Raw genomic sequence first — 288,358 nt, 5'->3', positions numbered from 1 at the left:
CATATTTCAGGTTTGGGGTCCTATAGTATGTCACAAGTACTCTACTCTGCCGTTGTGGTTGAAAGCAGTCACAGCCAATGCATAAGCAAAACTAGGCCCTGTTGAATTCCAGTAAAGCTTTATTTACGGACACCGACATTTGAATTACATACAGTTTTCATGTATCACAGAATATTATTTTTTTAACTAATTTTAGAAATTATTCTTATCGCACAGGTTATCTAAAAGTAAGTGCCAGGCTGGATTTGGCTTCTGGAATGTAGTGTGACTATCCTGTGTGTGTTAGTTGCTCATTCATGTCTGACACTTTGTGACCCCATGGACTCCAGGGTTACTCTGTCCATGCGATTCACCAGGCAAGAATACTAGAGTGGGTTACCATTTTCTTCTCCAGGGGATCTTCCTGACCCAGGGATCAAACTTGGGTTTGATCAATCTTCTGCATTGCAGGTGGACTCTTTACCATCTCAGTCACCAGGGAAGCCCTTGGCTATCATAAGTTGTCAGTTAATCTTAAATATAAATAATAATAATTTAAAATATTATTTTAAGTTATTTTAGAATTCGTTTTGAGAATTTGCTAAGTATCAGGTGCTATGTTAAATATGTTTCACTATAATAGTATTACATATATATTGGGTTGGCCTAAAAGTTCATTTGGGTTTTTTTTTTTCCCCCTGTAAGCTGTTACAGGAAGACCAGAACAAACTTTTTGGCCAACCCAGTAATTAAACTTTCCAGTGGACTTTCTGAGTGGTAAAGGAGAGAGTGGCACTGCAGCTACTTTTCCAAGAATTGATCATGGCTATGGGTGATGTCAGCCTATGAACATCATCCATTTTATCTATCTCTTTTTAGAGAAAGTGCTGAAACAGCTGACCTAATCACCTCCTCTCAAAACTCACCAAATGCCAAATAAGAAGGGATCACAAAGTTCAATCCTTCCACTTTATTAAAGAATATCTTACTCTTAGAGGGACTTACAGAAAAGGCACCTAAACACAGCAGTTATCCTCCGTGTCTCCTGGCCCCATTTACCACTGCCTTCCCCTCAATGGTCATCCAGGTTCTGGTCAGAAGTTGACAAGTGGGAATCACAGAAAACCAGGTGGCCTTGGGTCAGCAGAGCATCTTGCCCCAACCAGGGAACATCTGGCTAAGAATGACTCTTTCTGGGTGGGGAGATACAAGTTTAATAGGTATCTAGGCAGGAAACACTGCCCTGTTTATTGATGGAAAACTGTTTGCCAGATTAAGAGCTCTTTGGGGACCTTTGAAGATGTTTGGCAAAACCCAGTCCCGAAATCTGAGGTGTGCTGAGAAAAAAATCTGTAGGCCTCTAAAAACTGAGCAGCCAAAAGGCTACCTCCCCAGAAGCCTGTTAATGAAGCAGCATGACAAGTTCCACTTCCAAAGAGAATGCATGGGAGGGAGCTACCATGTCTTTAAGAGATGTTCCTTCTCCAGGAATTAGGCACTCCAGCCTAGCCCTTCAACTTCTTTGGAGCAATTTGCACAACTGTAGTTAGTCACTTGTATGTGTTTTACACGCCCAAGCCCCAAACCTGTTCCCTGTGCTATCCTAGCAAGGTACCAGGTGGTGGTTTAGTTGCTAAGTTGTGTCCAACTCTTGCGACCCTATGGACAGAGGAGCCTGACAGCCTCCAGTCCATGGGATTCTCCAGGCAAGAATACTGGAGTGGGTTGCCATTTCCTTCTCCAGGCAAAGTGCCAGACACATGATAAAAACATTGACCACACAATGAGTTACCACCTCACACCCATTAGGATGACAGCTGTCAAAAGAAATAGCACCTGTTTTGGGATGTTTTTGGTCACATGAGCCAAGAAATCCTCTCAGGCTCATCTTGCACTCCAGGGAGTGTGGGAGTAAGTGGAAAGAATGGGGAAGAATGTGACTACAAATGGATAGCACAAGGGACTTTTTCAGAGTGATGAGACTCGCGGTCATGGTGATCACACAGGTCTATGCATATTCTAAACTTCCTAGAGCTGAACAGTCCCCAAAGCCAATTTTTCTGTGTGTTAATTTTTTAAAAAATAAAATTTATTAACAAAATGTAAGGGGGGGAAAAGAGTGGACAAGAAATACTAACCTGCTTAGATAATCAGAAAATTCTGAAAAGTAAGGAAATGGAACTATTAGACATTTTTTATTGTAATCTGGTAATTTAAAACCCAGAGGATGGGCTAAAAGGCAATTTAAACATAGCTAAGTAGAAAATGGATCTAACTAAAAAATTCTAAAGAAATTACCCAGAAAGTCACATGGAGACAGATAAAATATATGAAATATTAAGTGACATAGAAGATAGATAAGAGGGCCGAACAGATATCAATGTTTATGTAAAGAATAGAATAGAAAACATGACATTTGAAGATAGGATGGTTGTGGTTTTTCAAAATTAATAAAAAATGTGGATCTGGAGATTAAGAAGCCCAGAAAATCCCAACCAGAGCAGATAAAGGTCTTACTTAGTATATGTTATACATTATGGTACAATTACAAATAGCAAAACAAAAACCTTAAAAGCAGCCAGAAGGAAAGAAGGTCATTTGTGAAGGAAAGGTAAGTAAACAGACAGCACGCATCTTAACAGTAACAATGAAAGCCAGCTGTGAGTGAAATAACAGCTTTAAAATACAAAACAGAAATAACTGTCAAACTGGTATTGTGCTCTCTGCAAAAGCTGTCTTCCAAGAATGTGGACTACATACAGACATTTCCAAAAATAAAAAACTGGAATAGTTTATTCCCAATGCTCCCTCAGTCATGTCCAGCCCTTTGTGACCCCACGGAATACAGCCCACCAAGCTCTTTCCATGGAGTTCTCCAGGCAAGAGTACTGGAGTAGGTTGCCATTTCCTACGCCATTATTCCCAATAGATCCCACTAATAAAGATCCTGAAAGATATATTTCATAAAGAAGAAAAGTAATCCCATAAGGAAAATCTGAAATATAAGAAGGCATAATACCAAAGACATTGGTAAATAGGTAAATATAAACAAATATTCTCTGTAAAAGTGAACATAATAGTAATACTTGATTTGTGGGGTATAAAAATAGACTTAAAATATTGTCATGGGAATGTGAGCACTTTCCAAGGCTTTACAAATGAGTATATATATACACACATATATATATTCTATTGACCCTTTAACAACATGGTTTTGAACTGTGTGGGTTCATTTACAGATTTTTTTCAATACACACTACAGTACAGCACAATCTGCTGCTTGTTGAATCCACAGATGAACTGCAGATACGGAAGACCCACTCTAATATTATATGCAAACTTTGACTGCCCCTAGCCCCCACATTTTTCATATATATATGTGTGTGTGTGTGTGTATAGATAAGTGTGTGTATGAATATAATTCAGCCATAAAAATGGCAGTCCTGCCACTTGTACTTTTTGACAATATGAGTGAAGCTAGAGCACATTATGCTGTGTGAAATAAGCAAGACAAATTGTAGTCTCACCGGTATTTGGAATCTCAAAGAACCGAGCTCACAGAAGTAGAGAGTACATTGATAATCGCAGGGTCTGTGGGTGGGGAATGAGATATTGGTCAGAAAATACAGACTTCCAGGTGTAAGTTCTGGGGATCCAATGTACAGCATGGTGACAGTAGTTAGCAGTGTTGAACACCTGAAAGTTGCTGAGAAAATAGATCTTAAATGTTCTCACCATAACAACAAAAAAATGATATTAATAATTCTATGAGGTGAAGGATGTGTTAATAACCTTATCGTGGCAACCACTTCTCAGTATATATTTATATTAAATCATCACATTGTACACCTTAAACTGATACAACGTAGCATGTCAACAATATCTCAACAGAGCTGGGAAAAAAGCAATAATACAAATTAAAAGTAGTCATCACATTATAAATAACAAAAAGAGGAAATATTCTTCCAATATTTGAAACTGTTCTCCAATTGAAAATGTTGCTCATATCATTGACAAAAAGTGAAATTTGCACAAGTCTTGATCCTTTAATTTTTGTCTTTCTCATTAACCTAAACAAAAATGTCAGCTAACATTATTGTCAAAGCTACACTCATTCATCAGTGCAATCATAGACTAAGAGTACAAAAGTTTGATGAAAATCAGCAAAAGGATTCTTTGAGAATTAACTGGGTATTTGGAGTTTACAATAAAGAATACTGTGTTTTTAATTATTTTTAAACTGAATGTTACACAACTTTTTTATACTAAAATTTATAATAAACACATACAACTTAGATGTGTGTAGATAAATGGAGTTTTCCAGAGCAGTCACTACAAAAGCTGCATGAAGAGATACAGTTAAAAGCACTAGAAATCAAGATGGAATCTTTAAAAGTATTCAGACAACATACAGGAAAGCAAGAAATGAGAAACAGGCAAGCAAACAGAAACCACATAGTAAATGAAAGACTTATTGTCTTCAATGTTAAATGGTCTGAATATACCAATTAAAAGGCAGAAATTGGCAGCTTGGCAAAGCAACCAACAAAGCAAGATCAACTATATCCTGCCTTCAAGAAATTCATTTCAAGCGCAGTGTCATAGGTTAAATTAAAAGGATGAAGAAATATATACTATACAAACATGAATTTTTTAAAGGTAGAAATGACTGTAGCATCAGAAAAAGTAGACCTCAGAGCAAAATAAATTACTAGAAACAAAGACATTACATAATGAGGAAAGAATTCATCAGGAAGACCTACAAGTTTTAGTTATGTCAAACAGTAGAACCTCACGATACATGAGGGGAGAAATAGAAAAAACCACCGTTGAAGTTAGGACTTCAACATCCTCCTCTCAGCAACAGAATTACTAAAAGAAAATCAGCACAGATACAGAAAATCTGGACCACGTGGTCATGCAAAAGGATTTAATTGACATATATAAAAACTCCAACAACAGTAAAATAAACACTTTTTTTTTTCCTAGTGCTCATGGAATATTGACCAAGGTAGATTTTATTCTGGTCCATAAGACAAACTCAGCAAAAAATTCTAAATCATAAAATGGTCAAGGATATAAGAGACAACTGAAGAACTACTCCAAATTGAAGGAGACATGATAACAAAATTCAGTGCCTGTTCTAGATGCAGTCAGGACCCACCTAGTGGGACAGGGAGCAGCCTTTGAACAGGATCTGTAGGTGAGATGGCAGTGTTGCATCAAGGTTGATATCCTTACTTGAAGGGTTGTATGGTGATATGTAGGAGAGTGTTCTTGTTTGCAGAAAATACAGGAGAATTTAGAGGGGATAAAGGAACACATCTGTAGTTTATATTCAGTTCAGTTCAGTCGCTCAGTCGTGTCCGACTCTCTGCGACCCCATGAATCACAGCACGCCAGGCCTCCCTGTCTATCACCAGCTCCCGGAGTACACTCAAACTCATGTCCACAGAGTCGGTGATGCCATCCAGCCATCTCATTCTCTGTCGTCCCCTTCTCCTCCCGCCCCCAACCTTTCCCAGCATCAGAGTCTTTTCCAGTGAGTCAACTCGTCGCATGAGGTGGCCAAAGTATTGCAGTTTCAGCTTTAACATCAGTCCTTCCAATGAACACCCAGGATTGATCTCCTTTAGAATGGACTGGTTGGATCTCCTTGCAGTCCAAGGGACTCTCAAGAGTCTTCTCCAACACCACAGTTCAAAAGCATCAATTCTTCGGCGCTATATTCAGGTGGTTCATAAAAACTAATGATAGTTTGCACATGCTTACAGACATTATAGAAAGAGAATAGTTAAAAGGTTGACAATCTGAGTAAAGGAGATACGGACATTGTTTTTGCTGTTCTTCCAACTTTTCCATAACTTTGAGATTATTTCAACATAATGGCAACCCACTCCAGTATTCTTGCCTGGAGAATCCCAGGGATGGGGGAGCCTGGTGGGCTGCCGTCTATGGGGTCGCACAGAGTCGGACACAACTGAAGCGACTTAGCAGCAGCAGCAACATAAATTATTTTGAAACAGTGAAAGTAAATATATACATATTAGCAAAAGCTGGAGGAATCCTTCACTAAAAGACTCATGTAATTAGAGAAATTTCAACAATCCAGCACTGCAAGGAGAAATTAGTAGGCCAATCAGTGGAACAGACCCACATGTATTTAGATATTTGACTCATGACAAATTATTAACGGTGCTATGTTCATCAGATATTTACATGGAGAAAGAATATTGTCCCATTCTCACCCCATTCACTGCATATCCCATTTTCACAAAGGATGCTATGAGATTTAGATTCACAGTCAGGAGATAGAAGGCACCCTCCCCACTTCTTTACTGATCAGAGGTTACCACTGTAGCACTTCAAGCTGTGGACGGGATTAAGAAATTGTACCTTTGGCATGGAAATCAGGGTTTCAGGGTAGGACCAGCAGCAATGGGGTACCCCCAGATGGCTGCACAGCTGAGTACCAGAGCTAATGGGTTCAAACACAGGAGACTCACCATAATGACTGAAGCTGGCAGACCTGCCTGCAAGCTTATGTGACACACCACCAGAGTCTCCCACACAGGAATGGGGATCCCTTGCCATAATCTGGAAGTTCTGGGCACGTGGGTGGAGGCAAGGGCCAGTTGGCTTTTCCTGTTTCAGTCACACCAGTTGAACTCACAGGAATACAAACCGATGAGCTCCCCATTGGATTAGGTCTTCTCTGTTACTACCTCCATATCCCCAATGCCTGGCATAGGGTAAACGTATTGACTCAGGCTGCTGCAACAAAGTACCATAGACTGAGAGGTTTAAACACAGGAATCTATCTTCTCATAATTCCAGAGGCTGGAATTCCTTTGCTGGTGGGGTTGGTTTCTTCTGAGGCTTCTCTCCTTGACCATTTTCTCCTTGTGTTTCTACCTGGTCTTCCCCAGATTTCCTCCTTTCATTAGGACGCCAGTCATACTGGGTTAGGGCCCACCCTAATGACCTTAATCATGTCTTTGAAGATCCTGTCTCTAAATACCATCCCATTCTGTAGTCCTGGGGGTTAGGACTTGGACACATGAATTTGTTGGGGGCAGGGCACAAAGCAGCCCATAACAGTAGCCATTTGAGACTCTATGCTAAGTAAATAGATGAGTGAGTGAACGATAGATGCCTCTGTCTCTTCCGTGAGAGAAGGTTTCAAGCCCAGATGCCTGAACTGAGAGCATGTGGGCATTTATGACTGTCCTGGACCCCTCCTGTTCAACCAGTGAGACGAAGTAGAGGATGCAGCCGTCCCCAGAGGGACACCAGGGAACCAAGCTAACTGCTGATACAATCTACTTATTAGGGCTATTGCCTTGATATCCTCAACTTTGCAGCACTAAACATGGAGGCTAATTTTCTAAGTGCCAAGGAGGCTTCCAGGGGTCAAGTTAAGTCACCTTTTGGAAATTAACCCTCACTAACTCAAAAGCCTCTTGATGAAAGTAAAAGAAGAGAGTGAAAAGGTTGGCTTGAAGCTCAACATTCAGAAAACAAAGATCATGGCATCTGGTCCCATCACTTCATGGGAAATAGATGGAAAAACATTGGAAACAGTGTCAGACTTTATTTTTTTGGGCTCCAAAATCACTGCAGATGCTGATTGCAGCCGTGATATTAAAAGACGCTTACTCCTTGGAAGGAAAGTTATGATCAACCTTGATAATATATTAAAAAGCAGAGACATTACTTTGCCAACAAAGGTCCGTCTAGTCAAGGCTATGGTTTTTCCAGTGGTCATGTATGGATGTGAGAGTTGGACTGTGAAGAAAGCTGATCGCCGAAGAATTGATGCTTTTGAACTGTGGTGTTGGAGAAGACTCTTGAGAGTCCCTTGTACCACAAGGAGATCCAACCAGTCCATTCTAAGGGAGATCGATTCTGGGTGTTCATTGGAAGGACTGATGCTAAAGCTGAAACTTATGAATGGATAAGAAAGCTTTGGTACATATACACAATGGAGTATTTCTCAGCCATCAAAAAGAATGCATTTGAATCAGTTTTAATGAGGTGGATGAAATTGGAGCCAATTATACAGAGTGAAGTAAGCCAGAAAGAAGAACATCAATACTGTATATTAACGCATATATATGGAATTTAGAAAAATGGTAACCTGAACCCTGTATAAGAGACTGCAAAAGAGACATAGGCATTTAGAACAGTCTTTGGGACTCTGTGGGAGAGGGTGAAGGTGGAATGATGGGGAGAATGGAATTGTAGCATGTATATTATCATAAGTGACCAGTCCAGGTTCGACGCATAAATTTTCCTCTGTTCATTTCTTTGCATTTGTGCTTTTTTAATAAAATTCTTTTTTAGAAATAAAAAAAATGAAACTCCAATACTTTGGCCACCTCATGCGATGAGTTGACTCACTGGAAAAGACTCTGATGCTGGGAAGGGTTGGGGGCGGGAGGAGAAGGGGACGACCGAGAATGAGATGGCTGGATGGCATCACCGACTCTGTGGACATGAGTTTGAGTGTACTCCGGGAGTTGGTGATGGACAGGGAGGCCTGGCGTGCTGTGATTCATGGGGTCGCGGAGAGTCAGACACGACTGAGCGACTGAACTGAACTGAACTGATTCCCCAAATTCTGTAGAAAATATTTAGACGCACACAAACACTACACTAATAAAGACTTTCATTGTCAAGATATGTGGTAGAATAAGCTGACCTATAGCCATTTATTATTTTTTTAATTAATTTATTTTTTATTGAAGGATAATTTCCATGTCAATACAACCATTATGGCCAGTATCCTAATTTCAAATACACAATTGAGTTGTCTTCACATATATCCTTGCAGTCTTAGGAGAACATGCCCAAATTTTGGTAACTGAGAAAACTATGGAAAAGAACTTGGATAGTAAAATACTAAACCTGGTCCTACTCACCACCTGTAAATATGCATGCTTTGAAGTTAATCATCTCACTGGTCCCTTCAATTCTTAAGCTTGCTTGTCTCTAGATACCCTTGTTCCTTTATATATTAAAAAAATCGTGGCTTTTATACCTATTTATCACTTCATATTTTATTAATTTATTATTTTGACCGAGATTTATTCATTCAGTATTCTTTGATCAGTATGTACTGACTCTTTACAATGTGCTAGGCACTGTTCTAGACCTCATGTATGGCAGTGAAAGGTTTCTGCTACCATGAAGCTTATGTGTTAGTGGGGAAGATAGATGCTAAGTAAATAATAGCAGTCATAATTGAAAAAATGTATTTGAAAACCATGTGAAGCTTAGAGATGTAATCCAGCTGAAGGGAACAGGATATGCAAAAGCCCTGAGGTAAGACCAAGAGTGAAAGGATATTTGTTCTTGTAAACAAGCAACTTCTCCATTATCCCTTTCATGAGTTTAGACTTAGATCATGGCTGCTCTTAAGCTTCATCCTCTAACTTGAAGCATCCCAATGGTTTTAGGTTATCTTGTGCCACCTCAAGTCCTCTTGATAAAAATAACTTTGTCTTTTTTTGATTTCCCAGTATTTAACACTTATCATGTGTCAGGTACCCTGCTGGGCACTTTACATGCATTTCCTCCTTTAATCCCTACAGCAACCTTGTTAGGGATGGTACCATTTTACAGGCAAGAAAACAGGTTCAGAAAGACTAGATGACTCATCCGAGATCACTCAAGAAGGAAGTGGGAGACAGGGATTTGACTCATCCAGGCACGTGCCATGCCACTTTTGGGTACACTCTATGCGCTACAACCATTATCCACCATCTGATGTACATGACCCTTGACCTAAATCAGTGCCTAAATTCAAGGAGGCTCTCAGGGAGTCCTCAGGCTCTTCTAAGGAACCTTTCAGTTCTGTCAATTTATTGGTTCCAAATGTATTTTGGGACCGGAGCCAGGTTGACTTCATCAGCATCTCAAGGGAGGATTTTTTTTTTTTAAATAGAGGTGCTAAGATTTGAACCCCAAGGCTGAAAAAGCATTTGCCTCTTTAGGAAATCTCCCTCAGGTAATTCTGGTGAGTAGCCAGGAAGAGGTCAGGTTTATCCAGCCTGACCTTCCTGATGTAAGCAATCTATGCCAGGTAACTTTCAGAAAGTGGAGAATTCATCACATATCATTTTGCTAGTCCTCAGTACTCTTGCCTGGAAAATCCCATGGACGGAGGAGCCTGGTAGGCTGCAGTACATGGGGTCGCGATGAGTTGGACACGACTGAGTGACTTCACTTTCACATTTCACTTTCATGCATTGGAGAAGGAAATGGCAACCCACTCCAGTGTTCTTGCCTGGAGAATCCCAGGGACGGGGGAGCCTGGTGGGCTGCCATCTATGGGGTCGCACAGAGTCGGACACGACTGAAGCGACTTAGCAGCAGCAGCAGCATTTTTGGGGAACCTTCTTTCTTCTTTGCCTGAACTCTGCTCTTCCCAAACTTTGGTCACCTGAAGAAAGTCATCCAGTGTCAACCAATACTGTATGGTTGAAAATTCTTATAGCTGATAATTTCACATCCATTTCCTGGACCGTGCTGCTTTGTCTGGTTTTTGTAAGGGGAAAAAAAAAAACACAAGCAGAGCACCTTAGAGTACAAATCATAAAACAAAACTGTTTTGTGTGTGTGTGTGCACCTCATTATATTCACTTTGCAAAAAGATCAAAGGCACAGAAAGAGAAAAATGGAAAGAGGAACAGGGGAGGAAGCATTGATGGAGACAGAAAGAGAAAGAAGAAAGATTAGGTCAAATATGGGCCCTTGACTGTGGTTCTGAATTTTTAAAACCCACTTTCACTCTTACTGAAAAGAACCATAGAGGAAATCTTTTCCTTACCAAGAGCAGTTTGTACCTTCATTGGCCCAAAAGATCCAGGGAAGTTTTAAACCTTAATGCACAAAAATTCCCCAAGAGCCCAAGAAAAGCTTTTTTGCTGAATTGTGATAGAAAACCCACTCCTTTATGTATAATTGAAGACATTTAGGGCCGCATTACAACCCTTCCTGCTTATACACAGCCTCCAAACCCTTGCTAAAGTGCAGCTTTCCCAGGAAGCTCTCTTAAGCAATTAAAAATGGTTATTCTACTGCCTAGAAAGAGTCTGAGCTCATCCCAGCCTTTGCAATTGCAACAACACATTAAGGAGTTATTCACTTCGCTTGTACTCATTCTACAAACTTTTCTCAGACTGTGCTTGCTGAACATGTAGGTGAGGCACGTCACACTTTTTTTCCAAAATAAATAGTGAAATGATTATTTTTGATAATAATTTCCTCTTAGTTTCTCCAGTTGATTTCTAATTTGCCAAGTGTAGGAGGTAACATTATGTGTGGTCTCTACCCACCTCAGGAAAAATTTTCTTCTGAAATTTTAATGCTGGAATCTGCATCTTCCACATAGGAGACTTAATTTCATTCATAGCAAATGTTGTCCTGAATGGAGTGTTAATTTGCATTTCATCTCCGATAAGCACAATTCTCCAAAAATGGAAGGAAACAATGGTTAGACTGTGTAATTGCAGAGCAGTGTTAATCAATGTGTGATCTACAAATCAGAAGGACCAGAAGGACCTAATATTAAAAAAGCACTGCTTCAGAGCAGTGATAACCCGGTTGGAGGAATTTTTGCCTCCCAGGAAGCACTGAAGATATTTCTGGTTGTCACCATTGGAAGTAAGGATGTTATTGGATTCTAGTGGGTAGAAGCCAGGAATGCTGCTCAACATTCTCTGTGGCACAGGACTGTCCCCACAACTAAAGAATTATCTGACTCAAAATGTCAATAGTGCTGCCCTTGAGAAACTCTTAATTAGGAAAGTAAATTGGAAATAGTGGGGTGGAAGTGAGGAGAGTAAGAAGGAAGTGTTTCAAGATGATAAACAATAGAAATAAACGAGAAAGAAAAATATTGACAAGAGAGTCATGGAACCTGGGCTGTGATCATGGGGACTGCATGCCCTTCAGTTCAGTTCAGTTCAGTCGTTCAGTCGTGTCCAACTCTTTGAGACCCCATGAATCACAGCACACCAGGCCTCCCTGTCCATCACCAACTCCCGGAGTTCACTCAAACTCACGTCCATCGAGTCATTGATGCCATCCAGCCATCTCATTCTCTGTCATCCCCGTCTCCTCCCACCCCCAATCCCTCCTAGCATCAGACTGCATGCCCTTCAGTTCAGTTCAGTTCAGTTCAGTTCAGTCGCTCAGTCGTGTCCGACTCTCCGCGACCCCATGAATCACAGCACGCCAGGCCTCCCTGTCCATCACCAATTCCCTGAGTTCACTCAAACTCATGTCCACAGAGTCGGTGATGCCATCCAGCCATCTCATTCTACGTCATCCCCTTCTCCTCCCGCCCCCAACCTTTCCCAGCATCAGAGTCTTTTCCAGTGAGTCAACTCGTCGCATGAGGTGGCCAAAGTATTGCAGTTTCAGCTTTAGCATCAGTCCCTCCAATGAACATCCAGGATTGATCTCCTTCAGAATGGACTGGTTGGATCTCCTTGCAGCCCTTAGGGAAGTCATTTACCCTCTCTCAGTTTCATTTTACACATTTTATAAATGAAGGGAAAGATTGAACCAAAAGAATGGGATTCTTATCCCTAAGATTCTTTTCAGAATAGATGCATTATAATTTAGGCAGTATTTCCCAGCTTAAGTTATCCAAAGATCACCACACTGTGTTTGCTGTCTCTGTCATCTTTGCTTTTTAAATTTCTTTAAATTTTTACTTTAGCGTATTTTTCTATTTTAAAGATATATTTTTAAAGGCAGTGTTATGTCACTGTCATTAATTTATAGCCACTCCTGCTTGTCTTAACTGGAAGTAGGCACCATTAAAAGAAAGCAATTCTGGCAAACTAGAACATCTTTTCATGTTAAGCAATTGTATTTCTTTTGTGGGTTGTCATGTCCTCTGCTCTTATCTATTGGGGTCTGATGGATTTGTATGAGCTTGTTATATGTGAAAGATATTAACCTGTTAAAAAAAGTTAAAGCAATGTTATTAAAGTCTAGCTAGACTTAGAGGCTTGAAGCCAGCCCTGGCAGAAGAATAAATGATGTTTAAGAAAAAGAGAGGAAAAGTCTACAACCAATGTGACTAACTATAGAGAAAATATAAGATAGATAAATTATTAGAGCCAGTAAGAAGGCTCAGCAAGATTATTGTGTAAAATAACAACATACAAATAGCAGTAAAATTTCTACATCCCAAGAGCTACCGGTGAGAAAATGCAGTAGGAAAAAATATATCCTATTCAGATAGCAACAAAAAATGTACTGTGCCTAGAAATAGAAGACCTTTATAGAAAAATTATAAAATATTACAAAGATTCCCAAAAAGATCCTGCTGCTGCTAAGTCACTTAAGTCGTGTCCGACTCTGTGTGACCCCACAGACGGAAGCCCACCAGGCTCCCCCGTCCCTGAAATTAGGGAAGACTTGGAAATGTTATCATTTTTTGTTCCTGTCCATATAATATATATGTATGTGTTTCAGGAGACTTATTAAAAGTGATTATGAATTTTCTAAGCCAATTTTGCAAATAAAAATTATGAGGGTTTACCATATTTTATCACATCATACAAACTCATAGCATTAAAAACCTGAAGGCTAGTGTAGAAACTGGCTATCAAACAAACCCTCAATCATAAATGATTTGGGGAAACTAGTTCATAATTTCGACCAAAATGAAAGAGGATCCCTACTCACACTTTTACAAAGGTGAGCTCCAAATTCTTTGAGGACCCAAATGTCAGATGTGGAGCCAGAAATCTAGTATAATAAATTGTCAGAGAATATATTTGTAACTTCCAAATGGAGATGAAATTATGAAGTAAAATCCATAATTTCATGCCAAAAATGGGAAACTCTTAGTTCTGAGAATATCAAAATTAAGGGCTTCTGTTTAAAAAAATCACATAGTTAACAGGTAGATAGATGGTAATACGGGATTAAGTCCTTCTCTACAAATCCAGTCACACAACTTGATTCTGCAGTGAATGGCATTTACATAACACTTTGGAAACTATCAGTTGATGATTTCAACTTAACTTTCAGACAATGCCTCAAATAATTAATTTCTCTTTATCATAAAGAACAAAATGTGGATGTTATACGCATTAATAATGTACACGTATTGGCAGAAAGCAATTAGGAGGTATTTGGGCCCTTATTTCTTTTACAATACATTTTTTAAATTTAACTTTTATATTGGAACAAAGTATTAATTTGCAACATTGTTAGTTTCAGGTGTACAACTAAGTAATTCAGTTATACATATATCTGTTCTTTCTCAGCTTCTTTTCCATAGGTTATTACAGAATATTGAGTTCCCTGTGCTTCACAGTAGGTCCTTGCTGATTATCTGTTTTATATATGATAGTGTGTATATGTTAATCCCATATTCCTAATTTATCCCCCTCCTACATTTCTCCTCTGGTAACCTTAAGTTTGTTTTCAAGGTCTGTGAGTCTGTTTCTATTCTGTAAATAAGTTCATTTGTATAATTTTTTTAGATTCCACATACAAGTGATGTATAATATTTGTCTTTCTCTGTCTGACTTACTCCACTTAGTATGATAATCTCTAGATCCATCCGTGTTGCTGCAAATGGCATTATTTCATTCTTTTTATGGCTGAGTAGTATTCCATTGTATATAAGTACCACAGCTCTGTCTGTTTCAGGCAGACATCTAGGTTTCTTCCACGTCTTGGCTATTGTAAATAGTGCTGCGATGAGCATTGGGGTGCATGTATCTTTTGGAATTACAGTTTTCTCTGGATATGTACCCGGGAGTGGGACTGCTGAACCATACAGTAGTTCTGTTTTTCATTTTTTAAGGAACCTCCATACTGTTCTCCATAGTGGTTGTACCAGTTTACATTTTCACCAACAGTGCAGGAGGGTTTCCTCTTCTCCGTACCGCTCCGGCATTTATTGTTTGCAGACTCTTTTATAACGGCTATTCTGGTTGGTGTGAGGTAGTACCTCATTGTAGTGTGTTGTTGTTCACGGATTGAACCTGGGCCAGAGCAGTGAAATCACTGGACCACCAAGGAACTCCTTTCATTGCAGTTTTGATTTGCATTTCTCTGTTAATTAGTGATGTTGACTAATGTGCTTTTTGGCTCTCTGGATGTCTTCTTTGGAGAAATGTCTATTTAGATCTTCTTTCCATTTTTTGATGGGCTGTTTTGGACCTTGTTCTTTAGAATGGCAGAGGACAGATATACACCCTTCTGATGGGGAAGTTGGTGCTTTAGGGTAAGTGTCCGGCTTCATTACAACCAGCGTCTGGCATCGTGGCACAGAAGCTCAGGGGCAAAAAGACAAGAGGGCAAGTAAGAGGCGCTTCAGAGAACCAAAGAAGAAAAACATCTAGAAAAGATGAAAAAGCATGCTCTCCACTGTAGCTGCAGGGTAGCAGGGATCCAGCCCACAAGAGTTGCTGGAACTCATGTGACCCCAAGTTTGGGCGCTTTTGCTTCGAAGTATTTCAGAAACCACCAGAATGAGTCTGGGAAGAAAAAAGTTGCTTCCATCTTCAAATGTGAAGCTCTTAAAATAAATTGTGAATAGCTCATTGATGGAGGAGCCTGGTAGGCTGCAGTCCGTGGGGTCGCTATGGGTCGGACACGACTGAGCGACTTCACTTTCACTTTTCACACATTGGAGAAGGAAATGGCAACCCACTCCAGTGTTCTTGCCTGGAGAATCCCAGGGATGGGGGAGCCTGGTGGGCTTCCGTCTATGGGATCACACAGAGTCGGACACGACTGAAGTGACTTAGCAGCAGCAGCAGCAGCAGGGTTACTGAGATTTGGTCATTCACAAGGCAAGTGAAATACTTTACAGTCAGTCCACTGGAAGCCCTGAAGTAGAGGTCGTCACAGTCATTTCCCAAGGCACTTGTTGAATTACATCCTTTGGGGATACAGTGTCCAGTTCAATTCCCCCTTTGTCTAAGGTGTATATGTCCGTGTCCCCAAGAACTTTCTCATTTCAGACCTATGCTCATGCTATTTCTCCTGTATAGTGGCATCATACTCTGCTCCTCACATGGCTTCTGCTTCTCACACTACAGATCTCCATTTAAATGTTAACTTCTGAGTGAAACCTTCCTTGACATTCTGCTAAGTAAGTCCTTTGCTATTTTCTGTCAGTCCACTCATATATAAAACACCTCTTTTGTGTCAGGCTCTGTTTATTTTCTGGACATATAACTGTGACCAAATAAAGGCCCTGCCATCAAGGAGCATTTTGAAATAGCTTGTTCACTTTTTTTAGAGAGGGGACTCTCTGCCCATTAGAATAAAATTTCCATGAGGGCATGGACAGTTTTGTTTAGCTCATCATTTTATGCATACTCAGCACAGTTGACAGGACAAGACATCCATTTGGCACAATATTTGTGAATGAATCAAGAAATAGGTAACTTCTTCACTTCACTATATTGGTCACCAATCGGGAACCCTAGACCTGAGGTAAACCAGATCCTCTCTCCCAAGAGTTTGGAATTTGATACATAGACACAGACTAGTTGTTGGGAGCCAGATAAGAAGAAACTAACTCCAATGGTGAGGTCCCCAGATGTGCCCTAGTTACTGCCTGTCTCACGGCCTGGTTGTCTAACTCAGCTCATGAACTGCATCTTCCTTTTCCCAAAGTCAATTTTATATTTATATTTCCCAAAGTCAATTTTAATCACTCTCTTCATCTAGCAACTCAATGAGAGCACACACACACAAAAATTAATCAGCTCGCATCAAAATCTGGCTCCAGTAGCTTCCTGTTGTTCTTAGAATAAAACATATACTCCTTACCAGTGCTGGAAAGGTCCTGCGTGGTCTGGCTCTGCTTACCTCTCCTACCCTCACTGGTTTCTTAAGTGCCCAGAGTTCTTTTCCACCTCAGGGCCTTTGCATATGCTATTCCTGTTGACTGGATTGTTGTTCCCTCAGCTCTTCAAGTGTCTGGCTTCTCCTTAGCTTTCAGCTCTCCCCTCAAATGTCACCTCCCCAAGGAGACCTTCTAAGTCAGTTGTGGCCCTAGCACTCCTCAACTGACACATTCACATTAGAACATTAGAGGAAGGACTATTTACAAAGATGTGGGGAACCATAGTACAGTGTCCCAGGAGCAAAAGAGGGCTTGGTACCTCTCAAGTCTGAAGGGAAGAAGTCAGGGACTACCCAAAGGAGAGTTCCATGGAGAGGGCTGCCCCCAGAGGACTTGAGACTTTAAATCCAATGATTCGTCAGCTCAAAGCAACCAAAGCTCAAGCAGGTAGGGAGCCCTGGAGGAGAGCATCCTAAAGTCACTCTCCTCCCTCCTTCTTTTCTCCTGCCAGGATTCCCTGTTGTCCAAACCCATCAGAAACCAGAGGGCAAGGAAGCCTATTGAAAGGAAATAGAAATTGGCAAACTTTCCCTGTAAGGAGTTGGGTGGTAATACTTTCAGCTTTAGGGGCCATACAGTCTGTCACAACTACTCAATTCTGACATGGTAGCCTGAGAAAAGTCATGACTTGTAAATAAATGAATTGGTGTGGTTGTGTTTCAATAAAACTTTATTAACAAAATAAGCATATGTCCTCAGGCTGGATGCAAAATGCTCCAGATAATCTACCAAGTCAGAAAATAAGGTGGGAAAATGTGAGGAGGGTCTCTAGGGTTCAACAGAATGTATCCAGCATCTCTTCTCCAGCCACCCCATCGAAAGGATAAAGTACCCCACTCCCCTCAGAGATATAGAGAAGCAGCTAGTGGTTACCAATGGGAAGAGCAAAATGGAAGTAGGGAATGAAGAGGTACAAGGCACTATCCATAAAATAAATATGCTACAAGGATATATTGTACCAAACAGGAATATAGCCAATATTTATAATAACTCTAAATGGAATATTATCTGTAAATATTCTGTATCTCTATGTTGCACACCTGAAACTAAAATAACATTGATTGTAAATCAAGTGTACTTCAATATAATATAGAGGGTAAGAGACAGAGGGAAGGCTCTAGTAAACAAAGAGTCCATGACTTCTCACTGGCTGAGTCCTTGCCAGGAAAGAAGAGGGATCTTTCTTCTTCCTGTTGGGCTCTATTATCTTTACAGGGCATGAAAGCTACCGCTTCTGGTCTCCCACCTCTGTTTAGTTGAAAAGTAAAGTGAAAGTTTTTGTCGCTCAGTCATGTCTGACTCTTTGTGACCCCATAGACTATAGCCGACTAGGCTCTTCTGTCCATGGGATTCTCCAGGCAAGAATACTGGAGTGGGTAGAGCCAATCCCTTCTCCAGGGGATCTTCCCAACCCAGGGATCAAACCCAGGTCTCCTGCATTGCAGGCAGATGCTTTACCAACTGAGCCACCAGGGAAACCCTTATTTTCAGAAAGTATTTAATTGAAGTTTCTGATTTTTTTTTTCATTTTTTATTTTTTTAAATTTATTTACTTTAATTGGAGGCTAATTACTTTCCATTATTGTATTAGTTTTGCCATACATTGACATGAATCTGCCCCAGGTGTACATATGTTTCCCATCTTGAACCCCCCTCCCACCTCCCTCCCCATCTGATTATTTTTTATAGCAGGCTCATCCATGAGTTGCAGAATATAGTCCAAAACAGAGCATTCTTATATATTATCAGTATATATATGTCATCCAATCAGCAAGGAAAATGATGGGATAGATACAGTTCTTCTCTGGTACGATGGAGGATGAATGGGAAAAGGATTGCATTTTAAGTCAGACAGTTTGTGTTTTATCCCCCTCCATCCTCATGTGGCTTTACAAATTAATAATCCATAATCTCTCTTCCCCTCATACTCCCTCTCCCATGTTTTGCTCTTTTTTGCCCCCTTGTAAGAGGATCAAAACTGTTGGAAATTTGAAAGGTAAATGATTTTCTAATCATATTAGCCAAAAAGACACAGTTCTTATGTAGCAAACTCCTGAGACCACAGCAGTTACTTTATGATTAAAGCCGGGTAGTTGAGACTAATGCAAAATTTGGCAGCAAGCACACTGGACTTCTTACCATCCCTAAGATCTGGAACCTCTCCCTTGCATTTTCACAGATCAGCAGATCCTCAGTCAACCTCTCTCTCTGCCTTTCTCTCTCCGCCTCCCCCCCTTACTCTCTCCCTCTCTCCTCCTCTCTCCCTCTCCTGTTTCTCCCCCTCTCACCTCCCTCCCTTCCTCTCTCTCTTCCTTTCACCTTCCTTCCCTCCTTCCATAATATTATGGAATCCTAGACATAACTAAGATCTGAAAGCATACGTTCAGCGTCACCCCCATTGAGTACGTAGTTCTAGGGATCTATCTAGCATTGAGAAGCTGTTCTTTGAATACATCTCATTTCATCTCATTTGAATCATCTCATTTCTGTAGTCCATTTAGTCTGTGATTGTTTCCTTGGGCTAAACTTTAATTTTACCTTTGATACATATCTTATACTATAATTTCTGAACCAGCAAGTCTGAGTTTTCTCTGCCTTTCAAAGACAGGCATCTACCCTATAAGGTCATGAGTCATAAGGAAATGATCACAAATGCTGGTCACTGGATACAGAAGATATCCATGACAGCATTTTCCATGTCTTGTTTAGTAACAGAAACCCACTAAAAGTAACCTAAATACCTGATTATCAGGGAATGGTTACCTAAGTAGTAATCCGTCTAATAGAAAATGATGCAGACTATGAAAATACCTGCAAAGAAGTTAAGAGTGGTATAGCATATATGCATGTAGAAGGAGAATTAGGAGGAAATAATCCCTTATTTTCATGGTGGATGGTAGGACACAGGTGATGTTTCTCTTATTAATGCTTCCATTCATTTCCCAACTTTTCTAGAAAGAATATATATTACTTTTACATTTGGAAAATAAAACTTTTTTTCTAAAGTCAAAAAGGGTGAGTTGCTACATTGGGGTCCAGAAGGCTAGAGTGAGTTCTTTCCCTCTTCTAGACTAGCCATTAGGAAGTCACTTTCTTCTCTCCTTTTAAAAGAGGGAAGGTATTGCTACATTATTAAACAATCAGTCAGTAAGGTTCAAGAGCAATAAACTGACCTCTCAGGAGAAAATTAGTGAAGCTCAGGAAACATGAGCTAGAAACCCCTACCGAGTGATCTAATGCATCCCTCAAGAATCAAAGCCATATACATTACACTTTCTGGTATGGGCACTTTCTTTTCAATCTAATTGTAAATATTTCAAGTGATTGCAGTTTCACTGCTACATTTTAGACCAGTCAACAAGCTATTAATCCATCTTCCCTGAACAGCATATTATAACTCTAGCAAACTTCAGAGATGTCCAACTACCTCTCTGACCTGGACAAGCTTGCTGAACAAGTATCCTCAACATGGTTCAAATCCTGGCACCTCCACTCAGCTGTAACGCCTTCCACAAGACTCTTTACCCGTCTGATCTTAGGTTTCCTCAGCTTTAAGGAAAAGAAACCTCTCCACCTACTTTATAAATGGAACTGTAGGGATTAAGTGAGATGACACATCTGGGGAACGCATTGAATGCACACAGTAGGAAATGTTTGGTGATTCCAGAGTGTTGGACCAGTGTTGAGCAGTTGTTTTCCTGACAGAGGAGATGGGCTATTCTGAGTCAAAAACCAACAGTCTTTTTTTGTGTATTTTCCGGGATGACACAAGTGGGTTGGAGTGGATGGTGCAGTTTATGACCCTGAAGCAGCAAAATTCCATGTGGTGCCCAATCCTTACAGCAGGGGCTTAGTCACACCCACTAAATTCACCAGCCTCACATCACCAATACAGCTCATACAGCCCCCACTGGAGCTTTTTCATTGTTGATAAAAGCTGGAGCTGGAACACTGGCCATGGGGATGGGAAAAGACGATGGAGTGAAGAGTTGTGTTTGAGATGGAGTCAGTAGGGTATGATGAATTGTTCGTGTAGAGGCTGAAGGAAAGAAAAGAATTATGCCTTCAAGTTCCTAACATGGATGACTGCATGCACAGTTTGTTGAGTAAATATCTGTTGAGCACCTACTTAGGGCCAGGAACAAGGCCTAGGAGACACCACGGTGACCAAATGAAAAAAAAACAATCTCTGCTCTGATGAGTTTGCCTTCTACTATGGGAAACAGACAATAAATAGCAGACAAATAAGACAATCTCTGGTTGTGATAACTGTGATGAAGGAAATAAACAGGGTAATAGGATGGTGAATAAGACTATAGAAGTCTGCTTTATTTTTTTGTTATTGTTGCTGTTTTATTAATGAAGTATAATTGCTTTACGATGTTGTGTTAGTTTCTGCTGTTCAACAAAGTGAATCAGCTATATGTATACATATATCCCCGCCTTCTTGAGCCTCCCTCCCACCCACCCCCATTCCACCCCTCTAGGTCATCACAGAGCACACACTAGCTATCCGTTCTGCACATGGTAGTGTATATATGTCAGTGCTACTCTCCCAATCTGCCCTACCCTCCTGCCCACCCTCCCCATATTCACATATCCATTCTGTTGCCTGCGTCTCTGTTCCTGCCTTGTAAATAGGTTCATCTGTACCATTTTCTATATTCCACTATGTGCATTAATATATGATATTTGTTTTTCTGACTTATTTCACTCTGTATGACAGACTCTAGGTCCATCCACATCACTATAAATGATCCAATCTCATTCATTTTCATGGCTGAGTAATATTCCATTGTACATATGTACTGCATCTTTTTTATCTATTCATCTGTTGATGGACATTTTAGTTGTGGAAACATGATTTAGATATGATGGTCAGGGAAGGACTCTCTCAGAAGATAATACATGAAGTGATGGGTCCTGAAAATGAAAAGGAGCCAACAGATGAAAGGGAGGAAGGGACACATTCCTGGAAGAAGGAACAGGTTCAAGACCTTGGGTTAGAAAAAGGCTAGATGTATTCCTTGAGAAGAGCGGGGGGAAAAAGTCCTATGTAACTGGGCATAGAGGAGAAGCTTGACTGGAGAGGAGGTTAGAGAAATGGGCGGGACCCATTAGCCACAGACCAAGCCTTGAGAAGTAGGTTCTTAGGGAGGACACTTTAATCTTTGATATGCTGAATTTGAGGCACCAGAGTTCAGTTCAGTTCAGTTCAGTCCTCAGTCATGTCCGACTCTCCGCGACCCCATGAATCACAGCACGCCAGGCCTCCCTGTCCATCACCAACTCCCGGAGTTCACTCAAACTCATGTCCACAGAGTCAGTGATGCCATCCAGCCATCTCATTCTCGGTCGTCCCCTTCTCCTCTCGTCCCCAACCTTTCCCAGCATCAAAGTCTTTTCCAGTGAGTCAACTCGTCGCATGAGGTGGCCAAAGTATTGCAGTTTCAGCTTTAGCATCAGTCCTTCCAATGAACACCCAGGATCGATCTCCCTTAGAATGGACTGGTTGGATCTCCTTGTGGTACAAGGGACTCTCAAGAGTCTTCTCCAACACCACAGTTCAAAAGCATCAATTCTTCGGCGATCAGCCTTCTTCACAGTCCAACTCTCACATCCATACATGACCACGGGAAAAACCATAGCCTTGACTAGACAGACCTTTGTTGGCAAAGTAATGTCTCTGCTTTTTAATATATTATCAAGGTTGGTCATAACTTTCCTTCCAAGGAGTAAGCGTCTTTTAATTTCATGGCTGCGATCAGCATCTGCAGTGATTTTGGAGCCCCCAAAAATAAAGTCTGACACTGTTTCCACTGTTTTTCCATCGATTTCCCATGAAGTGATGGGACCAGATGCCATGATCTTTGTTTTCTGAATGTTGAGCTTCAAGCCAGCCTTTTCACTCTCCTCTTTCACTTTCATCAAGAGGCTTTTGAGTTCCTCTTCACTTTCTGCCATAAGGGTAGTGTCATCTGAATATCTGAGATTATTGATATTTCTCCCAGCAATCTTGATTCCAGCTTGTGCTTCTTCCAGCCCAGCGTTCCTCATGATGTACTCTGCATAGAAGTTAAATAAGCAAGGTGACAATATACAGCCTTGACGTACTCCTTTTCCTATTTGGAACCAGTCTGTTGTTCCATGTCCAGTCCTGACTGTTGATTCCTGATCTGCATACAGGTTTCTCAAGAGGCAGGTCAGGTGGTCTGGTATTCCCATCTCTTCCAGAAATTTCCACAGTGTATTGTGATCCACACAGTCAAAGGCTTTGGCATAGTCAATGAAGCAGAAATAGATGTTTTTCTGGAACTCTCTTGCTTTTTCCATGATCCAGCGGATGTTGGCAATTTGATCTCTGGTGCCTCTGCCTTTTCTAAAACCTGCTTGAACATCTGGGAGTTCACGGTTCACGTATTGCTGAAGCCTGGCTTGGAGAATTTTGAGCATGACTTTACTAGCGTGTGAGATGAGTGCAATTGTGAGGCACCAGAGGGGACCTAAAAAAGAAATATCCAGGCCTACATCCTGAGAGCTAGAGATGGTATTGGGATTTGAGAAAATGTTCAGTTCCATCAAAATTACTTGGGATTGTTCTAAAAATACAGACTTCCCAGGCATTCTAAATACAGATTTCTGGGGTACCATTCTGGGAAATTCTAATTCAAGTAGATCTTGATCAAGATCGGGAAATCATTTTTCAACACTCGTAGGTAATTCTGATCCATTCATTCAAGAACTATTTCTTCCATCCCAAGTATGTGCCAGGACAATTCTAAGTTCTGGAGATACAGCCCTGAACAGGTTACAGAGCTCATAGTCTCAAGAAAGAATAGATAGCAAACAAGTACACAAATAAATTACAGTAGTGATAAATGTCACTAAAAAAAAACTAATAAAATATATAATAATTATGGGGACCTACACTAGATGAATGTAAAGAGAAACTCTCTGTCTCTCTGAGGAAGTGACATTTCAGTTGACAGATAAGAAATAAGGAGGAGCAGCCATGTGACATTCTCAGGGAAAAGCATTCCAGGCAGTTTGGTTGAGAACTCAGTAGATGAATCTAATTCTCTGGCTTATTCCTACTTGATTAACCATCCAAAATAGGGGAGAAGGCATGGTGGGAAAGATACTGTGGTATTTTCCCTTTTTTTTTTAATCATTTTTTAAAATTGCAGTATAGTTAATTTACAGTGTTGTTTCGGGTGTACAGCAAAGTGAATCAGATAGATATAGATTCTCCTTTTCAGTATCCATTATAGGTTAACATGATATTGAATATAGTTCCCTGTGCTTATACAGTAGGCTTTTGTTACATTTATCTGTTTTATATATAGTAGTTCGTTTTCTATGTCTGTGAACCTGTTTCTGTTTTGTAAATAAGTTCATCTGTATCATTTTCTTTAAGATTCCCCATATAAGTGATGTGTCATCTTCATATGTTCACCCAGAAAGCTATGCTAAGCACGTTTATTACAAAATATAGATATGTGCCCAAGTGTTGACACAAAGATGAGCAGGGCAGTTCCCTCTCTCAGGGAGTTTGCCATCCAGTGAGGGAGGCAGATATTCAAATCAGAGAGGGTTATGCAATGAGTGAGAGCATCCCAGACCATCTGTCAGTTCGTGTTCTGAGACGGTGGATGCGTGCTGCTTCCTCATCTCATCTCATTTCTCCATGTAATAGTGTGAGCAACTGCTTTTGAGACTGTGCACACTAAAATTATTTGCATTTCTTTGTGGTCCTGCCAACTCAGACTAGCTGAATTTTTCATGAATTGTTTACAGCAAGAGATACTGGGTTTGAGATACTATACGTGTCTGTGCTAAGTCGCTTCAGTCATGTCCGGCTCTTTGAGACCCCATGAAGTATACCCCACCAGGCTCCTCTGTCCGTGGGATTCTCCAGGCAAGAATACTGGCGTGGGTTGCCATTTCCTCCTCCAGGGGGTCTTCCTAACCCAGGGATTGAACCCGGGTCTCCTGCATTGGCAGGCAGGTTCTTTACCACTAGCACCACCTGAGAAGCCCTATAATAACTATATTTGGGGAAAATATCATCCTAATAATAGGCAAAATTTATTGAACACTTAAGACTCTCCTGACTTGACATGCAGTCTCATAGTCTTTAACAATATCTGTGATGAGGCAGGGACTCTCATTATTCCACTATTATTATTACTTCTTTTGGATGAAAACATTGGCGATCAGCAAGGTGAGGGAATTTCTCTGAGGTCATTCAACTCAGATGTGATGATTTCCCCACTACATCCGGTTTGGAGCCCCAGTTCTGGTCCATACCATCTTTCATTAATTGTTCAGACTGCTGATCTGTCTCAGCTACCCTCACTCCAGTTCCCAAAGTGGATCCCTCTCTCTTCTTTCCATCCCAGGTAACCACCTGGGTTGTCTGCACAAGTTAGATCTACCTGCTTCTCTCTCCTCCAAGGCGGAAAAGTGGAGAGGAGAAGGACTCCTTGACGGCACACTTGGGAGAAAGTGGAGGGTACTGGGACAGGCCCTGCCTGGGTGGTGCCCGCTGCCTTTCGACACACCAGTCTCCAGGGGCCCCCTCGGTGGTGTGTTAGGTGCCCCAAACTGAGCACCTTGCTCCCTGCCCACCTGTTGGGGAAGAGAAATCAGTGAGGCTCAGGGTTCAAACTCTTAGAAGAAGGATCATAGAGCAGGGAAAGCAAATCATTAAAGTCGAGAGGAAGTAGTAAATCTGCTACCTCCTGGGTAGGGCTGGGTGCCCAACTGGATAGAGTTGGGTCACCTCCTGTGATGCTGAATGAACTCAAAATCAGCTGCTTTAAAAGAGGAGCTGGTCGTCTTCAGCCTGTAGGTCAGTCAGTCTGCCATGTAAAGGGTCTTCCCTTTCCCTTCCCTGTAAGACTCTTAACCTGTAAGCCTTTGTGTCTGCTTGATGGCCCCTGGGTGTGTCCTCAAGGGGTGCCTTTCCGCTGTTTCTCAGGCTGGCTGGCTCCCTCTCTCCTCCCCGGCTGCCTCCCCCACGCCCTGGCTCTCTCCCTCCCTCCGGTGCCGGAGTCTCTTGGCCCGGGTCCCTGAGCCCAGGCAGGTGCAAGTGGAGGGCGCAGAAGGGGTGAGATTACGTATCCCAGGAGTCCCGCGCCACTGGCTTTTCAGCGACTCGCCAGGAGCCTGCGGCCAAAGCCCCAGACCGCGCCGGCCGTGCGCCCTTGCGCCTCCCCGCACCGCCGACCTCGCCCATGTCTCAGTACGCCCCCAGCTCGGACTTCAAGAGGGCTTTGGACAGCAGTCCCGAGGCCAACACCGACGATGACAAGACCGAGGAGGACGTGCCCAAGCCTCAAAACTACCTGTGGCTTGCCATCGTCGCGTGTTTTTGCCCCGCGTACCCCATCAACATCGTGGCTTTAGTCTTCTCCATCATGGTGAGTAAATTAGGACCTGCAGCAGCCAGGCACAGAAGACCCGAGCGGCGGGACCCCCTGGTGGGGACTCTCCGCTCTTCACCGCTCCCTTCCTCACTGCCCGGGGCACCGGGGCTTTTCTGTCCTGGCTCACCTTTCTCAGACTCTCCGCACTCTCCCTCCAGCCATCAGCGCCTCCTTTGTGCTCCCGGTGGCGCTCAGAACCCTGACCAAGCCTCCCCTGGGCGGCTTTCCACTCCCAGCAGTGCTGTGCACTCTCTCCAACCCGAGCAAGTTCTTCCTTGGACTTTCCGGCTTCCCTCCCGCCGCCTCCGACATTCCTGGGCGCCCTTCCACTTCTCAGCCTTTCGTTCTGGAGCCTCACAGCGCACCACTCTCACAGCAAGAGCGCGCCCTCCCTGCCTCTCCCTTGCTCCGGGTCTCGAGGCAGCAGCGCCTCTATTTTTTAGCTCATAGTCTTGTCTTTACTGCGCCCTGGGCGCCGCCTGGGCCACTCTCTGAGGGTCCCTAAGCGATCCCCAATGTCTTCTAGACCCCCGGTCCCACACTTGCGCTCGCCCTCTCTGGGACACCAGTGCCTTGGCGCGCTTCCTCCGCAGCTGACCCCTCCGCGCTCTCTTCGGCGCCGCCTGGTCCCTCTGTTCAGGTGAGCTTGCTCGCTCTCCAGGCGTCTTCGGGGCACCCTGTGCGGCTCCCGACGGCAATGCGCGCCCTCCCCTCTCTTACTTTTTCTACACCAGCACGTAGTCGTTCCCCTCTCACTCGCTGCACAGGGACCCTGTCTGCGCCTCTCTTTAGTCGCGAGTCGTGTCAGACTCTTTGCGACTCCCTGCACCTCTCCTGCCATCCCCCAAATGCTCCCGGGCGCCCCTCCAGGCCCGGGAATGCGCTGGGGACTCCTGCACTCCGTGCAGCTCGCCCTCCGCGAACTCTGTCCCTCTCTGCAGTAGAAGCAGCTGGTGCTACTTCCCGAGCTCACTTCCACTCCCTTCTTCAGCTGCCCAGGTAGGAGCTCTGTGAGAAGCCAGGAGGGCGAGGAGCTCTGGCGAGGTCCTAACCTTACTGACTGGGGCAGCTGGCCCAGAACAGCCCTGCAGCGAGCTCCCTCCCCCACCCACCCACCTCGCCAGACCCAGTTCCCCAGCCGCAGACCAGGAGAGTCCCAGTAAACTCGGTAAAGATCAAGAGCCTCTACCCGCTTCCCCCCTGCAAGTCCACCAACAGTTGCCCATGGGTGGCACTGTACTGGCTTCCTGGGTGCACACAGAGGCCTCATTGGCACTCATAGCTTGCCCTCTCTCATACCCCGTTTGTAGGCTGTCTGCACCAACATTCAAGCGTTCAGCTGCTGAACTTCAGACTGCCTGCGTTCAAATCCTAGTTCCATCATGTACTGTATGATCTCCGGAAATCACTGCATCTCTCTTCACCTCAGCCTCTTTGTCTGTGAAGTGGGGACAATCATAGCCATATTTCTCAGGGTCGTTGTATGAATGAGATAAAGTGGGAACCTCTTGGAACAGGGCCCAGCATGGTGGTGCTTTTAGATCTTTACTTACGTGTCACTTGCTGAGAGCTTCTCTGATCACTGTTTTAAAATCAACCTCCCTACCCCACACACACACTCTCAAGCTCTATTCTCCCCTCCCTGTAATTTTTTGCTCAAGGTACTTGTTTCTGTGTAATATATTATTCCATGTATTTATATGCTTATTGTCTGTGTCCCCTCATTAGAATATAAGCTCTGTGAGGGCAGGGGTATTTGTTTGTTTTTTGGTTTTTTGTCGGTGTAGCTTCACCTAGAAGAAAATCTGGCTCGTGGTAGACGCCCAGTAAATACTGTGAGGTGAATGAATGAGCGTATGAATGATGTTAATGGGTCACAATATCTGTTCTCCTCCTGCTACTTCACCCCATGCTGGAGCCCAGGAACCACCTCATCAGCTTCCTTAGGACCAACCGGTCAGTTTCCTCTCTTCCTTCCTCTCCTGAGACATCTGGTCTTGGATGGTTTTTTGCAGCAAAGCAGGAAGAGGCGGTTGTAGCTGCCAAATTCTCTAGGCGGCAGCAAAGAATTGACTGGTATTGGTGCCCACACTCTATCCTGGTTTATTAATGAATCAACAGCCAATTTACTCCTTTCCCAGTGCCAAGTAGAAAAGTGCCTGCAGAGCCTCCCCCGCTCCCCCCGCATCCCACATTTATCTGAGATGAGCTGGAACTCCAGCTGGTGGTGACAGGTTGGACGCTAATGATGCCACTTGGTGTGTCCTGGGGGATAAGACTTCTATGTGCTTTGAATAGAAACCTTTTTCTGGCCCTCCTATCTCCATTTCCTCCCACAAGACTTTTATTCAATAGATTTACAGCAGGAGACCATCCTATTGTCAGAAAATAGATATTGGAATCAGAAAGTTGACTGGCCAAATTTCATACTTTTTTTTTTTTTGCTGAAGTATAATTGCTTTATATTGTTATGTTAGTTTCTACTGTACAATGAAGTGGATCAGCTTTATGTATACCCTTTTAAAGTGTTGGCTTCTTCATCTAGAAAATGGTAATGTAAAAAGCATTTTAAGAGGCAGCAAAAATGTTGCAAGGATAAAAGAGAATAAAAGTGTGTTAAGCCACCAGCGTTGCACTCGGTACAGGCAATAACTGTCAGACAGATGGATAGATTTGGAGTCTGGAAACATCATATGTCTTGTATGAAAACAAACAGAACGTCAAACTAACGTCACACTAAGCTTCCTACACCCTCCAAATTGTGCTCCCTCTAAAGTACTGGAAGCATTTTCCCTTTGAAACAGTGCAGACCTCAGTTTGACAGGTTTCATAATAAAGACTCTAAAGGATAAAGAGGAAGCAGAATGGTGCACAGGAGGAGGATGGTTGACCAACTGCCAGGTGTATGCTTTCCCTGGGGAGTCTGGTGATGTTCAGTCCTGGCTATTTTCAAATCTCAGTCATCTGTAATTTGTGATCAGTTGAGGCACTAAATAGTGGTGCCATTCCCCATGGACGTGCTTGGAACTATGTGGGAAATATCTGTGTATATCAGTGATTTGGGGCACTACAGGCATTTGGTGGGAAGGGCTAAGAATATTAATATCCTACAATGCTGGAGACTGTCCCCCCAGTGAAGAACTGACCCGCCCCAAACATCAATAGCACTCCAATCAAGAAACACAGGGAGATAATGCAAACTGACATAAATACTGACAAGGCTCAATATAATTCATTCCCAGAACTGTAAAAAGAGCCAGGAATCTCAAAACAATCAATATCTTTATTTATTAAATCAAGTCTGAGAAGCCTTCTATCAAATTACGAAGTTGAAGTAGGTGCTAGGGAATCATAAAGCCTCTTTGAAAAATACACATTTGAGAAGAGTGTTCTTCAAGCTGTTGGCACCTGTGCTCTTTCCACCATCCTTGGCAAAACTAAGGGAGTCCTGGGGTTGTGAGGAGTTCACCACTGAAGAGAATTGGTATAGTATGGCTTGTCGCGTCAGAATGTTGGTGGGTCAGGCATTGCCAGAGTCAGGGACATGGAAGTCTTTGCTTCCCCAAGTACTAAAAGTCTGTTTGTTGAAAGTGCGTTTAGGGACTTCCCTGGTGGTCCCAGTGGTTTCACCTTCCACTGTAGGGGGTGCAGGATCCATCCCTGGTCAGGGAGCCTCAGAGCCAAAAAAATCAAAATATGAAAGAGAAGCAATGTTGTAGCAAATTCAATAAAGACTTTAAAAATGGTCCACATTAAAAAAATGCAAAAAAAAATACACTTAACCTATCCTCAGTTTCAGGGACACACATCTCATCAATTTCCTGCAGACTGGATCACTGCTAGCCCATATTACACATGTGAATTTGAAAATAGCACCCCTCCTCCATACAGATGGGATACACGACTTGGGAAGTAGAGCCCAGAGTGGTTTTCAGGTCTCATTCATTGTACTCCCGTCCATTCCAGGCTATCTGTTTATTCCATATGAAAGATGGAATGTGGAGACTGTCCATATAACTTTTACCTTGGAGAAAGATTGGTTGTTCATTCAACAAATATTTATTGAGCACTATTACTAAATGTCAGGCTCTTCCACACTTCCCTGGGCTTTCCTGGTTTCTCAGAAGGTAAAGAATCTGCCTGCAATGTAGGCAATGTGGGTTCAATCCCTGGGTCAGGAAGAGCCCCTGGAAAAGGAATGGCTACCCACTCCAGTATTCTTAACTGGAGATGTCCATGGACAGAGGACCCTGGCGGCTACAGTCCATGGGGTTTCAAAGAGTTGGACACAACTGAGCGACTAACACTCCAGGCATTGGTATACTCCTTTACCTTTATCAAGGGATAAAAAAGATCAGCAAGGTCTCTCCCCTCTTGGATCTGCAAGAAAAAACTTGCAAGAGTGTTGGCAAATTTCGGTTGAGATCGCCATCTATTAATACTAGTTTTGTAGCTGGAATTTCCTTCCTGGCTCAAGAGACCGAAAGCAAGTCCATGCCAAGTCTCCATTTTTATGTTATGATACAGTCTTTTGTATAGGTGAACCAATTTGGTCACTCTAAGTATGAATACATAATAGCCAATGAATTTTAATTAGATGAATTATAAGCCTTCTTTGAATAGAATTTCTTCCTCACACCCACAGAATCTGTCCAGGTACCAAACAGTGAGGTTCAAAGCCTTTTATACTTTTTGCTACATCTGTAACCTCATGCAACTGTCTCAGTCTTTCTGAGGCTTGATTTCTTAAAACTGTAAAACAAGGGTTGCGAGGGTACCAAGTCAGGTACTGTTGTGGAAATTAAATAGTAAAATTTCAATGATTTCATGGCATTACCTAAAACACAGCTAGAATTTAGTATTAAAGATGATGACGCATATATTTTAGGGATACAAGCCATTACCTTTTCCAGTAGCTTTTTGTATTTTTATTGCTGCTGCTGCTAAGTCGCTTCAGTCGTGTCCGACTCTGTGCGACCCCAAAGACGGCAGCCCACAGGCTCCCTCGTCCCTGGGATTCTCCAGGCAAGAACACTGGAGTGGGTTGCCATTTCCTTCTCCAAATTGAGACTAGCGAATTTGATTAAAAAATAAAAGCAATGACAAGTAAATGTGTAACTGCTGTGATATAATGGTAAACATTAATTACAGCCATTCAAGATCTCAAAAAGAAATCTGACATACACCTTTTCTTAGAAAGCTATGGGAGGGTGTGCTCCCCTAATACAAGGAATTAAATCAGGGAACATAAAGACAACTGATCAAAGAAACAGCTCCAACACACCAAAAAGAGGCAAAGAGAAATCCTCAAAACAAGGCAGCAGGTTTCATAAACCAGCAGACGATGCAGTCGATAATGGATGATCGATCTGAAGCCATTGTCAAAATCCATTATCTGGTCATGGGCTGACACAGTAAGCCACAGCCCTGCCCAGAACCTAACCACACCTGCTCTAGAAGACAAAGTCTGTGGTCAAAAAGAAAGTAAATATCCACAGAATGAAAGACCAAACTGGATATTCTTTCTATCTGACCCAGGCTCCACCAGGGTTTGTCCGTCAAAACTGGGTTTCAACTGGATTTTCATAGGTTCAGAGAAGAGTTATTACTTGTGTGGGGTTTGAGGGTTTTGTTTGTTTGTTTTCAGTGATCAAGGCAGAGCTTAGAAATAACAGATCCTGATTCAGGTAGCTGACCCAGGATGCTTGCCATCACTTATAAGTTGAAACTCTTAAGTATTATAGTTCATTGGGTCCTCAGTTGATTTCTGTCTTCTTTCTGTTGGTCTTTCTACATTATTGTCAGCTAAAAAATAGAATAGCAATATTATGGATACCTGTGACTTATTCCTTATGAATTCCTGCACTTGAAGCTCTGAAGAGTGTCAAGATGGTTTCAGATGACAAAGACCTTGCCTGAAGCATGTTGGCTTTGTTGGACAGCTTTGTTATAGATACCCATAAATTTTAGATATGCACATGGCCCAGGCAACCCCTGCCTTGATGGCTACTTTCGTAAGTTTCCCCAGTATGTGGCAAAGGATGGCCGCTGACATTTGGAATTTGGGAATATAGATTTTAAACTGCTATTGGGGTCCTTTCAATAGGTCCTTTCAATCTAATAAGTCCTAGATTATTAGAGGTACAAGATGATAATCTTTGTATTCCTAGAAAACACATTTTAAATGTCATTTTAATTTACTGATAAAATTTTATAATGACGTTCTCATACCATAATATGGGAGATATAGATAAAAACAAGATTGGCCACTAATGGATGGTTGTTGAAGCTGGATTATGGGAATACGGAGATTTGTTGTATTGTTCTATTTATTTTTAATATGCTTGAAAATTTACATAGTAAAGGTGTTTTTGTTGTTGTTGTTGTTAAAAAGAAAAGTCCCTCCTAGAGTTGTTAAACATTGCCCAGGTAACAAAACAGCAGCTGTTAAATAAGTTAGCGAAACATGCCATGGCTGAGGTGCAGTTTGTCATGAATTTATAAGCAAACTGCATCTGACTTATTATGAATTTTAATGGTGACTTTGGAAGACACCTTTAAATAGTCCTCAAGAGAAGGCCAGGTAGGAGGACTCACATCCTAGAACAGTGCTTTTCAAAATGTAACCACTTGAGGTGCTTGTTAAAATGCAGATTTCACTCCTCTTTCAAAGTTTAGCTGGAAAACCGCCTCCTTTGTGAAGTCCTTCTTGATTACCCTCGTGCCCTCACCCTAAGTTGTGTCCCCTCAACCTACACTTTGAATAGATTTCTCTCAGGGTACTTTTCCTTCTTTGTACCAGTTTGTGTCCGTGAGCCTCTTGAAGCTGCACTGTTGGCCACAGCAGTTAGCACAATGCTGAGCACATGGTTAGTAAGTACCGTATGTTTGATGAATGGATGGATGGATGGATGAATGAATGGCCCCAGAGGCCTAAATGTGTACCTACGTTTATCACTGAGGATTGCTCTCCCTTCCCCTCTGTGTTCTGCAGTTCTGCCAAAACTTTTTTGAAAAACATCCAGGAAAGTCAGGCTAATGCCAAGGGTTGCTGAGAAGTTAGCCAACGCTTGCTTCCCAAGGATAGTTTTCCTGGCTCATCTGTCACCCACCAATATCCCCACATCACAGGCCAATAGATCCACCTTTGGAAATAGGTTTCTGCTCTTTTCTTCCATTCAAAGCTGCTTTTCCAGAAGTATGATGCTTTCAGTGCAGGCACCTGAATACACCTGAAGTTTCCATTTTCGCAAGTTCAAGAATTAAACCAGATTTTCTAAAACCACGCTTCTCAAACAGCTGGTTCTGCCCAATATTAACAAGTTTATTTTTTAGAAAGGAGTAAGGAATATGGGAGGGGTGGATTGAGAACACAAATACTAAGTTAAGCAAAAGCGTACTGTTTCCTTTCCTTGGGAGTCTCCTGAAACATTTGACCAACCACTGTTTCTTATGGCTCTTGGTCAGAAAAATGTAGCATGGCGCGTTTACTAAGCATGTTGCCAAGCATCTTTTGATTCTAAGGCTAATATTCCACAGAACAAAAAAATAATGTTCTTAGTGATGCATTTGTTCTCCTTTTAATGAGCTGACCCACTGTCGATAGAACAAGAATAGTGTTCCTTCACTAACGTTCTTGTCTAGAGACCCACCTCTCCACCTTTTTCCCAGCAAAATTGGGCTTTTTTTCCTGATCATATCTTGTCCTTTTATTTTTTTATTGAGGTATAGTTGATTTATAAAGTTTCAGGTATACAGCAAAGTGATTTAGTTTTATGTTTGTATATATATATATATATATGTGTGTGTGTCTGTTTGTGTATTATATGTATATATTCTTTCTCAGACATTTTTCCATTATAGGTCATTACAAGATGTTGAATATAGTTCCTTGTACAATCTAATAGGTCTTTGTTTATCTTGTTTATTTATAGTTCAGTTCAGTCACTCAGTCATGTCCGACTCTTTATAACCCCATGGACTGCAGCACACCAGGTCTCTCTGTCCATCACCAACTCCCAGAGCTTACTCAAACTCCTGTCCATCGAGTCGATGATGCCATCCATCATCTCATCCTCTGTTGTCCCCTTCTCCTCCTGCCTTCAGTCTTTCCCAGCATCAGGGTCTTTTCAAATGAGTCAGTTCTTCTCATCAAGTGGCCAAAGTATTGGAGTTTCAGCTTCAGCATCAGTCCTTCCAATGAATGTTCAGGGTTGATCTCCTTTAGGATGGACTGGTTGGATCTCCTTGCAGTCCAAGGGACTCTCAAGAGTCTTCTCCAATACCACAGTTCAAAAGCATCAGTTCTTCGGCAATCAGCTTTCTTCATAGTCCAACTCTCACATCCATACATGACCACGGGAAAAACCGTAGCCTTGACTAGACAGACCTTTGTTGCAAAGTAATGTCTCTGCTTTTTAATATGCTGCCCAGGCTGGTCATAGCTTTTCTTCCAAGGAGCAAGCGTCTTTTAATTTCATGGCCACAGTCACCATCTGCAGTGATTGTGGAGCCCAAGAAAATAAAGTCTCTCACTGTTTCCATTGTTTCTCCATCTATTTGCCATGAAATGATGGGACCAGATGCCATGATCTTAGTTTTCTGAATGTTGAGTTTTAAGCCAACTCTTTCACTCTCTTTCACTTTCATCTTTAGTTCTTCTTCACTTTCTGCCATAAGGGTGGTGTCGTCTGCATATCTGAGGTTATTGAGATTTCTCCCGGCAATCTTGATTCCAGCTTGTACTTCATCCTGCCTGGCATTTTACATGATGTACTCTGCATATAAGTTAAATAAACAGGGTGACAGTATACAGCCTTGATGTACTCCTTTCCCAATTTGGAAGCAGTCTGTTGTTCCATGTCCAGTTCTAACTGTTACTTCTTGACCTGTGTACAGGTTTCTCAAGAGGCAGGTCAGGTGGTCTGGTATTCCCAAGTCTTTATTTTCCACAGTTTGTTGTGATCCACACGGTCAAAGGCTTTGGCATAGTCAATAAAGACATAGTCAATAAAGCAGAAGTAGATGTTTTTCTGGAACTCTCTTGATTTTTTTGATGATCCAGCGGATGTTGGCAATTTGATCTCTGGTTCCTCTGCCTTTTCTAAATCCAGCTTGAACATCTGGAAGTTCACAGTTCACGTACTGTTGAAGTCTGGCTTGGAGCATTACTTTGCTAGTGTGTGAGATGAGTGCAATTGTGTGGTAATTTGAACATTCTTTGGCATTGCCTTTCTTTGGGATTGGAATGAAAACTGACCTTTTTCTAGTCCTGTGGCCACTGCAGAGTTTTCTAAATTTGCTGGCATATTGAGTGCAGCACTTTCACAACATCATCTTTTAGGATTTGAAATAGCTCACCTGGAATTCTGTCACCTCCACTGGCTTTGTGGTGATGCTTCCTAAGGCTCACTTAACTTCACATTTCAGGTTGTCTGGCTCCAGGTGAGTGATCACACCATCATGGTTATCTGGGTCATGAAGATCTTTTTTGTATAGTTCTTCCATGTGTTATATATAGTAGTGTGCATCTGTTCAACCCAGATTCCCAAGTTTCCTCTTTTTCCCTTTTTGTAGCTGTAAGTTTGTTTTTTATGTCTGTGAGTCTCTATTTTCTATGTAAGTTCATTTGTATAATTTTTTAAAACTCCTACACATAAGTGATAAATCGTCTTTCTCTGACTTCAGATACCTAGCATGATCATCTCTAGGTCCATCCATACTGCTGCAAATGGCATTCTTTCATTCTTTTTTATGGCTCAGTAATATTCCATTATATCCATACATCTGTGTGTGTGTGTGTACACATACCACATCTTTACCCATTCATCCATTGATGGACATTTAGATTTCTTCCATGTCTTGGCTGTTGTAAGCAGTGCTGCTATGAACATTGAGGTGTATGTATCTTTTTGAATTAGAGTTTTCATCTTTTCCAGATATATGCCCAGGAGTGTGATTGCTGGATCATATGATAGTTCTATTTTTAATTTTTTAAGGAACCTCCATACTCTTCTCCAGAGTGGTTGCACCAGTTTATGTTCCCACCAACAGTGTAAGAGGGATCCCTTTTCTCCACACTCTCCAGCATATATTATTTGTAAACCATTTGATGATGGCCATTCTGAGTGGTATGAGATTATACCTCATTGTAGTTTTGATTTGCATTTCTACAGTAATTAGTAATGTTGAGCAGCTTTTCATGTGCCTGTTGGCCATTTATATGAAAGAAATATCTATTTAGATCTTCTCATTTTTTAATTTTTTTTATATTGTGCTCAACACATATTTGTAATAGATCTCACTAACCAAACTTTTGCTGATGGTCTTCCTCCCTCATTATCTTTTTTCCTACATATGGAATTCAGAAACTTGACTCTCTTGTTTCTTTTATCCCTTATTTCATGCCTTCTATTCCCCAAACTAAAGGACACCCCCTATAGTTACCTCCCTCTTCTGATAATTTCATTTGTTCTTTGTTGTAGATAATTTTGACACTGTGGTATTGCCATTATTATTATTATTACATTTGTCCATAAGTATTTACTTCTCAAAGCATTTTCATTTGGATACAGTTCTACTTGTTTCTCGAAATTCCAGGGAGATACACACAAAAGTTGTTATTTCCATTTATCCATGAAAAAACAAGGCTTGCAAAGGTGACCCTAGTGGGCTGAAGTCAAACATGATGGTCATCACCACCATAAAGTTCACAGTCTGGCCTCTTGAAGCATTAAAATCAGATAGCTAGGTTTGCCCTTTGATGGGAACACAGCTTTGATGTCCTGAGAGCTTTTCTTTGACTAGGCTTGCCCCATCCATATAAGAAGCATTTGTATAATACTCTCAATCAAGCCTGGAAGAATTTCTCTCTAGTTTTATTTTAGTGATAGGCAAAAGGACAATTCTTCACTTGTCCATGAAGATATTTATGAATAGCAACATCCCAGAAGCCCAAGAAGATGACAGACCATCTTGAATGGATGAATGGTGATGATGAGGAAACATGCCTTATGATCTGAAAGTCTAGTCTTTGAATCCCCAGCATTACCTTTAGGCAAAGAAACTTAGGAACAAGCAAAATCAAAACAAACTCCTGAAGCCTCTGAAAACTCAAGCATTATTACTAAAAATGTTTACTGAGTGCCCATATCCATCAAATTGTTTTGATGGAACTTGCTATCTAGGAGTCTGGGATCTAAGACAATAGTGATCTATGTAAAGTGAATTGTTACACCTGGACATTTAAGTATCTCAGATTATGTTTAGGCATTGATGTTAAGTTTGCACAGGTATGTGAGTGTGTGTGTGTGTGTGTGTGTGAGAGAGACGAGGGAGGGAGGAACAGAGAGGCAGAGAGAGGTACAGAGAGACTGAAAGGGAGAAAACCTTACTTACTTACCATTGGCCAAATATGTACCAGGGATAAAAGGATAGTGAAGATGAGGCTGGTTTTGAAAGAGGGAATAGATGTTTTAAAGAAACGAAAACACATTCTAAAATTAGGATTTCAGTATCGGTGACTCAGTAGATCAAACTACAGGCATAGTCACAAATAGCAAATAAAATGTTAAATACCAGAAATAAACATAGGAAATAAGCAAGATCTATACAAAGAAAGCTTCACCAACAGATTAAAATTTTTTAAAATTAAATGGAGAGGCATAACATTATATATTAGATGTTCATCTGAGCATTAGTGATGAAATGAATTATAAAGCAAGTTAATAAACATGAATCATGGTGCCTGGCTCAGAGTAATTGCTTAATTAATATTTGTCACTGTTGTGGTTTAAATGTGAAAAATTGAAGATGGAGATAAATAGTGATTCCAACAGAGGAGTGTGACTAAGTAAATTATAATACATTCATTTAAAACATAGACTATTTTATTAGAATCGTGTTTGTGAAGAATTTTTATGATACAGGGGAATGTTGAAAGTAAAAGATGAAGGGGGAGCCTATAAAGTAGTATACACAATAAGATTACACTGTCTTTATCAATTAAAAGTGTTCACACGTCTGCATGTACATGCATAGCTGTGTGCCTTTGCTGTTCACCTGAAACGACCACAGCATGGTTTATCCCTGTCCATTCTGTGAGCTTGGTCGCTCGGTTGTATCTGACTCTTTGCGACCCTGTGGACTGTAGCCTGCCAGGCCCTTCTGTCCATGGGATTCTCCAGGTAAGAATACTGGAATGGATTGCCATCTCTTCTCCAAGGGATCTTCCCAACCCAGGTCTCCCACATTGCAGGCAGATTCTTGACCATCTTTTTTTTTTTTTTTAATTGGATGCTAATTACTTTACAGTATTATAGTGGTTTTTGCCCGGAGAAGGCAATGGCAAGCCACTCCAGTACTATTGCCTAGAAAATCCCATGGATGGAGGAGCCTGGTAGGCTGCAGTCCGTGGGGTCGCTAAGGGTCGGACATGACTGAGCGACTTCACTTTCGCTTTTCACTTTCACACACTGGAGAAGGAAATGGCAACCCACTCCAGTGTTCTTGCCTGGAGAATCCCAGGGACGGGGAAGCCTGGTGGGCTTCCATCTATGGGGTCACACAGAGTCGGACACGACTGAAGTGACGCAGCAGCAGCAGCAGCAGCAGTGGTTTTTGCCATACATTGACATGAATCAGCCGTGGGTGTACATGTGTTCCCCATCCTCAACCCCCTCTCACCTCCTTTTCCCAGATTATTGACCATCTTGAGCCACCAGGGAAGCCCTAATATCTGCAGGATACTTGGTAAACCTTGGTAATCTTTGGCTATTATAACTTCAGATTTTACTATAATAAGTTTTTACTCTTTTTCCAATTTTTCTATAATAAATGTTTAGATCTTATTTCTAGTCTGAAATAAGGATTTTCCTAAAGATACTGCAAATCTTTAGCAAGAAGGAGGAAGGAGTGATAGTAAATAAGTGAATTCTTTTCCACCTTGAAAGGTGGTTCTACTTCTAAATCATTTGTTCTTATCAAGCTGAAACTGTCAGCTCTGTCATTCACTTAAGACAAATGTTCTTTTTATTCTGATGTGTTCTAGTCTTGAGAATCTCTAAAGATAGAGAAACCACAGCTTAGCACACAGTTCCTGCCCAAAGGAAATGATTGGAAAATATCAGCAATTTAGTTATTTTGGTTCTGAGTTTTACTTGGTTTTTACCTAAGCAAAAGCTCGCCTCCACTAATATAAGCCTACTTTAAAAAAAATTTTTGAGATCTAATTGGTGTGTAATTTTGTGGAAGTTTGAAGTGTACATCACTCTGATATGATACATTTCTGTATTGCAATAAGAGGCCCTTGTAGCATTAGTTAACACCTCTATTATGTCACATAATTTTCTTTTCTTTTCCCATGGTAGGAACAATTAAGATCTGGTCTCTTAAATCTTAGATATTTAGAGTCTGATGTTTACACTACAATATCGTCTATAATCTCTATGCTGTGATTAGGTCCCCAGGACTTACTTGTCTGCCAGTTGCAAGTTTGTGCACTTAACATCTCTCTTGTTCCCCAACTCCCAGCCCCTAGTAACCACCACTCTACCCTCTGTTTGGTGACTTTGCCTTTTTTAGATTCCACATGTAAGTGATATCATAATGTATTTGTCTTTCTTTGCCTGACTTATCTCACTTAGCATAATGCCCTCAAGGTCCATCTATATTGTTGCAAATGGCAGGATTTCCTTCTTTCTCGGCCAAGTAGTGTTCCACTGTATGTGTATATGTGCCACATCTTCTTTATCCATTCGTCAGTTGATGGTCTCTGAGGTTTTTTCCATATCTTGGCTTTTGTGGATAACGCTGCTATAAAGATGAGAGTGCAGATGTCACTTCAGGATCCCGTTTTCATTCTCTTTGGATATACACCGACAAGTGGAATTGTTGTTATCAGATAGTAGTTCTTTCTCCAAGTATGCTGTGCTATGCTTAGTTGCTCAGTCGTGTCCGACTCTGTTACCCCATGGACTGTAGCCCACCAGGCCCCTCTGTCCATGGGGATTCTCCAGGCAAAAATACTGGAGTGGGTTGCCATGCCCTCCTCCAGGGGATCTTCCCAATCCAGGGGTCGAACCAGGATCTCCTGCATTGTAGGCAAATTCTTTACCAGCTGAGCTACCAGGGTGATACAGAAATGTTTTAACATTTTTATTTATTTATTTAATAAATACTTTTGTTTATTTATTTTTAGCTGTGCTGGATTTTCACTGCTGTATGGGCTTTACTCTAGTTGCGGCAAGCGGCGGCTACTGTCTAGTTGCAGTGTGCAGGCTTCTCATAGTGGCAGCGTCTCTTGTTGGGGAGCACAGGCTCTCGGGGGCATAGGCTTCAGCAGCTGTGGCGCACAGGTTCAGTAGTTGCAGTTGCCCAGCTCTCGAGCATAGGCTCAATAGTTGTGGCACACAGGCTTAGTTGCTCCGAGGTATATGGGATCTTCCTGGACCAGGGATTGAACCCGTGTCTCCTGCATTAGCAAGTGGACTCTTCACCACTAAGCCACCGGGGAAGCCCTCATGTAGTAGTTCTATTTTTAATTTTTTCAAGAACCTCCATACTGGTTTCCATAGCTAAGTCCACCTGTTTGTTCTCTTGCCCATGTAGTGAGGGCACCTGATGCTCCTGAGGTGAGTCTTTCATGCTTTTGAAGAACATGTGATCCATAATATTTTTCCACACTGTCTCTTCAGTAAGGATCTATCAAGAGAAGGAAATAGCAGACACCAGAGAGGATGGCTCTGTTAGGTAGTTAAAATAGGAAACAGGAGTCCAGAATGGCAGTGGTTAAAAGACAAGGAAGGGAAAAGCCCACGAAAATAGGTCAAAGGAAGGTCCAAGGACGGGAGTGAGGACCTCAGTAGGAACAAACAGCACTCCTGGCTAGCCCGATTTACATAGGGCAGGCCTAGCGGGAGGAAAAAACATAAAAAGAGGAGCCAAAGGGCCAGGGGTCTCTCTCTCCCACCACGCGCGCACTCTCTCTCTCCACGTCTTTTGGGTCGGCATGTCCTCACGCCTTGAGGATGTATTTTCCTTTTTTTCCTAAATAAAACTGATCTGTCTGAGAACTATTAACATGGTCTATCTGAGAGCTGTGACACTCCAAGGGCTTTAACGTGCCAAGGGCTTTAACATCCATCACTTCAAATTTTTGTTGTGATGAGACAGAACCAAGGAGATTATACTCCCCTGACAGCTCCATCCCTTCAGATATCCCACGAGCCCCCCAGAAATCTCTTCCACATTTGTGTTTGATTGTGGCAAAGTCTAAGATCCATTATCAGTGAGAATGAAAACAGGAGGTAGGAATGTGGCAAATAGATTATCTGCATGGCCAAAGATAGAGGCAGCCAGGGTCACCAGCCTTCTCTTCTGTTTATGGCTGTTCCTGGCCTCTGCCGCCACAGCAGGAAGCCGGCTGCATGGCGGTTAGTTCTGCAGTTCAGAGAGAAAAGCTGGGAGAAGATGCAGGGGAGGATAGGTTTGGCTGAAGGAGGAGAGCTTCAAGTCAACACAAAGAAGCATCACTGGAGTGTGTTTGGTACCCTCAGAGAAGGAGCCATAGGACAGCAAAAGTTTCAGCCACCGCTTCTCAAGGGTATACTGCAGGGGGCAGGGATTCTCACAGTCCATTCATGCAACGATTTCTGTACACTTACTGTGTGCCAGACACAATGGTGACCAGGTGACCAGACACGTGCTAGCTTCATACAGCTGTCGTTCTGGACATCTCTGAGCTAATAGGTTCTCAGTGGACACTGTTCTTGGCCTTGAGAACTCTGAACCAGTTAAGAAATAAGACACAGAAAACAGACAAGTTTTGTGGAGCATGTCACTTCAAATCCACAGTCAAAGGGGTCTACTCTGCCCCTAAATTAGACAGGCTTATCCAGTCTCCATGAGAACCACAGGACAACCACAGCCTTCCCTTGCTTGTCAGATGAGGCGGTCGAGGTCTCAGCTCTCTGGCAACTTAATGTATGATTCGGGGAAGACAGCCCATACCAAGTTAGCACATAAAGTCATTTCAAAGTGATAGACACTGTGAAGAGAATAAACAGGGAATTATGACAGAGGAGGATTAGTGGGGGCAGGTGGTGAAGAGAATCTACTTTAGAAAGGGTGATGGGCAAAGGCTAAAAGGATGAAAACTAGCCAGCCATAGCAAGACCTGGACAGAGCCAGGAAGTGCAAAGGCCCTGGGGTAGAATAAGCTTTGTGTGTTCCAGGGATGTATGCTATGATATCCATGTCATCCACTTAAAATGGATTTGACTCCCCCCAGGAAGGAACCCCAGAATAGGCCACAAAATAGAAACATCAGGCTCTGTTAGCCAGTGGAATGTCACATGTGAGCTCTTAACAGACCATTACTTTGCTTTGCTCTCAAGCCACCCCGCTCCCAGCCTTAACATCAATTCTGGTTTACTCTTCCTTCAGCCCTCATTTCAAACTAGAGCAATTACTCAAAGCTAATTTTGTCCCTGAACTAAGATCTATTTTTGTCTGGGTCCCAGTTTTCCGGAGCGTAAATGACCTGTGCATTTAAATGGAGCTTATATTAATGTACAGTAGCCCAGGTTTCTCTGGCTTTTTATTCCTCCCTGCTAAATCAACTCTCCACAGAATTCCTCTCTGTATTTCTAGATGTTTCTCACATGTTCACACAAAAGTCTGGTCTTCTGTTAACATGTGCAAGCCTGGCTTCTGCTTCCAGTGGACTCTAGGATAACTACCAGGCACCTCCATGCTGATTCTAAACCCCACCACCATCTCTTGCCAGATCCCACCAGCTTCTCTAAGCCTCGTCATCAGTGCACTAGAGCCCTCAATGCACAAAAGCTCTGTCACTAGGTCTTGTTTCTTTAAAAACAATACAGTGTACAACTTAGTGATTTTTAGTATATTCACAAGGTTATGCAATCATCACCACTATTTAATTCCAATAAATTCTCACCACCCCAAAAAGAAATCCTACACCTATTAGCAGTCACTCTCCAACCCCTTTTCCTCTCAGATCCTGGCAACCACTAATCTATTTTCTGAATCTATCAGTTATTGTTGGCAACAGCTAATCTATTTTCTGGGTCTGTCAGTTTCTCTTGAGAAATCTGTGTGCATATCAGGAAGCAATAGTTACAACTGGACACAGAACAGCAGACAGGTTCCAAATAGGAAAAGGAGTACATCAAGGCTGTATATTGTCACCCTGCTTATTTAACCTACATGCAGAGTACATCATGAGAAATCCTGGGCTGGACGAAGCACAAGCTGGAATCAAGATTGCCGAGAGAAATATCAATAACTTCAGATACGCAGATGACACCACCCTTATGGTAGAAAGTGAAGAAGAACTAAAGAGCCTCTTGATGAAAGTGAGAGAGGAGAGTGAAAACATTGGCTTAAAGTTCAACATTTAGAAAACTAAGATCATAGCATCCGGTCCTGTCACTCCATGGCAAATAGATGGGAAACAGTGGCAGACTTTATTTTCTTGGGCTCCAAAATCACTGCAGATGGTGACTGCAGCCATGAAATTAAAAGATGCTTACTCCTTGGCAGTAAAGTTATGACCAACCTAGACAGCATATTAAAAAGCAGAGACATTACTTTGCCAACCAAGGTCCGTCTCGCCAAGGCTATGGTTTTTCCAGTGATCATGTATGGACATGAGAGTTGGACTATAAAGAAAGCTGAGTGCTGAAGAATTGATGCTTTTGAACTTGGTGTTGGAGAAGACTCTTAAGAGTCCCTTGGACAGCAAGGAGATCCAACCAGTCCATCCTAAGGGAGATCAGTCCTATGTTTTCATTGGAAGGGCTGATGCTGAAGCTGAAACTCCAGTACTTTGGCCACCTAATGCAAAGAGCTGACTCATTTGAAAAGACCCTGATGCTGGGAAAGATTGAAGGTGAGAGGAGAAGGGGACGACAGAGGATGAGATGGTTGGATGGTATCACCGACTCAATGGACATGAGTTTGAGTAAACTCCGGGAGCTAGTGATAGACAGGGAGGCCTGGAGTGCTGCAGTCCATGGGGTCGCAAAGAGTCAGACACAACTGAGCGACTGAACTGAACTGATCAGTTATTGTGGTTATTTCACATAAATGGAATCATACAATATGTGATCTTTCGTGTTTGCTTTGTCAGGGAGAGGAAATTTTCCCCCTCTATCCCTCTTGAGTTCCTGTGGCTGGCCTAACAATAAAATTGACACAAGACAAATTAAAAAGAGACAAATTTTAATTTGAGTGCACAGAGGTCTTTAGAAGGGGGACCAAAGAAGTAGCGAAAGCAGGCAGCTTTTATATTAGACAAACAGTAAATTTGTGAGAATGCAACAGGGCAAAGAAGCCGTGGTTTTGGGTGCTCAGTTAGTGAAGAATCTGAACAGGATTTTGGCTTGGGTGGTAAATTTTAAAAGTAACAAAGTTTATTTGTACAAGCTTCTCAGCCTGAATTCCCTGTATCTGTCGATATGGAGTCTTTCTACCTCCAAATGGAGAGTCTGCACCTTTCACGTGAGAGATTTATTTCCTGCTTACAGGGAGACAGAAAGGAGGGTCAAAGGGTCACTCTTGCATTGACCGTTTCTTTAGTAACTTTAATTCAAAAATAATCATTATGCCATTAAAGCATGTTTTAGGGTGACCTTCCCTGGGCTCCAGCAGCTTCTTTCACTTAGTGCAATGTTTTCAAGGTTCATCCACATTGCAGCTTATGTCAGCACTCCCTTCTTTTGAATACTGAATAATATTCTGTTGTATGAATATACCACGTTTTGGTTTTTAATTCACTTTGTTGTTGAACATTTGGGTTGATTCTGTTTTGGAGGCTATTGTGAATAATGCTGTTACGAATATTCACATACAGTTTTTATGTGAACATTTTCTTGGGCATATACCTAAGAGTGGAATTGCTGGGTTGTATAGTAATTCTGTTTAACTTTTTAAGAATCTGCCAGCCTGTTTCTAAAGCCACAGCACCACTTTTCCTTTCCCTCCATCAGTGTGTGAAGGTTCCAGTTTCTCTGCATCCTCAGTAATACTCGCCACTGCCTGTCTTCACCGTTCTGGCCATCCTAGTAGGTATCTTGTTGTGATTCAGATTTGCAGATTCATTTTCCTAAAGACTAATGAGACTGAGCATCTTTTCTTGTACTTATTGGCTATTTGTATATCTTACTTGGAGAACTGTTTATTCACATTCTTTGCCCATTTTTAATTGTCTTTTTTTGCTGAGTTGTAAGAGTTCTTGGTGTATTCTGCGTATGAGTCCCTTATCAGATCTCTAACTTGCAAATATTTTCTCCTCTTTGGTAGGTAGTCTGGGCCTTGCTTCTTTCACTTGCTTTGTGAACCCTGTTGCAGGGAACTAACTGTGTATTCCAAAGTTTTTAGGGAAACCCTTCCTTTTTTTCTTTGCTTGTAGCCTCTCTTTCCTTTGGTTTGCCATTTGAACCCTAGGCTGGCAGTAGATTTCAAAGGCAGGTGCTGAGTGGGTCCAGGCTCTGCACTCAACTCCTGAATTCTGATGTCGGCTCCATTCCTTCACCTGATTTCTCTGGGCCTAGGTTTCCCCACCTCTCCAACACGAATGTTAATGCAGACCTCTCTACATCGTTCTCAGAATTGCAGGAGATAATGCTGGGCCCTTTTATACTCATCTCAATAAAGCCCCACCAGCAACCTGTGTTGTAGGCACTATCATCCCCATTTTACAAAGGAGGAAAACAGATTCAGATTCATCCCTCCAAAGCTTTATTCTCCTTTGGGTTCATGGCATCCCACTCCAGTATTCTTGCCTGGAGAATTTCATGGACAGGGGAGCCTGGCGGGCTATGGTCCATGGGATCACAAAGAGTCGAACACGACTGAGTGACTAACACATACTTAGTTCAGTTCAGTCACTCAGTCGTGTCCGACTCCCTGCAACCCCGTGAACTGCAGCACGCCAGGCCTCCCTGTCCATCACCAACTCCCAGAGTTTACTCAAACTCATATCCATTGAGTCAGTGATGCCATCCAACCATCTCATCCTCTGTCGTCCCCTTCTCCTCCTGTCCTCAATCTTTCCCAGCATCAGGGTCTTTTCAAATGAGTCAGCTCTTTGCATTAGGTGGCCAAAGTATTGGAGTTTCAGCTTCAACATCAGTCCTTCCAATAAACACACAGGACTGATCTCCTTTAGGATGGACTGGTTGGATCTCCTTGCAGTCCAAGGGACTCTCAAGAGTCTTCTCCAACACCACAGTTCAAAAGCATCAGTTCTTCAGCACTCAGCTTTCTTTATAGTCCAACTCTCACGTCCATACATGACCACTGGAAAAACCATAGCCTTGACGAGACGGACCTTTGTTGGCAAAGCAATGTCTCTGCTTTTTAATATGCTGTCCAGGTTGGTCATAACCTTCCTTCCAAGGAGTAAGCGTCTTTTACTTATTTGCTTACTTACTGCCGTATTAAAGATCCGTCTATCTGTTGTGTAGCATCTGTAATAAAATCGGGCTAAGCACAGTGCATATACACACATACCAATGCTGGGAGGTTTGGTTCCATTTAAGTGAAAAATTGTCAGTGACTGTGACTTTTGAAGTAGAGGCTAAAGGCTAAAATTCCTTCACAAATGTTGACCTCAAGCTGAAAATTCCTTCTTCTGGTCATTCAGACAGCAAACCTGTGTCTGCCATTCTAGGGCAGTGTCAGGCTTCAGAACTCTTGACATGGAAAGTTAGATGACTCAGTTTACCCTTTGTTCTGCCAGCACCAAAATAATAGGTTGCTTTGGTTGGCCAGAAAATTATGCTGGTTGATTGTTTTGTTTTGGTGCCTGTTTTGCTTTGCTGGTAGATTTGTTTGGTTTTTTGACCCCATCAAAGGGAATTAAAGGAGTTCTAAGTGTCTTCCATTAGGCACTGGAAATGGAGTGGTGAGTAAAGAGAGACATGATGTCTGCCCTCATGGAACTCACAGTTACAAATACTCAACACATCCATAAGCAACAGTGAGTAACCCTCAGCCACACCGAGAACTGTGTACTAAGAAGAAAAGAATTCATTGTGATGTTAGGAACTGCACAGGAGACAGATTCAGACGAAACTGGAAGAGTGTGCCAGGGAAGAGAAAGACTCAGGGGCTTGTAAAGGCAAAAGCCTCAAGGTTGTTAAAGTGGTCTGGCAGGAGTTATGATTGATTCTGACACAGAAAAGGAAATATCTTTTCCAGAAGGGATGGACTGACATGAATTATTTTAGAGTAAGGTCCTGATAAGTATCCAGAGTTTCTGGAACAGCAGGGAGATGAAAACAAAAGAGGTATTAAATACCCTTTGGAAGGGTTCCCATTCCCTTGCCTAACTTTTCTCCTTCATGATTTTGCCCAGCATTAAGAAAAAAAGACCTTGGTAAAAATCAAAAGTGCTGCCGTTAAGTCCCCTTCTTCCTTGGTACGGCATAGAACGTACATTTCTGTTACCTGGGACTGGTAACCAAGTGGAGCCTTAGCTGTCATTGACGCTTTAGTGGGAAGTTGCTCTTCTGGAAAGCTCCTGATGGCTGACAGTGGTCTGTGATCAGAGGGCATAAATCATGTGTGGGGGGATGGGACCAGAAGCCCCTGAGTGGCCCCCTCATCATTGACACTCCTTGCCTTCCAAGGGATAGACTTTGTGGCCTTCCGGGGCCTTCAGCGTCTGGCCCCGGACAAGGTTCTCCAGAAGCCCTCCTCCCTGTTCACCTCCCCCCACCCACCCCCCACTGCCTTTCCTGGCCGCATTCTTGTCTAGGTCATTTCCTCTGCTTGGAGCCCTCTCCTCTGTCCATCTCATGTGGCCAGGGACTTCTCATTCTTCCTGTCTCAGCTTACATGTCAACTTCCTCAGGGCAGCCTTCTCAGGTCACCCCATCCTAAGTAAGTCCCCTAACCTAGGTTCTGACTCAGCCCTGGTCTGTTTCCTTCAGGGCTCCAGAAAAAGATAATAAAAATGGAGTTGGTATTGCTAAGAAAGCTCTCTAAAATGAAGCCAGAGGAGCCACTGAGGAAGTGTGACTTCTGCACATCTCAGCCTGGATGGAATCTAAACTTTGACCACTTATTGTGAAGATGTAATTATACGGTACACAGAAGGTGATTAGGTCAGGGCCTGGCATAGTATAGCACTCCATAAATATTAACTATTTTATTTTAGCTATTTAGTTTAATAAAATTAACTATTTTATTTATATTAACTAATTTATTTTAGCATGATAATTCATTCTTATGACTATAGTTATAGTTATAATAAATATATATTTTATAAATATATAAATAATAACTATATATTATTATTATAACATTCATTACTATAATATAGCCCCTGGCTTCACCTCCAGCCTTATCTCATATTCCCCTTACTCTCTCCCCTCCCCCATTTTTCATGCCTACATTTCAGTCACATTGGATTTTCTTTAGTACCTTCAGCAGAAAAATTATTTCCCTCTCACATTTGCTGTTTTCTCTGCTGGGCATCTTTTTCCCCCGTTTTGCAGATCTGGCTCCTTCTCAGGTCTTCAGGTCTTGACACCTGCCTCAACTTGAGGGACAGCTTCCTCCTACCATCCCATTTTTCTTAGCTTAGTAATATTCTGTATTCTTGTTTACTTGCATGTTTTGTTGTTGTTCAGTCACTTAGTCGTGCCTGACTCTCTGTGACCCCTGGATTGCAGCACACCAGGCTTCCCTGTCCTTCATTATCTCCCAGAGTTTGCTCAAACTCATATCCGTTGAGTCGGAGATGCCATCCAACCATCTCATTCTTTGTCACCTGCTTCTCCTCCTGCCTTCAATCTTTCCCAGAATCAGGGTCTTTTCCAATGTGTCAGCTCTTCGCATCAGGTAGCCAGTGTATTGGAGCTTCAGCATCAGTCCTTCCGATGAATATTCAGGATTGATTTCCTTTAGTATTGACTGGTTTAATCTCCTTGCTGTCCAAGGGACTCTCAAGCGTCTTCTCCAGCACCACAGTTCTAAAGCATCAATTCTTTGCTGCTCAGCCTTCTTTATGGTCCAACTCTCACATCCGTACATGACCACTGGAAAAACCGTTACTTTGACTATACAGACCTTTGTTGGCAGGATGATTTCTCTGCTTTTTAATACATTGTATAGGTTTATGATAGCTTTTCTTTCAAGGAGCAAGCATCTTTTACTTTCATGGCTGCAGTCACCATCCACAGTGATTTTGGAGCCCAAGAAATTTACATGTTTAAGTATTTTATTTTCAGTCTTTACCAAAATGTAAGCTCCATGTGGGCAGGAAACTGTGCCCGGCACATAGTTGATGCTTAATAAATAGTTTTGAATGAGTGAATGACTGGATGAATGAATGAATGGCCGTCCATCCAGGACAGTGGTTCTCAACTATTCTCAGAATGACCCGAGAAGCTTTTCAAAAAATACCCATGCTGGAGTCTCATCCCCAGAGATCCTAATTCAGTTGATCTGGGGTGGGGCTTGGGCACAGGAATTTTCATGGGCATTTTGGGGACATAGGTGATTCTAAGGTATGGCCACCAGTATAAAGAATGTTAAACATATCCATTTATAGAGTTTCATCTCAGATCTTCACCTGACAGCCACCCCATAGGTGATGCTGTCTCATCCAGTATCATGTGGGAGGCAGCAAGAGCTCTGCTCTAAAGACCAGAGGGAATGGACAAAGTACTCTCCATATTTTCCTGGCTCAGGACAAGAGATCAACTTTGTCATTGATATAAAGTGTCACAAAGTCCCAGAACATTGGACCCATTGGTGTTCAATGCCAGTTATTAAAATTTGTGGAATTTTTCTGGGTGTTTCCTTCTTGGAAATGTGGCTTCCAGCAATTACCTGTACCTTCTGACAGATGGCCAAGAGGCTTGGCTGCATGGCCTCACAGCATAGTCTTGCTGAAGCCTTCTTGCGGTTGGACATAGAGACAGGCATCCTCATTTCTGGCTCCCAAACAACTTTCCTGCCGGGGTATTTGCATATCATGTGTCCATCCAGGGAAGGGACTTATACAAGCTTGAAATTACCAGATGCAGTGAGCATGACGTCACTAGTATTTACTACAGGAGAAAGGAACTTGGCCACTTTTCTGTTCCCAAGCGTGACCTTTGCTGGTTCAAGGCAGCTGACCAAGACCTAAAAGCTCTTTTTAGGTTTTGTAATGACTGTTACATTTTGCCAGCATAAGCCCAGCCTCACAGAAAAGGGAAGAACCACCACTGGGGACTCTTGAGGCTTTATAAAATATTTGAGGACAATCATTTTTTCTACATACTGACAAATATTCATTTGCCTCACAATGGACGATAAGAGCTGGAAAGAATCTAAAGGTCTTTCTTTTTAACCTACTTTCCTTGGTGAACGGAGACAGCATGTTGCTATTTAGCACCTTAAAATAAAGGTACTTGGCTTATGAAATTATGAGGAAGTGTCACAGCTTGGAAGTGAACTCTGGGCAATATCCAAATGCCACAAATCTAAATTAAAAGACAACAGACTTGGACATGAGAAAGGGTGTGACTTACAAAGGGTAACATGGGAGAATTTCTTCTTTTTTAAATTGAAATATAGTTGATTTAAAATGTTATGTTAATTTCTGCTGCTCAGCACAGTGATTCAGTTACATATATATATGTACATTCTTTTAAAATATTATTTTCCATATGGCTTATCATAGGATATTGAATATAGTTCTCTTTGCTATACAGTAGAACCTTGCTCGGAGAAGGCAATGGCAAGCCACTCCAGTACTCTTGCCTAGAAAATCCCATGGATGGAGGAGCCTGGTAGGCTGCAGTCCGTGTGGTCGCTAAGGGTCGGACACGACTGAGCGACTTCACTTTCACTTTTCACTTTCACACATTGGAGAAGGAAATGGCAACCCACTCCAGTGTTCTTGCCTGGAGAATTCCAGGGATGGGGGAGCCTGGTGGGCTTCCGTCTATGGGGTCACACAGAGTCGGACACGACTGAAGTGACTTAGCAGCAGCAGCAGCAGCAGCAGAACCTTGCTATTTATCCATTTTGTATATAAAAGCTTACATCTGCTAACCCCAAACTCCCACTCCATCCCTCCCCCAACCACCACCCCCTTGGCAACCTGTTCTCTTTGTCCATGAGTCTTTGTTTCATAGAGAGGTTCATTTGTGTCATATTTTAGATTCCACGTATAAGTGATTTTTGTGACTTACTTCACTTAGTATGAGAATCCTAGTTGACTCATGTTATTGCAAATGGCATTATTTTGTTCTTTTTTGGCTGAGTAGTATTCCATTGTATATAAATGTACTGCATCTTGATCCATTCATCTGTTGAGGGACATTTAGGTTATTTCCATGTCTTGGCTATTGTGACTAGTGCTGCTATGAACATAGGGGTGCGTGTGTCTTTTTGGAATTACAGTTTGTCCAGATATATGCCCAGGAGTAGGACTGCTGGATGGTATGGCAATTCCATGTTTTGTTTTCTGAGGAACCTCCATATTGTCTTCCATAGTGGCTCCACCAACTTACATTTCCACCAAAGTGTAGGAGGTTCCCTTTCCTCTATACCCTCCATGAAAAAATTTCTTTGTGGCAATAGTCAATCTGCAGGTGACAAAATTTCATAGAGCTATAGAAAAGAAATGCAAAAGAGCGAAATGGCTGTCTGAGGAGGCCTTACAAATAGCTGTGAAAAGAAGAGAGGCGAAAAGCAAAGGAGAAAAGGAAAGATATAAGCATCTGAATGCAGAGTTCCAAAGAATTGCAAGGAGAGATAAGAAAGGCTTCCTCAGTGATCAATGCAAAGAAATAGAGGAAAACAACAGAATAGGAAAAACAAGAGATCTCTTCAAGAAAATTAGAGATTCCAAGGGAACATTTCATGCAAAGATGGGCTCGATAAAGGACAGAAATGGTATGGACCTAACAGAAGCAGAAGATATTAAGAAGAGGTGGCAAGAATACACAGAAGAACTGTACAAAAAAGATCTTCACGACCAAGATAGTCACGATAACGTGATCACTGACCTAGAGCCAGACATCTTGGAATGTGAAGTCAAGTGGGCCTTAGAAAGCATCACTACTAACAAAGCTAGTGGAGGTGATGGGATTCCAGTTGAGCTATTTCAAGTCTTGAAAGATGATGCTGTGAAAGTGCTGCACTCAATATGCCAGCAGATTTGGAAAACTCAGCAGTGGCCACAGGACTGGAAGAGGTCAGTCTTCATTCCAATCCCAAAGAAAGACAATGCCAAAGAATGCTCAAACTACCGGACAATTGCCCTCATCTCACACGCTAGCAAAGTCATGCTCAAAATTCTCCAAGCCAGGCTTCAGCAGTATGTAAACCGTGAACTCCCAGATGTTCAAGCAGGTTTTAGAAAAGGCAGAGGCACCAGAGATCAAATTGCCAACATCTGCTGGATCATGGAAAAAGCAAGAGAGTTTCAGAAAAACATCTATTTCTGCTTCATTGACTATGCCAAAGCCTTTGACTGTGTGGATCACAATAAACTGTGGAACATTCTGAAAGAGATGGGAATCCCAGACCACCTGACCTGCCTCTTGAGAAACCTGTATGCAGGTCAGGAAGCAACAGTTAGAACTGGACATGGAACAACAGACTGGTTCCAAATAGGAAAAGGTGTACGTCAAGGTTGTATATTGTCACCTTGCTTATTTAACTTCTATGCAGAGTACATCATGAGGAACGCTGGGCTGGAAGAAGCACAAGCTGGAATCAAGATTGCCGGGAGAAATATCAATAACCTCAGATATGCAGATGACACTACCCTTATGGCAGAAAGTGAAGAGGAACTCAAAAGCCTCTTGATGAAAGTGAAAGAGGAGAGTGAAAAGGTTGGTTTGAAGCTCAACATTCAGAAAACAAAGATCATGGCATCTGGTCCCATCACTTCATGGGAAATAGATGGAAAAACAGTGGAAACAGTGTCAGACTTTGTTTTTTTGGGCTCCAAAATCACTGCAGATGCTGATTGCAGCCATGAAATTAAAAGACGCTTACTCCTTGGAAGGAAAGTTATGACCAACCTTGATAGTATATTAAAAAGCAGAGACATTACTTTGCCAACCAAGGTCCGTCTAGTCAAGGCAATGGTTTTTCCCGTGGTCACGTATGGATGTGAGAGTTGGACTGTGAAGAAGGCTGATCACCGAAGAATCGATGCTTTTGAACTGTGGTGTTGGAGAAGACTCTTGAGAGTCCCTTGGACTGCAAGGAGATCCAACCAGTCCATTCTAAAGGAGATCAATCCTGGATGTTCATTGGAAGGACTGATGCTAAAGCTGAAACTGCAATACTTTGGCCACCTCATGCGACGAGTTGACTCACTGGAAAAGACTCTGATGCTGGGAAAGGTTGGGGGCGGGAGGAGAAGGGGACAACGGAGAATGAGATGGCTGGATGGCATCACCGACTCTGTGGACATGAGTTTGAGTGTACTCCGGGAGTTGGTGATGGACAGGGAGGCCTGGCGTGCTGTGATTCATGGGGTCGTGGAGAGTCGGACACGACTGAGCGACTGAACTGAACTGAACTGAACTGATACACATACCAAAAAAACAAAACAGCAACAAGAAAAAGAGTACATGTGAAAACTGGTAAAATCTGAATAAGATCTATAACTGAGTTAATATCAACCAACGTCAGTTTCCTGGTTTTGACCAAGTACTGTGGTTACTTAAGATATCATCATTAGCCAAAGCTTGGTGAAAGGTACAAGGGAACTCTTAGTACTGTATTTGTAACTTTTTGTGAACCCTAAACTATATCAAAATAAAATTTATAATTTAGGGGGAAAAGACAATGGGCCAGGAGAAATTGGGAGAGAATTTTACAACATATATAATAATGTATATTATTTTCTCTGCTATTCTTAGAGTTGCCACATGTGACTATTGAGTATTTGAAATAGCACCACAGATTTTAATGATAAAAGTTTGGACACATTGGGTTAAATAAAATGTATATTATTAAAGTTAATTTTACCTCTTTAATGTGGTTACTAGAAAAAAAAATTGTTTTTACTGCACTGAGTCTTTGTTGCTGCAGGCTTTCTCCAGTCGTGGAGAGTGGGGGCTACTCTCGTTGCAGTGCATGGGCTTCTCATTGCAGAGCATGGGCTGTAGGGCACTCGGGCTTCCGCATTTGCAGCACGTGGACCCTGTAGTTGCAGCTCACAGATTCCAGTACATGTGCTTAGTTGCCTTGCAGCATGTGGAATCTTCCCATACCAGGGATCGAACCCATATCCCCTGCATTGACAGGTGGATTCTTTACCAGTGGACCACCAGGGATGTCCAGAAAATTTTGATTAGGTATGTGGTCCCCATTATATTTCTATTGCATAGTGCTGACCTATAATACGTAAAAAGTTTCTGCAAATGTGTAATTATCAGACAAATTAATAGACAACTAGACAAAAAGATATAAGTATAAAACTCATTAAGAAGAAATAGATTTGGGACTTCCTTGGTGGCTCAGTGGTAAAGAATCCACCTGCCAATGCAGGAGACACGAGTTCGATCCCTGATCTGGGAAGATGTCACATGCCACAGAATGACTGAGCTTGTGTGCCACAACTATTAAGCCTGTGCTCTAGGTCTCAGGAGCTGCAACTCCTGAACCCACACACTGCAACTACTGAAACCTGTGTGTCCTAGAGCCCACACTCCACAAAAAGAGAAGTCATCAGAGTGAGAAGCCCATGCACTGCAACGAAAAACAGCCCCCGCTCACCACAACTAGAGAAAAGCCCTTGCAGCAACGAAGACCCAGCACAGTCAAAAATAAATAATAGCAAAATAAATAAATAAATAAAATTATTTTTCTAAAAAAGAAATACACTTGACAAACATTTATCCGTACATATGTTTGTTAATTCAACATGTATTTATTGATCCCCAGGCACTGTATTAGTCATTTGGGAAAGTTTTAAATAAACTGATCTGAGAAGGCCTCTCCCAGAAGGTGATGTTAAGGTGGAAATCTGAACATGACTCAATTTCATCATTAATAAAGAAATGTTATTTTGAGATTCTTGATCACCTGTTAAAACAGCAAAAATAGATTAATAACATACAGTGTTGGCAAGGTTGTAGAGGAAAGGACACATAAATACTGTTAGTGGGAATGTAAATTTTGTACAGTTTTTTTGCAATGCAATTTTACTCTATCTCCAAATATAAATATACCCTTTGACTCTGTAATCCCATTCCTAGGAATCCATCCTGAGAAGACACTCAAATGTGTACAAAAATATGCGAATGAGGGTGTCTGCTGCAGCATATTATGTAATTGCCACAAACTTTAAATAGCTGAAATGTTAGTGAGGTGTGACCATTTAAGTGATTAGTACAAAGCCATTAAAAAGAGTGAAACAACTATACTTGCAACTTTTCTGTAAGTTTGAAGTTGTTTGAAAACATGAAGTTACCCACCAAAAGTGAATCATGACAAATTAAGGTTTTTCCCCAGTAATCAAGGACAGTGCAACATTAGGAAGTTTATCAATGTACTTTAAATCATGACTGGAGAAAGAAGACAGCAGTGAGACAGACCCAAAAGCACGAGCTTGGAAAGCCACCCCCACCCTATAACAAGTGGTAAAAAGCAAGTTACAGAACACGAATAGTATGCTGCTACTCACATTTTTAACCAAGAGGAAAACTAAAAAAATAAAATAAAACTCTGAGAGAGAGAATCAAACTAGCTATGTAACTTCAGGCAAATTATTTTAACTTCTCTGTGACTCAGTTTCCCCATCAGTAAACTGATGTTGTTGTTATGAGGACTGATGAAATAATCCTTGAAAAGTGTCTGCTGCTGCTGCTGCTGCTGCTAAGTCACTTCAGCCGTGTCCGACTCTGTGTGACCCCATAGACGGAAGCCCACCAGGCTCCCCTGTCCCTGGGATTCTCCAGGCAAGAACACTGGAGTGGGTTGCCATTTCCTTCTCCAATGTGTGAAAGTGAAAAGTGAAAGTGAAGTCGCTCAGTCGTGTCCGACCCTTAGCAACCCCACAGATTTCAGCCTACCAGGCTCCTCCATCCATGGGATTTTCTAGGCAAGAGTACTGTTGTGGCCTTCTCCGTGAAAAGTGTCTGGCCCATAACAAATACTCAGTATATGTTATCTGTTATCATTATGATTTTTATCAAAGAAAAACTCAGAGGCCAAAACAATTAGAAAAGAAAAAAATTTTACTTGAAAAGAAATACAGGGAAGTCCAGCCTCAAAATAACCAGCCAGCCAAATACACAGCACAGTATTTAAAGGAAATGAATACAAAATTTCCAAGATTACCAGGTTTTCCATTAATCTGTTCCTGATTTAAAAAACAAAGCAAAACAGTATCTTTATCAAAAGATTACATATCCACAAAGGAAGGGACCTGTGTTTAGGTTTCCATGTCACAAAAGGCAAAGATGAAATTGTCTTTGCAAAGCCTTATGGGAAATACTCAAGGTTTCAATATTGGAAGGATGCAGGCTAAACAGACCAACTTGTTGTTCCTGGTTTATCTCAGTATACAAATTGCTATATCTCATGAACTGTGGTACGTGATGTGCCTAGTCATAATGAGACCAGAAGAAAGTGTCAGTTTTCCTTTCATATTATTCATGGGAAAAAAAATCTAGAAGCAAATGTACTACCCTGTTATCTTTGGGAAATAGAATTGAGAGAAGAGCTTACTATCTACAGTATATGTTTCTATAGAATTCAAATACTTTACATGTTCACGAATTGCATTCAGAATTGGTGAAAGAACCAAGACGATCATGTAAATTTAAGTATCAGAGTCATCCCTTGTTTCTTTATAGTTCTTCCACAGCAGATGGAACAGTTTGCTTTTTAAACCCTTCAGAAAAAGATTTATAAACCATGCATTTTCTCTTAAACCCATTTCTGCCACTTCAATCTGTAGCATCTGCCAACAGACCTATATTAATACTCAATTCCAGCTGGGAGAGAAGAGAACTCCAGCCAATGAATTGAGATGGGGGGGAATAATCCCTTCCTGCTCTGTTGTTGGATGTTGACCCTGAAGCCAGAGCCCCTCACCAGTGAAGTCCTTTAAAGTGAAATGTGCAAGTTCTAAATTACCCCACCTTCATCCCTTCCCCCATATCCTTACATTTACCCAGCAGTTTTACCCATGGGACCCCCTTCTCCAAGAACCAGAGGAAGAAAGGGATTCATAAGAGGACTCTTGGGAAGAAAAGAGTCTACAGCTAATATTGAAAGAGGCTTTTCATCTGTTTTTCAAGCTAACCATGGATCCATTCCTGGGATGACTCAACATCTCCTTTATGAGCCCCAGAGGGATGGTGAATTGCAAAGAAAACGGTTACATACAAGATGCCAGACTGCTATCAGGTGATGAAGGCTGGACAGGATTCACCCATGTCTTGCACCCCTATGCCCCTTAGCCAAGTCACCAGCGTGGCTCTGCTGATCTGCAGCAGACAAGTGGCCTGGGTAGCCCCCATCTTCCCTGTGCTCATGGGCAATGCGCAGATGCAGATATGCCCTTCAACATGGCACACACTGGCTGTTCTTCCCACTTTCGTTGTCACTGTTACTGAGAACACGAAACTGGGTTTTCATCCAAACAGCCAGGGGTTGACAATGTTTGGGGAGAGATTGGCAAGGAGTGTCTCATTGTTTTATTTTTCCTGGTTACAGCAGTACAAGTATATCACCATGACTAATCTCAGAACTGGGTTTTTGAAGGTAGCATGATAGAATAATGATCAATTTAGGAGGGTCTGAATCTATATAATCTTAAACTGATTGCTGCTGCTGCTGCTGCTGCTGCTAAGTGGCTTCAGTAGTGTCCGACTCTGTGCGACCCCATAGACGGCAGCCGACCAGGCTCCGCCGTCCCTGGGATTCTGATTATGAACTCACAATTCGGGGTTCTAGGATTCTATGCAGTGACTTGACTTATGAAGCCTCTAAAACAAAGTTTCCCAAACTTGGGAGGAGTAGAGATTGAACACCTGTAATTCTCATAAGTAGCCCAGAAGATTCTGTTTCACCCCAAGGACCTCAGCTTTAGAAGAAGAATAAGAGATGCCCGGCTCCGGCGGCACAGGCGCAGACGCGGGAGACGCCCGGCTCCGGCGGCGCAGACGCGGGAGACGCCCGGCTCCGGCGGCGCAGACGCGGGAGACCACGTGCAGAATCGTGGCTGAGATGAGCTACCCCGCGCCCAGGGTTAGGGCGGTGGCCGAGAGGAGCTGTACCACGTTCAGGAGGTGGTGGCTGCTTGGGCACCGGAGGGCCGAGAGGAGCTGATCTACATTCAAAGCAGGAGGCGCGGCCTTGAGGAGATACCCCTTGTCCAAGGTAAGGTACAGCGGTTGCGCCTTGATGGAGCAGCTGGGAAGAGATACTCCACGACCAAGTGGAATATAAGAATCCAGTGTTCTGGGGAGGAAGGAACAAGATGGCGGAGGGATAAGATGGCAAGACCACTTTCTCCCCCACAAATTCATCAAAAGAACATTTGAACGTGGAGTAAAGTCCACAAAACAACTTCTGAATACTGGCAGAGGACATCAGGCTCCCAGAAAAGCAGCCCATTGTCTTCTAAAGGAGAGAGAAGAAATCCAGCTCCACCCACCAGAACACCGACACATGCTTCCCTAACCAGGGAACCCGGACAAGTCACCCGTCCAACCCCACACACAGTGAAGAAATTACTTAATAAAGAGAACTCCACAAACTGCAAGAAGAGGGAAAGGCCACCCCAAGCAAAGCAATATAAGCAAGATGAAGAGGCAGAGAAATACCCAGCAAGTAAAGGAACAAGATAATTGCCCACCAACACAAACAAAAGAAGAAGATATAGGGAATTTACCTGATAAAGAATTTCAAATTTTGATGGTGAAAATGATTCAAAATCTTGAAAGCAAAATGGAGTTACAGATAAATAACCTGGAGAAAAGGATTGAGAAGATGGAAGAAAGATTTAATAAGGACTTAGAAGAGATAAAAAAGAGTCAATATACAATGAATAATGCAATAGATGAGATCAGAAACACTCTGGAGGGAACAAACAGTAGAATAACAGAGGCAGAAGACAGGATAAGCGAACTAGAAGATAGAATTGTGGAAATAAATGAAACAGAGAGGAAAAAAGAAAAACGAATTAAAAGAAATGAGGACAATATTAGAGACCTCTGGGACAATGTTAAATGCTCCAACATTCGAATCATAGGAGTCCCAGAAGAAGAAGACAAAAAGAAAGACCATGAGAGAATACTTGAGGAGATAATAGTTGAAAACTTCCCTAAAATGGGGAAAGAAATAATCACCCAAGTCCAAGAAACCCAGAGAGTCCCCAACAGGATAAACCCAAGGCGAAATACTCCAAGACACATATTAATCAAATTAACAAAGATCAAACACAAAGAACAAATATTAAAAGCAGCAAGGGAAAAGCAGCAAATAACACATAAGGGGATTCCCATAAGGATAACAGCTGATCTTTCAACAGAAACTCTTCAGGCCAGAAGGGAGTGGCAAGACATACTTAAAGTGATGAAAGAAAATACCCTACAGCCCAGATTACTATACCCAGCAAGGATCTCATTCAAATATGAAGGAGAAATCAAAAGCTTTACAGACAAGCAAAAGCTGAGGGAATTCAGCATCACCAAACCAGCTCTCCAACAAATGCTAAAGGATCTTCTATAGACAGGATACACAGAAAGAGTGTATAAACTTGAACCCAAAGCAATAAAGAAAATGGCTACGGGATCGTACTTATCAATAATTACCTTAAACGTAAATGGGTTGAAATTTTCAAAAAGGCTAGGAAACAATTCTCATAGCCATCAATAGTTCAGTGTTGAGTTCATGAATAGTTTTTAAAGTTTGGGACAAACTGTAGTATTTGCTATTTGAAGTACTATTTGTAATTGGCATATTACGATGTAACATTGGTCTTCATTTCCATCTTAAAACGCCTAAAAATGCCTAACAGGTTTTTAGATTTGTGAATTTTAGTTGAAATGTATTTTACGATGTTACTAAACCTGCAGAAATATTGAAATATTTCAGAGAACTTATTCACTGTACATTTAATTTATTTTATTTATAAAAGTTATGAACTGTAAAAAAAAAAAAAAGAAGAAGAATAAAACAGGCAGTGGCAATTCATAGTAAAAGCCAATTTATTGAGCATAAATTATGTTCTGGACCAATACTAACCACTTTGCACGAATTAACTCGTTGGCCTCTCCAATATGAAGAAGGTGTTATTACTGTTGTCCCCAGTATACAGATGAGGACTCTGAGGCTTAGAAAGCTTGATAGCTTGCTGTAATTCTCACCACTGATAAGACATGAAATCTGAACTCAGATCTCTCTGCATTTTAGAGCCCATGCTCCATGACACATTTTCTTGGGTTAAATCTTAAGATGGTGAACATCTTGACCTTGCACGATGTTAAAGATAGTTGTCTAGACCAAAGGTTTTTGACCTTGAGAAGGTTTTTTAAAAAATACTCTGGCAGCAACCCAAGTATCCATCAGTGAATGAATGGGTAAACAAAATGTGGCCTATCCATAAAATGAAATATTATTCAGCCTCAGAAAGGAAAGAAGCTCTGACACGTGCTGCAACATAGATGAACCTTGAGGACATTATGCTCATCGAGATAAGCCAGTTACAGAAGACAACCATTGTATGAGCCAACTCATAAAATCCCTAGAGTGGAAAACTCCATCGGGACAGGACACAGAATGGTGATTGCCAGGGGCTGGGGATGGGGAGGAGTGGTGGGAAGAATGAGGAGTGACTGTTTAATGAAAACAGAGTTTCAATTTGAGATGATTAATGACGGTGATATTTGCACAATGTGAATGTACTTAGTGCCATTGAATTGTACACTCAACAGTGGTAAATTTTATGTCAGGCACATTTTACCACAATTTCTACTTTAAAAAACTGGTTTCTGGCTCCTACACCAGTTAAATTGAAGTCTCTCCAGAATAGGGCCAAGCCTTTGGCATTTGTTTTTAATACTATCCAAGTGTTTCTGGTGGGCACACAGGGTTCAGAGCTCCAGAATTCAGGATGCAGGGTTCTGAAGTTCTCCCTGCCAGCAGCCTCTGGCATCATTTCAAACTCCCACTCTTCCATTCACACAAGAGGCCCGATAGCAAGACTCGCTGGGGAGGCAAGTCTCCCAGCCTGTTGCTGACTAAGATGGCCCAGGTCCAAGAATTAATGGAAGGTTCCGGAAGCAGAAAGCTCTGTGGTTTACTGGGAGTTTCTCTGTCTTGTAATTGTCTGCATATGCCTCATTCCCCTTCATAGTCCACAAAGAAGGGTGATTATTACTGAAGTGCTGTGCTTTCAGAGTCAAGAATAGAGATTCCCACGGAAACCTGCAATTCATGCCGTGGATCGAATCATCTGTCCCTAACTTACAAATGCAGATTTCCAGTCTTCTTTGGGTTGCAGCACAACTTTTGGGGAAGTCTCAGCAGTGGGAGTTATGATAAAGAGGGCTTATAATAAGAGAGAAAGATAGCATCTGACCTTCAGCTCAGCAGCAAGGGCTCTCTGAGCACCTCTCCTTTCTGGGGCTCCAGGATGCCATTAGTGAACTCATATTCTGTAGGAAAACTGATGTATTCATCACCCATTCAGCCAGTACAGATTTCTTGAGTTCCTACAATGGATCAGACATCTCTCCAAAGGGCACAGAAGATTCTGTGCCTTTGCACAAGGATACCATCTTGAGCCTAGTGATACCCTGGATCATGGAGATGTCTGGAGAAACTCAGAGGAGAGAGCAGGATGGCTGGGAAATTGTTAAGTGGTAGCTGCTGCTTACCAATCAGTACAGATGTTTTCCAGTATTCTAACAGCTGGGGAAGCTGTATGAGTAGGTGCCAGGTGAATGACAGTTTGGCTTCGGCAAAAGGGTGAACAGGTCAGCCGGGGTCCCTGACCTTCTAGCATAAGGAGCGGACAATCTTTTTCTGTCATAGACCAAATAATAAATATTTTAGGACTTGTAAGCAGTACGCTATCTGTCCCAGCTACTCAGTTCTCTTATTATAACATATAAGCAGCTACAGACAGTAGTAAACAAATGATTGTGACTGTGTTCTCTACAAATTTTGTTTACAAAAATAGCAGGCTGGATTTGGCCTATGGGCCATAGCTTGCAGACCCCTGTTCTAATGGATGAGACAGATGTACCCATTCATCCTTTCAGCGTACAAATATTTACAGCATATATCTACATGACAAATATTGCACTAGACGGTGGTATACTGTGCTAAACAAGGTAGATAATGGTCCCTGCTCGCATAGCATTTATACTCTAATGGGAGAGGTCAAATCATTCTTTTCAATATGCTATGGTAAATATTAAGATGAAAGTAATCAGGAATTACAGAAGAGGAAGTTAACTCAGACTGGGAGTTCAGGGAAGACTTCCTGGAGGAGGTGGTAACCATGCCACTGGCTCAGATCAGCCTTGGAAGCCATGTCTTTCCTTGTGGGTCATCATCACCAGCTCTTCCCTTGTGTCCCCCAGGCTCAGAACAGCTATGAGGATGGAGACATCGAAGGATCCAAGCGGCTTGGAAGGAATGCCAAGTGGGTGGCTGTCGCCTCCATCATCATTGGCCTTCTCGTCATTGCTATTTCTTGTGCGGTTCACTTCACTTGGAAGTAGGTAAGCTTTTCTGTTTTTTTTAATATTTATTTTTATTTGTTTGGCTGCGCCAGGTCTTAGCTGCGGCACATGGAATCCATCTTTGTTGCAGAATGCGGGATCTTTACTTGCAGCATGCAGGCTCTTAGTTGTGGCATGCAGGACATTTAGTTGCAGCATGCAGAATCTAGCTGTGGCAAGAGGGATCTTTAGTTGTGGTGTGCAAACTCTTAGTTGTGGCATGCGGAATCTTTATTTGCGGCATGTGGGATCTGGTTCCCCGACCAGGGATCAAACTCAGGCCCCCTGTATTGGGAGTCTTTGTCCTGGACCTCCAGGGAAGTCCTCTAAGGTGCCTTTTCTTGAAAAGCCCACTGGAAACTGCTAGGTTAGATTGTGCTCCAGTAACAGTCTCAAACAAAATGGTTTTCATTTTTCCTCACTGCTATTCCATAGGCCACATGGGTTTGTGGAAAGCCTCTGCTCCACACAGTCCCTCAGGGTCTAGACTACACCATCTTGTAGCTGCTCTGTCTGAAACAGGAGTCAACAAACTTCTGTAAAGGGCCAGATGATAAATATTTTAGGCCACTATTAGCATCTCAGTTGCAACTACTTAACTCTGCCATTTTAGCACAGAAGCAGTCATATCCAATCTGTAAATGCATTAATGTGGCTGTGTGTGATAAAGCTTTATTTATAAAAACAGGGAGCTGGCCCATGGCCCATAGTTTTCCAGCCTCTGATCTAGAACATGAAGGCTTCTCAGGCTAAGACAGGGGAGAGGAAAAGCCAGAGAATCCCACATGGGTTTTCACTGCCTCAGCCCTGGAGAGATACTTGTCTCTTAGGCTCATATTTGATCGACTAACACCAGTCACATGTTCCACCTAACTGTAAGAGAGTGGGAAATGTATGACAATAAGTGGAACTTTAAGGTTATCACTTGCTCTGCCTTAGCATCTAACCTGCTAATGATTTCCTACATGACACTGCATCCAACTAGCCTGACTGTTCTTAGTTTAAGAACAGAAGGGTCTCTACATATGTTTGGTATTTTCAGTGAACTCTTATCTCACAAAGAGATGATGTTTCTCTCTGGATCTGGACAAATTTATTCTGATTTCTCCAGCCAGCGGAGATGGGCTCCATCCACTAGAACCAATGATACTTTCCATCAGAGTTTTGCCAAAGGGCAGGTGGTGTGATGGACAACCAGTATCTGGGAATGACAAGCCCAGATTCATCTCTGTGTCACTGTGTGACTCCTGGACAAACAGATAAGAATTCAGAAATCCTTCCACCGTTCTCTCATAGCAGCACTGTTCCTCCAACACCATTTCCCTCAAGCTGGGAACATCAGTCTTTTTGACTTGGTTTCAGGAAGGGGCCCATTGGGTGGGTATGGGAGGAAGGGGACACCTTTTAGATCAGCCAAACCCCCCTTGGCAACCAAGAGGGTAGTGGATATCCCAGTGGGTCGACTGCCTATCCGACAAGCCAGATCCATGAGCAATCAGGGGCCGCTGGATGGAGGAGGAGATATCAAAATAGGAAGTGTCATAAAGGAAAAAATTGATGGCTTTGACCAAGAGAGAGGACAAAAAGACACTGAGATGTCAAAAGAACCTCAGAGTATCTTGCCTACAAGATGGCGAATGGATGATGTTGGCCTGTGAAGAAGAAGGCAGTTGAAAGATAGATGAGAACACACCTGACTTTACTCTTTAATGAAAGCATAATGTGCCTGTACGTGTGAACATGGGGCCATGGGGTGTAGGGTAACATGGTACAGGTTTGGGACCAGACCTCCTGGACACAAGTACCCGCCTTTACCACTTGTTTACTGTGAGACCTGCAGCCTACTGCTTGCCCCCTCAACTTCAGTTTCTTCCTCTGTAACCTGGGGTTTATAGTTGTACCCACTTAATAAAACTGTTGTGAAGGTTAATCAGATGATGCACAGAATGTGTGTAGGTTGGCATCTGTTCCTTCTCAGTGCATAAAGAAATACAAACCATTTGTTCATTATTACTATGATTATCAACATGACTGGAGGAAGGACCTCAAAGAGTTCAAGATGCTATTGAACTGAGTTCAGGGCTTTGAATAAAAGAGCCAAACTCGAAGGACGGTGTTCCAGGTAAATAAGGCCAAGTCCTGGTGTAACTCCTGAGGACTTGTGAAAATACATACTGCCCAGATCAGTGTTTGAGCTAAGTGGTTATAATAATAGCAACTGAAACTGACCTAGAACTCACCATATGCCAGGTACTGTTCCACGCTCTCACATGAATTAAATCTCACTGAGTCCTCACAACAACCCCAGGAAGTAGGTGATATTATCCCCATTTTTTGCAGATGAAGAAACGGAGGCTCAGAGAAATGAGGTGACTTGCCTGATACCTCGCAATTAATTAGTATAAAAGACGAAGGGTAAGCCCAGGGTAACCTGGCTCTGGAAAATGTTTGTTTTTGGTTTTTTTGCTGTACCGGGTCTTAGCTGAGGCTCACAGGATCTTCCATCTTTGCTGCAGCATGCAAGATCTTCTTTTAGTTGTGGCATAAGAAATCTAGTTTCCTGACCAGGGATTGAACCCAGGCCCCCTATACTGGGAGCACAGAGTCTCAGCCACTGAATTGCCAGAGAAGTCCCTGGAAGCTGTTGTTAACCACACCACCTCACAACCTCTAAGCCAGCACTTCCTTTCTAGTACACGCACTAACAAAGGCCAGTAGATGGCTCTTACCTTGTGGTTAACTCTAGAATTATTTCTATAATGCTGGTGTCTTGAGGTTTCAACCAACCAGAAGAACATGATGAGTTAGGGCCAAGGGTAAGAAAATCAAAGAGCTGCAGGAGTGAGGCGGGGAACATATTATACATGCATGAAGCAGGTTGGTCAGGAACAGTGGGGACAAGAGGAGCACAGTTTAAAGGGAGCAGCTACCACTCTGCTCCTGCTGGTTGCCACCACTTAGAATGCAGACCTCATGGGCCTATTTTCCAAAAAACATGGAAAGCTGGGTCCTTATTTAAAATCTCCTGATTTTTAGATGTTGACAACCAATTCACACAGTTTAAACACATGATGAGGGCCCCAAACAAAACAAAAACATACAAAAATCACACCTGCAACCTGGACATTATCTACTTTACAGAGTTTCTGGTGGACAATTTGGCTTTCAAAGTTCAGTTTGCCTTTTAGATTCCAAGCAAGAAGTTTCACTGGGGACCCAGAAGTCTTCCTCCATTGAGGAAGTTCTCCACATGAGGACTTCCTCCATTCTTAGTAAGAATGTTTCTTATGCAGGTGAAGCACTGATGTTTGTATCCTTGCGATTAAGGTTTCGTTAGTAGTAGTAATGAAGGATAGGAGAGGAGGTCACCTCTCCATTGCTTCTCCCTGATGGGAAGTGTTTCGCAGTGTTAGAGCCTGGCCCTCAGCACTCGTTTTGCTAGGACTCAAATCCTAGCTCTGCCACCCAGACCACCCTGGCATTTTTTTTAATATTTACTTTTATCTTACCTATTTATTTGGCTGCACCCCATCTTAGTTGCGGCACACAGGATCTTCAGTCTTCACTGCTTCATGTGGGATATTTAGCTGTGGTGTGCAGGATTTTTTTCTTAAGTTGTGGCAAGCAGCATCTTCTAGTTGTGGCACGTGAAATCTAATTCCCTGGCCGGGGATCAAACCCAAGCCCCCTGCATTGGGAGTGCGGAGTCTTAGCCGCCTGACTATCGGGGAAGTCCCACCCTGGCAAGTTAGGAAGATTTCTGTGCCTCAATTTGCCTCTCTATAAAGTGAGGATAGACTTGTTTCTGTATGGTCAGGTTCCCTTTAGCTACTTTTCCTTCTGTGGTATCAAAAAAAGCAAAAATGTTTTCCAGAGTTAGAATTCCACGGAGAATAAAATTTAAAAGCTTTGTCATGTGTGTGTGTGCATATGTGTAAGAGACAGTGAGAAATTAGACCTCAGTGAATGAAATCAGTTCTGTTTTCCATTAAAACCAAGAACAAGACCCGATTTCTCAGTAATCCTTTGAAATAAAATTTCCCAGCCTGGCTTACTGGAGGAATTTAATCACATTGTGGAATTACTGAAGTTGAGGTTCCCAAACTTTGGGCTGCAGAAGACTTACCTGGGGAGTTTTAAAAGAGTTAGACATCTGAGCCCTATCTCAAAGGATTCCAACTCACTGAGTCATAACCGAGGACCAAGAATCTGCATTTTCAAGCTCCCCCTCCCTCCCAAAGACTCTGCTGCAGGTGACTAGAACACTTGGCCAGACTTCCTTCCTCCCAAATCTAAAAGGAAGAACACACTAATAGCACCAGCCATTAACAGAGTGGTCAGTTTTCATTTACATCAGCAAACTCGTCATCCTAATATGTTATATCAAACTCAAGGCCAAGGACGGGAATCATTTTACCACCCAGGAGGTGTACCCGCAGAGAGACTCTTTTGTAACACTCAAAGCAAGGACCTCCACGGAGGGGCTGGGAAAATCTGACTTTAGAGAAGGCCTAGTCTAGAGGCAAGACCAAAAACTTTGAGTATGTCAGTTTTCTGTATTTCATTTAAAAAAAAAAAAAACTGTCTGAAATCTCCTGCTATCTTTTAAAACTTGTTAAGTCCTGCCTTTCAAAAAAAGGGCTTCCCATGTAGCTCATTGGTAAACATAGCACAGGGGACTCTGGTGGGCTACAGTCCACAGGGTCACAAAGAGTTGGACAGGACTGAGTACACATGCCTTTGTGTGTGTGTGTGTCTGTGTGTGTGTGTGTGTAGGTATTCTTTACCCTTATTAAGAAAACCGTAACCAATCTCTTCTCTCTCAAATGATTGAAATCTCTGGTAGTTCACTTTCTTGGAACAGATTCAGGTCATGATAGTGTTCACCCAAGCTCATATGAAAGTCTCATTCATCCTAACTTTTTTTCCTTCCAGCTTTATCGAGATTTCATTGACATACAGCACTATATAAGTTTAAGGTGTGCAGCACAATGAGTTGACTTACATACACCATGAAATGATTATCACAGTAAGCTTAGTGAACACCTATCAGCTCATATAGATACAGAAAGAAACAGAAATTTTTTTCCTTGTGATAACTCTCAGAATTTGCCCTTTTAGACCACTTTCATATATAAGACACAGCAGCGTTCATTATATTTATCGCATTATATATTACATCCCTAGTACTTGTCTTATAGCTAAAGTTTGTACCTTTTGACCCCCACCATCCAGTTAGCCCTTCCCTCAGAACCTGCCTCCAGTAACCGCAAATATGATCTCTCTTTGTGTCACCTATCCTAATTTTACAGGATATCTCTGTAAGTCATGTGGTGGTTGGAGCAAAGAAAGCTAAGAGTTTGATGACATCAAATCTGTTAGAACTGGAAATTGCTGAACTCAAATTTATTCAACAGTTTGGGATAGAATGCTGAGCTGGCAGGAGAAAGTGCTCTGTTCATATGGAATCAGAAACTTGCAGTCTCTTGGAGTTATCAAATTCCCTGTTCACAGGTTGCTAGGGAAAGTAGAGAAATGAATCACAGAGGTGAAACATTTAAATACTGCAGCCATCTGTTTATTGATCCTGATTTTTCGCATCCTCAGCCAAAAACAACAAGTCTGCAGACTTTTACTTTCTGCTGGCATCTGAGGATTCAAGCAAGGTTAGGTTATTCTTGTCATGTTTCACAAAGCACAGGTCTCACCTGTGACAGATCCAGCAGGGATGCTTGTGAAAATACAGATTCCCAGACCCACAATCAAAACTCCAAATGGCCCTGAAACATGCATTATCACAGCATTGCTAACCCCCAAAACTTAGTTCTAAGTATTCTAATGTTGTAAAAACACTACACTAAAGCTTTGCATCTAATGGAGAACATTATTATTATTATTTTTAATTTGATTGTGCCAGATCTTAGTTCTGGCACTTAGGATCTTTTCTTCTTAGCAGCAACAGGGCCCTTTAGTTGTGGCATGCTAATTCTTAGTTGCAGCATGTGGGATCTAGTTCCCTGACCAGGGATCAAACCCCCCTGCATTGGGAGTATGGAGTCTTTACCACTGGACCACCAGGGAAGTCCCTAATGGAAAGCAGTCTTATGTATTAATAGGTAGACATAGGCTGCAAAGTAGGACTTTTTCACATTCCTAAGCCACCTGGAAGAAGCTTCAGTGATTGCTACTTCCCCTGCCCTACCTCCTAGAAAGTTTACACATCTCCCAAGTCTCCTCTTTCTTCTCTCCTTGTGATCATGCTCATGGTCACGTGTCTGATGCTTGGTTGAATTCAGTGGAACTGAAGTTAGCACAAAATCAGTTAACCAAACCTGGGTGTGAGGGAGACCAGTGTTGTCTGCCACAAATACAATAAACGACAACCAGTGGAGCTGCTTCTTACTCAGGGGTGAAGTTATAATGTCAAGGCATAAAGTGAGCTTTGAATAATCAAAATTCATCTTGGACCTATCCATAGGAGGGTGCCCTATTTGAGAGTCACACAGCGTCTCCTGATCAGCCTAATGTTCCCTCCAGTGTGGGGATGGATGGTGTTTTCTGGGTCAAACAGCAGCTGAGGTTGTTGTCTGTTTAGAGCTCATGTCATATGTTTAAACACTGGAACCACATTCTGAGCTCAACAGGAGTCCTATACCCATTCATACTCATAAGCATCGAGCAGCTTGGTGGCCAGTATCTCCATTTCAACGGTTGCTTCTTTTCTCTTTGAAAAATGTGAATAGTTTATTTCTGTAACTCAAATACACATACATTGTATTTCCACTGACTTTACATCCCTGAGTGGTCTTGTAGGTACCTAAACACCCAAGCACACTCCTACCACATATTAAAAATGCTTGCTTGTCATTCTCAGCAGTAAGAGACATCATGTTCCAAAGTTCCATTAAGGAAGAACTTGACTTCTAAGGTTAAAGATCCCATGACTATCTCCCATTAGCAGGTTCAGAGTTAGCAGATATGAACCCATTCTGTACTGGTAAAGCTTCTACATTATAAGGAGACTGAAAAGAGTTCTTCCTGACCTCAGCATATCCTCCCTTTGGATTAGAAGGGAAGTAAGAATAAATAGTATGAGGGATAAGAAGCAAGAAGCTGCTCTTACAAAAGCATAAGAGCACATCTCTCTTAGTCTTTGTATTATTGGCTGATGTAAGGCTTCCTTCCTGGCAACTGTTTTGCACAGATGTGACTTCAGAGAATTTTGCGATTCCGTGATGAAAAATGGGAAACATTACCTGTTTCCAGAAGATCAGAAAAGCCTTTCTTTGTTGGTTCAGATAAGTTGTGATAAAGATAAGTCAGACCTAAGTCATCAACAATGGAAAGATTTTTGCTTTGAAAAGGATGTAAGATGGTGGGATATTGATGAAGAAGAATATTGATGAAGAATAAACATGAAAAACATGTTCAAAAAAAAGAAAGAAAAAATTTGAAGTAAGACTGAAAACGTTTTTTAAAAAGTAAATTAAAAAAAAAGATATTCACACTGTTGGTGGAACAGCACATCGGGACAGTCTTTCAGAAGGTCATTTTCTAAAATCTGTGTGCCTACTTGCCCAGCAGTCTGCTTCTCAGTGTCACAAAAAGGCATTTAGTAATTCTCCTCCCTACACATGAAAATCCCCAATGCCCAGGGCCTACCCTGGACCAGTTGAAATAGAATCTCCAGTGATAGGGCAGGGCATCAATAGATTACAGGGCCCTCCAGATGATTCAAATGTGAAGCCCAGGGATGAGAACCAAGGATGTGCGATGATGCTCATGGCTGTTCCACTTGAAATAGGGGAAACCTTGAAACAGCCTAAATGTCCACGAGTGGGAGAACAGATAAATACACACTGGTTCATTCATAGGATGGAATACAGCACTTCAATTTAAATGTGAAAATACCTCCCTTACTATGGCTTTATAAGGCCCCAAAGGATCTGGTTACTGCTTCTCCATCCACATCTCCCAGCCCTTGCCTCTCCCTCCTCCGCTTCAACTGCACTGAATTCCTCTTCTTTGAGCAACACAAGCATGCCACAGGGCCTTTGCACTCGCTGGTCCCTCTTCCTGGAATTGTATTCCTCCTGATATTTGCATGACTCGTTCCCGTCTCTCCTTGAGATGCTCCTATCTAATTACAGCTGTGATTTGAATGTAGAGGAAAATGCCTGGAGGGTGCACCCCAAATGTTAACAGTGCTGCTAACCCTTGAGGGGGAGAGTAAGACTCAGAAAGCCTCAGGGGCCATGATTGTGCCTACAACTGTATCATTTGGATTTTTGCATGTGCAACATGCAAAACATATGTTTCCAAGTAAGCGATATTTTTCCAAAAGAAGCCAGCTTAGACTCAAAAGCGTGCAGAGCTGCTAGTCCATGTCAGCACTGGGTGAAGTAGCGTACTAGCCCTTGCTGAAGAGGCTCTACACTCTCTTCTCTGTCCCCTCTTCTCTTCTCTCTCTCTCTCCCCCGCCATCCCCCTTCCCCCCGCCCCACCATCTGTTTGTCTGTCTGTCTCACTCACTCTGTCTCTTGTCCACACAGAGCCTGAACAGCCAGCAGTCAGCCACGAGCATGGAGGATGGACCTCATCCACACACACCCCAGAGGAGTTTTTGAGGAATGGATCCTTGACTTCAGACTGTGAGATCTTTTCCTCCAGGACTCTCCAGAGGCAGGTCCCTGGCAAATGAACTAAAACCAGAAAGAACAGCAGGCAACAACAACAACATGTCCAAAATTAAGGAAACCCAGGCAGCAAAGCCAGATCAGCGAAGCCATTGATTTTTTTTTTTTCTTAAGAAAATCAAGCCTCACTGTTTCAGTATATCAAAAGCCATTGTGTCCACGGGAAGAGTAAAGGATGCTGGTTTGCAATGTGGAGCACATTTGTAGCATGTTTAAAGTCATCGAATAGAGCTGAATGTGTGCCTTGTTTCCTTTCATTTTTACATGTTGTAGCTTCACTTTGGCCTTTCATCGGCTCCATTCCATCATCAAAGATGGTCTTTCGCCTTAGTCTCGCCTGACTCCCTCCCACCAACCCCTTGCTTGCATCCCCCATGGGTCAACTTGACCACAACCTCATTTGTCACCTCAGACAGACTCAGACTCTGAGAATGTACTTAGTGGTCAGTCATAGGTACATGGGCATCCTTCCCATCCAAGTTTTGAGAATATACTGCCTGTGTTTAATGAACTTACTTCAATCTCTCTCTCTCTCTTTAGCAAGTCTCAGGCAAGATCTTTGCTTTTCCTGGGTGCCACCTGGAAATGCCACCCACTGTATTTATTTTTCTGTCAAATGTAAACCCTGTAGGTGGGACTACTGGTTTAACAATGCCACCATTATTCTGCCTGCCAGAACACGCTAACCCCGTGTATAAGATATGCCACTGCTGCTGCTGCTGCTAAGTCACTTCAGTCGTGTCCGACTCTATGTGACCCCATAGACGGAAGCCCACCAGGCTCCCCCGTCCCTGGGATTCTCCAGGCAAGAACACTGGAGTAGGTTGCCATTTCCTTCTCCAATGTGTGAAAGTGAAGTCGCTCAGTTGTGTCCGACCCTTAGCGACCCCACGGACTGCAGCCTACCAGGCTGCTCCATCCACGGGATTTTCTAGGCAAGAGTACTGGAGTGGCTGTGGTACACAAAGATACTTTTAAGTCATTTGCAGCCACAAGATTAAGTGTTACTAAATCACAAAGAACATTTGCACTTTTCTTTTTCAATCCTGATTACATTTCAGAGAAAGTCTCTGTTTAGTGCTCATGGGTCCTCAACACCTTTCTGATTCTTTGGCTTGTTTCCCTTCTTAATAAAGAACAGACCTCAGGTTCAAAGTCTTCTGTTTAGACAAAATTTAATAACTTAGTGGGTTTTATTTTCAGTCTATGTATTTTATTGCTTTCCATTTATGAGTCTCCACTTAGGAATATAATTTTCTTGTCAAATGCATTTACTTACAAGAAGTGGACTCAAAGAAAATATTAAGCAGTTAATACAAAAGGTGATAGGGGGTATATGTTAAAAATAACTTCAAAAACTAGTACTAGAAATCGTGAAAATAACCTTCATACACAAAAGAAAAGGCAGCTTACTCTAAGTGAATCAACAAGTGTCTAAATCAAAACACCTGAGTTTCAATGCCTTCTTTGCCACTATATCTATGCAAGCTGATTTTAGGCAAGTTTCTTAGCCTTCTGTGCCTCAGATTTCTTCATCTGGAAAATGGAGATAAGAACACCTGCCTACTTATCTTGGAGTGGTCAGTATGATAATTAATCACCATGATAGATACGATTGCCCCAGAGGGAAAATTCTAAGTGTTACACAAATACAAAGCATTGTTCTTAGATTATTGTGGATCCCAGGCACCCTCACAAAAAATAAATATGGGTGGACACCGGATTCCACCTGTCATTTCACCCAGACGTCCGTCATGAGCCAGCATTTGTCCCAGGAGGACATGAACCAGGGATACCAATTCTCAGCACACAGAGATCCTAGCATCATTCCAGTATATGGATCTTGATTTCTGTTCCACACACCTTGTATTCTGTTTGTTTGTATTCGAGTTCCTGATCTTTTATCCAAATCAAATGAAGTGTTGCTGAGAGGCAGAATAAAAATGGTTTTAAGAAAGCTGGTTTACCATGGTGCTTACTTTGTGTTTCCTTGGGGTTCCCAACCTTCTTGAGACTCCCATAAACATAATAGGCTCATTCATCCCAGCCTCAGGGAAGACCACAGAGAGGCTGAGGGTTGGGCTAAAGAAAGAAGTGAAAGTGAAGTCACTCAGTCGTGTCCAACTCTTTGTGACCCCATGGACTCTAGCCTACCAGGTTCCTCCGTCCATGGGATTTTCCAGGCAAGAATACTGGAGTGGGGTGCCGTTTCCTTCTCCAGATCTTCCTGATCCAGGGATTCAACCCGGGTCTCCCACATTATAGGCAGACGCTTTACCATCTGAGCCACCAGGGAAGTCTGAAGGTTGGGCTAGCAAGGTACCAACTCATATCTAGCTTATGGCCTGAAGTCCCCTTCTAGGTGACACTGAAATTGTTGGCCCCACTAAAGTCAGAGAGCTCTGGGCTCAAGATGAGGGTCTGATTTTTTTTTCCAGGCCCCCAAGTCCTGGCAGAGAGTTTCGATATTGACAGAGTGAGGTGATGGTCTTTTCCTGCAGGACTCAGATCATGCCTGCTTCACTCCAGTAAGCACAGTTAGAAAATGGATTGGCCAAGAGCCAGGAGACTGTTTCAGCAACCAGTGACCAAAAAAAAAAAAAGGTTTACAGCAAAGAGTTTACTTGTTCATATAGTTGAAAACGAAAATTCCAGAGGTAACTTCAGGTATGGCTGGATCTTGATGTTCAGTATTGTTAAGAACATCTCCCTTATCTACTTCTCAACTTCCTGAGCACATTTTGGTTTCACAGAGGCACAGTGTCTGCCAGCATCTTCAGATTTCTTCCTACCAGCTAAGCAATGTCTATGGAAATAAAGTAATTCTGCCATAATAGCTAAAAGGAGAAAAAGTTTCAATTTGAAGTAATGCATGATTGATCGGGAGCAGAAACCAAAGCATTAGAATGGATACCAGCCATTAACACACAGGTGTGGCCACCCTTTCCAACACAGTGATGCAGTGTCCAAGGCTGTGTGGCGCCCTCTCTGGCAGGAAATGAGTCACGATTCAGTCGACGAAATGGAGGATGAAGTCAGCTCCACCCAAACTTTATGGATTGAGACTGTGGGAAGGGTGGTTTCCCAAAGGAAAACCAAGGTGCTTTTTACCAGAAGAAAGGAGAGATAGATGCTGAACATAAAAAAACAAAAACAAAAACAACCACTGTCTGCTTTAAGTAGGCTGCTTCTTACTCTGCCTGTCACAAGCAGGGTAAAAGTCATCTGCTTGCTTTCTAGACAATTTCCCCACTGTGCTGTCCCTCGCCTCCATTTCCTCATCAGATCTTTATTGACAAAGCACCTGTTCAACCATAGAAACTGTGCTAGACTTTGGAGATTCCAATAGGATAGAGACCCCTGGGAACAGTTGTCAGGCTGGCGGGGAACAGGCACATGGAGAAACAGAAGGACATGTGAGAGTGTTAAGGCAGAGGCAAGGAACGGTGTCACGCAGGCCCTTTGCAGGAGGGAGCACTGACTGTCTCAGCGGGCAAAGCCTCAGGGAGGGAATGTCCCTGACCCGCTGATCTGTGCTCTGCTAAGGGTGATATGGCTACAGCCTTTGAAGTGGCCCTGTCTTTACCCGCAAGTTATGGGCAGAAGCAGATGCAGACATAAAATCGCTGGCCTCAGCTGCTGGATCAGCAAATTATCTCTGGCCCACACCATGACAGCTGCATTCAGCAAAGTAGCGTTGTGCATGTATCTTGATATGTAACCCTAGATCCAGGCTTCTAAATATAAGGGACTGTCTTGGGTTGCTAATTTAGGAAAAAGAAAAAAAAGCATTCTAAGATAGTGTCCACATTCATTGGTTGATACCAATCCTTAAAAAAATTATTCATGGATGTTGAATGTTTGAGCCTGGAGAGTTGTTGCCCTATTAAAAATAGATCCCTGGATCAAGACACTTTGAATTCCAATTTGACAGATACAAAGATGCTTGATACCCAGGCATCACCCATCCATCCCTAGAGAAGGCCACAGAAAGAAGTAATTCCCTTTCCAACAGATTTATTGATTATTTTTTCCAACAGAGATTAACTTATTGAAGGTCAGGAGAGGAAAGTACAAAGCTGACTCGGTGCTTTTGTATGTGTGTCAGGTAAACCTGAGTTTCATCTTGGGTACCTGTTCTAGACCTCAGATGAGTGGTCAAGTCAGATCTGTGATGGTCCAGTCAAAGTGTCATAACCATATGCTGGTTCACCAAGGTGCCCTGCCCTTTAGTTTTCCCAAGCCATCTGCACCTGGCAGCACCACCAAGTGTGGATTCCACTGGGTGACATGGAATCCCATGTATGGGGACTGCTTGTGCTCTGGAGCGAGGATGTTGACAGGAGCTCAGGAAAGGCCAAGTCCTGTCTCTGGAAAGTCCTGACGGCTGGCATGAAAGAGGACCTAAGACAGATCCCCACATTTAGCAGACAAGGTAAATATTTCTTAAGCCATTACCAAAGCTCGTCTGAACCATGACAGCAGTCTTCTTAGATGTAAAACAATCCACATTTAGTTCTTATTTATTTATTTTTATTTATTTGGCTTCCCTGGTGGCTCAGACATTAAAGAATCTGCCTGTAATGCAGGAGACCCAGGTTCGATCCCTGGGTTGGGGAGATTCCCTGGAGAAGGGAATGGCAACCTACTCCAGTATTCTTGCCTGGAGAATCCCATGGACAGAGGAGCCTGGCGGGCTACAGTCCATAGGGTTGCAAAGAGTCAGACATGACTGAGCGACTAAGCACACACACACACTGGTTCACTGGGTCTTAGCTGTGGCATGTGGAATCTTTCGTTGCAGCCTGCAGGCTCTTTTTTAAATTTAATTAATTATTTATGTGCTTTTGGCGGCATCGAGGCCTCACTGCTGGCTTTCTCCGGTTGAGGTGAGCAGGGGCTACTCTTTGTTGCAATGCACGGCCATCTCATTGCAGTGACTTCTCTTGTTGCAGAGCTTGGGCTCTAGGGCACTCAGGCTTCAGTGTTTGTGGTACACCAGCTTAGTTGCCCCTTGGCATGTGGGATCCTCCCAGAGTAAGAATTAGACCTTAATCTAATCCGGCATTGGCAGGGGCATCCTTAACCACTGGACCGCCGGGAAAGTCCTAACATGTGGACTCTTAGTTGCAGCGTGTCAGATCTAGTTCCCTGACCAGGGCTGGAACCCAGGCCCCCTGTATTGGGAGCGTGGAGTCTTAACAACTGGACCACCAGGTAAGTCTCACAGTCCACATTTATTATCTTACTGTTTTGGAGGTTAAACATCTGCAACTGATCTCACTGGGTGAAAATCAAGCTGCTGGCAGGCTTGCATTCCTCCCTGCAGGCTCTCAGGGAAAATCCCTTTGCTTGACTTTTCCACCCTCTGGAGGCCACCCTCATTTCTTGCTTCCTGGCCTCCTCCATTTTCAAAATCAGCAAAGGCCACTAGACTGTTTCTCACATGTTATCTCTCTGGTTCTGACTCCTTTGCCCTCCTCTTCCCCATCTAAGGACCCTTATGATAACATTGGACCCATCCAGATAATCCAGGATAATCTCTGTAATTTAAACGCAGCTGGTTAGCAACCTTAATTCCATCTGCCACTTAAATTCCTTCGTTGTGTTCCTGCTTAGCTCACTTGGTGAAGAGCCTGCCTGTTCAATTCTTGGGTTGGGAAGATCCCCTGGAAAAGGAAATGACAACCCACTCCAGTATTCTTGCTTGGAAAATCCCATGGACAGAGTTGCCTGGCAGGCTACAGTCCATAGGTCGCAAGAGTTGGACACGACTTAGCACTATCTTTCTTTCTTTTCTGTTGTATAACCTAACACAAGTTCCTGGGATGTCTTTGGGGTTTCTTTTTTCTGCCTGCCACACCCTGCTTTCACATTCATCCTCCTCCGGCATCAGCACCTCACTTCAGATCAGAGTGATCTCAAAATCTAAATGGGACCACGTTCCTCTGCTGAAACCCAACCCATCCACCCAATGGCCTCCCGTGCAATTAAAACCCAGACTTTTACCAAGGCCTCCAAAATCCAACCTTTGCTGCTTCTTAGATGTCATATCCTTGTTGTTCAGTTGCTCAGTCATGTCTGACTCTTTGCAACCCCACAGACTGCAGCACACCAGGTTTCCCCGTCCTTCACCATCTCCTGGAGCTTGCTCAAACTCATGTCCATCAAGTGAGTGATGCCATCCAACCATCTCATCCTCTGTCATCTCCCTTCGCCTCCTGCCTTCAGTTTTCCCCAGTATCAGGGTCTTTTCCAGTAAGTCAGCTCTTTGCTTCAGATGGCCAAAGTATTGGAGCTTCAGCATCAGTCCTTCCAATGAATATTCAGGGTTGATTTCCTTTAGGATTGACTGGTTTGATCTCCTTGCAATCCAAGGGACTCGCAAGAGTCTTCTCCAATGCCACAGTTCTAAGGGGTTCTCAAGGCAAGAATGCTGAAGTGGTTTGCCATTCCCTTCTCCAGTGGACCACGTTTTATCAGAACTCTCAACCATGACCCATCTGTCTTGGGTGGCCCTACACGGCATAACTCATGGTTTCATTGAGTTAGAACAAGGCTGTGATCCATGTAGATGTCTTCGCCTACCACTGCCCTTACCTCCCTCTGCTATAGCCACTCACTGGCCCATTGGCTGTTCCCAAACATGCCAAGATCATTCCTGCTACAGGGCCTTTATATGTGCTATTTCCTCTGCCCATAACACTGTTTCCCAGGTTTTCCATAAGACTGGCTCTTCCTCTTCCTCCAGGTCTCAGCTTCTCAGAAAGAGACGAGCTAAAGCCTGTCAAAGGCAGCCATCTACTTCTAGTCCCTCATTAGCATATCACTCTTTCATTTCCTCCACACCTAGAAAAGGATGAAGCCCACAACAGATAACCTACAAATATTGTAGAATGAATAAACCATTCTTCTTCGCTAGTCCCCTTCCTCTAGCTAATGTCCACTCCTTTGCCTCAGGGTAGATTCTTGTATTCAAGGAAGCCTCGCATATGCAAATTTTTCAAGAACATTGGGGTCTCCCTTTGCCTGCTCACGCAGCCTGCAGTTTTACTTTGAGGTCTTATCACGGTGGTAGATACAATAATCAATTGTGTAATGATCATTTTTAAAAAAAATTCTCTTTCCCAGCAGACTATCAGCTCCTAAGAGAGCAGGAACCATGTTAATCTTTTTCACCTCTGCCTTCTTGGTGCCTGGCATTTGGAAGGTTTTTCGTAATTATTTGATGTCTGTAAGAATGAATAAATAAATAATGAATGAGGGAGAAAGAGAACAGAACCAAAAGTTACCCCATCGTCTTTTACTTTGTTATCAGATTTAAATTTGATTTGGGTTGGGTTTTTTTTTTTTTAATTTTATTTATTTATTTGGCTGTGCTGGGTCTTAGGTGCGGCACACAGGATCTTTAGTTTTAGCATGCGAACTCTTCGTTACAACTCTTCGTTGTAGCATATGGTCTAGTTCCCTGACCAGGGATCAAACCCAGACCCCCTGCATTGGGACCCTGGAGTCTCAGCCACTGGACCAGGAGGGAAGTCCCCTAATCCTGATTTCAGAAGGAAGATGGGATTCACCAAGGAATTGGTTCAAAGTCCTGTCCTCAAACATTCTCCCTAATTCCTTGATCACTTATTATGCTGGTTTAGAAAACAGAAGTTATGAAAATCCACGTACACCCAGAAGTTAACTTCACAAAGTTGTGGACCCAAATGAAGCCCGACTTGTGTGGCTCATGAGGCTTCCTTTGAGTCTGGACTGCCCCCTCGTGGAAGCAATGGACAAGGCTGGTTCTATTGTTCACCTTTAATGAGTGGGATGTTTCTATTGCCTTTTATAACCCTACATGTCTCCAGTGAGCTCCAGAAACAAGCTGGAGGGAAACTTCGCAGTTCCAACAGAAAAGAAACATCAGGTTCTTGAATAACTGCTTTTCAACCAAACAGAAATGGAGTTGATGCTTTTTAAGGGCTTACATTATGCCAGACACTGTTCTAAGCACTCTGTGCCATATATTCGTCCCAAGAACCAACTGAGGAGGCCACTATGTATTGCCCACCAACAAGGAAGCTGAGGTGTGGGAAGGTTAAGTAACTTGCTGAAGGACCCATGAGGAGAAAGTGGTAGAGACAGGATTTGAACTTGCAGAGTTGGGGCTTCCCTGGTGCCTCAGGTGGTGAAGGATCTACCTGCCAATGCAGGAGACACAGGCTTGATCCTTGGGTTGGGAAGATTCCCCTGGAGAAGGGAAGGGCAACCCACTCCAGTATTCTTGCCTGAAGAATCCCATGGACTAGGAGCCTGGTAGGCTATATTCCATGGGGCCGCAAAGAGTTGGGCACGACTGAGCAACTAACACTTTTCACACTTTTAGTCTGGTTCCAAATCTCCAGCTCCCAACATGACTACTTGCCACTAGCCACTAGTCCAAAGCACTAAATTACAGTCTGTTGCCTTTAAACAGACTCATTGGCTGATTTCCAGGGTTACTTTCGAGATAACTCATGCCAGGACGCAGTTCTGGCCTCAAAGTTCTCGAAAGCAATGTAGCATCTCTTTTCCTTGGAAACTGCAGAAGTTGTGTGTGTGTGTGTGTGTGTGTGTGTGTGTATGCACGCACGCTTAGTCGTGTCCAACTGTTTGCAACCCCAGAGAAGACAGTAAAACCTCAGTAACTGAGAAAGACAGCATCTGGCTAAATAGGATTTTTTCTTCAGTCTCTCCATATTCTGTAATTCTCAAAACAGCTCTTTTGCCACCAAAGAAGTTGTTTAACCATTAAAAGAAAAAATAGAGTAACTATAATAATAATAATTATTATATATATTTTATATGGAGAAGGAAATGGCAACCCACTCCAGTGTTCTTGCCTGGAGAATCCCAGGGACAGGGGAGCCTGGTGGGCTGCTGTCTATGGGGTCGCACAGAGTCGGACACGACTGAAGCGACTTAGCAGCTAGTAGCAGTAGCAGCATGGTTCACTGTCTGCCAAATCAGATGCCTAGAGCCAGACATCCTGGAGTCCAATGTCAAGTGGGCCTTATAAAGCATCACTTCAAACAAACCTAGTGGAGGTGATGGACTTCTGGTTGAGCTATTTCAAATCCAAAAGGATGATGCTGTTAAAGTGCTGCACTCAGTATGCCAGCAAGTTTGGAAAACTCAGCAGTGGCCATGGGACTGGAAAAGGTCAGTTTTCATTCTAATCCCAAAGAAAGGCAATGCCAAAGAATGTTCAAACTACCACACAATTGCACTCATCTCACATGCTAGCAAAGTAATGCTAAAAATCCTCTAGGTGAGGCTTCAACAGTATGTGTACTGAGAACTTCCAGGTGTTCAAGCTGGATTTAGAAAAGGCAGAGGAACCAAAGATCAAATTGCCAACATCCATTGAATCATAGAAAAAGCAACAGTTCTAGAAAAATATCTACTTCTGCTTTATTGACTACACCAAATCCTTTGACTGTGTGGATCACAACAAACTGTAGAAAACTCTTCAAGAGATCAGAGTACCAGACCACCTTACCTGCCTCCTTGAAAATCTGTATGCAGGTCAAGAAGCAACAGTTAGAACCAAACATGGAACAATGGACTGGTTCCAAATTGGAAAAGGAGTACATCAAGGCTGTATACTGTCACCCTGTTTATTTAACTTATATGCAGAGTAGTACATCATGTAAAATGCCAGGCTGGATGAAGCACAAACTGGAATCAAGATTGCCGGGAGAAACATCAGTAACCTCAGATATGCAGATGACACCACCCTTATGGTAGAAAGCGAAGAACTAAAGAGTCTCTTGATGAAAGTGAAAGAGGAGAGTGAAAAAGGTGGCTTAAAACTCAACATTCAGAAAACTAAGATCATGGCATCCAGTCCCATCACTTCATGGAAAATAGATGGGGAAACAATGGAAACAGTGGCAGATTTTATTTTCTTGGACTCCACAATCACTGCAGATGGTGACCGCAGCCATGAAGTTAAAAGACGCTTGCTCCTTGAAAGAAAAGCTATGACCAACCTAGACAGCATATTAAAAAGCAGAGACATTACTTTGCCAACAAAGATCTGTCCAGTCAAGGCTATGGTTTCTCCAGTAGTCATGTATGGATATGAGAGTTGGACTATAAAGAAAGCTGAGCGCTGAAGAATTGATGCTTTTGAACTATGGTGTTGGAGAAGACTCTTGAGAGTCCCTTGGGCTACAAGGAGATCCAACAAGTCCATCCTAAAGGAAATCAACCCTGAATATTCACCAGAAGGACTGATGCTGAAACTGAAACTCCAATACTTTGGCCACCTGATGCGAAGAGCTGACTCATTTGAAAAGACCCTGATGCTGGGAAAGATTGAAGGCAGGAGGAGAAAGGGACGACAGAGGATGAGATGGCTGGATGGCATCACAGACTCAATGGACATGAGTTTGAGCAAGCTCCGGGAGTTGGTGATGGACAGGGAAGCCTGGTGTGCTGCCGTCCATGGGGTTGCAAAGAGTCGGACACGACGGAGTGACTGGACTGAACTGATCTGCCAAGTATTGCGCTAAACCCTTAAAATGTACTTTCACTCAGATGCCATTGACAACCCTAAATATAAGTACTGTTATTATTTCATCTTTGCCTTTGTGGGAATTGAGGCTCAGACAAGTTAAGTAACTTGTTCAAGGTCACACAACTGCAAAGTGTTAGGATTTGAGCCAATTTGATTCTGATATGCATGTTCTTAATATCGTCATTAAACTAACTCCCCTAAATCATAAATCGACTCTTATCTTTTAGTTCATAACTAAGAAAAAATAACAGAGCTACTTATTACACATAACAGAATGAAATGACTTAATTATCTCTTTCCCATTTTCTCTAATTAGTTGCAAGTTTGACATAAATTTGTGTGGGCTGAACTTTTAGAACAGATTTGTGGTAACTACAACACATTTTTTTTCCTCTGGGATCTTATCAAACATTTAAAAAGCTCTGAGGTCTCACTTTCATGTCTAAAATTTATTTTCTATGTTCAATAATTGATATCCATAGAAGAAAAATCTGCTACATTCCTAATGTTTAAAAATAGGGTCTTCCCTAGTGGTCTAAGACTCCATGCTCCCAATGCAGAGGGCCCAGGTTTGATCCCTTGTCAGGGAATTAAATCCCACATGCCGCAACTAAAGATTCTGCCTGCTGCAGTGAATACTGAAGATCGTGCATGCTGCAATTAAGAATAGGGACTTCCCTGGCGGTCCAGTGGTTAAGACTCTGCTTTTCTACTGCAGGGAGCACAGCTTTGATCCCTGGTTGGAGAACTAAGATCCTGCATGACATGGCCCAGAAAAAAGAATAGGAGCTTATTTGAGTGTTTGTTTTAGAATGCTTTTTGGTTGTAAGCAACAGACAATCCAAGTGACTTAAAGAGCAAGAGAAGTTACTGGTTCTCATAATGGAGAATTTCAGAGAGAGGACAAACTTCAAGAGTTAATTAATTTGATTCAGAATATCAATGAAGTCAGCAGAGTAAGGCTCTGATTTCTCTTTGATTCTCTCAGTTCTCTTCTCTTTTGTGTATAATTCATTGTCCTCAAACTTCCCTTATGAGAGGAACATCTCGAGCTAAGAAGTTCCTCATCAGTGTCCTGAGAGAAGGAAGGCCTCTCTACCCAAACCAGCAGACAAACACCCCACTCTTCTTTCTCACGGTAACATGTCATAGGGTCATGTGAGAATCCAGGTTAGCACAGGTCTGGCTTACAAGCACATCCATGAGATAAATGCTTTAGCAAGAGGGGAGGGCTTATCTACAGGACTTGCCTTTGGAGTTGTTCAGTAAACATTAGCTTTTATTAATTTTATTATTTTAATAAATGAGTTTTTTTAACCTAGATAAAGTATAAGTTGTTGTTGTCACTAAGTCGTGTCCAACCTTTTGCACCCCATGGACCGGAGGTTCCCAGGCTCCTCTGTCCATGGGATTTCCCAGGCAAGAATACCGGCGTGGTTTGCCATTCCCTTCTCCAGGGGCTCTTCCCCACCCAGGTATCTAACCCACATCTCCTGCATTGGCAGATGGATTCTTTACAGCTGAGCCACCAGGGAAGCCCCAAAGTATGAGTGACAATTAATGAAAAGTTGGTCTACCTAATTCACAAATCAACACATATATAGCAAATCAGTGAAATACCATTGTTACTGATGAGGCTGTGAAAAAAATTTTAATGTGATAATGTTCAGTTTGGGTTTTTTGTTTGTTTTTTAATTTTTGGATGTGCTCGGTCTTGGTTGCTGTGCGGGCTCTTCTCTGGTTGTGGAGAGCAGGGGCTACTGTCTGCGTGTGGTGTGCACGCTCCTCATTGTGGTGAAAGTGAAGGTCGCTCAGTCAGGTCCGACTCTTTGCGACCCCCTGGACTATTCAGTCCATGGAATTCTCCAGGCTAGAATACTGGAGTGGGTAGCCTTTCCCTTCTCCAGGGGATCTTCCCAACTCAGGGATCAAACCCAGGTCTCCCACACTGCAGGCAGATTCTTTACCAGCTGAGCCACAAGGGAAGCCCTCTCATTGTGGTGGCTGCTCTTGTTGCGGAGCACAGGCTCTAGGACACGCGGGCTCAGTAGTTGCCACTCACCGGCTCTCGAATACAGGCTCAGTAATTATGGTACACAGGCTTGGTTGGCACAGCCTGTGGGATCTTCCTGGCCCAGAAATCAAACCCATGTCTCCCACATTTGCAGGCGGATTCTTTGCCACTGAGCCACCAGGGCGGCCTTGATAATATTCATTTTTGAAGAGGCTGTGATAAAGTAATCCCAAACACAATTGCTTCAGTCATGTCCAACTCTTTGAGACCCTATGAACTGTAGCCCACCAGGCTTCTCTGTCCATGGTATTCTCCAGGCAAGAATGATACTGGAGGGGGTTGCCATGCCCTCCTCCAGGGGATCTTCCCAACTCAGGGATCAAACCTGCGTCTCCTGAATTGCAGGTGGATTCTTTACCGATGAGCCACTGGGAAAGCCCAAGTTGTAAGGATATACAATAGCAATTTTATTTGTGAAAGCCCAAGGTGAAAAACAAAAATGTTAAAACAATACCCTTGTGCCAAAGAATGAACCTCAACCCATGCCTCATATCATGCATATAAGTTTACTAAAAATGGATTGGATCTAGATGTAAAACCTAAAAGGATAAAACTTCTGAAGAAAATATAGGAGAATGTGGAGAAATTAGAACTATAGTGGAAACTGGTGCAACCCTTATGAAAGCAGTATGGCAGTTCCTCCGAAAGAAAGAAAGAAAGAAAAATGGAATTACCATATGATCCAGCAATCCCACTTCCAGGTATATGCCAAAAAGAATTGAAATCAGGGTCCCCAAAAGTTTACTGGTTTGTAAACCAGTGTTCATTGTAGCATTATTTATAATAGTCGAAAGATAGAAATAACCCAAGCATCCATCAATGGATGAATAGATAATCAAAATGTAGTATACACCTAATGGAATATTCAGTTCAGTTCAGTTCAGCCGCTCATTCAACTCAGCCTCAAAAAGAAAGGAAATTCTGGCACATGCTACGACATGGATGAACCTTGAATACATTATGTTTAAGTGAAATAAGCCAGTCACAAAGGATAACTATTGTGATTCCACTCATATGGAGGTACTTAAGTAGTCAAATTCATACAGACAGAAGTAGAATAGTAGTTGCCAGGGGCTTCAAGAAAGAGGGAACAGGGAGTTTACAGGTACAGAGTTTGTTTTGCAAGACGAAAAGAGTTCTGGAGATGGATGGTTGTGATGATTGCACAATAATGTGAATGTATTTAATGCCACTTAAATGGTTTAATGGAGAAGGGAATGGCAACCCACTCCAGTATTCTCGCCTGGAGAATCCCATGAACAGAGGAACCCTGACAGGCTACAGTCCTTGGGGTCGCAAGAGTCGGATACGACTTAGCGACTGTATCACCGTCTTTAAAACAGTTTAAATGGTAGGCTTTATTTCTGTATATGTATTAATCATTTTTGATTGTGTACATTTTATGACATCTTGGAGCCAGAGACTAGGGAGAGACTTCCCCTCCCAACTAATTCCTAGTGATAGTAAATGATTTGCCTAGAATATACAAGTCATTTAGGCAAGTGACTAAATGCCTAAATGACTTGCATATTAAACCAACAGCTCCAAAGCCCATATTCTTAACTACTTCCTTTCTCTGGCTTTTACACTCCAGGAGGCAAAATTCCTTTGCCCTGACCATCCCAGGGCCAAGTACAACTAGGGACCAGCCCTATAGCCCAGAGCCCACCAAAATTATTCCAACTGTCCAATTCTAGACCTGCTCAGCAGCTTTCCTTGCCTCACCCATTCCTTCTCTGAGAAATCTCAGTAAGGACTTTCTGCACATGCTTTTCCCTCCCTCTCTCTGCCTTGGGCCACCCTCAGGGTTCCCTGTCTTGGATGTGTGTGGCGTGGCACACCTCCCACCCCCCCATCTTGGGAACTGAGAGTAACAAGCTATCTTTTCCATGACATTCCTCTCCCGATCTGTTGGCCTCATCAAACATGAATAAAGCCAAGATCCCAGGTACATTTTACAATATATTTTAGCACAGTTTAAAAAAATTATAATTTTTTAAAGAGCCTTCAGAAAATAAAGATAAAATCAATTATGATATATTTATGCTACAGTAGTTTAGCGTGGTCATTAAGAGTGTAGACTTGGGAGTCAAATTTCCTGCATCTAAATTCTGGCCCCAGAGCTTACTGGCTTTGTGATGTTGGGCAGGTTACTTATCCACTTGTGTCTTAGTTTTCTCGTATGTAAACTGGGGATGATAATAATAGAATGTATCTCTTAGGATTTTGTGAGGATTACATGGGTTAAAACAAGGACAATGCTTAGGACAGTGCCAGGTATGCAGTAAGCACTCTGCAAATGTTAACTATTCCTGTTATGGATTCTGCAGCCCAAAGTGCAGGAGCTCGGTATGTGCCGACGTGGAAAGATACAGTAAGGGGAGACAGTTGCAAGTGTGTCATTTGTTTTAATGGAGGGTGATATAAGCAAATACCTTTTCTGGAAAAAAATTGCAGTTAAAACAAAATAAACCTCCTAAAAGTAGATAAAAAGCCCTCAACCAGTTAATTTTGAGAAGCAAAAAGGAGGGATTTAAGGGAAAGTGTGAGGGGGACTTTCCTTTTTTTTTATTCAACACCTCCTATGCTACTTGAAATTTCATCATGTTCATTCATACTTAAAAATACAGATGTGATTTTTCTGGAAGACTGGTAACATTCTCATTACTCCTTATTGCCACCTAGGAGTTTCTGGAGGTATTGCGTTCATGATCACTGTCATTGGTGTTCTCCTTACTAGTAAGTGATTCACCTTCTTGATTTAGTATGTTATATCAAGCATTTCATAGCCTCCAACTTTCACATGTTAATGAGTTTGGTAACAGTAAGAAATATGGGCCCAGAGTTATCAGAAGTCAAAAATAAAACAGAAACAGAAAAGCATCTAGTTTGATCTCCTTCACCGAATGACCATTCAGCTTTATATTTAAAATTTTGAGTATCCTGACCCATTGATCAACCTATGGTGCTCTCTTACCCACTGGCCTGTCCATGAGGCCTAAATTTTTGTATTGGTCTGGTTGCCCATGTTTGATTAAACCACTGGTTCCATGGTTTCCTTGCTGTGTGACCTTAAGCAAGCCACTTGACTTCTCTGAGCTTCAGTTTCTTTATCTATAAAATACAAGTGATAACAGTAGTCGATCCTTCAAAGGACTTTTGGGAGTTATTAATTGATATAGCAAGCACAATGACAGGCACATAATAGGGTTTGATAGAGAATTTTCACTGCTAACACCTACAGTGTTCAAATCATAACCTAATGTCACTTCCTCCAGGAAGCCTTCCTTGACCTCCTGGCTCAGTCACATCCCTCTCACTAGATCACAGTTGTCCTTCCTAGCATTTGTCATAGAACGACTGGATGATTGTTTGATCAGCGTTTCTCTTCCCTACCGGATCGTAAGCTCTGTGAGCATGGAGCCTGGGTTCAGTTTTGTCAGTCACTTTATTACCAGCATCTGCCCCAGCGACTGGCAATAGTTGTGCCATAAGTAGTTACTAATAAATGAATTAATGGAGTTAGAAAGCTGTAGGCCTAGATGTGACCTAGAATGAGTGTCATGATTAGGTTCTGCTGTCCTGAGCCACCTAAGTTCTGAGACACAGCAGTAGAGCCTGGTGTGGAGGTGTTATCCTGCAAGATGGTTAAAAGGATAAACTGTAAACCTCTACCATTTGTCCTAGGACCAACCCTAGCAGTTATTTTTCAACTGAGGTGAAAATCACATAGCATAAAATTAGCCATTTTAAAGTGTACAATTCAGTGGCATTTAGAACATTTTCAGTGTCATGCAGCCCATCTACACCGAGTTCCAAAATGTTTTCAAAACCCCAAAGGAAAATGCCGTGCATATAAAGCAGTCACTCCCCCATTCACTCTACCATCCAGCTCCTGGAAACCGCCAATCTGCCTCCTCCGTCTGTGGATGTGCTTGTTCTGGACATTTCCTACCATGGAATCGTACAATATAGAGTCTTTTGTCTCTATCTTCCTGCACCTAGCATGATGTTTTCAAGGTTCATCTGTGTCGTGTACATCAGTACTTCATTCCTTTCAGCGGCTGAATAATACTCCACTCCATAAATATACTGCAATGCTTTTATTTATTATTCCATGATGGAAATTTGCATTATTTCCACCTTCAGACTATTATGGATGATGCTATCCAATTTTTAAAAATATTAATTTATTCACTTATTTATTTGGATGTCCTGGGTGTTAGTTGCAGCATGCAGGATCTTTGATCTTCACTGTGGCATGTGAACTCTTTAGTTGCAGCATGTGGGATCTAGTTCCCCAACCAGGTATCAAATCTGGGTCCCTGCACTGGGAGTGTGGAGTCTTAGTCACTGGACCACCAAGGAAGTCCCCAGTTTTCTTTTTCTAAGCACCCACAGTAGCAGTAAAGAACCTACCTGCCAATGCAGGGGACGTAAGAGACACGGGTCCCATCCCTGGGTTGGGAAGATCCTTCGGAGGAGGAAACGGCAACTGTCTCCAGCGTTCTTGCCTGGAGAATCTCACAGACAGAGGAGCCTGGCGGGCTACAGTTCATAGGGTTGCAAAGAGTTGCACGCGACTGAAGTGACTTAGCACACACGCATGGTATGTCAGATCACGAAGAGTGAACTATCACAACGCCCTGGACCAGAAACCAGGACATGGGGTCCTTACAATGATGGTCAACCACTAACTTCTTGTATGACTTGGCAAGCCATTTCACCTCCTCAGCTGTAACCTAAGAGATCAAACTAGGATTTTTGTGTGGGTAGTTTATTTGGAAGGTGAGTCCAAGTATTTATTTGGGAGATGATCCCAAGAAGTGATAAAGAAAGGAAGAAAGCCAACAGATTCAGTATACAGTTACGATCAAGTCACTGCTGTCAGCATCTAGGATTCAGTTCCACTGGGGGCCTCTGAGACACTGTATGGAATACATCTCAGGTTTGTCCCACCCAAGGAGCAAGGGAACTGGGGTATCTATCTACCAACTCCTTTCTGTCACTGGCTGAGGGCAGCTCACACACTGTCCACTCTCTGGCCTTCCCCTCTGTATGGGCCAGGAATGTTCCAGAAGGCCCTCAGACAGAGTCACATGCTCAGTGTAGGAGACTTTGAGCATACACAGGAGGATGCATGTCCATGGAGTGTAGTGATCTTCAACTAGTTAGTGAAGGTGAAAGTCGCTCAGTCATGTCTGACTCTTTGCAACCCCATGGACTATACAATCCATGGAATTCTCCAGGCCAGAATACTGGAGTGTGTAGCCTTTCCCTTCTCCAGGGGATCTTCCCAACCCAGAGATCGAACCCAGGTCTCCCACATTGCAGAGGGATTATCAAACTCTGATCCCCTAGCTCACATTTTAAAGAGACAAGGACATAGATGTCTTTTTATTTTTTTCATCTCTGTTGAATCATCATCTGAAAACTGCCTTAGTTTGTCAGTCATCCTGTTGGGAAGTGGGAAGGGTGGAATCCTTCTCTCCTCTACTCCTTCACATCTTAAAAGAGCATAGAGTTAATTCAGGACCAACTTTATTAAGACAGATGTGTTACCTCAAGCTGGCCACTTCTCCTCTCTAGGCCTCAGTTAACTCTCTAACTGAAGCTTTTTCTTTCTTTTTTTAATATAATATTTATTTTTGACTGTGCTGAGTCTTCGTTGCTGTGCGGGCTTTTCTCTAATTGCGAGAAGAGGAGGCTACTTTCTAGATGCGATGTGCAAACTTGTCATTGTGGTGACTTCTATTGCAGAGCACGGGCCCTGGGGCACATGGGCTTCAGTAGTTGCAGCACATGGGTGCAGTCATTGCGGCTCCCAGGTTCCAGAGCATGTGGACTCAGCAGCTGTTGCCCACGGGCCCAGCTTCTCTGTTGCATGTGGGATCAAACTCTGTCCTCCGCGTTGTTAAGTGGATTCTTTGTCACCGAGCCTCCAGGGAAGTCCTGAAGCTTTTTCTTAAAAAAGAAAAGAAGAAATTCTTTTCATTGAGAGTAAAACAAAGATATCGGAGAAGGCAATGGCACGCCACTCCAGTACTCTTGCCTGGAAAATCCCATGGATGGAGGAGCCTGGTAGGCTGCAGTCCGTGGGGTCGCTAAGGGTCGGACACGACTGAGTGATTTCACTTTCACTTTTCACTTTCACACATTGGAGAGGGAAATGGCAACCCACTCCAGTGTTCTTGCCTGGAGAATCCCAGGGATGGGGGAGCCTGGTGGACTTCCGTCTATGGGGTCACACAGAGTCAGATACGACTGAAGTGACTTAGCAGCAGCAGCAGAAAAACAAAGATACAGGAAACCACACAAAAGAAATGTGTGGCTTAGTAAATTATTATAAGGCAAATGCTTTAATAATTACCACCCAGGTCAAGCAATAGAATTTGCCAGAAGCCCCACAAGTCACAAAATGAGGCTATTTAATTAAGGTCTCTTCCAGGGGAGTTTTGACTCCTGAAATTTAGAAATCTTTTTTTATAATGGGCTGACTTCTTAGATTTAGCCAGCCCTCAAAAAAGTGTATGATATTGTAAAATGTATATCCATCATCACATGACTCAGGTAACATTACTCCCAAACATAAAGTCTCCCATGAAATACCATTGTCCTGGAATAATATCCAGAATGTTCACTGTGACCAATGAAGTTCAAAAGGATCAAGCTTTTCCTCCTGTTCACCAGTACATGCCAAATGAAGGTGAAAGTCACTCAGTCGTGTCTGACTTTTTGCGACCCCCATGGACTATACAGTCCACGGAATTCTCCAAGTCAGAATACTGGAGTGGGTGGCCTTTTTCCAGGGGATCTTCCCAACTGAGGGATCGAACTCAGGTCTCTTGCATTCCAGGCAGATTCTTTACCAGCTGAGCCACAAGGTTGCCTCTATATTTCTGTAGCATGTATAGTTCATACCTACCCCAGGGCCTTTGCACTTGCATTTTTCCTCTCCTTGAAATGGTCCTCCCAAACTCGTCTCCCATCTGACATTTTCTTATCACTGAGATCTCAACTTTCACTTCCTCAGGGAGGCCCTCCTTGACCATCTCATTTAAAGTAGTACCCTGTCCTCCTCTCATTATTCCATTTTGTCTCCTTCATAGTAGCGGTCACTCTGAAATTATCTGGCTTGTTTGCCTGTTTATAAATCTGCCTGCCACCAGGGGCCATTCAGCTTTGCAAAGAGATAAACACTGTCAGTCATGTTATTCTTTATCCCAGAACCGAAAACAAAGTCAGGCACATTTTGGTTCTCCATAAATATGCGTGGACTGGATACTGAGCTCCATTTACTTCTCTCGGTCACAATGACAGCTGCATCTCAGTGGGGCGAGAATACAGGGATGCCTAGTAAGAAAAGATGGACACATCTGCCAAACATTGTCAGTGTTATTTACATTGCCTAGATGAATTTCAGAAAGCCTAGTGGAAATCCAAGTAGGCCAACTAAAAGCAAGCTTATAATTCTATCCCAGCAGTTCACAAACATCGTAGTCTCTCTTAGTCAGCTCAGACTTTCACAAAAACGTATCACAGACTGGGTGGCTGAAACAACAGAAATTTACTTCTCCATAGTTCTGGAGGCTGCAAAGTCCAAGAACAAAGGTCGGTCGGGGTTTGGTTTCTGGTGAGAAACTCTCTTCCTTGTTTGCAGATGGCTACTTTATCCTACACAGCGTTTCTTCTGAGTGTGGGGGGGAGAGAAAGAGTGGCAGGGGGAGGGCGCGGGCTGTATGTGTGTGAACTGGTATCTTTCCCACTCCTTTTAAGGACACTAATTAGATCAGATCAGGGCCTTACCTTCATGACCTCCCCTAATCTTAATCATCCTAAAGGAGATCAGTCCTGGGTGTTCATTGGAAGGACCGATGCTGAAGCTGAAACTCCAATACTTTGGCCACCTCATGCGATGAGTTGACTCACTGTAAAAGACCCTGATGGCGGGAGGGATTGGGGGCGGGAGGAGACGGGGACGACAGAGGATGAGGTGGCTGGATGGCATCACCAACTCGATGGACATGAGTTTGGGTGAACTCCGGGAGTTGGTGATAGACAGGGAAGCCTGGCGTGCTGCGATTCAGGGGGCCGCAAAGAATCAGACACGACTGAGCGACTAAACTGAACTGAACTGAATCTTAATCACTTCCTAAAGAGCCTATCTCCCAATACAGTCGCAGTGGGGTCATGAATGGGGGGACACAAGCATTCAGTCCGTAACAAAAGACGCTTTCCCCCCCAGGTCTCTTCATCAGCTCGAAACTCCGTACCACCCAGCTGACTGAGTCCAAAACCTCAGACCCCAAATGGCCAACAGTCAAGGGATTGGACTGGAAGTTTCCATAGTTACTAAATACATGCCCCTGCCCAGGAGACCTTGTAAGGTTATCATCTAGCAGTCAAGACTTGAGCCAGTTGTATTTTCCTAGAAGGAATATGAGGAAAGAGGGCGGGGCTCTTATTCTCACAATTGAGGGGTTTCAGTGCTGAGCCCTATAGTCTAGAAGCGAGGCAGGATTCCCTTTTCCAGAGCTAAGCATCTCTCTCTTCTTTTTTCTTAAAATTATATTTATTTCTTAAATAGTTAACATTCACCTGGCACTAAATTCAAAAAGTATAAAATGGAATAAAGTGAAAAGTCTCCCAGAAGCCCAGTTGCCTTCCTTAGAAGCAAACAATAGTGTGAGTTTCCTATATATATTCATATATATTCTTCAGATTTCCTGTACTTTTACTGGCAAATATATGTGTATATTTTTTCTCCCTCCCCGCTTAAATGTTACATACTTTAATGCCCTTTTCTGCACCTTACTTGTTTTTCCTTATTATTGATTGATATACCTTGGATATTGATCCATGTCAACATGTAGCATTTTCTCATTTTTAAGACTGCATAGCTTGCCATTACATAGATATGTCATGATTTATTTAACCAGTTTTCTACTGGTGGACACATAGGCTGTGTCCAGTACTTTTCTCTTGCAAATATTCAAATATTGCAATGGATGACTATGTCCATCATTTTGCAGGTACATGAGTGTATCTGTAGGATAAATTCCTAGAAGTTCTTATATTGTTCTTATATTGATGTGTATTTTGATTTATTAAAAGTTTCCACTTTTGTTTTTTAATATTTTACTTATTGATTTAATTTTGGCTATGCCACATCTTAGTTGCAGCACTCAGGATCTTTAGTTGTGACATGCAAACTCTTAGTTGCAGCATCTGAGATCTAGTTCCCTGACCAGGAATTGAACCCAGGCCCCCTGCATTGGGAGCATGGAGTTTTAGCCACTGAACCATCAGGGAAGTACCTAAAAAATGTTTTTAAATTACAGAAGTAGTACATCCTTGCAGTAGAAGCGTTTTCAAACAGTAATCTAAAAAGTGAAAATCCCATTTCTGTCTACTTGTGTTTCCAATCCAAGTTCTCTCCCAAGAGGGGACCAGTATTAACAACATGTTGTAAATCTTCCCAGAACTTTCCATTTGCAAGCATAATAATACTAATAAAAGTGCTAATGTTTACTGGTTGGTTACTAAGAGTCAGGTGCTATGCAAAGCACTTTTCCTGCATGTTCTCAGTTAATTCACAGGGCAAACCTATAAGATAAGGTGTTATTTTTATTCCCCATTTTGCAAAAGAGGAAACCAGGTGACAGTTCCTAAGTGGCAAAGCCACATTTCCTTATTTCATCAAATCTAAGATTCCACTGACTGTAAGACACACCGTTTTAGAGAGATTAAAATGTAAAATAAAATGGGGATCTTGGAATTAATGTTTTATAGCATTAGAAACAATGCTTCAGATGAACTTTCTTGCATATACTCTTAACATGTGTTTTTCTGTAGACATTTCTTAGGAGTAAAATTGTGTACCAAAATGAAGGTACATATTTTATTTCTTTTTATTATTATGTATTTGGTTGCATCAGGTCTTAGCTGTGGCACACAGGATCTTCCTTGTGACTGGCAGGATCTTTTCGTTGTGGCACACGGTGTGGTGCACAGGCTCCAAGGTGAGCAAGTTTAATAGTTGCTCCATGGCATGTGGGACCTCAGTTCCCAGACCCAGGGATTGAACCCTAGTCTCCTGCATTGCAAGGCGCATTCTTAACCACTGGACCACCAAGGAATTCCCTTTATTTTTTTTAGATACTGCCACATTACCCATATCTCAGTCATCTGTGTCTCCCATTTACTTCATACAATGTCCGGCACTGTGTAGGTACTACATGTTCAATGGACAAAGTGCATGCTCAGGCCCAGCAGATGCAAAGCATTTTGAGATACTCACATGCAAAAACAATACAACACACACACACACACACACACACATCTACCACCACCACCATAAATCCTAACACTGCCTAACAAGTGAGAAGATTAGAATATTTTAGTCCCACATATGTATACTCTTATTGCTGAAGCACCAGCCATAGTAAAAGACAAACGTTAATAAATAAATGAATTTTATGCAGAATGATGTTCAAAATGATTTTAAAATAGCTTGCAGAATTACCTATCAAAAGGCTGTGCACTCAATTTTTTGAAAACACACTAATAATTCCAGAATTTTACAACTCCCAAGCTACTGGGAGTTGAAAAACATGAAAATTTTCCAGGGAGCTTAACGGTCTGTCATTTTCTCAAACACCTACAAGACTACCTGCATCAGAATCACCTAAAGTGCTTATTAAAATGCAGACCCCTCGTCAGAGCTTCCGAATCATAATTTCAGGAGATTAGGGGCATGTGAATATGCATTTTGAACAGGCACTCCACATGATTCTAAGGCACTCAAAGGCATGAGAGCTAGCGCATTAAAGGCTTTAAGGAGTCTTTTAATTAGATTTGCCCTTTAGGACGATCCCTTTGGCTGTAAAGTGTAGAATCAACTGGAAGTGAGCAAAGATAACCAAGATAACACTGTCACTCATGCCAGCGCGGGACCGAAGCCCAGATGGCCTGCGCGCTTCTGCGCCCCCTGCCGGCCTTCAGCAGCTTCGTCCCGTGCTGGCCTGAGCGGCCGATTGCGACTGCGCTCTCCGAAGCCCGCGGGACCGTCTAGGGAGCTTGCCAGTGCGGGGACCCGGACCGGAAGCGGAAGTGAGGTCGAGTTGGCCTCGCGCGCTTGTCAGCCTCAGCCACCCCTAACTCTGTGGGTCGGGTCCCTGTGCGCAAGTTCCGGAAGCGGAAGTTTCTAAGAGGTTGGGGAGTTGTTTGGGGAGTGTCGGGTTATCTTAGTTGTAGGTGGCTTCACGTCACCGGCTGTCTGAGCAGGTGAAGCGCCTTTGTGAGACCTCTTCAATCTTGCCGTCCCGGCTCAGTCAGGATCCCGACCCCGAACCTTAGCCTGCGGGCTCTGGTACCTGGTGATCTGACTTTTCCCGAGGGTCCTGGTGGAGATCCTGGGTGTCCCTTGTCTCTCCCCTGGAGTGAGGCCCCTTCGGCTTCCCAGTGTCCCCGTAGACCCTCGCCATGGGCAACACGAGCAGCGAGCGCGCTGCGCTGGACCGACAGGGCGGCCACAAGACGCCCCGAAGGGACAGCTCCGGGGGCTCCAAGGATGGAGACAGGCCCAAGATCCTGATGGACAGCCCCGAGGACGCCGACCTCTTTCACTCTGAGGAAATCAAGGTAATGGAGTGGGACAATCTGATTCCCCCTAACTGCTATTGAAATCTACTAGATCCCCGCCCCGCGCGCCCTATCCCTTCTAATTAAGAAGTGGAAGAGCCCTCTTAGCTCAGTAACTTGTGTCTAATTACCGATATGAGAAAGTCTCCCCGAGGGGGAAGGAATTCACTTCGTTTAACATCATTAAGGAAAAGGCAGCGCCGAGACAGGCTCAAATTCTTGATTAATTAAGATCGTGGCACTAGCAGTAATTGAGCCCCAGTCCCAGCTTTTCTCTTAGGTATAGTTAATTTCACAGCTCTCAGGAATCCTCCACCAGTTTTCAGTAGGTTGACGGAGCCTTTTGTTGTAGTTTTTTGTAGTTTTACAGTTTATTTTCAGTTTTGGAGAACACGTGTAGAGTGAACATAAGAGTTGAACAGCTGACTGTAGCTGTCTTTAGTTATGCGGAAAATGTGTGGTTCACCCTTGAGAGCAGGCACAGAAGAGTAATTTGACTTCTGGAGGTCAGTGAGTAAGTGAAACATCAGTCTAAAGAAGGCAGCCAGCTGCTACTCAGCTTCTCTCTCATGTTTATGTATGACTTAATATTTTAAACAGGCCAAACCAAACATTTTTACAGGTCGAACTTAGGTGTCCTGCTGCAGCCTGCTTTAACTCATGATAAACTGAAGATAATTCTCGATTCTTGCTCTAGCTGCTCTCCTGCTAACCACCTCATATGGTCTGTTACTAGGGGCAGAGCCCAGTCCAAGAGTACTCAGTGATTCTGGCAGCTGATATGTATGTGGTGTAGCCTAAAGAAATAAACTAAATGCTTAAGGGACAGTCAGTTAAGGAAAGAAGAGAAATACCCCTCCTCCCCCCAGGGTCCTGTTAGTTTCTGGTTGCCTGCTAATCGTCACTGTCCATTAGGCTAATTGTCTGGCAGGTCATTCCGGTTGTGCTCCTGTTCCCTCAGATGCTGGAATGGGTGACCACGTTATTATCTTATTTCCTCACCTGAATCTTAGCTTTGAGGCTAACTATGAAGAGTCTGCTTTTCCTTAGCCCTCCAGTCTGTCATTTCAACTTGCTTTCTGAGTTTGTCGCATTCCCGAGGCTGTGTGCAAAAGTGAACTTTGAAATCCTTTTTTCAACAGTTTGGTATCTCTTCCCCAGGAAATAATTTTGGCCCAAAGGTGGCTGTTTAAGACACCATAAGAATCAAACGACTTTCTTTAAGAAGTATCTGTTCTTTTGCCGAGTTAAAACTCTTTACAAGAAATATTTAAGATAAGAAGTGATCTGTACAGAGTTATTTTAATAACTTCCCCTATCATTTCCATAGAAGTTATTGAAAGATATAGCAGAAACACTGGATTAAATGCCTAGATACAAAAAAAAAGTCATGGATTCTTTTTATCTATACTAGATCAATGTTTTCACTGTGGTTAGTTATCACACCCTCAGTGGAAAGTGATACCAGTCTGTTATTCTTATCTGTAGCTTTTGTTAAAGCTCAAAGAATGCAGGTATCTTTTAAATGAGCTCAGGTCAGTATTTGAAATGAAGGTGCTAGAAGCTTGCTCTAGACCTTTTAAGAGCTTAGAACTCCTACTCTGGCTTCTGACTAGGAAAAAATGTAAGAGATCCAAAACCACGTATCTTTCACTGAGAGTCAAACATGTTTATTTCTCTCATCCCGGAATACCTCCATTACACAGCACTGCCCACACAAGAAGCTGTCATTTAATGAGGGTCACTCTTTGGCTCTTCTTACCTTTTTCTCCGTGGTGCCTGGATGGCACTCAGTGAATAGCTGTTCCCTTCCTCAGCACCTGGATTTGCCAGTTGTCAAGTTAAAAGCTCTGGAATTGTCCCTAATAAATTTTCATGTACTTTAAATCTTGCTTAATTAAGGGAAGAAAATGACATTTATTAAGCTAGTCTCAAATTCATTGCTACCTTCTTCCAAGTGAGTTTTATAATTTCTCAAGTTTTGATGTAGACCCCTTGAATAACAGCAATAACAATAGCTATTAATTACGAAGCACCTACCCTGGGTCTGACCCTATGCAGAGCATTTTACGTGGACTGTCTCAACCTTCACAACCCTGCTGCTGCTGCTGCTAAGTCGCTTCAGTCATGTCTGACTCTGTGCGACCCCATAGATGGCAGCCCACTAGGCTCACCCATCCCTGGGATTCTCCAGGCAAGAACACTGGAGTGGGTTGCCATTTCCTTCTCCAATGTGTGAAAGTGAAAAGTGAAGTCACTCAGTCGTGCCTGACTCTTAGTGACCCCATGGACTGCAGCCTACCAGGCTCCTCCGTCCATGAGATTTTCTAGGCAAGAGTACTGGAGTGGCTTGCCATTGCCTTCTCCATTCACAACCCTAAGAATTACTTTTATTCTCTCCATTTTGCAAGTGGGAAAACTGAGGCACAGCTGGTGAGTTAATGAGCTGGAATATAAACCTGGGGAGTGACAGCTACCTCTTCAGAATGAATTGTCAGTATGAAGGTAACGGTGTCTCACTGTTCCTGTTCCCTCTTCCTGAGTAAACTGCTCTGTTTCTAGGCTCCAGAGAAGGATGAGTTCCTGGCCTGGCAGCACGATCTGGAAGTGAACGACAAAGCTCCCGCCCAGGCTCGGCCAACTGTTTTTCGATGGACTGGGGGTGGAAAGGAAGTTTACTTATCTGGGTCCTTTAACAACTGGAGTAAACTTCCCCTCACAAGAAGGTATTCACCCGGATGTGTTCACATATTGGTCTTAACCCAGGGATACTGTGGTTTCTGAATGATCCCTGTGGGTGAATATAAGAGGATGTTTTTATAAAGTAGATGCTGAATGGAAAAATAGTCATGTTTAATAATTCACAGGGTTAAAATCTCACACCCTGTGGGTGAATATAAGAGGATGTTTTTATAAAGTAGATGCTGAATGGAAAAATAGTCATGTTTAATAATTCACAGGGTTAAAATCTCACACCCAAAAAACACACTTAGAAGAAAACATCACTCGGTTATGAGTATTTCTGTTACACACAGAACCAGGCTGGGTCTGGTTCTTGTCAGGGAACTGCCTGCTTTTCCAGGAGTCCAGTTGGTGTAGGAGGGAGCCACTCAGCCCAGTTATAAGTCATGCCCATTAAGGGAAGAAAGCAATCAAATGAGAGAGGTTTTCCTGGAACCTTTTTTTTGTTAGCAGTTATACAAGTTTCTGTAGGGAACTTTGTACATCCTGTGAAATTGATCCCCTGTCTGGCACTAGGCAAACTGACAAAGGGTAAAACTTGGCAGGCAGCTTGCTGCTTATCTTGTGTTGCTGTCCTCCTTGGCATCCAGACTGCCAGCAGTTACTTTGCGCATAGCGGGAGGACAAATGCCTATTTGTTGAGTTTTTGATGGTAGGAATATAGATTCCTGGCATTTGAGCAAAGCAAGTTTTCCAGGAAACCTCTTATGTTGCTACTTCCTGGTAGCTTTTCTGGATTGAGAGCATTATAATGAATTGTCTGAGTTGGTTAAAAAATGTTCATTTCTCCTGTGGCTGAACTGTTGATTTTACGTGGAAGCTTTGTTTTGTTCCGTGGCTGGTTTTGCAGGTCAGCTCAGAGTGCAGCTCACCCTACTTTACACCCTCAGCTTCCTTTTTTTCTTGCAGCCACAATAACTTTGTAGCCATCCTGGATCTGCCAGAAGGAGAGCATCAGTACAAGTTCTTTGTGGATGGTCAGTGGACACACGACCCTTCCGAGGTACTCTTCCTCCTGCCCTTGGTCCTCTGGCTGCCCACATGATTCAAGCACAGGGCCTGCCCTCGGAGACAGTTGTCAGGTCCCTCTGTCCTGCTGGTAGAAGCCCCTGTGTGTGACCGAGCGAGATAGCAGTGCTTATTGTCAGCCTGCTGGCATCCTTGACTTGGATGAGCCGGTTGGCGGGCCAGGAGATGAAGCCTTCCCACCAGGAATGCTAAATCCTCTAAAGAATACCTTTGGAGACCTTTTGCATTATGATTTCTACCTGTCTGTCTCTTCCCAGCCAGTAGTCACCAGCCAACTTGGCACAGTCAACAACATCATTCAAGTGAAGAAAACTGACTTTGAAGTGTTTGATGCTTTAATGGTGGATTCCCAAAAGTGCTCCGACGTGTCTGGTATGAACAGTTATTTTATACCGTGTGTGTGCAGGGGGCCGTGTCATTTCGAATTACGCTTGTTTCCCTTGCCTCTCCCTCTTGAGCGGGAGCTCCCCAATCAGTGGACGTGAATATCTCCCCAAAGAGCCACAAAACTAATTTCTAACTCTGTGTTCAGTCAACTTGCTGAAATCTAGGTCTGAGGGAGCAGTAAGTCATTTGGGGGTGGGAGGGGTCCATCTCTAGGATTTAGTAGGCCTGCTTGGCCAAAGAAAGCAGACACTGGAAATGGAACCAGAGTTTGCTCTCGTGCCAGGGGCAGGCCCGTAAAGCCCTAGAGAGTAGCATTGAGTCAGTGAGGGGCCAGCACTGGGGGTGCCTGCCCACTTGGGGTTCCTAGTTTTAGCCTGCCAGGTGATCAGTGGACCCCTCAGTGACCTTGGCTGTCACTTGCACATTCCATCTGCACCTTGTCAGAATCTCTTCAGAGGAGGAGGCTCACCACGAAACAGGCTGCACAACGCAACCTGCTGGGTTAGCGTCCTGTATAACGTGCCCTTCTTCCAAGGGTCATCCAGTCATCAGTCACTCAGTAAGTTGCTTTCCATCCAAACCCACAGGAAGAAACTGCTCGGAAACTGCAAGTGCAAGGCAGGGCGAAGGATGTGTTGGCATGTTCAGTGTTATCACCAGGTGCTCTGCCCCCTCCAGCAGGGCTTTATACAGTTCCAGGAGCCCTGTGGGAGGTGGGGCAGAGATCCCCCAGGAGTGTGCCTGACTGTCTAAGAAAACAGGTTCAGTTCAGTTTGAACATTGGGTCTTCCCTTACCTGCCTGGACCCAGAGGTTTGCCCCTGGGATCTCTTACTGTGTATCAGCTCCGAACTCTCACCAGCAGGTGGACCACATGGCTGACAAGTCAGGTCACTGAACAGGACTCAGACATCAAAAATTAGCATCTTCCATTCTCCATAGCTAATTGATCTTTGAGAGAAGGCATTTCTTACTCAGATAAGTGGGAACTGGGGGAATGCCCAGATACCTTTACTTGCTGATAAGTGAAATTTTAGGCCACATACAAACGCTTTTAGTCACTGTTCTGCAGCAGAGGCCACGTGGGGAAAGAAAGCTGCTAAACCAGCTTCAGACTCTCCATGCTCTTCTCATACTCAGACACTCCTTTACTCAAAATACATAGTAATTCCCAGTGGCTCAGTTTCCTGCCCTCAGTGCCTTTCTGTTTCCTGCTGTGGTGGGGCTGGGTTGTGTGAAGGGAGTCTGTCCCCTGGAAAGTGACGAGGAAGGAGTTGGCGGAGCCAGGCCATCTCAGCTTTACATGGACAGCATGAGTCTCAGGCAGCCACATGCATCCCCAGTGTCCTTTGGATCACAGCTCAGTGCCTGCAAGCTGGCCAGAGATCACTAAGTGAGCGGCTTCTAAGTTTTCAGAATACCACACTGCTAGAAGCTTAATATATCTGTGTAAGTGATATTCTCGAGCATGAGTTTGAAAAGAACCTGAGAGCGGTAGAAGCAGAGAGCCTTTAGAGGTCAGGTTTTCAACTTCTTGTTTTAGTTTTGAAATGTGCCCTTGCCCCTGTGTCAACAGGTTGCCTATTTTCGTTTTTATTCTGGCTGGCAGTGCTCCTACCTTGCGCCTAACCTTGTAAGCCTCACTAGAAGCCTTGAGCTTCTTTGAGGTGTTTGCTGGCTCCGCCTGCAGCGAGGAGGAAGTGTTAGCCTGTGTGGCTGTCGGGTCGGGTCACTGCGAACAGCTTCCTGTGACTCTGACCCAGAACTCCAGTGTCTCAAGTAAATGTCCTGTGGCCATCTCCCCCCAGAGTTGTCCAGTTCCCCGCCGGGACCCTACCATCAGGAACCCTACATCTCAAAACCAGAGGAGCGGTTTAAAGCGCCTCCCATCCTCCCACCACATCTCCTCCAAGTCATCCTAAACAAGGACACGGGCATTTCCGTGAGTATTATCCAGACATTTCCCAGACCATCCTCCATGGTTACATTCCACTGCTCCCGTCTGGCCACCTCTGGCAAAGCAGCTGGTGAAAATGTTCAGCATCGCCCATCACTGTTCATGCCGGGTACACCTCTGATATGGGAAAGGGCTGCTCACAAGATGCTCCCAGAGCCGACGCCGCCTCCCCATCCCACGCTGCCTTTCTGAGCTCTTCCTCTTGTGTTCCACCCCCATCTAGCCTGAGCCCCGTTCCTTTTTAGTTTCATGACAAAACATGTAACTCCGCTCTTCTCAGTAAGCTACGTGATGATGGAATTTTTCCTCTGGCCCTCAAATTTGAGAATCTCGTTTTAATCACTGAATTGCTTCCAGAAGCATCATTGTCCCTGGATCAAAATTTGGGGTCTGTGGGTAATGCACATTGTCCCTGGTAATTGATGTTACTGCTGAAAAGAAGCGTGCCTTCTCCTGGATCCTGAAGAGCACTTTGTTAAAGTTAAGAGCACTTTAACTTTCCATCCCGTTTAACATGAACTTACCCCAGCTCTGGACTGAGCAGCATAGCCATAATTCTTGGGAGTCTAGATGTTCTTCTGCTTGGTCCAAGCTATCACCTAAAACACACACTCCTGTTAGGTGATAAGGTAACCATGCTGCTGTTCTGGGTGGTACACACAAGTGGGTGCACGTGTGCTCAGGTGCGGGGCTGGAGGCCGACATGTGCCGGCGTCTGCTCCAGCGATCACATGTGCTCCCCGGGGTCTCACTGTCCTTGGGCACCAGGTCCCACCCCACCCCTGTGTGGAGAGCAGCCCCATGCACACACCTGACAGCTGAGCCAGTTTTTGTCAGGTGCTTTAGCATTTATAAAACTGGGGAGTGTACATTGGAAATGCCCTGGATTCTGACTTCTCTTTAAAAATAGGACGATGTGGCAACATTTTGAGTCCAATATATGAGCTTGTGTGAAGCAATAGCGCCTCTTCCCCGCCCCCAGTCATCCAGTGCTTTATTCCGGCTCACTGTCTGAGTCTCAAGAGACTTGCAATCCAGTGCTCAGGAGCCTGGAGCATAGTTTTTTTTTTCCCCCAGCTTTCTTTAAAAGCACCTGCAGTGCAGTTTTCTTTCTGCTCCTCCAACAAGAGGGCAGAGCCATGGCCCACGCTCTAGAGACCAAGATGAAGCCTGATCAGAGACGCACATTGGTGTGCCCAGCAGACACCCCAGGAGCTCCGCTTAGTCACAAGGCATGACCCCTCACCGCCCCTGTGATCATGGACAAGCCCTTTCACTGCCTGACTTAGGAAGAAAGGGGCCTGAGAGCCTGCCTCCTTTCCTTTGAAATCCAGTCCCATGAAACACGGGAGAATCTTCGTGATTTCTAGATCCTAAGTGCACACGTCTGCTTTTGTTCCCCTGCAGTGTGATCCAGCTTTGCTCCCTGAGCCCAACCACGTCATGTTGAACCACCTCTATGCACTCTCCATCAAGGTAAGGACCTGTTTGTCACTATCTGAGCCGTGTTTCTTGCCCTGGGGCAACCCCCCACCCCAGTGATGGAACAGCCTGAAGTCCTTACCTGGAGGGCAGCTTCCGGGCCCAGGCCCAGGCCCAGGAACTTGTGTTTATGCCGCCCTCTTGGTGATTCTCATGTTCCCTAAAACCTGAGCATCCTGACTTAGCCCTGCCTTTGATGATTTCCACCTTCTTCCTCAGGATGGAGTGATGGTGCTCAGCGCGACCCACCGGTACAAGAAAAAATATGTCACCACCTTGTTATACAAACCCATATGAAGAGGCGGGAGCTGCCGGGGCCCGGCGCAGCGCGCACCTCTGGGCTCCACACATGCATGCTCTTCGCTAGACGGAACGGACTGTAAATTTCCCATTTCACTCTCTAAGGCATTTCATACACGCCCTACACCTACCTGAAGGCCTGTTCCAGACACAGCGGCTCCTGAAGCACCTCAATCTGTAACCGTGCCCTCAGCACCCAGTGGCTGTGAGCCCCAGGGCTCCTTGAGGCTGAGGGTGGAGTCGGACGGTCTGCAGCCCCCACCCTGCAGTGTGAAGGATGGTGCAGGCCTAAATTTAAATCCCGTGAATGTGGAGATTTTTCTTAAGCCAAAAATGAACACTAGCTGATGAAAACTGTGCTAGTGAAAATCTGGGGAGCAGGTCCCAAGGCCGCACAGAATCTCTCATCATTGGTGTGTTGGTTTTGACTTGTCCCTGCCGAGGCCTGGCCACAGACCTGCCAGCGAGTGGGTGCTGGTCCTGCCTGTCCCCTGAAATCAAGCAATAGATCGTCCTCCACTCCCTGCTGCAGGGAGGTGTGATTTCTGTAGAAATTAGACCTTGTCTGGTTTCCAGATGAAGTTTTATGATTGTTTCTTACGCTTATGTGCATCAAGTGGTTTTTGTTTTTTTAAACCAGCAATGGCTGACTGTACAGCCTTAGGGCAATTTTTAAATCACCCCAGCTGGACTCAATCATGTGACCTGTGCTCAGCAATAATCTGTTCTCAGAACAGACTCGGAAAACCATGGCCGGATTCCTCCTTTAAGCTGGGTGATCCTGCGGACTCACCGCTGCTAGCCAGAAGGGTGTCCGGCTTTTTCAGAGAACTGTAACGAGGTGGCACTGTCACCCAGAAAATTGTGGAGAGGCACCCTGCCCTACTGTGTGCCACCGTGCTTGGGACCTCTACTCAGCAAAGAAGGCTGCAGCAACTGGTGTTGCTTATTCTGGAAGGAAGTTAGAAATTGTGGCCGCCTTCTGATTTTGTATCAGGAAGACATCCTTTGGACCAAAGTGAACCTCTCCACACAGCCGGAGATGTGCCTGTTAGCGAGGCTCCTGTCCCCAGGTCAGCAAAAGCTGCCATCCTGCCCTGTGCTCCTGCTGGGGGATGGGGAAGCAGCTCCCTGGTGTCCAGCGTTTGTGCCCTTCTTTGTTACTGTTTTAAGAACACTGAATAACTGTCACCCCGATGTACAGGTTGCAATAAAGCTTTGTAAAGATAATGGACATGCACTTGGGGGAACCTCTGATTTCATGCAGTCATCTGGAGGAGACTGGTGCTCTCCCCGAGGTCTGTTCAGTGCAGTGCTATTCAGTCTTTTTCCCGCCTTGGCACACGTTGAAAATGGTACCATCCTTTTGGCATTATGGGATGAGAGGACGGGGCAGCTCGGCTATCTGCAGGGCTGGGGCCCTTTCCCTGACCCACCTGTTCTGCATACAGATTAGAAGGCTATTAAGAGGCTATAAAATTGAGCCCCTTGGAGCTGCTCACAGTGGGAGCTGAGGAGAGGCAGTAGTGAAAGTCCCTGGCTTGCCCAAGTTGGCAGCATCCCCAGGAGAGGTCTTGCTCATTAACAAGCACCGTAAGGGAGCCTGGGATCATGACCCTCTGCTTGGAAGACCACAGGATGTTCTGGAGTCAGCTACTCTCACCAGCTAAAAGGGCCTCTGTCCCTTCTACCAAAAAGATGGAAGGTTACAGTGTCTCGTTAATAAACCTTTTCTTCCCAGTCATCAGGAAACATGGAAGTAAATTTAGGAGATAAGGGAACCCCCGAGGTCATCTGGTCACTTGAGGTGGACAGTAGCTTACAAAACATCCCTCCCTGGGTAATTAGCCATCTCACCCTGAATATCCAAGTGATGTGGGAACCCTAGATTTAGGGACTGGAGGGGTTATATAAGTAGACTGAGGAAATAATACAAGAATCCTCTTTCCAAAACTGGATTTTTTTTTTTTTTAATTATTGAAAGTGAAAGTCACTCAGTTGTGTCTGACTCTTTCTTTGTGACACCATGGACTATACAGTCCATGGAATTCTCCAGGCCAGAATACTGCACTGGGTATCCATTCCCTTCTCCAGGGGATCTTCCCAACCCAGGGATTGAACCCGGGTCTTCCGCATTGTGGGCAGATTCTTCACCAGCTGAGCCAGAAGGGAAGCCCAAGAATACTGGAGTGGGTAGCCTATCCCTTCTCCAGCAAATCTTCCCAACCCAGGAATCACACCAGGGTCTCCTGCATTGCAGGCAGATTCTTTACCAACTGAGCTATCAGGGAATTCCCATTTAAGTATAGTTGATTTTATAGGCTTCCCAAGTGGCTCAGCAGTAAAGAATCCTCCTGCCAATATAGGCGACACAAGAGATTTGGTTTCGATCCCTGGGTCGGGAAGATCCCCTGGAATAGGAAAAAGAAACCCACTCCAGTATTCTTGCCTGTAGAATCTTACGGACAGAGGAACCTGGCTAGTTACAGTCCATAGGGTCACAAAGAGTTGGGCATGACTGAGCACAGATGCACAGTTGCTTTTACAGTGCTAAGTTTCAGGTCTACAGCATAGTGATTTAGTATTTTTGTGGACTGTGTTTTATTGTATATTATAAGATACTGGGTATAACTCCCCATCCTGTGCAGTAAATACCTGTTGCTTATCTGTTTTATGTATAGTAGTTTGTACCTGTTAATCCCATACCCCTAATTTGTTTGCTTCTTCTTTGGTGACCATAATTTTGTTTTCTGTGTCTGAGTCTGTTTCTGTTTGTCTGTGCATTCATTTGTATTATTTTTAGATTCCACATAGCCTATAGTACTTGTGTTTCTGACTTATTTCACTAAGCGTAAGAATCTCTAGGTCCATCCATGTTGCTGCAAATGACTATTTCATTTGTTTTTGTTTTAATATATTCCACTGGAGATAGGCGTGTGCACACACACACCTCGTCTTGAGTCAGTCACCTATTGGTGGACACTTGGGTTGCTTCCATGTCATGGCTATTTTAAGTAGTGCTACTATGAACATGGGTACATGTATCTTTTCTAATTAGTGTTTTTGTCTTTTTCTGGATATATACCCAGGAGTAGAATTGCTGGATCATGTGGTAGCTCTATTTTTATTTTTTTATGAACCCCCATACTGCTCTCCATACTGGCTGTACCAATTTACGTTCCCATCAGCAGTGTTGGAAGGTTCCCGTTTCTGCACACCCTCTGGAGCATTTGTTATTTTTACTGATGATGGCCATTCTGACTTGTGCGAGGTGATACCTCGTTATGGTTTGGATTTGCATTTCTCTGATAATTAGTCATGTTGAGCATCTTTGCATATGTCATCTTTGAAAAAAACGTCAAGTCATCTGCCTGTTTTTTGACTGGGTTGTTTTTTTTTTTTTTATATTGGGTTGTATGGTCTATTTGTATATTTTGGAAATTAACTCATGTATTATGTCATTTGCAAATATTTTCTCCCATTCTGCCAGTTGTCTTTTTGTTTTGTTGATGGTTTCCTTTGCTGGGCAAAAAGCTTAATTAGGTCCCATTTGTCTTATTTATTTATTTTGCCTTGGGAGACTGACCTAAGGAAATATTGCTATGATTTATGTCAGAGTGTTTCACCTGTGTTCTCTTCTAGTTTTATGGTGTCAAATGGTTTACATTTGGGTCTTTGAGCCATTTTGAGTTTATTTTTATGGATCACATATCTTCAAAATATAATTGAAAATACATAACTAAGCTCATAGGTATGAAAGAGACATACCGAAGCCCCAGAACTGAAGAAACTCCCGCTGTGTTGCTGAGCTGTTGGTGGCGATGGGGGAGGTTGGGTGGCAGGAGGCAGGACCCAGCCATGGGCCTCCAGGACCAGGGTTCGACACCTGGAAAGGAAGCTCACTGCCTGAGTTGGCCCAGAAAGCACTGCCTTTTCCGTAAGAAGGGTTAGAGTATCTGGTTGCTACCCTGAGTTAGGGCTGTAGGAGGAAACATCATGTTGAAAAATCTAGCCCACAAATCAGCTCTACTGACAAAGTTCAGAAGACACCAAGCTGAAAATCCAGTGGAAAAACTTAATTCAGAGCCAGTAAACCCAGTAAGACTCCCCTGCAGCCCCAGGGGACCCCCAGAGGAGTTGACTGTTCAGGTGGGGGAATGTAGGCAAAACTGCAAAACAGTGGGAAACAGGGGTCAGCATTCCCCAGAGCTGCTTGTCTAAAATATTCCATATTCTTTAAAAAGCAGCACAAAAGGAAGTCCCCCGTGGTCCAGAAGACTGCCCACAGTCCCGGATGAAAGTTTTTACACACAGGAAGCTAAAAGTAATGGAGACTGTTTAATGGAGATGGAACAGGAGACCCTGCTTTATCCAAATCACAGGAGCAAAGCCACATTGAGGTGTCCTATGACCCAGGTGACACTTTCTCTGTTAGGGGTGAAGACTGGTTACATGGTTAAAGCGTAGCTCCAGTTGCTTTTGAATGAAGATACATTTTTCCTACTGGAAATGTATATACAAAGGAAGTTACAGAGCCAAGGGTAAGGTCTTTAAATTCCTAATGTGTTAAGTGGTATTTCAAGGTAAATAGAACCAGCCATATGTCAACATACTGAAACCAAAGATCAAAGGATCCAGGCAAGGTCTTTTCCTTCCCTCTGGTTCCACTTAAAGGTGTAGAAGATAGCTGCAGGACCAGGTCAAAGCCTGGCTTCACCTTGGAGTCGGCCATTCCTCCACCGTCCCCTCCCAGAGTGTGGACACTAGACTGAGGATAGGGATGTCGATCCAGTTCAGTGCCTGAGCAGCTGTGTGACCTTGGGCGATCATATGACCTCTGTTAAACTGATTTCCTCTCCTGAAAAATGGAAGGAACTGGACAGACACTAGGTGATCCCTAGGGCCCCTTTCATTTCACACTGGGAGCCACAAAGCCTTTTACAACATGAATGGGTTATGGCCACAATCAGGAAGGAAGCCAGGGGGCCAGGAAAGAAGTACCAGCACCGTTTGCTCATTTAGGAAACCTCCAAGACGCCAAGGGCCAAGCTGCAAAACCCAGAGCATCAAAGTGATTCCATACGTGGCTGAGGCCGGAGGCTAAGCCATTGGGGAAAAGCACAATTTCATTTCGTTTAACTCATTCGAGATGAGCATGATTTCATTCCTGAGCATGAACTCAGTTCTCCTGAAACATGACCCTCTTCCAGTGTTTACAAATGGTTTGAATGAATTGATGAAGACCCAAGTCTCTGGACCACTCAGCCCTCCATCCGGCTCTTCAGCACCTCACTTGATCAGCAGATTAGTGAAGAAAAGCAGCTTAGAGCCATCTGCTCTGGAATGCCAGTTATAATCGTCTTCAGGAGGAAATAGGAAGCTCTGAATATATGTACGAGTCATCCCAGCTAATGGTGAAAACATCCGGAAGGGCCCTTCTAAGAGTTGTCGCTACTGTGAGTCAGAGCCTCGGGGAGACAGTGCCCTGTCTCTGGGATCAGCCACTGAGCTCAGCTCCCACAACTACCTCATCTTTTTCTGTCCTGAAGACAGAGGTGGCCCAAGCCTGGGTGAGGATGCCAGTCGCCTCTACCTGCCAGGAGTGAATTCACCCATGTCATCTGGGAGCCTCAACAGCAAGTGAGAACAAGAGGCAGCTCCAGCTGTGTGTACCCCAGATCAACTGTGTATTCCCTTTTTGTGATTCTCTGAACGCACACGCTGAGTTGTATACAGCAGTAAAGTCATTTCCAGAGTTCCTTCCTCTCACAGCCCCTCCAGGGCCAACAGGAGTTCTGTTACTCGTTTACAGCCTGGAGAGAAAGTCAAATCGTATGTGCGGTTCCAGATTCCCACTGCTCAGCCCTTCCAGCCTCGGAAGATGAAAGCCTCAGCGTTTGACTAGGCAAGTGATAAAACATTTTCTCATGTAAACACTGTACCTAGAGCCACAGTCTCCATGCTTTAGACATCACGAGCAATATTTACACTGCCAAGAAAGAAATCGGGCCAGAACAGGCTAATCTTCAACCATGGCACTGACTGATATGTTAGGCCTGATAAGCCTTTGTGGAAGGTGGGCATGCGGGCCACCTTGTGCCTCGTAGGATATTTAGCAGTTTATCTTTGGCCTCTGCCCACAAGGTGCCAGAAGTAACCCCAGTTGTGACAGCCAAAAGTCTACAGGTACTGTCAGGTGTCCTTGAGGGAAGGGGGCTGTCACCCCCAGTTTAGAACCCTGGAACAGGCCAGTTTGTAAAGCTTAGCCAGTCCCACCTCCGTAGGCCCAGCATTATTGCTTTAGATTTAAATCTGCATGAATGTTTGCTAAAGCAAGTCACACTCATGAGGCCCAATTCTAAAGACAAACTAAGGTGGTCCATCCTGCTAAATGTATCATTCTCTTTCTGGCCTAAGTTTCCAGATCTTTAAAATTTCATAGTTACAAAATTTGCTTTTCAAGCACCTTCTTTATTCTCATGAAAATTAAGTTGTAAGAGCAGAAAATGTGACGTCTAATTTTGTGTTTAAGCAGGAACTGCAACATGGACAGCTGGGCCTCAGTTTGTGGTGTGGCTGAGTAATTTGTTGGTTGTTTCTTTGAGGTCCTTGCTTAGGGTCCAGAGAACCTTTATGGCACATTTCTTTTGGAACTATACCACATTTACCTTTGTTTTTGAAGTGTTGTGTGGCTGCCAAGAATCCTCCGGACATTGACTAAAATGGTTGTTTGGTATTTAGTGGACTTCTTCTCATTTTATAAGGGAGGATAGATAGGTTCCAACATTTTACTTGTTCATCTTCTGAATTTTCATTCTTAGAGGTGCCAGATTTTTATCCCCAGTGGTAAAACAGAAAGGAGGAATAGAATAGAATTGCAAGTTCAACTCCTGTTGCAGGGCATGTCAGCCACAACCCTGCAAGTCAGAATTTGACTGTGGTCAGATTACTTCATTGGAAAATAAAAGCTGAAGACTGAAAGCAACAGGAACCATGAGAAAAGTACCATTTACCAAAACCAATGCTTGTCTAGCTCAACAAATTTTACACTAACAAAGCATCTTAGAAAAATTGACCTTGCACACTGCAGAACTTCACATAGTTAAAAGAATTTATATTTTAAACTACCTTGATCTGAATTCCTCCCTCCTAGGAAATCCCTGTGACTTGATCATAATGGGTAAGAGGAACTGTTTTTTTTTTTATTAACTGCGTTATAGGAGAGCTGGGTAATCCATTCCCCAGTGAGCCTTTCAAAGCGGTCTGACTGCCTTAAGGAGCTTTCCGGTTCCGCAGTCCTATACTGTGACCTTAATAGCCAGTTCATGATTCATTGGAAGTAATGCTCAAACACCACACTTCTGGAAGAGAACTTCGCCTGTGTCTCAATTCCAGGAGTGCGGTCTGCTCTAACCCTGTGTGGCTGTCCACACACACCACCCCCCGGCCTCTGAAGAAGCATTCTCAAAAGAAAAGACGGCCCCATGCCAGGCTCACAAGCTCAGGCTGACAGCGGCGATACTTCGGAGTTTTGCGCACTGTCTTTAAGAAAAGAAGAGGTCGTGCACTAAAGCAAACATTTTAGATCATTGCTTTATTTGACTATTTGTTCAACAGAGTTCATTCCTCTCAAGGTGGATCTTGTGATCTTTTCCTCTTTCTGAATAAAAAAGGTAATGAAGAAAAAGCCTGTACTTTTGGAGACCTAGAATCTTACTTATGCTAATAAGCTTTTGACTGCAATTTCGTTTTAACGATATTTCCTGCTGGCATCTCGGTGGTCACACGGAGCTCCCCACCCTCCAGTGAAGATGGCTGTCCACAACTACCACCGTTGAAACCAAAAGTAAGAGTTGAAAAATGCACCTTTTACAATAAAAAAGTAGAAACCAATTCAATTTCCTTTTTTTTTTTTTACGAATATAAAGTTTCTTGTAAATATGTACAGTCTTTGAGCTAGTTCTATAGCAGGAAGCATTTCACAGATGAGACACACAATATACACTTTGAGGGCTAAGAAACCCATTTCTCATGGAGATCCTAAATGAAATGCCAAGACTGAACACCATTTCCAGTGACCTCTCCAAATACTTGTGGACCAAGAGACAAACAAACTTCAGCAAACATTCGGTCAGATCTTCCCTGGAAAAGGGAAGGGATGCAATCTGACCCCGAAGACAAAGCAGCACACAGAACACGACAGTGTGGCACTGGCCAAGGATGCGACAGCGGAGGAGGGGCCGTGGGCATTTCAGACAAGAGAGCACTTCGGTTGAGGGACGAGCAGGAAGGAGTCGGGACTTCGGCCAGGTTGCAATCTGGAAAGTGAGCTGAACCGTGGACGGGGGATTGAAACGCGGTCATGTTCACTGGCTGCAGTGGGAACAGGTCTACCTGTCAGCCTACCTAGGATGTGCCTTGGTAGTTCGAGGCGTGGAGAAGCAAGAGAGGCCTGGTGGGAGATTAAAGGCAGAAATAAGGCCGCTAGTTAGCTTACCAACAGCGAAGCCTCTGGTTGGTTCTTTAACCAGTTCCCAGGAACCTCACACCGCCGGAGGAGAGAAATGGGGCACCTAAGGGAGGGTTTCCCCGCCCAGCCGGGGTGGGAGAGTTGAGGGCGGATTCCTTCTCCAACTTCCTGATTTTAGTCTAGCCCTAGGGAGAGGCTTGTTTGGGGAGTCACAGTTTTCGTGGGGTAGAACCTGCTGGGTTGTGTGTGAACAGAGTCATCCGCGAGGGAGTTGGCAGGGAGACATGAAGTGTGAGGTGTGGTTTGCTGAAATCCTTCTCTGGTCGTAAGGCTTGAGCGTTTGGTTTTCGTTTCTTCAGTGCTACAGACTGCAGCTTGTGGCCGGTGAGTTGGCAAGTCCCAGAGGGTCTTGGTTCGGCGGGAGCTATGGGATGGACCTAGTGCATCAGCAGAGCAACCCAAGGTGGGCAGCCAGGTTGGGGCGGGGGGCAGCACATGCAGTGAACTGCCATGCAGAGCTCCGGCATCTCTTCCCACCCCAGGGAGGGGGGCGGCACACTGCCATGGACAGGCTGTGAGTGCCCCTGGACCCGGGCCCTCTTGGGGCTGGGCTCAGAGCAAGTCCAGTGCATGCTTTCCTGGCCAAAGCGACGTGGAAAGCGGGGACAGCAGGCCAGGGGTGACGCTGAGCGGCGGGGAGGGAAAACTCCTCGAGGTCCCTTGGCCCCAGGTCACTGCCTCCGAGCGAGGCCTGATGACCTCTGTACATTCTCAGCTGGTGGGGGGGGTCGTCAAGGCCATACAAGGCAATGAGGACGGTAAACATTTGGCTAAGATGTTGGCCCAGGTGAGGCAGGGCCACCTGTGAGGACAGACTGGACGAGGATGGGCTGAGGTGAGCACGGGAGGTTAGCCAACAGCAGGGGCTCGTCTACATACATTTCAGTAGCGGAGACCTGATGGTGTGACCTCGCTACAAATGACTACAACAGGAAATACGGCGCTATTCAAATCTATTAAGAAGTCTGTTGTCTTTTAAAAAAAAAAGAAACAAAAATACCCAACCAACCCTAGGATCTTAAAGTAGCTATTAATTAGGAGTCTAACCACGCTGTAGTTGTAGTTAGCCCCAGGTTGGGTTCCTGTGATGAACTGGTACAGGCTAGAGCTAGGTACAAAAGTTTATGAATGCTCTGAAAGAGTACCAAAGTGCAAAGAGGGCGGCTGCAGGGAGGTGCCGGCAGCTCCCAGGAGCCCCAGCCCCCCGCCCCTCCTGGCTGCAGGGAGTCTGTGCTGAGGCGGCCTGGGTCCAGTTGCGCCGGGGGCTGGCTGAGCAGATGGGCGCTGGGGTCCCCTTCAGCAGAGTTCCATGGTGTGTTTGGTGTTTTCCTGCAGATCAACATGAGGAGTTGGTTTTTCTGGCTGAGATTTATACTGAAGACTGGTCCCAGACCTGAGAGCAAAAGGAGGGGATTTAGCCATCAGAAGCCGGAAATCGTCATGCTTACTTCGTAAACAGGAAGCCCACACTGGGAGCCTGCAGGAGCGCCTGGTCTCTCCTTCCTGTGGTTAACAGTGAGGGACAGCAAAGCCTCCCCTCAGAGCTTGTGAAACTTGCTGAGAATTCCCCAGTGCTGTGGAAGTACTTCTATGGTTTACACATACCATTTTATCCAGAAATCAGAGGAGGTAAGGCTTCCCTGGTGGCTTAGCTGGTAAAGAATCTGCCTGCAATGCAGGAGACCTGGACTCCATCCCTGGGTTGGGAAGATTCCCTTGGAGAAGGAACGGCTACCCACTCCAGCATTCTGTCTTGGAGAATTCCATGGACTGTACAGTCCATGGGATCGCAAAGAGTCGGCCATGACTAAGCAACTTTCACTTTCAAGGAAAACAGCTAAAAAGCGTTTCCCCCTCTCTCTAGAGGGCATTAGGAGAGCGTGGTCCAGAAAACCAGCACCTGGGACTGGTTGGCCTGCCGAGGCGTTAGCGAGCTTTCGCGCCCTGCCCCCACTTGAGGGCCCTGGTTATCAGCACATCCCTCCAGCTCCTCAGCTGGCAACATGAAAGCTACACAGGTAATAAATGCACATGACTGTGAAATTTCAAGAGGTACAGAGTTCTTCTAGAAGGCAACCACTGTTACCAGATTTCAGTGTAGCCCTGCAGAGGAATTCTTGATGTATGTGTCTTTGTACACATACATATATTTGAAAAAAGTAAAGCATGGAACCTTTTGAATGACATGTTTTGTGTGTTTAAGAATCTGCTTGTCTGCACAGCTCTTTCTAGAAACTGTGAACACTGGTTGCATTTGGGGAAGGGAATGCTGTGTACCCTTGGCTCTTACAGTTTGAGGGCCACACATGATGCATTTGTACAGGAAGCCCCTTCTCAAGCTATTTTCTTCCTAAACTTCTTACAAATCCCACAAAACCCTAATTACAGTTGTGGAGCTTCTTCCTTACAGCCGTGGCTCTTCGGGGCTGAGAAGGGCACCTCCCTTACCTTGTTGACCTGGGACAGCGGGGTCCTCACGGCCCCCACGGGCAGCCGGCCCCTGCTGCTGTCCTCAAACAGCCGCCCGGGGGAGCGCTCCCTCCGCGTGCTCAGCATCCGGCCAGGGGACTTCTCGCGCTCCAGGGGGCGGCCCGGAGACTTGTCCCTGCGCAGCTCGGTCCGCCCTTCGCGGTAGCGGTGGGGTGTGCTTGGCTCTCGAGGGTGGCTGGGGCCTTCGGGAGGCGCCGGGCTTGAGGCCACACGCTTGGTGATGTGCTCGTTGTACGTCGGCGGGCCTCGCTTGTTGGGGCTATGACAACAGGAGAGCGAGGTGGGGAGCTGAGCCACCCCCATGCCCATCTCACCACAGGTTATTAGACACAGATCCCACCTGGAGTCCTTCAGGCTTCGTGTTTACCTCGAGTGTGAGGACAGAAAGGCGGCAGAGGTAACAGCAAAGAGAAGTTTCCTAGTCTCGGGGCAGGCCTTCTGCTGAGCACCTACCATGTGTCAGGCGCTGTGTGAGCTCATCAGATCATCCTAACAGTCGGTATGCCAGGAAAAGGTGACCCTCATCGTACAGACAAGAGGACAGAGATGCAAAAAGGCCAGGATTCCAGGACAGGTCAGTTTGACATCGTAATTCCCATACTCCACACCCCGACCTAGTAATTTCCAGAGCCTGCAGTTCACAGGACATCTTCCTTAACAGGAAGTTAAGCCTGTACTCATTACAGTCAGTTGCCAAATCTGTCCCACTTTTGGGCCTCTGTCTGTCACCTCTCTAGGTAGCTTTCCAAGAGCCTTTGTGCCAGAGGTGTAGAAATCAAACCTGATCCAATTAGGAGACAGAGCAGGGCCAATGCAAACAGCAGACCAGGCTCAAAAAACATATGAGCAATTGAAAGTAGTGGGGCCTTTTCTTACGAATGATCTACCCTCCATCCAGCCCTGGCCTGCCTTGCAGAGAAATTTTCATGTTTCAAATGAAGATCTCACCAGGCCCTTACCATCCCTCTGAAGAAGCAAGATTCAGAAACACAGAACTGACACACAGCCTTCAAAGTCAGTTCCTTCCCACCCTCCAGCAGAAAAGGTACCAGGGGCCCTAGTTATCTGAGCATAATTAGTGCTGGGAAAAGGCAGCCTACTTAAAATGGCAACACTATTTCACAGAGACTTACTTGAAGACATATTTTGATTGACTGGGGCTTTATCTTAGAAAAATAAAAGTAGAAATCAGGAAAATATATTTTATCCTAGATATTTTAAAAATCTAAATTACAATTATAATTACATGCTAAGAATGAACCAAGTATGAATCACATACTGATTTATTATGCTCTAATTTTCTCAAGAAAATTGTATGCTAACATGCTGGGTGACATCCTCCACTAGCAATGTTGGATTTTGTGCCGTGAAATCGTAAAGTCATTTAAATATTTGACAGTATCACCAGAGGCCTCTCTTAACCCTTTGATATTTAAATCTTTCCCTTTGGAAGGGACCAAACTTGACTTTCTTTAATTACTGGTCTAACTCTAGGGAACCTCTTCTGTCAATGCCCATTACAGAAAGCAACTGAGCAGCAAAGACAATGACCCAGTTCGGGAGAGGGAACTCTAGAGCAAGCTTGAGGGCCAAATCCAGAGAGACGCCTGTTTTAATAAAGTTTCACTGGCGCATGGCCACGCCTATCTGGTGATGCACTGAGGCTGCTTTCGTGGTCTAACAACAAAGTGGAGCAGTGGAGACCGGGACCATCTGGCCTGCAAACCCCAAAATATTATCTGGACCTTTACAGAAAAACAAATTGGTGAACAGAAATAACTCTAAACTGATCAGTCAATTGTAGTTTCATATTTTCTTCCCTATGCAGCTCAAACTGTGGCAATTCCTACAACCAGTGCTCAGAAAGCTACACTTTCTTGTGCTATGTTTGCAGCAGTAAAATTTAGGGTCACTTGATTTCAACATCTTGAAGTCAAGGTTTCTTTTCATCTCTAGTCATGTGGCTTTGTGATATGGAAGACAAAAAAATTCAAGAGAATTATATTAAGCCTATTGTAATGGAAGAGAAATTATAAAATGTGCCTATCATAAAGCAAGTGAGAGGGTGCTCACTGCCCAGAGGAAGAAAAGTGGTTCAAGGAAGGCCATTTGAGAAGTCGGCTGAGATTAATGGGACGAAGAACACACTCATTATTGTAGGCCGAGCTGGCCATCTTCCATCTCCATATGTTAATAACCAAGGATCTACCACATCAATTTTACGTTTCTTGCTGAGTTACATTTCCTGCTCTGCTAAAGAGACCAGGGTGGTGTGGCCTGCGGTGAATCAGTTTCCCAGGCTGGCTTCTACATTCTGGACCTGCCCAAAGCAGTCAGCAGCAAAAAGACGGTTTTATAAGCCAAGAGACAAAGCCTAGCAGCTGGCTTTCCAGAACAGCAGGAACTGGAACCATTTTCACCACAGAGTAAGTCACTTCTCACAGAGACACTACATCATCTCAAAAGGAAGGTGCCTGACCATCTAACTAGTAAGGCAGTGGAGAAAAAAAATACCTAGCTACAGTACTTGGGTTTCTTCTTGCTTGACCTAGAGGCTAAATAAAATCTAGACATTTTCAGGAGGAGACTACAGCCCTTTGAGCAGTCACCGCTGAAGCAGAGGCCAAAAGGGTGAGGAGCAGCTGACTGTTTAGCGCTTCCAGTTTTCCAGCAAGTTCCTGGAATTGAAACCACACAGACATTTCTTTTTTTTTTTTTCACACAGACATTTCTGACCAACACTTGTATTTTAACAAAACAGAGACTCTTCGGACATAGTCTCAGAATATTAAGTTGACAACTCTCTTTTCTAAGGTCTAAGTATTTTGTAACCATACAGGTGTCCACCAAACTGAGTCCCTGAGGATAAAAACTGTCTTCATTTGTGTATCCCCAACACTGGGTCTGGCACATGGTAGGGGGCCCACATAACTGTATAGGGCAGATACATGGGCTTTGTAAACCAGTCCACAAAAGTAAAATCCTAGGTCAATTAAATATTCCTCTACGTTAAGAAAGCTCATCTCCTTTGTGGGCCAATGTCTTAAAATTATACATCTCAAATTCACGCGTGGAACTGAATCTGGCTCCTCGCCCTGGGGGTCAAGACAAAGCCAATCCCTCTTCCACCCACTGCTGGTGGGATAACAGAAGAGTACAGCCTCTAGGGAGGAAAACTCAGGGACATCTATCAGAATCACCAACAATTCCTTTTCTAGGAATTCAGCCTCCAGGTAGATTTCAAGCATTCGAAGTGAAGATATACCAACTAAGTCCTTTACTACAGCAACAAACTGGAAATACCCAAACATCCACTGATAAAGGAACAGTTAAATAAGGTATAGTCATGTTAAGGAATGCTATTCAGACATTAAAAAAAGAGAAATACTTTGTGTACCCACATGAAGCAGTTTCCCAGATACAGCTGTGTGTCCATGGTATGCTGTCACCTGTATTAAGAAGGGGACGTGTGCTTGGGGACCAGCAGGGTAAGGATGCCCAAAAACGGGTTTCTCCCTTAAAAACAAGCACACTGGTAGCCACTGCAGGGAGCACACTGGGCTTGGAGCACCCCAGCCTCAGAAAATTATCACTATCTGATCTATGTCGGTCCTCCTGGGAAAAGACCAGAGTTTAAATACTTAGCTTTATTTCATAATCATAATAATTTGGGGTGACGGGCCCACAGAGGACCTAAGACTCCTTATTAGCATCTGAAGAAGAGGTGGCCCCAGCCTTCAAGACAAGGAGAGAAATGGCTTTCCCAGACTCAATACCAATAGATTTTCTTGTGTCTCCGAGTCCCTGGATCCCCAACCATATGTACTTCACTTAAGTAAAAATCCGATAAGGAACTAACAATGTAACTTCCTTTGTGTTGAGAGGTTGTGGGTGTCCAGTTCAGCCTGCTTCCATGGAGGGAACTGACAGCAATCATAAACGGTATGAGCATCCTATCTGCACTGTACAAAGAAGGGCCAAGAGCCACATAGGAATCCTCATCCAACGCAGTTGCTCTCCTTCTCATTTTCTCTCTCTCCTGCTCTTCCTCTCTGCTCAGGGTTTGTTTTTAATTGACCTGATGCAGGTCTTGCACAACAGAAGCGCCCTATCTCTGGATGGTTACTGGAAAACAAACAGTGGTGACTGTTTCACGTGGCAAATGTCTGAGGCAGTGAAACCAAGTTGGGGAAAACAAGAGGCTAGCCAGAACACTCAGAAGGAGGTCCTCCTGCACGTTCGCAGGGATCTGGAACGCCATACACGAGTAAGCCTGTACCAAAACCCAGAAAAAACTTAGGAAGGCGTGCCCCAAACTCTACACACACACACACCATTTAGGGAAACCCTCTCTAGTTATTCATCTGCTTGGTAGTGACCCTAACCAAGCAGAAACTTCAGTGGCCGCACATAACAAAGAATGCAGACTATATAATTAGTCCATAGAGTCACTCAGCAAATAGCAGCAACACACCCTGGGAAGGGAAGGGGGATCTGATTTTCAGAGTCATCACATGGTATTAATTGAAATGTTTGGTTTTCAACAATAAAGTATAGCCTGTACTCAAGGCCTCATTTCTTCTGGGAAATCCTTTTTAGCCCCCAAGTCCAAGCTGGAAACCCTCCTCTGAGCTTCCACAGCGCTTTAAACCACCAAAGTATGAGCCCCATTCTCCTCGGCTGTGCTGTCATTACATGAGTGCTTATCTCGCCCACTGGGCCTCCTCAGGGAGGGGCAAGATTCCAACTTATTCACACTCGGTCTCCCTCAGGAAGCCCAGTGAGCGCAGCACACTGTCAGCTAAAGCAGCGAACACATTACAAACACAGCCACTGGAAACAGCCACCAGAGAAAAGGCCAGACATTTCCTTCCACCTTTTCCAAGGGGGCACTAAAAAATTCTCCTGTTGCTTATAAAGGACTGTCATGTAAATGCTGTTGGTTTCAAAGAAATAAGTGGCTTGAGCTTGAAGACGGGGAAACTGTCAACCCGTTTAGCAAGATTTCCTTCTGCTTTGCCCCCTGTGATGAGGAAGAGGAGAAGGCGCGTTACCTGCGGGAGGTGGACGGGCCACGGTGGTGGTCAGTGCCGGTCTCCTTCACCAGGTTTCCTTTGCAGCAAATGACCCTTAACTTATCCTGATACGAGGACGCCAGGTAGATGGCTCCTGAGGAGATTGCAGGGCCCAGGTAGCGTGGGTTGGGGATTTCCAAATATGCTCGGGCGGGGGTCCTGTAGAGTTCCAGATGAGAGTTTGCACAGCTGGTTATCTCCACTGTTAGGACCCAGCCCCAAGACCCAGCTGCTGAACCTTTCACAGTTGTTTAGTCACTAAGTCATGTCCAACTCTGCGACCCCATGGACTATAACCCACCAGGCTCCTTTGTCCATCCAGGCAAGAATACCAGAGTGGGTTGCCATGCCGTCCTCCAGGGGATCTTCCCAACCCAGGTCTCCCGCATTGCAGGCAGATTCTGTACCGTCTGAGCCACCAGGGAAGCCCACCAGGATGGAGTGGGTATCCTATCCCTTCTCTAGGGGATCTTCCCGTCCCAGGGATCAAACCCACATTTCCTGCATTGGCAGGGAGTTCTTTAGCACTGAGCCACCAAGAAACCCAATTCTTACCCCAGAGAGGAGCGGGCCTGGATCTCAATTACTTCGAGTGAGTTGAAGTGAGTCACAAACAGATAGGGTTCTCTGTAGGCTGCGTGGCCACCACGGAGGAAGAGCACGGGGCAAGGAAGGGTTAAAAGACAGAAAATCAAAACCTGGCTACAGTGCAACCTTGGACCCAGCAGTCCCACCACAGTGTATCCGACACATGCACCCACGTGCCTGTATAATGAGGCATGTTTAAGTTTATCCCCTGCCACTGCTGTTGGGGCAGACGCTGGGAGCCCACTCAGGGAACATCGTGCGGGATCAGTTATATAAATCACAGCGCAACTACGGGAGTCTGCAGAGCCAGGAGAATGCACGAAGCAGCTCTCTCTACATGCTGACGTGGAAAACACCCAAGGTGCACAGTGTAGCACGTACAGCAAGGTTCAGAATACTGTGTCAACTGTGCTGCCACACTGGTTTTTTTAAAGGGAGAGGGATGAGAATAAACTTTTATGTGCCTGTGTTTGCATAAGGCACTGGAAGGATAAGAAAGGCAGAACTGTTTTTTTTTCCCTTAGGGGAGTAGGGATGGAGAAATTCAGGACACAAGTAACATGGGCGAGACTTTCACTGTAACCTTTTAAAACTGCTCATCAGACAGATTCTCCAAAAAGTTTAATAAAAAGTGACTGGGTTTATAGACAAGTATCTCTGGCCCTAATCCTGTTTACTTTTTATCACAGTGTCAAACTCCAAGATATAATGTGAGCTGGGTTTGGTCTTAAAGGGAAACAGATTATCACTGTTATTCCTTGTGCTGAACTGTTATTTCAGTATTAGTCACACCTCCTACCACTCAGGCCCCCATGGACTCTCTCTGCCTGGAATCCCAGCTAAGCTGGCAGGATGGGGTGGAAGCGAGAAGGCCTGGGCGCCTCTGCTTTTGCACTCGTAGAGGCAGCCCAGAGGGTGAGCCCTCCAGCCGCCGGTCCCTGCTGAGCCCCCACCCGACAGCGGCTCTGACTGACGGCCACTCTGTGAAGCCGTTTTGGATGTCCCGGTGCCTCTGTTGACACCACATGAAGCAAAGCTGTCCAGTCAAGACGCAGAGTCTCAGGCAATAATAAGCAGTTGTTCTGAGTCACTAGGTTTTGGAACGTGTTATGGAGCAACAGATAAGTGAAATAGCCTTGAAGGGTATTTCAGCCATAACGGTATTCCAGAACATTCACACAGTCATCGTGTATGTGTGTTTACCCTTGACACAGCAGCTCCACTTTTAGAATTTCTGAGCTGGGGATATTACTGAAGCAGTGTGGAAATACCGTAAGTTCATCACAGCGTTGTTCACACTTGAGCCAGTTTAGAACTGGTTAAATTGATGGGTGATCAGCTGTGCCATGAGACACTGTGCAGCCTGGTGACATGATCTAAACAAAATCACAAGAAATGATCTCCTTTCTGTCATGAGAGCCTGGTGGGTGTGGTTTATGCATCATGCCCCAGGATCTCTGCCCTGGAGATGCTACATGTGGCGCCTGGTGTCTTAGGGAGCCCCCAAGCACAGTGCATAAGCCAAAAGGAATTCCACCAGCAGTGCCTACAAGGGCCACCAAACACTGAGCCCCACACCTTGCCTCACCTACCAAAGGCCAGAGGTAAGCGACTCCACTTGAGATCGTCCGTGCGGCTGCGTCTTCCATAAGAATCCACGAATACCCCGAATTCTGGAAGGAGGCAGAGTCCAGGGCTTGAGCGTGGCCAAAGACAGGGAGTATCAAAGACACACACTGACAGAAGAGCGAGGAAACCAGCCCGGGGACCTGGGTCGTGCAAAACCGCGGGAGCTCTGCTGAGCCACATCTCTTGGGGTTTACTATAGGAGAGGGTCCGAGTGAAAGGGGAGAGACAGGAAGTGGGTGATGGAGGAAGAGTCAGGGGGAGAAGGGGAGAAACAGACCCAGAGATTTAGGGAGAGGAAAGGGGGAAAGAGAAGAGTGAGGGACAAGAGCAGACCGGTCTGGAAGTGACTATGAAGGGACCTGGCCAGAGCCTGGTGGGGGCACGCCACGGGCGCTGGTGGGGCAAGACCAATGTCCCCGGACTCCAACAGCAGCAGCCCCGCCCCGCCCCGAGGCCCCTGTCTGCGGCTGTGGGTGCCCTGAGCCTCCGGTGGACTCACCATGGAAACAGAGCAGGAACTCCTCCCGCTGCCCCGCGCCGTTCACCTGCATGATGGACACGGGGAAACTGTTGGAAGAGGAGGCAAACACGGCAGGCGCCAAGGAATGGTCGTTCTTATCCAGGAATTCTGTAAAGGCAGGCGAGACATGGGGCCTCAGGACCAAGGAGGAGCCCAAGGTGGCGGCAGGGCCAGAAACACGCCAGCAGGGGGTGCACCCGCGCCCTACCCTCTAGCGTGTACTGCTTCATGTCGATTTCATAGAATTTATTGGTTCCGATGAGGATACTGTAGTTGGTGAAGTGGATACAGCTGCAGGGCTCCGAGGTCTCAATCTCCTAAGACAGGGGTATGGCGGGTAGCAGAGAGGAGGATGTGAGCATTGACCTGGAACAGCCCCTGCTCTCCAACCAGGCCACGTAGGGTTCGCCACCCAACTTTCCCTATGGTCTTCACACCAAGCAAATCCCTTCACGTTCTTCATAAGGACCCATGGTCCCTTTGCTACTTCTGGGTTCTTTGCAACCACAGACTAAAAAGGTCAAATTGCAACCGAAAAAGTCAAACACCATTTTAAGGAAAAGGGGTCGCGTTCAAAGAGAGCTTTAAAGATACAACATTCTAATCAGAAGGAAAAGCCTGAAGGAATACACCATCGGTGGTGGCTGGAGGAAGTGGTTTTAGTTTCCTTCCTTTTCCAAGCTTCTCAGTTTCTATCTTGACTCTGCATTATGTACTTGATTACTATCATCATTGCTGTTCTCATCGTCTGAATTATCTGCTTCCTAATTACTTCCACTTGTTGACGGGCCAATCCTAAGGAGGGGCTGCAAAAAACCTAGTTATGTTTACTCCAAATGGTAGCCAGGAATTATAAATAAACAATGATTTCTGAGAATTTTCTTGAAGCTAACAGTGCAAACTTTAATCCGCATCATCCTCACCATTAAATATTTACTGATCACTATGAAAGTGAAAGAGGAGAGTGAAAAGGTTGGCTTGAAGCTCAACATTCAGAAAACAAAGATCATGGCATCTGGTCCCATCACTTCACGGGAAATAGATGGGGAAACAGTGGAAACAGTGTCAGACTTTATTTTGGGGGGCTCCAAAATCACTGTGGATGCTAACTGCAGCCATGAAATTAAAAGACGTTTACTCCTTGGAAGGAAAGTTATGACCAACCTTGATAGTATATTAAAAAGCAGAGACATTACTTTGCCAACCAAGGTCCATCTAGTCAAGGCTATGGTTTTTCCCGTGGTCATGTATGGATGTGAGAGTTGGACTGTGAAGAAAGCTGATCGCCGAAGAATTGATCCTTTTGAACTGTGGTGTTGGAGAAGACTCTTGAGAGTCCCTTGGACGGCAAGGAGATCCAACCAGTTCATTCTAAAGGAGATCAATCCTGGGTGTTCACTGGAGGGACTGATGCTAAAGCTGAAACTCCAATACTTTGGCCACCTCATGCGAAGAGCTGACTCACTGGAAAAGACACTGATGCTGGGAAAGATTGGGGGCGGGAGGAGAAGGGGACGACAGAGAGTGAGATGGCTAGATGGCATCACCGACTCGATGGACATGAGTTTGAGTGAACTCTGGGAGTTGGTGATGGACAGGGAGGCCTGGCGTGCTGTGATTCATGGGGTCGCAAAGAGTCGGACACAACTGAGCGACTGAACTGAAGTGTTAGGAAACTACACAGCAGGGGAAACGTAGTGAGATGGTAGGGAAAGTCAGACTTCAGTTTTGGTCTCAACTTTGTAACCTAGGATCTTGGCCAACCTTAGTCATCTTACCTGAGAAGTGGGGATGGCCATTCCTGCTTCTCACAACTGTTGTGAAAAACAGCCAGCTCAATCTGTTCAGAACAGGTACTCAACTGAAACACTAACAACAGCCCACCCCAGATAAGACAGTTTCTCTAACAGGTAGTGACCCTTATATATTCATCCCTCCTTCTACTTTTGAGACCAACCATAAAAGCACCTGCAATACATCAGGCTCACGATGGGTGGAACATTTCTGTCTAGGGACAAGAGATGGCTTTCTCAGGAAGGAAAGCAAACGCAGTGATCCAGCAGAAGCCTGTCTGCACCCCAGGCAACATCACAACACTCTCTGCTCCAAGGAGAACCAGCTCCCGAAATGGGTACAAAACACAGCCAGCACTGGCTTTTCTAAAAGTTATTATTAGAAACTTCTATGATCTGAGAAAGATTCTGGTAGGGGCCTCCAGGGCTGCTTGCTCCTCAGAGCTTCCTATTTTCTGCTGTTTTAAAAGAGGAGTCTCCTCCATCAGCTACCTTCCTCTCTCCCTTCACAAAAAGCTGAATTTGCAGGGCTGGCTAGAGAGGCCGCTCACGCCTGGGAGGAGGAAAGGCAGGGAGAAAACTGATGGCCACTCTGGAGCGTCCTCTAGGGAGCAGGGCACCCTCTTGTTCCCTCTCTAAGGAGGTCACCCAGGATGAAGGGGACAGACACAGGCACCTTCCCACCAGCTCACCTGGAAAACAGGCCCAGCGAGACCCAGGACTTACTTTCCGAATGCAGTACTTGCTGAGGTTTTCATTGTAGCGGAGAATGACAACTTTGCTGGGCATGGCTGCACAGATGCAGAGCCCACTCTCAATCTGAAAAGCAGTTGGGGTGGAGGGTGGGAGAAAAGCATCACCAGTGAGTGTACCAGCTCCATGGCAAAGCTGGTTAGAAGCAGGGTCTCTTAAGCCGCCACCATGGACACAAGATCAGGTTGTCCCCCATGGGGAGGGGCCGTGCTGGGCACCGCGGGTGTTGAGAAGCAACGCTGGCTCTGCTCATGTGATGCCCATGGTACCACTACCAGTTGTGTTGAGGCAACAGAAATTTAACCCAGTTTAAGGACAGGGTTTTCAAAGTCGAACTGTTAAGCGGAGGAGCCACAACAACTCCCAGAAGAGTCGCCAGCTGGGGCCCAGAGGACCACTTACCTTGCCAGCAGCAAACAAGTGGCAGCCCTTGACTGCTTCAAAGATGTTGGGCGAAATGTCCGGCTGGGCGGGGAGGTGAGACTGTGCGAGGGACTGCTTCACCTTCTTCACGTCCACGAGACACAGGGCCCGCTCCTCTCCTGCGGGGACCAGGGGCAGCAGAGCACAATGGCGGGTCTCCTTCTAACCTTGAGTGAAAGCTACTCCAGGCCACACAGATGCATTAATTTCCACAAATCCCCATTAACACAGTCTAGGTCCAAGTCTTAGATCTAAAAGCAAAACATCTAGCCTCGTGGTCAAGACTGTGGGAGGAAACAAAAATTCCGCAGACAAAAAATCGGAGAATGTGAACTGAACGTTCAAACGTGTTCCCCACCAAAGTCAAGAACGTTTGTGTTGGGAGACAGTGAGCAGACTTTTATAATATAAAACAGTGGACATGGGAGTTCCGTGGCAGTCCAGTGGTTAGGACTCCGCACTACGACTGCAGAGACAAAGGTTCAATCCCTGGTCAGGGAACTGAGATCCCACATGCCATGTGACTAAAGAAAAGAAAAAAATGTACCATGTGAAACTATGCTGTGTGAGGTTAGAGTGGCAGATATATCTGTTACACATTCATCCAAACCCACGGAATGTACGGGAGTGAACCCGAATGTCAGCTATGGGCACGGGCTGACAGTGGCGTGTCAGTGCAGGGCCGCCGCACGTCCCACTCGGGTGCCAATGACGGAGGAGGCCGTGCGTGTGTGACGGCAGAAGTACACCTAAAACTGCGCCCAGGGAAAAATGTCAAGATGCAAGTGGGGAAAAAGAAAGGAAAGCAAGTAAGAAAACAAGCCAACAAAGGAAAAGCACTGAGAGATCAAGGAAAGCTGGTTCCTGACCATATGGATCCAGCCGGCCAAGCCTGAGTTAAGGTCTGACTCAGAGTGTTTTGAACATGGAGCCAATGCATTATTGTTTTCCTTTAAAAAAAAAAAAAATACTGCCAATAAAGAGAGAATAAAGCCTTTCTGCCCTGGGTATATAAGAGAATGCCCTTGTTCTTAGCTGACTGGCTGAAGAATCTGGAGTCAGAGTTGCAACTGACTCTCACGTGGTTCAGAATAAGTGAGAAAGTGTGTGTATGTGTGTAGGAAGACAGAGAGAAATAAATATGTGCCGAACTGTCAGTGAGTGCTGCATGCAAAGGAAGGGTCTGAGACCAGGGAGAATGGGCGATACACACAGCAAGGCAGGCAGGCTCTCAGAGCACAGGGGCTCAGGCCCCTTCAGAGACCCAGAGGGAAGAGCCCCTCCTGCTCCAGCCTGCCTCCAAGTTTGACAAACATGACATGTGAGTTTCAAATCATTTCCCTTACAAGTGAAGACAAACTGCCGTGTCCCTGGCCTCCCACCTGCAATCATGAGGAGCTTCTCCAGGTCCTTGATGATGTAAATCTGGAAGACTGCTCCAATTCCTGGGACGTGGGTAAGGGAGTTCTTCAAGACATTCAGCGCGTACAGCCCTTCCTCGGTGCCCACCAGCACCACCTGCCAGGGCGCAAGTCCCCGGGAAGAGCATGAGTGGGGCCATGTCCCCATCACCATCCCTTGACACGGTCCTGTAACACGTGCGGCTATGGCCAGATCCCAGCAGATGTTGCCCAAAAAAAGCATCGTCACCTGGTCGCTGAAGGGCAGCGTGCAGTTCATATCCAGACGGTCATCACCTTCCAGTTTCAGCAGGGAGTTTCCAAGCAATTTCTTTTTACATGTGAAAGAGAAGAGAGAGAAAAAAGGAGGCCACAGTGAGACTGAACTGTTCGTGACTGGACTGTCCAGAGAGACAAAGGCAAGAACAGAGGAAAGTTTAATGCCAGGGAGAAGGGCAAGTTACTCCTGCAGACACTCAGAAGTATACACCTGCTCCTGACTTGCCCCCTGCTTTGATCTGCGCTCAAAAGGCCAGGCCTGAGTGTTATTGGTGTCTCTGGGTGGTAGTTAATTAGCGTTGGGGCCATAACTTGGTTTAGATGCAGAAATAAATGAGCACAGGAGACACAGAAAGATTCCGTCACACAAAACAAGCCAAAGCTGAAGGGTGTCACTGCAAAGGGTTAATAAGCCACATGGATGCTCCTGCCCCTCCAGGCGGCGGCACAAGTGCAAAGCCCAGTGTCAGCAGCGAACCAACCCGCTCCTGAGTCTCTTTACCTGAGCCCACGCGGGCAGAGGCTCGTAGGAGGTACAGTCACGGCCCTATTGTACACACATGGATGGGGCGTTCAGTTAAAGGCTCACACGTGGGAGATGGGTCATCAACACAGGGCTTTCTTGTGAGAGGGAGGCTAAGGACTTCCGACTGCTAACACTTAAAGTGTTTATTAGGAGCTAAGTGTTTGACAAGAGCTGTTGGGGCTTTGGTGGTGGAAATGCCAGTGCGTGATGAGCACTGTTTGTATCCTGGAATGTTCCAGGAGGAGTGATGCCAATCAAGGCTCACCCACGTCTCTAACATCTTCAGGAGAAGTAGGATTTCAGACCTGCCTTCGGAAGAGCAGATCACGAAAAAGCAATTGAGGTTATGAAAAAGCTTCCTGAAAGAGACATGGCTTTCGGCAGCCCTTTGTGGTGCTTGTAACACAAGCCTTTGAACCACGTAAACGCATCTGGGTAACGGAGAGATAGCATTTCCTTATAAGTAATTTGCAGCTGTGCTGCCAGAACGGAGACCTAGTGCGCCCTGAAGAGCTGGCTAACGGTGCCGACTCCCTCATTCTAGAGGATTCAGGTAGGGGGACCTGTGAGGCTAGATCCTGCCTGGAAGCCTGGATCTCTAGGGGCACAGTATCCCATCACCCTTCAGAGGGGGAGGCCGAGGGGACCCCTACCCAGTCAGCCCCTTCTACAAACACAAGCTCTGGCCCACGTGCATACTCACAGCGTCGGCTTCCGCCTTTTCCCTAGACACTCTCCCACCTGCCACAACTGACTCTAAGGTGGTGACCCAGCGCTGCTTGTCGGGAAAGCTGGGAGCCAGCAAGTAGAGGGTCCTCCCGGGCCAGCAGGTGGTGTGGGGGTGAGACTCCATCTTCAGGACATAGGGGACATCTAGGAGATTGGGCAGAGAGCGCAGGGTGGAGTTCGCCCACCCCCACCGCTTGAAGAGACGGCCAAGCCACCCGAGTCCCAGTTACTTAGCAGAAGTGGAGGTGGGGGGCAGGGGAGCCTCCTGTGGAAGTTAATCCTGCACAGGCCCCCCTCCCACCCGCGCTGCAGGCTACAGCCCAGCCCACTTCCCGGGGGGGCCTGCCACCCCTCACCTGCTTTGGCTGTGTTTGCAAGTTCAGAAGCACCAACGGCGCCATGAATAGACACGTCCCCGTCGGGAAGGCACAGCTCAAATTCCTCCACCGGCCTCTGTCCAGCTTGGTGCAAAGAGGAAGGGCAGAAAGAAAAACAAAAGCACAGGAACAAGAAGAAGGGGAGACGAGAGGAGGAGAGAGAGATGGAGTACGCGTGGGGAGAGAGGCGCACGAGAACAGAGGAGGGAGGAGGTGTGCGGAGAAGGCGGAGAGGGAAGATAAAAACAAAAGTAAAGTGTGTCAGATGAAGAGCACAGTCAAATTTCGGATGACGATGCAGATTTAGGGGTTAGTTGGCTGAGGCGGAAGTTCTCGGAAGGTGTATTAGCAGGTGGAATCTTCAGGGCAGCACCCTGCAGGGTCTTCAGAGGGGAGACCTATAGACGTGAGTATCGTACCAATAACCTTTAGCGGAGTCATTTGGGTTCTAATTTTCAAAAATGGAAAATTTGTAGAAGGCTTGCAACGCAGTCTGGAAAACAGAGCCTTCACACCAAGACTGGGAGACCTGGGCCAACCGCGTGCAACGAGATTCCCCGACTCATTAATTTACCTTCTCTGGCTTCGTTGTCGTAAATAAGGACTTTGGAGCCCTCCAGGACAATGTACTTCCTGTCCCAGCCTTGCTGTCCTCGCTTGTTATTCCTGGGAAGACAGATGTGGGAAACAAGTGTTTGAACTTGGAAGAATCGGGTGGGAGGCAAGAGTGGGGAGGAGAGGAAATCCCAGTAAAGATGCTTCACTGGAAAACAACAGGAATGACACGCCGGTGTGGGGAGGGAAAGTGTCCTTCTACCCTCTCGCTTGTGGGGCTGGCCCCGAATTCAACTGATGTAAGACACAGAACAGGAGAGAAGTGCACACACGTGTAACTGTGTGTGTACATGGAAGTCTCCACAAGCAAATAAAGCCCCCAGAGCAGATGGGCCCAAGTGTTTATACCCTAAGTCAAACAAAGAACAGTTAACTGTGGAAAAGTAACGCAGTCTGTGTGCACAGGTTTCTCCCCGCCAGCCTTGCCCCTGCTCTGAAGAAAAGAATGCTCCTTTCCTCCTGCTGCAGGAAGAACAGCTTTTTTTTTTTTCTTTTTTTAATTTATTTTTTTATTTTATTGGAGGCAAATTACCTTACATTAATATATTGGTTGCTTTTGGCATACACTGACACGAATCCGCCCCGGGTATACATGTGTTCCCCCTCTTGAACCCCCCTCCCACCTCCCTCTTCCCCATATCCTCCCTCCAGGTCATCCCCGTGCACCAGCCCCAAGCATCCTGTATCATGCGTCGAACCTGGACCGGTAATTCATTTCACATATGATAATATACATGCTACAATGCCATTCTCCCAATTCATCCCACCTTCACCCTCTCCCACAGAGTCCCAAAGACTGTTCTATATACCTGTGTCTCTTTTGCAGTCTCGTATACAGGGTTAACAACAGCTTTGACATGGGAGTTTTATATCCTACTTTCCAGGAGAAATTGGGGAGGTCAGAGTGTCCCTCTTGCACCCGCTGTTTTCTAAGTGCCTTTAGCTCAAAACAATCCTTTACCCCAAAGTGGCCTTTTCCGGACCGGCACATCGTGCCACCTTTCACCAGCCACCACCTCCCCACCCGCTGCCAGGCCAAACCTCCCTACAGCAATACCTGGGCACCTTCATCCACCCTTCCAGGTGCAAGCTGCTGCTGGGTTCCTTGGACTGAAGACCCGGGGAGTTCATTTTGTCACGGCAGAAGGCCTCGGTGAAGTGTGTGGCATATTCGGCTGGCAGGCCACAGGTAGCTGGCAAGCACGTGGAGCACTTGGGATGGCACATGACCTGACATTCTAGAGAAAAGCAGTGAACAACCTGAAAACACACTCGACTGATCCTGGACCATTCCCTGCCTCCGTCAGTCAATCCCTAACCCCCACCCTGCCTTGCCCTGCCACTCAGGGCATCCCTAAGCCTTCCCAGGAGCCAGGCCCCTACGGAGACAGCCAAGCTCTCTCAATCCAGTCTTCCTGGCTTCTCCCAGGCTGCCACAGACAGCTGTGCAAAGGACACATCTGCATGTCCTTTGGACACATCTGCACATCTCCCTTGAAGCCAGAACACACCTTAAAGGCAAGGAGAGACCAGCCTGAGGGAAAGGAGGCTGGAAGTTCACAAAGCGCAAGGCATTTTGCACAGGCAATTGGAGACATGGGCTGAAAACGTATAAATTCCCTCCTTGAACTTGGGGAAAACAGTGTCCTCCCCCAAGACTAAACCTGTGAAAATGAATGCACTATATGATGGGTTTCCCTGATAGCTCAGTTGGTAAAGAATCCGCCTACAAAGCAGGAGACCCAGGTTCGATTCCTGGGTTGGGAAGATCCCCTGGAGAAGGGATAGGCTACGCACTCCAGTATTCTTGGGCTTCCCTTGTGGCTCAGCTGGTAAAGAAATCGCCTGCAATGCAGGAGACCTGGGCTCGATCCCTGGGTTGGGAAGATCCTCCTGGAGAAGGGCAAGGCTACCCACTCCAGTATTCTGGCCTAGAGAATTCCTTGGGGTTGCAAAGAGTTGGACATGACTGAGTGACTATATGAGGAGGAATGTTTAAATAAATTGAAAAAAAAACACCGTTGGACAGAACTTTGGTGGAGACGCACAGCTGCCCCACCACAAATGCACAGCTGCTACTCTTACCGATACACTTGGATGCCTGGCGTCCAAAGTGCACGGTATCCAGACACACGGCGCACTTCGTGGCTCGCATGTTCAGTCCCACGTTGAACCGGTGAGGGATGTTGTGGTGCATGCGCTCCTTAAGACGCCGGCTGAATTCTGGAGGGAAATTTTATTTTAAAAAATCAGAGTGCTGCAAAATAATACCATCAAGAAAGTGAAAAGACACCCACAGGATGGGAGAAACGTTTGCAAATCACCTCTCTGGCAAGGAGCCTGTAGATAGGATGGAGAAAGAACTCTTATGATGCAATAATAAAAAGACAACCCAATTAAAAAGTGGGCAAAGGATGTGAACAAATGTCTCTCTGAAGAAGATAAATAAATGGCCAAGATGCACAGGAAAAGATGCTTGACGTCATTCTTCATTCAGTTCAGTTCAGTCGCTCGGTCGTGTCCGACTCTCCGTGACCCCATGAATCACAGCACGCCAGGCCTCCCTGTCCATCACCAACACATTCTTCATTAGGGAAGCACAAATGAACACCACAGTGAGATGTTAGTTCACTGTAACTGGATTATCTAGACTCAAAAACATGGGAAATGGGTGTTGATGAAGATGTGGAGAAATGAAGGTCCTCATATACTGCTGGTGGAAAAGCAAATGGTGCAGCCACTGTGGAGTCCAGAATTACCAGATGACCCAGCAATTCTACTCCTAGGTCTATACCCAAGAGAACTAAAAACATATGTAGCCACAAAATTTGTGCACAGATGTTCACAGCAGTATTATTTATGATAGCCATAAATGGAAACAACCCAAATGTCCATCAACAGATTAGTACATAAACAAGGTGTGATAATCACACAACAGAATGTTATTCTGCCATTAAAAAAAAAGGGAAGAGCTGATAAATGCCACAAGATGGATGAATTGGAAAAACATTATGCCCCACGGAAGAAGCCAGACTCAGAAAATTACACAAGGTGCTTCCTTTACAGGAAATGTCCAGGACAGCAAATCCATGGAGGCAGAAAGCAGACTGGTGCCTGTCAGAGGTTCCGTGAAGTGGGAAATGGCAAGTAACTGCCAACGAGTTTAGGGGGGCTTTTTTGGTGGTTGAGTAGAGGGACCAAAAATGTTTTAAAAATTCAAATGTGATGATTATACAACCTTGTGAACTTACTTAAAAAAAAAATCACTGAATTATACATTTCAAACAAATGGATTGTATGGTGTGTGAATTACATCTCAATAAAGCTGTTTAAAAAAACAGAGCATTTTAGTAATAGATTGTGAAACTAGTTTAACACTAACAGATGTGTCTAGATTATTTTAAATCAAATTAAGATCGCCATTATCTGGTTATTAGGAATTAGGTTTTATTTAAAAACACATTTCTGGTAGGAGATGGTTAATATGATGGCATAGCTGTTTGTGAGCATAAAGAAACATATGCTTCTAAATCAGTTGTTTGTAAATATTTTAGTCTTGAAAGGTATGTTTTGCAGATGAGATCATGGAGAGCTTTCCAGAATCCAGTTTAAAAGTCACCATTCTCGAACATATTTAAATAATTTTAAAGACTTCATTTTAGCTTCTTGTTTCAGATTATTTCATAGAGAATTTCTGTTCAATACAAGACCAATAATGTGTTATGATATTTTCATAACCAAAGTGTGAGTAAACAAACACAGCGAATGAAGTGAAGTAAGTTCCGGGTGCATCAACCATGGTTTTGCATTAATTATCCATGTAAAACATGACATTTACAAGCTTGTAACTGATGAGAATTAAAGCATGTTTATACAACGGTAAAAAAAAAAATTACTATTCTGAAATACAGACTTTCTGACTATTAAATACATAGACTGACTGAAGAAGTCCCCCTTCATGCCCAGTTCTTCCATGAATAACATCCTTTTTAAAAAATCCAAGTTTTAAGCCTCAAAGAACTGATTCTTGCATTTAAATTCCAATCAGTTAAAACTAACAAGATTGATTTTTTCTGTTTAGAAGGCTCCCTTCTCAATAGTGACCTAACTAGGTAAAGGCAGCTTTAAATAGAAAAGCTCAGGATCCAAATTTCTGAATCCAAACTGGATTCTCCAAACAACATTGTCTTCTTCCTTTAACAGAAAAGTCATGAGGAATAAATAACATAAATGCACTCTGAACATGTCATGCACACAAAGGAGATGTCTGGAATGTTACAGACTACTCAGGGAGCCGCTCTGTGCAACCTCATCGAAGAACCCAGGGGCCAAAATTATTTTCCTCTGTGTTAACAGCACCACTTTGATGACTTTAAGAGTGAAGCTCTTTGATTCAAGGTGTTATGTAAACATGGGAAATGAGATGACATCATTACTAAAGAAGAAAGAAATGACAACAAAATTCCATCGAGACTGGAAGCTGAAGTGGGTTGATGGTGATACTCTGATATTAAACTACAGCTACTCTGCTCTTCCTGTGACTTTCCAAACCAACTCCCTTGGCTTTTTTTTAAACTCCACCCCATCTCTAGGTAAACAGAGTACATTTGAAACCACAAAGAAAACTCCTCACACCACTGGTATAAACTGGCACAACCAGCTTTCAGAATACATACAACCTTTAACCCAGTGATTCATTTCCCAACAACTTATCCAAAAGTCAGAGCACCCATAGCTGCGCAGAGTGTTCCCTGCAGGGTGTGTATGGAAACAAGGAACTGGAAATAACCTAAATGCTTTGTCAACTGGGGTCTGGATTAACAGGTGAATCGTAAACCCCCCACCATGGAATACCATGCAGCCCTTTAAAAAGATGGGGTCAATCCATATGGGTTAATATGAAACCTGCTAAGAAGACGTTTTAATTAAAGATGTTCTGCAGTGTAGAGCACTGTGGGCTGATATTTATGAAAGCAAAGAGGATTATTATTTTCTCATATTCCTTAAATATGATTGTATGACACCTAACTAATACAGACATGCAGTTAGTTCATGAGCTATGGCTGGAAGAATACAATGGTTGACTGTGGGTAAAGGAACTGGGGTGGGGAGAAGGCTCACTGCTTATTCTTTAGCCCTCCACATTATCACTTGTCATTTTCAACCTAGGTCTGCCTTTCTCAGTCCATTAAAAAAAAATTGTCAATGCAGGTCCAGTGGCCCCTTGAGAACGTACCCTCTGGAGTGGAAGACTCCTTCCTGCGGCTAGACGGCGGGGCGAGCAGGCTCAGGGCGCTGGGCTGGTGCTCGGGTGACCGCACAATGGCGGACATGGCGATCTGCTGTCTGGCGGTAGCCGGCGTAGATGGGTGTGGGTGGTCCGCGGCTTTCCGGTGGGCAGCTGGGGAGAGACCAGTCCAACGCCTTTAGGTTAGTGGGGTCCCCGAGAGACCCCAACCAAGTGGACTGCCCAGGGGCTGGCTCTCAAAGGCCTGAAACCACAAGGACACCCCGGGTGCCGTCACCACCAGGCTGAGCTAGTCTCCGCTCATCTCCTTGAGACGGCCCCCTCGGCCTGGTGCACCGCCCTCGCTGTCCAGAGCGCCCATACCTTCCTCCCGGGCAGAGCGGAGCTCGATGCGGGTCTTCTGCAGGGCTTCCTCGAGCTCCGCGCAGCGAGCTTTCTCCTTCTCCAGAGCCACCTTCAGCTCATTGTACTGCAGAGGAACCTGTGTGGGCAAAGCAGGGTCCTCTTTCCGTCGACTAAATAAACCCTAGCAATGGAAACAGAGATATCTCCTAACTCCTGGAAACTGGCACTGGGAACTAACTAAAGGAACTCTGCCTCGGGACGAGCAGACCATGAGAGCCGGGCGCATACTCACTGCAAGCGGGTTTAGTAAAAATGGCATGTGAAGGGGTGGGGGGACTGAGCCACAGCCCCTCCCAGCTGGCTGGAAAAAAATGGGGGTGCGGAAGTTTTCACCGAGAGGGTTAAAGATGCTTGAATTGCCACCACCTCTTCCTTTAGCAATCCCAAGGAGAGCCATTTCCTGAGACTTTACCCTCAAAAAAAATGGAAATGGAGGATGGAATCAGGAGAGATGGTTTAGAAATCTTGCCTTGAATTTGTCTCATGATGCTTAGTTACAAGACACAGAGATGAGTGGTTGCTTTAAAAAAAAAAAAAAGATACTAAAATGATGTCAACACAAGGGGCTTATGCCAAGAAAAAAAATGCAAATGGAATATGTATTGTACATGGGAGAAAAAAGTAAAACATAGGATAATGAGACTGAAAACAAAATTAACAACCAAAAAACACATGGGAATACCCTGACTACATCAAGTGCCATAATCAGATAACAGTCCACTGCTAAAATAAAAAAGATTCAACATCATCAGCACATACAAGCAGTCACACAGCACACAAGGAAGCCCTCGTCCTACAGCCACCACGGCTGTTCTCTTCTCCTGCTACTCCGCTCTCCGGAAGGAGAACATCAGTGTCATAAGACACCCTTCAGCCCATCTCCCGGCAGCCCGTCTTCCAGTGCTATGCTGACATCTGAGTGCCTCAGGAAGTTTCCAGCTCCTTAGAGACCTTCTTGAACTGAGAACACCTGGCCAAAACTACCGTGAAGGCTGCAGTGGTTCAGGGAAGCATGCTTTGGGCTTATTAAAAATCTCCCCATGTGTATCTATCAGCCCGTCCATCCGTTTCTCCTGGTCACTGTTTTAAATTGTTACCATTTTAAAGAAGGGATGGAGCAGCACCCCATGGAGGGGACAGCTATCCAGTCCGACACTTTGGGCAGGTCACAGCAGCACTCTGGGCCCCAGTCTCCTACTGACCCAATCAGAGGGACTGAGCAGATGATGTCCAGTTTTTCTGAAGTCCCTTGTGCATGACCTGAGATTCCTTCTCAGGCCCCATACAGATGACCTATTAATACCTCTGGAATCCCACGCCTGGGACCTAAGAACCTCTCTGTCTAGAATCCCATGTGTGTGCGTGCTCAGTCTCTTCAGTCATGTCCGACTCTGTGTGACCCTGTGGACTACAGCCCGCCAGGCTCCTCTGTCCATGGGATTCTCCAGGCAAGAATCCTGGAGTGGGTTGCTGTGCCCTCCTCCAGGGGATCTCCCCAATCCAGGGATCAAACCGGCTTCTCTTACATCTACCTGCATTGGCAGGCAGGTTCTTTACCACTAGCACCACCTGGCAAGTCCTAGAATGGCACACAAGTGACCTCTAATCTCTCTACAGTCCCTTACACACGAGCAGAGAACCCCCTCTGGAATCTGGGATGCCAGCCTGAACACTCGGCCTTCCTCTCTGCTGCCTCCTCCTCCCCAGCTGCCTGGGGTAAAAATCTCACTCCTTCACAGAGGAAGGCAGCACAATTTTAAAGGCCATGAACACAGCATAGTGTGTTACAGACTCCAGAGTGACAGCCTCTCTTCAAGAGCCATTCTGATGATCTCAAAGCCTCTTTCTTCAATCCAAAACAAATTGCGCATTTTGTTTTCTGATGTTTCTAGGATTATCTACCCCAGTGACCTTCACAGAATCATCATGATTGAGCAAAACTGTCCACTCCCTGCTTTTCAAACCCTCTGACCCACCTTTTTCTTTTTGGCAGGTTGGTCCATTTTGGCTTGCAGAAAATCGATGAGTTTGGTTTGTTGGGAAATAGTGCCTTCCATTTTCACCTTCTCATGAGAATAGAGAACCTAAGGTTTATGAAAACAAAAAGCACCTCAGATGCCAAAAGAAGTATACTTTTAAATTTGATACTTTAATAAGAAATAGTCATTACAACACTAACAAATGAAAAATTCAACAAAAGCCACACTGATCCAATTGTTATTTACTTAGTCCTGATCTTACTGCCCACATCCCGCACCCAACAAAGACAGACTCAAGTACAAAGATAGGTGAAAAAGCAAAACTAGCAAATGGCGAGTAGAAGAACCTAGAGGGTGGTCACGATAGAAAGTTCCCAGCTTCACAACATTGGAAAGGTTTTCATAATAAAATACTGGGGAAAATACACAATACGAAGAGACTGCTCATCTTGCCAGGTGGCTTTGAGCCATCACACTTTGACTCTGTAGACAGTTTTTCAGTAAGCTCCCGGCGCTGGCTCTCACCTGAATGTTTTCCAGCTGATATTCCAGGTCACTCCTTTCTGTCTTCAGCAGATCAGCCCGATCCAGAGCTTCTTGCAGCCCTTGAGTCAGACGGAAAATGTGATTCTTCTGCAGGTCCATCTGCTGCTGTAACTTGGCTTGCTGGTCGGGGGAGAGGCCGGAGAGAGAAGCTTCAGACCACACACAATGCAACACGCCCCCTCCCTGTCCCCACTCAGACTCATTTCAGATGTGGCGCCAAAATTTCAGCTCATTCCAGGATGACCAACTGTCTGATATTCCACAATGATGCATGAGCAGTTATCTCAACCACTGCTGGGAGAACTCACTCTATGATTCTCCGTGCGGCGTACACAAACGGGAGTCACAGCACCTTTAACTCAAAGGGTGCCGCATCTGTGTGAGAGACCAACAAGCACACCGACAGCTGTGGTGGAAGGAGATGTTGCTACCATGATCCCAGGGTCAGTACAAGTGTCAGTAAAACCCACGGAAAACAAATTCTGTTTAGTATAATGCAAATAGTTTTGTGAATTCTTTTTTTCTATAGTGGAAGTCAACCAGAAAATAGGGCAAGGCGATAAAGATACTGGCTTTATGGCTCTCTTACATAAAATGCTTCTGTTTCTAAAAAGCAGAAGAGAACAGCTATCCTTACAGGATACTGCTTGGTTTCACCCAACCCCTGGCGTCCAATCTAACCATACTAGCAGTGGCCCAAACACTCCCTTTCCCAGGGGCCTAGACCATCTGCAGGCAGAAGGACAGAGAGCAGTAAACAGCTGCTCACCATCACCATGGGGCTTTCCCAAAAGGCGAAGGCAAACCTCAGTGCTCTCAGCCCCAGCAGGCCGAGAGCTACAGACAACCTCGGAATTCACAGAAACCTCACCACCATATTTCTCTTCTCTCCACTGATATTTGTGTTTCCATTCCTACTCCTCAATGCCCTTCCTCTTGAGAGGCAGCTGATTCTGAGGCATCATGGTGTCATGGAAAAGAACCTGGGCTTTAGAACATTCCAGACCCTGGTTCAAATCCTGACTTAAAAAATATATATATTTATTTGGCTATGCCAGGTCTTAGTTGTGGCAAGTAGGATCTAGTTCTCTGACCAGGGATCAAACTCAAGCCCAGTATTGGGAGCACGGAGTCTTAGCCACTGGAGCAACAGGGAAGTCCCCTGACTTAACTCTTATCAGTCCCGTGACCAGGGGCAGCTCACTGCCTCTCAGACCCTCAGTCTCTTCATCTGCAAGTGGGGGTAATAACCCCCTTCTCTGGGTGACACACCAAGCCCAGTGCCCAGCATACAGCAGATGCTCGATGAATTTCAGCACTGCCTCCTTCATCCTTCTTTCTTCTCTCGATCCAGTCCAGGTGTGCCCCTATCACTTTTCCATCTGCCCTTCCTACCCCAACCTACTCCATCAGCCCCTCTCCATCCATCCTCTGTAAAGCAAGAGGGACTGATACTAACTCAGAATCACTTGCCCTGGGTGCATGACCTCGAATTTCTGAATCAAACCACAGAACACCCTAAAATACAGAGAAAGCAAAGAGAGAAAACAGCTAAGATAATCTCTTCCAGGGAGCTATCCATCCCCTGTAGCACAAATGATTACTTCTGCAAATTACCCTCTTTAGTTTCCTTCTGCTATTTTAGGACAACGCTAATTACTAGGCAGGAAGCAGAGAAACAAGTACTAGGGACAAGAATCTGTTTGGTGACAACCAGGCCCAAAATATTTCTCTAGAATCAACACATCAAGTGTCCATTAGCTTTCCAAGAAATAGGCTGCTTATTTACTACAATCGAAAACAAGTAAGAGTGACATTTGTGCTCAATGAAATGTTTTCCAAAACCATTTACCTGCTTCCCAGAGAGCAGTAAATGGAGGCTATTCCTGGTTGGTATTAGACTGAAAGGAGGGCTCCAGCCACGTGATTAGATCTGTCCACCGATTTTATGATGGTGACAGGAAACTGGGAGGAAGCACAGAGGAACTAGACGACAGAACTAGTGTGAAACAACCCTGGTAACTGGGAGGATGAATCAAAACCAACAAGAGAAGGTTTAATAGGATGGTATTTAAAAAAAAAAAAAAAAAACAACTTCAAATAAATAAAGATTAAAAAAAAACACCAAAAACATGTAGAAGGGCTGGTGGTGATCTAACAGATCATTGGGTGTCTGGTGTGATAAGCCACCCAAAGAGCCCAGGACAGTGGTGGGGCCAGCCCACTACTCTGTGCTGTTCAAACCCCAAGGACTTCTAGAAACTGTTCGGAAAGATAAACCTACCAGAAAAGAACATCCCAATCATGGTGGGACTTGAAATGTTTCAGTTAGAAAAGAAAAGGTGGTATGGAGTCAGGAGAGCTGAAGAGATATCGAATCCACTGTCACAGGGATAATAAAATAAAAAGTAGCTCTCTCACAGAAGTATCACACGGAGTGCATGAGCTAATTCATGGAAAGTACTCAGGCATCTGGCACATGCTATGTGCTAAATTAAACATGAGTTATTTTTTAAATTATTTATTTTTATTACTAATCAACTAATATGATCATTAATCAATATTAACTTCCTACTTTGGTTGGAAATATGAGACTACTCCCTGTTTTCAAATGTTTTGCTGTAACAGAACCAATGGTTAGAAGTTACAGGCTTTAGTTCAAAACTAGAAAGGGCTTTCCAAGAGTTAGAGTCGCCACAAAAATGAGTTGGGCAATCTTGAGTCACTTTAAGTCTTCAGGCCCAGGTGACCCAAGGCCCACCTGTGAGGGAGGCTGGAGAAGGGATTCTCTACCTCGGAAGGGGGATTATTTGACAGGATTAGCAAACGAACTTGGAGCTCTGGTATTACTTCCAAGTCGGGACTGCTGCTGTTGCTGCTAAGTCGCTTCAGTCATATCCAGCTCTGTGCAACCCCATAGACGGCAGGCAGCCCACCAGGCTCCCTGTCCCTGGGATTCTCCAGGCAAGAACACTGGAGTGGGCTGCCATTTCCTTCGCCAATGCATGAAAGTGAAAAGTGAAAGTGAAGTCGCTCAGTCATGTCCTAGTCACGCCTAGTAAACAGCAGTGTCAGAAAAGTTTTGGAGGCCACTTTGGGCCCGAGAGAAAAGATTTGAGAGAAAGCTCTGTTACTGAAGTCTGCCAGGGAAAGGGTAAAAGAAACGGTGGTGCAAGTGCTAGGAATCTGTACTAAATGACACACAAAAATTCTCTCCATCTGTGAGACTCTGATTCTGACTCAATTTACAAGAATCTGTACCTGAGGAACAAGACAGGCAAGCTAAGCCCCTGACCACCTGCTGACACAGGGCCCACCCCAAGTCAGGATGCCAGCCGTGTCCTTGATGGTAAAGATGACTGTGTCTCCTAGTGCTCTCAGCTCTCAATGAGATCTGCCTCCAATCCAGTACAGCCAGATGTCTGTCTTCAAAAAGCCCTCTGTGAGGTGCAGACATGGGAACTGGAAATGTTCCCCAGTAGTTTTAGAAGTGAGAACAGAGGACTGAATCAGGATGCCAGCCTTCTATTCCTAGTCTTGCCACTGACTCACCACGTAACCTTGGACCAAAGCACTGAGTTGTTGGGGCCAACGCTCTTTCCCCGGAAGGAAAGGAGGACAGGCAAGATCACTGATTATTTCTGTGCTTCCTGTTTCCAGCGTGTGTCCAAAGTGGGGGCACTGCCTAGTGGGGACGCTGCCTAGTCATTCCAGATAAAATACCATTCTTTTATCATTCTCTATCTTTTGTCATTCTCTATTTGACAATCAGAGAGATTTTTAAATTTCTATTATAATATTCTGAGTCACCTTTGGTGAACTTTCCACCCATGTGTGTGTAATACTGATTTAAAAACATTTTTGTTGTGGTAAAATATACATAAAATTTACCATGTTAATCATTTATGTTATTTTTGGCCACACCATACATCATACAGGATCTTAGTTCCCTAATCAGGGATCGAACCCACACCCTCTCCATTGGGAGCACGGAATCTTAACCACTGGACTGCCAGGAAGTCCCCACTTGACTCATTTTTAATCCTACAGTTTGGTGGCATTAAGTAGAGTCACGTGGTTGTGCATCATCATGGATCCATCTCCAGAACTTTCCCAACTATATTTTTAAAAGTCATTTCTAGAAAACATTTTATGCTTCCCTGCAAAATGTGCACCACATTTTTCAAACTTAATAGCATAGTTATAATACTTCTACCAGAAGAGCCCCTCAGGGGCTACAGGAAGCACACAGTAAAACCTCCATTTACCAGAACCGATAACCTGGTTGATTCAACTGTCAGGCTCATTGTGGCTTAAACAGAACACTCCTGAGTCTACCTTCTCGTGAAATACCTTTATAAAGTGCATTTGTCCTGACAGGTCAATTCGAATGAACAAAGACAAATTATCCATGATTCAACCAAACCAAGGCTTTGGTTGGGGGAGTTGTTCTCAATTTAAACAGAGATTTTCCGAATTCTATTCAAAGGTACAGGAAATAACATAAGGATTGGACTGGTTTAGGAGATCAATTTGAACTTTCTGTTTTGTGTCTCAAAAGCAGGGCGTCATTTTTTTTGCATTGAATTAACTGGATGTTCAAAAGTTTTCATGAGATTTGGCATTTAGCATTACCTGATCAGGTCTCTGTCCCATGCATGAAGCTAATCAGGCTGCAAACTTAATATACTCTGGATATTAACTCTAAAGAACAATTTAACTCAATGTCTGTTTGCCCTCATATTTAATAAACTTCCAGTTAGCACACACACACTATGTGCTTGACACTCCATCAAGTACGATTGGGAAGACACAACAGAGAGGCCCCGGGGCTTCTTGACATGTTCTTTTAACTTGTTAAACACCTTCCAGAAAGTACCCAGTGACCATCTTACTCTTCCCTGAGAATTTCAACCTTGAAATCTGAATTTCTTAATTTGGACCTGCCCACCTGAGGACAAGTGTTCGCTTCTGAGAGTACGCCTGGCTCTATTTACCAGGCATCTTACACCCACCTCTTCCAGAAGCCTTTGTTTGAGCTCTCGTTCTGTCTCCAGCTTCTGTTGTAAACTTCGGGCATTCATTTCAAGCATGGCATGCTTCTTCTCCAGATCATTGAGCTGGACATTTGGAAAAATTGGCCGTGACACCACATTTAGGAACGTTATATGCTAACGACTTTTGCCAATATCCACAAACCTTCACAGCCAAAGAAAAATCAAGTTCTAAGGGTCAGAACATAAACACTGGTTTTTAAAAGTATACCACAAACGTCCATGTCAGAGATAAGCCTTATGTAGGTTATTCTGTTAGGAGAAGATATTATTTCTAAGGGATGGGTCATACGTGTAGCTAGCTGTGACAAGTTCTAGGAAAATGACTTCTCCAAAATTTGTTTATCTGACATACTTTGGCTGAATTAAATCATCATATTCCAAATGCTTGCTTATTTGCATGGGATAATATCAGGGGCTCTGGGATGAAAGGGCAGACAGGCTCTCCCAAGGGTCTTGTATTAAGTCACAAAGGCAGAGGGTGGCCCTTAAAAGTAGACATGTACGCAAACAGTGACTACTCTGTCAAGTGATGATTTTGATAAGAGGTATGGAGGAGAGAAATTCATCCCGAATGGCCTGTCACTGAGAGAAGATGGGGTCAGAAAGTCTGGAGTCTTAAAGGATGGGTAGGACTTTGCTATAGAATACTTTAGGAACAGTCAGGTAGAAAAAAAATGTCCTTCAAGCTAAACGCCCAAAAGCTCATTTATCTCTAAATAATACATTTACTTTTTTCATGGTTAAATAACATATTTACTTTCCTCATGGTTAAAAAAATTAGTAAGCCAATACCAAGGTACTCAGGAATATTCCTGAGTAGCAAGCTCTAGCTTGAATCTGGTCATTTCTATGAAATTCCAATAAGAAAATAACCATGGATGCCCATAAAGATTTATGTTCATCACAATGTTATTTATGACAGCAAAAAAAAAAAAAAATCCTAGAAGAAGTTCAAATTTCTAACACAAGCAGAATGATTAAAATAGGTGTCTCTATGTAACTGATGTTTCTAGAACTACTCAAAAAATACTAATTCAGGAAAAGCCCCTTATTTATGTGATATTTTTTTTAAAAATGATGTAATCCTGTTTATATAATAAGAACCTAAATTTGTCAATATAAATAAATGAATATAAATTCACCAACGTAACAGTGGTGACAGATTACCAGTTATTTTTTCTTTACTTTTCTGTGGTTTCTATATCTTCCACAATGACCCCAAAAAATCACTTCTATAATTAGGAAATTACAGTTACCCAAAATTCAGAGGTCAGATTATGTGTGTGTGTTTGTGTGTGGGTGCACACAAAACAGTGTGAATGTGTATATGTGAAACAGTCTGTGTGTATATATGAAATTTCTCTGACCTTCACTCTTCTTATCTATAACACAGAAGCACCTATTCAAAATCTCTTTTAAGACTATTAAAAATTTTCAAACACCAGTATGTCACTTTGTAAATATAGACTGCTTCATGGATAGGACGTGTGTATTTCCAGAATGGAATATGAGGACCTGCACTGTACTCAGATCCTGCTGTGTCCTTGGACTTAGAACCCAAAGACGCCGAGGCTTCTTGCCATTGCAGCAATGGAATGAGCAGGAGTCCTAGCCACCCCGCACTTTCCAAGGATGCTCAACATTAGATCCATGAAGGCTTTCAGAAATCAAATGCCAGAAAAGAAGAGTGCTATGCACCCAGGTCAAAATCTGAACCTCAGGGGCCCTGATGGGCAGATGTTAGGAAGTCACTGACCAACTCTGATACCCCAAGTACCCACCACCCCCACTACTGCCAGCCAAGGGTGTCCCTCGGGCAGGCACAACAGTGAGACTTGGTTTATGAAACACGCCGACCATGGATCGAACGCATGTGAATACCTGCTAAAAGAAGGAAGTGTACATGTGAATCTAGAAGGCAGGAGGGACGGGGGCTGACCTTGTCGGAGAGGCTCTCGGCCTTCAGCTTCTGCTCCTTGAGAGCCTGCTGCAAGGCCAGGATCTCAGCCTTGTGCTCCTTTACTGCCAGCTCAACCACCTGGCGCGACTCAGTGATTCGCTGGTCGGCCCTCGCCCTGCGGGGAGACACAGGCATGTTCAGAAACCCCGTCATTGCCACCCTGCAGGAAGGAAGCTGGCCCAGCTTGGACCCCAATAAGCAACCAAACAGGCTGCGGGCTGGAGAGAGCCCAGCCTGATCCCTTGTTCCGAATTATGTGGAGTGAGGATGTGACCCACTTTAGGCCCTGGGTAAAAATACTCTTAGCAGGTAAGGTTCCTGTGAATATAAATGCACTTGGAAGGGCTGAAGGGGACGAGGCATTTTTCCAAATGCAACTGGGCTGAAAATGGCAAGACTATTACACCCTCCTGCAGAAGCAGGAAGGAATGAGGCCCCACGGAAGGAGCACAGTGCAGAGGACCATGTGGGGCTCCATTCGAGCAAACACTGCCTCTCCTTAAAGCAAGAGCTGAAGTATTCTGGAAACTGAACCTTGAATCTTCTGGGTGTGCCTGTAAATAAGGTGACAGAAGAGAAAAACTGGAAGCACACTAGAAACATCACTTCCCTCCCCAACTCAGGTTTTCTGTTTTGCTGCTTCCACACCTGGACTTGTACAGGCTCCTTCACTGGCAGCTCTCCTTCTCGACCCAACAAACCCAAGTCTTACTCAGACTCCAAGGGTGAATTTGAAGGCCATGTTCTTCACAAAGCCCTTCCTAGTCTTCCTCTCAGAAGTAACCCCTTCTAGTTCTGGACCCAAAGCCAAATGTACTATTGGCCTGGCACAACCCACTCTCTATTTTAGGTGAAAAATAGTTCAACGCATAGTTTATCTCCTGCACAAGACTCTCAGCCTCTAGAAGACAAGAATTAAGAATTATATTTTAGGGACTTCCCTGGTGGTCCAGTGGCTAGGACTTCTCACTCCTAATGCAGGGGGCCAAGTTCAATCCCTGATCAGGGAACTAGATCCCACATGCCAAAACTAACAACAGGCATAGCCAAATATATAAATAAATACTTTTTAAAACATAAGAATTATATTTTACTCATCTCAGATCCCACATAACACCAAAATAGAGGAAGGAAAAAAAATGGGGGGGTGGTAGAAGAGGGCCAAGATCTTTCACAACTGCTCCTCAAAGAAATATATGAAAGATCTCCCTATGTGTGTGCTAAGTCCTGTCCAACTCTTTGAGACGTTATGGAGTGTAGCCCACCAGGCTCCTCTGTCCACGGGATTCTCCAGGCAAGAATATTGGAGTGAGCTGCCATGCCCTCCTCCATGGGATCTTCCCCAGCCAGGAATGGAACCCAAGTCTCTTATGTCACCTGCATCAGCAAGTGGGTTCTTTACCACTAGCGCCACCAGAGAACACTTTCACACATGGCTGTGCATTCTTGATGCTATGGTCAGACTCTGCCCCCGAAACTGTCTACAAAGGACTCTAGAAACAGCTGGGCTAGGAGCTGGACTTGCGAGTGGGAGGGAGGGGTGTGTGTGAGAACAGCCAGAACATACGGTGATGATGCGAGAGCTCAAGAGTTCAGGGGGCAACAGTAACAGGAAGTCTTAAACCAGCACCCTCTCACATTAGCAAATACCCTGAAAGGGAAGATGCCCAACAGGAGAGTATTTCTACCAGTTTCTCTTGAAACTTATGGGTTCCCTTTGCTTCCAGTCTTTCTTAGTGTAGTTGATTTAGCACAAATTACACATCCAAGACAGCCATGAGTCTACTATGGTCCGCTAAATGTGGGAAATACTGAAACGAGTCTGACAGAGTCCAGAATAATGATAAACACTTCCACAAATAGTTACCTTGCTCAGGGAGTTCAAAGTATTACGGGACAGTAAGTTTCAGGGAAAGGTGATATTAGTGAGGTTATGCAGGATGAATAGGATTCTGTTGGGCAGACATGAAGCACAAGGTGGATACCAGTCCATAGGGTACCTCTCTGCAAACTAGGAAAGGCATGTGTTCTTTAAGACCGTGCGCTTCTACTTGTTGGTAAACTGTCATAATATACTGGTTTCGTTAGAATGAACGCTTTCCAACCATGAGCTGGTAAAATGTCATGGCAGATCTTCAAGTCTATTCCCAGCAGCAGGCAGTGCATAAGCTGCGCACCTGCGACCCTGGCAGGAGGGAATCCGACGCTGGGAGAACCGGAGAAGTAGAGGAAAGATACCACCCGAACTCAGGATTACTACTGCCCACCGGGAAAGGAAGAAAAAAAGGTGTAAACTTTTCTTGTAGAGCAGTTGTTCTCAACTGGGGGCAGCTGCCCCCCGCAGCGGACACCGGGCAATGTCTGGAAACGTTTCTGGTGGTTACAACTTGAAGAGGGAGCAGCTACTGGGATTTAATGGGGCACGTCCAGGGAAGCTGCTCAGCACCTTACCATGTACAGGACAGGCCCCCATCACAAAGGACTGTCCGGCCCCAACTGTCAGTAGTGCCAAAGTTGGTGTAAAGGGTTGACTTGCATCACCCATGACCAGGATCAAAACAGCGACAGTCTTGTGACTTCCCTGAAGGTCCAGGGGCTAAGACTCTGTGTTCCCAATGCAGGGGGTCCAGGTTCAATGCCTGGTCAGGGAACTATTAATAGATCCCACATGCCACAATCAAGACCCAGTGCAGCCAAATAAATATTCCAAAAAAAAAAAAAAAAGGAGAGTGACAGTCTCACTACACAGTCACAGTGACACAAAATCTGAGGAAAGAGTTTCTACAAAGGAAGCACTGAGACATTTTGCCCTGTTGACTCCTGGGGCCCTGTACTGGCTGACTGGTCATCATCTCCTGCTACCGGCACCGTCCATATTTACCTCAAGGATGACTGACTGATCCTGGTTGCCCTGAGTGTCCCAGCTTTAACACTTCAGTCTTACGTCCCAGCACCTGCTCAGTCCTGGTCAAGCAGGGGCACTGGCCGGGAGCTCTCAGGGTGATCCTGCCGCTGCCACCTGCCACTGGCTCTCTACCCACATGAAGTCCCACCTGCTCTGCTTCTCGGTGTCCAGCATCCTCTGCAACTCTCGAACCCGACACTCAAACTGGGACTTCTCGTCACCAAGGACGCTCCTCCAGGCCTCCCACTGCCGCTCCTTCTCCAGCAGCTCGTCATTCAGGGCCTCCAGGTCCATGACCTGCTCCTCCAGCATTGTGCAGGTGGTCTTCAGCGCCTCCATCGTCTGCAAATCAGCACCACTGAGTTGTGCCTCATAGCAAATGAAGATTTCCCAGGTGGTACTTTTGTCGGATCAGTTTCGGAAAAGCATGAGCCTCTAACTACAGTCTGAAAGACACTATCTTTTTCTCCTACAGACCAAGGGGATTAGACAAAAACAGATGAAGGGCCATTTCTACCGAGATCTTATAGAAGGAACTCAGAGGAGGGCCAGGGAAAAGAGACCACGCTTAACAATAAAGTAGCTTGGGAATTCCCTGGCAGTCCAGTGGTTAGGACTCCCAGCTCTCCCTGCCAAAAGCCCAGGTTCAATCCCTGGGTGAGGAACAAAGATTCCACAAGCCTCACAACTCGGCCAAAAAAAGTTTTTAAAAAGTAAATAAAGTGGCTCACAAAAGAGTTCTATTCTGTTTTTAATGGTTTTAAACCAAAATTAAGAACAACTATACATGGAACTTCCCTGATGGTCCAGTGGTTAAGACTACAATTCCACTGCCAGGGGCATAAGTTTGATCCCTGGTCAGGGAACTAAGATCTTGCAAACCATGTGAGGTGGCCAAAAAAATGAAACAAACAAAAAACCCAAACTACACACTTCTAAAAGCTGTTTTTAAAACTCGCAAACCTCCAAAGCACTGACATGATTACTTTTACTGACAGGCTCAGTCTGAGAACACTTGGGAGAGATGTAACTGGCACTCGCTCCAGAATCTAAAGGGGCTCCAGGTTTCTCAAGGTCTCCAACACTATTCATGGTCCTTACTTGCTTCTGGCTAGTAAGCTGCATCTCCCTCTCGGTGATCTCGCGGCGGAGATGGTCCACTTCACTTCGCAGCTGCACAATCTCGTCGTTGGCACCAGAGGCTTCATCAAGTTGTTTAGACAAGTAGAAGTTTTGGTTGTTGAGCTCAGCGTTGTCCTCTGTCAGCTGGTTTAGCTGCTCCTCCAAGTCTGTGATCACCTAAAAGAGGAAAATATCTGGTTACACATGGAGCAAGTTGGTTGGATTTGAGAAATTGCCTCTAAAGCCATATATACTCGAACCTATGTGGTAATGACGACCAGCGTTTGCCCGTCTAGCCCCCGAGAGCCAGCCTCCAGCTGCCATACCCGCCTCCTTAGCGCCCAAACCCACACACACTGTGGGAGAACAAGAAATGTCTTGGATTCCTTCTGACTCAGGATTCATCAGGAAAACATGGCAAGAGCAAATCAATCAAAAGCGACTGCCATATGGAAGGGGCAGCTTTAAATGAGATCAAGTTCATAATAGAATGTGGAGGATGCAAACTGAGGAAAGAGGAATAGTAGAGAGACTAGTATCACAATCAGCTAATTAAGCTGAAATGCCCGGGACATCATCAACAGAATATTATCATGGGAGATGGTCTCAGAAAGCAAAATAAAGTTCTTATCAAGGAAGACTGAGTGAAGGACACTTAGAGTTATTTTAATAATATCTCAGGTAATAAATTTAATTTCATGCAACAAAAGAAAAACAGGAAAACTTAAGGGATGTTCAGAATAATCCTGAAAATATAATACCGTATGCATGGCATAACTTTAAATGGTTCTTCTTATACAGCTGGCTATCAGAAAATGGGAAAGCACACATATGAAATTGTCATTTTACTGAAAGAGATTTAATCTGATTTTGCTAAATTATTTCCCTGCTCAATGGTGGAATGACTTCAATTTCAGCACATTTAGCTTTCCTATTCTCTTTGCTGAAGTTTAGTACCAGCGCTTGCAAAGAGCTTTTATATATAATACTTTCAAAATTTAAGGGCAATTTTCTAATAATAGTTGGAGTGAGGCACACAGGCAGTAAATTAAATTTTATATAACAGAAAGGAGTAAATTAAAAGGAAATGCCTCTGGGCCTACAGTTAATTGTTTCCCATTTTCAAACCTAAAGCAGATTTAGTTTCTGAAATGTTGCCACTGTTTTTGTGACTAACTCCCTGTCTTAACCCTCTTTGATTATCAATTAAAAAAAAAAATCTTCCCAGGCACATAGAATTAAAGAATGTCAATTAGGTAGAATTGTTCAGTGTGGTTCAGAAAACACAGCTTTTCATTTTGTTCACTGAGCTGATGAGGTTTTAATGCAGTAAGTGGTCTAGTAATTTGTACTTTAATATCAAAAGCCTTGTTAATTCCTAATGTACTGGCTTGAGTAACGCTATCAGCTACAAGAAGGGGAAAAAAGGTTATCTGGTCCAGTTCTTGGCTAAACCTCAGGACGAGAGAAAAAAAAAAAACAGGAAAAAAACTGCAAGTCTGTCACTCCACGCAGGCATGTGTGCTTCACAAGAATGCTTGTACCACCCTTTGAGTAATATAGTTAAATCTTCCTAAAGCAGAAACAATGAATAAATGGTACCTAATACTTCAACAGGTCTCCTTCCTATACACAGTAAATCCATTCCTTAAGATGGTTTTTCTTCTAGACTCCAAATGGCTTCACTGTGCTTCCTTTTACCTCTGCCCCAAAGGGAAAACAACAAGACTGATGAGGCAAGCCGCCTAGAAGTCCCAGGAACGCCATCTGGAGCTTGGTGGTGTTGGTTTCTCCACCTGTGATGTGGAGGTAAATACTGTGTCGACAACCTTCTCTGCTGCTCTGGTTTTAACATTTTGGATTTTTATTGTATGATATTCTCCCTTAACGTATCATGTGAAATACAAGAGACAAAAATGAGTGACCAAGGTGTTAGTGAGGCATCAATGGTGGCCCAGGGGGAGCAAACAGACTACAGAAAATCTACCCATAGAAGAATACATATGCTGCCAGAATAATCTGCCATTCAAAGACATATTTAAGCCTTTAGGCACCTATTCACTTTGACTCATTAAAAAAAAAAAAAGCCATTTATTATATGCCCATTTCTGCCACCTTGTCTCCTCCCAAAATTAGATTATAAAGTGCTAAAGAAATAAACACTCATAAAAAGTCAGGGAGGTGCCAAGATTATTACTCTCACTTCAAGTGAAATGGACCCACTGAGTAGGAAGGGGCCTTCTATTTCCTTGTCATCATCCCCTTTTCAAAGGGTCTCCTGTTTCTGATTTCTAGTTTGTGGTGGCTGGCTTTGCATTTCATCATTATCTGTACTGCCTATTTGACAAAAGGAGGATCATGTGTTTGCAAGAAGCATTCAAGAACTCGTTAGAGTGCGTTAACTGATCCAGATGTTGTACCTATTCTTTCTGCCTAGGCCATAACACACTTAACTGCTGGAGTTGCCCACTTAGCTGCCCGCAGTATTAAGGGTTAGACGTACTCCCACACAGAGATATTGAGCTGATCTGAGACACAGGCAGTAAATTAATGATCTCTATGATTTGGAAAAAAGAAAAAGGACAATAGGCAATCGGCAGTTCTGAACCAGGTTACACAGGCAAGGAGGATTCTTGGGTCTACACTGTGGGTACATTCTCTCTACACCAAGGGCAAATGATCTGTGTCCTGTATCGGGAGACTGTTAACCTTTCAACCCCAAGGATACAAAGTGGGAAAGATAAACTACACAGCTGATTCCATCTCAGTGGTAAAAAAAAAGATGAGGGAGATAGCTCCATAATGCAGGGGCCAGCACAGCTTTCTGATATGCTGTTTGTACAGATAAGAGATCTGGGTAAAATTCCAACAGAAAACAGGAATACAAAAACTGTATCTACTCTCAGTACCCAAAAAAAAATTTTTTTAAGGTCTCTATTTGGGGTTATCTGTTGCTTTTCAAGCAAACCTCGTGGTTCTGCGATATATAGGTTACCTTTCACACCTCTGCTGGGCGACCAGCAGACAGAATGTTACCTGGTAAAAGTCCAAGAACACACCAGGGGTGAAGCCACCAGCCAGACAATGAACATCAGGCTGAAAAGACACAGGGCTGACGTCCTATTTTAATGCCTCATTCCTTCTTGAGGGCGGCTATTTGCATATTATTTATTTTTAATCTTATAGCTGACAGATTGATTCATAATTAAAACCATGTCATATGTTTGCCCACCAACTCCTCTCCAAAACAGACTTAGGTAGGGTTTTAGGTGCCAGATTGAATCAAATTCTTTTTTTAAATCTCTTCAAAATATAGAAATGGCCTGAGCCTGAAAAATCTTACTGCTCATGAGCTTTTTAAAAGCTGCTAACTGGGCGCTCCTATCGATCAAGCTATTACAGGAGTTCCCACTGATAATGAAGATGACATTTCCCAGCAGAGACGGCCATGGACGGCGCCGCCGAGAAAGGAGCATCTGTGGGCTCTTCTAAAGCGTCTGCAAAGCAGCCTCCGAACTTGTGGAAGGATAACAGATCCACTAGTGCTGCCAAGCATTGTTCTAAAGTGGTTTGCAACCTTTTTTTTTTTTTTTTAAGGAGCAGAGCTGTTTTCTAAACAAAATTCTGTTCTAAACCCAGTATGAGCAAATGATAATAGTTATCACTAATTAGCACATTCTATGGACCAGGCCCTGTACAAATGCTGATGCATCATCTAACTTTTGCAGGAACCTCCATGAGGTAGGCATTATTATCAAATTTATGATTCTGTGACTCAGTGTTTCCTAGGTTTTACTGTTCTGGAAATCTGAATGTATATAGGGACTAAACAGCTGTCTCTCTTCCCTCACCCAGTTCCCAAAAGCAGTAGCTAAATGAACCATGCATCCTACAATCAATGGTGCACTGGAATTGAAGACATACAATGTCATCCCCATTTTATGGACAAAGAATGGAGGCTCCAGTGTATGACATCACACAGGTTACTGAGAGGCCAGTTTAGAACCTCAACTAGTCTATCTGACTCCAGAACACATACTTTGGACCCCCAACGCACCCAGCTGACCTAGCTGAAAGGTGGGTGGAAATCACTCTCTTGGGTTCCCCCTCCCACTGGGGTAGATCCCCAAAGGCTTCAGAAAGCCAAGGGTAAGTAAATGAAGGATTAGAAGTCATTGTTCCAGGAAAAGCAAATTTGAGGGATAAAGAGAGTATAAAAGTTATGTAAGTTAAGAAAGTAACCAATTTCATAAGTTAAGAAAGAAACCAATTTTATTCTATATATTGGCATATCCTATTAAAACTAGATTTCTGATTTGAAAATGGGGTGGGGAAGGGTGGATAACAAAAGTGCACAGGAGACTCTTGATGGTGATGACTACAGTTGTTATTTTGATTGTTTTGCTAGTTTTAAAGATATACACACATTTGAAATCTCATTAGGTTACTATACTCCAACTATCCCTCAATAAAGCTGTTTTAAAGTAAATAAACAATTTTTTAAAAAAGAAGAAAACTCCAGATGAATGGAGCAGATTACAGATGTACACATTTAAAATGCATCCAAGATTATTTTAGGAAAAAACAGTAATGCAAAAAAAAAAAAAAAAATCACAGTGCTAAAATCATCTATATCTTATTCAGTGATCATTTATGAGCATGTATGTATATAAGCAGATAACTCTCATGTAAAAGAAGAAACCAAGACAATTAACAAACTTTAAAAGTAAAGCAAAAGAGTACAGGAACAGAATATATCAATTTCTCAAGGAAGGGAGTTGAGAATGGAGGAAATCAACAGCCGTCCCCAAGGCCGGCTCACCCCACACCTGGCCACTGGCATCGAAACACCTGTCAGGCACCTGCCAGAGTGAAGCGGAGGCATGTCCCGTGACCTAGCTCTTCCACTCCTGGGTGTATATATATATATATGTTCATCAGAAACAAAGGCTTGTAAGCACCAAAGAACCTGTACAAGAGCGCTTCCTAACAGCTCTGCTCCTACCAGAAACAACCCCAACACCCATCAACAGGAGAACGGATAAACAAACTCCAGATCTAAACATACACTAGAAACATGACACCATAATAAAAAAGAACAAAATCCTGACAGTGCACCACGGATGAACCTCACAGACAATTTAAGTAACAAAAAGGCTAAACCCAAAGACCATATCCTCTAGTGGTCTCATTCATAGGAAATTCAAGAACAGGTAAAACTAATGTGTAGTATCAAAGATCAGACTACTAGTTACCCTTGGGCAAAGCACATTGATGGGAAGAGGACAACAGGAGCCTTCTGGGAGCTGAAACATTCCGTATCTTGGTCTCTGTTGTGGTTACACAAGTTGTCTATTCACATACAAATCAACTGAGCTGTACACTTAAGATTAGTTGCACTTCATGCACTTTACTGTGTGCATGCTATAGCTAAATGAAGGGAGGCGGGACGCAGGGGGCATAAACCATCAAGACCTAATGTCTCATTTATAGTAGGTAAAGAGAAAAGAAGGAGTTTACTACCAGAAAATAAAATATGTATATAGGATGTAGAAGGGTGTTTCTGGAAATTCACAGATGCAAACAATACAAATAGAGACCAGCTCACTGAGAACTAAGGAGGGAACGAAGTGATGAAAGGACCAAAGAAAGGAGGTAGAGCCACGAATAAAGGACGCCACCCCTACCTTCTCAAAGGGGACTATTTCAGTCCTTCACTCGGATCAGAAATAGACATTTTACCCTGTTACATAACCTATGAGTGATGCTTATCTGCTCCTGGAATTGACTTCTCTCAATAGAAATAACATCTCCCAAAGAGTCCTAAATTCTGCATTTGCATGTTAGGAAGCCAGATTCTGCCTGTTTGAAAGCTAACGTTTCTAGATTCTCCAGGAGAAGAACTTGTTGGTCTTCCCTTTCTGAATAAGAAGCCTGACACATCTAACTGCCCCTACCATCTCAGGTCCTCCTCAGACAGAAACTTCCAGACTGGAGAAGGAGGGGGAGCTCCCTTGGGACTTTTGTTGCAGCTACTGAGACCCTCTTAGTGGTTCCACAGGGAGAATTATTTTGATCATTCCAACAAGCCTTCTCCAAACAGGAAGGATGGTTTAAACTTTTAAAACTGGCAGGAACCCAAGAAACTAAGGTTTTCTGAGGCTTAGAAACTTCCGCATCAGTCTGACCACATCAACTGCTTCAAGCTGAAAGTTTATATCAAAAATCAGCCACTGATATTAGAAAGAGACGTTCCCCCTTTCCTTCTCAGTTTTAGTTCCATGTTATTTTCATCATCTTTGGTTAATACTCACAGTACAGCTGTTACGAAGGGCATCAAATTTGCGCTGGATTTCATCTCTATGTGCCTAAAAGGTAAGAAGTTGATTATAAATTTTTCATAGGGTGGAATACAAATTCTACATGCTATGGGTCAAATAAAGAAAATCACAAGCCAAGAACCCTGTTGCGGCTGCCCCACTACCTTTTTTTTCCAAAGAATTAGTCAAGTCAAGGCAAAAATGAGAAGCTACAGAAATACACAATGCCTATTGATAACAATTAACTATTTAGACCACACATGGGCTTCCCTTGTGTCTCAGCTGGCAAAGACCTGGGTTCGATCCCTGGGTTTGGAAGATCTCCTGGAGAAGGGAAAGGCTACCCACTCCAGTATTCTGGCCTGGAGAATTCCATGGACTGTATAGTCCATGGGGTTACAAAGGGTTGGACACGACTGAGTGACTTTCACTTCACTTCACTCATACCCTGTACAAATACATATAACATTCAGATTAAAACTAGGGACTAGCAGAAGAAAGGAAAAGAACATAGGAGGAAGTTTTATTCTCCTTTATTTGTCTTATTCCCCATTCTTAACCTTTCCCTCTTCCCTCCAACTGGCTGCCTGCCCCCAACCCCAAGCCTTCTCCCAAGAAAGAACACATGCACATAGATAAATACAGGACAAAGCAGGGACTTTAAAAAGAAATTAAATCCAAAGCTGTGGAGATTCAGAAATCTTATGTAGACCTTGAAGTAAACATACAGGCTTTCACCAAGGTCGAGGTACTCTAAACCAGTAGGATTCATTCATCTGACAAGGATTTTCCGAGTACATACAACATGGCAGACACCACAGCAAGATACAGCTCATATGGCCTAATCCTCATTCTGGTGTGGGCAGACAGAAAATAAATAAGCACATGATTACAAACAGTGGCAAGTGCTATGAAGGAAACAAATGGGGCCTAAGGGAAAAAATAATAAGGGCAGGGGAAAAAACTTACATAGATGGGGTAGTCAAGGAGGGCTTCTCTGAAGAGGTGACATTTAAACTGAAATCTGCAGGACGATGAGGGGCCACCCATGCAAAGAACATAAAAGAGCAGAGGGAAGAGCATCTGCAAAACCCCTAAAGCAAGAAAGGGTTGGGTGCATATGGGAAATAAAAAAGGACTGAGTGGCTAGAACAGTTTTTTATACTTCAAGTTGTGACATGAGAGCAAGGATGTCAAGAGGGAGTTTTTTGTTTTATTTAATGAAATGGAATAAACAGGATAGATTAGAAAACATCAGCATGCACCTTGGACAGTAAGGGTAAGTACTGTTGTTGGTAACTTGTTTTATTATTATGAACATAATTCATCAAGTGTAAGTTGCTATCAATTGTAAAATTCACCACAGCTTTATGTAACATTAAGAAACAGAAGTATTGCCAATGAAACTATGACATGTTTATGTCCTTATGACTATATATATAGGCTATAAGATACATCCTCATTAGCTACCTTAAAAATTAATGAAATACAGTATATATGTCCCCGTGTAGTAGACTGTAAGGTAAAATGCATTCTTCTGTGGGTTGTGGCCAAATGACTTTTGAAAATCACTTGTCTAAGTCACAGCAAAAGAGGGAAAATGTGGCCCAAGCTGATGGTACAGAGGCAGGCCCAGAACTTTGAAGGCCCAGAAAAGAGTTTGAATTTCATTCAAAATGCAATTAACTAAAGGTCAATGGAGGTTTTAAGATGTGGGATAACATGGCCTATTGTTTTGTGGATGCTGTAGGAAAAACATCAAAATAGGACAAGTGTAGAAGGAAGTGGAACAACCACTGAGGAGGTTACTGCTGTCATTTAAGGAAGAGAGGATGATGGCTTGGCGCAGGATAGTGGCAAAGGATGGAGAGAAATGGATGGAGGTGAAATCTTATTTGGAAGCAGAGGTAATAAGACCTGCTGATGGACATGGAGGCCAAGGGTACCCTAACAGACTTTTCATTTGGGAGATAAGGTAAATTATGGCACCATTTGCTTAGCTATGAAAGCCCAAAGAAGAATCCAGTTTGAGGCAGAGGAAAAAGTGGTCCTCCTCTTTAAAAGAAATATTAGACTCTATCAGAAAATCTAGGTCATCACTCAAAAGTCTACAAATAATAAGTGCCAGAGAGGATATGGAGAAAAGGGAACGCCCTAAACTGCTGGTGGGAATATAAACTCGTACAGCCACTATAGAAAACAGCATGGAAGTTTCCTTTAAAAATTAAAAATAGAATTACCATATGATCCAGCAATCCTATTCCTGGGCATATATCTGGAGAAAACTCTAACTCAAAAAGATACATGCATACTGATGTTCATATCAGCACTATTTACAAAAATCAAGACATGGAAGCAACCTAAATGTCCATCAACAAAGGAACGGATAAAGAAGATATAGTACATACATACGATTGAATATTACTCAGCCGTAAAAAAAAGAATGAAATAATGCCATTTGCAGCACCATGGATGAACCTAGAGATTATCTTACTAAGTGAAGACAGAAAATGACAAACATCATATAATATTACTTATACATGGAATCTAAAATATGATACAAATTAACTTCTTTACAGAATAGAAACAAACTCACAGGCAGAGAAAACAAATTTATAGTTACCAAAGGGGTAGCGGGGGGGAAAAATTAGGAGTTTTGGATTAGTAGGTACAAACTGGAGTGGCTTGCCATTGCCTTCTCTGTACAAACCACTATATATAAAATAAACAAGATCCTATTGTATAGCACAGGGATATCTTGTAATAAACCATACAGGAAAAGAGTATGAATCACTTTGTTGTACACCAGAAACTAACACCACACTGTAAATCAGCTATATTTCCATTAATACAAAAAGGTCTATAAGTCAAAATATTCATCACCTAATTTAGCTGTGATATACTTTACAGTATCTCTATTTTGCTATAAACTAAGATTCCCACATACTCAGTGGTAAAGAATCAGCCTGCCAATGCAGGAGATATAGGTTCAATCCCTGGATTGGGAAGATCCCTCAGTGAAGGAAATGGCAACTCACTCCAGTATTCTTGCCTGGGAAATCCCATGGACAGAGAAGCCTGGCGGGTTACAGTCCATGGGGTTGCAAAACAGTCAGACATGACTTAGGAACTAAATAACAACAAAAGACTAGATTAGATGCTGCAGAAAAAAAGATTAGTGAACTTTGTAGACAAAGCAACAGAGACTACCCAAAATAAAACACATAAAGGAAAAAAGAAAGACTTAAAAAATTAATGCAGCATCAATGAGCTGTGAGATAACCCCAAGGAGCCTGATATACATGGACTCAGAATCCCTGAAGGAGTACAGAGGTGAGACCAAAAAAATATCTGAAGAAATAATTGCCACAAATTTTTCAAAGTCAATGAAAAAATATATCCACGGACGAAAAAGTCTAAATGATCCCTAAGCACAGGAAACATGAAAGGAATTAAGCTTTCATGAAACGAATAAATGAAAGGAATGGAATAAATGGAGTAAACATGAAAGGAATAAATCGTATTATAATCAAACTGCTTAAAACCAGTGATAAAGAGAAAAAGCTTAAAACCAACCAAAGAAAAGGACAAGTTACTTAAGGAGAAACTAAGAGAACAAAGATTTCTCACAGTGGGGTTGGGGAGGTTTGGCAGGAAGGAAGCTAGAAGACAGTGGAACAACATCTTTACTGAAAGGAAAACAAAAACCTGTCAACCTAGAATTCTATAGCCAGCAAAAATATCTTTCAAAAAATGTCAAAAATGAAGGTGCAGGTTTCCTTGGTGGTTCAGCGGTTAAGAATCTTCCTGTCAACGCAAGGGACGGGAAGGTTTGATCTCTGGTCCTGAAGGATCCCACATGCCATGAGGCAGTTAAGCTCTTGCACCACAATTCCTGAAGCCCATGCACCCTAGACCCCATGCTCCACAACAAAAGAAGCCACTGCAGTGAGAAGCCCATGCAGTGCAACTAGAGAGTAGCCCTCAGCTTTCTGCAACTAAAGAATGACCACGGGCAGCAATGAAGACCCAGTGCAGCCAAAAATAAAATAAATAAAAACTTATTTTAAAAATAAAGGTGAAATAAAGACCCTTTCAGACATACCAAAGCTAAAGGAATTTGCCACCTATAAACCTATAGTATAAGAAATGTTAAAGGAAGTTTAGGCAGAAGATAACAACCAGAGTCTTAAATTTGAGGACTAGAAACACGGTAAAACAAAAACCAGCAACTGCAAGCTTACACATTTTAAATCAAGAGTTATCACTTAAAATCAACTTCTCAAATAATTATTTTCATCAACTACTCAGCTTTCTGCCCATCAATGATACAAGATTTATTAACTTAATAAGGCAAGACTACTATTTATGCAAAGTAGGAACATGGCTATTTGTATTACTTGTGAATCTCATCTGTGGGTATCCTAGAGGAAGAAATACCACCCTTAAGTTAGTAAACTCTAGAGCAGGAGTGAACAACTTTTTTTCTTTTAAGAACCAGATAATAAATACTTTTGGTTTTGAAGGCCATTCAGTCTTTGTCACAACTATTCAACTCTGCTCTCATAGCACAAAGGCACCCACAGACAATATGTACACAAATAGGCATGATTGTGTGTCAATAAAACTTTACTTGCAGAAAACGGGAAGCATACTAAATTTGGCCCACTGGCTGAAGCTTGCCAACTTCCACTCTAAATGACTATTTAGTGTGATATCTCTCAAAGACAGAAACAGGAAGCTAAAGAAAGGTGGAGTTAACTTCTTCAAAGCTTAAGCAGTGATCAATTAAAAAGAAGCTCTCTGGCCTAGACTGAGGTACAGAAGCCCTGTTCCTGTTCCACTTTTTCACTCATTGCAAAGTTTCCAAATGACACCACACCATTAAAAACTTGATTAACCGCGCTACAGTAGACTGAGATTTCAATCACTAATATTTCTATGATGATTTACCATTATGAGGCCTTTGCATCATTTTGACACATCAAATAGCAATCTTCTCTGAGGTTATAGTATAGGAAACTACCGTCTTTATGACTTTTTATTATTGACTGAAATATAAACACAAAATGTAGAACCAACACTGTTGTGACTGCTGGAAGTGCTGTAACAAACAGCAAACTGATCTGAGTTTAAAACGAGCAAGAAACATGTTTTACGTTTCTTTGAAATGAGCTGTGAAATGCACAGAAAAGTAAAAGGCCACACAGCAGGATATACGAAGGTAAAAAATACAAACGACAAACTTTGAATTCTCTCAATAAAATACCCATGTATTATTAGATATTAGGGGCTACGGGGAATAAGGACTTATACCCTTAAAACCCACTGAGGACCCCAAAGGGCTTCTGTTTATGTGAGTTATACCTATATTTACCACATTAGAAATTAAAACATATCTTTAGCATTTATTTTAAAAATACTGACTTTGTACCATTGGTGCAAATGTTAACACAATGAAAAATGCCACAAGACAGCTTAGTATTATTATGAAAATAATCTGAACTTGAGGATCCCCAGGGAGCCACAGACCCCAACTTGAGAACCACTGATCTAGGGGTTGGGTAGCAAGAAGCAGAATGGACAGACTGCAGCCTGGAAATCAGAGAAGTACTCACTTTGGGGAGGGCTTATATCTTCTTTAACTTTAAGGAAAGTTACAAGAGGAATGAAGAAAAGAGAATTATTATGCAGCCTTGAAGAGAGAAAATACCCGCAGAGCTGTGAAAAAGGAAACTCAAATTTAGAGCTCTGACCGTTCTCTGGGATCCACGGTCAGGATCCTACAAGGGTTTCCACATATCCACCCCGTTCTTTGGGAAGGCAGGTACCAAGCAAGACTGTCTGTCACCTTAAGTGACCCAAGCTCACATCTTGCCTTGCCTATCATGCCCATGGCTTACTAATTCAATTCAATGATTGACAGTTATGTAAAAGAGAAGAAGAGCATGCACTGACTAATGATTTTAAGAAATCAAAGAGATAATCCTGGGATGCCACCATCACAGTCTGTTGGGAGGATTCCTTTCTTGAGTGTCTCGAGCTTTCAACTCTTGATTATTCAGCATAAATCATGTAACCAAATCAGTAAAGAATGTGAGGACAGAGACACGAAGCATGGTCACTGGGCCATGCTGGTGGACACAGAGCCCGTGTTGCTCCTCTGCTCTGCGGACTCATTCAGCGTAACGTTTCCATCACATCATATGTCTGCATGCAATGATGTGTGCACACTCAAATTATCTCCCACAAAGGGATTACATGGAGTCTTACATTTCAATTCCAGGTGGAAAAATTCTCTCTTCCCCCAATAAGCAATGAAGCATCTTAAAAGCATGGCTTTTTGTATAAATTTGACTCTCCTGTTGGTCTGTACCTTGACTCAATCTTAGCTTTAAATGGCCAGTGAATTTCAATGCAAATACAACTGACAAGGTGGGGAAAAGGTGAAAGTGAACGTTGCTCAGCCATGTCCAACTCTTTGTAACCCCAGGAACTGTAGCCTGCCAGTCTCCTCTGTCCATGGAATTCTCCAGGCAAGAATACTGGAGTGGGTTGCCACGCCCTCCTCCAGGGGATCTTCCCAACCCAGGAATCAAACAGGGGTCTTCTTCATAGCAGGAAGATTCTTTACCAGCTGAGCTATCAGGGAAGTCTAGGGAAAGGGTGAGTGGGAGAAAAAAATAAAATCTAGGAAGATGGCTGCCCCCCCTGCCAAACTTCATCAATGGAGAAGTTCCACCTAACTTGGCCCAGGGAAAGAGGACAAAGCGGGTAACTGTTCCCCTCCCAGGTGAGAAAGTGGCCAACTCTTAGAATTAAGGCAGTAACAGCCCATTTGACTATTCCCTTTTATTGATAAAACAGCCTGCTGTGAAGCACACAAACCACTTAGGAGATCACTTTGGACACAGCTGATTGAATTTGATTGACGCTTACAGTGGGTCTGAACTTGGGCCAGAACAATGAGGGAGGGAGGGGGAGGGTGCTGCATCTGTGATCATTTTCTCTCTCAGAAAATATATGCTTCAGGACAAATTCAACAAAGCCATTCAGGCAACAGCCACCTGTGGTCCATAACCAGGTTTATGGGACATAATCAAGAGGAGGGGAGAGAAAAAACCCATAGCCTTCAAACAGAACTGAAGCAAACCGATTTGGGGTTTGGATTCCTGCACGATGCATTTACAAATAGCCGCTGGACCAAAGGCACTTTCCTGCCATCATTGTGAACAAGCCCAACATTCCAAGGGATCTTCATCTGTGAGAACTGTAGAGCCCCAGTTTCCAGACTTAGGAAAGTTCTTTTTATTTTTTTTAAAGAAGATGCTCTCAGGCAGTGATCTCATCTGACTAAATTAAGTCGTGACTTGCTGCTGTGCAGGCATCCTGCAGCCATTAGACACAGCGCTTTCCAACCTGCAGCAAGGCAGGACTGAAAGACTAATCTCCCCACAGATAAACAATAGCAATGAAAACATACCCTCCTGCTTCCAAACAGGCAGGGCAAGACACAAAGCCACCGGATCCTTCCCAGTTCCAACAGAGTAGAGAGATAAACGTGTCCTTCTCCTCTGCTCCTGACTAATAGGATTTGAGGGACTACAGGCCAGTCCCCTGGGGAGAAAAAGCTAAAGACACAGTGCTAAGCACACAGTGGGGGCTCATCAAGTATGGATTAAATGACTGATGTCTCCTCCTTTCAGAGCTAGGGTGGGTCATGGTTGGGGCGAGGGGGCATATTAATATACAAAGTATTAAATATAATAGTGGCTGGATTTTAGGTGTCTTGTTTAGCAGCTAAGAAATGCTTTCTGGCTGTCTCTTTTTGCATTCACCCCACTCCAGAAAGCATATAAGCCTTCTTAACAGATATATTCATTAAATTCTTACCTCTTTTTTTTTTTCCTTCTGTGGTTTCCTTTCTCTCAGACTTTTCTTATTCTATCCTGTTATATTGTTTTGTATCTTTCCAAACTGTTTCCAGTCCATTTTTGAAACAAGGCAGAGTATAAACAGGTACTGTAACTAATTTCTTTAAACAAAATATTGGTGGCATGTGGCATCATTTAATGAGCGTTTTCATAGAGGAAACAACAGAAACTAAGGTTGCAACCAATATCTGAACTTGGCTGAAGTCCTGGAAAAGCTAGGATGCTCAAGCACCTTCTACCAACGAGTTACTCTGCATTCCCAGAATCCTGGAAACCCCTTATCCTGGACCAGTCCATAAGGACCCTGGCACTCTCAGATCATGTTCCCAATTTGGTCCCCAAACCCAACAGTGAGAGATAACGTCTAAGAAAAAAATTACTTAAAAAAAAAAAAAAAAAAAATATATATATATATATATATATATTAGTTACACACACACACATACATTCTTTTAAACAGAGTAAATCATAAGCAACAGTCCACGATCATCTGCAGATGTAATCCTGCTCTGAAAGATGCTTTAGAGATGCTCACTAACAGAGATGGGAACGGCATCCAAAAATGAATCAGAATGAATAAGATACTCACTTAGGTATTGAAAAAGGCGCTCAACCCAATCAGCTTCATTGTGCCCTGCCCACAGAAGAGGGTATCCTGACCAGCAAGCATGAGTGTGCCCATCCACTTGGCAAGAACAGTATGTTACCATTAGAAATCTATGCACTTGATTGATACCAGCCATTAAACTCATTCAGCTCTCTATGCCCAGATCCACCAAGCAGCCTTCCAAGAGAAATGGGATTTATGACTAGGTTTTGCTGAAGGGGAAAAGGGTGAACATTAGCCACCCAGAGTATCCTGGTCAATTAGATGGATATATTTCCCTCTGCAGAGCTTGGAAGTTGGCATTTCACATGTAAAATTCTTATTAGTCTTGTTAGCCTAAGTCAGACTCTATGAGAAGGATCAATTGTGGAAAATGGCCAAACAAAGTCACATTTTGAGACCTGCAGAAAGAACTACGGTCTAGATCCAGGGACCACCCACCACCAAAGATCTATCTCCTGAGAACCCTCTTCATGTGAGCAAACCAGTCTCTCAGAAAGAGCAGAGAAGCCAGGTCCCTTTTACAGAAACAATTTCTCATTCGTTAGAATAGTTTCCATCCAGAATCTACCAAATGCATAATAAGATTAAAAACAGAATCTACAGGTTGAGGGGGGAAAAAAAGGAATACAAATGAGGTTAATCAAAACAAAAATAGAAATATGGTAGAAAGACTACTATAATATATAAGATTTTTTTTAATGACTATTAAAAACTAAACAGAAGACCCAGGTAAATAGAATTTGGTTAAACAGAATTTTAAGATATAGTGATGATGATTTTATAAAGAAGGAAATACAAAAATAAAGGTGGAACCTTTCAAGATCCTTAGAAAAGCTCAGTTTATCTAGTATACCAGTGCCAAAAAAGAAACAGCCTACATACGTCAACTTTCTGCCTATTAAGCATTTCTCTGGCTTGTTTTTTCCTCTCTTGGCACTTTTAAAAGTGAGCAACTATCCTCAGCTCCACACACATCCTACCGTAAGCGCCTGGATCTCTTCTTCTGCTTCTGCTGTCGTCTCTTCCAGCTCCGTCTTAGCCTGGCGGAGTTGGCTCTCCAGGGCCGCCCGTGCTGCCTGCAGGGCTGTCAGCTGGGATTCACGCTCCTGCAGGGAGAGCTGCAGCTCTGTGAGCTGGCGTTTGAGCTCCAGTTTCTGCTCTTCATGTTCTAGACTGACCTGAGACACAGAGAAAGAGACTTGTTGACCTTAACTGAAGAGAAAGCCAAGACACAACTTGCATCTTAAATCTGGTCATGGAATCAAATTCTCAGCACTCAACTGAGAAGGAAAGAAAATGGAATAAAACAGCTCTAATTTCGATGAGTCTCAAAAATCAACAGGAGTGAGAACATGTAAGAGTATACATAACGTATATACAGAGCATCCCTTCCTTTCCTTTATTACGGTGCTTGAGAAAGCTTCTTAAAAAAATCCACACAGCAAGAAACTATGAAAATTATGATTATCATTAGAAAAATATCTAAAAGTGAACATAAATCAACAGACGTGGACATGGAACAACTGGTTCAAAATTGGGAAAGGAGTACAATAAGGCTATATATTGTCACCCTGCTTATTTAACTTACAAACTGAACACATCATGCGAAATACCAGGCTGGATGATTCACAAGCTGGAATCAAGACTGCCAGGAGAAATATAAACAACCTCAGCTATGCAGATGATACCACTCTTAAGGAAGAAAGTGAAGAGGAACTAAAAAGCTTCTTGATGAAGGTGAAAGAGGAGAGTGAAAAAGCTGGTTTGAAACTCAACATTAGAAAATTAAGATCATGGCATCTAGTCCCATCACTTCATGGCAAATGGGGGAAAAGTGGAAACAGTGACAGATATTCTTTTGGGGGGCCCCAAAATCACTGTGGACGATGACTGCAGCCATGAAATTAAAAGACACTTGCTCCTTGGAAGGAAAACTATGACAAACATAGACAGCATATTAAAAAGCAAAGACATCACTTTGCTGACAAAAGTCCGTATAGTCAAAGCTATGGTTTTTCCAGCAGTCATATATGGATATGAGAGTTGGACCATAAAGAAGGCTGAGCACCGAAAAATTAACGCCTTCAAATTGTGGTGCTGGAGAAGATTTTTGAGAGTTCCTTGGACTGCAAGGAGTCCAGTCAACCATAAAGAAAATCAACCTGGAATATTCACTGAAAGGACTGATGTTGAAGCTGAAGCTCTAATACTTTGGCCAACTTATGAGAAGTGCCAACTCACTGGAAAAGACCCTGATGTTGAGAAAGACTAAAGGCAAAAGGAGAAGAGAACGACAGAGGAAGAGATGGTTAGATAGCATCACCGATTCAATGGACATGATTTTGAGCAAACTCCAGGAGACAGTGCGGGACAGAGGAGCCTGGCGTGCTGCAGTTAAAGGGGATGCAAAGAGTCGGACACAGCTTAGCGACTGAACAACAACAAAAAAAACATAAATAATATCTTGACGGTAACAAGGACATCTTTACAATGGGATTACAAGTGGAACAACAGACCGCATTCTACTTATTGTAAATATTCTTGTTCTGATTTGTTCCCATCAGGTAACCTGAATTAAGGTCACACTGTGAACTAATCATTCCTCCCTCCGTCTACCCATCTATCTACTCAAACTTTCATCTTGTCAAGAAATACTTACTTGGCAAATTCTGTATATAAAGAAATACAGAGATGAAACAGTCTCTGCCTTCAAGTTGGGGAGAAAACAAAAAACCAACCATTGCCATACACTGTGATCAAGTGCAATGGTCCAGACATGCAGAAATGTGGGAACACAGCAGAGGGGGAGAGAAGGTAATTGTGGATCTGTGTACTGAAGAATCCCAGGAGCCGAACAAACAGATAAAAGGGGAAAGAAAACTCCAAGCAGAGGAAGCAAGACATCCAAGGCATGGAGATGTGGAAGACCCTGGCACATCTGCTGACATAACCAACGTGATAAGCTGTTCTAAGGACCAGACCCTGTGCTGGACATGGGGACCCCAAGCAAATAAGAAATGCCTGCTGCTGTTTGAGAGCTCACTGTTTAATGAAGACAGCCAAGGGGTACACAGGGAATAAGCCAATCATGAAAGGCCATGGGGACCCAAAGGAGACATCCCATCTAGGTCCAGGGGGATAGAGAGGGCTCCTTAGGGAAGGTAACACCCAAGTCTCAGAGGTCATAGGCATGAAGAGGAGAAAGACAAGAGATGTAGCCTAGAGAACCAGCAGGATTTTGATGATACACTCTCCACAGGGAACAGTATGGCAGTTCCTTAAAAAACTAAAAACAGAGCTACCATATGATCCCACATCCCACTCCTCAGCATATATCCAGAGAAAACCATAATTTAAAAAGATACATGCAACCCACTGCAGCACTGTTTACAAGAGCCAGGACATGGAAGCAAACTAAATGTCCATCAACAGAGAAATGGATAAAGAAGATGTGGTACATATACCCATTGGAATACTAGTCACCCATAAAAAGGAATGAAATAATGCCATCTGCAGCAACATGGAGGGACTTAAGATCGTCATACTGAGTGAAGTCAGACAGAGAAAGACAACTATCATATGATACCACTTACATGTGGAATCTAAAAAAAAAAGAAAAGGTACCAGTGAACTTATTTACAGAACTGAAACAGACTCACAGATGTAGAAAACAGACTTATGGTTAACAGCGGGGAATGGGGGAGGGATAAATTGTGAGATTGGGATTGACATATACACACTACTATATGTAAAGCAGGTAACTAATAAGGCCTACGTAAAGCACAGGGAACTCTACTCAATACTCGGTAATGACGTATACGGGAAAGAACACAGAAGAGCTGACATACGTATAACTGACTCACTCGGTTGTACAGCAGAAACTAATACAACGCTGTAGAGCAACTAGAAACATCATCCCATAAAAATTTTTAAAATAAATCAATAAACCTAAACTCCAGACTCCCTTAGAATACATACAGCCCTGAGCCTCTCTGGAAGTATCCTAAATTTCTCATACCACCCCTTGCAGGGCTAGCTATACAGATTCAAGAATAAAGCAACATGCCATCCCTGGGTTAGATTAATGCCCAGTGGAACAAGAGCTGCAGGGCAGACACAGAAGAGAGACATTTGTGGGAAGGGAAAGCCAAAGACAGTTAGCCAATGTTCCCACGCTCAGAGAAATCTGAGCTATTTACACTCACACTGCTAAGGCCGATGCTACAGGGAAGTGTGGTTAAACTTACTGAAGAGCAGAAATGTAGCCTGAATAAGAAAAGTAAAACCACTGCCTAAGGCTTCTGGACAACCAAGAAAAAGGGTCCTCAAACTCCAGAAGCATAAGCATCACCCAGGGTGCCTGTTAAAAATGCAAATCCCTGCTCCTCATCCCCTCACCACTCAACTCAATTCAATTAAAAAAGCTGAGGGAGGAAGCTACCCAGGAATCTGCATTTCAACACAAAGGCCACGTGGTCTTAATAGAGAAGGGTCCACACCTTGCCAACCCTGGTCCTTCAGAGAAGTGGCCTCACTTAATACTCCAGTACAAACAGACATTCTTAAATGTCAGAATTCCCTCAAGGTTTAGTTCTTAACTAAAGATGGTCTGCTTAACAGTCTTTACCATAACAGAGATCATACACTATTGGAAGAATTCCACAGCAAATATCTGAGTCTCTTGTCACCATGCCCAGTTGGGATGTCCCACTTTGAACGACCTCCCTCCTGAGTTCCAGTTCTGCTTCTGCCAGTGTCTACTAAGCCAACCTGCTGGGCTGACAGCCCCAGAGATCAGGGGTAGGTCTATCTTGTCACCACTGTCCATCAGTCTACTAACTGGCAAACGGCAGGCATTTAATAAATACACAGTTGGTGATGGCAAGTCAGAGCTTAAATCAACCTCAAAATATTCACAACTAAATGTGTGGGATTTCCCTTCCTAAACCTGGCTATCCTTCCCAGCTACTTTATCCCTCTGAAAAGAATCACCTTCCATCAAACAAACCTAAAGTTCAGATTTCTCGTTTAGTCTCCCACTGCCATGAAACCTCACTAAGCCATACTATGTGTTAAACTCTGAGTAAGGACACGATCACGTGATCCTCCATGACCCGGGACAAAGGAATCTCTCTGCCCCCATTTGAAGGTGCACCAATTTATGTCACCCTTGCATAAGCTGATAAAGGAGCAGCCCTGAGGTTGTCAAACTCCTAAGAAGCAGAGGTGGAATTCTAACCCAGACCATGGTCCCGACTGCACTCTTCACCACCATCCAGGATAGCACTCACCTATGTACTGATTTGAGCTTGACACCTGGCTGGCTGGGGTCCCTGGTGCTCCAACAAGTACCCCCGGGAGGTCGCCCTTCCCTCTTACCTCCCTCAGCCTGGTCTCCAGCTCCTTCCCTCTTACCTCCCTCAGCCTGGTCTCCAGCTCCTTCCCTCTTACCTCCCTCAGCCTGGTCTCCAGCTCCTTCCCTCTTACCTCCCTCAGCCTGGTCTCCAGCTCCTTCCCTCTTACCTCCCTCAGCCTGGTCTCCAGCTCCAGCAGGCGGTTCTTGTCACTGTGGTCTTGGTGGCTTATTTTTTCCAGCTGCTCCTCCAGCTTCCGGTTCTGGGCCTCCAATTTCCCAGCTTGCGTCTCCAGGTAAAACTTCTGTTGCCTGAGTTCTGAAATCATCTCTTCCTGGGCCTTCCTGGTGGGGGTGGTAGGAGGAGCCAAGCAAAATTACAGTCTCGTTAGAGGTGAGCATGTCCCCCCTTGGAAGGACAGGCAGAAACAGAGAGAGAGGTGTGTCTCAGTTAAGTGGACCACACTTGTTCCCAGGTTAGTGCTGTCCAGACCTGGCCTCGTGTACGTGACTCCAGCAGGGGCACCTGGGGCCCACTTAGGCCCCACTGCTCAGAGTCCCTCGTTGATGAGATTAAGTATGGTCAAGGGATACTATCATTTCACTCTTTTGGTAGACCTTTTTATTTTTCTAGTCTGTACAGGACAGCAGGAAGGGCCTCCTGAGTCCAAGAGCACCCTAATGACTACACTGACATGGGCCCTAGGGAAAAAGAACGATACTCCTTCCACTTCTCTGTTAACCACAGGCTGCTCAGAAGCTGGAATGACTCAAAGATCAGACAGTGGCCTACCAATCAAGTTTAAACTAAGATAGGAATGTTTAAGATCTCGAAAGGGACATATCTAACGGTGGGGGAAATCCTGGAGATTGTAATTCTTTGGGGGAAAAGATTAAGATCAAAGTGTTCCTGGATCACAGGAGAGTACCTGCTGAACCCCCCAAAACTCACCCCCCAGGGCCCAGCTTCACAACAGAAACTAGATGGCCCAGTTGGGCACACTGGAGATCACCTCCAACTGATTACAGGACACGAGTCTGGGGAACAGGGATGGCCGCTCTCCAGAAGCCAGCTATAAACTGCCTCATTAGAGACAGCAAAACACTCTGTGATGGGATGGGAATCCAAAGCATTGGAGCAAACCTAGAAAACTCGACAGGGTAGAGCGAGACCACTTCAGAGGGGGCATAACTTCCTAAGTATACAGAGGCTGGGCCCCAGAATGGGAGTCATTAAATCCACTTCGGCTTCACCACAATGAAGTGCAGAGTTTGTGCCCCAGGAGGGAAGACCAGAGTGGAATCAGGCATGCAGTTAGAATCTGAACACTTACATGTTCCTCTGGGTAAAGAGACTGCTGTTGGCCGCAAGTTTATTGGCTTCTGACAATTCCACTATCCTCTGTTCCAGGGATCTGATCTTGGAATCCATGGCATTGATCATCTGAAACACAAGGGATCTTTTGGAACCTTGCACACAGATGGTGCCAATGGAGTGAGAATGACACAGGCCACGTGGGCCAGGGAGAAGGATCATCTGAAAAGCAGGACCATCGGACCGGAGACTCAACTAGCCTATACCCTGAGGGGCATAGATCTCACAGCCCCAGCGATGGCACTCATTCATTTTATCAACGGAGGCTGCACATCCCCCCAGTAGCTGAGGGACCTGCAGGAAACACGCGCAGGAGGACCTGTTGAGGAACCTAGCATTCCCTGACTCAACAGGCCTTGTTAAATCCCTGTGTCGTCCGCATGTGACCCGAGCCTGCAGGAGCCTCTAAACCTTGCATCTGCAAGTTCCTGTTCTTATCACCCACAGGCTTGTCGTTCTCTGAGTGATTCCTTCTCACCCAGCCCTTACTGTCCTAGATTCTCTACATCAAAGCTTCCCCAACTTAGTGAATCATAAGAATTGGCCAGGATGCGGGGGTTGAGGGGGCTTGCTTGTTAAAAATATCACTTCCCAGGACCCTCCTTTAGAGATTCTGATGTAAAAAATCTCAGTAGGGTCTGAGATAATAAGCAGATTAACAAGCACAACAGGGGAATCTTTTAAGCTGCAGGTTTCTGAAAACATCTGCCTACAGGGACTAGAAAGGAAATAAGATGCCTGGCGGAGGCTAAGGGCCACCAGGCTTGTTATCGGGGGTACGTTTTAAAAGTCACGGTTCTAGTTGATGCAGGTCAGTGTGAGTTCTTAAAGAAGGGTGTGAAAGGCAAAACTGGCCACAAGCCACCAGCACCACGTTTTACCAGAGGAAGGGCTTGCAAACAGAGCTTTCTGTTAGTGACAGACTCCACGGGACAAATGGACTCTTCTCCAGCCTGGCATGGTTCACAAACCCTCCCCTGAAAGCTGGCTTTGTGATTCTGTCTACCTACCGCCTTCTGCTCGCTGAGAATTTTGCCTTTCTCGTGGGCCTCCTCTTCGTGTCTTTGCATCAGGTTCTCCAGCGTCTCCTTATCCGCTAGGTCTTTCTTTATCTGATTGTCCAACACCTGAGGGGAAACAAAAGAAGAAGTTAGTGTCCTGAGTCCGGCAGAAAACAAGAGGTACCGGAGAAAAGCAGGAAAGGAGAGGAAAAGCACCACGCTTCCCCAACTCCAGGGCAGAGATCTATCAGCTGGGACGAGGTTAAGAAGTCAAGCGTGATCATCAAATGGCAAGTAACTGGAGGACCTGAACTAAGAATTTATTTTAAAATTAGCGGCCAAAAAGACCAGAAAGGGATAGTCAAAGTGCAGGTGGACACCAGAATGAGGGCGACGTGGGGGAGAAGATCTCTCTAGAGATCTTATGATTTGCAGTTAGTACCTAGGGGCCATGTTATAGGAGTCAGTGTGCCAGCAGTTTTCAGAACAATGCTTGCTCTTAATTTGTACAGAAATAATCTCGTTATCTCCAGTCTGGGAGTGGAAGGATAGAAAGCTGAAGGCTGAGGAAACCTGTGTGACCACGGAAAGCTGACGTTCAGAAAAAACCAGGGACAAGAGGATTCGCCTACTGATAAAGTAGGTGGGGAGTCAACAGGCTGAAGAGACAGCATAAAGGGGAGGGAAAAAACTCTTTCCTCCGATCTTTCCTCTGATCCAGCCGGGGGTAAAAAAAAAGAAAAAAAGTCACTGGAGAGAGAAACCTTTCCCAGGGGAAGAGAAATCATGTGTTCTCAGTGCTGAGAATGCCACTGTAAGCACCTAGTGTTCCCAAGAGGAAAAAATAAAACAGTAATGGTGTCACCATTCACCAGCTTGATCTAATGTTCTGCGAGGGACATACAGAGCACCACCAGTTGCCAAAACAGCCAGCAAAAATGAGAGGAAGAAAGGAAGGCGACATCATGACTTGCCAAGCCTTTGACCCTGTGTTTCTCATCACTGAGCTTCTCTGAATGACACCACATCTGATACTGGGAACAAAGCCCAAAGAATTGGGGTCACAGATGGGAGCTGAAATCTGCCTTTCCCACACTGTCTATTGTGAAGGGCCCTTCACAGCTCATGGGGACATCGTCCCTGAAAAGAGCCGGTGAGCAGGGAGGGGGTCTGCGTGATAAAGACAGAAAAGGACAATTTCAAAGAGGGTTTTAAGCGAGAACTGACTTATGAAAAAAACAGAGTGAAAGTTGGTAGAAGAGAATAAGAGGTGGAGGACGGGGTCATGAGAGGAGGGATGAACCTCAAGAGGGTAGGCGGCCCGCTCTCTTGGATGTCAGGATGCAATTCTAAAATTACGAATAAGTAAAGGACCGAATCTGGGGTATGATCACAATTATTGCCAAAATGGCCTTACAGGGGATAAAATAGGGCCACAAAGCAGAGCTGGCTAAAAAAAATGGTTTCGTAAAGCCAGGAGGGAAGAAAGAAGAAAACAAATCTCTCCCTAACATTCTCTAGGATCTATAAAGCCAAGTTCTTGCCACCTAGAAGGTAGCAGAGAACATATAATGCCTACACAAGGAGTCTTTTGCTTATGAGGTAAAAAGCAATGAAGCCCATTTTGAGAATGACTCTGTTCAAAATAAGACCTCCCCAAGGACTTCCCTGGTAGTCCAGAGGTTAAGACTCCATGCTCCCAGTGCAGGGTGCCCAGATTTGATTTCTGGTCAGGGAACTAGATCCCACATGCCACAACTAAGAGTTTGCATGCCTCAACCTAAAAGATCCCGCATGCCACAACCAAGACCCTGTGCAGTCAAACAAATAAATAAAAATAAATATTAAAAAAATAAATAAGACCTCCATTTTGGCAGCAATGAATACCAACACAAAGAAGTATGAGCCAGAAGGGACAAGCCTTTATCAAGATGGCACACATCCTGGCTTTGAATGGGTTAAACTGGCAGAAGGATGAACAAGATGATGCATGAGAGGGAAGCAAGGAATCTGTTTGAAATCAGAGATTCCACTGTAGACATTTATATCAATTCAAGATAAAACATGGCTTTCTGACAGGAAAGTCAATACACTCACCCAAATTATAGAACGAATTTTGCAAAGGTTATTTTCATCATGCAAAGGTGCCAGTGGACAGTTGTAAACATTCTCATAATTTTGTGAAAGGTAGTTTACTTCAAAGATAAAAATCTAGAAGCCAGTAAAAACTAAAACCAAAAATTGTCAGATAAAGTTGAAAATGTACTAAGGTCCATTCTAGATTCTTTCCTTATATTTCTTTCAATGAAAAATAACCAAAAGTAACCCCAGGGGTGAAAGAGAGGATGCCAGGATAGTGATGGTGAGGATGCTATGTAAGTATGTATACTTGCTGTTCGCCAAAATAGGAACAGCTAACTCTTTGAGGATACCAACCAAACCAGTAATACAATCCTCACAAAAATTAAAAGACTCCTTCAATGTCTGACTTGGAAGGGAAAATAACAGTATTTGAGATGTAATGACCAATCAATGTCTGATTCTCAAGAACATAAGACATAATTAAAGGCTTGGTCCAAATTCACAATGAAAATACGGTGATTTTAAAGGAAATAGGCTGGTGGTCACTTCTGGTCACCGAACTTACTGCTAAAAATTGAAATGAAATAATAATGTCAATAAGTGAAATAATTTAATTCACTATTTAATATAGTGGGCTGGATTACTTAAGCCAGTTCTTCTACGAAAAATGATTTAAAATGCTAGATAGAATATGAAAAACATTTTCCAAAAGTATCTAAAAATTGGCAAGACAGTAAGAAATTACAGACTAAAATCTAAGTGAAAGCAGAAACCCAGAGAGCTAAGAAGCACAGAAAGCTGTTTTGAACTTGAGGCATTTGCTGAAACAAACTTGAGCTTCATTTTTAATCACCTCAAAGGGTAAGGAAACAGAGAAGTCAAAGCCCAAAGTGGGCACACATTTTCATTCAAGATCTCAAAGAATCCCCATTATTAATTTTCCAAGGAAAATGAGCAGCTGACCAGGCACACAAAAAGACAGACACCATAAAAAGAACCAGGAGAAACACCAGCAGAAACAGACCTTCAGATATTTCGGATACTGGAATCATCAGCTATAGATGGAAAAATAACTATGCTAATGAGTTTAAAGAAGCAGAAGATAAGCTTCAAATGAATGCAGGGAATAAAAAGTTCTTGTTGTAAATAATCTAGTAAACTTGGGAAAGAACAAACAGACTGACAAGAATCCAATAAATACACTAACTGAAATTTAAAACTTAATGGATGGGTTTAGCAGCAGATTAGACAGGGAAGGATTAGTACACTGGAAAATCAATTAGAGCTGAACCAGAATGCAGCAACAAAAGACAAGTGGTAAACTAACACATGCCTAATCAAAATTCTCATAAAGGAAGGAAAGAAAGAAGAGGAAGAGGCAATATTTGAGACATAATGACCAATAATTTTCCAGAATTTTTTTAATATATTCAAAAGTCCAGTATATCTCAAAAAGGATAAATAAATAACTCCACATCTGTCTAGATGTAAAGTTTTATCACAGTGAAACTTCAGAAAATTAAAGACAAAACAAAGTTTTAAAAGAAAAAAGAATGACTGCTTTCAAAGAAAGCAACAGTTAGACTGACAGTTGACTGTCAACTGCAATAATAAAAGCCAAACACATCAAAGGAATGATATTTTCAAAAAGTATCATAAGAAATAACTGCCAACCTAGAAATCTATGCCCTGTCAAAACATCTTTCAAGAACTAGGAAGAAACAGAGACATTTTCAGACACACAAAACAGAGAGGCTGGCACCAGCATTATCTCCACTAAAGAAAGTCCTCAAGGATGCACTTTATATAAAAGACAAAGATCTAGGTCTAAGATGCAAGAAAGAAATTCCGTTCCGTTCCCTCGCTCAGTCGTATCAGACTCTATGCGACCCCATGGACTGTAGCCTACCAGGCTTCTCCGTCCATGGGATTCTCCAGGTAAGAATACTGGAGTGGGTTACCATTTCCTTCTCCAAAGAAGGAAATTAAAAGCCAAGAAATGATGAATCTGTCTAAACTAAATTATCATGGACTGAGTGACAGTGGGTCAAAAAATATTGTAAAGATTTATTATTTTTATATTTTTAAGATTATTTTAAAGATATTATTTTTAAATATTTTAATATATCAAAGATATATTTAAATATTTAAAGATACACAATGACCAAATTTTTTGAAATAAACTATTTTTGAACTTATGATATCCAACCCCCTCCATGGATAAAACCCCCCATGATGGCCTGAGGACAGCATTTACCCCAGCCAGTCCTTTATTCTAGCAAGAAGTGGCCCAAAGCACCTGGGAAGAGAGAGGAGCTACGTGGTGCTGTGGGAGGAAGGGCAGAGAAAACCAGAAAGTGTCTTTACTTTAATTTTCTCTTCATAGTGCTGTTCTTTCTGTTTCAGGTGCACCTCCAGATGCTGGGCTGAGACCTGGGCTTCTCGGTGCTTCTCCTCCAGCTCCTAGACAAAAAGGAGGAGACGGTCAGGTGTGTGAAGGAGGGACAGAGCCAATGCACGTCAGACATTCAGAGGAAACACGGCTTTGGCACAGGCACCAGAGACAACAGGTATGTGTTTCCTCACAACTAGCCCCTAAGGCTTCTGAGAAGAAAACCACCTCTGAGCCTTGGCCCTGGGATTTCCAAGTCCAAGTATTCATACACACACACACACAGCTGGTGGGCTGGGATCAGAAATCTAGTAGTGGGACAGGTCAAAGGCAGCTCTTCATCTCTGCTTAGAGAAATGAGAGTAACGAGGCAACACAATTGCAAAATTTCATACAGTGCAAAGCCCCTGACCACCATCTGAACCTCAGGCAATTTTTGCTCCAATGACAGCCTTAAACAAGAAACGTAATGGCAATTTACTTTATCTTAATAATAAAAAAAAATTTTATATTTTCCTCATTAATGAAATGATTGCACAGGAACCCTAGCTAAGAAGGAAAACTAACGTAACAATTCAAACACTTTGAGTTTTGAATATGGAGAATGTGACTATCTAGAGATGTTCATATGATATCATGTGTAGATGATGTAACTAAAGAGAAGAAGGCAGAACATAAAATTGACTAAAAATGACATAAATATATGTACACATATGTGGAAGATAGGAAGAGAATTTGGAGTACTATGAATAGCTCAAACGTAAAGTCCTCTTCGTTCTCTTATTAACATTTCTGCTTTTAACAAAATCCATTCGGAAATTATACCAATTCATTTGCAACATATTATAAACTGATCATATAAAAGGCAGCATTCAACTTACTGAAATATTCTCTAAATGAAACTATCTGCATCTACATTAATTCTTATGAATCTGGACCGATTAGTTAATTACTAATATCAAAAGTCATTACTCCAAGTTTTCATCTCTTCATACTATCTTGAAGATTTTCTTTGAAATGGAAATAATTATGAGAATTTGAAGAATGAGGAAATTATACAGGCTATGACCATAAAATGGAGAAAAAAATACTTTCAGATTCACACACACATGAAATGGTACTGATTAAGCTTTTGAAATTCTGAAGTCTGCAAGCACTGACTTTAACTTGGGGGCCAGTAAAGTATTCAGTGTTAAAACCAGGTGCACAAGATCTATTGCAATCTAACAGATGTCATCTTGAAAAGCTGAATGTAAATAGGATGTTAAGTAATAAAAACATACTTTAAGGGCTTTAGGTATATTAAAGGATCCCCAGAAATGAGGGCTTTTTATTAAAGCAAAAGACTCTGCTATAATGAGAACCCCAATTATCTGTTTTGAAAGTTCTTATCAGAATAGCAAATACTTTAATGCAAATGACATTTGAGATGACTTTCCGAGTATCATCATTATGTAACAATATTAAGGACCCCTCTTTGCTCCTGTTCCAGATATTTTATTTACAGCCTAAGCACCAGGTTCTTGAACAAAAGGTACTTTCTGATAAATGAAGTCACAACCACAAAGGTACTAGGATAGGTAATAAGACACATTTGGAAAAAGAAATGTTACTTTTCCTTTATGGTAGAAATAACTTGATAATTGTCTTAGTTTCAGTCCTAAGATGGCACAGGAATGAAAATCAAACTGAAAACAGGTTGAAAACTCAGACATCTGAGATTCACAACGTTGAGACCAAATTTCTGATCCACGCATGAATGGGACTTTGCAACATATAATCCAGGAATGCAGAACTCTACACTCCGACGTTTTAATTGCAAATGAACCTTTGGAAAAGCGAACATTCTAAAATCTGACTTCTTGGCATTTTGGCATTTTTTGTTGTTGTTGTCATTTTTTAAAACGTTATCTTTTCTACATGTGTTGGATCAGACTCTTCCATCCTGTTATGCAAACACTGCTGTTCGCTGCTCTGTTTCCAGCTCCTAGAATAGTGCCTGGCACATAGTAGAAGCTCATTAAATATTTGTTGAATGAATGAATGAACACATCACCATTAAACAGAGAAACACTTTGCAACCACAAGAGACTTAACCACGTCGTTCGCACCAAGCAAGAGGTGGCAGTGGTGGAATCTCGGTGGGAATTCACTTGACTCACGGTAAAATTCACACACTTGACAATCGCCAAGAGAAACTTGGATGACGGAACGAGAGAACAGAGAGAGCAGACTAACAGTCACATCTGCCTTTGTGTGTAGACGGATCTATGAAGTCTGTGTGTCAAAGCAAAACAATTTAACTGATTTCTCTTTTCATCTATTTGTTCAAGAATACCCATATGCTCATGAATATAGACAGAGATGTAAAGATTTGAAGCGTCGGGTTTTTACTGGTTTTTGTTTGGTGTTTAGTGTAGGCCTATAAGTCGGTCATTCTGGAGTTCATGTAGTTGCTGGTGACTCATTTCCCAGAAGTGACGCAGAGAGAGACAAAGAGGGGGAGGCGGGAAGCACCCTGCTTACCACCTTGCCTTTTTATGGTGGAGAGGAATGGTCGACTACTCCAGAGTCTCTCCCAGGGGCAGGGAAGGAAGGGGCTATGAACAGACTCCCAAGAGTGGCATCAAATTCTTGATCTGGGGACTGAAATTCAAGGAGAGTCCTTTAAAGGTTCACCTGCCTTCCACCCTGGCAGGAGCAAAACCTCCAACACGTTGGCACGTACCACCCAAGCCTTCCTTGATCAAGTTAATTTGATCAGAGCCAAAAACAGAATCACTGTGATTACAAACCTAAAAAAAAAAAAAAAAGATCTGCTCCATCTAAGGAAAGTGAAAATAATAATAAGAATAATAACCAACTACAGCAGAGAAAGTGAGTGGGTGAACATGGATCTATGACAAATACTACTCGGAGAAAAACAATTCTGCGTGACTAACTTCTTTCCTCTGCAAAAGCGAGGATCTGAGTGTTAGTCTTAAAGCCCTGAATCCCTACCCCCCTTTTTTTTAAAATGAGCATTTGCAATGTTAACAGTCATACAAAACTCTGCCGATAGGAGTATGTAAATCCTCCTGTAAAAATGTATTGGAGATGACAGCGTGTGCACGTTCGTATTTCTAAAGGTCAGGCGGTAGCAAACAGAGCGAAAAAAATACCATACTGATGGATCTGTTACCAGTGCTGAAAAGTCCAACCTGTAAGGTTACTCATGCTAGTCTCTGGCGTGTCATCCGCTAAGACCGCTTTCTCTTAATTCACCTGCTCGGCGGCAACCTCCCCTTTGACGGAGGGTGGCTCTTCTTCTGACCCCCTTCCCTCTGTAACCTGTTATCTTTGAACTTGCCAACCTTGGCTCCTGCTCACCAGAATTTTCTCAGCCATCTGCTGGATCTGTTGGGACTTTGTCTGGATGTCATCCTTCAGTCTGTTTTCTCTACGCTCCATGGTCTCTAGCCTCTTTACCTTGTTCTCCAGAGAGTGGCGGCGTTCCTGCAGATCGTGAATCAATCAGAGAGTTTTAATGGGGTGACGGCTGCGGGCGCGACGCCTGCGCCGAGGGAGGGGGCCCTCGGGAAGCGGACGCTCGCGGCAGGCAAGAGAGGTCTCAGGCACCCAGAGCCACGGCGAGGAAGACACGGTTCTGGAATCCGAGTAGTACTCGCTTGTGTAGGTTACAAGAGTGCATTCATTCATTCAAATATTTACCAAGCACCTACTATCTGCAAAGTAGCACACTAGGCATCTCGGAAAATACCCAGAGGAAGTCGACAGAATGCCTGCCCTTGGAAGAGGTAAGAGAAAAACAAGTAAACATAAAATGGGTGAAAAGGGGCAGAGCCATGAGGCACACAGGTATGGAGCTCTGCGGGAGGTTGCAGGCAGGAAAGAGGGCTTCGAACTGAGCAGGAGAGGGGAGGAGTCAAGGAGATGCGAGCTGTGGAGAGGGCCGATGCAGCGGGATAGAGGGGAGAGGGCCAGAGGGGAGAGGGGAGGCCTTTCAAATAAAGACGGGCACGGCAGCAACTGCACAGAGGTGGCCAGCTTAGGCCCCAGGTAGAGCACAGAGGGGCTGCGGCATAAGTTGAGTTTGGAGGAAGAGCACCTGCCCTTGCCCTGTGAGGAGGCCTGCAGAAATGGCCAGCGGGGGGAGACATTGGGAGGGGGACAGTGTCGGTGTACTGACAGGGCTGAAGAATTTGTGGAACGGCAGGGCCCAGGGAGAAGCAGATGATGTTCAGGTTCCAAGCCTGGGGTGACCACATGGATGGCGATGGTCCCGACAGGCATGAGGAGGTTGAGAAGATGAGCCAGCTTGGTGGGGGAGTGAGTTCATTCTAGGTTAGAGGCACTGTTCAGACACCCAGGCAAGATGTCACGGGAGCAGTGGGAAATACTGCCCAGACTGTGGGTGAGGGTGGCCCCAGAGAGTCGTGGACAAGCAGGTCACCACCAGCACAGTGGTAGGGAGAAGCAGAAAGCCCAGGAAAGGGGGGTGGGTAAGCCAACCATGGCACAGCTGTTCCACGGAACTGGCACCCAGGCATGGGGGAAGCTGGAGGGGAGTAAGGGGAAACGTCCCTTCTGATTCTAGAGTCTTCAGTTCTGTGCTTTTCTTTTTTTTTACAATGAGAAGACACTCATGTGTTTTCTGAATAATTATATAATTGGTTTCAACAACAACAACAACAAAGAATTGAAGGGAGAAAAGAGGCCCCAAAATACAGATCTGGGAGTTATCGACACACACAGGTCACAGCTGAAGCCTCGAAACTTACTATGTTATTATCACTGCTGGGAGGAAAAGTCAAGGAAAAGCAAGGGTACAGAGGGAAGGAAGAGAAGACCTCAGGGACAGCGTCACAGTTCACCTAGATAAACATGAGTCCACCCACACAAGTGAGTGGGTCAGAGGAAAACAAACAGGAAGGAAAGGTTTTTATCAAAACATCTTTCTACTCGCAGATTCTGTGGCAAATGCTTCTCCCCTTTGGGGAAAACGTGCCCAAGCCTCTCGGGTCCAGAGGAATGGGCGGAAAGGAAAAGTGGTTTGAACAAAGGCGAGCAGAGAGAAGGTCCCCACACAGCCAGAGGCCAGGCACTGCAGGGCCTGGGGGCTGGAGGTCCCCTGCTCACCTCGGCCTCCACCAGCTTCTTCTTTATGCCCTCGGAGGAGTCCTCGCGGCTGTGCAGTTTCTCCAGCTCACGCTCAGCCCGCTCCTTCGCCTGACGGATGTTCTGTAGCAGCTCGGTGGCCTCTGTGCTGGCTTTCACGGCCTGAAAAGAGAAGAAACAGGGGGGGTGGGGGGGTGGGAGGACGGGTGAGATGGCCCAGTTTAGACACAGAAAAAGATGAGGATCATCTCCTAAACAGGAAAAAAAAAAATCAGGTCACACTGAATGGATATTTTTATCCATTCTTCAAAAAACAAACAAACTTTTCATTTTATTCTGTATTTCATCTATTCTAAGGTACACTTATATTTTTTAACATCACTAAACTTGGAATAATGCATCCTACAATTAAAACTGACAGTGTTTTTTTCTTATTTCCTGGGGTACAGAAGATAAAGGAGTACTGGACAAACTTTAGCATCTTAGATTCAATATTTTGGAATAAATGCAAACAAAAAGTCTTGGATTTATCTGCCCAAGTATTAATGTATTTACCTCAGAGCATTAATTTTCTCCTTATTTAATCATCTCATTTGCCAACTTCTTTATGGGGAATCTCTACTATTAACTTTTATAACAATACAACATAAAAACTTTAATTTAAACCTTTAATAACAAGAAATAACTATCAGAGGGCACAACCACCATAGCGTTTGTAATGACTCAAAATTCACGTTAGGGAAGTCATTTTTTTTTTTTAATTAACCTTTTGAAGTTAATTTTTATTTGTGTCTTAACTATACTGCAGCTCTTCGAGCATCATGATGAAGATCAGACTGTAAACCACCAACTGCACATTCATTCACTTTAAATTATCATTTGAAAAAGTGAAAATGGCAAGGAAACTCTAGCTCAGAGACCCGCAAGCTGGCCAGTTTGGGAGCTGCTCCCCACATGTGCCCAGTGAGCACTGGAAATGTAGCTGGTGTGACTAGGAAATCAATTTTAAAGTTTACTAAAGTTAATTCATTTAAAAACTGAAGCAGCGTAAATGTTTTAATATCAATTCATGCCATGATGACATTTTGTATATTATGAAAACTGTATCATTCAAAGAGTTTTCACCTTTTTATAATGTGGCCACTAGAAAACTTAGAATTACATCTATGGCTGACATGTATAGGTTGCTCCCCTCTTCTACACGGGGGGCAGAGTCCTAGAAGACATGAGTCCTCACACAAACTTCTAGCTGAGAGAGGCTTTCAGAATTGAGCTCAAGAATAGGCAGGAAGGAGTCAGATGAATGGATACAGAAAAAGTGGATCAACCTGGCTAAGGAATACCATGAAGCCTCTGAAAAGGAGATCCTGCCACATGCTGCAACGTAAATGAACCTCTAGGACACTGTGCTGAGCGAAAAGAGCCAGTCACAAAAGACAAATACTGGATGATTCCACCCACAGGAAGTGTCTAAAGCAGTCAAAAGCATACAAGGAAAGTAGATTAGCAGAGGCAAATTATGATATATAGTGATATATATCATATATATATATATATATAGGATGGATAAACAAGGTCCTACTGAATAGCAGAGGGAACTATATCCAGTATTTTGTAATAAGCCATAAAGGAAAAGAATATGAAAAAGAATGTGCATATCTGTATAACTGAATCACTCCACTGTGCAGCACAGTGACCCAACATTGTAAATCAACTGTATTTCAATAAAATAAACTGACAGGAAAGGAGGGAAGGAAGGAAGGAAGAGGTTACCAAGGATGGGCATTCACTAAAGAGGTGGTTAGCATCTAACAGATAGTTTAAGTTGTGCGAGACAAAAACGTTCTCGAGATTTGCTGTACAATGGAAATACATCTAACACTAAGGAACTGGACACTCAAAATGATTAAGATGGTAAAGTCAATGTTATATGTTTTCAATAACACAACTTTAAAAAGAAGGAGGAGGACAATGAAAGGGCTCTTTTAAACACATTCACAAACCTTCCTGAAGGCCATATTCATTCTGGCCCTTTCTTCAGAGTTTCCCCTGTTCACCCAAAGGAAGGGCCATTAGCACTCACTGTGTCAGAAGTCATAAACCACACCCACCCTCCTCCCCAACCACTCGAGGACTCCTGGCTCCTCCAGGCTCCCTATGGACAGGAGGGCTGCCAACGGTCTCTGATGGAAAGTCGTCTGGGTCATGAACAAGATGTGAACCTGGTCCCCTGAAGGGAGAGGAGCCAGACTCTTGGGATTTGTCATAGTACAATTTGAACTTTGAATTGACAGTCTCACAGAGCTTGGTTTCTGGCTTATTTGTTTGTTTAAACAAATACTGTTTGACAGGTCCCAAAAGGATAAAGTATATTCAGAACTCTGATATTTTCAGGTAATAGCTCACCACCCTGCTTAATCTCCCTCAGTGCTGGGTGACTAATTCTCTTTCTTTGATCTTTTACCCTCTAGGATAGGGCAAGAAAAAGTACTTGGAAATGGGAGGTAAGTTCCCCAAAGTATCCCCTTGGGCTTACCTTTTCTAGCTTCTCTTGGAGCTCCTGAATTTTGAGCTGCTGTTCAGCATTGATCTGTAATTAAAATCCCAGGAAATAAAACAAAAGGCACATTGGTATTAAGGTCTTACTACATTTATTACAGGTCTATTTTCTTGAGGTTTCTGTGGGGGTCTTATTGTTTTCCAGTACCTACTGATGGAAAGAAGAACAGTAGCCTATCAGAGAAGCCTTTGAATGTCTCAGTGTAAACCTCCATGTGGACCATTTCTCGAGAACCAGCGACATACATACAGATGGCAAAAAAGGGAACTGAAATCGCCTGTACTTTAAAACAGTAAGTTTCCCATCTGTTTCATTGAGTATCTGGGTTTGTATGTTACTGTGAGAGGACATGACCAAAAAAAAAAAAAGAGGTGTCTTCTCCCCCTTTTAGAACCATAGCTGAAGCTAAACCTGGTCATCTACAGACTGATCATCAAAATAAACCCAGAAGAGAGTTCTCTATTCACTGCAAATATATTCTTAACCAATGACAGGCCACAGAGAGCAACATTTAAGAGACTGCATGTGTGCGTGCTAAGTTGCTTCAGTTTTGTCCAACTCTTTGCAACCCTAGTGACTGTGGTCCACCAGGCTCCTCTGTCCATGGGATTCTCCAGGCAGAAATACTGGAGTGAGCTGCCATGCCCTCCTCAGGGGATCTTCCCAACCTAAGGAGCCAACCCTCGTCTCTTGTATCTCCTGCATTGGCAGGCGGGCTCTTTACCACTAGCGCCACCTGGAAAGCCCATTTAAGAGACAATCTGCCCCAAATCCCAATACCAATAATGGAAAATACCTTCTCCAGTTTGGCATATTCTCCCACTTCAGGCTTCCCTTGATCTTTAGCCTGTAATTTAAAAGATACAACATATTGGGAACTCTCAAGAACCTAAAAATCTTATAAGACAACACTACAGGCTATACTTTCTTGGTCTCTGTGGCCAAAACGATTAGAACGATAATAAAAAATTAAGTTACCTTCTCTAATCAACACCAGGAACTCTGTAGGGCACCCCATGGCTTCTCGAATGTACACTCATTAAGCTAGGATTCCCTTTATTATTGCTAAGATCATCCAGTATTCTACCTCCAAAACTCCCTCCCAGAGGGGAGCTAGCTACCTTCATCAGTTTATGCTGACATTCTGTTGCTTTCCGCTTAAACTCTTCAGCAGCCAGCCGAGACTCTCTGAGCTCCGATTCATAGAGGTCACTCCGCCTTCTCGCTGAAACCAGGTCCTCTTCCAACTGATTCATCATCAACCTCATTTCTTCCACTTGAGCCTGGTACTCCTAAAGAGTAGGCACAGAAGAAAGGTGGACTTTAGAACTCCTGAAAGGAAAGATGGGCCGTGAAGGCGGAAAACCACAGAGAGAAGACACAGTGAAGAGGTATCAGCAGAGAATGGACCCAGAGAAAAGGTGAAAGATGCGGACGAGGGTGAGGAGAGAGAAAAGAATATTAAATCTTTCAACTGTTTTCGTGTAGATCATGTAGCACTAGTAACACCATTTGGAACACATGTGCTTATATACAGTTAGATCCTTTGAGCAAATAATACCGGAACACATGTGCTTATATACAGTTAGATCCTTTGAGCAAATAATACCGTACAAGAAGTGCAGAACCTTAAGGCCTTTGTAACACCAGAGAGCAGCAAGGGATGTACTTTAAACAATCACGATAATCTGCTTATGCAAAGCTTTCCCCCAAGGGTAATCATTTGTATAGATTTGTCCTTTAGAAGTCATATGCGCCTAACATAATTAAATATGGTACCTAGTTTTAAAATTAACCTTTCAGATGACACAAGGAGGTAATTGGAAATCTCAGTGGAGAGAATCTTGGAAGGTAAAACTCATCATGTCAGTTTCTCACCATTAATTTTTCTGGGCCCCAAACTGCATGAAGAACTTAACGATGCTCTTGAGATGCAAGTCACCCTGAAATTTGGAAGAGTCAGGAAACACTGGTTCTGGTCAAAGTAACTTGTGAGAAAGACTCCAAGGAAAGAATTACCTTGCTCCCTCGAGCAAAACCCTTTAAAGTAATCCCAACAGCCCAACCTTTCTCAAAGTGAATTTCTAAAATCAGAACATCTGCATTGAGGTTTTCCAAAACTGATTTACCATGAGAAATAAACAGTGGTTTTGAAAACCTCAGGGCAGAGCACGAAAATATTCTCTGTTAGCAAAAGTAAAGACCATGCATGTAAGGTTTAAGAATGGGCAAAGTTTATCCAATCCAAGGTGGTGGGGTGGAGGATATAAAATGAAAAAATAAAGAATTGAACTAAGACTGTCTCTGACCTTCACAACATCTAGTGATCATCTCTAAGATCTGTTCTCCCAAGAAATAACTAGAGAGAGATCCACTGAGCAAGGATATGTTTTTAACCAATAAAATGCTTTTTTTCCCCCAGTAACAGTACAGCTCCATCCCACTGTAATAGGCAATCCCCAGGTGCACACTAAAGCGAAGATGACATCCTTATGAAAATTGGCAGTTTTCATGTAAACGCATCTCTCTGTGTTAGTGGTACAGGGGAAAGCAGAAAAAAAAGGGAGGGGGGGCACAAAACGGAGCACTAAAAGCATACAGTCGCCCCTCTGTATACACAGGGGGTTGGTTCCAGGACCAAATGCAACCTGAAGTTGGTTGATCCACGCATACAGAAACCGTGGATACAGAGGGCCAGCTGCATTGTTGCTGAGGGTCAATTCTACAAGTCACGGGGCACCAGGTTTTCTGGACGAGGCTCACTAAGTGGGTGGTGCTGGGTTACACAACCAAAGGTCTTTATAAACTACTCAACAATTATCTGAACTCACAGAATAGAACATGAGTCAATGATGTGAGATGGCACACCCTCTACTTGGGGTTTTTCTAGTCCCCTTGGCCAGGGCTGTATGATGACTTATTATGACTTGCATAGCTCTGGTATTAAGCCTTCCTGGACTCCTTCCTCCATTAAAAAAATTTATATTTATATAATATATAAAGATAAAAACATTATCTACGAGAACACTTTCTTTTACCTAAAAACTCAATTTCTTTTCTCCTGATTTTAAAAACCCAAAGTACCATCGGAGCTGCCCACAAGCACAAATACCAAACTGTGGCGGAAGTGGGCAGGTGGGAGTCAGTCTTGGTCACCTTTTATCCCTGAGCTCCTTGTCTGACTTAAACTTTCAGCAAAAAGGGAATATGGTTTTTGTGTTTTGTCAGGAGCAAGGACAGAGCACTGTTTCAACACACACACACCCCCAACCCCTTGCCCTAAACATCTCTCTGTCCAGAGCTGTCAGCGCCCAAAGGGAGGAAGGCACGAATCAGGCAACACCTCTGTCAGCAATCTGAGCTCCCAGGGCACCCAGCCTACTACAGACATCAGAAAGAACTCTACTTCATTTATTGAGCCACTGTTATTCTGCCAGCTACTTCAAGGAAATCCTATACATCCAACAGCTGACCAAATCCCTGTTTCAAGAAAAATCTCAGAGATGATGATCAGGTCCATTTCCAAGGACAGCTGAGAGAGCTGTCCGAATCTCAGTGTGGGCTCAGTGCTGGTCATAGTTGAACAGGATCAGAATGGGGAAATGTGGACAACTTCAGAGTCATGCCCCAAGTCATTCTTTGGAATCGAGCTTTACAACTTTGATTGAACAGGTCCAATCAGAAGTCCTAAAACTCAAATGCCTTCTATGTTACCCAAATTTCTCTTTTTCCAAGGAGGGGGGGTTGGTGGAACCAGCAATTGCCAGTGATGGAGCATGAATCTGACTATCATGTGAGGTATCTAGGTGTTTTCTAAATTCTTTAAATTTTTGGCTGTGCCTCATGGCACACAGGATCTTAGTTCCCTGACCAGGGATTGAACCCACGCCCCTTGCAGTGGAAGCACAGGTTCTAGTCACTGGTCCACCAGGAAAGTCCCTAGGTGTTTTATTTTAAACCAAATCCAAGTACTCCATTGGGGTTAGCTAAGTAGTTGATCAGTTGCTAAGTCATGTCTGACACTGCAACTCCAGGGACTGCAGCATGCCAGGCTTCCCTGTCCTTCACTATCTCCTGGAGTTTGCTCAAATTCAAGTCTACTGAGTCTGTGATGCTATCTAACCATCTCTGTCCTCTGCCACCCCCTTCTTTTTTTTACTTTCAGTCTTTTCCAACATCAGGGTCTTTTCCAGTGAGTCAGCTCTTCACAACAGGTGGCCAAAGTATTGAAGCTTCAACTTTAGTATCAGTCCTTCCAATGAATATTCAGCATTGATCTTCTTCAGGATTGGCTGGTTTGATTTCCTTGCAGTCCAAGGGACTCCCTCAAGAGTCTTCTCCAGCACCACAATTCAAAAGCATCAATTAATTCTTCAGCACTCAGCCTTCTTTATGGTCCAATTCTCACATCCATACATGACTACTGGAAAAACCATAGCTTTGACTATATGTACCTTTGTTGGCAAAGTGATGTCTTTGCGTTTTAAAGCACTGTCTTGGTTTGTCATAGTTTTCCTTTCAAGGAGCAAGCGTCTTTTAATTTCATGGCTGCAGTCACCGTTACAGTGATTTTGGAGCTGAAGAAAATAAAATCTGTCACTGCTCCCACTTTATCCTCTACTACTGGCCATGAAGTGATGGGACCAGATGCCATGATCTTAGTTTTTTTAAATGCTGCGTTTCAAACCAGCTTTTTCACTCTCCTCTTACAACCTCATCAAAAGGCTCTTTAGTTCCTCTTCACTTTCTGCCATAAGGGTGATGTCATCTGCATATCTGAGATTGTTGATATTTCTCCCGGTAATCTGGAATCCAGCTTGTGATTCATCCAGCCTGGCATTTCACATGATGTACTCTGCATATAAGTTAAAGAAGCAGGGTGATGATATACAGCCTTATCGTACTCCTTTTAATTTTGAACCAGTCCGTTGTTCCATGTCCAGTTCTACTTTTGCTTCTTGACCCACACACAGGTTTCTCAGGAAATAGTAAGGTAGTCTGGTAGTCTCATCTCTTTAAGAATTTTCCACAGTTTGCTGTGATCCACAGTCAAAGGTTTTAGGGTAGTCAATGAAGCAGAAGTAGATGTTTTTCTGGAATTCCCTTGCTTTCTCTATGATCTAACGAATGTTGGCCATTTGATCTCTGGTTCCTCTGCCTTTTCTAAACCCAGAACGTACATTTGGAAGTTCTTGGTTTACGTACTGCTGAAGTCTAGCTTGAAGGATTTTGAGTATTACCCTTCTAGTATATGAAATGATTGCAATTGTAGAGTAGTTTAAACATTCTTAAATAGCTAAGTAGAAGCAACATGTAAAATAAACAGAGGTACAGAAATTGGCTTTGAGAGGAAGAAAGAAGAATAAATGGCAAAACTGGGAGGAATCGGCGGGCTACAAACCAAATACTAGGAGTTTACTGAAAGTATTAAACGCTTTCTCCTGGACTGCAAACATTCACTCTCACCAGGCTTCTTGAGGGTCATTTTTTTTAGTAAGTCCTCCTTCCAATGAAAAATAAAATCTGAAACGAAGAGTTTTCTTCCCCCAAAATGGAACGCTTAGCAGTCATTGAATCTAAAACTCCACATGGATGCCAACTGTGATATGAATCACAAAGGACATTTCTTTGAATTCAACCACCAGCATATACCTTTTCAAAATGTCCTGAAAATTCTATTTAATTTCAGGGAAACCAGCTGCTCCCTCTGGTGGCCAAGCACAGCTTTCATTTCCCCAGGATACCACCAAAAGCAAATTTCCAAACACGTTGAACTAATGGGAGAAAAAGAATCCTACTTCTTGAAACTTTTAGGAGGAAAAATGGTGTGGACAAAAGGGCAACGAATCAACTGTCGAAGTGGATTTTTCCAAGCTGCAGGCACAACCTTCACGATCTCTAAGTACTGTTCAGAAACCCGACGACTGGATTGCACCATTTCCTAGGCATGTTTATTTAGAATATTTTTATCAAGCAGGAGGATATTAACCAATGATTTAAAAAATATTAGGGTGATAATGAGATGCCCAAAAAAACAACCAAAATAGTAATTCTTTCTTTAAAGAACAGTTAATGAATCAAATTATTTGCAAGAGTTTCCTGCATTAGCAACTACCCAGATGGCTACGTGTGCGCTACCCAGAGACAAAAATGTTCATTTCCATCACTGTTTCCATTAGATTTTCTGAAGTGAATGAGAGTTGCCTGGCAGCTGATAATTCAGCTCTCCAATTGCTCACTGCATTCTCTTCATTAAAGTTTCTATTTACGGTTTCTTCAAAGGACAAAAAAAATCCGTGCTAAAAAGGAAACAATGAAGTAAAATAGAAATGAACCATCTAGAAAGAAAACTCTTTCAGAAAAGGAAAGGGGGAAAAAAAAAGAGAGTAGGCTTTTTAAAGGTCTGGATTTTCTTTTCTGAACACGGAGGGGAGGGCTTTATGTAGTCGAGATTTGCAGTGTTAATTCTGAAGTGGCCTTAACTGCTCAAATTCCCCTCCAAGGATACATCTTTAGATAAGCAAAACTATGAATTATCCTGGCTTCTCTCAAAAACGTAAAGTGCATCTAAAAAGCTATGAAAACATCTTTGAAAATTACTTTAATGGTCTTAAAAGCAGAAGTTGGCACTCTTTCGGAAGAAAGTTAGATGGAAAGCAATTTCAGCTTCGCAGGCCATGTGGTCTCTTGTCACAGCTACTCACCTCTGCCAGTGAAGCATGATCATCAGCCACAGACAGTGCTCAGACAGTACCTAAGCAAACGGGTGTGTCTGTGTTCCAATGAAACTTTATTTATATAAACACTGAAATCTGAACTCCATATACTTTTCACACGTCATGAACTATTCTTTTGAATTCCTCCCCCCAACTATTGAAAAATGCAAGTCATTCTCAGCTTGTGGTCATGGAAAACAGGTTGCTTGGCCAGATTCACCCCCACAGGCTGCAGTCTGCCCAACACCACTGCTTTAAACCGACACCTTTGATTGAAAAAGAGTAGTCATTGTGGGGTCCAGACTTCAAAAGGAGCTAGAACATTTATATAAGCCATGTGGAATCTAAAAAAGTTCCATTTGGAATCTGAAAGTTCCAAATGACCTACATACCTCTTTCTCCCCCTCCTCCCCTCCCTCCTTCCCTTTTTCTGTCCCTCAAACATGCCTCCCCTGAAATGAGAGGTCTGAGCTGGTGCCCTGCTCCCGGGCAGCGAGTCATACCTGTTCTTTGATTTCTTGGAGCTTCCGGCTCTGCTCTCTGATATCATGGAGGAGCTGCAGTGCTTTGTCGTCCTCTTGAGACACCTCCATCCGTGCTTGCTCCAAACTTCGCTTTAAGCTCTGCGGAAAGCAAAAATTTTTAATAGGGATGCCCCGTGCATCCTGCTCCAGTTGAAAAGATTCATTAAAGGAGCTGCAGGCTGCTTCGCAGACACCAAGATGGTTTCGGGTGACGGACCCACGACGACAGCTTCCAGTGGGTTGCTGAATTCCAGGTTTCATCCTGCAAAATCCCCTGGTTCAAGAAAACATCATCTCAAACACCTTAGGACCTCATGGATCCAGCCTGAAAGTTCAGTCACCTGTCTCCTACCTGCCCTAGCAGATACTTACTTGTATGTTCAGGACTGAAAACTACTCAGATTCCCTAGCCATGAAACCACCACTGGGATGGATACAAAGTCTCTTCTGGAATATCAGTGAGTCGAGGACTGTCAAGTATATCTCCCTTTTTCAAAGTAGCAATGACTTCATTCTCTGCCCGGGTATCATTTAGGACTCCAAGCAATCTATTTTCACCTCCTGGCTTACGTTTTCTGGACATCTTTCATCCATAAGGTTCCCTCAATGCTTCAGTAGCACTGAAATATATATCTGAAATACATAGCTGAGTAACTTCACCCACCACTGAAAGGCAGCCAAATCTGGAATGGAAACATAGCAGTTATTCTTAATCAGCCACGTCCTATAGATTTCCTCTCCCTTGTGGAAAAAACACTTGAAAAATGTGTGATTCAACTTCTCAAGACTGTACATTAAGAAACACCTGAATGAAAATTTTTAACAAGACAATGGAGAAGACAGTCTACTCTTGTGAAGGAAAGAAAAAAAAAAGTCACATGGTAAAAAATGACAAAAGGGTCTGGGTTTTAAAGCCTGAGTTTTCTTGTTGCTATGCTGGTTCTGGGTGATAGAAAGTTGATTTGGGGCAAATTCAAAACATATTTTCTTGCCCTCATTTGGGAGCTTGGTTCCTGAGGCTGATCATGTAGGACACGAAGTAGACCACAGAGGTTGGGATGGGAGATGTGAGACCCTCTGTAAGGCCATCTACGCTTGTCTCCAGGCTCCTACCTGGACTCTGAGCCTGACCTCCTGTCTCCAGGACCCCGCACCTGGCACACGCTGCTCTGCACACCACAGGTCCTGCTCGTGCGTCCTACCTCTCTATTCTCTGCCCCTGGCTGTGACGTGCCTCATGATGCTGTCATGAAACAGGATGAGACACACACGACAGGAAGTGCCACCTCCGAGGGAAGGGGGCTTTGGGGGGAAGGCTCACACTGCATTCTGTGATGTAGGTAGCAAGGTCCTGCTCCAGGAGGGATCTCTGAGTCTCAGAGGCCTTCAGCTCCACCTCCTTCTGACTAAGCACAGCCTCCACCTCTGACACTCTCCGATGTAACCGGGTCATTTCCTGCTCCATCTGAAACAGACACAGCAACATGTTAAAAAAGGCCCGTGGGGGGTTCGTTAGGAGTAATCGCGTCTCAAGCCACCTCCGAAACCACCTGGTGGTCCCGGTTGGCATTAACTCGCCAAAAGGTTGGGATGGAAATACCATGGTTTCTTCGCCTGGGAGCACACCGGTCTTCGCAAGGACAGTCACCAATGCTAAGTCACTCCTCTCATGCAAGGCTGGGTTCACACTCGATCACTTCTCTAACCCAGTAAGCGAGGAGGCCACAATCACCATTTTTTTCACCTGTTTGTTTTTTGGGTTGGGTTTGTTTTTTTTTTTGCAGATGTCAGTTTAATTTTATCCCAAATCCATCTTGATCCCCCCCATCTCCTTGCAAAGATCTAGAGGACAAATCCAGGACAGGGCAAGGAGATTTGGACTCGTCTGCACTCTTGGGAGTCCCAGGCAAGAAGTGACTCTTACGAGCTTCCAGAGAACTGCCTCTGGGCAGGAACAGTGAGCGTTAAGAGACGTTGAGCATAATCAACACAGTGGCTGCAGTTACATAGGCAGGAGTTTCTAAGGACTAGGAAGAGAGACTTCGCATCACTCAAAGCAGATGGGATGCATCTCGGCCACAGGTGAGGACCCGCGCCACCTGCCGGAAGACGCAGACATCTGGGTGGGTCATGCTGAGGAACGGGCCGCTTTATATCCAGGGCCTCCTCTGGTTAAGATTTAAAGGATTTACGGCAGCGTCAAGGCCCGAATTCATCTCCCTCTGAGCTGCCGGAGGCGCGACTTCGGCACGGGAAGATCAGGTGGCTCGGTGCCAGCGGCGGCCCCGGGCAGGTCCCTCGGCATATATTGACGGGAGGATCCTGCAGCAAGGAGGGAGGCCGGCTGTGGAAATAAATACCTTGTGACACTTGTCCTGGGAGTCTTGCAGCTCTTTGCTTTTGATAAGAAGTTTCTTTTCCATGGAGCTAGTCTTGGCAGGGGAGTCCAGACTTGACACAACAGACCTAGACGGAAGAAAACCAATGTCAAGGTGAGGGGTGGGGATGGGTCAAAATAATAATAAAAACTTTATTGTTATTATAATGAAACTACAGCAGAATTTGGGATGAGCAGATGCAAACTATTATGTACAGAATGATGGAAAAACAATAAGGTCTTACTGTAAAGCACAAAGAATAGGATATATTCAATATCCTGTGATAAACTATGATGGAAAATAATATGTGTATATATATATGTATATATGTATCACTGAGTTACTTTGCTGTACTGCAGAGATTAACACAAACTGTAAATCAACAACACTTCGATAAAATAAATGTTAAAAGAAACTATAGTAGCGACCAAGACCTGCCAGCATCCTTGGCCATCAAAAGAGCTGGCTCAAGCAGCTTCTAATGATATCATGATCACAAGGCAGAGAAGTAGATGGGACCAAGAACACTGGAAACAGGAGGATCCAAGTGTACATTCAGTTACCACTGACCTGAGGCAATAATTTGGCCTCCCTGAGCCTCCGTTTCCATTTCTAGGAGGTAGAATGATAATAAAAGGACCAACCACGACAGGAGAGAATGAGCATTAAACACACAGCATTGTGCCTGTACGGCTTCATTTACTCCTTCATTCAAGAGATATGTGCTGTGCACCTACTCTGTTCCAGAAACCTTTCCAGGCACTGGAACAGCAGCAGTCAAGACAGACACAGTCCTTGCCCTCCTGGAGCTGACACTCATGGAGGGCATGCAGAGTACATCAGGCAGACACACAAACTAAAAGGTTAACAGATGATGCCACAGAATGAAACTGGGTGATGTGAAATGACAGAGGAAATGGATCAGAGGCCTGTTTCTCTGAGCAGTGACATCTCAGCTGGCACTTGAAGAATGAGAAGGTGCTGGCCTTCCAAAGCTCTGGAAGGAAACAAGCTCCAGGGAACAGGGATAAAGGATGCAGAGGTCCTGACACAGGACTGAGTTAACACAGCAAGTGGCCACTGTTTTCAGTTAACTATATTGACCAAACTGTTGTCTATTCCATCCCTAAGCTAGCCAGGGATGATTCTGCTTCATTTTATACAAACAGGTAACACTTACTGGTTCTTCCCTGGTGGTTCAGAGGTAAAGAATCTGCCTGCAATGCAGGAGACCCAGGTTTGATCCCTAGATCAGGAATAACCCCTGGAGGAAGTCATGGCAACCCATTCCAATATCCTTGCCTGGAGAATCCCTTGGACAAAGGAGCCTGTTGGGCTACAGTCCACGGGGTCGCAAGGAGGTGGATGTGACTGAAGCGACTGAGCACGCACACACACTTACTATGTTGGGCTAAATAAAGTCCCTCCACCAAGGTGTCCACGTCCGAACCTCTGGAACCTGATGTGGCGAAGGGGGCTTGGAAGATGTGATAATGATAATAATTTTGATGGCAAGGATATCCTGGATTATCAGAGTGGGCCCAACGTAACCACGAGGGTCTTTTCAGTATGGAAGCAGAGGGGGACTTCCTTGATGGTCCAGTGGTTAAGACTCTGCCCTACTACTGCAGGGGGCACAAGTTCGAACCCTGACTGGGGAACTAAGATGTTGCATACTGCACAGTGAGGCTAAAAAAATTTTTTTAAGATGGAAGCACAGGATGGGAGGAGATGTGATGACAGAAATAGGGTCAGAGTCAGCAAGAGACTGGAAGATGCTACATCATCAGCTGTGAAGACAAAGGAAGGGGCCACGAGCCAAGGAAACTGGGCAGCCTCTAGAAGCTGGGAAAAGCAAGGAGACTGATTCTCTCCTAGAGGATATCCAAACAGTATAGCCTTGTAAACCCTGCTTCTAGTCCAGTAAAACCCATCTTGGACTTCTGACCTCCAAAAATGTAAGGTAATACGTTTGCATTGTTGTGAGCCTCTAAATTTGTGGTCACTTGTTACAGCAGCCATAGGCAGCTCATACACTTACTAAGTGCTGACTCGACGTGCACAGTTCTGTCCTAAAGCAAGGGATGTTTTAACTCTTTAGTTTCCCCAGCAACTGGATAAGACAATTTATTATCCTCGTTTTATAGATGAGGAAACTGAGCTTAAGTAACCTGCCACATGAGCAGGGAACCTAAGTAATCTGCCAGCTAATAAACTGTTTCTGCTGGTCCCAGTAGAGAACTGGGGTAGAGACTGAGGATGTACCAAATCTCTCTCTCAGGATTTTATCACAAAGATAATGTAGTGTGGCCTCCTGAGAACGTACTAGAAGGATGCTCTCCACAAGGACACACGTTCCCACACATACACAGAATTCACACACCCTGCCCTCATACCTAAAAGCAGTTAACTTTTTGTGGGTGGAGATGATAGTTCTTATTTGGGGAGGTTTCCCTCAGTGGTCGGCACCCTGGGCATGAACGCTGATACTGGTGAAGTGCAGGGCCAGAGCAGTAGCCAACAAAGGTTCTTATGCTCTGAGGGACGTATGGCAGAGCCCACTACTGCTCTGTTGTCCCATCTATGTCGCCTAACAGGGTTGCAGGAGCTGGTTGTCAGTGAGCAGTGGTATCTTACCACCAGGTCAAAGTTCTGCTTTCCAGTGCCCCACACCCTACTTCCCTAGGTCAAAGAGGTCAGTTCCCTGCAGCAACTCAGCAGCTCTCTCTCCCTGCAGCTCCTGGCCAGACGACAAGGGCTGGCATAATTGGTGCTGGCTCACTAAACCCCAATGACAGCTCCCAACACATGCCCTGGGGCAGCCAAGTGAGTTGACACCCAGAGTCATGCAGTTCTGTTCAAAATCTGACTTTGTAACTCACTCACCATGTGAGCTCTCTGAACCTGAGTTTCCTCATCTGAATAATGGGAATAATTCTCAACCTAATTCCAAGAGTTCTCATGAGGCTTAAGTGAGATAACCCAAGGGAGGTCCTTATCACTGCCTGGCATCTCATGGGGGTTCAATATGTCATCCATTCTACTATCACTGTGGTTTTATCATTACTACCCCTGCAACAGCGTGAACTGCACATGCCTCACAGGCTAAAATCCTTGCTTGAAACGGTGAAATTCAGCAGGCTGAATTTGCCCCATGCTATCATCCACATCAGAACAGATGTTGATTATTCACACAAACGAGCAATGGGAACTGAAATCCAGAAATAAATTTTTTTTTAAAACTCACTCTGGGTTAAAAATTTTAACCAAGTTCTGCTCCTCTCACTGGCCTATTTTCTACCTAAATCCAGTCAAAACACATACAAACACAAACTTACTTTTTTTAAAATCTAAGATGAAATGGGTTGCTTGAAGATATGGCCTTGAGTTGACTTTGCTATTTCTTCCTGATGCTATCCTGGTGGGTGGGCTGGATAAGAAGACCCAGACCACCAAAGGAGTGAAGGATGACCCACAGACAGGGGCCTTCTTAGTCCTTCAGTCATCAGAAGTCACCCACATGTCACTAAGTCACCCGCACTGACATGAGTCAGGGATGGCGAGAGAGGTCACAGCTCTCTAGACCTGAGCACTGAACCAGCATCCTTGGAGACAAACAATAGCATGGGTGCACGATGATGGGAGGGGAGGTGGCTCTCAAGACTTGATGACAAGTGGAGGGCAGGCTCCAGAGGAGTATAAAGTGCACCCCTATGGGTACAAAGCTCATTGCTATTCACCCAAAAAACGTGTTTCTAGGTCACTTGTTAATGGGGCCCAGGATCAGGGAGATGCTCAGGCCCTCCCCCTGCCAGCAACCACGGGAGATGACACGCCGGGCATCGGGGGGAGATGACATGCCAGCCTCTCCCCATCTCCCAAGGTCCGACTCCCTCATTCTGTTATTCTGATGCTTGACAAATGTTCACTGTTTAGCCATTCTAAGTACAGCAATTAAGGACTCTTCAGAATAAAGGAGCTAAAAGAAATCTTTTTTTTTTTAAGAATAAAAATTACATTAAAAAAAAAAAAAGCTATGGTAAGTCTGCTGTGACTCAACTCAGCTTGTAACAACAATCCCATAAACAGTCACGGGGCTGGAGGATGAGGACAGAAGGGGGAAGGAAGCCCCTGGTCTTCAGCTCGGCTACACATTAGAATCACCTGAAGAACTTTTTAAAAATTACTGATGTTGGGACATCCCTGGTGGTCCGATGGCTACGACGCTGGGCTCCCAAAGCAGGTTCAATCCCTGGTTAAGGAACTAGATCCCACATGCCACAACTAAGACCCAGAGCAACCCAATAAATAAATAAAATTATTGGTGTCAGGCAGGAAAAACACTTCGTGTGACACTGCAGTGGTGCATACATGTTATTACGTGTGTGCGTGCTCAATCGTGACTGATGCTTTGTGACCCCATGGACTGTAGCCCACTAGGCTACTATGTCCACTGGGTTTCCCAGGCAAGAACACTGGAGTGGGTTGCCATTTCCTGCTCCAGGGGCTCTTCCCAACCCATGGAACGTACACCACCAGGAGTGAACCCTAAGGTACACAGGGACTCTGGGTGATAATGACAGCTCATTGTAGGTTCATTCTGGTGGGGATGCTAACAATGGGGAGGCTGTGCATAAGTGGGGGTAGGGGGTGAATGGGAAACCTCTGGACCTCTTGTTAATATTGCTATGAACCTAAAACTGTTCAAAAAAAAAAAAAAAAGATATCCAGGGCCCAACTAGAGTAATTAAATCAGAGACAGAGAGACTGGGAGTGGGGCCCAGGCAACGCCATTGTTATCAAGCTCCCGGGTGAGTTTAATGTACAGACAGGCTTGAGAACCATGGTGCTAATTAGAACAAAGTGTGTGTGATTTAAGGTCCAGGTATTTAAAGCTCACAGCTTGACCACCCCCAGTATTTGGTTCCCAGTGACACTTTGGTCAGGCAATTTATTACTGGTGCATTTTGGTCATTCTTTGAGTAGAAACACAGTTTTGAAGTTAATCATGGTGAGCAATGAATTTCAAGAAAATGTACAGATTTCAGACAATGATTAAAGACCACTCCTATCCCCTCGTTCTTAATAAGGCAACTAAAATATACCATTTCCATGAATTTCTAAGAAGGAACTATACTAGACACAGGTATGGCTTAACTTAACGTTATTTTTCATGTAGACACTTAAGCCAATTAAATGACAGGTGGTAATGGTAAGTAAGCTCTCAATATGTATTTCTTTCTCTGCTGGTCTAAAATCATCCTGAAACGTACCATTGCATGAAAGGTAGTAATAGTTAAAGAACTGATGCTACTCTTGCTTTAAGAGAAGGAAAGTACAAAAAGTCCTGTAATTGGCTGTAACTCTAAAGTTATGAGAGATGCAGACAGACTTGCTGTAAAGAAATTATACATTTCTGTTGATCATGAAGTGGGACACGATCTACCTGCTAACTTAAGAATTGCCAGAATTCTCCTCTGTTCTCAAAATTCTCAAACTTCAACAGACACAGGCATACCTTGTTTTCTTCTGTGTTGTTTTTTTTTTTTTGCTTGATTAAACTTCACAGATACTGAGATTTTTTACAATGAGAAAGTCTGTGGCAACCCTATGTTAAGCAAGTTTATTGGCATTTTTCCAAGAGCATTTGCTCACTTCCTGTCTCTGTCATATTTTGGTAACTCTCACAGTTTTCAAACATTTTCACTACATTATTTTGTTACAGTGATCTGTGATCAGTGATCTTTGATGTTACAATTGTAATTTGTTTGGGTCACCACAAATCATACCCATATAAGACAGTGAACTTAATACATGTTGTGTGCCTTCTGACTGCTCCCCCTACTGGCCTTTCCCAGTCTCTCTCCCTCTCCTCAGTTCAGTTCAGTAGCTCAGTCGTGTCCGACTCTTTGTGACCCCATGAATCACAGCACGCCAGGCCTCCCTGTCCATCACCAACTCCCGGAGTACACTCAAACTCATGTCCATCGAGTCAGTGATGCCATCCAGCCATCTCATTCTCTGTCGTCCCCTTCTCCTCCCACCCCCAATCCCTCCTAGCATCAGAGTGAGTCAGTGAGTCAACTCTTCGCATGAGGTGGCCAAAGTATTAGAGCTTCAGCTTTAGCATCAGTCCTTCCAATGAACACCCAGGATCGATCTCCTTTAGAATGGACTGGTTGGATCTCCTTGCAGTACAAGGGAGTCTCAAGAGTCTTCTCCAGCACCACAGTTCAAAAGCATCGCTTCTTCGGCGATCAGCTTTCTTCACAGTCCAACTCTCACATCCATACACGACCACGGGAAAAACCATAGCCTTGACTAGACGGACCTTGGTTGGCAAACTAATGTCTCTGCTTTTTAACATACTATCTAGGTTGGTCAGAACTTTCCTTCCAAGGAGTAAGCGTCTTTTAATTTCATGGCTGCAATCAGCATCCGCAGTGACTTTGGAGCCCAAAAAATAAAGTCTGATACTGTTTCCCTATTCCCTGAGTCACAACAATACTAAAATTAGGCCAATGAATAACCCTACAATGGCCTCTAAGTGGTCAAGTGAGAGGAAGCATCACAGCTCTCTTAACCTGGAGATGCAGACATAAAGAACAGACTTTTGGACACAGTCGGGGAAGGAGAGGGTGGGATGACTGAGAGAATAGCACTGAAACATATACATTACCATAAGTAAAACTGATAGCCAGTGGGAATTTGCTATACGACATGGGGATCCCAAAGCCAGTGCTCTGTGACAACCTAGAGGGGTGGGATGGGGAAGGAGGTGGGAGGTAGGTTCAAGAGGGAGGGGACACATGTACACCTACAGCAGATTCATGTTGATGTACGGCAGAATATTATAAAGCAATATTGTAAAGCAATTATCGTCCAATTAAAAAATTTTTTTAAAAAGCTAGAAACGATTAAGTTCCACAAGAAAGGCATGTTAAAAGCCGAGACTGGCTGAAAGCTAAGCTTCTTGAACACTGTTAGCCAAGTTGTGAATGCAAAGGAAAAGCTCTTGAAGGAAATTAAAAGTACTCCTTCAGTGAACACATGAATGATAAGAAAGTAAAACACCCTTCTTGCTGATGTGAAGAAAGTTTTAATAGTCCAGACAGATTAAACCAGCCATAGCACTCCCTTAATTAAGTCCAAGCCTAATCCAGAGCAAGGCCCTAACTCTCTTCAATTCTGTGAAGCTAAGAGAGGTGAGGAAGCTGCAGATGAAAAGTCTAAAGCTAAAAGAGGCTGGTTCATGAGGCTTAAGGAAAAAAGTCATGTCTCCATAACAAAATTACAAGGCGAAGCCACAAGGGCTGATGCAGAAGTTGCAGCAAGTTATCCAGAAGATCTAGCTAAAATAATTAACTTAAAATAATAACCAACAACAGATTTTCAATGTAGACATGCAGCCTTATATTGGAAGAAAATACCATCTAGGACTTTCATAGCTAGAGAGGAGAAGTCAATGCCTGGTTCCAAAGGATGGGCCAGCTCTCTTGTTAGGGTTTAAAGTAGCTGGTGACTTAAAGTTGAAGCCAGTGCTCATTTCTTATTCCAAAAATCCCAGAGCCTTTAAGAATTATGCTGAATCTATTCTTTGCTGATACTATGTATAAAATAGATAACTAATTAGAACATACTGTATAGCACAGGGAACTCTACTCAAAGCTCTGTGGTGACCTAAATGGGAAAGAAATCCAAAAAAGAGGGGATATATGTATACCTAGAGCTGATTCACTTTGCTGTACAGCAAAAAGTTAACAACATTGTAAAGCAGCTATACTCCAATAAAAATTTTTTTTAAATTAAAAAATAAGTCTACTCTGCCTGTGCTCTCTAGAACAACAAAGCTGGAATGACAGCACAACTGTTTACACATGGTTTAAGATGGTGATTCCTTATCTATTCCATAGATACCGATGCCTCTCATGGGTCTGGGCAAAGTGAATTTCTTGTGGAAAGTGAAAATCTTCTGGAAAGGATTCACCATTTTATTAATAGATGCCATTAAGAACATTTGTGATTCATGGGAAGAAATCAAAATATCAACATGAGCAATCAGTTTCATGAGCTGATTCCAATCCTCATGAATGACATTGAGAGGTTCAAGACTCCAGTGGAGGAAATAAATGCAGATGTGATGCAGACAGCAAGAGAACTAGAATTAGAAGTAGAGACTGAAGAGGTGCCTGAACTGCTGTAATCTCACAATAAAACTTTAACAGATTAGGAGTAGCTTCTTATGGATGAGCAAAGAAAGTGATTTCTTGAGGTGGAATCTACTCCTGGTGAAGCTGCTGTGAAGACTATTGAAATGACAACACAGGATTCAGAATATTACATAAACTCAGTTGAAAAAGCAGCAGCAGGGTTTCAGAGGATTAACCCCAAGTTTGGAAGAACTTCTACCATGGGTAAAATGCTATCAAATAGCATTGCATGCTACACAGAAATCATTTGTGAAAGGAACAGTCAATCAATGTAGCAAACTTCACTGTCATCTTATTTTAAAAAACTGCCACAGCCACCCCAGCCTTCAGCAAACATGACCCTGATCAGTCAAGCCATCAGCATGGAGGCAAGACCCTGCACCAGCAAGAAGGTTATGAACCACTGAAGGTTTACATGATGGTTAGCATTTTTTAGTAATAAAGTATTTTTTAATTAAGGGATGTAGACTATGGTTCTTCCCGTGGTCATGTATGGATGTGAGAGTTGGACTGTGAAGAAAGCTGAACGCCGAAGAATTGATGCTTTTGAACTATGGTGCTGAAGAAGACTCTTGAGAGTCCCTTGGACTGCAAGGAGATCCAACCAGTCCATTCTAAAGATCAATCCTGGGTGTTCATTGGAAGGACTGATGCTAAAGCTGAAACTCCAATACTTTGGCCACCTCATGCAACTAGTTGACTCATTAGAAAAGACTCTGATGCTGGGAGGGATTGGGGGCGGGAGGAGAAGTGGACGACAGAGAATGAGATGGCTGGATGGCATCACTGACTTGATGGACATGAGTTTGAGTGAACTCCGGGAGTTGGTGATGGACAGGAAGGCCTGGTGTGCTGTGATTCATGGGGTCACAAAGAGTCGGACACGACTGAGCGACTGAACTGAGACTGTTTAGACACAATGCTATTGCACACTTAAAAGACTATGGTATATCATAACTTTTTATATGCACTGGGAAACAAAAAAATTTGTGTGATTGTTTTATTGCAATATTCACCTTAACTGCAGGTAAGACTGCCATATCTCCAAGGTATGCCTGTATTTTCTGACCACCTTAGTATGGACTTCCCTGGTGGCTCAGAGGTTAAAGCGTCTGCCTCCAATGCGGGAGACCCGGGTTCGATCCCTGGGTTGGGAAGATCCCTGGATGGGAAATGGCAACCCACTCCAGTACTCTTGCCTGGAGAATCCCATGGACGGAGGAGCCTGATAGGCTACAGTCCACTGGGTCGCAAAGAGTCGGACACGACTGAGCGACTTCACTTCACTATACAAGTGTAAAATAGATAGAATGGATATATATACACACATATAACCCTTACACATATAAGGGAGAATGGAAAAGCCCTGTGATCCCATGGGAAGTATATGCAGACCAGTAGTTCTCAACTGGGCAATTTTGCCTCTAATAGGACACATGCTAATGTCTGGAGACGTTTTTGTGACTAGGGATGGGAATGCTATTAACATCGAGTGGGCAGAGGCCAGATATGCTGCTCAACCATTCTACGACACACATGACAACCCCCCACAAAAAGAATTATCTGACCCAATATGTCAATAGTGCCAACCTGCAAAACTCTTCTGTGAAGGCTATCCAGTTAAGAAGTCACAATTCCTGTCCTCAAAGAAGTAGGAGTGTAGGAGAGAGAATTAATGCCACTACCTTTGTCATCAATAATAATGCCCATTTACTGAGCCCTACATCAGGCACTGTGTTTGGTTCTTTATGGGTGACTGAACTGAATCCTCCCAACAATCCTCTAAGGAGGGTATTATTAGTATCCTGTGGCACTGAGGCCAAGGAATAGCTAACCCTGTGGCCTCTACAATCTCCTACTAACTACATTCTGATGATAGGAGTGCAGGTGAATGTCAGAAGAGCTGGGTGCTGGTTCAAAATTGGGTTCTACAAGTCATGGGAATCCCAACTCTGCTACTTGATGGCTGGATGGCCTTGGACAAACCGAAGAAAACTGCCACAGAGACCCGGAGGAGTGAAGTCAAAGAAGACAGGGAAATGGACCATGCAAGGGAAGGTAACTTCTACCCATGACTAGCTTCGTGCAATGATGGGAGGGTGACTCCAAGCCCAGGACAGCTTAGGTACCCAAGAACATCCATATGCCAGGTCAGTCCACAGCCACCTCCCAGAAATGGTTCATTTCATGCACAAGAGCAACTCTTCCTCCATCATTTGGTGGTTTGGGAGTGGGGGTGGGGTAATAAAACAGGAAACAATACAGATTTTAGAGGCCCAGGTTGGCTCACGCTCTAGGCGCGATGCTAATAAAAGAACATGCATCCTGCCCACACGTTGCTTGCCTACTCCTCCTGGCCACATCTCTGATACACAGCCAGTTGTCCCCATGGAGAGAAAAGGCACTTCTGAGCAGAGAGTGCATGCAGCCACCCACCCACACACAGCAGTGCTGTCTCTTCAAGCACAAAGCCAAGTTTGGGTTTTCCTTTTTTTCCCAGATTCTATTTTCTAGAAAAATTTACTCTGAAATCAACATCTCTTCCCAATATACACATCTGCTTTTTAATTATAGAGACCCAAAGAGTATTAATAGAGGTAATGGTGTATGACACAGAGGGAAGGTTGGGCTTGGTCGTTATTGCTGCAGCACAGAGAATATTTTCTTAAGATGTATTTGATGTGACCTAAAAATTGCTTTTACATGTAACCTCAACATTTAAGGAAAATGACAAAATGCAGTTTTCTTGATGTCTATAAATAACTCCCATAATGCAAAAAATATATTTTTTTCTTAATAAACTATCAAAAGAAAACTTCATATCAAAAAATATATTTTTTTCTTAATAAACTATCAAAAGAAAACTTCATATCAAAAAATATATTTTTTTCTTAATAAACTATCAAAAGAAAACTTCATATCAAAAAATACAATCTGTTCTTCCAACCTAAAAAGAAGCATATGTGTTGAGTTCTCTCTAATCACTCGAGTAATAATTAAGATCATGTTTAAACACCAAGCCATTCATTTATTTCCTTGGGAAGATGACCTCAAGTCTACAAGACATGCCTCCAAATCACAGATCACAAATCACAGATATCCTCGAGATAACCAAGAATGGATAGTGGAGGCTAAAACGAGGGACTCAAAATTAGCTCAGCCACAGGCTCTACCTTCATTGTGGCCAAAGGCACTAAAAATACATTTAACGCAAGATGCAATATGGTGCAAAAAATAAAACACTCATCAGCATTCTGTTCCAAAAATGTATTGGTTTTTAAGATTGAGCAGTCTGGAATTTATGAACTAACTTTATAAGCTCATTTTAAAATACACACTAGTGTCCATCATGAACACTTAGAAATACAACAGTCCCTGCCTCAACCCAATCCGTGGTTTCAGTTACCCATGGTCGACTGTGGCCCAAAAATATTAAGTGGAAAATTTATAAACTTTCAACTGAGCACTGAGATGAGCAGTGTGATGGAATCTTGCACCGCCCTGCTCTGTCCCGCCCAGGATGTGATTCTTCCCTTTATCCAGTCAATCCACGCTATACACGCTACCCGTTAGCTGACTCGGCTATGGGATCAACTGCTGAAAGATCACAGTGCTCGTCTGCAAGTAAACCTTATGATACTTAGTAACAGCCCCAAAGCCCAAGAGTGGTGATGCGGCACTTCTGATATTCTCTTACTGAGCCTAATTTATAAAGGAAACTTTATCATAGGTATGTATGTATATACAGGGGGGAAAGTATATAGATAGGGTTCAGTACTATATGCTGTTTCAAGCACCCACTGGGGGTCTTGGAATGTATTCTCAGCAGGTAAGGGGGAACTACTACCCCCAAAATACCTAAAAAGCTGCTTCTGAATCTAGCTAGCTTTGGGGCTTGCCAAACCCGCTTGCCAACCCACACACACACCACATACACACACACATACACAGAGCAGTGGTCTCCAGTTGAATTACAGCATATGCTTTGGAATCATTTATTAAAAGTTGTGTCATTAATAAAAGCATAGTTACATGATTTCTAATATGGTCCCCATCTCTAAGCCAGTGCCTAGCTCTGCAGGTTAATTTCACTGGCATGCTACCACCTCTTGCCTGGATGGCTGCAGTAATCTAACTCTTCTCCCTGAAGCCAACTCTGCTCATCTTCCTATCACCAAATAATGATCAGAGGGCCCCCCTCTGCACAATAAGAACCAGACCCTCCACATACCAACTCAAAGTCCTGCAAAGGCTTCCTGCTCATCACAAATACAGCAAGATCCAAAACCAAAGACCCTGCCTATCTTCTCGGACCACATCTCCCACACATGCTGAAGCTCTGGCTACTTCAGCAAGCTTGCTGTTCACTGGACACCCACAAGCTTGTCCCGGCCTCGGGGACAAAAGTGCTGGTTCCCAGCCATTCCCCACCCAGGTTCAGATTTCTTCACAGCACTTCCCACCATCTGAAAACTTTCTTATCCATGAACTTACTTATCCTCTCTCTGTCTCCCTGCACAGAATGTTAGCTTTGTGAAGGCAGGGACCTTATCTGTCTTTCTCAGCCATGCCACAGGCTTAGAACTATGTATTTGCTGAATGAACAAATAAACGAATGAATGATGTGCCAAGCAATTCTGTGCCCTGGGCAGTCTCAGTTTAAAGGTCTCAGTGGGTCAAAGAAATCCAAAATAAGAAGTGCATCAGATCAACGCTGGCTTGGGAAAGCTCTCTGGTCCTTGCACGGGAGGTGCTCAGCATAGGTTCTGGGACAACAGCGTCATGAGGATACATGCTCTGTCCCATCCAGAGGACGCTCTAGCACAGGGTGGGAGAAGGAGTGCGTGACCCCCAGGCTGGACACAGTGCACGTCCATCTCCCCCAGCACCGAGTTCAGACTCTAAGGGAAGTAGGTCCTAACAGGAGCCTGGGGTGTGTTTTACAACTAATAAATCACGGGCTCCATTCTGAGTAAAAACTTGGATGGAGATATCAGGACATCTGTCAGGCACCCCCATGGAGCCTGATTGTCTCAATGGGCAGAAACCAGCAAGATGTCTTTATAAAGAGAAGCGAGAAAGAGAAGAGAATCCAAAGCACCCATGGGCCCATCTTCACCCCTAAATAACTAGAGCAAACATGAAATGAACACTCACTGTGCTCCTGGCACCAACCACTATACACTCTGAGTGACCCCACAACAAACCAGCACACAGGCAAGAATAACTCCCACTTTCTACAGAAGGGAACCGAAGCTAAGAGGTTAAACGCCTTGTTCACACAGCTAGTGGGGCGGCGGGGGTAGAGTCTATATCCACCTGATCCCAAAGCCTAGACTTGCAATGACTGTGCAACGGTCGGTCCTGCAAAACAAAGAATGCTAGGCTTCCCTGGTGGCTCAGTAGTAAAGAATACACCTGCCAATGCAGGTGACACAGGTTCCATCCTTGGTCCAGGAAGGTCCCACATGCCTCAGAGCAACCAAGCCTGTGCTCCACAACAAAAGAAGCAACAGCAATGAGAAGCCCAAGCACTACAACTACAGAGTAGACCAGCTGCAGAAAAGCCCAGGCAGCAACAAAGAACCAGTGCAGCCAAAATAAATAAATGAATAATGCTTATATTAGCTCTAAAGTTAAAGCTGGAAGAGATGGCCATCCTCTGCCACACGCATGGCAAGTGAACTTAAGTAGTAATCCAAGCTTCTTGGTCAGTTTCTTTCTCTGTAAAACTATGGGTTACCGCTGGAATTACATGAAAATGTTTGTCAAGCCTTTAGAAGAATGTCTGGTACAGTGAATTCTCAGTAAAGTCAGCTCGTTCACCTTTATTATTAGGCTAATCCATTGATCCCACACGATCTAACAGGGCCAGGGTTGTTAGAGGCAGGGCAGTGTAGTGGTACAGCTTATGGGTCTAAGTCTCAGATCTGTAACTACCTACAAAATCTGGCTGAGCCTCGGAGTCCTCCTCTGTAGGATGGGAATAATAAAGCCACCTCACATAGTTACAGTGAGATTGTGAGGACTTAATGAAACACATATGAAGAGCCATTCAGCACAGTTCTGGGCGCACAACAGATGACAGATTCCATGAGCAGCTGTATAAACTGTGCAGAAGAATTGGCATAATCCTTGACCACTTTTAATTCCATTTGACAAATGTTCATTGAAGGCCTGCCAGAGGCAAGGTCCTATTTCATGCAAAGGGTGGAAGACATGGTCCCCATGCTCAATGAGGGTTGAGGAGCTTGGCCAAACAGGGCACAAGAAGGGGTGAGTGAGAAGGCAGGCTGGGGTCTTAGCACACCAGGCATGAATGCCAAGTTCGGGAGTGGTCATTAATTCTTTGTACATCGTGATGCCACAAGGTCTGAGCAGGCGAATGACATCATCCAACTTGTGCTTTGGGAGAATTCCACCCTCTGTAGAGGACAGATTAGCCCAGGGAAACCAGAGGCAGATGAATCAGTCAGGAGGCTACTGCAATAGTCCAAGCAAAAATCAACGAGCGGTGGCAGTGAGGACAGAAAAAAGGGCATAGACGCAAGAGGCACAACTTAAAAACTTGGCAACGGATGAGATGGTGGGGGAGATGAAAAACAGTTTAAGATGACTCAGTTTTCTTGCCTAGAAAGGTAGAAACAGTGGTAGTTCCTTAAATGAGATAAGGAAAACAAAACCCCTGCCAAGTGGCTTACTGAGTGAGCCCGTGAGTCTGCTGGCGACAGCGATGTTGAGATGCTAGTAGGACATCCTGGCGGTGATGAACAGGGCACAATGGGAGGAAGTCCATGGGCAGGTGAGAGTTACAGCCAAAGCACTGAATGAGATCATCCAGAACAGGCGAAAAAGACAATGAAGGTGGAGTTTAGGGGACAATGCAACATTTCAAGGGCCTGAAACAGCCACGGAAGACTGAGAAGGGCAGTGAAGTGGAAGGAAGGGAAAACCAAGTTCCCATAATGCAAAAGAGAAGAAAGTTTCAGATACATGTAGCAACTAATGGATCATGTGGGGAGAAGGGCAGAAACCACCAAATTCAGTGGTTGGGTGGAATCCGCGGCTTCTGAGACAGTGATTTCCATAAAGTTGGAGAGGATGGAAAAGAAGCATTGAATGCAGGCTATTCTTTCAGGAAGCCTGTCAGAGAAAGGAAGGTGAGAGAGGTCAGAAGACGCAAGACAAATAAAACAGAGAGAAGCAGGAGAAATTCACTTAGGAGAAGGGACAGTTGCCAAACTGGCACTGGGATTGGGAACATACAGCACCGTTTAGTCAATTACTGTCTTCTTAAGGGATCCGAGGCAACCATGCAAATCAGCATGTGTAGGCCAGCAAAAAAATGCATTCAACACGTCTTCTGGAGTCTAATCTTCAGGACTGGGCTGGGATCGTTTGGATTGGATTTCCTAAAGGTATCTTTAAGACAAATGAGAAGGCGGCAGAATGGGCCTGCCAGGCTTGCGAGGCAGGCACGCACAGTCTAAATAGAGAGCAGAATAAGGCAAGAACAAGATGTGCTTGACTAAGAGAGAGAAGAAATTAAGCAAGAGGAGAAAACCCAGCACAATAACATGGAGGCAAGGGTTAGGCACCTGGTCGAGAGGACAGAGGAGTGGAAACAGCACGGAGCACTCAAGGGCAGTGCCCATGGGTGGAAGCTAGGGAGGGTTCTGTAACTGATTTGGGAGGTACAGATGATGCAAACCTTCACGAACCAGAGCAGATCCTGCTACTGTTCAAACAATCGAAACACAGGTAAGGCTGTCCGCTATGGGGAAGAAGCAAGTACAATGACAGAAAGCTCTGGGCTGGAGGTGGAAGGAACAAAGTTTTTAAGCGAAGAGTCCCCCTCACCAAGTATTTTAGTAAAAACTAAGTAGGACTGATTGGAGAGCCCGGGCCATCTCCTGCTGGAATAAGTCTTCCCAAAATGGACAGGAGGAGGCAGTGAAATACAAACGTAGATGTGAGCAGGCATGGATCGCAGAGTCATCAACAAACTGAGAGCAGCAACCCTAAAAATGATTTGGATCGATTCACCCACAATGCTTTCTGAGCAGCTTTGTCTGAGATCCACCCTAAGGGAGAGTGAAGGGCAAGGTCGAACCAGTACCCTGTCCTCACCAAGTTTACACTCAAGCAAATAACTCTCAGGGAGAGTGTGTGTGTGCATGTACTCACACACACACACAGACACAAGAGACTCTAAATGAAAAGAGGAAGAAGTTATCAACATCCAAGAGCTATGCAGCCTACCTACTTGACAAACTCTCAGAAACTGAGAACAAAACCTAACCTTTCTACAGCCCATCAGTTCTCATCCCACCCTGTCGCACCCCCACTGTTCAGTCACCACCCACGACAGGCATCTGCTTCTGACAAGCATGTGAACCTGGAGACCCCATACCTATGTCCCTATTTCTCATGTACTGCATTTATTTGGCAGCCTAGCACAGTGGCTAAGAGACCCTAGAGCCACTCTGCCCGGGTTCAAGTCTCAGCTGAGCCACCGGGAGCTACGTGACCTGTAGTGAGTTGCTCAATCTCTCTCCATGTCTCAGTTTCCTCACGTGTAGAATGGAAATGATGATGGTGCCTTCCTTGGGAGCTGCTGTATAGTTTAAGTGAGTCAGCCTATGTAAAGTGACTGGAGCAGAGCCTGGCACAGAGTTGGTACCCTGCAAGGATGAGTGACTCCCTGACCACCAGAAATTCTCTCCATGTGCCTCCCCACTCACCCAAATCCACTGTCTTTTAAGAAGCTGAGGCAAATACTCTACCTTCCATTAGTCTGCTTGTAAAGTCAATTCCAACACACCTATTTTCTGAGAATCTATATTATCTTGTGCTCCAGGAAAACCAGGATGAATAAGCCCCAGCCTTGCCTTTCAGATCACAGCCCTTGTGGGGAAACCGACATTCGAACAAAGATCATCACTGGACTTTGGCAAAAACGGAATCGGCATAACCTGTTAAGTGGTTTCCACATTAAGACTTTCTGCCTTACCGTCCTAATGCTCCTAAAGTACTTCAACATCCAGTGCTTGCATGATACTCTCAGTCAAGGTGTTTGCCCTGTATCCCATGATGTATTCCACACATATGGAATTGTTCAAATGGATGGGAAGGAACCCATTCCGGGGCTGGGCCTTCAAATTCTGGCCCCCACCACCCCACCCCAAAAGCCACCTTTAACCTGCAGGGATATGGGAGCTGCATATCAACTTGTGGTGGATCAGGATGTTCAAGCAGCTCCAGCAGAAAGTTCCCAGGGCCTGGGAAGCTGCGTTTCTGGTCTGGCATGACTTTGGACTATGATAATTATTGCTGAGTTCTTCTCATGGCTTCACATATACAGAAGGACATCTTTCATATAGAGACTAGTGTAGTAGTAATAAAAATAACAGTGGACATTCAGTGTGACTTATCCACGTGCTGTGGACTAGATTAAGCACTTTACCTATTTCATACCATCCTCCCAACAGCCCTAAGAGGCAAGTATCTCACTTTCAGTTGAAGAAAGTGACATGAAAGAGGCCCCAGTAGAGCAAGGAAGAGGCACCCCAAAATGGCTCTCTGAAAATCCAGAAAGGCACTGGTGGAAGAGACTTTTCACCCTTCCACAGTATTTGGATGGCTGGTTCCAAGAATAAATTTTCAGATCCACTCAAAAGGAAAAAGCCCTGAATCAAAAGAGAAAGCCCCCATCCTAAAAATAGCCCATTCAGACACTGTCATCCCACAGATTCCAGTCTCATCTAGATCCCATTGGTCCTCTAAGATTTCCAACTTCTCCCAAAGCATAAAACCAACATGTGCAAAAACTAACACAAAATGTAAAACTAACTGGCTTTTTCCTTCTAGAGTTTATACAAAAGGTTTGCAGAAATGTATTGCTTCTAGGAAGGAGGAGAGGGACATAAAAAAAAAAAAAAATACCCCATGCTGACAGAGGAGGGAGGAGAGCTGAGATCCATTATATTTTTAATCCCTTAACACACTGATTTCTGTTACTACCCCTCCACTGTAAAACTCAAGCAAACAGAGGCTCAGAGGAACACCCAGGCATTCACAGCTTGGGGGTTTGGTTTGGGTTATTGTTGGTTAAAAAGAAAGAGGCACCAGACACACACTCTCCAGCATGAACTTTGCCATCATTCCACCCAAGACACAACCAGAACTAGTTTGTAGGCTCTCTCCCAATCCCTCCAACTCAAGTGCAAGGAACTATCACTACAGCTCAGACTCAGAATGCTGGGATCAAGATTTTTAGTAAACTTCAGGGCTTCCCAAGTGGTCCAGTGGTTAAGAATCTGCCTTGCAATGCAAGAGACACAGGTTCAATTCCTGGTCTAGGAAGATGCCACATGCCGTGGAGCAACTAAGCCTTTGTGCCACAACTACTGAGCCAGCACTCTAGAGTCCAAAGCCACAACTACTGAAGCCTGAGTGCCGTGAGCCCATGCTCTGCAACCAGAGAAGACACCACAATGAGAAGCCCATACACGACAATGAAGAACAGCCCCCACTCACCTCAACCAGAGAAAGCCTGAGTGCGGCAACAAAGACCCCATTACAGCCAAAAATAAATGAATAAATCTTAGGAGAAAAAAAAGATTCTTGGTAAACCTAAAATGATGCATTCAATGGCTGGCTTAAAAATAGTTTGGGGTCCCAAAAAAGGATCCTAAAAAAGTGATGAGCGATCACAATAATTAAAATCATTCTGACTGCACAGTCTCTGTGAAAATTCCTCTTTCATTCAGCTCCACCTCTGAACATTTCATTCAGATTAGTGACAAGCGATCTGGGGTCAATTCTTTCCAACACAGTACAGCAGCATCTGCAGTTTCCTCAGTGGTGTGAAGAGTGAGTAACAGCACAGGTAATCAACGTGTGTAAACAAAAACCTGTCATGCTGAAACAGGGAGGGGGAGGAGAAGAAAATTTTGGAGAAACCTCAGGCCCCTGGTGGCAATGGTGGCCTCTCAAGAAAATGTCCCCCTCCCACCTCCAAATGAATTTTGTAACAATTATATGTTATTAAAACTGCAGGGGCTTCTAAGTAATGTCAGCATTGCATCTTTTCTGAATTTCTAATGATGATGATCCAATACATCCTGGGTCACCGATGCCCAACAGGTGGGGTGAATTTCTAAAATGATGTTGTAGGTTTTACCCATAGTGTCCCTGGCCGAATAAATAAATCTAGCAGCAAGATCACATTATAAGATGAAAGGAAATCTTTCTGATTCCATTCCCAAATCACCATGGAAAGGGCACTGATCCACACCACCCACCCACCGACAGGAATACTTCAATTACATCGTCCAGATAAGTAATACACGGTTTTGTTTGCATGGACACTTTAATGAGGATCTTGTTAAGCATCTGTCATGGGCATGGACGGAAGCTCATTTTATGCTCGAGAGATATATTTTGAACTACCAAAGGTGAAACAGCATTATCTTCAAATACAGTGAGCAATATAAACACAATCTGAGAGAAAGGATCATGAGTAAATTAAATCCACAAATATTTATCAAGTGCCTGGGCCTTAATACTGAGACGCCCCTGTTGGAGAGCTCCCTTAACCGAGCCTTCTGTGAGAAGCAAAAAGATGCAATTACAGTCTTCCTGAAAAATAGGCTATTAATCACACACTGCTTCAGATTAATTGCAACGCCTGAGAGCCCCCACATCATTTTGCCTTTGCCCCTGAAATCTCATTCCCTCAAGTCCTTCCTGGTTTTTCAGATCACTGGTTAGCACCCCAAGCAAGCTTTCTTTCTGAACCGGCTAGCCCACTGGTGAGCAGAACTAGAACTCTCCACGCACCTCCGTCCAGTCCAATGGGTGACCTTCAGTGCGCTGTGCGTGTCAAGGTTAAGCTGCCCACTAACTATGCATCCTTTAACAGCAGGCCTCCAATTCTGCCCTGCTCTTCAATGCCAGTGCAAAACCTCCCAGCCCTGCTGGGCCGTTTCAAACCCATCTGATGGCACATTCAACAGCTAGTGAGCTTTCTGCCTCTTCTCCCATGATCCACATTGCTTCGGGGCTGCAGAGCAAATTAGCCAGCAAGGTACAGCCACCACTACCAAAATCCAACCCCGAGTTTTAATGCAAGCCCCCAGGGAGGGAGGAAAGGGTCACCTCAGTCTCTTTCAACCCAAAGAGCTCTCTCAAATTCTACTGCAGCCCACAACCCTACGTCTCATCAAGTGCCCAGTTACCCCCAGATGTCTGAAATCTTTTCAGGAACGTTACTGTCAAAATAGCACCCATGGGGAGACACCATCCAAGAACCCACATGACATCCCTTCAAATTGATATCGGAGCTACAAGCACAACAAATCGGGAATAAACGCTGCCAAGATAAAATCAAATTCTGCTTGTTTTCTAAGTGGGCAGCCACTGATCACCCGACATTACCCCAAGAGCCTCCAAGTGAGGGAGCTGGGGCTTCAGGGGGCATAACACAATCTGGTTCAAGACCTTCCAGGGGAACTCACACTCCTGAACACAAAATGTCATCGGATCATGAGAATGAAGCAAGCCACTGAGCTCTGACATCCACAGAAGCTACTGCGTTTCTGACAAATATCCAGGAGGCTGGGAGCCAGGGACCCCCTCCCGCCGCCTCCAACTGCCAAGCGCTGGACTAACACATTTTTCATTAGCTTTTTTCAAGAATGGAGAAAGACCGATCGTGTCAAGAGGCTGACAGTGATATTTATACTTCCATTTCCTAGTCTCCTGGTCTGTTTTTTCCCCCGTGAAGCCCAGTTTCTGTGAATCAATGACTCGGCTACATCACACGCCCGCCCGGTGGCTCACGGTAACGGGGCTCCCTCTGGCCACCAGTGCTTTGCTGGCTCAGAGGCTCAGCTGACAGATCCTGGATCGTGCAGCAGACTTTGAGCCGATGAGCACCATCCCTCTGTCAGGGCTCTGGTACAGCCACTTGCAGCTCAGCTAACCCCATCAGGAAACCCTTACCTCATGAGAAACAGATTTTAGGATTCTTTCAACACTGCCAAGATAGCAACCTCCATCTACCCACCTGAGAGACAGAGGGATACACAGATGGATAAATAGACAGCTTAGCTCAGCCCTGTACATTTCTCCCTTCACCGAGGATCTGCACTGCTAGGTATCTCCCACTGTCTCCTCCCCTCTAAAGAAGACCAAAGACTGAAAAACTAACCCAAAGTACCCAACTGACAATTATGATGCTATGAATAGGAAGAGGTACCTCTAAACACAAGAAAATGAGAATACGAACAGTCTACCCCACCAAAGCCCAACCAGGTAAATTGCTCTTCAAATGCAGGCTGATTAACAGTTTTCCTCCACCACACTCCCCCCACCCTGCCTCCTCCACCACCACTGCCGCCACCACCACCACCACCTTTGGGCTCTATGCCTTGTATCACTGCAGGTCCCTTAGAAAAGTCAAAATTTCACTTACTCAGATCTACCAAGAATTCCCAGTGCCTTGCTATACGAAAACCCCACAAACGGCAGTTCTTCGCCCGAGAAACCTGAGGGGTTCAGCTGGCACGGAGAGGATGAAACCCACGAATTCTTCTCTGGTTCATCAAAATTGGAGGTGTCATCATCAGACTTGAGGGTGGGAACGAAGGGGGGAGGAGCTGGTTAAAGAAAAAACAAGAAGAAAGGGGTTGGGGGGAGAGAAAAATTCAGACGGATTCAACACTGTTGCGGAGAAGAAAATCGTCTCACTCCTTCGGTGTTCCTGATGGCACTGCAGCGCCTGCTTTCAATCTCGCTCACACACAGGCAGACCCAGCCTCTGCTCCGCTCTTACAGCAACAAGAGCTTAACCCCTTCCCTGCCAACATGGCCACCAACCCGCAGACGGGGTGTCTTTCCTGCTGGGGGAAATTGAAGGGTGAACTCAAACAGGTCACTTGGTAGAATGGAAAGAAAGCACTTGGGGAACTCGTTGCTGATATTTCCAGAAGGCTGCTATGGAGCATCAGCTGGCTGCTGCTGGCATGCCAGATGAAACTAAACCTATTTATTTCCTCTTCCAGACAGATCTAAATCATTCACACTTAGTGCTAATCATTGGGATAGGTAGAGTTTCTACATTTCGTGGATTAGCCGGAGTGAGAGGAAGGAGGGGCAGGAGAGGGGGTTTGGGAGGTACGTAACTCCTGTGAGGATAGCACTGCAGTCTAGCCCATTCATATCCGGATGAGTATACTCGCAGCTCTTATGGACCACTTTTTTTTTTTAAGTTCATTATCCCTCCTCCCCAACTCGATCACGCCCCATGAATCCACCGCAGTTTAATCAGCATAATGAAATGCCAGCCAAACAAAGTTCTTCCCGATGATGTACGGCACCCTGCGCGCTGATGGTGTGGATGGACAGCTGCGTCCTACCTCGTTAAGGCATGACTCCCAGCTAGGAATGTCCTACATCTTCTCCGCCTCCTGCGGACCTACTAAGCTCTCTCAGTCGGGGAGGTGGACACTGGTCCATCAGTCACCAGGAGGCTGCCCATTGTGGTGGGCTCCCGGGGGTGCAGCCGGCCAGAAGCGTTACCATGGCTGCAGGCTGAAGCGTCTGTGGTAGACAGGCTGGGTGAGCAGGCGAGCTGGGCATCACATCCCCCGCAGTGCAGGCTTCATGCTCCCGGCTCTGTGCGTGCTCTGGCGGTAACCCCACCTGGCTGCCTGCGTGGCAGGGGCCAATGCTGATCTGAGTGACAGAGCAGCATGAGTCACGGACAGAGCTCTCGAGAGCGCCCCCTAGGACAGTTGTCACAGCCCTTCCCTGGACCAGGCTTCTTTTTTAACTCCTTGTTTTCTAGACAAAGCTTAGTGCCAGATAGGAGCAGCAGTCTGTTTTCCACTTACAGACTCCAAAGAATCTGGCTGTTTCCAAAGTTCCCCAGTGACAACAACATCGGAAGCAGCAGGTAGCATCGGAAAGGAGATGGAGTAGTGAAGGGATGTGGAGTGGGGAGGAGATGAAGCCAGAATGAGGAGGTCTGGCAGCTCCCAGGAAATGCAAAAAGAACATTCTCAGAGCTTCAGGTGCACTGAGATGTGGTAGGAGACTGAAAACGTAATATGTGCACTTCCAGAAAATTATTTAGCACCTCCAAGCTCTTAGAGAATTTAAATCTTCCCTGTTAATGTCAGAAACTACTTGCTTAATACTTTAAAAGTTAGGTGATGGAAAGAAAAATTATTGAATGCTTCAGCCCCCATCCCATATGTACTTTCCATCAACATGGGCTCAAATCCAACTGGATTTCCATTACCCAGTATCTTTTTTTCAAGGAAAAAAAAAAAAAACACTGTTTAATGGAAATTACATTTCATGAGGACAAAAAAGTGTCCCATTCAAAAATAAGGAAACTCGGATAAAGACTGAGGAAATATACGGAGAGAGATTTGCAGATGATATTAATATGGAAGCAACATGGTTGGTAGCACATACTTTGACTAAGTGGGTTCAAACCACTTACTAGCACTGTGACCTTGGGAAAGAAAGTCCCTTAACCTCTCTGAAACTCAGTTTCAACATACAGAAAACTCCCTCAAAGGGCTGCTAGTAGGTATAAATGAAAGAAATCTATATAAAGCGTTACTGGCACAGTTTTTGGTATATAATAAACACTCCATACAGACTACCTGCTATTATTATCGCCCACATGACGCAGCTGTTTACGACAGATCCTATGGTTACAAGGCTAGCGGGATACAGCAGAATCTGTGTTGAGTATGCTTCTCTCCTGCACAAGGCAGACACACTCACACATGTTTGTGTTAATCATTTCATTTCATTCTTAGCAGAAGTTTAATTCCCTTTCTACTATATACTAATTTATCTTGGGGAGACTGAAATAGAATTTCTGAGTGAGGAGTATGATTAATATAGGGGCAGGAGCCACCCTCTGTGAAACAATTACAACTGAGAAATTCTGTACTATGAAATAAGATTCCTCTTTAAACTCCATCAGGCTCAAGGCTAGCCTGTGTAGTTAAGATTAGATCAAGGGCCAGGGAAGCTTCAATAAGAGGGAGAAGTCAACATGAAATACCCCCGATGGCAACAGGTGAGAAATTCACAGGACAGACGAAAAGCCAAGAACATCAGCCTTTAGACAGGTAGTCAGTTGGCTAAAACGGGAAATGCTGAAAAGAGGGGCTTCTGGGAGCCACATGTGGGCAGGGAAAAGTATCACAGCCTCAAGCCAAAGAGAAGTGGGAGAACTGGAAATTCTCAACCCACCAGAAAATGATGAATACTCACCCTTGTCCAGAGCCCTTTAGGGTCAAAGAAACAGCACGGCTATTAAAACTGTAGCCCCAGGGAGCGTGTCTGAATCTACAGTATGATTGCTGAATTTAAAGTTTAAAACTCACTGTTAAACAGACACAGCTAAAGACAAAATTAGTGAACTAGCAGTAGGATCTGAGGAAATCACAAGAAACCATGTTTCACAAGGTGTGATCTGTAGACTGACAGCATCACCAGGGAGTTGGCTAGAAATAAAGAATCACAGGCCTTACACCATGACTGATGAATCAACACTTGCATTCTAAAAAGATCCCCAGGTGATCTGCAAGAACACAACAGTTGGAAAAGTGCTCATATAGAATGCAATACACAGAGACAAAGAGACAGGAGAAAAAGAACGAGAAGGTTCAATGCACCTCTAATATGAGCATTAGAAAGAACAGAGAACTAGCTCAAAATCTGGATGACAGATTTTAAAAGACTACATAAGCTGAAGACTACCAAGCATATGCCACATCTGTATCAGGCTTCCCTGGTGGCTCAGTGGTAAAGAATCGACCTGCAAAGCAGGAGACCTGGGTTCAATCCCTGGGTGGGGAAGAGCCCCTGAAGAAGAGAATGGCAAGGCACTCCAGTATTCTTGCCTGGGGAATCCACCTGGACAGAGGAGCCTGGCAAGCTGCAGTCCATGGGGTCGCAAAGAGTCGGACACAAGTGAGCAACTAAGCATACACACATATTGGGGGGAGGGGCTAATTCTCCTCTTTATTATACCTATTGGAAAAAGTCCCCTTTTTTGATCCCCATATAAAAAGGTGTTCATTGGTCAATGAAATCACTGGATTTGCATCTACACTGATGGAAGTATACAATGTACCTAAGAACACAGCACAGTGCCAGGCACTGAGCAGGTACACAATAAACGCATGCTGAATAGATATATAATTAAACAACTAGGATATAGCTCTTACAAAGAGAGCACCTGGCATAGAACAGGCCATGAAGAAGCTACTGTATGTTTGAGTTAAATGAAGAGGCTTTAAAAGTAGAGATTGTTCTGTCTGAAAAATATGTTAATAAGTGCTTATACTAATATTTTCTGATAGAGCAATCATCAATTCAATAATGGCCAATAAGAAGTCATATATTAGATCTGTTTGTTGATAAAAGCCACTAAAAAAACAGGATGAAGTTTTCCCTGTATATTTTTTAAATAAGTCAGCCTATGCTTGAGGTCACATCAGGGCACATTCTCTTTAGTGGCAGGGGCTACACAAGTATGTCCTGGAGGGCCTCCCTCCCACCACCACCCAGTTATAAGATGGCAGAACAAGGCTTTCAGAAACAAAGAGCTATTTTAAAAACTGTAGTTAATCTCTCTCCTATAAATCCTCTCCTTTTTAAAAACTTGACATTCATTAGAAGCTGGGGGTGAGGTGTACTGTCTTCAAAAACATTCACGAATTAAAAAAAAAAAAAAAACAACAAGAAAAGGTAAATGGATTCATCCCCTTGACCCTACTTCTTTCTAACACATCCCACTGAGCTCCATTTATCCCATTCAAACTTTTAACTTTCCAGCATACAAAATAAAACACATTAATATTTAAAATGCAAAAGATTTTTCTCATTTTGATCTAGTGGTGATCATCTGCTTTTCCCACTGGACACAAGCTCCATGAGGGGAAAGAAGACACTGTGTTCACCATTACATACCAACCATCGAGAACAGTTACCTATCTGTCCCAATTCAAGGTTTCATATCTATATTGTGAAAGTAACGAATGAACAAGAACCTTAGGTGTGGGATAATTTCTTAGACCTAATAGGCTATTTCATACCATATGCCACTACAGGAAACTCTATAGAATACTCAATTTAGTCATGAAGAACTGGCACATTAAAAACAAAAACCTGAATTTAGGTATAGCTCATGAAACTTCCCTGACTTTTATTCATCACTATGGGTTAGACACTGGTGCTAGGTTGTGTGTGGCAGAGTTAGAAGAGGAATAACAGACAACATAAATGTCAGGACAAAGGCACATAAATAAATATCATGTGATGGTATCATGAATCAGAACTGGGCCTGGAACACAGTGGGCATTCAATGATAGTAAATCAAAGACATTTTCAACTTCATTCTATCTAGCATGGTGTCACACATCTTAAAAAAAAGTAGTCAATTGATTAATTAGATACTACATTTAAATCTAAAAGGAAGACTATCCCCAAATCAGCTGTCTTCTAGTTCCTCAAAATCTGAGGCACCAGTGTGATCGCATTTATCTCCATGATGAAGACAGAACTGCAAGATAAGTGAAGAGGAGGCTATTTGTGTCATTCAGAGGTCAAGATGAGGCTGTGAGAAGTGGAGAGTGAGAAAACAGAGTGATGGCCACCATGTGCTGCCAAAGTGGGTTCAGTGAGTTTTGTGTGTTCCTGCAGGAGTGCGTCATGGAGGTGATTGTTTCTCTAGAGTTAGTTAAAAGGTGTCTTCACGGGCTGGAGTGGAGATGAGCGCTTCTTTAGAAAAGCCAGGGAACAGTAGCCCAAGAAAGCTGTGGGTAATGAGGCTAGGAAGTAAATACAAGTGAAATTCCGGCTGGACCTTGAATGGAGGAAAATCCTGGACTGGATTGACAGAAGGGATTATTAGAGTTTGACAGTGCTGGGCTGGTGTCAGCACCTGAGACTGATAACGATCGTTTTAACAGCGATGGTTGGTAGAGGTCGATGTTAGGAACCTCTAAAGGACAAGTCTACAATAGTTAACATGACAAATTTCAAGGAAGTGATAACAGAAACATAGAAGACATGGATTAACAGAAGGCATGGCAAAAATGGGACAAATGATGCAAGAGCAGAGATTTTTAAGAATATCAATGAGTGACTCTTACAAAGAGAACAACTCCAACAGAAAAAGGTTGCAACAGAAAGAAGAGCAAGATTTCCAGTATCAGAGATCTCATGGGAATGAACCAAGAGAATAAATTAGAGGAAAGGTAAGAAGAGCTAGCTACTACATACACATAAGTAATTTAGCCCATGAAAACATCTCCTGGAGCCTCAGGCAAGCCCCCTCACTGTCACCCCTCTGAGTAGAAAATGGTCAGATGTAACTTGTCCAGACAGTATACAGTCCAGACAACTGTATACAAAATGCAAAAAGAAGACAAACTGGATCTAGCTTCCAACAGACTTGAGTAGATAAAGAATTATCTGACATGTTTGGTTCCCCAGACAGTTATAAAGAGACTTTTAGGTAATGCTGACTTGGCTGGTGATCAGTTTTTACTATGGCGTCTTCAAAGAAAATGAATATGGAAGTTTTAGCATCACTGAAGTATGCTTTAATCTGATAAGAACAGATATTACATTTGATCCTAGCCAAAAGGCCAAGCAGCGATGAAGTATGCTTTAATTGATCAGTCTCAAGGATGCTAGGGCTGGGCTAGCCACAGCTAAGCAGATTTCCTCTCTGGGGGCAGATACAAGATCTTGATGGAGTTGTGCACTCAGTCTGAATCTCGCCTTTCTCAAGGGCCATGCTCCTATAGGCTGCTTACTATAAAGCTTTTGTAAGCAACTTATGCTTTCCCACAAGATTACACTTTTAGAGATGCCTTCTCTCAATTCTGGATCACACTCCAACCAGCCTTCTAACACTGCAATGTCACTTTGTTTCCCCTATCCCTCTTGGTCTAGGTACAGAGCAACCTGTGAAATATATAGGATGGAAACACTCAAAGAGAGTCTTTTCAGAGTGTAACTAGTCAAAACTATAATTCTCTGGGTGTAGATACATTCAGTTTAGGGCACAGATGGAGGCCCCCAGAACATACTTGAACAATAATTCATGGGCTTCCATTTCCTGGAACCTCCGTGCTCTAGACCCCAACAACTTTCCCTTCCAGCACATTTCCCCTTGAATTACCTAGACCAGGGGTGGCAGCAGCTGGCGGTGCCTCCACGGCCATGGCTGTGGGACCAAAGGGCGCTGCTGCAGAGCGGGCTCACCCTGCAGAGGAAGTGCGGCGCCACGGGCCGGAGGAGCTACCCGACGCCTGAGGTCAGGGCCGGCGGCCGAGAGGAGCTACCCCACGTCCAATAGGCGGTGGCTGCGCGGGCGCAGAAGGGCCGAGAGGAGCTACTCCACGTTCAAGGTCAGGGGGGCGGCCTTGAGGAGATACCCCTCATCCAAGGTAAGGTGCAGCAGCTGCACTTTCTTGGAGCAGCTGTGAAGAGATATCCCATGCCCAAGGTAAGAGAAACCCAAATAAGACGGAAGGTATTGCGAGGGGGCGTCAGAGGGCAGACACATTGAAATCATAATCACAGGAAACTAGTCGATCTGATCACATGGACCACAGCCAAATGTGGTCCACTGGAGAAGGGAATTGCAAACCACTTCAGTATACTTGCCTTGAGAACCCCATGAACAGTATCAAAGGGCAAAATGATAGGATATTGAATGAGGAATTCCCCAGGTCGGTAGGTGCCCAGTATGCTACAGGAGATCAGTGGAGAAATAACTATAGAAGGATTGAAGGAATGGAGCAAAAGCAAAACCAATACCCAGTTGTGGATGTTACTGGTGATAGAGGCAAGGTCCGGCGCTGTAAAGAGCAATATTGCATAGGAACCTGGAATGTTAGGTCCATGAATCAAGGCAAATTGGAAGTGGTCAAACAGGAGATGGCAAGAGTGAACATAGACATTCTAGGAATCAGTGAATTAAAATGGACTGGAATGGGTGAATTTAACTCAGATGACCATTATATCTACTACTGTGGGCAGGAATCCCTTAGAAGAAATGGAGTAGCCATCATGGTCAACAAGAGAGTCCGAAATGCAGTACTTGGATGCAATCTTAAAAACGACAGAATGATTTCTGTTCGTTTCCAAGGCAAACCATCCAATATTACAGTAATCCAGGTCTATGCCCCAACCAGTAACGCTGAAGAAGCCGAAGTTGAACGGTTCTATGAAGACCTTTTAGAACTAACACCCAAAAAAGATGTCCTTTTAATTATAGGGAACTGGAATGCAAAAAGTAGGAAGTCAAGAAACACCTGGAGTAACAGGCAAATTTGGCCTTGGAGCACGGAATGAAGCAGGGCAAAGGTTAATAGAGTTTTGTCAAGAGAATGCACTGGTCATAGCAAACACCCTCTTCCAACAACACAAGAGAAGACTCTACACACGTGGACATCACCAGATGGTCAACACCGAAATCAGATTGATTATATTCTTTGCAGCCAAAGACGGAGAAGCTCTATACAGTTAGCAAAAACAAGACCAGGAGCTGACTGTGGCTCAGCTCATGAACTCCTTATTGCGAAATTCAGACTTAAATTTAAAAAAGTAGGGAAAACCACTAGACCATTCAGATATGACCTAAATCAAATCCCTTATGGTTATACAGTGGAAGTGAGAAATAGATTTAAGGGACTAGATCTGATAGATAGAGTGCCTGATGAACTCTGGACGGAGTTTCGTGACATTGTACAGGAGACAGGGACCAAGACCATCCCCATGGAAAAGAAATGCAAAAAAGCAAAATGGCTGTCTGAGGAGGCCTTACAAATAGCTGTGAAAAGAAGAGAAGCAAAAGGCAAAGGAGAAAAGGAAAGATATAAGCATCTGAATGCAGAGTTCCAAAGAATAGCAAGGAGAGATAAGAAAGCCTTCCTCAGTGATCAATGCAAAGAAATAGAGGAAAACAACAGAATAGGAAAAACAAAAGAACTCTTCAAGAAAATTAGAGATTCCAAGGGAACATTTCACGCAAAGATGGACTCGATAAAGGACAGAAATGGTATGGACCTAACAGAAGCAGAAGATATTAAGAAGAGGTGGCAAGAATACACAGAAGAACTGTACAAACAAGATCTTCACGACCAAGATAGTCACGATAATGTGATCACTGACCTAGAGTCAGACATCTTGGAATGTGAAGTCAAGTGGGCCTTAAAAAGCATCACTAGGATCAAAGCTAGTGGAGGTGATAGAATTCCAGTTGAGCTATTTCAAATCTTGAAAGATGATGCTGTGAAAGTGCTGCACTCAATATGCCAGCAAATTTTGAAATCTCAGCAGTGGCCCGAGGACTGGAAAAGGTCAGTCTTCATTCCAATCCCAAAGAAAGGTAATGCCAAAGAATGTTCAAACTACCACACAATTGCACTCATCTCACACGCTAGTAAAGTCATGCTCAAAATTCTCCAAGCCAGGCTTCAGCAATATGTGAACCGTGAACTCCCAGATGTTCAAGCAGGTTTTAGAAAAGGCAGAAGCACCAGAGATCAAATTGCCAACATCCTCTGGATCATGGAGAAAGCAAGAGAGTTCCAGAAAAACATCTATTTCTGCTTCATTGACTATGCCAAAGCCTTTGACTGTGTGGATCACAATAAACTGTGGAACATTCTGAAAGAGATGGGAATCCCAGACCACCTGACCTGCCTCTTGAGAAACCTGTATGCAGGTCAGGAAGCAACAGTCAGAACTGTACATGGAACAACAGACTGGTTCCAAATAGGAAAAGGAGTACGTCAAGGCTGTATATTGTCACCTTGCTTATTTAACTTATATGCAGAGTACATCATGAGGAACGCTGGGCTGGAAGAAGCACAAGCTGGAATCAAGATTGCTGGGAGAAATATCAGTAACCTCAGATATGCAGATAACACTACCCTTATGGCAGAAAGTGAAGAGGAACTCAAAAGCCTCTTGATGAAAGTGAAAGAGGAGAGTGAAAAGGTTGGCTTGAAGCTCAACATTCAGAAAACAAAGATCATGACATCTGGTCCCATCACTTCATGGGAAATAGATGGAAAAACAGTGGAAAAACAGTGTCAGACTTTATTTTTTTGGGCTCCAAAATCACTGCAGATGCTGATTGCAGCCATGAAATTAAAAGACGCTTACTCCTTGGAAGGAAAGTTATGACCAACCTAGACAGTATATTAAAAAGCAGAGACATTACTTTGCCAACAAAGGTCCGTCTAGTCAAGGCTATGGTTTTTCCCGTGGTCACGGATGGATGTGAGAGTTGGACTGTGAAGAAAGCTGAGCGCCGAAGAATTGATTCTTTTGAACTGTGTTGCTGGAGAAGACTCTTGAGAGTCCCTTGGACTGCAAGGAGATCCAACCAGTCCATTCTAAAGGAGATCAATCCTGGGTGTTCATTGGAAGGACTGATGCTAAAGCTGAAACTCCAATGCTTTGGCCACCTCATGCGACGAGTTGACTCACTGGAAAAGACTCTGATGCTGGGAAAGGTTGGGGGCGGGAGGAGAAGGGGACGACAGAGAATGAGATGGCTGGATGGCATCACTGACTCTATGGACATGAGTTTGAGTGCACTCCAGGAGTTGGTGATGGACAGGGAGGCCTGGCGTGCTGTGATTCATGGGGTCGCGGAGAGTAGGACACGACTGAGCGACTGAACTGAACTGAACTGAATGACACATTCAATTAGATTCATTCTTTGCTGTCCTCAAGCCCTCCGTAGTTACCTTTCTCTCCAGCATTTGAGGGCGGGGGGAAGAGTTCTCCAACATTTTTAATGATTTAATAATTTTACTTATTTATTTTTGGCTATGCTGGGTCTTCATTTCTATGTGGGATTTTCTCTAGTTGTGGCAAGCAGGGGCTACTCTCTGGTTGTGGTACACGGGCTTCTCATTGTGATGGCTTCTCCTGTTGCAGAGCACAGGCTCTAGAGCGTGCAGGCTTCAGTAACTGCAGCATGAGGGCCCAGTAGTTGTGGTTCCTGGGCTTTAGTTGCTCTGTGGCATGTGGGATCTTCCAGGACCAAGGGTCGAACACATGTCTCCTGCATTGGCAGGCGAATTATTTACCACTGAGCCACCAGAGAAGCTCTATTTTTAAAATTTTTAATATGAAATTTTTCATATGTGCAGAAGTGGTACAGGAGTACAATGAACTCCTGCACACCTTCAAAAACATACAATATTCTCATTTCATTTCACCTACTCTGGTCCCTATTTTATTTGCATGTGTGCTGATTATTAAAAGAAAACCCCAGACATCAGATGATTTTGAGGCAGGCTAAGACCTGGGACCCTTTGCTGCAGTGCTTGTACCCAAACAAAAGTCTCAAGTAATAAAATACAAAGAAATTGTAAATGACTACAAACAACTGCATGCATACACAGTTGGAGCAAATTTCGGACAAAAAGATACAAAAAGATCCAAAACCCAGCAGCCACTTCTGAAGAGCCAGGAGCAAAAGCAGGGTACTGCACATGCAACTTGCACACGTCACCACCAAAGAGGTGGACAAACCACCTAAGCCACTCCTCCAGCCCGACCCCTGGTCACACCCCTTCCCTCACCCCATACAAGGAACCAGCTCGCTTCCCATCACCCTCCGGGAACCTGCTACTTGTTATCACTCCCTGCTGCTGCAGCAGGAGCCCCACGAAATTCTTGCCTGAATTTCTGGTCTGGCCTCTTCATCAATTTCTGTTGGTTGAGGAGGCCAAGAACACTGGTTGGCAACCATTTCACCCATAATTACTGCAGCAAATGCCCCTAACTCAGGGTTTCTCAACGGTGGCACTGCTGACATCGAGACTGGAGAATGCTTTGCTGCAGGGGACTGACACGTGACCACAGGGTGGTTAGCGGTGTCTCTGACCTCTATTCGCCAATACCACCACAAGTCATGACAACCGAAAATGCCTCCAGACATTGCTAAATGTTCCCTAGGGGGAGAAACACGACTCTCTAACAGATGAGGACCTTAAAAAAAAACCATGACCATAATATCTTCATCACATCCAACAAAATTTACAGTAACTCCTCAACATTACCTAATACCATGTCTGTGCTCAATTTCTTCCAGCTGTCCCCAAAGTATCTCTTTACATTTGATTTGTCTGAATCAGGATCCAACCAAGGTTCACACACTGATTTGGTTGGTATGCCTCAATCTATAAACACTTTTTTTTTTCTTTAATGGCATTTATTGGTTTAGATCCCTGTAGAAATCTCACAATCTAGACTTGGTCGATTGTATCCTGTGATATTATTTAACATGTTTCTCTGTGCCCATTTTTCCTTGAAGTGTTGAAAAAGTGTTACTGCTCAGTTATATCTGACTCTTTGCAACCCCATGGACTGTAGCCTGCCAGGCTCCTCTGTCTTTGGAATTCTCCAGGCTGGAATACTGGAGTGGGTTGCCATTCCCTTCTCCGGGGAATCGTTCCAACCCAGGATCTAACCCAGGTTTCCAGCATTGCAGGCAGACTCTTTACCATCTAAGCCACCAGGGAAGCCACTTCCATTTCCCAGAAACTGGAAGTTAAATCCAGGGCCACATGCACACTCATGCTCACTTTCACTCAGAGAGAATATTTCCCAGGATGTGTTGTCTACTTACTAGCCCATGACATTAAAGGGCACACAACGCCTGCTTATCCTTCTTTGTGTGATGTTAAGAACGATCCATGTGGTCCAGTGAGATCAGCCTGGTCCCTCCCCATGACCTCCTCTCTCATCTTTCACTTCGTGTCTCAGCAGCCATGGATGATCTCTGCCTAGAATCATTAATTCATTAACAGCTGGAAAATGGCGTTTTTCTAAGTTCATCATTCCTTCTACATTTACTAGCACATCAACAATTTGGTAATTCTGGAATACAGTTCAAACAGGAAGGCAGGATAAACGCTTGGTTCATTCCCTATGTGTGTGTTCAGTTGTTCAGTGGTGTCCAACTCCTTGTGACCTCATGGACTGTACCCTGCCAGGATCCTCTGTCCACAGGATTTTCCAGGCAAGAATACTGGAGTGGGTTGTCATTTCCTACTCCAGGGAATCTTCCCAACCCAGGGATCAAACCTGAGTCTCTTGCGCCTCCTGTACTGGCAGGTGGATTCTTTACCACTGCGCCACCTGGGAAGCCCATCTTTCCCTATACTTAGCAACATTCAGAGTTGGGGTGGGGGGAGGGGTGTGCCTTAGCAACTGCCAGAAGTGACCAATGAGATTTCTTTTTTCAGTTGCCGATATGAACTCATGAATGGATGTGTTTCAAGCAAATGTAGTCTTTCTGATGCTTATTATTATCCCATTTTAAGCCAGGAGAAGCCCCTCTACCAAATAGTCTTACCAGAAAACTACGCTACTTTCCAGTTTATGGGGGATGGAAAAACACTGCCTATCATCAGCCCTATGGAAGAAGCAAAGGGACAAACGTGTTCCTTTATTTTGGTTCCTGTGTGGCTATCAGTTCTTTGTGTGTATCCTTTGTTAATCAGAATTTTGAAGGACATCCTCAGGAACCAAAGAGTCAGTCATACTTCTTTTCTGAAGTGAAGACATTGAAAATCATTTCCAAACCCTAGAGATCATGAGCCACCTGGACCTCTTATTCTGTGTCCTTCAACTCTGATCTCTTTTGACTCCTGCCAACCGCCCTCTTTAGTGGTATCTGAACTTTGCCCTTGGAAAATGAGTATAAATGCAATTGCCATGCTGCATAGAACTGACTGTAAAGTTGACTTATGAATAGAGTCCCAGATGTTTAATATAATTTTGAATCTTTGGCCAAATCATTTCCATGTTTGCTGGAAAATCTTCCAAGCATGTAAGAAATGAAGAGTTCAGGACTCCAATTTACGGACTCTCTAACAAATCTATTCCCCTTTTCTCATCTTCTCCCAGGAAAGGCATGAATTTGCCTCATTTAGAAATGACTTTCTGAACTGATATTCAGCACTGCAGCATTGGCTTACACTCAGAGGCACCATAAGAAGCGGTCACAGGGAAATCCCCAGGGCCACCACATCACAAGGGGTCTCATCTTGGGGAACCCCATGTTGAAACTCCTCAGGACTCAGTACCAGAAAACTGAGTCTTCTCTGAACATATCATTCTGGATTTTTCTTCTCACAGGACTGAGCCTCTTACAACTGTCCATATTCTCCATTTTACTTTGGCCACTAGGAAGCTAAGGATCCCAAATCTACCCTTGGCTGGCAATTTAACCAGAGCTTATTGGTTTTTACCACTAACCCTGCCTCTATTTCCCTACTTTGACACTCCCTTTATCCAGATTTCTCATTTATTTTTATCATTTTAGTATTGCAATTATCTCTAAAGTAAGCCATCTCAATTTATCTTGAAATAAAGTAGAATATTACATATACTTTGGCCACCTCATGCGACGAGTTGACTCACTGGAAAAGACTCTGATGCTGGGAAAGGTTGGGGGCGGGAGGAGAAGGGGACGACAGACAATGAGATGGCTGGATGGCATCACCGACTCTATGGACATGAGTTTGGGTGAACGCCGGGAGTTGGTGATGGACAGGGAGGCCTGGCATGCTGTGATTCATGGGGTCACAGAGAGTTGGACAAGACTGAGCGACTGAACTGAACTGAATTACATATATATTTTTAATATCTCTAGAGGTAGCTTCTAAATTCAAACTAGATGGGGGAGACCCTATAACCTAAATCCATATAAGTTTAGCTTTTTCTTTTTTGGCTACAAAGAATGGCTTGCAGATCTTAGTTCCTTGACCAGGGATTAAACACAGGACCCAGCAGTGAAAGTAGAGTCCTAACCACTGGACCATCAGCAAATTCCCTGGATTTAGCTCTTTTTAGCCTATTTTCTCCTATGAATAACTTATTTAAAAAAAAAAAACCCAAAACATATAAATGCTCACCTGTAAGAGCTACTGACCACATGTCTCAATGACTCCTGTTTGAAGTTCTAGCAGGTGCTGCCCACATACTCCTAATCTAGGAGGCTGAGTTCCTGCCACCACTATACCACCCCCCTGCCCTTCTGCTCTCCTCTCTCTCATGCTGATCACCTAAACAACCCCAGTTCCCCTTCCTCATTTCCTCCAGCCCCTAAGTGACTGGGTGGCTATCTAACAGGGAGACACACTTAAAGGCCAACCAAGGCTAATGGAGAGACACACAGCTACTGTCCTCCACAAACTAGCTTGAAAAACAAAATCTGGCCAGATACCTGCTTAAATGATAAAAACCCCAAACAAGCAGACCTTTAAAATACACACACACACAAATGTACAAGTTACTGAGAGAGAAATGCAGAAAACCAAAATAAATGAAATATTCATGTCAAAATCATAAGGGGTGTTCTTTTGAGAAGAGAGAACCGCTCATCAGAAATCAATGTCAGGACAGCTTGAATTCAAAGCATCAACACGGTGGGATTGTATAAAGCCGCCTTCTTCATTTTTTTCAATGATGCAGGAAAACAGCCTGACAATAAAAATTCCTGAATTCTTAGGAGACAGTACAACAATGCCGTTAAGAGTGCAGACTATACTGGTGTTTGCATTAGCATACAGAATATTCTGGAAAGTGATACAAGAAACTGATAATAATGGTTCACTTTAGAGAGAGGCACTGGGCATGGGGAGGGTGCTGCTGCTGCTGCTGCTAAGTCACTTCAGTCGTGTCCGACTCTGTGTGACCCCATAGATGGAAGCCCACCAGGCTCCCCCATCCCTGGGATTCTTCAGGCAAGAACACTGGGGAGGGTAGGTGACTCTTTTTTTTAATTGTTTAACCTTTTGCGTTGCTTCAATTTTTTCTTATCATGGATTTTTTCAAATAAATTTTTAAAAAGTAAAATGAATCTGGAGTCGGGGAAACCCAAGTTAGACTCTTGTCACTGCCAACTACTAGTTCCATGACCTTTACCAAGAGGCTTCATCTCTTTAGGCCTCAGTATTCTCATCTGTACTGTGGGGCCAAATATAGTACTGGCCTCACAGAGATTTTAGGAGAACAATAATATGCATAGTGTGCCTTGCAGGGCCCCCAGGTACATAGCAAATGCTCAATAAAGGGTTATAATACACACCTAAAAAGTATTGATAAAGGAAACCATCCATCCTTAATCAAAACTAAATAGTTATGCCCATTATCTTGTAAATAACCTATAATGGAATACAATCTGCAAAAATACTGAATCACTATGCTGTACACCTGAAACCAACACAATATGATGCAAACCAACTATACTTCAATTAAGAAAAAAGAGTAAATACAAGACAACAGTAATGCAGAGAGCAGTAGGAGGATGTAGAAGGTATACAAATGCCTTTATTACAACTATCTATTTGCCATCAGCAGGAAGAGATTACGTTAAACCACCATCTTGAAAAACATGAAAGATATAAACTCCATCAGAATGAAAAGCTTTCAATTCCTCAAAAGCAGAGCCTAAAATCCTGTGTTTCCAAGCAGTTCCATCCACCTGGGAAAGTTCTTAGCCAAAAAGCAGCCTCCCCTTACCCTCAGCCCAGAGGACAAAGCAAGGAGGACTCTGCCAAGATGAGCAAGAAACTAAGGCGGACAGATCTCATTTTCTCCTCTCGCAGAGCTTCACAGATGCTACACACAGAATCTTATTTCTCAGGATCTTATTGAAGTGCAGTTTCTGACTCAGCAGGTCTGGGGTGGAGGGGAGTCTGAGTTTCTGCAGCTCTAACAAGTTCCCAGATGATGTTGGCGATAATGATGATGCTACTGGTCTATGGACCATACTCGACACAGCAGGGTCCCCCTGACCCCAGGCTACGGTTCCACTGCCGGTTAGCAATGGCAATCTTGAGTGACTCTATTTACTGTGATATTCTCTCTCCTGGTAACAATCTGACCAATTCTTCTAAAACAATGGTTCTCTACTGGGAGCAGCTGTACCGCTCCCCCACCCCACCCCCAACAAGGGACACTGGGCAAATGTCTGGAGACGTGTTGGGTTATCACAAGACACAGAGTGCTACTGGAATCTACGGGTAAACGCCAGGGGTGCTGCTAAACATTCTGCAATTCACGTAACAGTCCCTGAACAAATAATTATCTGCTTAAACATGAACAGTGAGGAGGCTGAGAAACCACATAACCTCAAATAAATAGAAAACATGAATCAAGTGCTCTCAATTCACCTGGAGACTACAAATCATAATTTTAGAAGTGGGTCATCGATCCAACATGGTCCTTTCCCAGCTAGATCCGAGGCAAGGTGTGGGGGCAGTGGTGGTAATAAATTAGCAGAAAGAACAGGATGCTATATGTGGACAAGCGGTCACCGGGTCACAGTCTACATTTTAAGATCAAGTATATGTGGTTCAGTAAGCCAGTGGGTGACCTACTAAGCATTAAAAGCATTCTACCCACTTTTTTTTTTTTGGCCACGCCATGCAGCTTGTAGGATCTTAGTTCCCCGACTAGGGACTGAACCCAGGCCCTCAGCAGCAAAAGCACAGAGTCCTGACTACTGGACCACCAGGAAATTCCCAAACTTTCTACCATTTTGAGGAATGGCAATTTAAACAGGACTACAGCTCTATTTAAGGGACCTATAGACTGTAAGTTCACTAAAGACAGGGCTGTATCCAGATTTGTTCATCCACAGAACTACAGCACCTAACATACAGCACACAGCACTCAAATATCATGATGAATCCTGTAGATTCAAAAACTACTACAAATTCCAAATGTGCTTGAACAGACACAGAGACTAAAGAGTGGTATTATTTGTCATCACCATAAACATCATTAATAACAACTATCTATATAAAGCATGCATGGTATTGCAGAAAGTAGAAAGGGCTCTAGAATCACCTAGCTGCTGCTGCTGCTGCTGCTAAGTCACTTCAGTCGTGTCCGACTCTGTGTGACCCCATAGATGGAAGCCCACCAGGCTCCCCCGTCCCTGGGATTCTCCAGGCAAGAACACTGGAGTGGGTTGCCATTTCCTTCTCCAATGTGTGAAAGTGAAAAGTGAAAGTGAAGTCGCTCAGTCGTGTCTGACCCTTAGCGACAGCCTACCAGCCTGGACTGCAGGCTCCTCCATCCATGGGATTTTCCAGGCAAGAGTACTGGAGTGGCTTGCCATTGCCTTCTCCGAGAATCACCTAGACCTCAACCCAAATCCAGACCCTCTCTCTCACTTGCTATATGATCTGGGACAAGTTACCACTGTGTCCATACCTGGTACAATAATCCTTTTATTTGAACTGTTGTGAAATAACATAGTGTAATATATACTTAAATACTTGGTATTGGCACAGAACAGTTGCTACTTGACCAGTATTTCCTATCAGACTATAGGACTGGAGTAAAATACCCAGTGAAGACTCATGGTGCTGATTTCTATACACAAAAACATGTAAGAATTTCACCCAACGATAGGAAGCCTTAGAATTCTTTTCCTTTAAACCAAAGGCCTTCATCCCTTAGGCTTATGGAGTAATCAAAGGACTGTACACCTGCAATTTTGCGATGGCCATTAGGGGCCAGGTAGTGAAAAATGATCAACAACGAAGAAGACCTCTTTGTTAGGGGACTATCTCAGGGCTTATCAGCATTGGACCACCACTGAGTCACTACTAAATGGAAATGAAATGTATTTATGTGACAAATGCTAAGAACCTGGAAACTCAAAAGTAATTCTACAAGAACTGTGACTTTCTGAGAAGAGTAAAATGAAGATGACTCAAAAGAAGACGCCTGTGTCATAACCAACAGATAAAAACAAGTTCTCGAGAGCATTAGCTATAGAGGTTCTAGGAAACAATCCGGAGTCAACACTCATTATGCATTTCTCACTGTTGAGACGTGGTGGGTTTGGATGAAAGGTGCAAGTGTGCTGGTTCTATTTACATCACTATGTCTCTGGGGGAAGATATTAAAAAGATGTGAGTAGAAGGGCACACTGGACAGTACAGCTCTGCCATTGACGGAGCAGGTGCCTGATGTCGGGAAAGGTAGGCATAACCCCAAAGGCATGAAAGAGGGGGACTGATTGGCTTCAGCTTTGCAGAAGCCCAGAAAATCAGGCAGAGGGCACAATCAGACTCCTGCCCAATATCTGAAACTTCACTGGAATTGCACAGCCAGGGCAGCTAGGATACTTAAGAAGCCCAATACTGAAACTTGGAAAGCAGCCTTGAAATAAGCAGCAGCAGCTAAAAACTCAACTTGACATCTGATCATGTGAGGCGGGAAATGAAACAGCAGGGTAGTAGGTGCACAGTGACCCGTGAGTGTGGCAGAGCACGCTTCACCTGCCAGGAGAACAAACATCCCCAAACTAGGTCAGATTCTTGGTTCGCACATTGTTGCCCACAGCAACTCTAAGGGGTAGGACCTAAATGCTCCAAACGACCAACTTACTCTATCTGACCTCAGGGGTCAAAGCCAAGGCATGTCCTAGTTTCTCCCAGTAACCACTCCCAATCCTGTCACTCATCCATTTGCCCAGACCCTTCTTAAATTGCATTTATATATCCTGCCTGGACCACCCCTTGAGATAATGAGTTTTAGAAGATTATTACCTGCTGTGTTAAGCATTGCTTCCTTTCCTCGGTTATAACAAGAAAAAGAAGAATTAAGGGTGAACTAGCAGAAAGGCTAATGTTTCTTTCATCAAAGGACAATCTCCTGTGTGCAAAGTGGAAATATTCAACAGCCTGGAACCCCAAAGCATTTGAGCAGCAACCAGAAACTCAGGAAACCCAATGACTTCAAGTGCTTTGGTTGATGAGTCACTCAATGTGTGTTTATGAAAAAATGGAAATGGACAAAGGCATAATTTGGGTTAGAACTACTTAGTGAGAAAATAGCTCAAATGTCATGGAGTCCAGCAATGTTTTCAGTCACAAACCCTCAGTTGATTACAAATATACAAGGATCGAAGGTTGGTGAGAAACAGGAAAATCTGCTAGGAAACACTGCAGTTAATAGCACAGCTCTCTGCATAGTCAGGGATGCCTGAGAACCACCAGGAAAAGGCCCTATCAATCCTCAGAGGGCATGGAGACCCCACTCGCTGGCTGAGCTACACTAAGTGCCTCAGCCGGGATCAGTGCCATCAGCCACAGCACTCTAATTGCAATATAGTGCCCTGGATGGATTCCTGGAACAGAAAAAGGGGCATGAGTGAGGACGCTAGTGAAACTGGAGTAAGTCTGAAGTTTAATTAATAGTATAATCTTATTTTGACAAATGTGACGTTGTTATGTAGGATGCTATCATTAGGGGAAACTGGAAGAAGGGTATGTGGGAACTCTACTATCTTTGCAATTTTTCTATAAATGTGATATTATTCCAAAGTAAAAGGGCTGTTAAAATTACTAGAAGTTCCTTTAAGGCAAATGTGTTTTATGACTCTTCGGAACCACTATGCTGGGAGTTAGAAAATAAAAACCACCAAGAGTTTCTGTCAGAATTTTAGAAACAGGATTCAGGGCAAAGGACATGAAAATACATCTCTCTGAAGAAGACATATACCAGTAACCAACAGGTGTACGAAAAGGTGCTCAGTACCACTAATCATCGGGGAAAGGCAAATCAGAACTACAATGAGCTATCACGTCATGCCTGTGAGATTGGCTATCATCAAAAAGATAAGAGGTAATCAGCATTGGTGGGGATGTGGAGAAAAGGGACCCCTTGTACACTGTTGGTAGGAATATAAATTGGTACAGCCACTATGAAAACAGTATAAAGGATGCTCAAAAAAAATTAAAAAATAGAAATTCCTTGTGATCCAGGAATCCCTCTTCTTGGTATACAGAAGAAAATAAAATCAGTACCTCAAAGAGCTATCTGTGCTCCCATATTCATGGCAGCATTATCCACAGTAGCCAACATAATGGGAATATCCTAAGTGTCCATCAATGGACGAATGGATATTTAAATAGGTGTGGAGGAATATTACTCAGCCTTTAAAAATAAAAAGAAGGAAATTCTGCCATTTTCAATAACATAGATGAACCCGGAAGTCATGATGCAAAGGGAACTATGACAGGCACAAAAAGAAAAAAACTACATGATCTTACTCATATGTGGAATCTAAAAAAGTTGAATACACAGAAGCACAGAGTAAAAAAACGGTTGCCAGAAGTGGAGAGTTGGGGGAAATGAGAATATGTACAAAGTTGGAGTAATGTAGGATGAACAAGTCCCAGAGACCTAATGTATTAATACAGTGTGATGACCATACTTAAGAATACTGTATTGAATACTGAAACTTTGCTAAGAGTAGAGTTTTAGATGTTCTCATGAAAGGAAGGAAGGGAGAGAGAGACAGAAGGAAGAAAGGAAAGAAGAGGAAGAGGGAGTCAGGAAAGGAGGAAGGAAACTGTGAGGAGATGAACGTGTTAACTAGCTTGACTGTAGTAACCACTCCACTGTGTCGATGTACATCAAATTTTTACACTGTATCTCTCACATATATACAATTTGTATTTTTAAAAATATATTTAAAAAAAGGATCAGGATTCAGCCGGGTGAGAATTCTCTCATATGAACTCAGTGTAGGAAAGTGAGAAACATGTTAAAGATGAGGAAAAACTAAGCAGATATTCATTAGGATAAGGAAACATTAAGCAGAGTCACAGAAGACACAGTGAGTCTTCTCACACGAAGAGGAGGCAACAAGTGCAAAGGTGGTCAAGTACAGAGTGACCCATCCCAGAATCATCTCATCCCAGCGACAATCGCCACTTCCCACAAGATAGCCACTGTGATGCGCAGCAGGGGCCACGCTCTCTCCCAAGACATGGCCTCTCCAGTCACTGTGTAATTTATAGAACGGTACTTAGCCTCAGAAGCCCAACAAGCCTAAAACCTATAAACAGCCTGAGAAGAAAAAACTAGAACAAAATATGGGAGTTCTAACATAATACCAAAACATCAGCAAAGTTTACCAGAATACAAAATAGTTACCTGGGTAATTAACCACCATTTGCTGACTGACTTGGGTGGAGACCACTGGCAAAGACAAGAATAAGAAAATGAGCTGCTTATTGGAGATAAAAAAGGTAAGGCAAGAAAAGATTAAGTATTTGGGTGGCAACAAGAACCAACTGTACCAAATCTTTCCAAAAGCACTGCACTGAAAATATACTGCTGATTAAAAGCCCTGAATCATGGAGATTTGGGGGCTGATGCCTAAAAGACTTGAAAAATACAGTAACGTGGCTACCAGAAGAGAAAAAAAAAGTTGCCACAAGAGATTTAAAGAAATATGGCCTACTTACATATTTTCGCAGAGGGTTAGAGAAACCATCAAAATGGCATTCAACTGGACAATAATGGCTCTTAACCCAACTCCTATATTTCAGCTGAAGGTTCAAGAGTTTACAGTTACAACACAGCTCCAACTAGAAGCCTGGTTTTGACACCTAGAAATGGATTCCATTTCCCTGCCTCCCCTCATCACCAAAAATCAGACACACACTCAACCGGGCCAATGGCTTTCCTACAGACTCTGATCTGTGCTAATCACCGAGTTGGGTTATAGATCACATTCAATCAACACATCCAAGCATAAACAGGTTGGAAAAAAAATGATCAATTTGTAAAACATCAAGCGTTTTGGACTTGTAAATAATAAATCAGGTCTTTGTTTTTAATGAATTCAGTTTGCGCTAATTGATAACAAAGTGATGTATTAATGAATCCACTGTGCATGTGCTTGATACGTGCTTGTGAGCAAGGACAAATATTTTAGAGGGAAACAAGCGAACACAGCAAGGCATTTACGGCTTCAGGGCAGGCCTGGCCATTAGCAGAGCAATGCTGGCACTTTGTCTCATCTCTGAGTCTTTTTCCTAATCTTGTGAACAAAATAGCTAGGTCCACTCTTCCTCTGGGAAGAAATTCAGTCAAACCAAGCGACAACCTTCAGATTCCATTAATCTGTACCTCTAATGGACTGAGGGATAATACTCCAAAGGCCACATAAACAGAGTTTGATTAATGATCCAGTTCTGTGCAAACAATGTTAAAGTAGAAATATTACTCAAGACAGCTACATCATTACCCTTTTCCATTCCTACAGATAATTAAAACCCTTACTTATATGATTTATACCAGCTTCCGGGAGGCAGAATAATTTCAGATCACTCTTAAGTGTTTCTTAATCACAACACCAGAACTGAAGGAACACAACTCTACTTACAGTTACGAATGTTACTCCAGTCGATTTTGGAGAAGAAAGGATGACAGCAAAGGCCCTCAAACTTCAGTCTCTCTTTCTGGCCACACAACAAACTCTGGATTAGATCAAGCAATTCACTGCTAACTTTGGGGTCATCTGGAAACTTCAAGAACCGCTATTTCAAAAAAAATTTAAAAAAATAAAATATTCCCTTAGCAAATCAGCTTCTCGTGTCTCAAAGTTTAAAAAGTAGTTCTCAAATAAATAAAACAAAAAAGTAGTTCTCATATTCAAGTTTCTTTTTTTTTTTTTTAAGAAGGAAGTTTTATGTCCTCTTAACTTTGGACCAAAGGCATATTCCCAAAGTAAATGTTCTCTTCACATCAATAGGCCTAGCTCCGTTGCAAGGGTTCAATACCCTTCATGACTTGATCTCTGTACCCTCTTCCGTCTCATCTAGGTACACTCCCCACCTCGCTCTTTGCCATCCAACAATGATGTGCTATTTAAAGCTGCCTGAACAAATCACTTTGTTCTCTCTGCCCAGAAGGCCTACCCCAATCCGAGCCCCTCCTTCCCTGCCTGCCTCCCACCTCCCTCTTCCACTCCATCACTCCCTCCTGCGTGCTCCCCCTGTACTCTGCTTTTGCACATACACACTGTATTTTGATTTCTATGTGATAATGGAGAAAGAAGGCCAAGAGGGCCTTTCTCCTTGCCCATCACCACAAACTTGGTACCTAACAGTGCCGAGTGCGAGTTACTTGTTACTGAATGAATGGATGGAAATGAAGGAAGCAGGTGAGACTTAAGCATCATCTTGGGGGAAATTTTAACTAGGAGGAGACACAGAATAGCAAAAATGTATGTATGCATTAAGCATACAAAAAGTATATTTTATATAGAAAAACATGTACTAAGCATCCCAGAAAGAAACTGGATGATACACAAAAATCTGTGAAATAAATTATCTTTTTCCTTTTTGTTGAAACTAAAACATAGATATTTATCATATCCTTAAGAAACAGGCTAATAAAATGACAAATATAGTTTCTAGACGATAGGCTTAATTCTACTTTATGTGTCTATTAGTATTTCTATCTATGTCTCTGAATTTTAACCATATTTGAGAGCTAGTGGCACTAAGAAACAGTATAGCATATCAAGAGCATGTATTTCAAAGCTAGACTGCCTGTGCTATTTTGGGCAAGTTATTTAACTGCTCGGTGCTTTGGTTTCCTCATCTGTAAAATGAAAATAACAACAATAATATCATCTACCTCACAGGATTGCTTGAGGATTAGCCAAATTAATGAACTATATTTCACAAATCCTACGACCCCCATTTTACTCACATTTAACATCACTGTAATCAAAACCTTTTATAATCAATAAAATATCCTACATTAATTGGTAGCTGTTTTTCCTTTTTAATGATACCTAAAATGATGGTATAGACTACAATTACTGGCACCTGAGAGTTAATATAATACAATTAATAAAGTATTTAGAATTTCTTTTGGCACAGAGTAAGTGCTATATAAAGTATTTGCTATTGTTATTATCCAGAACTTCTGGTTTACATTATAAATGTTCATTCGCACCATTTAAAAATGACATTTCTCAATATTACCTCAGAATCTAATAAGGGCTCTTTACCTGGAAATTCATGATGTTATTGAAGGTTTTGGCTGAGGTTCCTTCAGTGAATGGGCATCTTCCATAAACCATCTCATAAGCAATAACTCCCACTGACCACCAATCACAGTCTAGGCTATAGGCACCTTTTCCGTCCCCATTCATCACAGTCAACACTTCAGGGGCCATGTAATCTGGAGTCCCAACTGGGAGTTTGGCATTTACCTGGAAACCCACAAATAAAATGAACACAGCAAATTTTCAATTATCCTCAAATAAACTGCCAGCAGCCACAATTCAGACATAAGCTGATTTGCCTCTGATTACTATTCTCCCAGGCACTTGAACCTTCTGTCAAGTGGCACAGCATCAGGAAATGCAAATGAGTCACTTACTTAAAAAAAAAAAAAGGACATAATGTAATCCAAAGGCAAAGGGGCCAGGGTTGCTGATGATATACACTGTTTGGTTACACAAATGAGAGTTGGGTACATACCTGGAAAGGCAGATGTCTTTCCTGATACTTCTTATTGAAACAACAGAACTTCTCTTACTTAGACAAACAGTGAAATGATAATAACATCTAAAGATGAATCTAAAATATCAATCTACTGGCAAACTGGCAGCTAGCTGGCAATACAATATCATAAACATGTGCTCTATCTCAAGTTTAAATATTTGGAATCAATTTCCTATTTGGCCCACCCACAAGGCAAGACGTGATAAATAACTTCCGCCAGAGGTCAAATGTTATTAATGAGTACACTTTCCTCACTCCCAACTCCTGCTCCTCTGATTCTCTCCTCACTGTTCAGAAACACAGAGCCCTCCAATCCTATGGCGCTCAAGCACATGACCTTGACAAAGAAATATCAGGGCAATGTAGCTTTGTCTCTTTATAAAGCTAAACACATTCCATTTAAGGAACTGTCATTATTTCTGAGAATTTGTCCTTCTGACTGGTTTAGTGTTTAAACATCCTTTGTTTCTTTAAATGATGCTGATGAAAATGTATGTTTTCTGCCCCTCACTCCCACCCCTTCCTAGGCAACCTAGTAAGCTGGCAACCTTTGGGTCTTCAAAATTGTCTTGAAATTTTATTGAGCCATGAAATCTGAAGTTGAAAGATCACCTCTCTAACCTTCTTTCCTGTCGAAACAGAAAGGGCCTCATACTGATCACATACTGGGTTGACCAGATTCCCAATAACCCTATATCTAAAAAGGATTCTCTCATACCAGTAGTTACAAGGTGCAAAAGAACTCTCCCCCCATAAAAGGGTATTCAGTGCCCCTATTTGAACTAAGAGATTCTATAGGTGTGACCACACATCTTTAAGGCTGGGCTTTATATCAAGAAAATCAACTTGCTTTGCTTTGATGTGAATAGAGATTGAGAGGAAGTCAATGTTTAGAAAAGATGCTAAGAGTCTCCTTTACCCAGTGATGAAGGCCCAAGCTCTTCCAGCCTGAAACTTTAATCTTGCCCATTCCCAAAGACCCATTGTTAAAGAAAACAAATTCATTCTTCCTACTCCCTCTCTTTTCACCCCTTCCCTCAGGCCCACCGCAGGTTTGTTTCAAACCCTAAACCCAGAGACCAGTGTGATATTGTTGTTCTTGAACCAGTCAGCCATTGGGAAACAGCACTTCCATTACAAACACACACTTGGGAAAACTAAATGGTCACACCACCCAAGAAACTCACAGGCCTGTGCTGACAGACTAAAGTGAGGAGAAAGGAGAGAACATTTGTTCTAAGACAGGACAACTTAAGCTTGAAGAACTGAAAGTAGCTTCAGTCAAAAGGCAACCTTGATGTCAGGAAGCCTGAGCCAAGACTTTTGACTTTTAATGTGTGTGTAACAGAATGATCTCTGTTCGTTTCTAAGGCAAACCATTCAATATCACAGTAATCCAAGTCTATGCCCTGACCAATAATGCTGAAGAAGCTGAACAGTTCTATGAAGAGCTACAAGACCTTCTAGAACTAACACCCAAAAAAGATATCATTCTCATTATAAGGGAATGGAATGCAAAAGTAGGAAGTCAAGAAACACCTGGAGTAACAGGCAAATTTGGCCTTGGAACACGGAATGAAGCATGGCAAAGGCTAATAGAGTTTTGCCAAGAGAACACACTGGTCATAGCAAACACCCTCTTCCAACAACACAAGAGAAGACTCTACACATGGACATCACCAGATGGTCAACACCAAAATCAGGCTGATTATATTCTTTGCAGCCAAAGATGGAGAAGCTCTATACAGTCAGCAAAAACAAGACTGGGAGTTGACCGTGACTCAAATCATGAACTCCTTATTGCCAAATTCAGACTTACAGTGAAGAAAGTGGAAAAAACCACTAGACCATTCAGGTATGACCTAAATCAAATCCCTTATGACTGCACAGTGGAAGTGAGAAATAGATTTAAGGGACTAGATCTGATAGATAGAGTGCCTGATGAACTATGGACAGAGGTTCATGACATTATACAGGAGGCAGGAATCAAGACCATCCCCAAGAAAAAGAAATGCAAAAAAGTAAAATCGCTGTCTGAGGAGGCCTTACAAATAGCCGTGAAAAGAAGGGAAACAAAAAGCAAAGGAGAAAAGGAAAGGTATACCCATTTGAAAGCAGTTTCAAAGAAGAGCAAGGAGAGATAAGAAAGTCTTCCTCAGCAATCAATGCAAAGAAATAGAGGAAAACAATAGAATGGGAAAGACTAGAGATCTCTTCCAGAAAATCAGAGATACCAAGGGAACATTTACATGCAAAGATGGGCACAATAAAGGACAGAAATGGCATGGACCTAACAGAAGCAGAAGATATTAAGAAGAGGTGGCAAGAATACACAGAAGAACTATACAAAAAAGATCTTCACGACCCAGAAAACCACGATGGTGTAGTCACTCACCTAGAACCAGACATCCTGGAATGTGAAGTCAAGTGGGCCTTAAGAAACATCACTACGAACAAAGCTAGTGGAGGTGATGGAGTAACAGTTGAGCTATTTCAAATCCTGAAAGATGATGCTGTGAAAGCACTGTACTCAATATGCCAGCAAATTTGGAAAACACAGCAGTGGCCACAGGACTGGAAAAGATCAGTTTTCATTCCAATCCCAAAGAAAGGCGATGCCAAAGAATGCTCAACTACCGCACAACTGCACTCAACTCACATGCCAGTAAAGTAATGCTTAAAGTTCTCCAAGCCAGGCTTCAGTAATATGTGAACCATGAACTTTCAGAAGCTGGATTTAGAAAAGGCAGAGGAACCAGAGATCAAATTGCCAACATCCACTGGATCATCAAAAAAGCAAGAGAGTTCCAGGAAAACATCTATTTCTGCTTCATTGACTATGCCAAAGCCTTTGACTGTGTGAATCACAACAAACTGCAGAAAATTTTGACACAGATAGGAATACCAGACCACCTGACCTGTCTCTTGAGAAACCTGTATGCAGGTCAGGAAGCAACAGTTAGAACTGGACATGGAACAACAGACTGGTTCCAAATCAGGAAAAGAGTACATCGAGGTTGTATATTGTCACTGCGCTTATTTAACTCACATGCAGAGTACATCATGAGAAATGCCAGGCTGGGTGAAGCACAAGCTGGAATCAAGACAGACGGCAGAAATATCAATAACCTCAGATATGCAGATGACACCACCCTTATGGCAGAAAGCAAAAAGAACTAAAGAGCCTCCTGATGAAAGTGAAAGTTCAGTTCAGTCGCTCAGTCGTGTCAGACTCTCCACGACCCCATGAATCACAGCACACCAGGCCTCCCTGTCCATCGTGAAAGAGGAGAGTGTAAAAACTGGCTTAAAACTCAACATTCACAAAACTAAGATCATGACATCTGGTCCCATCACTTCATGGGAAATAAATGGGGAAACAGTGGAAACAGTGACAGACTTTATTTATTGAGGCTCCAAAATCAGTGCAGGTGGTGATTGCAGCCAGAAAATTCAAAGACACTTGCTCCTTGGAAGAAAAGCTATGACCAACCTAGACAGCATATTTAAAAGCAGAGACATTACTTTGCCAACAAAGGTCTGTCCAGTCAAAGCTATGGTTTTTCCAGTGGTCATGTATGGGTGTGAGAGTTGGACTATAAAGAAAGCTGAGCGCAGAAGAATTGATGCTTTTGAACGGAGGTGTTGGAGAAGACTCTTGAGAGTCCCTTGGACAGCAAGGAGATCCAACCAGTTCATCCTAAAGTAAATCAGTCCTGAATATTCATTGGAAGGACTGATGCTGAAGCTCCAATACTTTGGCATCTGATGTGAAGAACTGACTCATTTGAAAAGAACCTGATGCTGGGAAAGACTGAAGGCAGGAGGAAAAGGGAATGACAGAGGATGAGATGGTTGGATGGCATCACCAACTCGATGGACATGAGTTTGAGTAAACTCGGAGAGTTGGTGGTGGACAGGGAGGCCTGGCATGCTGTAGTCCACGGGGTCACAAAGAGTCATACATGACTGAGTGAATGAACTGGAACTGGAAATAATATTTTTTAAAAATACTATAAAAAATACATAAAAACAAGAGAAGGAAAACTGTAACATCCTGGTTTGACAAGGTATTGGTAATTCCACTGTACCGTTGATTACATGCTTACCCTTTATGCCTGATTATTCTGCAGAACCATTAATACACAATCCTCAAATATTGATCATTTCTACATATCAGAGTTTATTTTATCATCACACTGGATTGTTTGGGAATATTCAGTTCTCCTTGCTTACAGCTCCCAGGGCTTGGTCACTTGTTCACAACCAGAGTTGAAAGAAAGTTGACTGGGTCATGTTTATCAGCATGACCCAGCAAGAGGTATAAACTGTGAATTCCTCATTTTCAAACAAATGGTTAGACTTATCAGAGAGCCAGATAACTCTGCAACTGATTTCTGCTCCATAACAGGTAAGTGACTGTATACATTTTATGTCCAATAATTTTGCAAATTTCCAAAATTTTAAGAAAAATATTCCCTAGCTTGTTTTCTGTACATCTCCTACTATAGCAATTACTATTAACAAAGACTTTTAATGACAATTACTTTGGCTTCCCCGATAGCTCAGCTGGTAAAGAATCACTTGCAATGCAGGAGACCCTGGTTTCATTTCTGGGTTGGAAGATCCCTGGAGAAGGGATAGGCTACCCTGATTCTTGGGCTACCATGACTCTTGGGCTTCCCTTGTGGCTCAGCTAGTATAGAATCTGCCTGCAATGTGGGAGACCCAGGTTCAATCCCTGTGTTGGGAAGATCCCCTGGAGAAGGGAAAGGCTACCCACTCCAGTATCCTGGACTGAAGAATTCCGAGGACTGTAGAGTCCATGGGGTCAAAAAGAATTGGACACGACTGAGCAACTTTCAATTTCAAGGACTACTAAGTTTCCATTTGTTACTGACCTCCAAGTACATTAAACCTGTTCAACACGTAATCTCACAATTCCTGATAGGGATTTTGCAAGATCCTTTCACTCTTCTCTGGTGGCATTTCACACCGAGCCAATCTCGGCGAGGTGTTAAAGGTGGGACCATGTACTAGGAACTCAGCCTGCCTGCAGTACATCATCTAACAAGACCCCAGATTTACTGAACTTGGATTTTCCCTGTATTGACAGGGAAGAAAGTATACCAGTTCAGGAGGAGACAATAATCAGATGACTAGGAGACAGAAAAGTCTGTCATATTTTGGAGAGACAGATGAGGAAGAAAGGGAGGCAAGGGGAAGGAGGGGGAAGAAAAGGAAAGAGAGATTTAACCCAGCAGATTGTTTTTAAAAAACTAGCACATTCTTTAAACAGCAAAAAGCAGACAGAGAGGAAGGTAAGAAAACCCATCTTCTTCCTCCCAATCCCCTTCTCTGAAAATGCTTATACAGAAAACTGTTTGAACCTCTTTCCTCCTCTAGCTGCCCAGGACATAGATACACACCTGCAGAAGCAGGGGAGGAAATATTCTATGTTGCTCTTCTCATGGGAAAGTAATAAAATCTTTTCACTACTCCATAAATCTCAAAAAGGGTTATCTCCTATGGGTCTCCAACTGCTAAATGGTAGTGATTATCACTTAACATGCTATAATGCTCTTTACTTATAATCTCCTTACAATTGTTTTCATGAGAACTGAGACAGGTGGGAACTGAGATATCTGCCATTCTCTGAGATTCTAATAAGGGGAAGTGGGTGACATCTCTGCTCAACACCCAAACCTCCAGGCAATATGGTCCACCTGTGCTCACTAACAAAAATACCCTCAAGCAACACTCTGACTAAAAAGCTTAAGTAAAGACAATGGAAGGTGAGAAACCCAATAGAGCCAAGATTCACAAGCACCCAAAATACACAGACAATATGTGGCAGTGGCAAGGAAAATGATAAATGGATTTGGGACTATGCCAAAGCCTTTGACTGTGTGGATCACAATAAACTGTGGAAAATTCTGAAAGAGATGGGAATACCAGACTACCTGACCTGCCTCTTGAGAAACCTGTATGCAGGTCAGGAAGCAACAGTCAGAACTGTACATGGAACAACAGACTGGTTCCAAATAGGAAAAGGAGTACGTCAAGGCTGTATATTGTCACCTTGCTTATTTAACTTATATGCAGAGTACATCATGAGGAATGCTGGGCTGGAAGAAGCACAAGCTGGAATCAAGATTGCCGGGAGAAATATCAATACCCTCAGATATGCAGATGACACCACCCTTATGGCAGAAAGTGAAGAGGAACTCAAAAGCCTCTTGATGAAAGTGAAAGAGGAGAGTGAAAAGGCTAGCTTGAAGCTCAACATTCAGAAAACAAAGATCATGACATCTGGTCCCATCACTTCATGGGAAATAGATGGAAAAACAATGGAAACAGTGTCAGACTTTATTTTTGGGGGCTCCAAAATCACTGCAGATGCTAATTGCAGCCATGAAATTAAAAGACGCTTACTCCTTGGAAGGAAAGTTATGACCAACCTTGATAGTATATTAAAAAGCAGAGACATTACTTTGCCAACCAAGGTCCGTCTAGTCACGGCTATGGTTTTTCCCGTGGTCATGTATGGATGTGAGAGTTGGACTGTAAAGAAAGCTGATCGCCGAAGAATTGATGCTTTTGAACTGTGTTGCTGGAGAAGACTCTTGAGAGTCCCTTGGACTGCAAGGAGATCCAACCAGTCCATTCTAAAGGAGATCAATCCTGGGTGTTCATTGGAAGGACTGATGCTAAAGCTGAAACTGCAATACTCTGGCCACCTCATGAGACGAGTTGACTCACTGGAAAAGACTCCGATGCTGGGAAAGGTTGGGGGCGGGAGGAGAAGGGGATGAGAGAGAAGGAGATGGCGGGATGACAGAGAAGGAGATGGCTGGATGGCATCACTGACTCTGTGGACATGAGTTTGGGTGAACTCTGGGAGTTGGTGATGGACAGGGGTCCTGGCGTGCTGTGATTCATGGGGTCGCAGAGAGTTGGACATGACTGAGCGACTGAACTGAACTGAACAATAATTCCAATGTGTGTGTGAGTGTGACAGAGTGTGTATTTGTGTGTGTATGTGTATTTGGGAGCGCGGCATGCCATGAGGCATGCTGGATCTTAGTTCCCTGACCAGGGATCAAACTCATAGCCCCCTACAGTGGAAGTACACAATCCTAACCACTGGACTGCCAGGGAATTTCCAAATTATATTTTATATAGTATATTTTGAATATAAAAAAAAACTTTTAAAACCTACTTTGCTGCTGCTGCTGCTAAGTCGCTTCAGTCGTGTCTGACTCTGTGCGACCCCATAGACGGCAGCCCATCAGGCTCCCCCGTCCCCGGGATTCTCCAGGCAGGAGTGCTGGAGTGGGTTGCCATTTCCTTCTCCAGGGATCTTCCCAACCCAGGGATCGAACCCAGGGATCGAACCCAGGTCTCCCGCATTGGAGGCAGACGCTTTAACCTCTGAGCCAATTTTACCCACCACCACTTATCAAAAATACCAAAAATAAGTTTTAATTCTATATCCATACTTGATCTAGATTGAAAATTACTGATTGTTTAGAACAAAAAGGCCTTTGCACTTAAAACAATGCCAAAAATTCCTCCTTTACACATCCGGGCTCTAAGAGCACAAAGCTCTGGGGAGAAGATTCTCTAAGAGGAGAGGAGCTACAGCATTCTCAAGCGAGTAAAACTGAAGGCCATTATCTCCTTGACCAAAAAAATCAGGGCTTAACCACTGAGTGGCAAATGTTTATTTGCTCCTAGGCTCACCACCTGAAGGGAATGTTGCTACCATCTGAAGAACTGAAAAAGGTAGTTTGCTGCACTGGAAAACAGAAATCTGAAATGAAAAGCAGTCCCATCTCCACCAAGGGCTCTGAAGAGAGTAACTTCAGATGCAGAGACCTTACTCTTTTTTTTCTTGCTTGTACTGTGTCTTCATTGTGATGCATGGCCTCTATTTTCTCTAGTTGCGGCACACGGGCTTCTCTTGCTGTGGTGCACCAGCTCAACTGCCCCACAGCATGTGGTAAAGAATCTACCTGCAATGCAGAAGACCCAGGTTCAATTCCTGGGTCAAGAAGATCTGCTAGAGAAGGAAATGGCAACCCACTCCAGTAGTCTTGTCTGGAGAATTCCATGGGGAGAGGAGCCTAGTGGGCTCCAGTCCACGGGGTCACAAAGAGTCAGACACAACTGAGCAACTAACACTTTCACTTTAAAACATAAAATTCTTTGATACTGTCATTATTAACGTAATGATCAAGTAGAAGAGATTATAAGCACATAATCTGAGGGGAGGACAACCAATGCTGAGGCTGAAAAACCCTTACCTCACACAATATAAAGAGCCCGTTTTTCCAAGAGCCTGAACCTGAAAGAAGTTATGTCAAATAGGCCTCAAATCTATAGAACAGGGAGGTGAAACCCTGGAATGCAAAGAGTTAACACAATCTTGAGCCTTTTCCAAATATAATAATACCCACCTTTCCTCCAAGGAACACGAGAAAGAAAAAGAAAGGCAATTTTATATGTTGCCCTTTATAAGGACTAAACTCTCAGAGCCAGCGGGTATTTTGAAGAGCAGCCCCCCCCCCCCAATTTCTGCATTTTAACAAGAATCAGTATATTCCAGAGGAAGAATAAAAACCCAAGTTCCTAAGGATTTGTACAGGTCACCAAGTAATTCAGTTGGGAAATGAGTCTTAAAATCTAAGTCGATTTTCTCTTAGACTTACCATTTTTTGCATAGTTGACTTGAAAATTTACATTTTAGCATGTGCCAACTTGATGAGGTTTTAAAAATCTAATTTTCTTTTACTTTGTCATCTTTTTCCTAAAGTATTCTCGTTCTTGACCTCAATAGCTACCCTCTTGCCTTCCTATTAGCACATGGGATACAGCTTAATAATAATTAACATGGGAAATACAGTTTAATTTTTACCGAAGGTCCAGGACTTAGAATTGACATTTTGAGCACTTGGTTCTTAATGCTTAATGCTTGGTTCAAATGTTCCAGTGATTAATTTTCATTGCACTGCATATGAAGCAGAGGATTTGAGATAAATAAGGTTACATTTCATCAAAATATTTAAAATGAAAAGGAGAATGTAACAGAAGACAATCAATAAGCAAGGAAAATGAAGAGAAAAACAAAGTAAGTATTTTCCCCTTTTTTTTAACCAAACTACAAGAATGTTCCTTAAAATGTTTTGTAGGGTATTAACAGGTATTTTACATAAAAGGGTCCCAGGTCAAGTAAGTCTGGAAAATAGCTCTGTGACCCAGTCCCACCCACCCTGCAGAGAAATCATTTCACAGCTGGCAGATGAAGGCTTCAGAGTGTCACTCAACTTTATCCCATATTTTCCAAACTTATAAGGACCTCAGAACACTTTGTAGTATAAGTTCTATTAAGCTATCTTATTCTATTTTGTTACCATCTTGTTTGAGTTCATTTTAGCAGCTGATCCAAAATCCACCAGCTTGATGTGTCCCGTTCGGTCAATGAGGATGTTCTCGGGCTTGACGTCTCTGTACAGAAATCAAGGTCATAAATTAGCGTTGTCTTCTCCATGCCAACCACCAAGCAACTGCAGACCTAGGATCGTGATTCAGCCAAGAATCTTAGTGTCTATAGTTTTGCCATACAGACCTCCCTACTGATGGACATATGTAATACGCATTTTACAAAACAAATTTAAGTAAAAGAAAGAGAAAGAATAGAGGGAGGAAGGGAGGGAGGGGAAGGGAAGCAGAAAAGTAAAGGGAGCAAATACCTGTTATTAGATGGATTAGTTCTCCTCAAGATACACATTTTATTTTATTTTTTTTAAGATACACATTTTATATTAGGAAAACTAAGGCCACAAGAAGCTAGGGGGTTTGCTCATGGTCATATGGCTAGTCAATGGGAAAAAAACAAACTCTATTCAGGATTTTCTGGTTCCTGATCTAACCAGCATTCCATTCCCACAACATTCTCAGATGCCCATAAAATTTACATTTTAGTGAAGATGAATGAAGATGTAAAGAAACACTTTCGAATTGAGGATTTGGGAGAACACATTTGTCAATTACTAACGGGCAAGGTCAGAACTACATTGTCTTCTGTTTCTGTGTAGTAGCCCGCTTCCTTGTGCAAATTAAATTTGGTTTTCCTACCACAGCACCCAAAGAACCTATGCAAGAGCTCCTCTCCTTATTAGCCACATTAACAGATCTTACTAGCAAATGTAAGAACACTACAATTTTAGATCTATTTCATTGTTAAATGGGTGAGCAGAAACGTCTGCCATTTTGCACAATTTGCCTTAAGCCAATTATTGGTGAAGACTGGCTAAAAATTGGATGAAAAATTATTTTGATGCTGAAATCACTCACTCCATTTTAGGAAGTCTTAGGTGACACAGGTAAATTCTCAGTAGACTACCAGAGTCTCACTTACCGATGTACATATCCCATCTGATGAACGCTGTGGACAGCCAAAATCAGTTCAGCTAGGTAAAACTGAATCATATTTTCATCTAATTGGTCCTCATATCTATTCAAAAGTGACAGCAAATCCCCTCCAGGCTGATATTCCATGACCTGTACAGAATGCCAAAGTTATTCATTCTTCATACATCCCCCCAAAAAAAGGAAATGCTCTCAATTAGATCCTCGAATACTGCCTGACATGTTATAATTACAATGTCTTCACAAAGCTGTGAAGATGTGTGAGACACACTGTAAGTCTCGTGTAGGACGAGGTTTCTGCCCTGAGGAAATTACAGCCGTTACCCAAGAGAATCAATACAATGAAAGACAACTCCTAAACACGATGCACAGTGTTTACAAGGCAAGTTTGAAAAGCTGAATTAAATCCACCCACTCACCCACCCCACCCAGGTCGACACCCCAAACAGTCCCTAGGACTGATTAGATGCACAGCGTAGGTGGAAACTCCTGGAGGACAACAAACCCTCTTGCATCCTTTCTGCATTCCTCTCGGCACCAGGCAGAATATAGGAGGTAGACAATAAACATGATACAATCTTTTCCTTAAACAGTTTGGAAGGCAATCTGACCATTTCTGTTAAAAATTTAACTCTCAAACAAGGGCTCTGTGACAAGCTAGAAGGGTGGGATGGGGAAGAGAGGTTGGGGAGGGAGGGGACATGGTCATACATATGGCTGAATCTTGTTTTATGACAGAAACCCACAAAATTCTGTAAAGCAATTATCCAATTTAAAAAATTTTTTTAATTTTTAAATGTAAACATATACCCTTTGAACCAATAATTCTACTTCTGACCATTTATTTCATAGGAATTTGCAATAGTTTGTCAATAAAGAGATTCACTGCAGAATTGTTTGTAATATGGGAAAAAGAAATCCTGGAAATCAAATAGCCATCACTAAGAGACTGCTAAAATATGGTGTATCGGTTCGGAGAAGGCAATGGCAAGCCACTCCAGTACTCTTGCCTAGAAAATCGCATGGACAGAAGAGCCTGGTGGGCTGCAGTCCATGGGGTCGCTATGAGTCAGACATGACTGAGCGATTTCACTTTCACTTTTCACTTTCACACACTGGAGAAGGAAATGGCAACCCACTCCAGTGTTCTTGCCTGGAGAACCCCAGAGACGGCGGAGCCTGGTCGGCTGCCGTCTGTGGGGTCGCACAGAGTCGGACACGACTGAAGTGACTTAGCAGCAAACAATAGGTTAAGATGCAGATATTAAAAGTAAATGGATGGGACTTCCCTAGAGTTCCAGTGGTTAAGACTTCGCCTTCTGGTGCAGGGGGTGCAAGTTTGATCCCTGGTTGGGAAGCTTGATCCCACATGCCTTGCAGCCAAAAAACCAAAACAACATTGCAGCAAATTCAATAAAAACTTTAAAAATGGTTCACATACCCGCAAAACAGAAATCTTAAAAAAAAAAAACAATGAATGGATTTGATCTAATCATTCTGCCATGGAAAGCTACCCATGAAAAGTGATGCCCTAAACAGGATATAGTAAAACTTTTTGTGATTGAAAAAGTATTTATTACATTTGTTATTATATACATAGGGGAAAAAAACTGGAAGAATATAAAGTACAGCCTTAGAGAAAATGTTTCATTAGCAAAAATTGTCTTCCACCCGAAGAAACCAAAATTCTTCCACCTCCTGATAACAGACTGACATTCCAGAGTTAACCTGAGGCTTCAAGGCTCGTCCCCAGCAGGTTTCAAGTCTCAGCCCAGTGACTCTCTGCCTTTCAGTTTTGTCCTCTGTAAAATGGGGATAAGGCTGTGCCTAGCGCCCACAAGATCCTCCACTACCACTTTCCTTGCCCTGAATTCATGGCACCACCCTTTCCACTCTGGCTAGGAGAAGCTGGGACCAATTCTGACCACCTTTGCAATCATGCCAACCCTCCCTAAGCTCTCCTTCTGTCCTTTGCTCTGATTTCCCATTTTATCTATATATCTATATATATGTGTGGGTGTGTGTGTCTTTCAAGTTGTCTCAAACCCTTTCTGGAAAAAGGCAAGTTCTTAAAAGCTTTTAAAAAACAATAAATTTCTCAAAGGCTTCCCAGGTGGCACTGGTGGTAAAGAACCTGCCTGCCAATTCAGGAGACCTAGGAGATGCGGGTTCAATCCCTGCATCAGAAAGATCCCCTAGAGAAAGGTATGGCAACCTACTTCGGTATTCTTCCCTGGAGAATCCCATGGACAGAGGAGCCTGGGAGATTATAGTCCATATGGTCACAAAGAATCAGACATGACTGAAGCGACTTAGCACACACGCACACAAATCTCTCAAACCACTGCATTACAGAAGCCAACTACAGGATGTGAATTCTCTTCATCCTCCTCCAAATTCTGTCTGCTTTCAGTCCAGAATTAGAAGACGGCTCTAGTCAAGTCAGACATGGAGCAGCTGCATATGTCCCCAGAGGCCTCAGGCTGGTCAGTACAATCTCTGCCCACACCAGGTCAACTGACACTGGAGACCTCAGGAGGAGCCATGAACTTTCATGTCCTCCCCAAGAGTCCCTCATCACCTGGCATCTTACACGTAGCAGATACTCAACCAGATACTGGACAATTTGAAGATGAAGTTTCCATTATGAACTAACAAGGACAGCAACGCTGAGAACGAACATCAGCTAAAATGCAGACTTTATTTCCCCCAAATTCTAGGCAGATGTAAGCTGCTCGTCCCAGTCCTTGAAGAGCCCGCAGAAGGCACCTGGCTGCCTACTGCTCACCCACACATCCCAACCTGGTTCTCCACATGCTCTGGGCATGTGGGTGAATGTTAATTTTTTATGTCTGTTTTAAAAATATATACTGCCATTAAAAAGGTCTTAAATATCCACACGCAAAAAAATATTGCAGATAATAACAGAAGTACTCATGCTTTTAGAACCAAACTGTCTTAAAATAAGAACAATGTGTATTTATGACGACATGGTGCACTTACAAATTTTCTGATCCAGCTCTATTAAAGATGTGAAGAAAATAGAATGGCTTGCAAGTTTAAGACTGAGAAAGTCAAACACAAAGCAGCTGCTGGCCACTAAGATTCTTTCTGGAGAACTTCCCTAGTGGTGGCTAAGACTCCACACTCCATTGCAAGGGGCCCAGGTATGATCCCTGGTCAGGGAACTAGATCCCACATGTACTAATTAAGAGCTCAAGTGCTGCAACTAAAGATCCTGCATGCTGCAACTAAGATCTGACACAGCCAAATAAATATAAAATAAAAAATTCTATCTGTAATGACAACGAAAAGTAGTTCAGACAATCAGAACCATCTCTTAGAAAGGCAAAAAGATATGTAAGCTTTGCTTCTATTCAGAAAACTCAAATTCCTGAACTGAAAATCCCTGCCCAAACTAGATTAGTCTTTTCTACTGGTCAAACAACTTTCCATTTCCTGAAAAGGGCTCATTAAGAAAATGAGCAACAAAAATGACAACAGCTACTAGGCAGGAGGCTCTGCAACATAAGGTCAAGAAAGACATCCTAAAAAACAAAACTCCTTAATTGAAGAACCTAATCAAATTTGACCCTGCAACAAGATTCTGGATTGCCATAAAATTACTGAACATCCCAACTGTACACCATCAGAAGAACTTAGTATAGGAACTTACTGGCTAAATTTGGCTACCCACGATGTTACCCATATCCCCAAACTATCCTACTGAGGTATAGTCACTCATCCTGGGATGAATGGAGCCAAAGGGAAGACAGCTTGTGTGCAGTGATACCAAACTTCATCAATCTTGCTCTTGAGTCTAAAGAGATAATTAAAGAACCAGGACTTGGACACTTTCAGAAAACACTTTTAGACTTTCAAGTCAGTTCAGTCACTCAGTCGTGTCTGACTCTTTGCAACCCCATGGACTGCAGCATGCCAGGCTTCCCTGTTCATCACCAACTCCCGGAGCTTGCTCAAACTCATGTCCATCAAGTCAGTGATGCCATCCAACCATCTCATCCTCTGTTGTCCCCTTCTTGTCCTGCCTTCAATCTTTCCCAGCATCAGGGTCTTTTCCAATCAGTCAGTTCTTTAAATCAGGTGGCCAAAGTATTGGAGCTTCAGCATCAGTCCTTCCAACGAATATTCAGGACTGATTTCCTTTAGGATGGACTGAATATATCTCTTTGCAGTCCAAGGGACTCTCAAGAGTCTTCTCCGACACCACAGTTCAAAAGCATAAGTTCTTCGGTGCTCAGCTTTCTTTACGGTCCAACTCTGACATCCACACATGACTACTGGAAAAACCATAGCTTTGACTAGATGGACCTTTGTCAGCAAAGTAATGTCTCGCTTTTTAATATGCTGTCTAGGTTGGTCATAGCTTTTCTTGCAAGGAGCAAGTGTCTCTTAATTTCATGGCTGCAATCACCATCTGGCAGATTCTTTACCAGCTGAGGCACCAGGGAAGCCCAAGAATAGTGGAGTGGGTAGCCTAACCCTTCTCCAGCAGACCTTCCCAACCCAGGAATCAAACAGGAATCTGCATTGCAGGCAGATTCTTCTCCAGCTGAGCTACCAGGGAAGCCAAACACCAATACAGTATGCTGCTGCTGCTGCTGCTAAGTCACTTCAGTCGTGTCCGACTCTGTGTGACCCCATGACGGAAGCCCACCAGGTTCCCCCATCCCTGGGATTCTCCAGGCAAGAACACTGGAGTGGGTTGCCATTTCCTTCTCCAATGTGTGAAAGGGAAAAGTGAAAGTGAAGTCGCTCAGTCGTGTCCGACCCTTAGCGACCCCAGGGACTGCAGCCTACCAGGCTCCTCCATCCATGGGATTTTCTAGGCAAGAGTACTGGAGTGGCTTGCCATTGCCTTCTCCGCCAATACAGTATATTAACACATATATATGGAATTTATAAAGATAGTAACGATGACCCTATACGAGACGGCAAGAAAGACACAGTTGTAAAGAACAGACTTTTGGACTCTGTGGGAGAAGGCAAGGTTTGGATGATTTGAGAGAACAGCATTGAAACATGTATATTACCACATGTGAAACAGATGGCCAGTCCAGGTTCGATGAATGAGACAGGGCGCTCAGGGCCAGTGCACTGGGATGACTCTGAGGAATGGAATGGGGAGGGAGGTGGGAGGGGAGGTTTAGGATGGGGGACACATGTACACCCATAGCTGATTCATGTGAATGTATGGCAAAAACCACTACAATGCTGTAATTAGTCTTCAATTAAAATAAATAAATTAACTTACAAGAAAAAAAAAAGATGATATCAAATCAAGAGTTTCCAGAAAGGGAAACCCTTCTACACTGTTGGTGGGAACATAAGTTAGTGCAGCTACTATGGAAAACAGTATGGAGGTTCCTCAGAAAACTAGAGTTGCCATATGATCCAGCAATCCCACCCGCTGGCATATATCTGGACAAAACTCTAATTCAAAAAGATACATGCACCCCTATGCCCACAGCAGTATTATTCACAACAATCAAGACGTGGAAACAACCTAAATTCCTGTTGACAGATAAATAGGTAAAGAAGATACAGTGTATGTGTGTATATACACACACACAATGGAGTACTACCCAGCCATAAAAAAGAATGAAATAATGCCATTTGCAGCAACATACTAGAGATTATCATACTAAGTGAAGAAGTAAGTCAGACAAAGATGAATACCATATGATATCACTTATATGTGGAATCTAAACTATGACACCACTAAACCTATCTATGAAACAAACACAGAATCATATTACATACAGAACAGAATGGTGGGGGAAGGGATAGAATGGGAGGTTGGGGTTAGCAGATGTAGGCTGTTATATAGAGAATGGATAAATAACAAGATCCTATTATATCACAAGAGAACTATAGTCAATCCTGTGATAAACCATAATGGAAAAGAATATTATAAAAACGTACTCTATACGTATGTATAACTGAATCATTTTGCTGTACAGCAGAAATTAACACAACATTGTAAATCAACTACACTTCAATTAAAAAAAAAAAAAGTAGTTCCAAAAGCATCATCAAGTCTCAAACCAAGAGTTTTCAAGTCTTCATACCAGATGACATACTATAAACCAAAGACCAAGGTCAGCAGAACAGAACACAATGAACAAGTTAGACCAAAGTCACCACCCAGGCTGTACCAAACAGATCATTCACAGCATCCCGATTTGTCCCCTAAAAGGACTCCATCCCTGACTTTTACTATTCAGAGATGCCCAGAGAGACATGGATCCTCCCCGGAAAAGTGACTTCTAACCCAACAAAAAAACTGGCAAGTCCTCTAGGGCAGGGCTTCTCAAGCCTGTCCATACACCAGAATCACCTGGTGAAACACTTTTTTTAAAAAAGGATAAAACACATTCATCCACATAAATATCTGAGTGCCTATTATGTGCCAGGCACTATTCTAGATATTATCAGTAGAAAAATAGCAGTGACTAAAACTGACAAAAATCCCTGCCTTCATGGAGCTGGAATTCAGGTAGAATGAAAAAGAACTGGAAAAAAAAATTCAGTAATATTAAAGGGTTTATTATAAAGTATGTCTCTTTCTCATCCCAACCACTGAGGGAGCGTGCCAAAAAAATGTGGATTTCATGGATCAACTTCTTCATGGATCAAGCTCCACAGGTGGGGGCCAAGAATCTGCATTTCAAGGAGCTTCTGGGGTGACTGCGACGCAGCCAACCCAGCACTGTATTGAGACCCGACGCTGATGAAGCTGCAGGGGCAACATGGGTCACTACCCCAACCAAGTGGGAAGATTCTACAGAAGAGACGCCCTGGTATGAATACAGCCCTCCCTTGTGCTGCGTACAATTTTCCAGCGGCTACCTGAAGCCATTCCGCATATTAGGACAAGATCACTGAGAGCAAAGGGCTGAAACATGACCAGTCCAGCCGCACTGAAGCAACCATCCTGCGTCCTTGCAAAAACAGGAGATCTCCCCGCAGGTCACCTCAACAGTGACCACTAAGGCATGGTAATAGAGGCCAGGGAGCCGGGAGGACACACAAAAAAATCCCTACAGTAAAACAGCCCTGAACAATGTGACAGCCTTGCGGATGGCAGAGAAAGCACAGCAGCTGACAGACCAGCCTGGCTTGGAGCTATAATGGACTTGCTCTTTTAAAGCAAAGACGTCCCGGCCAACAGAGACAGACCTTTCTGATGGCAGCAGCTGCAGATGCTAATTAAAGGGCAGATCTTACATGTGTTTAGTTTGGAAGGAGCAGCAGCTTCTCTGTTGGTGTTTGCATCTCTACCCCAAATGCTGGGACGGCAATTCCATCAGTCGTATTGTATTTGAAACAAAGGACAAATGTGTATGTGTGTGTGTTGTGTATGCGCACGTGTGCATACACACACATACCGCTTGCATGTATGTGTGTACATATGGGGGTAGATTTATAACAGTTCTTTGCATTCTACCCCAATTTGCATACTGGTGTCGTTAGAGGCATACTGTGCTGGCCGCCTCCTAGAATCATGTCCTTGAAATGCCTGCACTACCATCAGCATGACTGAAAGTGCCATGAAAATGTTAAGGTTGCTACTGGCATCGTCACCCTCCCTGCCCAGTGTTCCTGATCTTTGACTCAGGGGAGGACAGGATGGATACTCTAAGGAGAGAGGCCCCTGGCATAAACCTAAATTCTTTGAAGGGCAAGGTGACTAAGAGAGAAGGCCCTTTACTTCAGAAAGTATGAATTCCAACCTGAGTCATCCTTCTATTCAAAAAACCCTCACTAAGCATCGAATCATCCAGAGACTTGGCAGGAAGCTGACCCCATACTCAAACTAGGTGACAGGTCGTGAACTGAGGAAAGGGCTATGTGCAGAGGTATGGGAAAGGTTAAAGGAGATAAACACCAGATGCTGAACACCCCGGGGCGAGCAACAGCAGGGGAGTAGGTACAGTTCGCTGGCCTGAGAGGGCAAGGAAAAGGGGTCTCAGATGTGCACACTATAACTGAAGAGGCACGAGGAAGAAGCGGTAACCAGAAACTAGCTGTGGCTGTAGGTCAATGGTTCTCCAAGTGGGGTCTGGGACCCGACAAGACATATGAACTCTTGGGTCCCACCCGGTAACACCTACTGGATCAGCAATGCTGAAGACTGGGGCCAGGCAAATCAGGACAACATAACTATGGTCCCCAAAATGGTGAAACTAAATGCACTCCTCTGAAATATGCCTCAAAAGACCAACATGCAGAACCACTACTTCAAAGGCACTGAGAACTCAAAGAACCCCCTGAGGCAATAACACACTCAGCAATTGAATTGGAGTCAATAAGACGTATTAATATCTCATTTCGCCAATGAGAAAATTGAAGCTGAAAAGGCCAATGACTCCGGAGAGACCAAGCAAGGAACAGAATAAAACAGGAACCTATATTCTAAGTAACAGCTTCCTTCTGATGGGCATCTGGCTTGTGAAGCGGCAGCACTGGTGAGTTTTGAGACATGCCTAAAACTGGATCATCTTCCCCAAGAGAGCAAAACAGCACATGTCTCGCTGTCAAAACGATCCTAAGCTGCCGTATTTCACTCAAATAAAATAAACAAAGAAGCAGTATTCGTTAACCTTCTCCCACCCCCAATGATGGCAGAGGCTAGTGATCAGACAGTCCCTGGGGCCACTGCCTAGAACAGTCCCCCTTCAAATGACTCCTACATAGGAAGGGAAGTATCCATGAAATGGTATCCCTGTGGGTTAAAAGCAAGACAAGAAATGTAAAGAACTAAACCAGAGCAGGACATCTGAACACAGCTGTGTCAGAAACAGTTTCGGACGTGACAGTATAAATGTAATAAGGAAGACCACGGGAGGTGGAGCTCGGGGCCCTCGTGTCTAACCCCACCTGTTAACCTAAAAAAGGAGCTGCTTTAACCTCTGGGCCGGACTCTAACTGATGCCCCAAATCCATTCTTCCCTTCTCCCATAGCAGTAAGAGGCCACGCGGTGAGACAGTACAGACGTGGACATGCACGATGAACTTCTGGTCAACAAGACGTGAGAGGGAGTGATGCGTCCCACTTCCGCATCATCCTGTATAAAAACTTTGCTTGCTCTGCCTTTCTGCTCTTTTCTCCTCCCAGCCACATGGAACATATAGACGTGAAATGGTCCAACTTTAAGCATGTCAAAGAGGACAACATCCTAAGGCACAGGAAGCCACAGGAAGGAATCATCATGTACAACAGGCTGCCCACCAGTCTGGACTGCATTTGAAGATTTCTTTGTTACATGACCTTAGCCTATACCTTAACTAATAAATCCCTGTGTGCAACTAGGGGGAAGAAAACTTTGGGAATGAACAGAAGGAAGCTCATGTAAGGTCACAAAAGGGAAAATAGACTCGTGAGTCAGTAATAGGTTCAGAGCATGGGCAGCCTGAAAAGACCTATGGTATGAAAAATATCAGCACAAGTTAGGAAGCTTTACGAATTGCACAAAGAATTTAGATACAACACTACAAGTGAAGAGTTGCAGAACAATGTTTTCTTTGTGGAGACCGGCAGCTCCTTCATGGAAGGACATTGGGGAAGGCATCTGTTAAACAGAACGGAACAGATTTCATCATGAACCAGATCAACAAAGTACAGCTTCTGTGGGCCACCTGCCAGAATACACGACTCACCTTGTTATATGGAAGCAGACGTTAAGACGGACTTTGCTAGGATTTTCTATAGTAAAACCTGGTAAGCCACGCTCACTGGTGTGTAACTATGAATGGGAAATTTTTAACCATCAAAACTCAAAAGGATCCAAGTTCAATTTCCTTTAACTGCAAATCAAATTTTAAAAAATTTCAGTGGACCTGTCTTTAACTGCATACTTGGGAGAAAAAAAACTCATACTATTAACAGGTTTCCCAAGTGACTTGGGGTAAAGAATCCACCTGCCAATACAGGAGACACAGGTGTGATCCCTGGGTCAGGAAGATTCCCCTGGAGAAAGAAATGGCAACCCACTCTAGTATTCTTGCCTAGGAAATCACATAGATGGAGGAGCCTGGCAGGCTACAGTCCATGGGGTCGAAAAAGAGCCAGATGTGATTCAGGGACTGTGCTGTGCTTAGTTACTCAGCTGTGTCCGACTCTCTGTGGTCCCATGGACTGTAAGCTATCAGGCTCCTCCATCCACATAATTTTCCAGGCGAGAATACTGGTGATCAGGTAGCCACTTCCTACTCCAGGGGATCTTCCTGCCCAGGGACTGAACCCAAGTCTCCTGCATCTCCTGCACTGGCAGGTGGATTCCTTATAGCTAGTGCCACCTGGGAAGCGACTAAACAACAACATTAACATAATACAACTTCCATAATGCTGTAAGTACACTGTCCGTAAATCAGATTTCTATGAAATTAATCATGCATCCAACCAATAAATATCTCTTAAGCAACAACCTGGGGAAGCTCTACTGAAAGCCAGGGAGATATCATCACTCTGATGGAGGCTGAAGCCTGGTGGAGGCAACCGCCACCCACTCACCAAGAGCAAGTTCAGGCTGCTCTGAGCACACAGCAGAGGGGCATCCCTCCCACAGGTCCAGGAAGGGTTCCTGGAGGAAGTAACATCTGACTCGAGCCCAGAAGGAGAAACAAGAGTTAACCAGGTAAAGAGGGAGAGAGGGGAAAGCGTGGAGAAAGTATACGTATTTTTTCAGATCCTTTTTCACTATAGGTTATTACAAGATACTGAATATAATTCCTTATGCTATACAGTAGGTCCTTGCTGACTACATATTTTATACATAGTAGTGTGTATCTGTTAATCCCAAATTGTCAGTTTATCCCTCCTCTTCCCCTTTCTCTTGATAACCATGTTTGTTTTCTATGTCTATGAGCCTATTTCTGTTTTTAAAATACGTTCATTCGTACCATGTTTTTAGATTCTACTTAGAAGCAATAACGGAGAAGGCAATGGCACCCCACTCCAGTACTCATGCCTGGAAAATCCCATGGATGAAGGAGCCTGGTAGACTGTACTCCACGGGGTCGCTAAGAGTCAGACATGACTGAGCAACTTCCGTTTCACTTTTCACTTTCATGCATTGGAGAAGGAAATGGTAACCCACTCCAGTGTTCTTGCCTGGAGAATCCCAGGGAAGGGGGAGCCTGGTGGGCTGCTGTCTATGGGGTCGCACAGAATCGGACACGATTGAAGTGACTTAGCAGCAGCAGCAGAAGCAATAACATACAATATTTGTCTTTCTCTGACTTATGTCACTTAGTACGGTAATCTCTAGGTCTATCCATATTGATGCAAATGACATTATTTCATTCTTTTTTACAGCTGGATAGTATTCCACTGTGTATATATACCACATCTTTGTCCATTAATCTGTTGGTGTACATTTATGTTACTTCCATGTCTTAGCTATTGTAAATAGTGCTGCTATGTCACTGATTTTAAATGTATCTTCAATTAAACTCCAATTGCATTATACATTAATATTTAACTGCCAGGGGAGTTTACTGCGATTTGTATGTCTCCTCAAACTTCAAAGGTTTAATGATCTATAGGCACAGGGGAATTTCAGTGCTTTACAAAGCAAATACAGATCTATAGTCCCCTTATCTTACCACAGGCAGAACGTGTCTCCAGATACAGAAATGTTCAAATTTTAGAAGGGTAAAATGTTGCATATACTTTATGTAACACCCTCAGATAGGACCTGGGATAGCACCCTGTAATAACACAAATTCATAACTTGCAGCAAAATGGATGAACAGTTGCACTAAAGGGAATACATAGGAGTTCGGGTCAAGTTTTGCTACAGAGTTCAAGTCAGGTCTTGCTGCCAAATAAGCAATAAAATAACCTGAGGTTATTCAGAGCACTGGGTATTTCAGAATTGCAGATAAGAGATGGTGGATCTATCATATCTTAAGTCCTATGCTAAGCTTGGATTTCTCATATGAAAACTGTAGCCTTAGCAAGCATTTTATTTCAAAGTACCAAAGTGCTGGAAAAGAAAATGCAGGCAAGGAAATAATTACCAGATTACCAAATACCCAGCGATAATTATACCTAACAGACCTACTTAAGAATGGCATATAAACGTTCCTGCAGCCAGGTATTAAGGGGCTGAGGCAACCAGAACTTCAGAAAACAGTCACTTTGAGATCAGTCCCATCTTTCAAGATGGCGGGCAGAAAAACTGAGAAGACCATCTTCAGCTAAGAATGTCAATGCTGATGTCAAGATCCAGAGGGAAGCCCCACAACCTGAAGACTCCCACTGACAGAAGGCTGTCCCAGCAGAGGAATGACAGATATTCCCAATCCACAAGGTATTCCAGAAAAGCTATATCCAAACAGAATCCACAGCAATTAAACCCATAATTAAGGAAAAAATGGGAAGGTTCTCACTACTGTGAAAGAGCCAATTAGTAAGGATAAAAAGAGTGCAACCAAAGAGTTTAAAATTCTCAAAATGCCCAAATGTTACCCTCTTAAAGATGTACTGTAAAAACTGTTGAGCGGTGCGGAAAGAAAAAAAACTACAATCAACGTGAAGAAAACTACAAGTGTTATTCCCAGGGCCCCTCTGATCATCCTCACTGGCCATTCCAGAGACAAGCAGAAGGTGGCTTCCCTCAAGTTCACCGCGCAAGGACTTGCCATTTGGGGCTGAACCACTCGTCCTCATTCATCTGAGTTCCTTCACCTAGAACACTCAGAATCTGTCATCACCTCTATCAACACTTACCATAATAGTGTGAAAGTTCCAAAGTATCTCAACAGTGATTACCGTTTTTATAACAATGATTGTACATGGAACAACAGACTGGTTCCAAATAGGAAAAGGAGTACGTCAAGGCTGTATACTGTCACCCTGCTTATTTAACTTACATGCAGAGTACATCATGAGAAATGCTGGGCTGGGGGAAGCACAAGCTGGAATCAAGATTGCCAGGAGAAATATCAATAACCTCAGATATGCAGATGACACCACCCTTATGCCAGAAAGTGAAGAAGAACTAAAGAGCCTCTTGATGAAAGAGGAGAGTGAAAAAGTTGGCTTAAAGCTCAACATTCAATAAACTAGGATCATGACATCCGGTCCCATCACTTCATGGCAGATAGATGGGGAAACAGTGGAGACAGTGGCTCACTTTATTTTTCTGGGCTCCAAAACCACTGAGGATGGTGACTGCAACCATGAAATTAAAAGACGCTTACTCCTTGGAAGGAAAGTTATGACCCACCTAGACAGCATATTAAAAAGCAGATACATTACTTTGTCAACAAAGGTCCGTCTAGTCAAGGCTATGGTTTTTCCACTGATCATGTATGGATGTGAGAGTTGGACTATCTGAGCACCGAAGAATTGATGCTTTTGAACTGTGGTGTTGGAGAAGACTCTTGAGAGTCCCTTGGACTGCAAGGAGATCCAACCAGTCCATCCTAAAGGAGATCAGTCCTGGGTGTTCATTGGAAGGACTGATGTTGAAGCTGAAACTCCAATACTTTGGCCACCTGATGCGAAGAGCTGACTCACTGGAAAAGACCCTGATGCTGGGAAAGATTGAGGGCAGGAGGAGGGGACGACAGAGGATGAGATGGCTGGATGGCATCACCAACTCTATGGACATGGGTTTGGGTAGACTCCGGGAGTCGGTGATGGACAGGGAGGCCTGGCGTGCTGCGGTTCATGGGGTCACAGAGAGTCGGACACGACTGAGCGACTAAACTGAACTACTAAGAAGTTGCATGAGACTGGAGATCAAAAAGGCTGAGCTCCAAGGGAAGCCACCGCAATGAGAAACATGCACACTGCAGCTAGAAAGTAGCCCCCACTCACCACAAATGGAGAAAAGCCTGCACAGCAATAAAGACCCAGCACAGTCAAAAAATAAAATAAAATTTAAAAAAATACAAAAAGGTTGAGCTCTTCGACTCAGAGGAAGAGAATGGTAAGTTTTTGGAGCAGTGCAAGGCAGACCAGAAAATTGTGGAGTCTCAACTTTCGCCAAAAATCAGAGCCCTTCCCAGCTCTGGGACAGCCCGTGTGGCCTCAGAAACAAACCTTATGCTCCCAAGCTGATGTTCTGTATCATTTGCAGAGCTCTTGTTAAAAATATCCAAAACAACAATAATGAACAAAGAACCTACTGTATCAAAGGAATTGCTTTTCTGAAAGATAATGAGTAAATCTGTTAATACATCCAAATACAAGGGGCTCCGCAAGACACACATAGCACAGGACAAATATTACCATATGCAACAAACGTCCTAGGACAGCAGTGAGCCTAGAAACACACCAAGGTCATCTGTAAAGGTCATGGCTTCAAGCTCCAGGTTTCAAGGAAGGAAAAAAAAGGAAGTTTCAGGACATAGAGACCATAGGCATGGTGACGGCTCTGAAGGATCGCATGGTGAGTGCAAGGCCAGTCTCCCAGCATATCCATGTGAGAATACCCTTGCTCAGAAGGCAGGGTGGGACCAGAAGGAGCCTCCCCACCGGTACTGGTTCCCAACTAAGATGAAACCAAGGCAAATAAGCTGTTTATTCCAGATCAGAAATAAAGGGAGTACGTTTTCCTAGTGTTAGTTGCTCAGTCCTGTCTGACTCTCGCAACCCTGTAGCCTGCTAAGCTCCTCTGTCTGCAGGATTCTCCAGGCAAGAATACTGGAGTGTGTTGCCATTCCCTTCTCCAGGAGATCTTCCTCACTCAGGGATCAAACCCGGGTCTCCTGCACTGCAGGCAGATCCTTTACCACCTGAGCCACCAGGGAAGTCCCCCCAAAATGCCCAGCAAAGATTCAAAACAAATAGGCATCCGTCTCTTACCCTCTTCTCTGATGTGAGCTCTATAAAAGTTTATCTCCATTCAACTTAATAGGATAGTCTTGTTTTAAGGGCTGAATCAGGAACAAAAATTGCTTCTAAGATACCTTTAACTTTAGGAATCTAAATCCCTAAGAACCTAAACAAGGCCCCAAAATGAATTAACATTCTGTAAGTTATGCTACATGCACGTCAGTGAAAACCATGGTGCTGCTCAAAAGAACAATGCAGATCTGCATGTACTGACATGAAAAGATGTCAGGGAGAAATTACTGAAAGGCAAAAAGCAAGCTGAAGAGCAGAGTAGTTAGTAACACACCATTTTTGTGAAACAAACTATATACATGTGTGATAGGCACAGGCACAGAAATATTCTTTCCACAACTCACAGTTAAGAGCCAGAACGAACATACATAACCATTAACATGTGTTTCCCAGGGGGGAGTGATTAGAGAGAAAGGTCAAGCATGTTCTCTTTTATTTCACACATTTCCACAGTGTTTGCATTTTCTTATAATAACCATGCTCTATCTCAATTTTTAAAACTTAAAGTAAGATTTCGTTAAAGGTACTATCAGACTATTGCCAATAAATGACTTCTCTTTATTGCCCTTTGAGCCATAGCTACAATATCCAGCAATAAATGGGGCTTTTCTAAATGGATTAGGGCTTCATCTTTAGGACAAGAAGACACACCTGAAAGGCAGGAGAGCATGAGAATGAATGAAAAGTGTCATGGGCCACGTGGCCAAGAACCACATTCAATTACACAGCCATGCTATCTGATTATTGCAACACTAGGCTAATTATACAGAGATGGATGGAAAGACTCACCAGATAAAGATTATTTTTGTCCTGAAAGGCGTACTGCAACTGGGGGATCCAAGGACTTGTACTCCGAGATAATATGTTCTGTTCTTCCTCAAAATATGAGACCTAGGAAGAATGAAACTATTAAGACAATTATAAAGAACTAAGTGTGATGGCGGAAATGCTCTTTGTTCTTCCTTTAAGCTTAAACTGATACCCAGTTTTGTTTCTTTTTTAAAAAGCTATCATGTAGCCCAACATTCCACAAATCTCATTCTTACATCTGCTTCGCTCAATTTTTGCCAGATCCATATAATAGTGTCCAGTTATTTACTTAATGTCTTTCTTCAAAGTCGACCCACTTCTTTTAAATTTAAATCTTTCTCTTCACCTTACCTCACTGAGCAATTCAGTCCTAAAACCATTAGATGGAGAATAACCAGATAAACATCCATGACAGGTGACAAGGAAAGCCATGGTGGCCCAGAATAGGGTGACAGGTCTGAGCAGGGTGAGGAGGGAAGCAATCACGTGTGGAGCAGACCAATGTTGGGTATCAAAGGCTCACGTATGGTGAGGAAGTCAATCGAGGTCTAGATGACCTAGAGCAACTGAGCCCGTCAAGGTAGACTTGACGGATAGACACAGGTGCATAAAATAAGTAAAAAACGTTGAGGGTGATTTCAGAGGAGTTACAAACATGAAAAGGGTGAAAATTAGGACAAACCTTGTGAAGCTGGATAGGACTTGGAGATGCTGGTGTGAATACATGGTTTTCAACATACACAAGTAGATACAGAAATAAATACAGATGTTAATGTTCGTGTGCATGAGGTAGGTATACTGCATACACGTACATGTATTTCCTGGCCTTGTCCACTGAATGGAGTCTGGCAGCAATGACATCCTGATAGCAAAGAGAACACCTCATGCCCAGACCTTGGCCTCTAAATACTGTTTTCCACTTAAAAAAAAAAAAAATACGGGGCTCCCAGAGAAATGACTGATTATGAGGCTGGGGCAGGTAAAGAGAGTTTAAGAGCCCAAACATCTTGTTGGATCAGAAAGTAACACAGAATTCAAAGATGGGGGATATATCAAAAGGATATACAAAAGCCAACCTGAAGAGATTCTCACTGGCCAACTTGGGAACAATTTGAGTATAAAAACATACACTGACAGGAATGGACTGTAACTCACTGACAGGCAAACGCAGGGGCATACAGATCTAAATAAACGGATGGATTGAAAGTTTTATCAGAAACAGGTATTTCCACAGTTTGAAAGTATCTCCTTCCAAAATACCTATGCAATTATAAAGAGGAAAGGAGTAACTCCACAGTGGAGAAGGGTGGCAGATACCAACGTGACATCCTCAGGAATGTGACAAACTGCAAATGAGACTCCCCTGTTGGGATGCAATGAGAGGAACAGAGCATCCTCTCTGTGATAGCCCTGCGTGGCTCCGGTAACGAATGGGTGGGTGGCTTTAATTAGCTACTGGGTATGTGAGGTTTTTAAATCCCCCAGCATATACCTCACACTCAAGTGACTCAAGTCATTCACCCGGAGGAGCACACCTGGGCGAGGGTCCCTATCCCTCATCTGCAGTATGGAATGTGCTGGATTCATTTCCTTTTCTATGCACCATTGCCCACATGAAATATAAGGAGCACAAAGCTACATCTAAGGCCTCTTCCAAGGACCTAGGACACACCAGACCCAACAGGTGCTTAGTAGGTATGGCCTGAGGCTCAGCGAGCATCTTCCACACCTCTCTTCCAAATGATCTGCCACGTCCTGTCATGTATCCTTTCTATGAAGTTGCCCACATTTCATTCCTGAACAAAGGCCACAGCATTCTCAGATTCTGACAAGCAGTTTCCTGCCCTCTGCTGTGTCTCTGACCAGAGGTCACACAAAGTCACTCAAGTGCTGAAACCCTGATCCCAACCTCCTGCTTCCAAAAGCCTACGTGAACCCCAACCGCCTCACAAATTAAATTCCAACTCCAAAAACCGGTTCTTAGCGGAGATGATGAGTTACTGTTTAATGGGTACAGAGTTTCAGTTTAGGATGATGAAAAGTTCTAAAGGTGGACAGTGGTGATGATGACACAACACTGCCAATGTATTTAATGCCACAGAACAGTACACTTAAAAATAGCTAAAGTGGTAAATTTTATGTGATGCATATTTTATCACAGTAGCCAGAAGAGAATTCTTGAGGTTTCCCACCAATCACTTCCTCCCAACTCCAATGTCCTTCCTTCTCCTCATTTTCCAGTCTATTTGTTTGAAACTTCTAAACACACACAAACACACACATCTGCATAGCATTCCAGTACGTACACCTCCAGAGCAGCACACATACCACACTTCTACCTGGTACATTCTCGTCACTTCTCCCTGCCCAGAGCCCAAGTTCCCTCTCAGCAGTGTGAATCTCCCCTGTCTCTGGCTCACCCACATTTTCCCTCATTCCGTCATTTGTGAATTTGCTAACTGCTCCCTCTTTTGTGATGCTTTAGCTCCTAAGTGCCTGCTTTATGGATCTGCCATTTTTCCTCAACTTTTCAAGGCTGCGCTGAAACCCTGAAACTAACAGCCATGGAGTTTGATTCCTTTTGCAGACTTCCCACAGAGCCGGTCCATTATTGGACACATGATGTGCTCTCGAACGTGGGTAACTAATAAATTGCTCTCTGAACACCAAGGCTGATGGCCGTCTCTCTAGAAACACGGCAAATGAATCAATAACGTCTGGGAGCAGCAGCCTTGTTTAAAAAGAGAGAAAAACACCACAGCCAGAAAGATAACTTCTCACCTTCTCTGAGACTGGCAACTCCCTAGCCACAGAACAGTTTAATTTCTCCAGAGGCCTGTTTTAAAACCAAATACAAAAAAAAAAAAAAAAAAATCAAGTACAGATGCCCCCAACACAAACATATAAGATGTGTACAAAAGCAAAGGCTATCTGACTCACCCCATGATATGCACATCTCTGAATCCTCAGTGGATGGTCACAAAAGATCATCTCAGATTCAACAGTGAAAAGGCCAAGTTGGTTCTGAATAACATGCAACTATAAAAACATGACCAAGCAACCCAAGGGAGCTTGTCAATCTTCAAAATTAGTCAATATCATTTCAAGAAACCATGCTCAGACCTTCCTGGCTGTGCCACAGTAATTAAAACTAGGGATGCAGAGGAAAACTGGCTCCATCCCAGGTGTCAATTCAGCAGATTCTCATCTCTGCAATGAACCTGCTGGTGCAGACAGGGGAGGCTGGATGTTAAATGCTCCTACCTGCTCCTGGGCCAACAAGGCCTTCTTCTTCATGACTTTCATGGCATAGACATCCCCAGTCGCTTTCTCTCTGACCACCTGTACCTCGGCAAAGTGACCGCAGCCTACGACACTTCTCACTTCAAAGTCCTTCACTGAAGGCTGGAGCTCTTGCAACTCAGCTATGATATCAGAATCTGCAAAAGACGGAAGAGTGACTCCTGGATCCATAACGTGCTTCAAATACTCGTACCTTTATGAAAGCGAGAAGAAAGGAAGAAAGAAGAAAGCGTTGCTGTATCTTCCCTCACTGTCAGGAGACATTTAGTCACTTTCTCCTTGTCGTGAATAATTATAAAATCAGCACAAAAGTGTTTTTTCTATGCTAAGTTAAAATTAAGGGCTCCAGAAATTCCAACGCACAGTTTCCATGGCAGCTATGATCTGAATCCTGTAGATGCAGAAAACAGGGGAAGGAGAACAGAAATCATGCTTTTCCTCCCCCTCTCCGGGGGCTGCAGGGCAGTGAGTGTGGTCAAACTTGTTATCGGCATCTGGACTGGTTTATAATGGGATATGAGCAATGTGATCCCCATCCTCAGTCGACTTTGGGGTTGACTTCCAGAACATTCCATCCTGATTCCATATGTTCTACTCAGTTTTACTCCATTAGCCCAGGTCTTATCTCCCTTGCATCGTGTCAGTAAATACCCTCCTTGCCATACACAGTATGTAGCAGCACTACGAAGGGAGAGAAAGCCTGAGCCTGAGGAACCAGGCAGAGGCCTGGCCTTGGCCCTGCAGAGCTGACGTGTCACACAGCTTGATGGGCTTGCAACTGTCTCTTTTCTTAGCATAGTCTCACTCCTCTTCTGAATGCAACCTCTCAGCTGGCGTCTTCCTCTACCCTGAGAGCTTTAACAAAAGCATCAGACCCATGGATGAAGCACTTTAAACAACAGACATTAATTTCTCAAAGTTCTAGAGGCTGTGAGGGCGGGCAGGCTGAGAGCCTGTTGAGCACCCACTTCCTGGCTGACAGGCAGCCCCTGTATTCCTCATGTGGTAGAAGGAAAAGGAGCCCTCATCTCTCTTCCTCTTCTTCTAGGAACACGAATTCCATCATGGGGCCCACCTTGATGAATTCATCTACATCTAATTATCTCCCAAAGGCTCCACTTTGGGGGGGGGGGGAGTCAGAGCCTCAACTTATGAATTTGGGAAACTGGAGAAGGAAGCAGGAAGGTCGGTAAAAACATTCAGTTCATAACAGTCAGAGATTCTCCGTGTTTAAAGTATGGACTAAACAGGTAGCAGATTTGGAATCTAATATACATTTATTAACAACATTAAACTAGGGCATCACAGGATATATAGTGATTCTAATGATCTAAAGAATAGAATGGAACATAAATATTAGAGAAATGCAAATCAAAACTACAATGAGGTACCATCTCACACTGGTCAGAATGGCCATCATTAAAAAGTCGACAAATAACAAATGGTGGAGAGGGTGTGCAGAAACGAAAACCCTCTTACAATGTTGGTGGGAATGTAAACTGGTATAGCCACTATGAAAAACATGATAGAGGTTCCTCAAAAAACAAAAAACAGAGCTAACATATGATACGGCAATTCCACTCCTGGGCATATACCCAGACAAAATTGTAATTTGAGAAGATACATGCACTCCCATGTTCACAGCAGCACTATTTACAATAGCCAAGACATGGAAACAACCGAAATGTCCTCTGACAAATGAACAGCCAAAGAAGATGAGGTATATACATACGGTGGAATACTACTCAGCCACAAAAAAAGGATGGATACCATTTGCAGCAACATGGAAGGACCTCGAGACTATCATACTAAGCAAAGTAAGGCTGGCTTCCTGGTGGCTCCAACAGTAGATAATCCACCTGCAGTGTGGGAGACCTGGGTCCATTCCCTGGGTTGGGAAGATCCCCTGGAGGAAGGCATGGCAACCCACTCCAGTGTTCTTGCCTGGAGAAATCCCACGGGCAGAGGAGCCTGGCAGGCTACAGTCCACGGGGTTGCACAGAGTCAGACACAACTGAGCAACTAAACAGCAGCAACAGGCACACACAGGCAAAGTAAGTCAGAAATAGAAAAACAAAATATCATATAATATCACTTACATATGGAATCTAAAATACAAATGAACGTATCTATGAAACAGAATCACAGACACAGAGAACAGACTTGTGGTTGCCAAGGGGGTTGGGTGGGGGGAAGGACTGGGAGCCTGGGATTAGCAGATATTAACTGTTATTTATAGGATGAATAAACAACAAGGTCCTACTGTATAGCACAGGGAACTATATTCAATATCCTGTGATAAACCATAATGGGAAAGAATATGAAAAAGAATATATATATATGTATTATATAACTGTATTGGTGTATAGCAGAAATTAACATTAGTAAATCAACTATACTTCAATAAAATATTTTTTTAAAAAAGGAATAGGGCAGAACAGCTGTGACTGTCCATTACAGGGAAACTGCATCATATACAGGGTTATACTCCAAAGGAAGACAAGAGTAACATGTCATCAAAATTATCCTGGAGAATCCCTCAGAAAGGTGCCATGGTGAAGACCAAGGGACTCTTGAAATCCCACAGGTACACTGGAGACATTTCTGTGGAAGGGCACCAGATACAGCTGGGAGCTACATTCACTCGGCAAGTTGTTCACACTGTTAAAGGAACAGAGTCCAACAAAGGGAAGAGCCATTTCATAACCACAGTCATTTGGCAGCACATTGATGAATTAGCCAATGCAATTTTAATTGTTGTTACCCACTCCCTTTCTTTGTTGCATGGGTGGAGTTGAATTCATTTGGATCAAAGGCACATGTGATGAGCACCACTGCACTAACAACATCTCTTACTTGTTATCCTAAAAACATCTTCTTTTGTTCCCTTGAGGAATCAAGCAAGAAGGGTGAGTAGATCCGTTTCAATTCACCATGACCATTGTAAAACAAAAAATAAATCTAGAGCGCCTTCGGGGAGGATTCCATGCAGAAGCAGAATTGAATGCTGCACCATATTTTCTTTCTGCCTTGACATCACTGTGTCAAGCCCATTCTTTCTTCCCTGTCTTCTTCCAAGTTTCTCTCAGACCTAGTACTTGAGTTTTTGAATTATTAATTTCCCAAATATGCTGGCTTGCAATTTTCTGACTTGAACCTGATTTCATTACTGCTTGCACACAAGGCCAGCCTCTCCTGATTCTTCTGTAAGGCCTTGGGCCCCCGCGTTGCTTACAGCACTGTCCAACTTAATAACTCTGGGTCTGTCTCCAGCAACCACCAGGCATCTCAATCATCCCACAGACAAAACTGCTTGCAGGCAAAACCACCATGACACTCTCAGAATTCTGAGAAACCACTCCAAGTCACGATGTTTTTATTCAGAGAATTTGGGATTATCAAGGTGAACAGGTAAGATGCTAAACTCATGCCTATGACTGTGAAAAATAACCCTGCACAACTTCTCTTCAAACCAGCAACATCTGTGACTACAAAACCACATCAACCTTCATCCCCACCCACTATGAACACGGTGGGAACTGACATTGAGGTACAGACCCAAAGCATGAAATGAAAATTCCATCAGAGAATGATCTTCCCAGATACATATATAGATCCAGGGACCAAAGCCACCACAGCTGAATGCTGCTTCCTTTTTTGAAACTCAGTATTGCAACACTTCAATCTCTAGGAATGTATCCTTCACAGAAATGTTCAAAAGACACACATATCAAGACACTTATTTATGATGGGCACTGCTTGTTACAGAAAAATCAGAAACAATGTAGAGGTCTACAATTAATAGGAAAGTGGAAATAGCATGAGAGTTCACCCACAGAAAACAACACTAGACACATATTTAAAAGAATTAAGTAGTTCACCCTCCACTGGAGTCTATATTCTTCAAGGATAAGGATTTGCTTCTGTTTTGATCACTACTGTAAGCCCAATACTCAAAACAGCAGCAGGCACATAGTGAGTGCTCCACAAATATTTGTTGAGTAAATATATTGCTAGGTGAGCAAAGCTAGTGGCAAAACATTATCAACATACAACCCATTTTGCATGAAATTAAATCAGAGTAATGTTAGAGCCTCTTGATGAAGGTGAAAGAGGACAGTGATAAAGCCGGCTTAAAACTCAACATTCAAAAAACTAAGATCATGGCATCCAGTCCCATCACTTCATGGCAAATAAATAGAGAAAAAAATGGAAACAGTGACAGACTTTATCTTCTTGGGCTCCAAAATCACTGGAGATGGTGACTGCAGCCACGAAATTAAAAGACACCTGCTCTTGGAAGAAAAGCTATGACAAACATAGACAGTGTATTAAAAAGCAGAGACATCACTGTGCCAACAAAGATCCATATAGTCAAAGCTATGGATTTTTCAGCAGTCATGTACGGAAGTGAGTGTTGGATCATAAAGAAGATTAAGCACCAAAGAACTGATACTTTCAAACTGTGGTGCTGGAGAAGACTCTTGACAGTCCCCTGGACAACAAGAGAGATCAAACCAGTCAATCCAAAAGGAAATCAACCCTAAATATTCATTGGAAGGACTGATGCTGAAGCTCCAATACTTTGGCCACCTGGCACAAAGAACAGACTCAATAGAAAAGACCCTGATGCCAGGAAAGACTGCACACAGAAGAAGGGGGCGACAAAGGACAGGATGGTTGGATGGCATCACCAACTCAAAGGACATGAGGTCTGAGCAAACTCCAGGGGACAGTGAAGGACAAAGGAGCCTGGTGTGCTGCAGTCCGTGGAGTCACAAAGAGTTGGACACGACTGAGCAACTGAACAAAAAAATGTCAGAATACACATGGTAAAGGGTTCATTTGTTCAAGCTACTTGATTGGTACGTGGGGGTTTGTGACACTTGTCTCTTTACTGTTAAGATACGTTTGAACAATTCCACAGTAAATATCTTATAAGGACAAAAGAAAAGTTGCAATACTATGCACTGAACCATTAACAGTAGTTATCTTAGGTAAGATTTTGAGGGATTTTCTTCCATTCTGATCTTTTATATTTAACTTTGTATTTTTTTAATTTTTATTGAAATATAGCTGATTTACAATGTTGTGTTTTCAGGTATACAGCAAAGTGATTCAGCTATATATATATATATGTATGTATTTTAGATTCTTTTCCATTATAGGTTATTACAAGATAGTGAATATAGTTCCCTGTGCTATAGGTCCTTGTTGGTTACCTATTTTATGTATAGTAGTGTGTACATGTTAATCCCAACTCCTAATTTATCCCTTCCCCACCTTATACTTTGGTAGCTATAGGTTTGTTTTCTATGTCTCTAAGTCTCATTTCTGTTTTGTAAATAAGTGCACTTGTATCGGTTGTTAGGATTCCATATATAAGTGATATCATATATTTGACTTTCTCTTAGTATGATAATCTCTGGGTCCATCCATGTTGCGACAAGTAACTTTGTATTATGCTTACAATGGCAGGGGGTGGGGAGGGTGGGAGGAGGAGGAACTTAAAAGTACTATTTTGCCCAAAGTACTAAGATTTTGAACATATAGAAGAGTTTGCCTGCAGTGAATGTAGCTGAAAGAGGGTAAAATTTCAGCCACTGTCAAATCACCAAGAAAAGTCCAACTTTAACAATTATCAACACTTTTGATAATTTTTTTATAATTATCAACACTTTTTTTGGTCTGCATGTTTTAACATCACACTTATTTTTTACATAAAATATGTGATATACTGCTTAAGATTTTGCTACTTATTCTGTTCATCAGCAATAGTCAGTCAACCAATATTTATTAAACAACTTCTGTGTGTGTCCATGCATACTTGATCATGTCTGACATTTTGTAACCTCATGGACTGTAGCCTGCCAGGCTCCTCCATCCATGGAATCTTCCAGGCAAGAATACTGGTGTGGGTTGCCACTTCTTTCTCTGGGGGGGTCTTCCCAACTCAGGGATCAAACCTATGTCTCTTCCATCTCCCGCATTGGCAGAAGGATTCTTCACCACTGTACCACCCGGAGAGTCCCACCGTCTGTGTACCAGACCCAGTTTTAGGCAAAAAGGCTAGCTTAGCAATTAAGAAACAAAGAACTCCTCCCTGATTCCCAAATGCCAGCTCCCTGCCCTCCCTTGGCCCAAACTAGGGGCACTGCTTCAGGGCTGTATTATTCTGTCTCACTTCCTCCAACAGTCCCAGAAGAAATTTTCCATCTCTATGGCAAGCTTCAAGAAACTTATGTGGTAATAGCTCTTGGACCCTTCTTCCCACAGAAAAATGAAGCTTACATTCCAAAACAGAAATTCAAAGAGGGGGGAAAAAAACATACTAATGCAATCACTCTTTTCCAATCAATTTCTCAACCATCCTCTCCAGGAGGCCTCTTTAAAAATATGAAACAGTTTCCTGAAAGAGAAATCTATTAGAAAAATCTACATTTCACAAGTCTAGCCTCCTGATTACTAAATGAGTCTAGAAGAACCACTGCTTTAAAGGATGATCCTAACTGGCGGGCAATCTCAAGAAGGTGCATGTTGAAAGCTCAGTAAATTAGTCTTGTCACAAGCTTCTCCTTCCCCTCCTACTCCCTATTTGAGAGTTTAAATACTCAACAAAATAAGGTTGGAGCTTATTCAAACAAATACAGAATCAAGAACAAATATGCCAAGTGCATTTTAAAGTTAAAAGTACACAATATGTTAAACATTGAGGTTTATGGTTATCATTATTGGGCAATATTTACTGAGTGTCTCTACGTGCCAAGCAACATAAGCCTGGACTGTGCACTATCTCATTCAATCCCTATATCAGATATGCCTTTTCCCCCATTGTTCAGATGAGGACACTGAGAACAGACAAGTAAATACTGATGTCACTTACGAGACATACGTTGGTTTTATCCATTCAAAACTCCCAGGTCCTTTAGGCAATAGCACATCCCTCATTCCATGAGGTCCCAGTGATCATGGTGCCCTGGAGCCCTGGGCACCTAGATGAGGCCAATCACAATACTTCACACCCTGGCCCAGTGACTGGTCAAGGGATGGGCAAGTGACCCAAAGCAGAGCCAATGAGAATCTTCCCTGAGACTGCACGAATAGAGACAGTAGACGATACACGCTGGGTACAGTTGGGTAGCCAGCATCCAAAGACAGTGCCCAACGCATGTGTTTTGTTGCTCCCTGGCACAAGAAATCTGGGTGGCCCTACTGCCTCACTGCAAACCATGGAATGCAGCCAAAGAGATTCTATGTCCCTTCCAGACCTAAGCCCTGAGAAGGCCTGGCAGCTTCCACTTTTGTACTTGGAAACCCTGAGTTGCCATAGAGGACATCTAGACATCTCTGCTAGAGTGACAGCGTAGACCACGGGTCAGTAGCTTTGTCTCAAAGCATCAGAGAGTAAACATTTTGGGTGTTGTAGTTCATATGGTCACACCTACTCAAACGCCTTGTGATGTGACAGCAGCCATAGGGAACAGGTGAAGCCGCGTTCCAGGAGAATTTTGTTTACAAAGCAGGCATCCCAGGCTGTAGTTGGCTGACCCATCATGGACAGACCACACAGAATAGCCATATGGAGAGCAAGAAGCTCTGAGACTTCAGAGAGAGAGAGACAGGTCTACTAGTCTCAGAGTCCTGCGGGAGCCCAGCCTTCTAGGCAACATGCCAGACAATGGGCGGGTCATCCATTCCAGCCCAGATGCCCGCAATCCTGACCCATGCTGCATGGAATGGAAGAATTCTCAGCTAAGCCTAGTCGACCCACAGAATCATGATTCTTGTTTTAAGCCACTAAATTTTAGGGTGGTTGGTTACACTGGAAAGTCATGTGAGACGTGGTTTCTTTCAGACTTGGCACTGTCCGCCTTTGAAGCCAGATAATTCTGTGTGGTGGGGGCCATCCTGTGCATCGCAGGATGTTTATCAGCATCTCTGGGCTCCACTTATTAGCTACCGAGGGCACCCTCCCTGCCAGCTATGACAACCAAAACTGTCTCCAGATACTGCCACACGTCCCTGGGGGAGGCGAAATCACCACTGATTGAGAAATACTGGTGTCAGGTGAAAAAATACAAAACTAGGAACCAGCAAGCAGCCAACTTCCCCACCACGTGCAAGTCAAGTAGAGTCAAGAACAGGGTGAGGGCAAGGCCAGTTTATGACTTTCATAGTCCCTAGGCACTTGCCTTCATCAGCCCCTTGGCCCATTAAAAGAAAAAAAAAATTATATAAATATATTGTTGTGACCACATTGGTATAAATATGAATATAATCCAGAATCATTATAGATTATTATTATACCCATATTTTTTATGATTTTTAAGTGAAGTAAAATTAAACAAATTACAATAATTTTGAATACTGTAGATGCTAAGCACTGTGTTCACAATGCCTAATGAATAATCAGCCCTGAGTGAATATAATGAAGGAGCCAGAGACGTTAAGTCCTTGGAACCAGCCATGCCTAAAATTTGACCCATCCCTGGACTCTCAGTTTCATAAGCCAAAAAAATTTACTTTTGGGGATAAACAACAAGGTCCTACTGTATAGCACAGGGAACTATATTGAATATCCCACGGTAAATCATAATGGAAAGAAATATGAAAAAGAGTGTGTATATATATAACTGAATCACTTCACTGTACAGTAGAAAGTAACACAACATTGTGTATCAACTATACTTCAATAATTTTTTAATTCACTTTTTGGCCTAAGCTAGTTTGAGTTGAGTTTCCATCACTCACAATCAAGAGGCGTGATTTATCCGGTCTCCTAGCAACAGCAGGTGGAAGCTGACCATGAAGCTGGGTCCATCTAAAGCAGAAATTCCTACCCACTCCTCCCTCCGACCACAAATGCATCCCACCTCCAGTATCCTTCTCATTCTCACTAAGCAGGACAATTTTCAAGAAAAAGTTCTCCCCACACTTACACTTCTGGACAAAGTTGCTCACGTGCTTAATCTTCATCAAAGCCGGCTGACTGCATTCTTTAAAGAGAACAAAGAGGGCATCTAATATCGCTTCTCGGGAAAGAAGAGACATCTGCTGTTGAGTCATGGAGGGTGGTTTCCCCTAAAAACAGCAAACAGCAGATGGAGACACTGTCAATAATGAAAAGCTTTGATCAATAACATCCACGCAGAGTAAATTGCAAGCCACCAACTCAACTAACTGCTCACGACACATGCTAGCAGCGGAATTTGGTGGCCTCATCCTTTAAAGTGACGTCCATTGACAGTCATTAAGTTATCACTTGTATGTGGGCTTCTTCCTCCTGCACCTGGGGAGAAAAACTTCATCAGCACACCATGAATAAGAAACAGTTCTTCTGTCTTGGCAGTCTGAGGCTCATGGAGACATTTACTCTGGACCCTGCTGGTCCCGTCCCATCTCCGTGCCTCTTCAGGAGGACACAATGAATGCCTCTTCCTCCGTGTTCCTACAGGTTTGTTTAACATAACTTCAGTTTCTTTAATTCACTCAAACAATAAAGGGTCGTATGAATGGAGTGTCTGCACTAAAGCTGAATTTATTCATGATTTCAGGCAACAGTTGCAAACTGGCAGACTGCATCTAGCCCACAGACATGTTTTGTTTGGCCTGTTATATTTAAAATAATTTATCTGCCAATATTGAAAAAATCAGGAGATTTCACACCAAAAGAAAAGGGATGGGGGAAGGGGAGGATTTCTGGCTTCTCCTGAGACACAGGCAGATCTGGCAACCCTATACCACATTCCTGTCTGGGGAGGCTGAGTTGCAGCTGAGGAGCATTGCCCCTCTAGAAAGTGGATGTGTTCAGCATTTCACTGCAGACTCAACTCACAGCTCTTCCATCTGGCCCATTTGACTCCTTTACACTCACTGTCTGGCCACCCAAGACTGAGTTCACACCCCTGGTCTAGAGCAATGAATCCCACGTGCCACGGACTATATGCAGTTCTCTCTGCAAAGCTGGCCACCAACAATTCTTCTAACGCTAAAAGCACTTGCCACTGCATCAAGTGTCAGAGTCTATTTCTTCTCCCCATGAATCTGTGCTGTCGCCATGACTCATGTGAAACAACAGAACGTAACACAGGTGACCCAGTGCCAGTTCAAGATGTACCCCTTAAGAAGTCTGGCAGCTTCTACTTTTGTCTTTTGGGGGAAGCCAGCCGCCAAGTTGAGAAGTTTGGGCTAGACCAGGTGACAAGTCAAATCTCACCCACTGTCTGTTTTTATAAATAAAGTTTTATTGGAACACAGCCATGCCTATTAATTTACACATCATCTATGGCTGTGTGTGCACGTGTGTGTGTGTGTGTGTGTGTGTGTGTGTGTTAGTTGTTCAGTCTCATGTAGCTCTTTGCGATCCTACGGACTGTAGCCTGCCAGGCTCCTCTGTCTGTCCATGGAATTCTCCAGGCAAGAATACTGGAATGGGTTGCCATTTGCTTCTCCAGGGGATCTTCCAAACCCAGGGACTGAACTCAGGTCTCCTGCATTGCAGGCAGATTCTTTACTGTCTGAGCTTCTGTGCTATAAAGAGAATGGCAGAGTTCAGTAGTTGCAGCAGAGACCTTAGGACCAATGTACTATTCACAGAAAAAATTACAAGCCCCAGGTTAGATTGAGTAACAAAAGACCTTTGGAGAAGAGGTCACTGGACGAACTGAGGCACCCCAGTCAGCAGTTGGCACCCAGCGGTTTTAGTCCCAGCCAAGCTCCCAACTCAATACAACCCACGAGTGACCCCAACAGAAGAATCACCTAGTTTCATGCAGCCAACCCACGGAATTCTAAGAAAAAGCAAACCACTGTTGCTTTAAACTTTGTGAGCGCTTTGTTACTCAGCCCTGGATGACAGAAACAAACTGACTGTAACAGCCCAATGGCAGCCTCCTCAGCCAGAACCAGAAGCATGATGGGCCCTTTCCTGCCCACTCCCTGGCACTGGCCAGCACACACCATTAAAGCAGGGGTCACTCCACTGCACCTCTCTGCACGCGGCTGAATCCAGCCCACCAGGTCGGTCCACGCCCACCACTAACCCACTGCCCAAGTGGTAGACGGGAGCTCCGCTCCCAGGATGCCAACTTCTAAGCCACCTCATCAGTCACCAACTGGCCAGTGAAGCCAGCTGAGGCCACAGCATCTGCCGCCTCAGATAACCAGGCTCTACTGAGAGCCAGAGAACAACGATGCTAGAGCAGCCCAGACTTCCTCAGAGCCTGCCGCTTTCTGGTGTCGTGTGGCACCTTCCTACTCTGGGTGTAACAGCCACAAGGCAGGCACAAGCTATAGGGGCCCTGCTCAGCACCACAGTGGACCTACCCACAAGCAAGCGACCAGTTAGTGGCCCTGCTGACCATTGGTCAGTGCCACAGTGGGCCCCTCCCCCAAGCAAGCAACCGTTAGTGAGCAACTGTCAACCAGCCACTTTGAGTGGTCCTGCCCAGCCATTGGTCAATGCCACAGTGGGGCCCTCCCCCAAGCAAGCAACCTGTTAGTGAGCAACTGTCAACCAGCCACTTTCGGTGGTCCTGCTTAGCCACTGGTCAGTGCCACAGTGGGCCCCTCCCCTTCTTGTATATAAAGGGAGCCAGAACTCGACTGAGGGAAGATGGTTTTCTGAGATGCCAGTCTACCATCTTCTCCTTCTGCTAGGTTTCCAATTAAAGTAGTTATTCCTTGTTCCAACAGCTCATCTCCTGATTTATTGGCCTGTCCCGTGGCAAGCAGAACAAGCTTGGGTTCAGTAACATGACTATCTTTGAGTCACCTGGAGGGAGAATTTAACTAAAAACCAAAAACCAGATTCTCAGGTACCATCCCCAACCTACTGAATTAGAATTTACAAGTCTGTAGCTAAGAATATATTTCAATAACACGTCCTCCCAAGACAGTCAGACCTCAGCCAGGTTTGTGAAGCACTGAGTCAGACCACACTATCCGTCACTTTAGAGTTCTGCCACTTCCTGGGAAAATAAGATTCCTAGTTTTTCTCTCCTTTGATGAGTTTAGACTAACTAAGCAGCAGTTCCCAAATATAGTACTGAGTCTTTAACAAAGTTTTCAAGTCTGTCATAAAGTAAGAAAAAGTGAACACTGCATGATGACTCTTTTATAAAGCTAAGTGTATTCAAATTGTAAATGGTCCTTTATTCTGAAATAACATCCTTCCCCTTGTGGTATTTTTTAAAATGTTCTCTCTTTATGAAATAAAAGGACCAGAAGATACTAGCGTTTTCTTTTTTGTGTTTTTTTACATCCCTTACTTAGCAAAATACAAAGTTGGCAAACCTTGGTCAGCCTAGCAAATCTGTAAAATTTCGCTGGCTCAAAAATCTAAAAGCCTGCCAACCAGTGACCTGGAACTCTTGGGGAGGTACTTACCGTTAAGTAGAAACTGAGACCCTGTCTAAATGGAAAACAAAACTACTCTCTATCCAAACCTCATTAAAAGGACACTGGGATAGGGATAAAGTGGGATAATCAGTTAGTTTAGAAATCCCACGAGGGGATTAAAGACAAGAGGGAATTTTAAGGACATGTGGGAGACTGCTGTAAGCTAATGACCACTCTAGAAAAGAACCCAGTAACCTAGCAACAATCTCCCCTCATAGCTCAGACGGTAAAGAATCCGCCTGCAATGTGGGAGACCCAGGTTCAGTCCCTGGTTGAGAAGCTCCCCCTGGAAAAGGGAATGTCTACCCACTCCAGTATTCTTGCCTGGGGAATTCTATGGACAGAGGAACCTGGCAGGCTACAGTCCATGGGATCACAAAGAGTTGGACACAAAGGAGCGACTGCCACTTTCACCTCAGTAACAATCTACACTACCCTGAAAGAAGACCAGATGCATACAATTGCCAGGCACATTCAAGCCACAGGTGCCAATAGTTTAAACACAAAACAATAGATATCGGGTCTGAATCTTGTTACGTGAAATCAGGGAGTTACTGGTCCTTGAAGAATAGCATTTCTGCAGGTAGTCAAGACAGGAATAGAGGGGAAAAGGGAAAGAAACTAGGTGAAAGGGGTCATAATATCAAAAACTTGAGATGAATTACCATATTTTAGTATATATTACCTTTCTTCTGTTAATATATATATGATTTAAATAGCGCCATGACAGTCCTCATTAACCATACAGGGTCAAAGGAGAACTAAAGACCTAAGCCTTGAACAGCTACCCCAAAATGAGGAAGGTGGTATACTCCACTCCCCACTTTTTCTTTGACTATAAAAATGTAGCCCTCTTTGTTCTCAGTGCTGTGTTCCCCTGCCAGACCATTTGTGTCTCTCACAAGCATCCTCTGCTAATAAATTCACTCTTTTGCCGTTTCTGTGCTGAAAAGAACTTGAGCTTCAGTAAGTTCTGATACAAGGTGAGCAGTTTCAATTAAAAGACGAGTTTGATCCACACTGCAACAGAAGACCCAGTGCAGCCAAATTTAAAAAATTTAAAAAAAAATAGTGCGTTCAAGTCCCCTCCTAACTCAGGAATGATGGATTTAAGTCCCAATCTGAGTTTTGGCTGGGTTCAAGTCCCACCCAAGAAGGAGTGGGGTTTCAGCTGGATGGGGGGCAAAAACAGTATCTTTATCCTTCTTATATCAAAGCAAGTGCTAGAGTTATGCTATGCTTGCAAATAACAGCTTTTCAGGGTGCAGGGTGGAACTTGTTTAAAAAAAAAAAGGATGAATTGGGGATTTACACACAATCTTTGCTGGTATAATGACATTAAATACAAGATACACTTACTAAACTCTGATATACACTGGCAATGTTGCCCAGCAGTTACACACCCACACCAAAAATGGGGTATGGCTTTGTCATTCAACAGCTGCGTGATTCTGAGCAAGTCTCTGTCCCTCTCCATATCTGCACATTATAAGAATTTTGTCATAAGTTGGACATTTTTGAGTAAATTAATGGGTTAAAAAGTGGTGCCCTCCAGTCAGCTGAGGTTAAAAATAGACCATTCATAAGAGAAAAACACCTCATGACTTAAATGGTGACCCACAGAACAACCTAAGCTTTCATTCTGATCTGTCTGAACATTCCCCAATACCAAAATCTTGGGGAAAATGTCCTCAAGAACATATTAGTAATGAAACTAATATAACATTGTAAATCACCTTAGATTTATCATCATACAGCTAATCCTACAAAAATGCCTTATTTAGTAGTTACTGCTAAGTGAACATAAATTTATTATTACTGTAGCTAATACTATTTCTACACCCATCATAATAATAGTTATCATTTATAAAGGGCTGGGCAAGAACTAAGTACATGAATTATCTCATTTAATCATCATAACTTTGTAAATTAGGTGCTATAACTTCTATTATAATACAAAGAAAGGAAAATGGATCTAGAGAAGGCAACTGACTCACCCAAGGTAACACAGCTAATACAATCTGGGGCCAGGATTCAAATCTAAACCTTCACCACTATCTGTATTTTCTCTTGGACTTATCCAACAAGGATTTCTACAACAAACAAAAGAATTAGAAATCTACTTGGGAAAAAATCTCACACCATTAAGTTTTAATCCTTTTGGGGGTGATGGAAATGGTCTATATCTTGAGAGGAATGTGGGTTGTACAGGTTTGGTATTCATCAAAACTTTTTTAAAATATAAACATCCCTTGAATGAAAAAGACTTCTATATTTCTATAGAGTTACATCTATAGAAATTCCAGTCAAAAGAGTGTCTTTGTTCGTTTACTTTTCCTTCTTTAATAAAAGGGCAAACTTTAGTGCAAAAGTGTAACATGTGTGAAATTCTCAAAAAGGTCCCCCTTCCAGGGCAAGTTCAGCTATCCACTCCTGGCACAATGGCTCCTTTTTCTACAACTTTCAGCATATATAAAACACCAAAGGGGATTTCTCCTAGATTCGCCTCAGTCCTCTAACAAATTCCTATAACTTCTGAGTCACAAAGAGGTTCCAAGGAAACAAAGGTGAGCAAAGTTGACAAGCCAGTCTGTTACCTGGAAGAAAAGATTCAGCCTGGAGGCCCGGCTGGCAATGGATTCAACAGCATCAGTGTCCAGCAGATTCCGTGCTCCATACTTAAACTTCAACATCTCCCCACTGGTGATGAAAGTAGACAGGAGGAGGTTAGTGTGTTCCGCTGATTTGAGCGCGAAGGGTTGGAGAGATCCTGAGCTTTCCCTCAAGATATCAGGGGTAGGGAGGTGAAAAATCAGCCACCACTGGGTCTTGGGAAGCTCAGTCTGGAGATTAAAAATCAGACTTTTATTCAGTGTAACAGGAGTAACATTGCAACACTTATCTGACATACTCAGTTACTTAAAATTTGTTTTATAACTGCAGACAGTGACTGCAGCCATGAAATTAAAAGATGCTTGCTTCTAGGAAGAAAAGCTATATGACAAATCTAAACAGCATACCAAAAAGGAGAGAGATCACTTTGCCAACAAAGAACTGTATAATCAAAGCTATGGATTTTCCAATAATCATGTACGGATGTGAGAGCTGGACCATAAAGAAGGCTAAGCACCCAAGAATTGATGCATTTGAATTGTGGTGATAGAGAAGACTCTTGAAAGTGCTTTGGACAGCAAGGAAATCAAACCAGTCAATCCTAAAGAAAATAAACCCTAAATATTCATTGGAAGGACTGATGCTGAAGCGCCATTACTTTAGCCACCTGACGCAAAGAGCTGACTCACTGGAAAAGACCCTGATGCTGGGAAAAACTGAGGGCAGGAGGAGTAGGGGCAACAGAGGATGAGATGGTTGGATGGCATCACTAACTCAATGGACATGAGTTTGAGCAAACTCTGGGAGAAAATGAAGGACAGGGAAGCTTGGCAAGCTGCAGTCCATGCGGTCACAAAGAGTCAGACATGACTTTTAACCACTGAACAACAACAACAACGCCCCTTAGAATATAAGCTCCATCAGGGCAGGGACTTTTATTCTAATATATATAGCCTGGCACATAAATGCTAATAAACAGTTATTGAACAAATGATTGAAAATAAGTAAATTACATAATACAGGTATGTTGGAAGCTATGGGGTTCAAAAAAAAAATAAGAAAAAACAAATGAAGGAATTGGGGCATGGTAGTAAATGTATAACAGTGTAGTCAAAGTAACTTCACCATTCAGTTCAGCTGTGTCCGACTCTGTGCGACCCCATGGACTGCAGCACGCCAGGCTTCCTGTCCATCACCAACTCAGGAAGTTGTTCAAATTCACGTCCATCGAGTTGGTGATGCCGTCTAACCATATCATTCTCTGCTGTCCCCTTCTCCTCCTGCCTTCAATCTTTCCCAGCATCAAGATCTTTTTTAAGGAGTCAGTTCTTCGCATGAGGTGGCCAAAGTTTTGGAGCTTCAGCTTCAGCATCAGTCCTTCCAATTGATTCAGTTCAGGATTGATATAAGGATTGAGTGGTTTCATCTCCTTGCAGTCCAAGGGACTCTCAAGTCTTCTCCAACACCACTTCACTGAACAGGTAACATTTGCGCCAAAATCTGAAGGGAGTAGCAGCAAGCCTTGCAGATATTTGGGTAAAGAAAAGTATCCTGGGGTCAGAGGGAACAGCCAGAGCTAAGGTTCTGAGACAAGACCTAACAGTAACTGGGAAACCATGAAGGGATGGGACAGAGTGAAAGAGGCAGGAAGTAGGCGCTGGCGGGTTGGGGCCAAGAGTATGAAGACACCAAAGTTAAGGTCACACAGATTCTAAGGCGCTGCCGGCCCCGACTTGCAATGCCGACAGGAGGCAGGGCAGAAGAAACACAGGACCCCACCCAGTTGGAGAAAGGAAATTCCTCTAGCCGCAGCACAGCCTAGCCAACCCTTCCGGCTCGGACGGGGGATAAGCCCTTGCACCGCCAGCCTGGGAAGACCTTCCCGACCCCCCGCAGCCCTCAGGGCGGGACCGCCGCCCTCCCTGCTGCGAGAGGCAAAGCCGGGGTTGGTGTGGTGGAGGAGGCCCTTCCCTTGGTCTTGCAAAGTAGGGTGAGGGAGAATTGGGCTTGGGGAGAGCAGACTCACCGTTCCGCCTACCCCGCTGTCTGCGCGCCGCTCGGCCCCGTGCCTCCCGCGGCAGCGTTTGAACACTGGGAACGGCGTAGGTGGGGCCAGCCACGTCTGGACCAATCAGTGTTCCAGCTCGTATGATGGACAGTTCTATCTCAACCAGGTCCTGCCCAAGTCCTTAAAGGGACCGAGGAAGTGAAAGAGAGGGCCAATGAAATTGTTTCTTCCGACCCGGCAGGGCAGGTCTTGGAAGTTTGAAATTGGCGGTTAAGCAGAAGGATGCAAGGTTTGAGGGCGCGTCTGTTTGTCTGGGATGTCTGAGGAGAATGCTGGGGCAGTGGCCCTTGCTCTCATGGCCACCTGCAAGGAGGAAGGCAGCCCAGCCGCTCTGATTGGTGATCTTGTTCATCAATCCTGACTAAAGTAAAAGTACTTGTTACTTTGTTAAATAAACCAGCTGGTTCTCAGGCTACAGCTGAGGCTTTGAGTTTGAGATTCCACCTGCCTCAGTGACTGGTTGTCGACTGCAACAAAAAGGCGATGATATTGAAGCTGTCTCATAGAACATTTTAAAATAAAGACAAGAGACTTAAACAGTCGAAATCCAAAAGGCCAACAAATATATGAAAAGCTACTCAACGTTACTCATCATCAGAAAATAAGAAAACTAAACCCAGAAAGATATACAATAACAGGCAGCCAGATTGGGGCGGATTGGTGGGGAGGAGGTCTGACAGTGTCGGCAAGACTTGGCGGTACACAGCTGCTGCTGCTAAGTCACTTCAGTCGTATCTGACTCTTTGTGACCCCATAGACGGAAGCCCACCAGGCTCCCCCGTCCCTGGGATTCTCCAGGCAAGAACACTGGAGTGGGTTGCCATTTTCTTCTCCAATGTGTGAAAGTGAAAGTGAAGTCGCTCAGTCGTGTCCGACCCTTAGCGACCCCACGGACAGCAGCCCACCAGGCTCCTCCATCCATGGGATTTTCTAGGCAAGAGTACTGGAGTGGCTTGCCATTGCCTTCTCCGGGTACACAGCTGATGGGAGTATAAAGCAGTACTTCTTGTTTGAAAAAAGTTTGCCATTCTTTGCTAAAGTTGATGATATGCACAGTCTATGACTCACGCCTGGGTATACCTTAGAAAAACTCCTGTGTACACCAGGAGACATGTACGAGAATGTTCAGATAACCATACAGCATCATAAAAAAAAACAAACTGGAAGCAACCCAAATATCCATCAGCAACAGAAAGGATAATTTTTTATATTGCAGTGTTTTCATAGAGCAATAAAAAGGAGCAACTACAGCTGAACACAGCGACATAATGCATTTCAAAACAATGCTGAGTGAAGGAAGCATAACAATAGAATAAAGTATGTTTTCTTTTTCTTATTGAAGTATATGGTTCATTTACAATGTTGTGTTGCAGGTATACCACAAAGTGATTCAGCTATACTATATTCTTTTTCAGTTTTTTTTCCCCTATAGGTTATTAAAGTATGTTTTCATTAATATAAATTTCAAAAGCAAAACAAAATAAAATATTTAGTGAAAGATGTACCTACAGGTGATAAAATCAGAAAGTAAAGCAGACTCAGAATAGTAGTTATCAAGGGGATGGTGTCCTTTCAGGGAGTCAGGATGCTGCCTGCTAAGTCGCTTCAGTCGTGTCTGACTCTGTGTGACCCTGTAGGCTGCAACCCTCTAGGCTCCTCTGTCCATAGGATTTTCCAGGCAAGAATACTGGAGTGGGTTGCCATGCCCTCCTCCAGGGGATCTTCCCCACCCATGAATTGAACCTGCCTCTCTTACATCTCCTGCATTGGCAGGCAGGTTCTTTCCCACTAGTGCCACCTGGGAAGCCCCAGTCAGGATGCTACTGTGATCTAATTCTTAGCCTGACTATAGTAATAGATTATTGTTTTATAATTAGTAAGTTGTGTGTATATATGTTCTATTTTGGAGAAGAAAATGGCAACCCACTCCAGAATTCTTGCCTGTAGAATCCCATGGACAGAAGAGCCTGGTAGGTTACAGTCCA

At 43.6% G+C, this 288,358-nt stretch overlaps 3 protein-coding genes, 1 long non-coding RNA gene and 1 pseudogene across 11 annotated transcripts; 3 read left to right on the top strand and 2 right to left on the bottom strand.

Annotated features, from left to right (window-relative positions):
- Positions 1–26,038: 26,038 nt before the first annotated feature.
- TMEM233 (transmembrane protein 233) lies at positions 26,039–73,698 on the top strand. 2 transcript variants are annotated; one of them, XM_055405209.2, is made up of 3 exons: positions 26,039–26,304; positions 62,910–63,046; positions 71,603–73,698. In XM_055405209.2, exons 1-3 carry the CDS (start codon positions 26,119–26,121, stop codon positions 71,607–71,609), a joined length of 330 nt encoding a protein of 109 aa, XP_055261184.1. In that variant the 5' UTR covers positions 26,039–26,118; the 3' UTR covers positions 71,610–73,698. The 2 variants fall into 2 exon arrangements, with proteins under 2 accessions (XP_055261184.1, XP_055261185.1); XM_055405210.2 differs by having other exon boundaries at positions 62,910–63,050; positions 71,603–73,697.
- A 21,806-nt stretch (positions 73,699–95,504) lies between these two features.
- Positions 95,505–105,145, top strand: PRKAB1 (protein kinase AMP-activated non-catalytic subunit beta 1). The gene is made up of 7 exons (XM_055405225.2): positions 95,505–96,015; positions 98,578–98,741; positions 99,667–99,760; positions 100,044–100,158; positions 101,981–102,114; positions 103,537–103,605; positions 103,831–105,145. The coding sequence occupies exons 1-7, from the start codon at positions 95,857–95,859 to the stop codon at positions 103,906–103,908; spliced, it is 813 nt and encodes a 270-aa protein (XP_055261200.1). The 5' UTR covers positions 95,505–95,856; the 3' UTR covers positions 103,909–105,145.
- A 4,213-nt stretch (positions 105,146–109,358) lies between these two features.
- Positions 109,359–120,031, top strand: LOC129542601 (uncharacterized). Of its 5 annotated transcripts, XR_016035347.1 has the most exons (7): positions 109,359–109,816; positions 112,741–112,844; positions 113,777–114,070; positions 114,306–114,459; positions 115,251–115,505; positions 115,830–115,976; positions 116,455–120,031. It is a non-coding gene; the product is annotated as an uncharacterized LOC129542601 (long non-coding RNA). The 5 variants fall into 5 exon arrangements; XR_016035349.1 differs by lacking the exon at positions 112,741–112,844 and having other exon boundaries at positions 109,361–109,816; positions 116,455–119,965; XR_016035348.1 differs by lacking the exon at positions 115,830–115,976 and having other exon boundaries at positions 109,361–109,816; positions 116,455–119,965.
- CIT (citron rho-interacting serine/threonine kinase) lies at positions 111,487–286,384 on the bottom strand. Of its 3 annotated transcripts, XM_088828200.1 has the most exons (50): positions 286,332–286,384; positions 284,290–284,392; positions 278,233–278,374; positions 269,255–269,430; positions 265,970–266,071; positions 250,283–250,425; positions 249,276–249,369; positions 247,746–247,877; positions 239,361–239,564; positions 237,723–237,876; positions 214,914–215,097; positions 193,206–193,311; positions 192,167–192,310; positions 190,825–190,944; positions 184,727–184,897; positions 184,402–184,452; positions 183,582–183,635; positions 181,067–181,207; positions 179,297–179,422; positions 175,903–175,998; positions 171,463–171,579; positions 170,412–170,521; positions 169,248–169,422; positions 164,705–164,902; positions 155,175–155,228; positions 148,840–149,037; positions 147,887–148,080; positions 144,813–144,948; positions 142,832–142,936; positions 137,796–137,936; positions 137,268–137,375; positions 135,250–135,412; positions 134,875–135,039; positions 131,724–131,861; positions 130,696–130,876; positions 129,598–129,689; positions 129,003–129,107; positions 128,621–128,790; positions 127,894–127,938; positions 127,363–127,443; positions 127,095–127,230; positions 125,692–125,831; positions 125,263–125,355; positions 122,952–123,060; positions 122,723–122,851; positions 122,187–122,267; positions 120,562–120,640; positions 119,986–120,165; positions 114,890–115,190; positions 111,487–113,834 (listed from the first exon to the last, which is right to left on the bottom strand). In XM_088828200.1, the coding sequence occupies exons 2-50, from the start codon at positions 284,383–284,385 to the stop codon at positions 113,811–113,813; spliced, it is 6,384 nt and encodes a 2,127-aa protein (XP_088684326.1). In that variant the 5' UTR covers positions 284,386–284,392; positions 286,332–286,384; the 3' UTR covers positions 111,487–113,810. The 3 variants fall into 3 exon arrangements, with proteins under 3 accessions (XP_088684326.1, XP_088684327.1, XP_088684328.1); XM_088828201.1 differs by lacking the exon at positions 247,746–247,877; XM_088828202.1 differs by lacking the exon at positions 247,746–247,877 and having other exon boundaries at positions 135,250–135,367.
- Positions 221,026–221,136, bottom strand: LOC129542922 (U2 spliceosomal RNA; annotated as a pseudogene).
- Positions 286,385–288,358: the final 1,974 nt, after the last annotated feature.

Source organism: Moschus berezovskii, chromosome 19, assembly GCF_049115385.1.
Source record: "Moschus berezovskii isolate FMDL1 chromosome 19, NW_MosBer_1.0, whole genome shotgun sequence".
Taxonomy (NCBI): domain Eukaryota; kingdom Metazoa; phylum Chordata; class Mammalia; order Artiodactyla; family Moschidae; genus Moschus; species Moschus berezovskii.
The sequence above is the reverse complement of the archived record's forward strand: the minus strand, read 5'-3'. Positions and strand labels throughout refer to the sequence as shown.

Excerpts from the sequence above, each read along its gene's own strand:
- CIT (XM_088828200.1), bottom strand. The coding sequence starts at position 284,385 with ATGTTGAAGTTTAAGTATGGAGCACGGAATCTGCTGGACACTGATGCT. Across the intron at positions 155,229-164,704 it reads AAGAGATCCAGGCGCTTACG|GCACATAGAGATGAAATCCA; the intron begins GTAGGATGTGTG and ends CTTACCTTTTAG. Across the intron at positions 127,939-128,620 it reads AAAAGGCGGAAGCCGACGCT|GGCCGTGACTGTACCTCCTA; the intron begins GTGAGTATGCAC and ends TGTGTACAATAG.
- TMEM233 (XM_055405209.2), top strand. The coding sequence starts at position 26,119 with ATGTCTCAGTACGCCCCCAGCTCGGACTTCAAGAGGGCTTTGGACAGC. Across the intron at positions 26,305-62,909 it reads CTTTAGTCTTCTCCATCATG|GCTCAGAACAGCTATGAGGA; the intron begins GTGAGTAAATTA and ends TGTGTCCCCCAG.
- PRKAB1 (XM_055405225.2), top strand. The coding sequence starts at position 95,857 with ATGGGCAACACGAGCAGCGAGCGCGCTGCGCTGGACCGACAGGGCGGC. Across the intron at positions 102,115-103,536 it reads ACAAGGACACGGGCATTTCC|TGTGATCCAGCTTTGCTCCC; the intron begins GTGAGTATTATC and ends GTTCCCCTGCAG. Across the intron at positions 103,606-103,830 it reads TCTATGCACTCTCCATCAAG|GATGGAGTGATGGTGCTCAG; the intron begins GTAAGGACCTGT and ends CTTCTTCCTCAG.